Source organism: Macaca nemestrina, chromosome 19 (assembly GCF_043159975.1).
Source record: "Macaca nemestrina isolate mMacNem1 chromosome 19, mMacNem.hap1, whole genome shotgun sequence".
Lineage (NCBI taxonomy): Eukaryota > Metazoa > Chordata > Mammalia > Primates > Cercopithecidae > Macaca > Macaca nemestrina.
The window spans coordinates 70,811,080-71,036,393 of NC_092143.1; the positions used below are offsets into that span (position 1 = coordinate 70,811,080).

Genomic DNA, 225,314 nt, shown 5'->3' on the forward strand with positions numbered 1-225,314 from the left:
AATTCCTGGCCTCTGTCTTGGCCTCCCAAGATGTTGGGATTTCAGGCGTGAGCCATGGCACCTGGCCTATCATATAGTTTTAAAAATATATTCACTGAGTTGTCCTACTGTCACCACAATAACTTTTAGAACATTTCATCACCCCAAAAAGAAACTGTATCCATTAGCAGTCACAGCCCAACCCACCCCTAGCAACAGACAACCACCAATCTTTCTACCTCTTTTGGTGACAGAACTAATTGTCTGTTTCAAAGGGCTTTTGCCCAGAATTATGCCCTGTTTCCATTTGGTTAACATAAAACAGTCATTTTCTTGTTTTTATTTTTGCTCAAGAATTTGGGGTCAGGGGAATATTATATTTCAAGTGGTTTTTTTAAATTAGTTTCTCTATGTTCTGATATCACATTGGAACAAGGTGCATCCTTTGGTAGACTTTCTGGTTTCTGGAAAGAATTTTATTTTTTTTCCTTTTCTGTGTCATAAATCCCTTGTTCAAATAGGTTCCCTTATATTTTTCTCCTTTTAAAGTGAAAATATCCTATGGAAAGGGGAAGGGATAAACACAAGTTGTAAATGCCACCATCCTTGCCTCCCCCTCCCCTTTTTGCACTGCATTCATTATTTTTGATGCAACAGGAAATACAGATCAGTCTTTGTCTCTTGCTCAATTTATCCTCCTCTTCAGACCCTACTCCCTAACGACCTCTAACAAGCCTTTACATAGAGCTGGGTAAAAAAATGTATTCATGGGCAAATATAAAGTGAATATTCATGGGCAAATATAAAGCGAATATTATATATAATGCTTTATATTTCTAGCATTTGTGATGGTAGAATATAAGATACAACAAAGTTTGGCTCTCAAAGAAGACCCAAAGCTAGAAGTTCAGGAAGCAAGATATTAAATATATGTCATAAAACACTCAGCAAATATTTATTGAACGTTTTTTATGTGCAGCGAATCCAGCCGATCACTGGGAAGTTACAAAAGTGTGTAAAATTCAGGTCTTACCTTCGACGAACTTAACAGTCAAACGGGAGAGACACAGTCACATATCCAAACCACAGCACACATTATAAAAGAGATTTGAAAATTACTTCAGTGATACAGGGGTGTCTACAGAGTATTTGTTTGGTCATTGTTGACAGTTCTATTGAGATATAATTTATGTGCGATAAAATTCAACCACTGGACATGCACATTTGAATTGTTTTTAGTGAATTTATACAATTGCACAACCATCACTATGATCCAGACCTTGGCACCCTTGACTCAGGTATTCATTACCTTTGGGTAGATGTTGGCAGGAGTGCACATGCATGACCCTGAAAGTGAGGACCGACTTAAAATTTGCACCTAGGCACCTTAGTCCTGCTCCTGGCTAGCACTCATAGGCAGTAGTGGTGGCAATTTTGGTGACAACTGGATGCCAGTAGGAGAAAAAAAAAAACACCTGGTAATTTCCAGCCAGCCGCAGTGGCTCATGCCTATATTCCAACAATTCAGAGGCCGACGCAGGCAGATTGCTCGTGTCCAGGAGCTCAACACCAACCTGGGCAACACAGCGAGATCTCCATCTCTACAAAAAATACAAAAATTCACCAGCCGTGGTGGTGTGCACCTGTACTCTCAGCTACAAAGGAGGCTGAAGTGAGAGGATTGCTTGAGCCTGGGAGGTCGAGGCTGCAGTGAGCAGTGATTGTGCCACTGTACTCCAGCCTGGGCAGCAGAATGAGATCCTGTCTCAAAAAAAAAAAAAAAAAAAAAAAGAAGGTGAGCTCCATAGGGAGCCACGAAGTGTAATCTTTGAAAACCTCATAGAACAACAGCCACTGTATAAGCACCATGTAGGACGAATGTTTGAGTGGCCTCAGAAATAATACGCTTTGCTCAGAAACAATATGCTTTGTTGACTCAACTCTTCTGTGACACACGATGGGCTATAAATGTAACAATGAATCAGTCAATCATATAAAACATTTTATTGCATATGAAGACTTGGGTTTCACATGGATATGTGAATTCCCTTTCCACACATCAAATTGTAATTGATGCATTATATTTCTTCTGGAAAGCTAGAGAAGTTGCAGCCATGTAGTTGTGTTATTTTCTACTAAATATTTGCCTTATAATGAAGGGAAACAAGCATATTTCTTAAGGAACAGGTGTGTGTGCTAGTGGTCAAGAGAGCAGCAAACAGCAGTGGCCTGCTGTCATGGAAACAGCCTGGTATCCTAGCAACAAGCATATTCATTTGCCTGGCCTGCCCTGTGGAGTTCTGTCAACACAGGTAAAGGGTTTATCCTTTCCACAGAACTTGAGTGACAGCCTTTCTACTCCAGAGTAAAGCTACACCTATATATGTAAATCTGGAAGTAGAGGGGAAGGCGAATTTTTCCGCCAAGGAGCCAGTGGCTTGGGGGCTGCAGGACAGCAAAGTGGGAGTTAAATGTACTCATCTATTCTTCATCTAGATAGGCTAGAAATAGGTCTCTTTCTGTATTTGTTGGCTCTCTTAATGGCAGGATTGAAAATTCAGTGGCAGTGGCTAAAACCATGACCTATGGCTCTGCTCCGGGCTGCCCTTCTTTGGGTTAAAAAGTGCAGTCTTTTCCCAAAACTTCATTTGACCTCGCATGTTCCTGTGTTTTAAGCCACAAAGACTATGGGGAAGAGGGCAGGACATATCTGGGTAGTGATTTGAAGGTTGTAGCTTCTCTTTTTCCATATATTTTCATTGTAATCCCTAAATTCTATGAGAAGATTGAGAATATTTTTGATCTGGAAAATGTCTAAAATATCTCATGAGACCCATAGGAAATCTCAAATTATTGGAACCCAGTTTGGGATAGCAAGCATCCTGCACTATGGCATAATAGAGGGAAAATTTTCTAGTTCAGGACAGGAATTCGAGAGGATTTATACCCTGACTTATTTTTTAAAAAATACTTTCCTCTCTCTATATCTCCCTTTCTCCATTTTTTCCCACATTTATTTACTGTGTGCTAGGAATTATTCAAAGCATAGTGAATCACAATGGTTTTTCTATAATTCTAGAGATGTGCAAAAATTGTAGGCATCCACAAGCAAATGTTGAATTTCAATTCAGGGCTGACAAATTCAATATTAGATCAGATATGTCCTCAGGGAGCTAGATGAACTGGGAATTTTATTGTTGTCAGTTGGGGGATGTGTTAGGCCATTCTTGCACTGCTATGAAGAAAGACTTGAGACTGGATAAATTATAAAGAAAATAGGTTTAATTGGCTTAGAGTTCTGCAGGCTGTACAAGCATAGCACCAGCATCTGCTTGACTTCTGGGGAGGCCTCAGGGAGCTTTTACTCACGGGACAAGGCAAAACAGGAGAAGGTACCTTACATGGTGAAAGCAGGAGCAAGAGAGAGAGAGTTCAGGGGGAGGCGCCACACACTTTTAAACAGTCAGATCTCATGAGGGCTCACTCACTATCGTGAGGACGGCACCAAGATGATAGAACTAATTCATTCGTGAGAAATCCACCACCATGATTGAATCACCTCCCATCCCACCAGGACCCACCTCCAACACTGGGGATTACAATTCAACCCAAGTTTTAGAGGGGACACATATCCAAAGTATATCAGCAGCTAAGACTTTTCAATAGATTCTCAATAAACTTTATTCAAAAAAAGATTTCTCCTAAAAGATAATCCATCCATCTTGGGTTTTTTTTGGGTTTTGTTTGTTTGTTTTGAGACAGGGTCTCACTCAGTCACCCCAGGCTGAAGTACAGTGGTGCGATCTCAGCTCACTGCAACCTCCGCCCCCTGGGTTCAAGTGATTCACACCTTAGCCACCTAAGTAGCTGGCATTATAGGGGTGTGCCACGAAGGGCAGCTAATTTTTGTGTGTTGGTTTGTTTGTTTTGAGACAGAGTCTCACTCTGTCGCCCAGGTTAGAGGGCAGTGGCATGGTCTTGGCTCACTGCAACCTGTGCCTCCTGAGTTCAAGCAATTCTCCTGCCTCAGCCTCCCGAGTAGCTGGGACTACGGGCATGGACCACCAAGCCTGGCTAATTTTCTGTATTTTTAGCAGAGGCGGAATTTCATTATGTTAGCCAGGCTGGTCTCAAATGCCTGATCTCAGATGATCCACCTGCCTTGACCTGCCAAAGTGCTGGGATTACAGGCGTGAACCACTGCACCCGGCCATTTTTGTGTGTGTGTGTTTTTTTCTTTTTTTTTTTTTTTTGGTAGAGACAGGGTTTTGTCATGTTGTCCAAGATGGTCTCAAACTCCTGGCCTCAAGCAATCTGCCCACCTCGGCCTCCCAAAATGTTGGGTTATAGGTGTGAGCCACTCCACCCAGCTGAGAATCCATCTTCTAAATAAGAAATAGAGTATATTGAGAATGAATATTTTTCTCCTGCTTTGTATGTGTGTTTATATACACACACATACACACACATATAGTTTTAATGATGGAATTAAAATAACTTAAATACAGGACTTAAATCAAACTTTTATTCTCTTAGAATGGTTCTACTCTTTTATCAGTTGATGTCAATTTAGTAGTCACATAAACATATATATAAAATGTTTTAAAGTTTCATAAGAAAACCACAAAAGACCAAAAATAAAATCACTGGCAGGGCACCGTGGCTCACGCCTGTAATCCCAGCACTTTGGGAGGCTGAGGCAGGCAGATAGCTTGAGTTCAGGAGTCTGAGACCAGCCTGGGCAACATGGTGAGAACCGATCTCTACTAAAAATACAAAAAAAAAAAAAAAAATCTGGGCATGGTGGTACACGCCTGTGGTCCTAGCTAATCAAGGGGCTGAGGTAGGAGGATTGATTGAGCCTGGGGGGCAGAGGTTGCAGAGAGCTAAGATTGTGTCACTGCACTCTAGCCTGAGTGACAGAGTGAGAACTTGTCTCAAAAAATTAAATAAAACAACAAAAACAAAATCACTTTCATAATAAATTAGTTTTTCTTAGTTTCAAAGGAAATTCAGGCTTTCATTTTGACTCAAAATGGTGATACATAAAATTCTTATAAATTATTATTTGCAAGCCAATAAGGAGAGTAATGAAATAAATTATAAAAGTTCAAGTGGATGCCTGAAAAATGCTTTTGTAACTCAGGAGATAATTGTTTTTTAGACAGAGTCTCGCTCTGTCACCCAGGCTGGAGTGCAGTGGCTCAATCTCAGCTCATTGCAAGCTCCACCTCCCGGGTTCATGCCAGTCTCCTGCCTCAGCCTCCCGAGTAGCTGGGACTACAGGTGTGCACCACCATACCTGGCTAATTTTTTTGTATTTTTAGTAGAGATGGGGTTTCAGTGTGTTAGCTAGGATAGTCTCGATCTCCTGATCTCCTGACCTCATGATCCATCTGCCTCGGCCTCCCAAAGTGCTGCGATTACAGGTGTGAGCCACCATGCCCAGCCACTCAGGAGATAATTGTTTATACATCGTGCAACTATATTGTTATTTATTTATTTATTTTTGAGATGGAGTCTCACTCTGTCGCCCAGGCTGGAGTGCAGTGGCCCAATCTTGGCTCACTGCAAGCTCTGCCTCCCGGGTTCACGCCATTCTCCTGCCTCAGCCTCCCCAGCAGCTGGGACTACAGGCACCTGCCGCCACGCCCGGCTAATTTTTGTATTTTTAGTAGAGATGGGGCTTCACTGTGTTAGCCAGGATGGTCTTGATCTCCTGACCTTGTGATTCACCCACTTCAGCCTCCCAAGGTGCTGGGATTAGAGGCGTGAGCCACCGCGCCCGGCCATTGTTATTGTTATTGCAACTCAGGCTTTTAGAATGAAGTCTTACATAGAAAAAATTATATCCTACCTCTAAGTTGGTAACCAACCATGAATTTAGAGATTAATTTCAGTATAATATTTCAACCGATTACTTTTAATTAAGTAGTAAAAGGAAAGTACAAACAGATGAGATATGCTTTTTTTTTGGCGTTTGATTGGCAAGAGACCAAAAAAACAAATTATGCATGGTGCATGTTTCAGCAAAGTATAAGGAGACACCAGGAAATAAATTACAGGTAAAGCTAATCAATACAAGGGCAGGGAGTCTTGAAGAAGATAGCAAAAGAAAGATTTTGTTAGAAGTGAATATGAGGGGGGCCGGGCGCGGTGGCTCAAGCCTGTAATCCCAGCACTTTGGGAGGCCGAGACGGGCGGATCGCAAGGTCAGGAGATCGAGACCATCCTGGCTAACCCGGTGAAACCCCGTCTCTACTAAAAAATACAAAAAAACTAGCCAGGCGAGGTGGCGGGCGCCTGTAGTCCCAGCTGCTCGGGAGGCTGAGGCAGGAGAATGGCGTGAACCCGGGAGGGGGAGCTTGCAGTGAGCTGAGATCCGGCCACTGCACTCCAGCCTGGGCGACAGAGCAAGACTCCGTCTCAAAAAAAAAAAAAAAAAAAAAAGTGAATATGAGGAAAGTTATAAATGTGCACATTGTTAATAGCCCAAATGCAAAAATACATTTTAAGTAATGCCCTTAATTAAATGTAAATAGCAAACTTAGTAGTTACGTCAACTTCTTTCTTAGTAACATGTTTAAAGCAGATTACAAATCTCCTAGTAACAATGTAGCCGCAGTCCTTCTTGAAAAAAAAAATTGCTTCTCTGTTGGTTCTGAAAGACAATATATTTCTAGAAATGAAATTTGCTACCAATGAGGTCTTATTTTGTAGGCGAATTATGTGAATTTTGACTTGCAGTATGCTTGTTGAAAGTACACTTAATTTTCCAAAGGAGAGTTCTCCACAAGGTTAAACAAAAGGTTTAACAAAAGTTTGAAAGTCCTGCTAAAGATTTCCTAAGAGCTGTCATCTCGCTTGCTTCCATTTTACTTCTGCTTCTCTGTGGTCACTATTACTGTGCAGGAAGCAATTTTGCAAGCATTTATGTGGCTGTGAGCCATGTATGAGTCAATTAGATTGCCTATTTTTTAAATCTCTCTAACAGTTTATAAAACAGACTAACCCCTTCGCTCGCACTGCATCTGACTTGGATTCTGCCCTTTTGAGGAAGAATACATTGGACAAAAAAAAAAAAAAAGGCATCTGACTGAGATGAGGACAGAAAGTATCAAACTCTTCTCCCTCTTCTCCCTTTAAAAATGCTCTATAAGGCCGGACATGGTGGCTCATGCCTACAATCCCAGCACTTTGGGAGGTGGAGGATCACTTGAGCCCAGGAGGTCGAGACCAGCCTGGGCAATATAGTGAGACCCTGTCTCTAAACAGCAACAACAACAAAAACAAAAAACAAAAGCTATACAAACTCCTGCGAGTTATTTGAAACGCACATACAATGCTCAGATAACAGCGATTCTTTAGTAACAGGTCATCGTCAGCCCCTTAGTCTTCCAGATTTGTTTATTTTAGGATGACTTAGCTGCATTACAAATAACTTTCCATAAGAAATCCCCCTTCCATGAATGCAGGTCTGTACAGATAGAAGAGAAAGTGCTGTGATATAACAGCCTCCTCAGTATCCCTCTAGGCCAGTATAACTAAGCTAAATATAATGGACTAATAAAAATGGGTAATACAGAAAGAGGAGGTAGAATACTTTTTTTTTTTTTTTTTTTTTTTTTTTTGAGACGGAGTCTCACTTTTCACCCAGGCTGGACTGCAGTGGCGCGATCTCGGCTCACTGCAAGCTCCACCTCCTGGGTTCATGCCATTCTCCTGCCTCAGCCTCCTGAGTAGCTGGGACTACAGGCACCCACCACCACAGCCGGCTAATTTTTTGTATTTTTAGTGGAGACGGGGTTTCACCATGTTAGCCAGGATGGTCTCGATTCCAGACCTCGTGATCCGCCCGCCTCAGCCTCCCAAAGTGCTGGGATTACAGGTGTGAGCCACTGTGCCCAGCCGAATAAAAATATTTTTAATATCCTTTGGGGGCAGCAGTTTTGCCTTCCTTCCTTTTTTTCTTCCTTCCTTCTGCCTTTCATTTCTGTGTGCTGATGTGGCTAATTTTTTTTTTTTTTTTGAGATGGAGTCTTGCTCTGTGGCCCAGGCTGGAGCGCAGTGGTGTGATCTCCACTCACTGCAAGCTCTGCCTCCCGGGTTCATGCCATTCTCCTGCCTCAGCCTCCCGAGTAGCTGGGACTACAGGCGCCTGCCACCACGCTCGGCTAATTTTTTGTATTTTTTAGTAGAGACGGGGTTTCACTGTGTTAACCAGCATGGTCTCAATCTCCTGACCTTGTGATCTGCCCGCCTCGGCCTCCCAGACTGCTGGGATCACAGGTGTGAGCCACCGTGCCTGGCCTGATGTGGCTAATATTAGTTTGCATTCCCTGAGCACAGAGCAGATGCCAAGGTTACTTGTGATGAGAAGTAAACAAATAATGTGCTGAAAAAAATTCACCTGGAATGTCTGCCTCATGTGTTTTCATCATAAGAACTTACTTGGCCTACCTTGATAATTGGATGCTATTTTATTCTACATATGCCATCTATATTGGGCCTTCAGCAATTGATGTTGACTATTTAGCTAAATAGGAACGGAGACTGGACCTCATTCTACTCATCATTGCAGCCTGAGAATTTAGCAGAGTATGACATAGACTAGGCATTCAATAAATACTAAGGGATGAAGTGACTTTGGTTTAGTTTTTCTCATCATTTACACATGCAGATGAATAAAGAAAACTGCACTGCAATAGTTCATGCTAAAATTAGTTGCCCTTCCTCAAACACACCATGTTCTTTATATCTCCCTGTATTTCCACCCATTGTTTACTCAAGTAAACTTCTTTTAGCCAACCTTTTACCTATACCTTCCTACTTTAGATTCCTATTTAGCCCTCAATTTTTAGATGACACAAAATTGTGATGTTTCTTCCTACACACGGTGCACAGCATCTCATCCAGACTGCTCTCTTATGATGTTGTGATGGCTTATTGGCCTAAAAGGATGCTCTCTCCCTAATCTATTCATACCTTAAAGGAAGGTGGGATGGTTAATTTTATATGATGGCTTGACCGGGATACAAGATGCCCAGGTAGCTGGTCAAGCATTATTTCTGGGTGTGTAGAGGGTATATCTGGAGAGATTAGCATTGGAATAAGTGGACTCAACAAAGCAGAAGGCCTTCCCCATTTTGGGTGGGCATCAGCTAATCTTGAGGACTTGAATACAACAAAATTGTGGTGGAAGGTTGAATTCACTCTCTGACTGACTGCTTAGGCTAGGACATTTATCTTCCCCTGCCATCAGTGCTCCTGATTCTCAGGCCTTTGAATCTGGTCTGGAATCTACACCATCATCTTACTGGCACTCAGGATCTTTGAACTACACCACTGCCTCTCCTGGGTTTCCAGCTGGTAGATGGCAGATCATGGGGCTTCTCAGTGCCCATCATCACATAAGCCAATTCCTCATAATACATTTCTTCAGCCGGGCGCGGTGGCTCAAGCCTGTAATCCCAGCACTTTGGGAGGCCGAGACGGGTGGATCACGAGGTCAGGAGATCGAGACCATCCTGGCGAACACGGTGAAACCCCATCTCTACTAAAAAATACAAAAAAACTAGCCGGGCGAGGCGGCGGGCGCCTGTAGTCCCAGCTACTCAGGAGGCTGAGGCAGGAGAACGGCGTAAACCCGGGAGGCGGAGCTTGCAGTGAGCTGAGATCCGGCCACTGCACTCCAGCCCGGGCGACAGAGCCAGACTCCGTCTCAAAAAAAAAAAAAAAAAAAAAAAAAAAAGGGAAATCAACTATCGAAAAACAAAAACAAACAAAAAATAGAGGAGGCCGGGCATGGTGGCTCCCGCCTGTAATCCCAGCACTCTGAAAGGCTGAGGCGGGTGGATCACCTGAGGTCAGGAGTTTGAGACCAGCCTGACCAACATGGAAAAACCCCACCTCTACTAAAAATACAAAATTAGTCGGGCTTGGTGGTGTATGCCTGTAATCCCAGTTACTCGGGAGACTGAGGCAGGAGAATCGCTTGAACCCAGGAGGCGGAGGTTGCGGTGAGCCGAGATGGCGCCATGGCACTCCAGCCTGGGCAACAAGAGCAAAACTCCATCTCAAAAAAAAAAAAATATATATATATATATATGTATATAGGTGTATAGAGGTATCTTGCTGTTGTTTTAATTTTCATTTTCCTAATAACACATGATGTTGGCACCTTTTAATATGTTTATTTGCCATCTGCATGTCTTCTTTGGTGAGGTATCCATTCAGTGTTTCTTTGATTTTTGAGACAGGGTCTCACTCTATCACCAAGGCTGGAGTGCAGTAGCATGATCACTGCTCACCGCAACCTCCACCTCCTAGGCTCAGGCCATCCTCCCACCTCAGCCTCCGGAGTAGCTGGGACTACAGGTGAGCACCACCACGCCCGGTTAATTTTCGTATTTTTCTTTTTTTTGAGACGGGGTCTCGCTCTGTCCCCCAAGCTGGAATTCAGTGGCTCACTGCAAGCTCCGCCTCCGGGTTCACGCCATTCTCCTGCCTCAGCCTCCCGAGTAGCTGGGACTACAGGTGCCCGCCACCGCACCTGGCTAGTTTTTTTGTATTTTTTTAGTAGAGACGGGGTTTCACCGGGTTAGCCAGGATGGTCTCGATCTCCTGACCTCGTGATCCACCCGTCTCGGCCTCCCAAAGTGCTGGGATTACAGGCTTGAGCCACCGCGCCCGGCCAATTTTCGTATTTTTCTAATAGCGATGGGGTTTCACCATGTTGCCCAGGCTGGTGTTTTTATATATATATAAATATATGTTTATATATATATGTATAAAATATAAATATATATGTCTATATATGTATGCATACATATGTATATGTGTATGTATACATATATGTGTATATATGTGTGTATGTATACATATATGTATATGTGTATGTATACATATATGTGTGTGTGTATATATATATAGAGGAAACTTAAATGCATATTACTAAGTGAAAGAAGCCAACAATCTAAAAAGGCTACATACTTTTTGATTTCAATTATATGACATCCTGGAAAAGGTAAAACTATGGAGATAGTAAAACAGATTGATGGTTGCCAAGGGTTTGTGGGGAGGGGATAATAAATAGGCAGAGTACAGAAGATTTATGGGGCAGTGAAATTATTCTGTATGATACTAAAAAAATTCTATAGAACATAAAACATTGAATGAACCTTAATGTAAACTATGGCTGATGATGTGTAAGTGTATGTTCATTGATTGCAACAAATGTGCCATTCTGGTGTGGAATGTTGATAGTGGGGGAGGCTGTGTATGTTGGGGAGTGGGAAGGGTACAAGGGAACCCTCTGTACTTTTTGCTCAATTTTGTTGCGAATATAAAACTGTTCTGGCTGGGTGTGGTGGCTCATGCCTGTAATCCCAGCACTTTGGGAGGCCGACGCGGGCGGATCACAAGGTCAGGAGTTCGAGACCAGCCTGGTCCATATGGTGAAGCACCATCTCTACTAAAAATACAAAAAAAAAAAAAAGAAGCCAGGCATGGTGGCACATGCCTGTAATCCCAGCTACTGGGGAGGCTGAAGCAGGAGAATTGCTTGAACCTGGGAGGCAGAGGTTGCAGTGAGCCGAGATTGCACCACTGCACTCCAGCCTGGGCGACAGAGGGAGACTCCATCTAAAAAAAAAAAAAGTAAAACTGCTCTAAAATATAAAGTCTATTAAACAAAAAGCAAAACACAATATTAAGAAGGCCAATGGGCCACTATAAAGGAAGCAAAACATCTAGATCAAGGGACAGCCTCGTTAAATTTTAAAACAATGAGGACAAAGAAAAAAAAAATCCTAAAACCTTCCAGAGAATTAAAAAACAAAAGTGTCAAGAATCAGAACAGGGCTGGGCGCAGTGGCTCATGCCTGTGATCCCAGCACTTTGGGAGGCCGAGGTGGATGGCTCACTTGAGGTCAGGAGTTTGAGACCAGCCTGGTCAACCCGGGAGGTGGAGGTTTCTGTGAGCCGAGATCATGCCATTGCACTCCAGCCTGGGCAACAAGATTGAAACTCCATCTCAAAAAAAATCAGAATAGCACTGGACTTCTCAATAGTAACCTGGGATGGTAAAAGACAATGGAGCAATGCCCTCAAAAATCTTAGGGAGAATTACTTCTAAATTAACATTTCATACCCAGCCAAAGCAACAGTCAAGTGGAAGAAGAGGAAAGTAAAGATGTTTTCCATCATACAAGTTTCATAGAAAAGAGACAAAGAAAATCACTGGGCAGTTGATGATTAGAGTTCACTAGGCATAATGGAAATTAGTCCAAATGGAAGTAGGTGGATAGCAGGCTTAAAAAGGGATGTCTCCAAGGGAAAGGTGAAATTGATAGATAAGTCAATGTGTGTGAATTTATCAGGGAAGAAATAATATAGGTAAAAAGAAAATTAAACAAATAAGCAAGGCAATAATTAACTAGAAGAAACACAAAAAATTATGAAAAATGCAATCATAATACACCATAAATTAGATGTGAATAATTAACACAGTTTAAATACTATATATTGCTAACCAAAAATTATGTGCAGGGTGTGTATTAATCCAGGTGCTTTAAGAAGCATATGCCAAGAAGGAATTAGATGTGAGAGAACATGGAGAGGAAGCTGAGGGAGGCCTGGAGAGCCATCAGACGTCTCTGCATGTCTATGTGAGTGAAGGAGAGGAGTTTCATAGCCTGTAATCAAAATCTAAAGAAAGGTCAGCAAGCACATTGCAAAATCCTTGAACTAAAGCTCTTGGCCAGAGGAGCCCTGTCTTCCAGGCATGAGCCTTCCTTAGTATGTCTGTTATACTCAGTTTTTAGTTAGGAGCAGCCTGTAGGAAGCATGGCCCCAGTGTGCATGGCAGCAATGGATTTCAGAGCCCACAGTCAACTGTCAATTATGTTCCCTGCTGTTGGAGAAATGAGAGGCACATTATCAGGGCTACTCTAGGATGAATCTAAAGACTACCATTTTCTATTTAAGCCCCGTAAAGCTATTTGACTTTAAAAATTAGATAAATGTATAGTTTTAATAAAAATAAAATATTAATGGGCACCATAGCATGCACCTGTAGTCCCAGCTACCCAGAGGCTGAAGCAGTAGGATCACTTGAGCCCAGGAGTTCAAGGGTGTAGACAGCAATGATCATGCCTGTGAATAGCTACTTCATTCCATCCTGAGCAATATAGGAAGACCCTATTCCTTAAAATAAATGAAATAATTCCAATCTTCCAGGTCGGTTAAAAAAAAATAAATGAAATGTTAAAATGTCAAAAGGAATTTAAAACTGCTATTTGTGAGTCATTTAGGGTGCTTTACAGCATGTCTAAGCTTGATTTCTTAGCCACTCAGAGATGCTTCAGATTTTCAAAAATTTTCATACTTCTATCATGTATTATAATAGATGCTGTAGAAGGATTCATGTAGAAGAATAACATACTTCTATTAAGATAAAAGAACTATATTCTGTCAAGGGGGCAAAAAACAACAAAAAAACATAGATATACTCATGAGGTATCAATGTGAATATATACACCATATGTTTTTGAAAATCCCTTAAAAGTATAAGTCTTTGGTGGTTTATACTTGATACCAGAGAAGGGAATACCTTCCTAGCTTCCTCTTTTAATACAATTAAAAATAATACAAATTCTTTACTTGTATATTCACACACACATGAATACACACAAACACATTGTGTGTATTCGCAGATTATGAAGTCAGAGACCCAGGTTAAAATTATGTTCTGTCACATATCTAGTTCCTGACATGGCACAAGTTAATTCATATTCTGAGGCTCAGCATCTTTATCTGTAAAATGGAAATATGTTAGTGGATTATGTTAAATAAAATGAGATAATCAGATAAAATCTAGAATTGTACAAGGCACATAGGCTTTACTAAATCTTGATAAATATAATAAATAGTCATTAGAATTATAAATATTAACTATTAGGATTATATTCATCCAACACCTCACTCTGATGTTTTATTCAAGTTGTGAAGTTTAAAATAAATGTCTTAGTGAAATACCTATATTTGTCTTTTAACTACAAAAAACATAAAAAGTTCTTTTAATTAACATTTTAAATCTTTTGGAGTGCTTCAATTTAAAAATATGGTCATTAGTTTTTAATAGAGAGCAACTGAATAATGAATACTGATATCCATTCCGAAACTGGAATATGAATTCTCATATTTTTAAATATGAATAGTTTGTAAACTTATATATTTATTTCTTTGTGTTTCTATCTTTCACAAATGCCAATCCTTCGTCACTATGAATGTATTTCTTCCTGTCCCAATTGCCTGTTTAATGCAAAATGTGCAAAACTCCTATTTAGAGTGCAAGCAATTGAGAAAATCAAATAACTGAAAATCTCCTACACTTCATATTTGCAAGCAATCCTCCCACTTTGGCCTCTCAGGGTGCTGGGCATGAGCTACCAAGCCTGGATAATAAATTATCTTAAAATATAATTTGTTATATTTTAATTATTTTGTCAACCTCACATATTTCAAAAAAACACGTATACTTTATATGCAGACTTTATTATTTATTATTATTATTATGGACTCAGAGTGCAGTGGCATGATCTTGGCTCACTACAACCCCTGCCTCCCAGATTCAAGTGATTCTCCTGCCTCAGCCTCCCAAGTAGCTGGGACTACAGGCACGTGCTGCCACGCCTGGCTAATTTTTTGTATTTTAGTAGAGACAGGGTTTCACCATGTTGCTCAGGCTGGTCTTGAACTCCTGAGCTCAGGCAATCTGCCCGCCTCAGCCTCCCAAAGTGCTAGGATTACAGGCATGAGTCACTGCGCCCAGTGCATACAGACTTTAAAACTATGTTTTGCATAGATGAATTACACAGTGAGGCTATATCTGCAACTGGCCTTGTCTGCAGCTATATATATGTAGCTTGCAAATATGAAGTGTAGGAGATTTTCAGTTATTTGATTTTCTCAACTGCTTGCACTCTAAATATATATATATATATCTTGAGCTACAGTGATGATTAGATACGAATTCTGAGAACTTCAACACTGGTATCTAGGGGCAATATATGTTATAAATAGTGGAGCAAAGATTTTTACCTTTTCAATTTAGTCTTTAAAAGATAAGGTGCACCGGCCGGGCGCGGTGGCTCAAGCCTGTAATCCCAGCACTTTGGGAGGCTGAGACGGGTGGATCACGAGGTCAGGAGATCGAGACCATCCTGGCTAACACGGTGAAACCCCGTCTCTACTAAAAAAAAATGCAAAAAACTAGCCGGGCGAGGTGGTGGGCACCTGTAGTCCCAGCTACTCGGGAGGCTGAGGCCGGAGAATGGCATGAACCCAGGAGGCAGAGCTTGCAGTGAGCTGAGATCCGGCCACTGCACTCCAGCCTGGGTGACAGAGCAAGACTCCGTCTCAAAAAAAAAAAAAAAAAAAAAAAAAAAAAAAAAGGTTAAGGTGTACCATGTATATTCGTGGAAATATTTTGTGTACTTAAAATACCTTTAAATAAACACAGCTACATAGAAAATAATGTGGATGGATTTGATCATCTTGTCGAAAATAGAAAGCAGAGGAGAAAATATAAAGGATAAAGGACTTTTAAAAATAATTTACTGAAATGCCAACTGCCTCTCTTCATAAAGGAAACAAGCAATTGGAAAGAAATATAAGCCAAATAAACATATCAACTTTTTCAATTAAAACTAAATTATTAAGGTGATAAATCATATTGGTGCATATAAAAAGCAACATTAACAACTAACATTTACTTAGAATTTTGCAGGTGTATTAAATTCTTTCCAATCAATTATCTTATTTCTCAGAACAATTCCCTGCAGGATGCATTATAATCCACATATGCCAGAAGAGAAATCTGAGACTCAGAAGAGGTACTCCCCATTTTCATCAGTTAACATTTCTGCCAAATCTCACCAAAGACAGTGTTCTCTTTCTTTAGCAGTAAGGACTGTTTTGTGATTTGTAGCATTGGGTTTGTTTGTTTTTGTTTTTAAGTTTTTTTAGACAGGAGACTGAGGTGGAAGGATTGTACACACACACACACACAAAATTACTCGGGCATGGTGGCACCAGCTCCTGGGGAGGCTAAGGCAGGAGGAACGCCTGAGCCGGAGAGGTCAAGGCTGCAGTGAGTTGTGATGGCACCACTGCACTCCAGCTTGGGCAACAGAGTGAGACCCTGTCTCTAAAATAAATAAACAAAAGTGTGTATGTGTGTGTGTTTTAAAGAAAATAACAGTCATGAATAAGTAACAAGGGATACTATTTCCTACACCAATTACACAGCAAGCTATGCTGGCTTACGCTGCCTTGTTAGGACTAAAAACACCCTAACAAAACTCTGCGCTATCCTGAGGTCCAGAAATAGATATCAGTTGATCCTGGCTCCCTCAGGAATTTAGGTTGGCATTTAGGGAGTGGGAGTGTGTGTACTCCGGCATTAGGGGTCACTCTGGTAGTTCTATTGATGTTTGCTGGGAGAACATTAGTTTCCAAGAAGTATAAGACAAGAAAGCAGGCTAGAGGTCCCAAAATGAAAGGAAAAACACACAACAGAGGGTTTTGTATAGGATTTCAAACTTCAATCTACGATTCCCACTACCCGCCATAGAATGATTTCTAAAATTTTTCTCTTTTGCTAATGTGAGAATTCCTTGTATTTGGAGGTTATATATTTCAGTCACTACACAGCTTTCCACTTGTTGTGCAAGTCAAATAGTTCTGTTTTTAGAAACATGTAAACCACTGTAGTTTCTGACTAAATTAGATTAAGATATGTGACTGGGGAATGTGAGATGGAGTACTTCCAGTTCATGAATCTGGATAGCTTATATTAAAGGAGATTTGGAAAAAGAAGTAAAGTTTGAGTATCCCTTCTCCAAAGTGTTTGGCCCAAGAAATGTTTCAGATTTTGTATTTTGTATTTTTTTCAGATTTTGTAATATACACATACACATAATGAGATATCTTGGGCATGGGACCCAAATCTAAGCATGAAATTCATTTATGTTTCATATACACATTATATACATAGAATGAAGGTAATTTAATACAATATTTTATTTTATTTTTATTTTTTTGAAATTAAGTCTCACTCTATCACCCAGGCTGAAGTGCAGTGGTGCCATCTCAGCTCACTGCAACCTCTGCCTCCTCGACTCAAGCAATTCTCCCATCTCAGCCTCTCGAGTAGGTGGGACTACACATAGATACCATCATGCCCAGCTGATTTTTTGTATTTTTAGTAGAGACAGGGTTTCTCCATGTTGGCCAGGCTGGTCTTAAACTCCTGACCTCAGGTGATCTGCCTGCCTTGGCCTCCCAAAGTGCTGGGATTACAGGCGAGAGCCACTGTGCCTGGCCTAACACAATATTTTAAATAATTTTGTTCATGAAACAAAGTTGGGTACACTGAACCATCAGAAAGCAAAGGTGCCCCTCTCGCAGCCACCCATGTGGATGGTCTGTAGTGGTTTGGCATCACTGTCATTTCTGACTCTGAATTCATATGCTACCAATAAACAATCATTTTCTTACGCTTATTCACACATGAGTACCTAATAGAAAAAAAAAAAAGACATATCATTAATACTGAAAATGATATGACATATCACTAATGGCGAAAAAATACTGTGCACAGGGTAACAAAACAGCACAGCAGCACCACCAGAATACTTGGATCAGCTGTTCAACAACAGCATGAAAAACAGCGGCAGGCTTTCAATCTCAACCCACCATGCTGTGTTTTGACTAAAAGGTAACTGTACACTGTATTTTATTTTTTTTAGGTGAGAAGAAATATTAGAAGCAGTCAAGAGACCAGCCAGTGGGTCCTCTAGGGATGAGGAGGCATTCTGAATAGACTGGGTTGTACTCCTATGTTCTGACTGCAACCCATCCATGGAGTCAAGTGTGGAATTTTCCATTTGTGGTGTAATGTCAGCACTCCAAAAGTTTCAGATTTTGGAGCACTTCGAATTTCAGATTTTCAGATTAGGAATGCTCAACCTGCATTATTATGAATGAAGTGGAACATTGCATAATTAAAATATGTAACACATTAAAGATGTAACAATCCTAAATGTGTGTGTACCTAACAATAGGGCTTCAAAATACATGAAACAAAAGCTAAAAGAACTAAAGGAAAAATAAAGAAATCTGCATTTATACATGCAGACATCAACACTTCTTAGAAATCAATAGAAGGGGCCGGGCGCGGTGGCTCAAGCCTGTAATCCCAGCACTTTGGGAGGCCGAGGCGGGTGGATCACGAGGTCAGGAGATCGAGACTATCCTGGCTAACATGGTGAAACCCCGTCTCTACTAAAAATACAAAAAACTAGCCGGGCGTGGTGGCGGGCGCCTGTAGTCTCAGCTACTTGGGAGGCTGAGGCGGCAGAATGGCGTGAACCCGGGAGGCGGAGCTTGCAGTGAGCCGAGATCACGCCACTGCACTCCAGCCTGGGAGACACAGCGAGACTCCGTCTCAAAAAAAAAAAAAAAAAAAAAAGGAAATCAATAGAAGGATTTAATTACAAATTAGTAGGATATAAAAGAACACTACTATCAATTAAGTTAACCATATTAGCTTTTTTAAAATAATATTTTACCCAACATCAACAGATTACACAATCTTTCCAAATGTACACGGGACATTAACCAAGATAGACCATACTCTGGACCATAAAACAAATATTAACAAGTTTAAAGAATTAAAAGCATACACAGAATAGGCAATTTCATAGAGACAGAAAATAGACTAGTGGTTACACGAGGTTGGGGGAAATGGCATGCTATTGTTTTAACGAGTACAGAGCTTCTGTTGATGATGAAAATGTTCTGGAAATGGTTATAATGATTACACAACATTGTAAATGTGCTTAATGCCACTGAGTTGTGAATTTGAAAATGACAAATTTTATATAATGGTTATTAAAAAAAAATCCACTGAGGAAAAAAATCCATATACATCATCTATTCTTTCACCAGAACAAGATTAAACAAGAAAACAATAGGACGATATCAGGAAAATCCTCAAATATTCTGAAGTTGAACCACATACTTCTAAATAAACCATGTGCCAAAGAGAAATTTCAAGGAAATTAGAAAATATTTTGAATTGAATAAAAATAAAAACAAATAAAATAAATAAAAACACATTTAAAAAATCAAAATTTGTGGGCTGCAGCCAACACTTAAAGGAAAACTTACAATACAGAATATATATATTAGAAAAGAACAAGTGTGTAAAAGTAATAGTCTAAGCTTTGAGCTTAAGAATCTAGAAAAAGGATGAAATAAATGCAAGCATGTAGAAAAAATGAAATAATAAAGATAACAGTGGAAATCAATAAAATTGAAAATAAGGAAATAATAAAACAATGAAATAAAAAGCTGATTCATTGAAAAAACCAGTAAAACGTATAAACCTTAAGCCAAACTGACCAAGAAAAAAGAGAGCAAAGGCAAATTACCAATATTAGGAATGAAAGAGAGGCCATCACTAGAGACACTACCAACATTATAAGGACAATAGGGGAATATAATTTAAAAATTTATTCTCAGAAATATAATAACTTAGAAGAAAAACACAAATTAACAAAGCTCCCTCAAGAAGAAACGGGTAACTTGAAGAACCTTGTGTCTACTTTTAAAAATGAATTTGTGGTTTAAAAGTTTTAACAAGGAAAATTCTAGATTTCCCCAGTGAAGATTTAGGATATTTAAAGATATAACAATTCTACACAAACATAGAAAATAGTAGAGGGCAGGACACTTCCCAGCTCACTGTATGAGTCTAGCACTACTGTGACGGTGAAACAAACCAAAGGAAAGGGAAAAGAAAAAAATAAGAGAGAGAGGGAAAGCTGCACACACACACCCCACAGACACGAGAGAGAGAGAGAATATAAACATAGACACCTAAAATCTTCAAAAATGTTGGCAAATTGAATCCAGCAATTTATTAAAATAATAACACTTAATGACAAGTTATTCAAGAAATGGGATAATGTTGGTTTAATATTTAAAATGTATTTAAAAGTCAAAGTAATTTACCATATCAATGGAATTTTAAAAATCATATGATCATCTCAATACATGAAGAAAAAACATTCATACTTTAATTTCTAAAAAGCCTACCAAACCAAGATGGGAACTTCTCCATTTTAATAGAGGGCACATGTAGCTAACATAATAGTAAATGACTGAATGGTTTCTCCTAATACCAAAAACGAAGGAAGGATGTCTACTCTCATTGCTTCTATTCAACACTGTACTGGAAAGCAAAGCCAGTGCATTAAGACAAGAAAAAGAAATAAAATGAATACAGATTAAAAAATGAATAATTCGGCCGGGCGCGGTGGCTCAAGCCTGTAATCCCAGCACTTTGGGAGGCCGAGACGGGTGGATCACAAGGTCAGAAGATCGAGACCATCCTGGCTAACACGGTGAAACCCCGTCTCTACTAAAAATACAAAAAACTAGCTGGGCGAGGTGGCAGGCGCCTGTAGTCCCAGCTACTCAGGAGGCTGAGGCAGGAGAATGGCGTGAACCCGTGAGGCGGAGCTTGCAGTGAGCTGAGATCCGGCCACTGCACTCCAGCCTGGGCGACAGAGCGAGACTCCGTCTCAAAAAAAAAAAAAAAAAAAGAATAATTCTGTCTCTATTGGCTGACAACATGATCATCTAAATAAAAAACTCCAAGGAATATATAAAACATCTACTGGAATGAGTAAGTGAACTTAGGAAAATCACAAGATTTTTTTTCTTTTTTTTTTTTTTTTCGATTTTATAAACTCCAAAACCCATCACTTGTAAAAATCAAAGGATTTAACGTCAATATACAAACACCAATTGTACTTCTATAAACTAAGAACAACTGTCATATATTGAAATCTGGAGATAATACTATATATAAACAATATAAAAATATGAAATATTTGTGTATAATCTAACAAAATACATGCTAGAAATTCCAAATTATTGATGTAAGAAATAAAAGAAGGTAGGCTGGGTGTGGTGGCTCATGCCTGTAATTCCAGCACTTTGGGAGGCTGAGGCAGGCAGATCACCTGAGGTCGGGAGTTTGAGACCAGCCTGACCAACATGGAGAAACCCTGACTCTACTAAAAATACAAAATTAGACCGGCATAGTGGCGCATGGCTGTAATCCCAGCTACTTGGGAGGCTGAGGCAGGAGAATCGTTTGAACCTGGGAGGCAGAGGTTGCGGTGAGCCAAGATTGTGCCATTGCACTCCAGCCTAGGCAACAAGAGTGAAACTCTGTCTCAAAAACCAACCAACCAACCAACAAACCAACTAACCAACCAACCAACAAACAAACAGAAATAAAATAAGACTTAAGTAAATGGAAATTATATGGTGTTAACGGATTAGAAGACTCAATATTATTAAGATGTCAGTTCTTCCCAAATTGATTTATAGATTTAATGTAATCTCAATAAAAACCCCATTAGGGTATTTCGTAGAAATTAGCAGGTTGGTTTTACCATTTACACGGCTGGGTGTGGTGCACACAGTAGTTTCAGCTACTCAGGAGGCTGAGGCAGGAGGATTGCTGAGCACAGGTGTTTGAGGCTGTAGTGTGCTGTGATCGTGCCTGTGAATAGCCACTGAACTTCAGGCTAGGCAACATGGCAAGACTCCCATCTCTAAAAATAAATAAAATTTAATTTAAAAATGAGACAAAATAATAAATAGAATGTACATGGATAAGCAAAGGACCTATAATAGCCAAAACAATTTTGAAAAATACAAATAAAGCTGCAGCAGTCACACTTCTTGATTTCAAGGCTTTTATAAATCTAGAGTAATCAAGACACAGCATAGTATTGGTAAAAGACAAACATATAGATCAGTTGAATAGAATAGAGAGTCCAGAAATAGACTCACACAAAATTGCTCAATTGATTTTCAATAAAGTTGCCAAAGAAATTAAATGGTGAAAGGACAGCTTTTAGCAACTGGCAATCCAATAATTTGAGATCCATATGCAAAAACAAAATGGAATTATATTTCTGTTGTTGATTTCTAACATAATTTTATTATGGTCAGTTAAAATGCTTTGTGTGATTTCAAATTATGTAAATTTGTTAAGATTTATTTTTGTCCTTCATGTATTTTGAAACCTTCTTATTAGATGTGTACCCATTTAGGATTATTATGTCTTCTCCAAATTCCTTTTGATTATTTTTTGCATAGTATATCTTTTTCTACCTTTTTACTGTTTACCTATTTAAGTCTTTATAATTAAACTGGCTTTCCTGAGGACAGCACGTAGGTTTTTTAAGCCAATATAGTAACTTTTATCTCTTAGTTGCTATGTTTAGATCATTTATATTTAATGTAATTATTGGAATGTTTAGATTTAGTTATATCATTATATTATGTATTTTTTGTTTGTCCTGTCTGCTTTTTTGTTTCCCTATTTTCCCTTTCCCTTTCTGCCTTCCTTTTGGATTGTTTGGATAGGTTTAGTATTCTACTCTATTTTACATATTGCTTTTTGGTTCTCTCTCACTCTCACTGTTTCTGGTTGTTCTAGAGCAGGGTTTCTCACTCTTAACACTATCGATATTTTGAAACAGATAATTCTTTGTTTTGGACCAGATAAATCCTTGTTCTGCATTGTGCAATGTAAAATGTTTAGCAACATTTCTGACCTCTACCCACTAGATGACAGTCATACGCCTTTCTCCAGTTACGGCAATCAAAAATGTCCTCTCGATCCCAATTAAGAATGACTGCTCTAAGTAGTACAATAGAAATACTTAACATTTCTGGGTCTACTTAGAGTAATGTTTTACTATTTAAGTAATATGCAGATGCTTTACAACCATAAAGGTCCTTTAACTTCCTTCCTTTATGTTATGGTTGTCATATATATTAAATCTACAGAAGCATTAAAAACCCCATAGGACAATGTTAAATTTTTCTTTCAAAATTTTTTTTTTCTTTCAACAATTATGCATATTTTAGGCCAGGCGCGGTGGCTCACGTCTGTAATCCCAGCACTTTGGGAGGCTAAGGCGGGTGGAACTCAGGGTCAGGGGATTGAGACATCCTGGCCAACATGGTGAAACCACGTCTCTACTAATAATACAAAATTAGCTGAGCATGGTGGCGCGTGCCTGTAATCCCAGCTACTTGGGAGGCTGCGGCAGGGGAATAGCTTGAACCATGGAGTTGGAGGTTGCAGTGAGCCAAGATTGTGCCACTACACTCCAGCCTGGGCAACAAGAGTGAGACTCCGTCTCAAACAACAACAACAACAAACAACAACAACAACAAAAAACAATTATACCTATTTTAAAGAACTAAAAAGGAAGAAAAAGGCAAACAATCTTTTAGATTTACCCAGCTATTTACTGTTTTTGTTGTTTTTCATTCATTCCTAAAGTTCCAGGTTTCACCTAGGATTATTTTGCTTCAGTCTGAAGAACTTCCTTGCACATTTCTTTGAGTTAGCTATGAGTTTTCTTAGTTTTCCTTCATCTGAGAATATCTTTGTTTCTCCTTCATGCCTGAGGATATGTTTGCTGGATATAGAATGCTGGCTTGACAATTTTGTCATAATTTTATAGATGTTGTTCCACTGTCTTCTGGCCTCCATGGTTTCTGATGAGAAGTTCAACATCATTGTTAACATCATTGTTCTCCTGTATATGTGTCATTTTTCCTTAGCTGCTTTTAAGATTTTTTTCATTACATTTAGTGTTTAGTAATTTCATTATAATGTGTTTGTGCTTTTCTCTGAGTTTATTCTATTTTGGGTTTGCTGAACTTCTTAAATCTGCAAATTGATGTCTTTTTATCCAAGTTTGGGAAATTTTCAGCCATTATCTTCAAATGTTTCTTCCATACCAGTATCTTTATAGGACTCCAGTGTTATCAGTGTTAGACTTTTGATATAGTCCCATGAGTCTCTGAAGTTCTATTCAGTTTCTTTCCAATCTTTTTCTCTTTGTTCTTCAAATTGGATGACTTCTATTAATCTATCTTTAGGTTCACTTACTCTTTTCTCTGTCATCTTCATTCTGCTATTGAACACATCCAGTAAACTTTATTTTACTCATGTATTTACTTTGAGACAGGGTCTCACTCTGTCACCCAGGCTGGAATGCAGTGGCACAATCTTGGCTCACTGCAGCCTCCACCTCCCAGGCTCAAGTGATCTTCCCACCTCAGCCACCTGAGTAGCTGGCACCACAGTTACGTGTCACTATGCCCAGCTAATTTTTTGTATTTTTGGTAGAGACCATGTTGCCCAGGCTGGTCTTGAACTCCTGACCTCAAGTGATACGCCTGCCTCAGCCTCCCTAAGAGCTGGGATTACAGGTGTGAGCCACCGTACCCGGCCCCATCCAGTAAATTTTAAATTTCAGATATTGTATGCTTCAATACTAAATTTTCTATTTTCTTTTAAAGTGATCTTTCCACTTACTTTACTTAACATGTGTTTTCCTTTACCTCATGGAACTTACAGTATCTATTTTAAAGTCTTTAGCTGATAATGTTAGCAGGTGTGTCATCTTGGGGTTGGCCTTTGCTAATTGTCTGTTCTCTTAAGTACTGGTCAGGGCTCGCTTGGTGGCTCACACCTGTAATCCCAGCACTTTGGGAGGCCAAGGCGGGTGGATCACGAGGTCAGGAGATCCAGACCATCCTGGCTAACACGGTGAAACCCCGTCTCTACTAAAAATACAAAAAATTAGCCTGGCATGGTGGCGGGCGCCTGTAGTCCCAGCTACTCGGGAGGCTGAGGCAGGAGAATGGCGTGAACCCAGGAGGCGGCGCGTGCAGTGAGCCGAGATGGCGCCACTGCACTCCAGCCTGGGCGACAGAGCCAGACTCCGTCTCAGGGAAAAAAAAAAAAAAAAAAGGACTGGTCACATTTTTCTGGTTCTTTGTTGAGTAATTTTGAATTGTATTCTGGACTTTTTGAAGATTAAATTGTGTGGATATGAGTCCTATCAAAATCCTCGAAGTGATGTTGTTATTATTACTTTATTTTATCATTTTAGCAGGCAATCACTCCAGTTAGCTTCAGACTGCAAGTTTTAAAAATCACTTTCTGTGGGCAGCGTTCCCATCCCAGTTCAGTTTTCAAAATGCAGTGAATGCTGCTTTGGGTCTGTTCAACACATACGCTTCCAAGAAGTTAGTCTGAAACTTGCGTGGTGCTTTACATATTAGTTCAATTCTCAAAGCTGTGCTATGTTGTCTTCGGTCTCGTCCCATGCATATGCACCTCAAAGGTAAACATGGATTTGTGTAGTTTCTTACATATTATTAAGACATCCTATTCTCCAGTACACTTCTCTCCAGGATTCCTTCTACATTCTGTCCCATGGAGGTCCCTTTTTCCAGTTCTTCTGTGCAGAAAGATAAGGTTTCTTTTAAGAGTTTTAATTGCCTGGATCACTGCTACTAAGAAGTTCTGCACTTGAGGCCTGCCTTTGGTGCACAGCCACAGGAGAAAAGGGGGAAAAATGAAAAATCATTGTCATATGTGTTGCTTCTTCAAGTTTTGACTCCACATCACTATTTGCCTGTTTTATTTACTTTCAAGAGTATCCCGGCCTGCGGGATAGTCAGAGCAGGCCCTGGAGGAGGGGGTGGGAATTTGTGGAACAAGAGACACGAGAAATGGAGACAAGACAGTGCTCTGATCAAGTCTCGTTTAATGGCGGTAATGCACTGCCTTATATACACTTGGAAGGGAAGGGGTTGGGCTAAGGCGGAAATGATCTCATTGCCGAGGGCGTGGCCAGGTTAGTTTCGGTTTCTCCGGTCGGATGTCATGTTGCGCTTGCGCTATTAAGTAACAATTTTCCCGGGCGCGGGAAAAGTGAGTGAAGAAGAAGCAGGAAGAGCGCCATCGTTAATGAGGTATTAGTACAGGGGAAAAAAGGCAAAGATAGGGAGAAGGTGTGGGGTGGAAATGAACACAGCTCAGGCGTTTAATCCTTAATTATTATTCGCTATGGCCGGGGCGTGCAGCTCCAGACAGGTCCCCCCTTTTATATTTTTATGATAAGAAAACCCCTCGGGAACTGCGCCTGTCTTAGGTTGGGTCAACTCATCCCCACCTTCTAGGCCCGTCATGGGATAAGGCAGCAGCAAGGGCGGCCCTCCTGTCTTAGGCTCCGATGGAGATAGTGTCCTCTTACCCGTCATTGACTGTCCAGTTCAGCACACAGGGGAGGTGGTCTTATTAAGGTAAATAAGACTCACCATTTTCAGTCATCTCAAGGCGATGATAATGAACCTGTATAGGTTTGGCCTGGAAGGCCTCGATTTGTTGTCTGACAAATGCCATAAGCTTATTAAAGATTATAGGCCCGAGAGTGAGGAAAAGTAGAAGAGTGAGTAAAGGACCAAGAAATGGCAGGAGATAGGGGAGAAGTCCATCGAGTCCAGTCCATAGTGGATTGGCGGCCAGGCCTTTTCTGCGCTTTTCTAGTTCTTCTTGCAAAGTTTTTATCTTATCTCTGACGATTCCGGATTTGTTGGCGTAAAAACAGCACTTTTCCTGTAAAGCCAAACATATCCCTCCCTGTTCTGCCGTTAACAAATCTAGACCTCTTCTATTCTGGAGAACTACTTCAGCTAATGAGTCTACTTGGTCTTGTAAATCTTGTATAGTACTGGATAAGGTCTGTACATCTGAGATTAGTTGATTGGATAATTTAGTATATTGGGTTAGTGAGACTCCTAGGCCTGTGGCTCCTGTAGTAAAAGCAGTGGTGATTCCTAGTCCAGCCAACAAGGGAATAAATTGTATGGCTCGTTTTGGTCTATAAATAAAATGTTCAATAGCGGGGATGGGGATAGGTTCATCTCCAGGGATGATATCAATGTCGGGGAGAAGAGTGGCCAGAACACAAAGCCCTGTCCAATTTGTAGGTAGATACGTATATGCCATGTTGTTTCCACAAACGAAAACCGAGCCATTTATAGCACACAAAGGGTCGGTGGCATTGATTATGGAAGTACAGTTGCCAAACACAACATAGCCTAAATCAATTTCTTTAGCGTTATTATATGATGGTGAAAAGAGGCAAGAGGAATTAGAAAACGTCATCGGTTGAACTAAGCGGCGGGGGGTAATAGGACAGGAATTATTTACTAAGAATTCATTTGAGTAATTGACATAGGGCAATGAAAGGTTAGGTATGGCTAGAGGAATAGGGGGGCCCATTTTAAGACAAAGCCAACAATCGTGGGCCAGGCTTGTATTGGACATTTGAAGTAAATTGTAAGTAGCATTAAGGATATCAAAGGTTTGGGCATCGAGCTTAAAATTACCTCTAAGCTCAGGCAGGGATAAAGGGTGATATTGAAGTTCAGGATATGAAGCTTTATGAATTTCTTCTAATTTTTTCTGGACGGTTTTAATTCTTGCAGTATCTAATGGGCCTCCTCCATCAGAAATGTGAATGGGGGCGGTAGTGCTCCAACAAACAGGCTTTCCTTTTTGGCCGTTACAAGGAGATTGTACAAGTTTATTAGTGGATCCTAATACTTGTACGTCATTGATGCCTCCAGTTTGTGTTTTTAGTAACGTGGCCGTATAATATGTTCTATTGCCTGATTTGCATTGTTGATAGGAGGTATAACAGGAACTATGTACAGAAGATTGGAAAGAGCTACAAGGGCATTCTAGGAGCGGCCCATTAGGTGAGGTATCTCTTGGGGTAGACTTACATTTCCATAACTGGTTTGGCATTAGGTAAGCTGTCTTGCCCGTGCAGGTCACCTGGGTGATTCTATCTGACGGAGGTTCAGATATTTGTCCCCCTCTGCAGTCACAAGGCTGGCCGTATTGTTTTCGTAATAATTATTTTGCCTTACGAGGGTCACCAAAACCTGCATAGACTCTCACTATGTTATATAGAGCGATTATTCTCCAAAGGAATTTCATGTTGGGCTTCATTTTCTGAAAAACAAGAAGGAAAGAACTTCTCAGGGAGATTTATCTTCCCTGGACTGACAATGGTTATGATTTATTTGTCTTACCAATCTTTCAGGCAGCCATCTGGCTGCATCATTTTTTGTGAGAAGATGCATACTGAGCCTCTTCCCCAAATTAAAACTGGATCGGGGCCATGCCATGAACCATCAAGTGGATCTTTCCATTTTACCATTGCAAACTGTTTTTGAGATTCAGGATGCCAGAAATGGTCGGCAGCCGATTTTCCATGACTGTCCAAATTTAAAAAATTAAGGATAAACAGGGCATGATTGAGCATGTTTCTGGGGGTACCCTTCATGGGGTACCAGCTCCCCCCTTTTAATTTTGTGATAATAGTTTTTAATGACAGATGAGCTCTTTCTACTATACCTTGCCCTTGGGGATTATAGGGAATGCCTGTGGTATGTTTAATTTGTAGGGTATTACAAAATTGTAAGAAGGTTTTGGCTATATAACCGGGGCCATTATCTGTTTTGATTTGTTTGGGTATTCCTAAAATAGAAAAGCAGTGTAATAAATGAGCTATGACATGTTTGGTGGCCTCTCCTGTTTGGAGAGTTGCACTGATGAATCCACTATAGGTGTCTATGCATACATGGATATATTTTAGTTGACCGAATTCTAAGTGGTGAGTAACGTCCATTTGCCAAATTTCATTGGGGATGAGTCCTCGGGGGTTAACTCCTAGATGGGGAACAGGTAAATATGTTATGCAGTTGGCGCATTAACTATTTGTCGAGCTTGTTCTCTGGTAAGTTTAAACATAAGTCTTAAGGTTTGGGCGTTTAAATGATGTAAGGCATGTGCTTTTTGCGCTTGTTGCAAATTGTCTATAGTGACTGTGGCTATGGTTTTTGTTGCCGTGTCAGCTGTTGCGTTACCTTGTGTTAGAGGTCCCGGTAATCCTGAATGTGCTCTAATATGCCCAAGAAAAAAGGGAGTAGTCCTTTTTCGGATAAGCTGTTGACATTGTAAAAATAGGTTAGCTGTGTCTGAAATATGTTTAATTTGAGACACGGTCTCTAAGAGGGGTATTGAATGAGCCAGGTAGGCGCTGTCTGTATAAATGTTAAGTGGCTGACAAGGAAAAGCTGATAGTGCTGCAATTATAGCTTGCAATTCGACCAGCTGAGCTGATGTATAAGTGGTCTGGAATTTAACGACTACATTATTGTAAGTGTAAGCGGCAAGTCCTGTGGAAGATCCATCAGTGAAAATTAGTAATGCGTCATTGAGAGGTTCTTTACTGGTAATTTGGGGAAATACAAACGCATGAAGTTTACAAAATTGAATAAGTTTGTTAGGTGGGTAATGGTTGTCAATCGCGCCAGTATAAGAAGCGCAAGCAATTGGCCAGGCTTCCGTATTTTGTAACAGCCAATGGATGCGTGATTGAGTGTAGGGCTGTATAATGGTAGAGGGTTCTATTCCAAAGTATTTTCTACTGTTTTCTCTTCCCAAGATAATTAGATCAGCTATGGCATCATAATAAGGCAACAAAACCTTTTTAGGGGAGAAGGGCAGGTGTACCCACATAATGGGATTGTTCTGCCAAAATAGGCCAGTAGGGGTTATTGTTGTGTTAAAAATAAGGAATATTAATGGCTGAGAATAATCAATACCGGTAACAAATTGCGTTGCAATGGCATGTTCTACCTGTTGGAGTGCTATTAATGCTTCTTTAGTAATGGACCTGGGGGATTTTGGATTAGAGTCTCCTTTTAATATATCGAAAAGAGGTTTTAACTCTCCTGTGGTGAGCTTTAAGTACGGTCGAAGCCAATTTATGTCTCCCAGTAATTTTTGGAAATCATTTAAAGTTTTTAAATGATCACGACGTATAACGGCCTTTTGATTAATGATTTTGGGTCCATTAATCTGGAAACCAAGATAAGTGTATGGATCTTGTAATTGTACTTTTTCTGGGGCTATTTGTAGTCCGGCTGCTGTTAACTCTTGTTTGAGTTGGGCGAAGCACTGTAAGACTTGTTCGCCAATTTCTCCTGCTATTAAAATATCATCCATATAATGTATAATATACATTTGTGCCCATGTTTTTCTGACTGGCTCTATAGCGGCAGCTACATATTTTTGACACAAGGTAGGACTATTGGCCATACCCTGAGGTAAGACTTTCCATTGATAGCGCTTCATTGGTTGTTTAAAATTTGTAGATGGAAGACTAAAGGCAAATCTTTTCTGATCAGCAGGGTGAAGGGGAATTGTAAAAAAGCAATCTTTAAGGTCAATAATGATTTTAAAATATTTTTGAGGAATCGCAACCGGTGAAGGCAATCCTGGTTGTAAGGCACCCATAAGGATCATAGTGATATTTACTGCTCTTAAATCTTGTAAGAGTCTCCATTTACCAGACTTCTTTTTAATAACAAAAATAGGTGTATTCCAAGGGGAATTACTTTCCTCAATATGTCCTGCTGCTAGTTGTTCCTGCACTAACTGTTGGGCAGCACTTAGTTTATCATTGAGTAAAGGCCACTGATCAACCCAAACGGGCTCATCTGACTTCCAAGTAATGGGGTCAGCGCACCTTTGGGGTGCAGGTATGTCAGTGGCCTGAACTAAAAATTTCCAAACCCCTTTTTATCAAGTTGTCCCGAAACCAGTATAGGCTGTGGGATACCGTTCTCTCTTTTTCCAAGACCTTTACCAGGGGTGTATCCTTGAGTTAACATTTGTGCAGTAACTATATCATTTGGACTACACATTATAATTCTCATTTGAGAGAGTAGATCTCGCCCCCAAAGGTTAACAGGTAGGTAAGGGATGACAAATGGCTTAATGAGGCCTGAATTGTTTTCTTTATCTGTCCATGTTAGGTATTTAGAACTTTGTTTAGGATTACGCTTTGTCCAATTCCTCTCAAGTGAGTTAAAGTTTCTGTGGTAGACCAATGAGAGGGCCAATCTTCCTGTTTAATGATAGTTACATCAGCCCCTGTGTCTATTAGTCCAGTGAATGCCTTCCCGTCTAACCATAAGGTTAGAGAGGGTTTTTGATTTGTAATTGGTTGCACCCAATATATATCTGATGATCCGAAACCTTTTATATTTCTATTAGAGTATTGGATATTATTATCTGTTTTAACCAAAGGTAGCAGGAGTAACTGAGCTATTCTAACTCCTTGAGGGACAGTAATAATACTATCAATAGCTCTGGCCATAATTTTAATTTCTCCTTCATAATCATTATCGATAACTCCAGGGAGGACTTGTAAGCCTCTCATGGTGACACTACTTCTTCCTAAAAGTAGCCCAAAAGTGTTAGGTGGTAAGGGTCCATATATTCCGGTATTTAAGGTTTGCGGTCCCATTTCAGGTGTTAGTATTGTGTGGGAGGTGGAACTGAGGTCCAATCCTGCACTTCCTGGGGTTGCTCTACTAAGTTTTGAAATGGATTGCTGTTGCTGGCTGGAACAAAGCTGACTGCCCCATATGCTTGTTTCGGGGCCTGAGGCTGGCCCCTCATCCCGCTTCCCTGCCTGGGGGGTAAAGGATTTCCTTGACTGTCAGTTTTAGATTTACATTCGTTTGCCCAGTGCCTTCCTCTTTTACACCTTGGGCAAAGGCCTGGGATTTTTGCTTCTGGACTCTTATTTTGGTTTTCACAGCAATCTTTTGCAAAGTGTCCCCTTTTACCGCATCTAAAACATCCCCCTTTATCTTTACCTTTGTTAATGAGGAAATCTCTTACTGTTTGGCCGCTAAAAGCGGCGGCCATTGCTAGGCCTTGTTGATATGAGGGCCCAATATCTGAACAAAGGCGAATGTATCCTGTTAAATCTGTTTTCTTTCGATAAGGTCTGATTGCCGCTTGACAGGCGGGGTTAGCATTTTCATAAGCTAACTGTTTAACATAATCTACACCCGTTTCTGCATTTCCAAAAATTCTACCTGCCGTGGTCATAAGTCTATGCACAAAGTCTGAAAATGGCTCATCGGGTCCTTGTTTAACCGCTGTGAGCGAGGCCCCTGGATCTCCTTTAACGGGAAGTTTTCTCCAGGCCTTTGTAGCAGCAGCCTGGATTTGTGAGAACAGTCCAGGGTCATATTGCATTTGGGCCTGAGTGTCTGCATAATTACCTGAACCAGTTAACATATCAAAATCCCAACCGTTTCCTGCCTGTTGATTTCTTTTAGCTGTATCTCTACAATTTTCAAAGAACTCTGACTTCCAAATTAAGTGGTCTCCCCCAGAAAGAACTGCCCTGACTAAGGTATTCCAGTCTGTAGGAGTGAGCCAATTCTCAGCTACAGATTCCACTATAGCAAGAGTATATGGAGCAGTAGCCCCATACTGAGAGGCAGCAGTCTTTAACTCTTTTATAATAGTAAAATCAAATCCAGTATGATGCCTCCAAGCCTGTCCCTGTTCATCTATGGTTTCCGTGACCGGAAAAACGTCTTTGGGGGAGGGGTCTTCTCTATGTCGGCTAGCAACTAACCCCCCTCTTGGAACATGTTGTCCAGGCCGCTGAAGTGGGCGCAAGGAACCCTCCATAGCGTCTGAGTTAGGTATTTTTTCATTTCCTGTTTTTAGCTTTTGGAGCCTAATTATCAATGATTGATGCAACTCTTCAAGTTTAATCTGTTCTTCTAGTTGAGCAATTTTTTGCTTTAATTCTTCTTTGGGATCTACTGCTGCCATAACAATGGGCGCAGAAGCCTCATTATGTGTCTTATTATATGGGGGTGGGTATGAAAAACAGGGAGGCAAATCAGGGTTGTGATATTTAGCTGCCTCTTCCTCTAAATCATCCCAATTTATATCCAATTGATTAGGCTTATTAACTTCCTCCTCCTTTTGAAGCATCTGCAAAATTGGGTATTTTTTTGGTTTGTTTTCATGTGGTATTTCTTTATCTATTACAGAAGGAGACTTGATTTCCTCATGATCACTTTCGAGGGAAATGAGATCTTCCTCCGTATCTTGTGGAGGCTTTGTGAGGTTAGAGCGGGAGCTAACCTTTAAAATATGCTCTGTCTGAGCGACCGCAGCCATGACTTGCGGATTGGCCTCCTTCTTATCTATTAAATCTCTAATGAGGTTCCAATAAGAGAAGGCGGTTACAGGAATTTTTTCTGGCCCAAAAGTATTATAATAGTCCTGAAGACAATCCCCTACTCTACGCCATCTTTTAATATCAATAGTTCCTTCCTGTGGGAACCAAGGGCAAGTGTCTTTTACAAAATCAAAAAATTTAAACAAATCATTACCTTTAACCTTTACTCCTCGTATCTTTAAAGCCTCTTTTAATTGTCCTACATATATTTGATGTTGGCTTAATTCTTGTCCCATTTCAGACGCGTCACTTACCTTCGATTCTGACGCGGCAGGTTCCCGCGGTGATCGGAAGAGTTTGACTCCTTTTGTCTTCGTTAGCGGTCGACCGTCCTTTGGCGTCCTCTTCCTCACGGAGTCCCTCGTTTCCAGGTCCCTGTTCGGGCGCCACGTATCCCGGCCCACGGGATAGTCAGAGCAGGCCCGGAGGAGGGGGTGGGAATTTGTGGAACAAGAGACACGAGAAATGGAGACAAGACAGTGCTCTGATCAAGTCTCGTTTAATGGCGGTAATGCACTGCCTTATATACACTTGGAAGGGAAGGGGTTGGGCTAAGGCGGAAATGATCTCATTGCCGAGGGCGTGGCCAGGTTAGTTTCGGTTTCTCCGGTCGGACGTCATGTTGCGCTTGCGCTATTAAGTAACAATTTTCCCGGGCGCGGGAAAAGTGAGTGAAGAAGCAGCAGGAAGAGCGCCATCTTTAATGAGGTATTAGTACAGGGGAAAAAAGGCAAAGATAGGGAGAAGGTGTGGGGTGGAAATGAACACAGCTCAGGCGTTTAATCCTTAATTATTATTCGCTATGGCCGGGACGTGCAGCTCCGGACACAAGAGTCCTCAGATTTTTTTTTTTAATTTTGTCCCAAGTTTTTAGTTATAATCAGCAGGAGATATAGGTCATAGTGGATGTGCTCCATTTTGAGCCGAATAGGAAGTCACATCCTGATATTTGATGTAAGAAAAAATTTTGGCAGGGCATGATGGTTCATGCCTGTAATCCCAGCACTTTGGAAGGCTGGGACATGTGGATTGCCTGAGCTCAGGAGTTCGAGACCAGCCTGGGCAATATGGTGAAACCCCATCTCTACAGAGAAAAAAAAAAATCATTAGCTGGGTATGGTGGTGTCCGCCTATGGTTGCTCAGGAGGCTGAGGTGGGAGGATGGTTTGAGCCCAGGAGGTGGAGGTTGCAGTGAGTTGAGATTGCGTCACTGCTCTCCAGCCTGGGTGACAAAGTCAGACCCTGTTTCAAAAAAGAAAAAGAAAAAAAATGTTTTTATGAGGATATTTGTAAGGATGTATGAAATTCATATAATGGAAGGATGAAGTCTTGGAGATCACATAGGTCAGTGGAACTCCCTCAGCAGTTGCCTAGGGTAAGAAGGGGGTAAGAGTGCTAAGTATAGACAATATTCTTCAAGTGTATTCTTAAAATAACTGACTGAAGTCAGAACTCAAGCATTCTAGTTATGTTGAGATCTTGATGTCTTTTCTCATACTCTTCTTTAGTGGGTAGCCTTGCACAAACACCCTCCAATGATGTCTAGGGTCATTGTTTAGACATCTTGCTACTCAAAGCTCTAGGCATTCCATGGAGCAGTTTCAGGGGCAAAAACAGTGGTGTGTGGGTGCACTTGTGTTATTAGCACCTGCTTCAATTAGAGCAGCCCACTTTGACCTCTTTTTCATATTGGACTGCAAGATGGCATAACATGATTTACAGTGGTAAACAAAACATGACAAAATATCATAGAAAATCACCAGTTTACAGTAAAGAGCCTGAGATTGGATTGATCAGCAGCAGCAGTACATGACGTTGCTTTCCAGTTCTTCTCTGATGCTTGTAAAACAGCTGACACACTAGATAGGAAGTAGTGACGACTCTTCAGGGATTGCCTGGGATACTAGGGAAGGTTTAGAGCAGACAACATTTTTCTGTTCCCTTGCATTTAAAGCACTTGTCTGTATGCTGGAAAATGCAAAATTAGCTGTCATCGGCTTCTGTGCTTCACTCCCTTACTACCAGAGTAAACCAGTTCTGCTTGATGACCTAAAGCTATCAAACCAAGATGATACTAATTTTATCTTTTTGGAGAATATTTGCTTTTTATAAGAGACTCCTGAGAATGGTAAATTCTTTACAACACAAAGAAACTGAATACTTGCATTTAAGCTATCAGGCTAGTGGGAGAAGAGACTCTTCCTTGATTACCTTATAACACACAGGTTATATAAAGTAAGTTAAACAATCTTGGACCCATCTGTTAGGGCTGGGGTGGTGGCTGAGTATTAATTACACCTAATAGTTCTCCCAAGCTTCCAATAAATACTCATAAAGTAGTATAAAAAAATGAAAATGCATGACACACAACAACCTGTGAAACAAAAGATAAAAGTCAAACATAGAGGAGAATCCCAGAAGTATTTCTATTATTAAACTCTTAGTAGAGTCAAATTAAGAAACAGAAGTGCATAGTGATGCACACAGCACCTTTTTTTTTTTTTTTTTTTTTTTTCCTGAGACAGAGTCTTGCGGTGTTACCCAGGTTGGAGTGCAGTGGCATAATCATAGCTCACTGCAGTCTTGACCTCCCAGGTTCAAGTGATCCTCCCATCTCAGCCTGCTGAGTAGCTGGGACCACAGGCATGCGCTAGTGCACCCAGCTAGTTTTTCTTTGTTTTGTTTTGTTTTTTTGTCTTTTTTGTAAACAAAGGGTTTTGCCACGTTGCCCAGGCTCGATCTCCTGGGCTTAAGCAATCCACCCACCTCGGCCTCCCAAAGTGTTGGGATTACAGGAATGATCCACCATGCCTGGCCTCATATAGCATCTTTTGAATTAGGAAAACACAGCTGGAAAATAGGTAAAAAGAATTCTGTTTCATATCTCCCCTCACTTCCCCTGAGTGCCCGTAGTTTAGGAACACAGAGTTTCGTTAATGAGAAGGCTAGGCAGCCATGGCTTTCACCGTGTGAAAACTGATTTCTGAATGGTCAGAGTGTCCCATCCCGTCATTAACAGCACCTTTTAGCCAATTCAGGTTCTACAATTCTCAGTGCATAATAGGCTAGGATAAAGAGAATGGAGATCTTGGGATACGAAGTCCTCTCAAATGGAGATCTTGGGATACGTATCCACCTTGAATATGAATTTCAGGTGGAGTAAAGGTAGAGGAACCATAAAGGTAGTACAATCTGGGGAAGAGTTAGAGTTTTCATTCACCACTCAACGGCATTAAAGGATAAATATGCTTAAACTTCTACGCTTCTCTAGGTTAAACGTCCTCTTCCTAATACAGAATTAGGAAGAGACTATTTCATTTCAAAAAAACGACACAAGATAAATGCTCATTAAGCAATAAAAACTGGCTTTGCATGTCAAATCACGAAGTATTAGAGACGCATCCAACAGTACCTAAGTTGTTATTATTATTTTTTGTTTTTTTGAGACAGAGTCTTGCTATGTCACCCAGGCTGCAGTGAAGTGGCACAATCTCAGCTCACTGCAACCTCTGCCTGCTGTGTTCAAGTGATTCTCACGTCTCAGCCTCTTGAGTAGCTGGGACTACAGGTGTGCGCCACAACACCCAGCTAATTTTTTTTTAAATAGAGATGAGGTTTTGCCATTTGCCCAGGCTGGTCTCAAACTCCTGAGTTCAGGCAATCCACCTGCCTCAGCCTCCCAAAGTGATAGGATTACAGGCATAGGACACCGCACTTGGCCAGTACCTAAGTTAGATGTACTCAATAGCAAAACTCTGTACCTTATCTGTTTCCAAACTCTGGGCCTAGATATCTTCCCTCCAATTCAAAGATGAGAAAATAAGGGAAAAATAGTGGAGGCTAAGGAAAAAAGATCTATAGTATAAGACAGATCTCCTAAGAACTCAGAAAAGTCTTCACCTAATATTGATTTTCTACAGGCAGAGGAAGAAATTTTAGAAAGACTATTTTAAAACAAAACCTGTATGTCGACTGACAGGTGAATGGGTACACAAAATGTACTATATACATATAATGGAATATTATTCAGCCTTTAAAAAGGAATGAAATTCTTTTATATGCTGCATCGTAGGTGAAACATTAAGACACTATGCTAAGTGAAATAAGCCAGACAGAAAAGGACATATATTGTATGATTGCACTTATATGAGCTGCCTAAAATAGTTATATTCATAGATAGAAAGTAGAATAGTGGTTGTTAAGGGTTGCAGGGAGAGAAGAATTGGGGAGTTAACAGGAATAGAGCTTCACTTTGGAAAAGTTCTGGAGATGAACGGTGATGATGGTTGTACAACAATGTAAATGTACTTAATGCCACTTAATTGTACACTGAAAAATGGTTAAAATGGTATATTTTATGTCAAGTACATTTTACCACAATAAAAAATGCAAAAAAAAAAAAAAACTATGAAAAACCAAAGTGACAAAAAAGTACATACTGTATTATTTCATTTCCATGAAGTTCAAAACCAGGTAGAACGAATCTATGGTGATAGAAATCAGAATATTGATTATTTTTGGTGGGTAAGGTTTGTGGGAAGGGAAAGTGAGGAAATATTTGGGAGTATTGAAAGAGTCCTATGTCTTGACTTGGGTACTGTTCACCCAGGTGTGTACATATGTAAAAGTCCATTGAGTTGAACACTCAATATGTATGTTTTACTAAATATACATTATATTTATACATATTATATGTAAATGTATTATATATAGTATATAACAGATATATCTAATTATATATATTACATCTGCACCTATGAAATACAAACAGGCTATTAAAAAGAGAGAGCAGTCTAGGCCAGGTGCAGTGGCTCATGCCTGTAATCCCAGCACTTTGGGAGGCTGAGGCGGGTAGATCACAAGGTCAGCAGATGGAGACCATCCTGGCGAACATGGTGAAACCCTGTCTCTACTAAAAATATAAAAATTAGCTGCGCATGGTGGCGTGCGCCTACCATGGAGCTATTCAGGAGGCTGAGGCAGGAGAATTGCTTGAACCCAGGAGACAGAGGTTGCAGTGAGCCCAGATTGCACCACTGCACTCCAATCTGGGTGACACAGCGAGACTTCTGTTCTCAAAAAAAAAAAAAAAAGAAAAAAGAAAAAAAAGAGAGAGAGCGAGCAGTCTAAAATGGGATGAAAACAGACTGAGATTAAAAGCAAAAAACAAAAACAAACAAACAAAAAAACAGGCTAGAAAAGCCTTCAAGGAAATCAAAATTTTAAAAGGCAGTAATTATTTGAGAGGCTGTGGCAGGAGGATCACTTGAAGTCAGGAATTTGAGACCAGTCTGGGCAACACAGCAAGATCTTGTCTCTACAAAAAATTTTTAAAAAATAAAAAAAATTAGCCAGGGATGGTGGTGTGTGCCTGTAATCCCTGCTACTCCAGAGGTTGAGGTGGGAAGATTGTTAGAGCCCAGGAATTTGAGGCTGCAGTGAGCTATCATCACACCACTACACTCCAACCTGGATGACATGAGACTCTTTCCCTAAAAAAAATCTTTTTAATAAAAATTAAAATGCAGTATCTCAATAACATCCATTTTGGGAACAGTTTATAGCAGAATTGCAGATCAAATCATGAAGTACAAGAGATTTACTAATAGGTAAAAATAATTTCTCAGTGCAGAAAATTAAATTCATGTTTCAGAAGACAAACTTGGAAGTCTTCCCAGAATGTAGAAGAAAAGAAAGAAAGAAAAATAAAAACAGATAAGGAGGACAGAGATAAGACCCCAAGTACTGATAATTGATGTTCCAAAAGAAGAAAATGAAATAAATGGAGCATTATCAATAAACTAATATATGAGAAAAAAATTTTACTGAGGAGAAAAAAGAACCAAGTCAAAGAGTTCTCTCTTTTAGAAAAACATTATAAGAGATCCACTTCTGGGATTATACCAGTGAAGTTTTTTTTTTTTTTTTTTTTTTTTTTCTGAGACGGAGTCTGGCTCTATTGCCCAGGCTGGAGTGCAGTGGCCGGATCTCAGCTCACTGCAAGCCCCGCCTCCCGGGTTCACGCCATTCTCCTGCCTCAGCCTCCCGAGTAGCTGGGACTACAGGCGCCCGCCACCTCGCCCAGCTAATTTTTTTTGTATTTTAGTAGAGACGGGGTTTCACCGTGTTAGCCAGGATGGTCTGGATCTCCTGACCTCGTGATCCGCCCGTCTCGGCCTCCCAAAGTGCTGGGATTACAGGCTTGAGCCACCGCGCCTGGCCTCCAGTGAAGTTTTTGAATTTCAGAAATACACAAAGAATCTTACAAGAGCTAAGTTGGAAAATGTTGCCTATAAAGTAGCAAAGCACAGATTGCTTTTTAACTTTTTCTCAGTGGCACTAAGTCTAAAAAAGAAAATGGAGTAAATGTAATGAATTTTTAGAAAACTATATCTACCCATGTTGTCACTGATGTGAAGACGATAGGCATTCTTACCTATGCAAGATTTCACCTAAGTATTATTCATTTTAAAATTATTTAAAGTTTTACTTTAGGTTGCCCAAAATGAGTCAAAATAAGATTCAAGAAAGCAGATTCTCTAGGACTAGAAATAAACATGGGAATTAAACATACAGAAAGAAATATAAACATTAATCATAGTTAGCTACAAATTTGAATTAATATTGTAAAACTTGGAAAAAAAGGTTATAGTGTTTTTAAAAAAGAAGACAGAAAGATAAAGTTTGAGGCAGCAAATGTGCAAAGTTTCTCATCCAAATAGAAAGTTACAAAAGTTATAGTTTTATTTTTAAATTTATGATCAGAGACATGTATGGCCAACATTGCTTATGTTTCAAGGCAATTATTAGCACGCTAACAAGAATGTTTTAATCCAAAATCCAAATCATTGCAGAAGCAAGAGGAAAATAAGGTCAATGTTATATAGCAAATTATAGAAAGCAAAAACAACGATTAAGAAGAAGTTTTTTTAAAAAGAAAGAAGGAGGGCAGGAATGGTGACTCACGCCCTTAATCCCAGCACTTCGGGAGGTCAAGGTGGGAGGATCGCTTGAGCCTAGGAGTTCAAGACCAGCTTGGGCAACAAAGTGAGACTTCCCTGACCCCACCCTACCTGCTCTATAAAAAATGGAAAAAAATTAGCCCAGTGTGGTGGCAAGTGCCTGTAATCCCAGCTACTCTTGAGGCTGAGGCAAGAGGATTGCTTGAATGCAGAAGTTCCAGACTAGCCTGGGCAACAAAGTGATAATCCATCTCTACAAAAAACAGAAAAAGTTAGCTGAGTGGGGTGGCAGGACCCTGTAGTCCCAGCTACTCTTTGGGAGGATCACTTGAGCCCAGGAGTTTGAAGATGCAGTGAGCTATGATCACCCCACTGCATTCCAGCCTGGGCAACACAGTGAGACCCTGTCTAAAAAATATATGTATATATGGATATGATTGTGTACCTATGGGAAGAATAAAAGAAACTGAATAGCCATTTCCTTTTGTGAAAGGAACTAAGTGGCTTATGGAGGCTTTATCTATTTTTATGGTTGCCTTCCATTTATGAAAAATGATGTTTTTTCATCTTCCATCATGGTATAAAGTTTTTAAGTCTAAAAAATTATACAATTAGTGGAGGAAGAATATATAATAATACTTTTCATTGTATACCCCATTGTATCTTTTAAATTTGTGTGATCATATACATATACTAATTATTTGAATAAGTATAGTATAAAATTTTCAGAATATGGATTGGAACGAGACACTTCTTGATCTCTGTTAAATTCACTGTATGTGTATGATGTTGAAGTTGTTGTATTTGGTTTATATGTAGAGAAAAGTAGAAAAAGTTGGTTTTAAGGACATAGGGAAAATAATAAAGTAGACATATTTGAAAAGATGAAAACCATTTAGGCTTGAAAATAAGAAGAACAAGCTTGGTTCATTGGAGCTTCGCATGTCCTGGTTTTAGTCCCTTGTGGTGCCCAGCTATACTTTCTGCTGTTGCTTAAATTGGCTTAAGTTGGTTTCTGTTTCCTGCAACAACCACATCAAAATACCTAAAACCTTGGTGATATAGTTATAAATAGGAAAATCCTAAATAAACCATTCAAAAGTAGCAGTATATTGGGATGAATGTGTGTGTATTTATCTCTAGAACTACGAGGGTAACATAATATTACCCTTGTAACATAATATTAGCCTTGTAACATAATATTGGAAACTTTCTTTCTTTTTTTCTTTTTTTCCTTTTGAGATGGAGTCTCAGTCTGTCGCCTAGGCTGGAGTGCAGTGGCGCAATCTTGGCTCACTGCAACCTCTGCCTCCCAAGTTCAAACAATTCTCCTACCTCAGCCTCCCAAGTAGCTGGGATTACAGGCACATACCACCACATACCACCACAAACATTTTTGTATTTTTGGTAGAGACAGGGTTTCATCATGTTGGCCAGGCTGGTGTCAAACTCCTGGCCTCAGGTGATCGGCTGGCCTTGGCCCCCCAAAATGCTGGAATTACAGGCGTGAACCACTGTGCCTGGCCTGGAACTTTCTTTATATGATACATATGTCAATCATTAGCTATACAATAATGTCAACATATACCAAAAAAGCAATTGATAAAATATTAAATTCCTAACAAAGCTTTAAAAGCAAATTGGATAGATAATTTTAGATGGGACTCAGCATAGTTTTAACTGTAGTGATAACATTATTCTATGTCAATTATCTTTGTAGTCTAATTACTGCCAGAAGAAAGTTTGAGTTTGGTGCACTAGCATATATTTTTAACACTTTCCTAACACTTCCTAATGTCCTTTTCTCCCTCCACTGAGCAGTTGGCATTAGGCTCAGTGTCTTTTTTTTTTTTTTTTTTTGAGACAGGGTCTGACTCTGTTGCTCAGGCTCAAGTGCAGTGGTGCAACCATGGCTCACTGCAGTCTTGACTTCCCAGGCTTAGGTGATCCTCCCACCTCAGCCTCCCAAGTAGCGGGGCTACAGATGCTTGCCACCATGCCTGGCTATTTTTTTTATTTTTTGTAGAGATGGGGTTTTGCCATGTTGCCCAGGCTGGTCTCAAACTCCTGGCCTCAAGTGATCTGCCTGCTGGGGTCTCCCAAAGTGCTGGGATTACAGGCATGAGCCACGGCACTCAACCAAGCTCAGAGCCTTAAGCAAGGAACAGTAATAGAATGTTACAACATTGTTTTGTTTTATTTATTTTTATGGTTGCCTTCCATTTATAGAAAATGATTGTGTTTTTCCATCTTCTATAATGGTGTAAAGCTTCCTTTTTAGTGGAATTTAAATCTAAAAAAATTACACAGTTGAAGAAAAACGTTAAGTAAATAAAATCATATGTTGTAGTAGATATGATGTTAGTATTTAACTGATGTCCATATATCAGTGAATAGACACTGTCTTAACATGATAGCGAGTATTTATTTTAAATCAAAACTTAACATGTGCTTAAATATGAGTTATTTCTGAGAAAAATGACAAAAGACAAGGATATCTGTTGTCTATCTCTACTGCTATAGTTAAAGAACTGAGACCTAAAATAGATGTGAGGCATGATTACTGGTAAGAAAGAAACCAAACCAAATGTCTAAACATTATTTACACACACATGATATTTTGTCAAATTTAAGATTTTCTTTTTCACCTTTTAAACTCTCTGAAATTGAGATACATCTCAAAAATGATAGCTTGTTAGTGTCCTTTCCTTTGGTGGTATGTAAAATAATTATGTATCTTATAATTGATATTGTTTTACATTAAAATATGGTAGTTATCAATAAATCTTTAAAAATTTCAAAATGAGAAAATTTTATAGACACAATAAGGTCAATAAAATGGCTGGGTAAGAGATGATAAATATATCATAATCAATAATCATGAAATAATCAAAACAAAAGTCCTATTCAGAATGACAACAAAATTTTTAGAATATCCAGAAATAATCTCAGCGAAAAATCTGTGTGGCCCAGGTGATAACATCTATAACATTTTGTTAATAAATATTTTTAAACATTTTTGGGCTGGGTGTGGTGGCTCATGCCTGTAATCCTAGGACTTCGGGAAACTGAGGCAGGCAGATCGCTTGAGCCCAGGAATTTGAGACCAGCCTGAGTAATAGACAAAATTCTGTCTCTACAAAAGAATACAAAAATTAGCTGGGCATGGTGGCAGGCACACGTGGTCCTAGCTACTCAGGAGGCTGAAGTAGGAGGATCACTGGAGCCCAGGAGGTCAAAGCTGTGGTGAACAGTGATTGTACCACCGCACTACAGCCTGGGTGACAGAGTGAGACCCTGTCTGAAATAAATATAATTTTTTTGAATAAAAGTTACCAATTATTGATTGGGAATATTGAATAGCATAAATATTTTTTTTCAAATTAAATTATAGTTTAAAATATTTTCAGTTAAAATGGCAGTGGAATGGGGGTATAGTGAGGAAGAACTTGAAAAGTTATTCTAAAAATCGTATGTAAGAATAACAAGTTGAAATAACTTTTTAAAGAAGAAGACTAGATTTTCTGGGCTATCCAAACATACCATGTGACTATAGTTATATTACTACACTAGTAGAATAAATATATTTACAATGAAATAGAAGAGAGCAGGAATATAGTTACACATAATTCATCCTTGTTAATGAAAGTATAATGAATCATTAAGACAAGCTTATTTAATAGATGGTGTTAATAGAATTGTTTAGCAATTTGAAAAAGTACAACAGATTCTCACCCTATTCAATACATCAAAATATATTCACTTATAATGAAAAACAAAATATGGAAAACCAAGCCATAGTGGGAGAGTGGGGGGACAAAAGTAAATAGAAATACAAATATATTAAGCATTTGGAAAGTGGAAGGACTTTGGAAAGTGGAAGGATTTTTTTTTTTTTTCTTTTTCTTTTTTTTGAGACGCAGTCTTGCTCTGTTGCCAGGCCGCAGTGCAGGGGCGGCAATATCGCCTCACTGCAAGCTCCGCCTCCCAGGTTCAAGCGATTCTCCTGCCTCAGCCTCCTGAGTAGCTGGGACTACAGGCATGTGCCACCGCGCCCGGTTAATTTTTTGTATTTTTAGTAGAGACGGGGTTCACCATGTTAGTCAGGCTGGTCTCAAACTCCCGACCTCAGGTGATCCGCCTGCCTCGGCCTCCCAAAGTCCTGGGATTACAGGGTGAGTCTCTGCGCCCGGCCGGAAAGTGGAAGGACTTTCTAAACATAAAAATAGCAAAAGAACTGCTCGCTTGGGCACATATACTATAATTGAACAATACAGAGATTAACATGGCTGCTGTGCAAGAATGACACAAATTGTTTAAAAAAGTAAACATTTTGGTTGTCAAAAATACACTCAGAATTTAAAAATAAATAAAAACATTGGTAAAAATGTGCAATTAATAAGATAAAGGTTAGTATTTTATTTATATTCATACAAATCAATAAGAAAAATTCTAAGAGTCAATTGATGAATAGGCACATAATGTAAATTAATGGAAAAAAAAAAAAAACCTAAAACAACTAATTGGCAAACATAGGGAACACATATCCAATTTCATAATAATCAATGATATGCAAATCAATACAACAATGAGCTCAGATGTAAATAGTAACACACCCAGTGCTGAGGAAAAAAATAATAAAAAGATGCACAGGCTGGGCGCAGTGGCTCACACCTGTAATCCCAGCACTTTGGGATGCTGAGGCAGGCATATCACCTGAGCTCAGGAGTTTGAGGCTAGCCTGGCCAACGTGGTGAAACCCCGTCTCTACTAAAAATACAAAAAATTAGCCCGGCGTGGTGGTGCGCCTGTAGTCCCAGCTACTCGGGAGGTGGAGGCACTAGAATCACTTGAACTCGGGAGGTGGAGGTTGCAGTGAGCAGAGATCGGCCACTGCACTCCAGCCTGGGCAACAGAGTGAGACTCCGTCTCAAAAAAAAAAACTAAATAAATAAATAAATAAATAAAAAGGCATGCAACTATTAATAGTGGGAGTGTAAACTTGTATTACCAAATTAAACAAACAAAAAAACACTCCCTTTCTTTTGGCCGGAACCACCATTTTCCAGTAATTCGCCAAAATGAGGAACACAAAGCGAAAGAGGAGGAGAACCCAACGTATGTTTTCTAGACCTTTTAGAAAACATGGAGTTGTTCCTTTGGCCATGTATATACGAATCTATAAGAAAGGTGATAGTGTAGACATCAAGGGAATGGGTACTGTTCAAAAATGAATGTCCCACAGGTGTTACCTTGGCAAAAATGGAAGAGTCTACAATGTTCCCCAGCATGCTGTTGGCATTGTGTTAACAAACAAGTTAAGGGCAAGATTCTTGCCAAGAGAATTAATGTGCGTAGGGAGCACATTAAGCACTCCAAGAGCCGAGATAGCTTCCTGAAACGCTTGAAGGAAAATGGTCAGATAAAGAAGCCAAAGAGAAAGGTACGCCGGTTCAGCGGAAGTGCGAGCCTCCTCTACCCAGACAAGCATACTGTGTGAGAACCAACAGGAAGCAGCCTGAGCTGCTGGAACCTATTCCCTATGAATTCATGGTATAATAGGTGTTCAAAAAAATAAAAAACCTCTGGACTGTAAAAATGTTTCTCTTCATTGAGTAGAAGTGTGGTGTCCTCTCCCCGAAAGAAATATTTAAAGCAAATTTTAATTGTGCCCTAATTCATTATGTAATGTCTTCACTATTCAAATTTAATGCATTTCTTGCTGAAATATGTGAGGTAGCTTATTGTGTAACAAATTACTCAATTGCTTAGAAAATGACCAGGTATTATGTATGAAATATTTGTACTAGTTTGAAGATAGTCCCTCTAAATCATCAAGGAAGAAATAAAATTATTTACAAAAAAAAAACACCCCACTTTATGTACAAAGATGTTTACAGTAGCATTATTTATAGATGAACAGAGTAATGGTTAAGCAGACTATGGTAAATTTCTAGAATGGAGTATTATGCAGGCTTGAAAAGTTATAATTAGAGTATATATAAGACTGTCTGCTGTAAAAAAAGTATACAATAATTATCCTATAGCATATAAAATGAACAAACAATTGCAGAGGGAAGAAAAAGATGAAAAGGGAAACTACAAAAACATCAACAGTGATGATAATTGGGTGGTGGGAATATGGGTGATTTTTGTTCTCTGCTTACTTTTCCATATTTTCCAAAATTTTAAAAATAAGCATGAACTATTTTTACAATGAAAAGAAAAACATGAGTATTGCTTTTAAAGTCCTAGCCTATGCCCTAGGGAATGTATGAAGCAGCAAAGACAAGAACACATAAACAAAAACAAACATATAAATTCAACTAGCAGAGTATTTACACTGCAAATAAAAAGGGGTAAAGTGTATGAGTTATCATAGCTATTAACAAAGAACATAGAGAGTGTAAGGGTAACATTTATATAAATATGGGTGGGCATAAGGAATCGGTGTCTCTCTTCCAGTTAGAGACATTTTTAGGGAGGAGGTTACATTTCAGGAGGTATTTGAATGATAGAAGGGAGGGGAAAACAGTGAAATGTCAGAAACATTTTTCTGTTTCCAAGTGTTTGGTATGGAAGTCTGAAAGTTGGGACTGAGATGACTGATAAAAGTTATGACAAATAAAAAAGAGAAGTAGATACTGAGTGACGAGTCCGTCACTGCCAAAAAAAGGCAATTCACCAGTTTAGGAACCTTAAAGAGGAAGATGTAAGAACCTAAAAAGCGACAGGACAGAAAGTAAACTTGGTCTTGGAACTCAGTGGAGTGGTGCTGGGTGGGAGGGGGAAATTTGGATAGGAAGCTGTTACCAAAAAAATGAGAAAGAGTATGTAACCAGCTATGTGTATCTCCTTGATCTGGGCTTCCTTCTCTTATTATGGCCACATACCAACTATCTCAGAAATTCCACAAACATAACAGCCCCCACTCTTAGAATAAATTGTAATATCAGCCATTTGCATGCTCAGGATTGTGAGTGTAACAGTAGGGTTCCAAAATGGCAATGGCATAAAGCAGGGAAGTAATTATTTTACAAAAATCCATTTTCCTCTATTTCTTCATTCTGTTTCTAGGGTCAGTGCAAGTATTTTTGCAGTTGAATGGAATAGCAGCTTCTAAGAAATAAAAAACAGATGTTAGAGGAAGGCATTCCAGGGTGAGTCAGGAGAAGCCTTAAGGGTACTCTGTGTTCACAGCTTGCCCTACACTTTTCCTTCCTATCTTGATAGATACCTGCATCCCCAACTCTGTGTAGGCAGCATCAAGGCCATAGTAGATCTAAAAATGTCAAAATACATTTACTCCCATGCCTGAATGTCCCATGGAAAGAAAAGCTTGACTGATCTCAAAAGAAGTACTCTTAGGTAAAGGAACATACTCTCTTGATTCGCTTTTCAAATCTGGGAAAATATATACAGATAAACTACTTATGGGTAAATATTAATCATATAAAACCAACCTGTTAAAACAGAAATTAACTTAATTTTTTTCAATTTCTGTTTACTAAGGTTGTTCAGTATCAAGTGAAGTTACTCTATATGAAAAAAAAAAAAGGTAGTACCCTTTGGAAAGTTATATTAAACATAATAAGTATCATACTTTCTTGGAAATGTTAGCTAAAGTTGCTATAGAAACTTAGCCACATCACATTGTTAACACGTGTGTGGTATGCATTTTTGAAATAACATGCAATTTATAGCACTGAATTAAAATTGATGTATGATTGTACCTGCATTTTTGGTATGTTTTTGAAATAGAATAAACATGATTACCTTCTAAATTGAGGAAATAGAAAAACATAGGTAGAATGTATTTATATAAGAATATGATAATTTTGCAATAACTTAAAACACCTGAAATCATTCTTTAATTTGTTTAAAAAGCTTTTATATTTCTTTTGGACAGAGTTTCCACTGAAGTGAAGATTAACATGAGTTAGTCTGTCATTCGTTTACCAAGGGTCTACTGTGGGCAGCTTCCTTTTATAGTGGGTAATTAAAAGAAGTATAAAAGGCATTCCCAACATATATCTCTCTATATATTTACTTATGATTAATTCTTTTCTGAAATTCAACTGTTTTGTCTTGTATTGCTGTAAAACTATGCCAAAACCTAGTGTCTCGAAGTACTAACCATTTTATTATTTGCCCATGATTCTGCAGTATGGGCAGAGGGCTTGGAGAGATCAGCTTGTTTCTTATTCTATGTGCCACCAAAGCTTGGGGGCTGCTGGAATGGGCCATAGTCTGGGGTCTCTGTTCTCAAGGTCTGTAGGATTCCTTGGTTGTCTTCCATGTGATCTGTTTATGCGGTTACTTAGCTTGGGTTTCCTCACACCATGGTGATCTCAGTTTAGTCTGACTTCCAGAGCATAAAACTGTTAGCTGCCAGGCACCCTCAGAGCTTAGGCCTCCTGCTGGCACAGTGCTACTTTTGCTGCACTGTATTGGTTAAAGCAGGTCACAAGACCCCAGCCCAGATTCAATGTGGGAAGGAATGCCACAAGGGTGTCAATATTGGAGACATAGTTCACTGGGGGCCATCTTTGGAGGCTAGCTAACACATCAATGTTTATTAGAGAAATTCACGAACAAGATACCAAGCCTATTTCCTACCAAATGACCAAAAGCAAAGGAATGCTCAGCTTAATTTTCTTTTACTATACAGAAGTCTACACCCAAATCTTTCTGATGTTTCCATGATCTCTCCCAAATATGCCTCATTCAAATTCTTTCAGCACTGCAGTCTCTTCATTAGGTTCTAGCATGACTCTCATGTACACTAAATGTTTCCAGATGCATGAATTCCAAAATTCAGAAAAATTAAGATATAACTAGTTTAGTCTATATATTTACAGAGCGTTCTCAACTTTGTAAATTTCTTTTTATAATTATTTTTTTCTTTTTTAGAAACAGGGTCTTGCTATGTCACCCAGGCTGGAGTGCAGTGGCGCTTGGTCCTAGCTCACTGCAGCCTTGAACTTCTGGGCTGAAGCGATCCTCCTGCCTGAGCCTCCCAAGTAGCTGGGACTATAGACACGTACCGCCATGCCGGGTTAATTTTTAGATTTTTTTTTGTAGACACGGGGATTTCGCCATGCTGCCCAGTCTGGTCTCCCAACTCCTGAGCTCAAGCGATCCTCCTGCCTTGGCTTCCCAAAGAGCTAGGGTTACAGGTATGAGCCACCATGCTTGGCCAACTTTGTAATTTTTTAATTGCCAATTAAGAACATTAAAAAATGTACCATCTACTATTACTCTTGCTTCTTAAAGGAAAGTATGTTTACTTTTTAAAAAAGTAACAGAATTTCATACTGAAGGACAGCCTTCAGTATGAAACGGGTTACTTTATGAAAACTTACTATATATCTTTATTGTTCTTATTTTGCTGCAAGTCATGAAAATCCCACCAAGGACTGCCACTGGTTCCTGGACCCAGTGTTTGGGAATCCCTAGTCAATTCAGTGTTACTGAACATTTTCAAGGCCTTTAAAAACATTTTTTTTTTTTTAATTTTTTGAGACAGGGTCTGGTTCCATTGCCCAGGCTGAAGTCAGTGACATGATCTCAGCTCACTACAACCTCTGCCTTCCAGGCTCAAGCAATTCTCCCACTTCAGTCCCCTGGGTAGCTGGGACTACAGGTGCCACCATGCCTGGTTAATTTTTGTATTCTTTTGTAGAGGTAGGATTTCACCATGTTGCCCAGGCTGGTCTCCAATTCTTGAGCTCAAGTAATCTGCCTGCCTTGGCCTCCAAAAGTGCTGGTATTACAGGTGTGAGCCACCGCACCCACCCTTCAAGACCCTTTTCATTCAACCTGTTAAAATCATTTCACATCTTTATCTAGGGACTGTAATCAGACTGATGACATTGCAAATTCTGTAACTCCCTCATTTACATGGAATCATTTAAATCTGTGCTAATGTAAGTAATCCAATTGTTAAATACTTGTCACTGTATTAGGACTGGATAGTGTAAACATAGTCAGTAGTTATGAATGGGGGGTTCTGTAGTTAGATTGTCTCTGTTCCAATCAGGGTCTGAGCAAGTATTAACAACATATCTCTCTGCACTTCAGTTTCCCCATCTGTGGCATAGTTTTAAATATATCATGTATAAAGTGTGTGGAGTAGTACCTAGCACATGGTGAGCACTCAATATGTTTGTTATATTATTATTATATTTATACATGGCATCAGTATTTTGCTCTTACATGTAGGATTTTAACATACTTTTCTTTTCTTTTTTTGAGACGGAGTCTCGCTCTATCGCCCAGGCTGGAGTGCAGTGCCATCTCGGCTCACTGCAAGTTCCGCCTGCTGGGTTCACGCCATTCTCCTGCCTCAGCCTCCCGAGTAGCTGGGACTACAGGGGTCCGCCACCATGCCCAGCTAATTTCTTGTATTTTTAGTAGAGACGGGGTTTCACCATGTTAGACAGATGGTCTCCATCTCCTGACCTTGCGATACGCCCGTCTCAGGCTCCCAAAGTGCTGGGACTACAGGTGTGAGCCACCGCGCCCGGCCCATAATTTATATTTTAAGGGTGATCTCAAATATCCACAATACTTTGGAAGAGATTAGTCACAATTAGACGATAGAATTTTAAGGTTGTAAGGGAACTTTATTTTGTTTTTATTTATTTATTTATTTTGAGACAGAGTCTCGCTCTGTCACCCAGGCTGGAGTGCAATGGCGCCATCTCGGCTCACTGCAACCTCCGCCTCCAGGGTTCAAGCAATTCTCCTGCCTCAGCCTCCAGAGAAGCTGGGATTAACAGGTGCCTGCCACCACACTCGGCTAATGGAAGGGAATTTTTAATATCATATGATTCCACCCTATTATAGGTGAGGATCTCTTTATTAAAAAAAGTTGGCCGGGCGCGGTGGCTCACGCCTGCAGTCCCAGCACTTTGGGAGGTCGAGGAGGGTGGATCACGAGGTCAGGAGTTTGAGACCAGCCTGACCAACATGGTGAAACCCCGTTTCTACTGAAAACACAAAAATAGGCCAGGGGCAGTGGCTCATGCCTGTAATCCCAGCACTTCCGGAGGCCAAGGTGGGTGGATCACCTGAGATCGGGAGTTCGAGGCCAGCCTGATCAACACGGAGAAACCCCATCTCTACTAAAAATACAAAATTAGCAGGGGGCGGTGGCGCATGCCTGTAATCCCGGCTATTCGGGAGGCAGGAGAATCACTTGAACCCAGGAGGTGGAGGTTGCGGTGAGCCGAGATCGCGACATTGCACACCAGCCTGAGCAACAAGAGTGAAACTCCATCTCAGTACAAAACAAACCACCAAAAATTAGCTGGGCGTAGTGGCGCATGCCTGTAATCCCAGCTACTTCCGAGGCTGAGGCAGGAGAATCGCTTGAAACCGGGAGGCGGAGGTTGCAGTGAGCCCAGATGGCGTCACTGCACTCCTGCCTGGGCGACAAGAGCAAAACTCCGCCTCGGAGGAAAAAAAAAAAAAAAATTTAATTCAGAGTCCATCTATCTTACGGCAGAAGATAACTAGTGATGTGTTACAATCATCAGAAGAGCCTTGTAGGTAAGTAAGCTATATGGACTTCACATATATTTCTAGTAGTTCTGCCAGGTTGGTTATCACTTCCACTTATATTTATCAGTGTCACTCATGTATTGTCTTAACTACCTGTATTTCTTCGTATGTGTCTAAATGGAAAGCAACATAATGTTCACCGTTCTCTGAGAACAAAATTCCTAATACCTAAAAATGGTAATAATAATAAAAAAAAGACAATCAGGGTTTAGGAAATTTATTTTAGGGCAACTGCTAGATTTATTTTAAGCCCTACGCTTAAAAATAAATCTAATTCACATGACTTAAAATGCTGGAGCCAAGAAAAGTCACTGCAAAGGCATTTAATGAGATACCTGGTTTGTCTAGTTGTCTTTGCTATGATTTTTGTATAAACCAAAAACGTCCTATCTTGATATATACAGTGGATTTTACATCTAAATATTTCTTGTATTTAATAAATTAAAAATAGAAATAGACATTTTTTTCAAACCATATAAGATTTTCCTAACCTCTGACTCACATCGTAAGGTTGGTGGACTGTTCAGATGCTGTACGATGCTTCTTACCCCGAAGCTTTTTGGTTCATCTGTAGCATTTTCCATCATGGGGTAAAAGATCCACATTTTCTATTTCTAGTGATCCTTAATTTGATTTCTGAGCAAAAATAAAGTTTGATTAGAAATACATTAAGGTAGATTTCCTGCTGAAACCAGTGAAGAACATAACTTTATCAGCGGGGGTGAGTGACAAATCTTTCACCTTTCCTCACATCACAGTCAGTGAAGCAACGAACTAGGAGAAATGCCTATTATTCTCATGTCCTACGTCAGTTCTGATAAAAATCACACTTACGTTTCACTGAATGTTTTGACATTGAAACGACAGCATTACATGTCCAGGAGAGAACTACAGTGGGGGTGTTAATGAAGTAAGAGAACTAATACGAATGACTTAAAAATATTGATTTTTTTCTAAGAGATTATTTTCCTTTAAAAAAATTAAATTGAGCTTGACTTCTATTGACTGTACCTTCCGGAGTCAATATTTTATGGCTCCCCTGACACACACGCCTGGAGTGGGAGGGTTGAGCGCTTCGAAACTTTCCCAGTGAATTGTAAATGGGTTCAAGGCTAGGGCTCCAGAGGGCTATCCATGGAGTACCACCGAAAACCAAACGCCACCGAAAACCAAACGCCGCTAAATGCTGGTACCTGCCCACGAAAAGGCTTCCTGCCTAAAGAAGAACGTATCATCCCATCCTGACAGTAACAAGAACAAGCACTATCTCCTCGTCAGAAGTCTCTGGACTTGCTACAACCCAGAGGAAACAGAGCTGGGGCATCTGCCGGGACAGCGACCAGAAGCAGCCAGAGCTCCGCCTCTGTCCGGACCTCCAAGGCGGCTCCAGAGCCCTGCAAGGCTCCTCAGAGCCGGCCAAGGCTCGGACCCTACCGGCAGCTGCTTACCCCACGTCTGCTCCTCCCGGCGGTCCGCCTTCTCCGCCCGCCTGCCCGCAAGGCCCCGCCCACCTCACCGCCCCGCCCCGCCCTGCGGAGGCGACAGCGTGCGCGCGCGCGCGCGGGGTCCCGGCTGGTTCCCCTTCCGAGCGTCCGCGCCCCGCATGCGCAGTCTGCGCCGGCGGTCTCCGTTTGTTTGAACAGGAAGGCGGACATATTAGTCCCTCTCGGCCCCCCTCGCCCCACCCCCCCAGGCATTCGCCGCCGCGACTCGCCCTTTCCCCGGCTGGGACCGCAGCCCCTCCCAGGAGCTCCCCCATCAGCAGCCGCCGGGACCCAACTATCGTCTTCCTCTTCGCCCGCTCTCCAGCCTTTCCTCTGCTAAGTCTCCATCGGGCATCGACCTCGCCCTGCCCCACCGGACACCGTAGCAGCAGCCCCAGCAGCGACGGGACAAAATGGGAGAGTGAGGCTGTCCCGCGGGGACCAGCTCGTGGCCGAGACTGATCGGTGCGTCGGGCCGGGCCGAGTAGAGCCGGGGACGCGGGGCTAGACCGTCTACAGCGCCTCTGAGCGGAGCGGGCCCGGCCCGTGGCCCGAGCGGCGGCCGCAGCTGGCACAGCTCCTCACCCGCCCTTCGCTTTCGCCTTTCCTCTTCTCCCTCCCTTGTTGCCCCGAGGGAGTCTCCACCCTGCTTTTCTTTCTCTCCCCGCTCCTGCCCATCTCGGGACGGGGACCCCTCCATGGCGACGGCGGCCGGGGCCCGCTAGGCTGAAGCACCTCGTCGGAGCGACGAGGCTGGTGGCGACGGCGCTGTCGGCTGTCGTGAGGGGCTGCCGGGTGGGATGCGACTTTGGGCGTCCGAGCGGCTGTGGGTCGCTGTTGCCCCCGGCCCGGGGTCTGGAGAGCGGAGGTCCCCTCAGTGAGGGGAAGAAGGGGGAACCGGGCGCACCTGGTGACCCTGAGGTTCCGGCTCCTCCGCCCCGCGGCTGCGAACCCACCGCGGAGGAAGTTGGTTGAAATTGCTTTCCGCTGCTGGTGCTGGTACGAGGGCATTGTCACAGCAGCAGCAACATGTCGACTGGGGACAGTTTTGAGACTCGATTTGAAAAAATCGACAACCTGCTGCGGGATCCCAAATCGGAAGTGAATTCGGATTGTTTGCTGGTGAGTAGCGCTGTTCTCTTTTGCTCGTCTGGGGTTTTGCATGTCTTTCCTTCCTCTTGCATTACTCTGGTTCGCTGCAAAAGAAAGTCTCAGGTGTGCATAATCGTCTTGGAAAACGCTGGATTTCTGTTTCCCGAAGAATCTTGGAGTACCATTAACATCTCATGGCGTGGTCCTATTTGCCATTTGACTGGCTCTGTACTAACTACTCTCTGAACTTTTAATTCTGACTCAGTTCATGAGTACCCGAAAGATACTTACAAACTGCTATTGCAGGCATCCTATAAAAAGTTATTACGTCAGAGTTACTGCAACGTATGTAGTTTGTTGAATGGCGATCGTAGTAATACTAATCTTTTTGATCAGTTTGACAGTTAAATTGAAAAGACAACTTTGCTTTTTTTTTTTTTGCGATTTAGCTCCTAGGCGTTTAGTTTTTAGCCTTGAAAGTGACAACGGATAATTGATATTGAGCAAGTGATTTTTGAGCCAAAATTTCATAGGTGATTTGAGTTTGAAGGAACTTTTGGCTAAACTGTTGTAAAAACCAAAGATAATTGGTCTTAGGCCATTACAATGTTAACTTATTATATTATTGGTTACAAAAGTACTGACCATACAGTTATTGTAACTGTCTTTTTGGTGGTGTGGCACTTAACATTGTCACTTTTAAAACATTCTAAAGAGGGTTTTATGACATGAAAAACCAAAATCCCATTTTAAAAATAGTTAAGTGGTTGATAACCTACAGTTCTCTGTAAATAATTGGAATTCTTAGGTTTGATACATTTCCTCTGTAAACGAGTTTCTGAACAACTAAGGGTTATATAGTATTTCTCTTTTAGTCCAAACAAAACCACAAAATCTCTAAAAATAAGGTTTCAGGGAGTACGTATATGGACGGGATTTCACAAAGTCTTCGGTGAAATAATGTTAGAGATGCTCAATTTTGGGAATTAAGATTAAGGAAACAAAATAATACCACTCAAAGAAATAATACAATTCAAAAATCCCATCTTGAATCAAAGGAAAATTAATGTAGATTGTTTAAAATTAACGTGCATATTTTTCCACGTGTATGGACTTTACAAGAAGCTTCCCAAAGCTTTCAGAATTATTCTAAGCATCCCTGACCAGGAAATAAGAGTATTGTGGGTTATTAGAAATGTCTTATCACATTATGGATGCTCTTCATATTGAGAAATAGTAAAGAAGATTGATGCACAATGGATTTTAAAACATTTTATTAAACGAGATAAGTGGAAGGAATTAGAATATATCTGTCTAGTAAGGATTTCTATAACTTCTAAGAAGTCTGATTTATCTTTTAATATTTATCCAGTTTTCATGTATTTTTAAGTTTATTTTGCTTTTTGATCTCCTTATTACATGAGATGGTGTTATAGGGAGGGTTTTGTAGCTTTCTTTTTTTATTTTAATCATCTTCTAGCCTCTTGCTATAGCTTCATTTGTTGGGGACCTTTATTTAGATGTGGAGGATACAAGGAAATATAAGTCATGGACTCTTTCCCTGAGAGTCCAATCTATTTAATGGAAGACAAAACCTTATCTCATATATATACACAGAAACAAAGCCAAACACTTCACAGATTGAGAAATGTGATAAATTCCAGATGATTGTTTAGATAATGTATGATCTTGGAAATTGAGAGGAAGAAGTCACTGTGAATTGAGAGAGCCAAAGTATGTTTCATGATGGATGGATAGGATTTAGATAGAGGGTACTCAGGAGGAGTGGAGGATAACGTGAATAGAGGATAGAGACATGACTGGCTATGACAGGTTTGGGGAAACAAGGAAGATAAGGTTGGAAGGAAGGATTAGGGTTAGACTGTGGAGGATTTGATTGGTAGGCCAAGGATTTTGGACTGCCTTTACAATGTTGTGGGTGTTAAATATTTATAAATAAGACCGTGCTAGGATGAATGAAGAAGATGAATCTAGTGTGTGGAAGATGGGTTAGCATGGGAAAAGATTGGAGAGATGGTGAGACTGGATGGTTTTAAAAAATTATTATTGTAATAGTCCAGAAATGATTGAAGCCCAAAATTGGGGCATGAGAATGAGAAAAGAAGAATTAATGGAACTTTATTGGCAGGCTTGGGGAAAAGAAGGGGAACCAAAGAGAGAGGCAGTAGTCAGATGACCCTGAAAAAGTTGAGCCTGGATTATAGGGAGAATGGTAAAAATAGCAAAGTCAGGTTTGGAAATTGCTTGGCTTTGAAGGCCTACAGATAAATTCAATTTTAGATTTGTTGTATTTGAGGGGATAGTGGAACAATCATGAGGAAATGACCTGTAGACTGTTACAGATACAGAACTGAGCTCATAATTACAGATAATGATTTGGAAGTCATTTGCACAAAGGTGCAAGTTGATATGATAAAGGGAGAAACAGTGGAGGGAAAACAGGGTGAAAGATGAAGGTTGAACAAGGAGGAAGAGTGGAGGAAGTAAGCAATCAAGGCCTCTAGAGTTAGGACAGCCAGGTGTCATGGAGGCCAACACTTCTAAAGCAACATTTTGAAGAAGAGAATAGTCAACAGACACGTTTGGTTGTTTTTTTCCCCTTGAAATCTTATTATCTTGTCCCCTTTTAATGTTTAGTTCCACAGCTGTTTATTGATAGCTGTTACTGAAATTTTATTAGCCTATCAATCTGAACTTGGTAAAGACTGAATTTTCCTTTTTTTTCTGAGATGGAATCTCACTCTGTTGCCCAGGCTGGAGTGCAGTGGTGCCATCTTGGCTCACTGCAACCTCCGCCTCCCAGGTTCAGGTGATTCTCCTGCCTTAGCCCCCATGAGTAGTTGAGATTACAGGCCAATTTCCATATTTTTAGTAGAGATGGGGTTTCATGTTGGCCAGGCTGGTCTTGTACTCCTGACCCCAAGTAATCCGCGCTCCTCGGCCTCCCAGAGTGCTGGGATTACAGGTGTGAGCCACCGTGCCTGGCCCAAGACTGAATTTCCTTTGGAGACAAAAAGTCCTTTTTTCCGGTTTTGTAGTATCTAGCATGAATTTTCTTTGCATGATGTCTTATGTTTAACATTGAGCATTCATTCATTCATTCATTCATTCATTCATTCATTCTGTCATTCAGAGTGACCTATCAGTTGACTTCAACTTTTTCAGTGAGTTTGTTCTTGTTCTCCCCTATCTGGACTTTGGACCTCTCATATATTATAGGAGCAAAACTCCTTTTACATTGGTTGCCTTTCTATATTATTTTGACTTTTGCTGATTTGTTTAACTGATACTTACTTATTAGTGTGTATTATGTGCCACAGGCAATTTAGTTCTAGGATTTTTTTTGTAATCCCAAAAATAAGGTTTTCAAATTGTTTCTTCTCTACCTCCTTTACTAGATTCATGCTTAGAAATGGAAACTTCCAAATCTTTTGGTTTCAGAAGTTTGCTGATGTATGTCCTTTTAACTACCTTACCCACTAAACAGCTTTTTTGTTGAGACACTAATGATGAATAGCATCTGTAATCTGAAATTTGAAATTCGAAGTGCTCAAAATCTGAAACTTTTTGAGTACTGACATGATGCCGCAAGTGGAAAATTCCACACCTGACCTTGTGCAATGGGTTGCAGTCAAAACTTTGTTTCATGCACAGAATTATTAAAATATTGCATAAAATGACCTTCAGGTTGTTTGTGTAAGGTATATATGAAACGTAAATGAATTTCTTATTTAGACTTGTCCCCATCCCCATGGTATCTTAGTATATGCAAATATTTTAAAATCTGAAAAAGTATGCAGTCTGAAACACTTCTAGTCCCTAGCATATTAAACAAGGGATACTCAACCTGCAGTAGTTTAGAATAATGTAGCTGGAAGAACTCTGATAAGTGGGTATCCAACCTTTTCTGGAACACCTATAATTTTTTTCAAGGACTAAGTAAGTTCAGTCTTCATATTATATATAAATGCTAAAATAGTCTGCAAATATTAAGATATATTATGATAACCATTCGCTTGTTTCCTAAAGCATTCAAATTAGTCAACTTTGCTTTTCTGTAAGTCATATTCTTTCCAGTGTCCTAATGGTTGTCTTTCTTACTGTCCGTGTTACAGTTTATAAGGATTATCGGAGCTATTTCCCTTTTTCTGACTTCCTTATCTTCTAATTATTTTGTCTAGGGCCTGTAATAATTTCTCAGTGATTTTGAGTACCCTTGAAAACAGAGTAAGGGATAGAGTTTAGTTAAGTCTGTTTAATCTTTGCAGAGGAAAAGATGCTTATAATTTGTAAATTAAAAAGGAAAAACAAGGCCGGGTACAGTGGCTCATGCCTGTAATCCCAGCACTTCGGGAGGCCAAGGCAGGCGAATAGCTTGAGCCCAGGAGTTCGAGGGGAGCTTGAGCAACATGATGAAACCCTGTTTCTACCAAAAATGCAAAAAGTTAGCCAGGCGTAATGGTATGCGCCTCTGGTCCCAGCTTCTGAAAGGCTGAGGCCAGAGAACTGCTTGAGCCCAGGATGGGGAGGTTGCAATGAGCCGAGATTGTGCCACTGCATTCCAGCCTGGGCAACACAGTGAGAACCTGTCTTAAAAAAAAAGGAAAAACGAAAGTGGTTGGGAGGGTTATGGATATATTTGTTTTGAAGTTTGACATACTTTTCATGAAAATACAGCTATCTTCCTTGTAGCGTATTTATTAGCACACTGCTTCACGATGCCAGTTTAGAACATGACCTTTCCACTTTTCTTCTGGCTGGTGGAGGTGTAGCAACGGGTGAGTGGAGGAGATGGAAGGGAACCAATATTAGTCGAACAGTGCATGTTGACTTCTAACACTGTGCCGTTCCTTTTGTACATGTTTGTCACTACTATTTGTCATTAGGGAGTTGTTCAGAATGTGGAAGATAAACGTAAATGAAATTTCTGGTGTTAGTATTTGAGTTTTTCTTCCTTTAAATTATCTTCCTGGGCTCTCTTGACCTAGTGCTTTCCCATCTTTTCATTCTTTTTTTCTTTGCCTCAATCTTTGGCCTGTAATACTTATCTTTGTCTTCACTCTCTTGGAGAATTCATCCATTCTTACAGCTTCAATTACTATTATCTCTGTGCACATGATACCCAAATCTTTATTTTTAGTCTTTTGTTTCAAACCCTAAATATCTGACTGCCTTGTAAGCATCTCTACTTGGGTGTCATGTTAGTCTCAAATCCCTCATATTCCAAAATAGGCTTCCTCCCATAAACTTACCTGTTTTGTCATTAAGTCAACTATTGTCCCTGTCACTAAACTGGAATTTTTGTTGTGAACTTTTTTGACAGTGTTAGTCCACACATTGGGTTATTACAGCAGATTTTGGGTAGCATTTTAGAATCTAGATTATTGCTGTCTAATTCCCGGTACGCCTTGCCAGTTGAACTGATCAGTTTTGGGGATATATTACTCTTGGAATGAAAAGAGCTGAGGTCATTAAATCTTTAGCCTCAAAGTTGTATCTCTGCCAGTGTTCCTAATTTGTGTGTTAATAGGTGTTATTAGTATCAATTGCATATCTGGTTAGTTTGGACCAGACTTTTTTAGATGTTAGTATGTTGAAGGAACTTCTTTAAAAAAAAACAAGTTACTCTCCTAATTCATTTTTATTCATTCAGCAAATCTTTGTATAGGGCCTAAACTTGGATTGAAATCTAGGCTCTGCCATGTATTTGCTGAAATATTTTAGGAGGTTATTTTAACCTGCCAATGCTATTTCATCTTCAGAAAAATAAGAGGGGATAAAAGTACTAGACTGTTGTAAGAATTGAATAATACAGTCAAAACAACTATCACAGCATTTGGTATTTAGTAAGCAATTGTAATATGTCATATTTATAGTATTTCTGTTAGATACTAGTCAGTGTGCTCAGTCTAGAAGTTGATATTTATTGTCTTCTCTAAGTGTAGAGTAATTTATCTAGCACCTCAAACTGCTCATAAATTCATAATCTAGCTGTGCATTATTGACGTCTAAGCCAATTGTAACTGAAAATTGAGACATTTATTAATAGATAGATTGAATAAATGGGGAGGATCTTTTACAGACTGTTTATTTGTTTAGTCATGATTTATAACGTGGTATCTACTTTGTGCCAAGGGTTTAGTTGGATATAAAAGGCAATTGGGAACTAATTGATGGAGATTGAGTTGTTATCTTGTTCTCTTTCTGTATGTATCTTTTATGCTTTCAGTATGTGTTCTGTAAATAGGCCCTCTTGCACTACAGCCACCCTGTGGGTGTGTAGAGAGGTGGCTCAGAGTAACAGCTGAGATATGAATTGGTTAATTCATTAATCTTTTGAGTCAGAAATGTTTTTAATCCAGAAGAAGGAACTACATGTAAAATTTTATATTGAACAAAGAGTAAATTCTCAGTTTTAGATTAGACTTTGCATAACTTTACACTAGTTTTACTTCATGATTGTAAGTTTTGGTGTTATGGATATATGGTGAAAACTGCAGATTCTATTATGATAATTGATAGAAAAACCCACTTACCAGGAAATATTACATATAGAGTTCTATCTATCTATGGATATATGGTGAAAACTGCAGATTCTATTATGATAATTGATAGAAAAACCCACTTACCAGGAAATATTACATATAGAGTTCTATTGCTGAAGATAATCCAATAGCTCTACTTCTCCATTCTCATCCCCACTAAAAAGGGGGCATATCCATTTAGTTTAAGTCCACAGTATAGCTGTTGGATGCAACACACATGTGTTCAAGAAGATGAACAGATAGTACCGCAATTCACAATGGAAAGTATTTATTCTTAAAAATATGCCATTAGTGTGGTGTTGTGAAAATAACACTGGACTGAAAATTCAGAGCATAGTCTTGTTTTACTGTTAACTCTCTGTGTGACGAAGTACATCATTTTTCTTATCTAACGTTCAGTTTCCCTATTTGTAGAACAAAGTGTTGGACCAGATAATTGCTGATGTCCCTTGTATCTCTGAAAATTCTATGATAGGCCTGGCACGGTGGCTCACGCCTGTAATCCTAGCACTTTTGGAGGCCAAGGTGCATGTATCCCTTGAGCCCAGGAGTTTGAGACCGGCCTGGGCGACATAGAGAGACCTCAGCTCTACAAAAAAAAGTAAAATATTACCTGGGTGTTGTGGCTTCCACCTGTAGTCTCAGCTACTTGGGAGATTGAGGTAGCAAGATTGCTTGAGCCCAGGAGGTTGAGGCTGCAGTGAGCCATGTTGGTGCCACTGCACTCTAGCCTGGTTGTCAAGGTGAGACTCTGTCTCAAATAAATAAATAAATAAATAAATAAATAAATAAATAAATAAAATAAAATAAAAATTCTATGAGACTTTGTTTATTACACTTCAATTAAAACTTCAAAAAATTGTCATTGATTTATTATTTAAGAAATAAAACTTAAACAGTTAAATGATGTTGGGGTAGAAATGTAAGATTGTCAGCCATCTGTAGTAAGTGCAGTTTTTGGAACTAGTTCCTAAATTAATTTCAATAATTATATTTGGCATTAGTTTTTGAATTTGTGACTTATGTTCATAACTGTAGAGGTTTGTACTTTTTGAACAGAGGAAGTATAATTTTTCATTTGTTTATCTATTAAGATGTAAAGATATAGTTTTCTTCTCTAGTATACTTGCCCTCTCTGTTTGGGATTATGAAATATAGAGTATATTTTTATTACAGTTCCTAAACAATAGGAAGGTAGATGTTCAAATTAACGTCCAAAGTCTGATATCTCAGGGAGGTGAGAGGTTATCTTATACTTGTGTTATATTTTTAAGGGTAAGCCAACCTGTGCCCTCTTAGTTGATCCTTACTTCTGATACCAGATTTTTGGCAAGAAATTGAAAATTTTCTCAGATTGTTGTCTTGAACTACTATTTTTTTTTTTTTTTTTTTTTTGAGACAGGGTCTGGCCCTGTCACCCAGGCTGAAGTGTGGTGGCACTATCTCAGCTCACTGCAGCCTCCACCTCCTGAGCTCAAGCCATCCTTCTGCCTCAGCCTCTTGAGTAACTGGGACTACAGGCATGTGTCACCATGCCTGGCTAATTTTTGTATTGTTTTTGGTCGAGATGGGGTTTTGCCATGTTGCACAGGCTGGTCTCAAGCGAGCCATTGGCCTCAGCCTCCCAAAGTGCTAGGATTACAGGCGTGAGCCACAGCACCCATCCCTCAAACTAATTTTGAAACAGTGCACTGCAATTAACTTTCCTTTTTCTCTTTTCTGTTATTCATTCATTCATTCATTTGACAGATGTTTATTTGGTGTATACTGTGTGCTAGGAATTCTGCTATGCAATGGAACACCATGGTGAATAAAAACAAACATGCCCCACTTTCATGGAATTTATAGTGTCAGGAAAAGGATTAATTAAATGTCTATCACACTAAGATAGGTGTGGGGTAAGGTGAAGGGCAGGTAAGAGATGTGATCATGACTTTCCTTTAAGGTTTGGTTTTCTTGTAGTAAAGCCGTTAAGTGTATAGTTTTCAGATATGAGGCTGTAGATTGTCTATCAGATTCACTTGAGGCACTTGTTAAAAATGGAACCTGGGATCTTGCCTAGACAAACAAAATCACAATGTTTTGGGATGATTCTTAGGATTTGCATGAGATGTGAATTCTTAGACACACTCAAGTTTGAAAACTGTAGTTACAGTGGAAAGTGTGAATTTTCATTCTGTTTGGTAATTTTATAATGAAAAATTTCAAACGTACACAGAAGTAGGGAAAATAGGATGGTGAACTCCTGTTACTCAGATTTTGCAGTTTGCAAAATGTCGTCACATTTGATTTCATTAATCACCCCTTTTCTTACCAAAATATTTTAAAGTAAATTCCATATATTGTGATTTCATCCTTACATACTTCAATAAGCATCTTTGAAAAAAAAAAAAAGACATTTTCTTACATAATCATAATGGCCATTATCATGCCTAGCAAAATTAAAAGTGCTTTGGTATCATTAATTCCCAGTTTATATTCAGATTTCTCTGATGGTCTAAAACAGTGTCTATTTTACAGTTGCTTTATTAGAATCGGGATCCAAAGTCCAAATGTTGCTTTTCTTTGGTTAGGTCCTTTAAGAGTCTTTTAAGTCTCTTCTTAATATAGAGAAATCTCATTCCCCCAACTTCTCCAATTCCCCTCCCCCTGCATGTTGAAGGAACTAGGTCAGGGGTACTATACAGGACCTTGTTTTACATTCTGGATTTTTCTTTTTACTTTCCTGATGATATAATTTAACTTCTTCCTGTATTTTCCATATTTCCTATAGTAGGTAGATCTAAAAGCTTACTTATTTCAGATTTCTAGTCAGCGGTACTTAATAGATTGTATTTTCTTTGCCTCACACGGAGGTGCATAATGTCTGGCTGGCCTGTGGTGATGCTAAGGTTGATCATTCTGTTCAGGTGGCATCAGTCTGTGGTAACTTCCTGTAAGAATCCTTCATTAACCTTTCATCTAATGGTTCCATTCATTCATGATCTTTAGCTGAATCCCTGTTATTTCATTAGGGAATAGCAAAATAATGATTTTCTAATTCTGTTATTCCTTTTACATTTATTAACTGTAATTCTTCTGTTAAAAGTAGAACTTTTACATATTAATATCAACTAGGGCTGTATGTTTACCATGAAATACAATTCATGAAATACAGGATGAATGCTTCAATATTTTCCTTAATTGCCACTTTTTATAGCAAGGTACTTTGGAGACTTATTATGGTAGATATGCCACGAACTGGGTAATTTGAGGGAAGTTTAAGTAAAGGACTGTTTACAAAGGTGTAGATAGTATTTAAGGAAGCCAGTAGGGACAGTGCAGTGCTCTGTGACTGGCCACAGTGAGGAAGGGAGTTGCGATCGCCTCTAGGCCAGCAGGAACAAGGGAAGAGGAGAACAGCTGAGGGCAGCTCTATGGAAGAGAGCTCTCTGACAGGCAGTGTGGTTTCAAGTTAAAGAGGAGCTTGTTGATCAGATATTAAGGGAGGCAGAGGAATATATCCCCTACCCTTATTCTCCTCTCTCCCTACATACAGTCTCCTTCTGAGGTCTCCCATTACCTGAAAAGCTAATATGCATAAGAGCCTGTTGATATGATCCATGTGAGTCACAAACAAGACATAACCAACATTTATTTATTTATTTCTCTCTCTGTCTTTTTTGTTTTGTTTTTTATTTTTGGCATCATTATAAACACATTTAAAAATACTTTTGGTGTGTTTCAGTCAATTTATGTCATCCTTGCTGATACTCAGCTTGTTCTGTCTTTGGCTAATGGGGGCTTCTTCAGGTTGATTCTCTTGTTATTTGTATATGACTCTAATTATCTTTGATAGAGCGTCCTTGTTTTTTTTTTTTTGCTGCAATGAGGTACTCAGGCTCATCTTGTACATTTCTTGCCTCAGACTTGGAAATCAGCCATTCCTCCAGGAAACTCTTTCCTTTTGGTGGGGAATGCTACTCTTTACTACTGGTTGAAATTGTTTCTTGTCCTTGTTCAGTGAACAGAGCTATGATGTTTTATTTTTGAAAAGAAGAAAAAGTGCTTTATACTGATTATTTCACCAACTTCATGTCAGTTAGACTCTTTCATTTTAGGTTTTTCCCCCCTCCATACTTAAAAAGTGCTTTCTTTCCTTTTTGATTTAATTTTTTTGTGTGTGTATTTGAAACATTTACATGCTTTTTGGTTGGTTTGGGTTTTTTTGTTTTTGTTTTTGTTTTGAGACGGTCTTGCTGTGTCGCCCAGGCTGGAGCGCGGTGGCACCATCTCGGCTCGCTGCAACCTCCACCCCTGCAGTTTCCAGCAATTCTTCTGACTCAGTCTCCCGAGTAGCTGGGACTACAGGCATGTGCCACCATGCCCGGCTAATTTTTGTATTTTTAGTAGAGGCAGGGTTTTGCCATGTTGGCCAGGCTGGTCTTGAACTCCTGAGCTCACGTGATCTGCCTGCCTCAGCCTCCCAAAGTGTTGGGATTACAGGCATGAGCCACTATGAAAACAGGCCTGGCTTGTTTTTTGAGACAGGGTCTTGCTCTGTCGCCCAGGCTGGAGTGCAGTGGCATGATCACGGTTCACTGCAGCCTCTTCCTCCTGGGCTCAAGCGATTCTCTCACTTCAGTCTCCTGAGCAGCTGGGACTATAGGCACGTGCTACCACGCCTGGCTAATTTTAAAAATGTTTTGTAGAGATGGGATCTTGTGGTGTTGCCTAGGCCAAGATCAAATGCTTAGCCTCCCAAAGTGTTGGGATTAAAGGTGTGAGCTGCTGTGCCAGGCCCATTTACGTGGTTTGAAAGTTAAAACTATACAGGATATATTCAGAATATTCTTACTTTGATCCACGTCTCTCTACCCTGTTCTTTTCCCTTTACTCTTTCTTTTGATTTGACATTTCAGTGTTTATTCTTATAAATATAAGCAAATATATATCCATATACAGATATACATAGATATTTACATAGATATGTTTATATTCTTTTTTTATCACTTTTTTACACAAAAAGTAGCATGCTACATATTGGGGTGTGATTTTCCTCATTCCTTTTTGCAGCTGCATCCTGTTCCATTTTGTGGGTGTTAGCATTGTTTATTCAGTCTCATGGATGGACATCTGAGTTGTTTATGCTATTAGTAACTTTGCTCATGAGTCTTTTTTTTTTTTTTTTTTTTGAGACGGAGTCTCGCTCTGTTGCCCAGGCTGGAGTGCGGTGGCGCAATCTCCACTCACTGCAAGCTCCGCCTCCCGGGTTCACGCCATTCTCCTGCCTCAGCCTCCCGTGTGGCTGGGACTACAGGCGCCCGCCACCGCGCCCGGCTAATTTTTGTATTTTTAGTAGAGACGAGGTTTCACTGTGTTAGCCAGGATGGTCTCGATCTCCTGACCTCGTGATCCGCCCATCTCGGCCTCCCAGAGTGCTGGGATTACAGGCGTGAGCCACTGCGCCCGGCCTCATAAGTCATTTTATATTTTTAGCAGTGTGTCTTTGGAGTAGATTCCTAGAAGTGAGATTGCTGGGTCGAAGACACGTGCATATATAATTTTGCTCACTGTTAAAATATTCTCCCTCTCCTAAGAGTTGTGCTATTTTACATTTCCACTAGTAATATATGAGATTGTCTGTTGTCTTCACCAACAATATGTTGTAAGACTTTTGAATTTTTGTCCGTTTAATAGGTGACAAGTGGTATCTCAGTATAATTTTAATTTTATTTTCTATTTATTCTGATGTAAATTTTAATTTCTGTTCTTCTCATGTGTAAGGTGATGACTTTGCTTCTGCATCTTGTTACTTTGCCACACAATTTTTAAATGTCTCCAAATTATCAATCTTTTTTTGCTTCAAAATTTTGAATCATAGTTAGAAAGGTTTCCCTTATGTCCAGATTATAAAGGAATTCATCCATATTTTCTCTGATACTTATGTTTTTTTCCGTTTTTACTTTGACATCTATTTGGAATTTATCATGTATGGTAAATTTTGAGATACATCCAATTTTATCTTTATTCAATAAATGGCTATCTGGTTATCTCCACAGCATTTATTTTAAAATGCGTGTGTTTATTGGTCGGCAATGCCACTTTCTTCATATATTAAATTTCCATGTGTACTTGGGATTATTTCTAAACCTTCTGTTCTGTTGGTCTCTGTTGCTTTTTCAGGTGCTAGTACCACACTGTGTCAATTATAAAGGCTTTCTGATATCTCTTCAGCTTTTAAAATATCTAGTAGGGCCACCTCCACCCCTGCCCTCCCATGCACATGCACCGTCATATTGAAGCGCATGGGTGTTTTTTTTTTAGGGATAACTAGCTTCCAACCCTGGCTTTGTTGTTTACTAGCCCTTGGTCCTTGGACAGTTTACTAAAGCACAGTGATATCCATTTATCCCATCTCTGAAATGGGATGATGATGCCTACCTTATACTGTTGTAAGGATTACATAACACCAGCAGAACTGCCTTGTCAGGTATCTGTCAACCTTGTAGATAGTTAATATATACACCAATTTCTAAGAATATAGGCCTGGTATATATATCGTTCACTATATATAGTGAAGGAAAAACTGAACTAGGAATCTAAAGCCCTGAATTCTACTCTTGATTCTGTAAACTGAAAAATTGTGTTGCCTTAGATGGATAATACCCTCTTTCTGAACCTTGGTTTTATTTAAGAGTATAATGCAAAATTCACTCATCAAAACCATCTCCAAGTTAATTTGTCTTTAAATAAGAGTTTATTTAAATTCTCAACCTCTTCAAGAAGTTATAGATATATGCTTCTATTTGTTCTTCCTTTTTTTTTTTTTTTTGAGGCAGAGTCTTGCTCTGTCACCCAGACTGGAGTACAGTGTGGCCTTTTCTCAGCTCACTACAAACACCTCAAAAAAAAAAAAAAGAATATTTGTAGACAAAAAATAATTTTAAAAATGCTTTTACACTTTTATGGGAACATAGTAGATGTATGTATTTATGGGGTACATGTGATGTTTTGATACAGGCATCCAGTGCATAGTAGTCACATCAGGGTAAATGGAGCATCCATCACCTACAACACTTGCCATTTCTTTTATTTATTTATTTATTTTTTTGAGACGGAGTCTCGCTCTGTCGCCCAGGCTGGAGTGCAGTGGCGCGATCTTGGCTCACTGCAAGCTCCGCCTCCCGAGTTCATGCCATTCTCCTGCCTCAGCCTCCCTAGTAGCTGGGACTACAGGCGCCTGCCACCACGCCCGGCTAATTTTTTTGTATTTTTAGTAAAGATGGGGTTTCACCGTGTTAGCCAGGATGGTCTCTATCTCCTGACCTCATGATCCGCCCAGCTCAGCCTCCCAAAGTGCTGGGATTACAGGAGTGAGCCACTGCGCCCGGCCAACACTTACCATTTCTTTCTGTTAAGAATGTTTTGATTCTACTCTTATTTTATTTTTTTAATTTTTAACTTTTGTGGGTACATAGTAGGTGTATATATTTATTGGGTATATGAGATGTTTTGATACAGGCATGCTGTGTGTAATCACATCATGGAAAATGGGATATCCATCCTCTCAAGCATTTATCCTTTGTGTTACAATCCGATTATTCTCCATTAGTTATTTAAAAATATGCAATTAAACTATTATTGACTGTAGTTAGCCTGTTGTGCTATCAAATACTAGATCTTACTCATTTTTTTCTAGATAGACTTTTTTTGTACCCATTAACTCTCCCCCCGTCCCTTTCTCCCCTATTGCCCTTCCTATCTCTGTCTCCATTCGTTGAGTTGTTTTGAGTTTTAGATCTCACAAATGAATGGGAACATGCGAGATTTATCTTTCTCTGTCTGGATTATTTCGCTTAACATAATGACCTTAAGTTCTATCTCTGTTGTGCAAATGATAGGATTTTATTCTTTTTTATGGTTGAATAATATCCCATTGTGTGTATGTACCACATTTTCTTTGTGCATTCCTCATGGACACTTAGGTTGCTTCCATATCTTGGGTGTTGTGAATAGTGATGTGATAAATATGGGAGTGCGGATATCTCTTTGCTATACTGATTTGAGTATGTACCTAGAAGTGGGATTTCTGGATCCTATGGATAGTTCGATTAGTTTTTTTTTTTTTTTTTGAGACGGAGTCTCGCTCTGTCGCCCAGGCTGGAGTGCAGTGGCGCGATCTCGGCTCACTGCAAGCTCCGCCTCCCGGGTTCACGCCATTCTCCTGCCTCAGCCTCCCGAGTAGCTGGGACTACAGGCGCCCACAACCGCGCCCGGCTAATTTTTTTGTATTTTTAGTAGAGACGGGGTTTCACCGTGGTCTCGATCTCCTGACCTTGTGATCCGCCCGCCTCGGCCTCCCAAAGTGCTGGGATTACAGGCGTGAGCCACCGCGCCCGGCAGTTCGATTAGTTTTTTGAAGAACCGCCATACTGTTCTCCATAGTGGTCGTACTAATTTACATTCCCATTAACATTGTAGGAGAGTTCCCCTTTCTCCACATCCTGGCTTGCATTTATTATTGCCTCTTTTGGATAAAAGCCATTTTAACTGGGGTGAAATGATATCACATTGTAGTTTTGATTTGCATTTCTCTGATGATCAGTGGTGCTGAGTACCTTTTCATGTACTTGTTTGCCATTTGTGTGTCTTTTTTTTTGAGACAGAGTTTCGCTCTTGTTGACCAGGCTGGAGTGCAATGGCGCAATCTCAACTCACTGCAACCTCCACCTCCCAGGTTCAAGCGATTCTCCTGCTTCAGCTTCCCGAGTAGCTGGGATTACAGCCATGTGCCACCACTCCTGGCTAATTTTTTTTGTATTTTTAGTAGAGATGGGGTTTCTTCATGTTGGTCAGGCTGGTCTTGAACTCCTGACCTCAGGTGATCCGCCCGCCTTGGCTTCCCAAAGTGCTGGGATTACAGGCATGAGCCACCGCGCCCGACCATCTTTTTTTTTTTTTTTTTGAGACAGACTCTTATTTTGTTGCCCAGGCTGGAGTGCAGTGGTGCAGTCATGGCTTACTGCAGCCCTGACCTCCTTGGCTTAAATGATTCTCTCACCTCAGCCTCTTGAGTAGCTGGGACTACAGGTGCATGCCACCATGCCCGGCTAATGTTTGTATTTTTTTTTTTTTTTCTGTAGAGACAGGGTTTTGCCATGTTGCCCAGGCTGGTCTCAGACTCCTAAGCTCAAGTGATCCTCCTCCCAAAGTGCTGGGATTATGGGCATGATGTATGTCTTCTTTGGAGAAGAAATGTCCATTCAGATTCTTTGCCCTTTTAAAAATTGGATTATTAGACTTTTTTCCTCCTGAGTTGTTTGAGCTCCTTATATATTCTGATTATTAATCTCTTGTTTGCACATATCTTCTCCCATTCTTTGGGTTGCCTCCTCACTTTGTTGATTGTTTAAAAAAGAATTTTGGATTCAGGAAAACTTAGTCTCATTAAGGGTAAAGATTCAGTTGAACTTCAGTAATAACCAGAACTTGGGCTTAAATATAAGCAAGGCTCATTCTCTGTGTTCTTTTACGTTTTTCTTTATGTTGGCATCATTCTCTCAGATTGTAGACTGGTTTTAGTCACATGTGGAAAATATGGCTGCCTACAGCACTGGTACTTTATATCTAACAGCTTCAGCTTTGACCATTGACTTCAGATCTTTGGGTCTTGAGTATAATAGAGCTCTGGAGGAAAGATTCATTTAGTTAACATTTAGGTCAGGTGCCCACTCCTTGACTAGACTAATTTTTTTTTTTTTTTGGAGATTGAGTCTCGTTCTGTCACCCAGGCTGGAATGCAGTGGCACGATCTCAGCTCACTACAGCCTCCACCTCCCAGGTTCAAACAATTCTCCTGCCTCAGCCTCCCGAGTAGTGGGGACTACAAGCGCACGCCACCATAGGCTCATTTTTTTGTATTTTTAGTAGAGACGGGATTTCACCATGTTAGCCAGGATGGTCCCAATCTCCTGACCTCATGATCTGCCCGCCTCGGCCTCCCAAAGTGCTGGGATCACAGGCGTGAGCCACCGCGCCTTGTTCCTTGACTAATTAATTGTGATAAGGCGGGTAGGATCACATGAGAACTGTGAGAATGGGGAGGCAGTTCACAGGAAAATGAGGGCAGTAGGGCAGGGCAGACAGTGTCATAGGTGTACATTATGTTACTCTTTCTTCCCTCTTTGTCCTTTGAGAAGTCATATACACTCTCCTAAAGTGCAGTTTTCTCAATCTATAAAATGGAATCAACAATAGTTTATTTCATGGGGTACCGATGAGGACTAAATGAGATAATTTAGAAAGCAGCATTTGAAACTTTACAAAAACAATAGAGTAACCTGGTGATAAGTGGCTGTACCTTCATCTCTCACCAACGTGCCCTGTGCTTATTTGGCCTGACCCCAAAGGTTTTGCAAATGATGTGACTGCAGCTGGTTTTCCAGATCTGCTTCTTTAGTGTTGTCCACCAGATAACTTGTGGTTACAAGACAAGTGCTAGGAGCGTCCAAGACTGTTTGTTCAGGCACAGTGGAAAAGTCTTTTCTTCTTACCTTCAAATAGAATCTCTAATTGATCTGACCAACTTAGGTATTATGTACCCATATCTGAATCAATCTCAGTCAAAAGAATGGTGTGCTGATGAGCATAGGTCTGCATCATGTGCTCCAGTCTTGGAACTGGGGAAGAGTCAGCTTATACCAAGATACATTACAGTTGCATGAAGGAGGGTTGGAAATTGGAGTTCATTTACCATTATTAAATTATCTGACATTAAAATAAATATTGCCAGCTATTTGCCACACTTCAGCTTAAGACCACCAACTGGATAACACTTGGTCTTTTAAGAGAGGGATACCTGAGTGCTGCGTTGCCTTGGTGCTGTGTCATAGTGAGGATTTCCAGATGCCTGTTTATGGATCCAACCACATTAGAACCAAATGCAGATTCTTGTGATTCATCACTGCTCTACCGTATGAGAATTGAAGAAAAAGTCTTGCCTCCCATTTAATAAATTATTTTCTCTTAAAAAATGTGGTTTAAAAATGCTAGGCTATATGAAGAGGATGAGCGTTTTCTGACATTTGCTAAAACGAAGCTGTGTTGGTTTTTTTTTTTTTTAAGATGAGGTCTCGCTTACCCAGGCTGGAGTGCAGTGGTGCGATCATGGCTCACTGCAGCTTTGACCTCCCAGACTGAAGCAGTCCTACCCGAGTAGCTGGGGCTACAGGCCTGTGCCACCACAACTGGCTAACTTTGTTGAATTTTAGTAGAAACGACGAAGTCTTATGATGTTGCCCAGGCTGGTCTTGAACTCCTGAGCTCAAGCAATCATCCCACTTTGGCTTTCCAAAGTGCTGGGACTACAAACAGTACCTGGCTGGTTTTGTTTTTTTTTTTTTTTTTTTTTTTGAGACGGAGTCTCACGCTGTTGCCCAGGCTGGAGTGCAGTGGCGCGATCTCGGCTCACTGCAAGCTCCGCCTCCCGGGTTCCCGCCATTCTCCTGCCTCAGCCTCCTGAGTAGCTGGGACTACAGGCGCCCGCCACCGTGCCCAGCTAATTTTTTGTATTTTTAGTAGAGACGGGGTTTCACTGTGGTCTCGATCTCCTGACCTTGTGATCCGCCCGCCTCGGCCTCCCAAAGTGCTGGGATTACAGGCTTGAGCCACCGCGCCCGGCGGCTGGTTTTGTTTTATTTTGTTTGGTTGCTTTGATTTTTTTACTGGGGAAGGGAAAATCCAATTTGATACAGAAGCCAAGTGAAGAGATTCCCTCAATCATCATTGTAACTCCCCAATACCTTGTTCCTTCACCTGTCAAAAAGAATGGATTGGCTGTTTTCTTTAGTAATTTATGAAGGCATTATTTTAATGTGAAGAGGCTATAAAAGAATAGTTTACAATTGGTCCATGAACAGCATGGTGGTTAGAAGTGCTGACTCCCCTAATAATTGAAAATCTGCATATAACTTTTGACTCCCCCCCAAATTTAACAGTTTTTAATTTAATTAATTAATTTTTTGAGACGGCGTCTCGCTCTGTTGCCCAGGCTGGAGTGCAGTGGCACGATCTCGGCTCACTGCATCCTCTGCCCCTCCACCCACCCCTGGTTCAAGCGATTCTCGGCCACCACGCCGGGCTAATTTTTGTATTTGTAGTAGAGATGGGGTTTCACTGTGTAGGCCAGGCTGGTCTCGAACTCATGGGCTCAAGTGATCCACCTGCCTCGGCCTTCCAAAGTGCTGGGATTACCGGTGTGAGCCACTGTGCCCAGCCCCAAATTTAACAATTAACAGCCAAATTTAACAATGTAAACATTCAGCTAGCACATATTTTGTGATATATATACGTATTAATTTATTTTTTGAGATGGAATCTCGCTGTCACCCAGGCTGGAGTATGGTGGCATGATCTTGGCTCACTGCAACCTCTGCCTCCTGGGTTCAAGTGATTCTCCTGTCTCTGCCTCCCAAGTAGCTGGGACTACAGGTGCATGCCACCACACCTGGCTAATTTTTGTATTTTTAGTAGAGACGGGGTTTCACCATATTGGCCAGGCTGGTCTTGAACTTTTTACCTTGTGATCTGCCCACCTTGGCCTCCCAAAGGGCTGGGATTACAGGCATGAGCTACCGCACCTGGCTGTTATATATCTTATATACTGTATTCTTGCAGTAAAGTAAACTAGAGAAAAGAAAATATTAGGAAAATCATAAGGGAGAGAAAAGATATTTACTATTCATTAAGTGGAGGTGGATCTCATAAAGGTCTTCATCCTCATTATCTTCATGTTGAGTAGCTGAGGAGGAGGAGAGATTGGTCTCTTTGTATCGGGGTGGCAGAGAGGGAAGAGGTAAAAGATGGAAAGGGAAGCAGGAGAGGCATACTTTGTGTATATTTTATTGAAAAAAATCTGCATGTAAGTGGATCTGTGCAGTTCCAACTCATGTTGTTTAAGGGTCAACTGTTACAGAAAAACAGGTATTTTCACAGATTAAAAAGGTTTGGAAATTTACTGTTCCTATGAGATTAATTTTTTTTTCCCTAAATGGTAATACATTTTGCTTACTTAGCTTTTGGGCTTCTGATCTATTGTACTTTGAGATACTGATGCTCTTACATGTAAGCTCTGTGAGAACAGGTATCTCATTGTCTTGTTCACTGTTGTATCACTGACTCTTAGAGCCCTGCTTGACATGTTGTAAGTTTTCAATAAACATTTATTTGTTGTTGTTGAATTTCTAGAAAATATCTTTTGCTTGTTTGTTTCTGTAACAAAAGCCGAAGATGGTTGACATCATGTTAGGAAATAGGATATAATGGATAATTTGTTTAAATGTAAACTATCTATCTGGGGGATAACATTTTAAAACTACAAGAGGTCTATATGAAAATACAGATATTCTGCTCTCCACCCCAGTACCTCTTGAATTTTGAATGAAGGACCAAAAGCCAATAATGTGTTTTTTTGTGTGTGCGTTGTTTGATACAGGTTCTCAAAAATAAAGAGAATCACTTTATTTGGCTTCTGTATGCAGTGGTGGGATCATGATTCACTACAGCCTCAACCTCATGGGCTTAAGTGATTCTCCCACCCCAGCCTCCTAAGTAGCTGAGGCTACAGGCATGCTAATTTTACCTGGCTAATTTTGAGATTTTTAATAGAGACAGGGTCCCACTTTGTTGCCCAGGCTGGTCTTAAACTATTAGGTTCAAGGGATCCTCCTGCCTTAGCCTCCCAAAGTGTTGAGGTTACAGATGTGATGAAATGTGTCAACATTTGGCTGCATAATTCAAGGAACTAGTATTTTCTAAGTGACCAATCAATGCATGATGTTATAAAATCATCCATGAATAAAAGATCCATTCAAAGTAGAAGATAGACCAATAAATTTTAATGTTGCAAACTGGTGCAAAAAGTTCTGAAACCATTGATATAATTTCAGATTCCACAATGCCCCTAAACTTTAAGAAATACCAATTGTCAAATTTGATGAAGTAGAAAAGAATTTCCGGTTATCTGAAAAGGCTGTTAACGTACTCTTCCCTTTTCCAACTACTGACAATCTCAGACTTAACAATGGTTCACTTTATGACTTTTCCACTTTATGGTGGTGTGTGTAAAAGCTATATACATTCAGTAGAAACCGTACTTTGAGTACCCGTACAACCATTCTGTTTTTCACTTTCAGTACAGTATTCAATAAATTACATAAGATATTTGACACTTTGTTATAAAATAAAAAGTGTTAGATGATTTTGCACAACTGTAGGCTGATGTAAGTGTTCTGAGCACGTTTAAGGTAGGCTTCGCTAAGCTATGATGTTAGCAGATTAGATCTATTAAATGCATTTTCAACCTATGATATTTTCAACTTACAAGTGGTTTATCAGGATGTAACCCCCACCCATCATAAATCTGGGAGCATCTGTCCATATCTGTGTGAAGTTAGATTTTCATGCTTCAACCTAAGACAGTGTATTGCCATAGATTGAATGCAGATGTAGATATGAGTGTCCAATTGCCTTCTATTAAGCTAGATACTGAAGAGATTTGTAAAAATGTAAGATAATGCCATTCTTCTTCCCAATTAAAAAAAGTTTTAGGCCACGTGTGGTGGCTCACGCCTGTAATCCCAGCACTTTGGGAGGCCAAGGCGGGTGGATTGCCTGAGGTCAGGAGTTCAAGACCAGTCTGGCCAACATGGTGAAACTCCATCTCTACTAAAAATACAAAAAAATTAGCTGGTTGTGGTGGTGTGCCCCTGTAATCCCAGGTATTTGGAGGCTGAGGCAGGGGAATTTCTTTAACCAGGGGAATTTCTTGAACCATTGGAGGTTGCAGTGAACTGAGATCATGCCACTACACTCCATCCTGGTCAACAGAGCGAGACTCTGTCTTAAAAAAAGTTTTAATAAAATATGTTATTTGTAATAACATGTAACAGGAATATTTTTAAAAATTCCTGTCCTAGTTTATTTCTGCTGCTGTAACAGAACCAAGACTGGGCAATTTATAAAGAACAGAAATTTGTTTTCTCATAGTTCTGGAGTCTGGGAAGACCAAGATCAAGGCACCAGCAGGTCTGGTTCTCTGATGATGGTCTAGTCTCTCATCCCAAGAAGGTGCCTGGAAAGCTGTATCCTCCAGAAGGGAGGGGGACAGTGTGTCCTCACATGGTAGAAGGCAGAAGGCCAAAAAGGGGCCAAACTCCCTAATCAAACGTGTTCATCATGGCATTAATATATTTATGAGGACTCTGTGCTCATGACCTTTACACCTCCCCAAAGGCTCCACCTCTCAACACTGTTGCACTAGGGATTAAGTTTCCAATAAATGAATTTTGGGGAACAGTTTCAGACCATAGCAAATTCGTTCAGATGATCCCTTTCTAGTTTCTTGAGAAAGGAACTTAGATTATTAATTGAAAATTATTATTCTTTTTCTTTTCTTAAAAAAATTTAGTTTAAGACAGGGTCTCACTCTGTCACCCAGACTGGAGTGCAGTGATGTGATCATAGCTTACTTCAGCCTTGACCTTTTGGGGCTCAGGCTATCCTTCCGCCTCAGCCTCTCCTGGGTGGCTGGGACCACAGGCATGCGCCTTGATGCCCAGCTAATTTTTAAATTTTTTTGTAGAGACGAGGTCTTTCTATTGTTACCCAAATGGGCCTTGAACTCCTGAGCTCAAGTGATCCTTCCACCTCAGTCTCCCAAAGTGTTAGGATTATTGGCCTGAGCCACTGCGCCTGACCATCATTACTCTTTTCTAATCATTTAATGCTCTACATTTTTTCTTTTCGTAGTGATTTAGCTGCATTCCACAAATTCTGGTGTTGTATTTTCATTTTCCTTCAGTTCAATGTATATTTTTATTTCCTTTGAGGCTTTCCCTTTGACTCAGAAATTATTTAGAAATCTGTTGTTTAGCCGGGCGCGGTGGCTCACGCCTGTAATCCCAGCACTTTGGGAGGCCGAGGCGGGCGGATCACAAGGTCAGGAGATCGAGACCACGGTGAAACCCCGTCTCTACTAAAAATACAAAAAATTAGCCGGGCGTGGTTGTGGGCGCCTGTAGTCCCAGCTACTAGGGAGGCTGAGGCAGGAGAATGGCGTGAACCCGGGAGGCGGAGCTTGCAGTGAGCCGAGATCGCGCCACTGCACTCCAGCCTGGGCGACAGAGCGAGACTCCGTCTCAAAAAAAAAAAAAAAGAAAAAAAAAAAAAGAAATCTGTTGTTTAGTTTCCAAGTGTTTGGAGATTTCCCTACTGTCTTTTTCTTATTTATTGTAGTTTGTACATTTTGGTCAAAGATCACATTCTGTTATGGTTTTAATTCTTTTTAATTTGCTGAGGTTTGAATTATGGCACACAATATGGTGATCTGTCTTGGCAAGTGTTCCATGAGCACTTGTAAACGATGTGTATTCTGCTGCTTTGGGGTGGAATGTTACATAAATGTCAATTAGATCTTGTTGATTAATTGTGTTAAGTTCTTGATGATTTTCTGCCCAGTTCTATCAATTGTTAAGAGAGAAGTATTCAAGGTGCCAACTAAAATTGTAGATTTGTCTATTTCTCTTTGCATTTCTGTCAGGTTTTGCTTCACTTATTTTGCAGTTCTATTGTTCTGAGCACACATGGTTGAGATTGTTGTGCCTTCCTGGTGGATTGACTCTTTTGTGATCATGTAATTTTCCATTCTGTGCCTGGCCATTTTCTTTCTCTGAAGTCTGCCTTGCCTGACGCTAATATAGCCACACCCGCTTTCTTTTGATTAATATTTGCATGGTAAATAATTTCCCATTCATTTTCTTCCAACCTACCTTTGCATTTTAAGTGAATTTCTTGTCTGTGGATGGGTCATGTTTATGTATCCAGGTCTGCCAATCTGTTTCTTAATTGGAATTGTTGTCTAGACCATTTATATTTAATATAACTCTCGTTATGTTAGGGTTTAAATCTGCTGTTATATTCTTTTTTTTCTGTTTTTACCTGTCTGTTTTTTGTATCCGTGTTCCTTTTTTGCCTTCCTGGGCCACTTGAACATTTATTATAATTCCCTTTTGACTTGTCTGAAAGTGTTTTTGTGTGTATATATCTTTGTGTAACTTTTTAAATTGGTTACTCTAGGTATTAAATTAGGCATAGAAAGCATCATATTATATTGGTGTTGACATTTTACTAGTTCAATTGAAAGGTAGAAATTTTTCCTCCTTTTTGTCATTTTACTCTTGTTTGTAATATATTCATGTTTAATATCTTCTTACATGCATTGAGAAACAAGCAACATTATAATTTTTGCTTTAACTTTCGAGAGAAGAAAAATGTATTATCTTTTCCCATATTTTTACATTTTGTTCTTCTTTTCTGATATACCAGGTTTATTTCTTTCATCATCTTCTGTTTAGATAATTGCCTTTAACCATTATTTTAGAATGTCTGCTTGAGACAGATCTCTTAGTTTTTCATCATCTGAGAATGTCTTGATTTTTTTTTTTCAGTGGATGTAGAATTCTGGTTTGACATTTTAAAAAATTGGCTTAGATTTCTTTGGGTGTGTCCTGTTTTGATGTTTGGTCAGCTCCTTCAACCTGTAGGTTTATGTCTTTTGCCAAATTTGGGGAATTTTTAGCCATCATTTATTTTAGTCCCTTTTAGCCCCATTCTGTTTTTCTTGTTTGTCTTCTGGGCATACAGTGATACAGATGTTAAATCTTTTGTTATGGTTCCATGGAAAATGAATGATTCTTTTCATTTTTTTCCATGATCAAGGTCTGGTTATATGAGAGTTTGTATAAGAATTTCAAGAAAATAACAATTAGCTGAGTTTTAAAAAATTATTTTCAGGCTGGGTGTGGTGGCTCACGCCTGTAATCCCAACACTTTGGGAGGCCTAGGCAGGCGGATCAACTTGAGGTGGGGAGTTCAAAACCAGCCTGTCCAACGTGGTGAAACCCTGTCTCTACTAAAAATACAAAAATTAGCCGGGTATGGTGGTGCGTGTTTGTAATCCAGCTACTCAGGAGGCTGAGGCAGGAGAATAGCTTGAACCAGGAAGGTGGAGGTTGCAGTGAGCTGAGATCGCGCCCCTGCCCTCCAGCCTGGACAACGGAGTGAGACTCCGTCTCAAAAAAAAAAAAAAAAAAAATTTCATACTACTACTAACTAAAGAATGTATGATGTGTATTTATTTTTCCCCAAAGTAACAAATTAGATACTTAAAAGAATCATTTGAGAAATGACAAACTCTCTCTCCCCAGAGTCTGAACCATCTGAACTTCTTCAGTTACTCATGCCAGGAGAAAACTTTGATTGTGTTCACCCATACCTAGAAACCTTTACGGCAGTAGGAAGGAAATCATCCTTGATATTATCTGTGAATATATTTTTGTAACTCGTTCGGATAAATCTTTAAAAAAGAAAAAACAGTCCTGTGTGGTTGTTACTGATACTATCTTGTTTTACAGATGAGAATATTGAGGTGGTGATGGGTTAAATAACTTGCTCAAGATCACATGACTGCTAAATATTCTAGCTTGGAATATGAGACAGAACGCCATTTCTGTAGAAGTATTCTCTCACTTTACAAGGTTAATGTCTTAACTTGGTATCTTAAGCCTGTTCTCCCTTACATCTTTTGGAACCTTGTTAAATCATTTATCTTCTGTAAAAATGTCTTTTCTACCTAAAAATGTTTCATCAAGTTTAAGTTTTAAATTGTGCACACTTCTAATTTTTCTCATTTAGCCATTTTTCTCATTTCTTCATTTTCCATTAAGTTTTCAATGGACCGTAAGCTGGTATGTGCACCTTCTCCTCTGATGAAGCATTCTACTTAAGAATAATAATGCCCTTAAAAAATTGGCAGTAAAATATACGTTAACATGAAATTTGCCTTTTTTTTTTTTTTTTGAAATGGGGTTGTCCAGGCTGCTCTCAAACTCTGGGGCTCAAGTGATCTTCCCACTTCACTTTCCTGAGTAGCTGGGATTACAGATGCGCGCTACTACATCCGTCTCCATTTTAACTGTTCTTGAGTACAATTTGGTGGTGTTAAAGTACATTCACAATTTTGTGCTTTCACCAGTATCTGTTTGCACTATATCGTCTGTTGCAAACAAACTCTGTATCCATTAAAAAGTAACTCTTTATTCCCTGTCCCTCCAGCCTATGGTAATCTCCATTCTACTTTCAGTTTCTACCAATTTGCCATTTCTAGGTACTGTGTATAAATGGAATTGTACAATATTTTTTCTTTTTTGTCTGGCTTATTTCATTTAGCATAATATTTTCAAATTTCATCTATGTCATAGTATGTGTCAGCATTTCCTTTTTTAAGGCTGAATAATATTACAGTGTATGTACATACTACCTTTCATCCATTCATCTGTTGGTGTACAGTTGTGTTGTTTCTACCTTGGGCTATTTTGAATATACTGCTGTGAACATTGGTGTACAAATATCTGTTCAAATCCCTGCTTTTGGTTCCTTTGGGTGTATACCTAGAAGTGGAATTACTGATCATGTGGTAATTTTATGAGAAATGGATATACTATTTTTCATATCAGCTACCCTGTTTTACGTTCCCGCCAGCATTGCCAAGGGTTCCAGTTTCATTGCATCTTCTCCAACACTTGTTCTTTTCTGATTTTTTAAAACAATAACTATCCTAATGAGTGTGAAGTGATGTTTCATTGTGGTTTTGATTTGTATTTCTGTAATGATTTATGATGTTGAGCATCTTTTCATGTGCTTATTGGCCATTTCTGTCTTTGGAGACATTTTTATCCAAGCTTTTGCACATTTTTAAAATGAGTTGTTTTGATTTTTAGGAGTGCCCTACATATTTTGGGTAATAATCTCTTATCGGACATATTACTTGCAAATATTTTCTCCCATTCTGTGGATTGCCATTTCACTCTGTTAATAGTGTTCTTTAGTGCACAAAAGTTTTTAATTTTAATGAGGTTTAGTTTGTTTTTTCTTTTGTTGCCTGTGTTCTTGGTATCATGTACAAGAGATCCTGGTCAAATTCAATATCCTGAAACTTCCCCTATGTTTTCTTCTAAGCATTTTATAGTTAGCTTCTACATTTTGGTCTTTGATCCCTGTTGAGTTAATTTTGGTATATGGTATATTGTGGGGACTCAAATTTGATTCTCTTGCGTGTGGATATGCAGTTTTTCCAGCACTGTTTGCTAAAAAGACCGTCCATTATTGAATGGTTACGTCACACATGTTGAAATTAATTGACCATATGTATGTGTGGGTTTGTGGTCTTTTTTTTTTTTTTTTTTCCCTATTCCATTTGTCTCTACAGTTGACCCTTGAATAACATGGGGATTAGGGGCACTGACCACTACCCTCTCCCCATGCATTTGAAATACATGAAATACGTACTTTTTTAATTTCCCCAAAACTTAACTACTAATAGCCTACTGTTGACTGAAAGCCTTACTGATAGCATAAAGAGTTGATTAACAACATGTATTTTGTATGTTATATGTAAATATATATATACTGTATTCTTATATAAAGTTACCCAGAGAAAAGAAAATATTACTAAACTCATAGGGAAGAGAAAGTATATTTACCGTTCATTAAATGGAAGTGGATCATCATAAAGATCTTCATACTCACCATCTTCACATTGAGTAGGCTGAGTAGAGGGAAAAGGAGGAGTTGGTCTTTCTGTTTCTTGGGTGGCAGAGGTGGAAGGGAGGTATAAATGGACTCATGCAGTTGAAACTTACGTTGTTTGAGCACCAGCTGTATATGCTTGTCCTTATGCCAGCAGTACACCATTTTGGTTACTGGTATTAGTTTTTAGCTCCAGAATTTGTTTCTTAATATAGTTTCTTTGTCTTTGTTGACATTCACATTTTGCTCATATATAATTTTCCTAGTTTCTTTTAGTTCCTTTTCTGTGTTTTCCTTCAGCTCTTTGAACATATTTAAGAGTTTTTAATGTCTTTATCAAGTCCAATGTCTAGGCTTCTTGGGTATGGTTTCTGTTCATTTATTTCTTCCTCCCAGCCATGTTTTTCTGTTCCTTTGTATATCTTGTGGTTTCTTTATGGAAAATTGGCCATTTAACTGTTATAATGTGATTTTGGAAATCAGATTTTCTCTATTCTCCAGGGTTTGCTAGTGGTATGGCTTTGATGAGTGGAGGAACACTAGGTTCTTTGTCTCAAGTCGAATTAGAAAAAACTACATGGACACACGTGGATCACATACCGAAAGGAAGGAGAACACTTTTATTTTCACTTCTCTTTCTGGATGGGTAACAGATCGTCTTCAACATGCACTCCCCTGGAGTGTATTTTAAAGCGCTGGTGGCAGGCAAGCCCACAGGGAGTAGTTCCCCAGAGCTAAAGTGGGCTCCAGAGGAGCAATCTAAGACAGCTACTGAAGTGCCAACCCTTCCCGTTCCCCTCTATTTGTACCATCAGCCCCACCATCTCCAGCATATCCTACTTTCCCCTCTTCATTCTTACCCCTCCAGGAAATGCTTGATGGGAATGGTGCCATAAAGGTTCAAGTTTCCTTCTCATTACAGGACCTTAAGCAAATAAAGGGAGACTTAGGTCAATTTTCTGATGACCCTGATAGGCGTGTAGAAATTTTCTGAAATTTAACTCAGGTGTTTTATCTCATGTGGAGGGATGTTGTGATGCTGCTAAGTCAAACCCTCCCTGCAACTGAAAAGCAGAGTTCCGCAAGCAGCAGAAAATTATGGAGATGAACAACATACCTCCTATAGCAGACCAAGTTAAAAAAGAGGAGAAAAGGAAGGTGAGGAAGAGGTAGAAACTTCACTCCCACAAGGAAGGGAAGCAGTTCCGGTTAAATAACCCTAATTGGGATCCCAATAACTCAGCAGATGAATGGAAAAGGAAGCACTTTTTAAGGTGTATATTAGAAGGCCTATGGAAGACCACAGCTAAACCTCTCAGTTACTCTAAACTGTCTATGATAGACCAAAAACCAGACAAGAATCCCACAGCTTTTATGGAAAGGCTGAGAGGGGCACTAATAAAGCACACCTCTCTATACCCCGATTCAGTTGAGGGACAGCTCATCCTGAAGGACAAGTTTATTACACAGGCAGCTCCCGATATTAAAAGAAAGCTACAGAAGCAAGCAATGGAACCAGATAGCACCCTAGAAAGCCTCCTGAGAATAGCCACTTCAGTGTTTTACAGTAGGGATTGGGAGGAAGCCCGAGAAAAGGAGAAGTAGTACAAGAGAAAAACAGAGGTTCTAGTAGCAGCATTATAATCTTGTAAAGTCCAGAATCCCCAAGGTGCATCCTCTAGCTGTTATCAGTGTGGTCAGTCTGGGCATTTTAAGAAGGAATGTCCAGGAAGCAAACGAAGCCACGTCGACCCTGTCCAGCCTGTGGTGGAGACTACTGGAGACAGACCTGCTTTGGTCTTTTGTTCTGGGTTCAGAACTAGTCTCCAGTAGTTCTGAGAGGTCCAGCAGGACTGATGGGTCCTGGAGCTCAAACCACTGGCTCCAGCGACTCAGACTGCCATTACAGCACAGGTGTCCCAGGCTTTCCTGCTAGACGAGAGCTGCAAAACACCTTCCAAAGGACCCTTTTTGGTGCCATCTCAGCTCACTGCAGCCCCCCGCTCCCAGGTTCAAACGATTCTCGCGCCCTAGCCCCCCGAGTCGTTGGGACCACAGACGCACGCCACCACCCTGCCTAATTTTTGTATTTTTAGTAGAGACAGGGTTTTGCCATATTAGCCAGGCTAGTCTCGAACTCCTGGGCTCAAACGATCCGCCTGCCTTGGCCTCCCAAAGTGCTGGGATTACAGGCGTGAACCACCATGCCTGGCCTGTTTGGTTTTTCTTGCTGATGGCTGTAGTACAAATGGCTATAGTCCATTTGTTTTGAGACTTTTCCAAATTGTTTTTGCAAAGACTATTCCTTACTGTGGGTGATCACTGAAGTCTTGATTCCTTTAGCTTGTATTCAGCTAATGTTTGGGCAGAGATTTCCTTGAATGTCAGGTGCTCCAATACATACCAAAAAAGCCTCAGAAAACAAAAAGAGAACCACCTCTCAGTCTTTGCAGATTTGCCCTCTGCTGGGGTACTCCTTTACCACTTAGCTAGGCTAGTTCTGAGTTTCAGGATGAAACTCAGATGAGATGAGAATTTAGGATCTTCTCAGGATTTTTCTTAGCATGCTTCTTTGCCTGGGCTTCACATGGCTTTTTAAATTCCTCTGTATACATGGCTGCTTTTGAATCATCTTATTTCCCAAAGAGTCTCACCCTGCTTCTCCTCTGGGCCTTAGATGGTCTATTCTTTGTGTTGTGTCCACTAGTCCTCCCTACTTCTCCATCTTTTACCTCAGGTGTATCAGTAGGTTTTGTAGTTAGCTTCCTTGTAGCCTTTATGAGCAGCGCATGCTGCTTTTCCTGCCTGTATTCTGAATTATGTGAAACAGAGTTTAGGTTCTTGCCTTAGTCCTTCAGGTATCTCCCATATAAGATAGAATGAACATACACAGTATGGTCTTATTCTTCTCCCTTGGGTTCAAGGTTTGGGGGGGGTGGTAAGAGGAGGAACCAGTCTACTACCTGCTCAAGACTTAAGATTATCCTTAGCGGGTGGGACAAGAGCAAGTAACCTGCCGTAACTCTTTCCTACCATTTGGGATAGCTTTTACTTGATTGGATATTTGCTTGCTTGTTATAAGCCTAAATTTTCGAGAACTTCTGCAGACCTGTTTCAGATAGCTTGTTACTTTTGATGTTTCTGTGGGTGAAGGAGAGCTTAGAGCTTCCTAGTCCATCAATTTGCTGATATCTGATAGTGACTTAAAATAAATTATGGCTCTGTGTGTGTGTGTGTGTGTGTGTGTGTGTGTGTGTGTACCAAGAGGGGAGGATCTCTTGAGGTTAGGTGTTTTAGTCCAGCCTGACCAACATGGTGAAACCCCATCTCTAATACAAATACAAAAATTTTTATGTGTGTGTATATTTGTACACACACACAAAAACATATCATAAAACTTATCATTTAACTGTTTCTTTTTTGTTTGAGACAGTCTCCCTCCATCACCCGGGCTGGAGTGCAGTGGCACAATCTTGGCTCACTGCAACCTCCACCACCCGGGTTCAAGTGATTCTCCTGCTTCAGCCTCCTGAATAGCTGGGATTACAGGTGCCTTCCACCACACCCAGCTAATTCTTGTCTTTTTAGTAGAAACGAGTTTTCACCATATTAGCCAGGCTGGTCTTGAACTCCTGACCTCAAGTGATCCTCCCGCCTTGGCCTCCCAAAGTGCTGGCATTACAGGCGTGAGCCACCTAGCCCATTTAACTGATGCTAAATGTATAATTCTGTGACATTAAATCTTTCACGTTGTTATGCGACCATCAGTGATTTTTAAATGTTAAATGATTTGGCTTCTTTTGCATTCACTATTCTGTTTGACTGCCTGAGACGTTTTAAATTCATTCTTAAGGCATTTCTGCTTTTTAAGTTCCTTCTCAGCTTCGTTGGTACTGTTCTTTCTGTCTGTCTTCTCTTCTCTGTGTCCTCCTCCACCATTTTTGCTCTGTGTACCTCTTTTGCTTTTCTTCCTTTTCTTTTCTTTTTTTTTTTTGAAACAGAGTCTTGCTCTGTCACCAGGCTGGAGTGCAGTGGCGCGATGTTGGCTCACTGCAACCTCCGCCTCCCAGGTTCAAGTGATTCTCCTGCCTCAGCCCCCCGAGTACCTGGGACTACAAGCGGGCATCCCCATATCCGGCTAATTTTTTGTATTTTAATGGAGAAGTGGTTTCTCCATATTGGTCAGGCTGGTCTCGAACTCCAACCTCAGGTGATCTGCCTGCCTTGGCCTCCCAAAGTATGGGGATTACAGGCGTGAGCCACTGCACCCAGCCTGCTCTGTGTACCTCTTAAATGTTAGTGTTTCCCAGGGTTCTATTCTTGAGTCTTTCTCCACTCTCCCTGTTTATTCTTGTTGGATAATTGCATATGTTCTCACAGATTTAAGTGTGCTCTCATGACTCCCAAATCTATATTATAGTCCCAGTCTCTCTGTTAAACCCAAACTTATATCCAGTTACCATCTAGTTATCCATGAAATGATATCCCAAAGGACCTCAGATTTAGTGTGTCTGAAATATTTGTCTTCTCTCCATATTATATTATCTGCCTTGTTTAATGAAGTTGCTGTCTACTTACATCAACTTGAAGATCATATAATCATTTTCAACCCTTCCTGTTCCTCTTTCAGTTATTCATCAGATTCTTTTGCTTCTAATGCCCCATTCCTGTTTCCCCAGTTTTTCAGTCTTTTATCCTTTTATGCTTGTATTACCACAGTATTCTACTAGTCGCTTTCATCTCCACCTATCTCTTCTGCTTTTAATTTATCATCTTTATCATTGACAGACTACTAAAATAAAAACCAGTCATGCCACTCTCCCTACCGCAGAAATTCCTATGGTTCCAAATTATCAGAAGATAAATTCTTCTCCTGGTATGTTATACCTTTAACATTCCCTACCTCATCATCACAGCTTTGACTCCTTCTCCTTCGTCTCCTTCTCACCTTTCCCAGTCCAGAACATTCTACTCTCATTCTCTGAATTCTCCTTGCTTTTCACCTCTAGATTGCCTTGCCCCACTTCTGTCTTATTCCTTCATAATTCTGTTCTTCAAGGTTCAGCTCAAATTTCATCTTCTCTGTAAAGCCCCAACAGCCCTTTCTCTATTTATGTAGTACCTACTTACAACACTTGATATCCTATATTTACTTTTTCTACCTACTAACCTCTGAACTCTCAGAGACAGGAAGTATTTTCTTTTTCTGCTTTCCTGCAGAAGAGGAGGCAGATTTAGAAATAAATAATTATAGTATAACAGCTAAATACATAATTTCTGTAATAGCACAAAGGAGGTCATATAACATTGCCTCAGGGCACTGGGGAAGGCAGCACAAAGTAAGGGACATTTTGAGGCAGTCTTAATGTAAGAACGTTCACATTCCAACTGGAGAATAGAGCAGGTGCAGAGGTTCCATAGGGTAGAGTGAACCTGGCTTATTTGGGAAATGGCTGGTAGCACACTGTGGCATAAGCCCAGCTATGTGCATGTAGAGAAACAGGCTGGACAAAGTTGTGATTGGAAACTGATTGGGAAGAGCCATTGTTTGTTGTACTAGATAATTTGGAACATTATTTACTTATTTATTGACTATAAATGTCCTGGGCAGCATTGACATGGGCATAGTAATGTCACAGTAGTTAAACAGATATTAATTGTATTTAATATCAGTTTGTTAAAATTCCCTAAGGAAATTCTGTTTTCATTTTCATAGCTGTGCTTAATTTTGATGAATTATTTCTTTATCAAGTGAAGAAAGATTGATTGGTCGACTGATTGGTTTTTAGAGACAGGGTCCCATTCTGTTACCCAGGCTGCAGTGCCATGGCGTAATCATAGATTACTGTAGCCTCAAGCTCCTGGGCTCAAGCGATCTTCCTGCCTCAGCCTCTCAAGTAGCTGGGACTGCAAGCATGTGGCACCACGCCCAGCTATATATATATATATTTTAACTTTTATTTTTGTAGAGATAGGGTCTTGCTATGCTGTCTAGGCTGGTCTTGAACTCCTGGCTTCAAGTGATCCTCCTGTCTTGATCTCCCAAAGTGCTGGGATTACAGTTGTGAGCCATGACATCTGGCCTAAGGGACTTAGTTAAAACAACATTTTACTACATATACCAAAAGCATTTTCTTTAAATGGTATATCCTCTCTTATCAGAGTTTGTCAGCACTCTTTAGTACCAGTGGGCAGTCCATTTTAGAAGTAGTTTGGTTTTCAGAAGCCCCAATTTTGCTGCCATAGTTTTCAGTGAATTTTGAGGGTGGGGTAGTGTTTCTCCAAAAATATGTCCCTTAGGTTTAGAATAATAACCATTTAGATTTTGAAAATTTACCTAAAAATGAATGTTTCTTATAATAATGTAACTGTCCTTTCCTCGTTAAATTCTCATGCCTTATAATGTGTTATTTTTAATGGATTTAATCCTAAATGATGTTTTACACCTGACTCATTTTTGTTAATTCAGATCTATCCAGAAAACTAAAGTTTGCAGTAGTGTTGAATAATTTTCTTTTGCTTCTGCTTTTGCTTCAACTCTGTTATGGCATAACACAACAGGCCTCTATCTCCTCTTCCCTCTGCTCCCCGCCACCCCCATATCAGTGCTTCTCAGGAAATGTGAAGTGTTTTTACTTTAAAGATCACTGTAAAATGTTATACTTTTAATTGATTATGCCTGACTTTGTGTGTATATGTGAAAATACTTCTCTTATGTAACTACCTTCTTTTAACATATAACTGCTACAACTGGTCTACTACCGTTGTTCAACTATTAGTAGCAAAGAATTTAATTACTGTAATTTTTTGACATTGATTGGCCCCTCTGTTATATATTTTCTCCTCCACAATTTTTTTTTTTTTTTTTTTTTTTTGAGACGGAGTCTCGCCCTTTCACCCAGGCTGGAGGCATGGTTTTGGCTCACCGCAACCTCCGCCTCCCGGGTTCAAGCGATTGTCCTGTCTCAACCTCCCGAGTAGCTGGGATTACAGGTGCCCACCACCACCATGCCCAACTAATTTTTATATTTTTAGTAGAGATGGGATTTCACCATTTTGGCCAGGCTGGTCTCTTAACTCCTGACCTCAAGCAGTATGCCTGCCTCAGCCTCCCAAAGTGCTGAGATTACAGGAGTGAACCACCGCTTCTGGCCTCCTCTACATTTTTAAACTGATGATTAAGCTATATGATGGACATGTTGTGAAAGTAGAGGGTAGTTTTGCTCATGCCTAAATCATAAAATTAAGTAAAGGACCAGTGGAAGTATATCCTTTGATTATCATTCCTCGTGAATTGTTTTTGCACTTGGATGAATGTTATGTTGACATTCTGAGTCCTGATACTAGAATTTGGACATTTAGGAAGTGTGGAAGTGTTATTCTGCATTATTTTATGGAACTTCAGAGTGTTGAATAAAAGATAAGATTCCTGCCTCATTTATAGTGGAAAAGCTGCACAACATTCCTTGCGTTGTGCAACTTTTCCACTGCATTAAAATGGAAGCCTGCATCCCTCTCTCCCACCCCAGTGTCTTGACTCCCCTTAGAAACCTCAGTTGGTATATGCTTTGGTTAAGGTAGAAGAATACATTCTTGCCAACTTTATTTCCCTAATAAAGGCATACAAGTTTTGCTTATGGGTGATGCTGAAAAGTAATAGACTATCCCGCGGTATTGTAGAATTAAAGTGTATAGTGCCAGGTCCAAACACTTAGTGACCATATGTAATTAGTGGAGGCAGCTCATTTTTCATTAACAAACACATGATCAAATACTTGGTCACGCAAAACTCAGATGCCCATATGTAACAACAACAACAAAAGTACTTCAGATTACTGCACTGGGAAAGGGTTTAACATCATGACCTAAGATTTACTTTTAAGGTTTTATGACCACATGACTAAAATGTCTATTTTCTGTGTAGGTCATTCCTGTCAATAGGGAGACTAACATTGAGAGCTTTCAAATGTCAGTAACAGAAATAAAAGAGAGAGAAGTGAGACTGTTAAGGTCCAGACACTTCACATATTAACTCATTTAATTCTTACAAATCTGTTATGTGTTGTAATCATTATCCCTCATTTTACAAAAAAGAAAACTGAGGCTCAGAAAGGTTATGTGACTTGTCCTCCCAACGTGTTAAATATACTATTTTTTTCTTTAAAATGCTTTTGCCTGGTTCTTTATTTTTTTAATGTTTTGACCCATCTGGAACTGATTACATTATTAAGCATCATGCAAAAACCATTCTTTCCCATAGTGCTGTTCAGTTATACAAACAACATTTACCAAAGAGTGAGACTTTGTAATGAAGATTGCTTAGGATTATCTGAATGTTCTTCCAGTTCCTGCCATGCGGCAGGCTATAGTCTGAATAGATGCTTTCCCATTTCAGTACTGCTTAGTATACCTTCACACTGCCATGCACTTGCTTAGATAATACTTAAATATCCTCTTAAAAGCAAAAGCTCGGCCAGGCGTGGTGGCTCACACCTGTAATCCCAGCACTTTGGGACTCTGATGCAGGAGCAATTGCTTGAGGTCTGGAGTTCAAGACCAGCCTGGGCAGTATGGTGAAACCCTGTCTCTACACAAAACGATAAAATTTAGCCAGGCATGGTAGTGTGAGCCTGTAGTCCCTGCTACTCTAAAGGCCGAGGCAGGAGGATGGCTTGAGTCCAGGAAGTGGAGGTTGCATTGAGCCAACATTGCACCACTGCACTCCAGCCTGGCCAACAGAGCAAGACCCTTAAAAAAAAAAAAACAAAAAAAACCAGAAAAAATGCAAAAGCTCATGTGTGTCCTTTACTGCTAGGTTTCCCTAGAAAGAAGACCCATGAAAATCCAATACATTTTTATAATTAAAAATGTATATAGCTTGTATTTGTGATTATGAGGTATCTATTTTATATTAAACCTCACATTTTATTATTTAGCTGTTACCTTGTAAAATACTTATAGTAACAAATGTAGGTTTTTGATGTCTGTGAGATAAAGATAAATGCAATAGTAAGGAGAAGTAATGCAAAATAAAATTTCATGTCCTTATGAGGGGAAAAGCTCATGGATTGAAATCACTTGCAGCCAATCTGTGGTAATTTTCTTGCCCCTGGGCCCGCCAGACTTAGAAGGTAAAAAGAGCTACATATGAAATGAAAACAGCTTTTCTCCCAGTTCACATCTAATCTTGTAGAGGGTGTTAAATGTACACAAGATGTGTTAGGGGACATTAAATATTAAAGCATATATTTTGTTATTTCATAAAAAAGGAAACTGTTCATAATGTGGTCCAAAAAAGCTAACCGTTGTTTGTTTGTTTCTTTAGGATGGATTGGATGCTTTGGTATATGATTTGGATTTTCCTGCCTTAAGAAAAAACAAAAATATTGACAACTTTTTAAGCAGATGTAAGTAATTTTTTGTGTAGGTTAATGACAGACTTCATATAACTACATTTTGACTTAGATCATTCAAGCCCTTATTTTTTCTTCTATTTACTTTTTGGTGATTTCATCAATGATTTCTACATAGAGTTGAGTAGGAAGTGTGTAAGAAGCAGTTTGGATGCCTGTTAGGAGAACCAAAGTACTTTGAAGAGAAAGGGATGAAAAATAGCTAAAATAAGTATTCAGAAAACTGTGCATTGAGTTTGAATAACCACACATTGAGTTTGAGTGACTGCTGAGATATGAGAATTTTTCTCCATGAAAGCTGTTTTATATTTAAATTTTACAAATATTCTTTTCTGAAGGCTCCTTTTTAGATTGGATATTATAATTTAAAAATTTGGCTAACTTACAACTTCAAACTTTTAATCTTAAAGAATTAATAAGATTTAGATCATAAAGTCCTCCTTCATTTATTTCTGTTTCTAAACTATAAATATTGATACATGTAAGTTTGATTGGTTTTGGTGTTGTCTTTCAATTTTGGTTACATGTGTTTTGTTACAAAGATTTTATTTTTCTAAATAGTCATATCTTTTTGATTTTTAAAATCATTTCTATACTTTGAAATCTTGTATTAGAATTTTTAAATTTTGCTATTTTCGTTTTTCAATTTTTAAAAATTTATTTAGTTTTATTTGAGTTTTTGAATATGGTTCCATATTCTGAACTGAGAAGTTTTTAAGTATAAAAGTTTTAATTATTTATCATGTCCTATGGACATAGCAGTAAAATTTTATTAATGTTTACAATTGCTTACCTCCCTACCTGACAACATGGTGAAGGAACTAAAAAGATGGAGAGGCTTGACTGTATCTTAATGGTAACTGGTGTTTACAGAGATGGTGTAGATAAGGGGTAAATACTCCTTAGTACAAAGGCAGAGGGTGGGGCATGTTTTTTTTAAAAGTAATGGCTAGCAAGAATGAAATACGTGCTTCCTTAAACTTAGCTACTTTGTTGCTTTCATAATGTTAAGTGTGCTTGTGCATTATATTTTATAAATAGAGACATTAATGCTTTAGTAGAAATAAGTAAAATAAAAGTATAAATCTAAAGTAAACTGTTTTAACTGGTAAACCTGTATAATTTATTTTAATTTTTAAATTGGAGAAAAATGCAGAGAATAATATAACAAAATTTTAGGGAAGTCAAATGTAGCAGGTAAAAATCATGACCAAGGATAGTTTATGCCAGCATTACTAAGTTAGTATAAAATTCAAAAATCAATTAGTTTAATTTACCATATTAACGTACTTTAAAAAGGAAATTTAGTAGATGCAGAAAAAGCATTTGATAAAATTTAATATCCATTCACAATTTTAAAATATCTGTCTGCAAACTAGGAAGTGAAGGAAGCTTCCTTTCCCCAATAAAGGGAATCTACAAGAAACCTACAGTTCAGATTTTATCTACTTGTTTAAGACAAATGCTTTTCCCCTAAGATAGGAAAAGGCAAATCTGTCCTCTCTTACCATTTTTATTTAACATCGTCTTAGAAGTTCTAGACAGTGCCATCAGGTAAAATAAAGAAAAGCCATACAGATTGAGAAGGAAGAAGTAAAACTTTCTCAATTTAGACAGCATGATTTTCCATATCGAAAATCCTCAAGATTCTGCAAAAAAGCTACATGAACTAGTAAGTTTATTAAGCAAGGTTGAAAATTAGAAGATTAATATCCAAAAAGCAGTTGCACATACATTTATTAACAGCAAGCAATTGGAAATTGATTTATTATAACAAATACAGTGCCATTTACAATAGAAGCAAAAACATGAAAAATTTAGGAGTAAATCTGACAAAATATGTGTAAACCTGTATACTGAAAACCATACAGCATTGTAGACAGAAATTAAAGAAGACCTAACAAGATATTCAGTGTTCATGGATTGGACAACTCAGTATTAAAATGTTAACAGTCCCCAGATTAATTGATCTATAGAGCCCGTATATTCTCAGAACCTTAGCAGACAGTTTTTTGTATAAAGTGACCAGCAATTCTTTAATTCATAGGGAAATGCAAAGGAAAATAGATAAACTGGGCATCATCAAAATTAAAAACTTTTATTTGTGCTTCGAAGATACTATCAAGAGTGAAGGCCAGGCACGGTGGCTTTCGCCTGTAATCCCAGCACTTTGGGAGGCTTAAAAATGCATTTAAGATTCCTGCATGTTGTCCATGTTGTGTGAAGTAGTAACTTGTTCCTTTTTTCCACTAAATTGCAGAGCAACCTTCTATTGAATGGATGTACCTTGGTTTGTTTGTTCATTCCTCTGTTGAAGAACGTATTTGTTATTTCCTGTTTGGGGCAATTATGAATAAAGCTGCAATAAATATTCGAGTACAAGGTTTTGCATGAATTTAGGTTTTTTTGTTTTGTTTTGTTTTGTTTTTTTGAGATGGAGTTTCGCTGTTGTCACCAGGCTGGAGTGCAATGGCACGATCTCGGCTCACTGCAACCTCCACCTCCCAGGTTCAAGCGGTTCACCTGTCTCAGCCTCCCGAGAAGCTGGGATTACAGGCATGCACCACCATGTCTGGCTAATTTTGTATTTTTAGTAGAGACGGGGTTTCTCCATGTTGGTCAGGCTGATCTCAAACTCTCGGCCTCAGGTGGTCTGCCTGCCTCCGCCTCCCAAAGTTCTGGGATTACAGGCATGAGCCACAGCGCCTGGCCATGAATTTAGTTTTAAATTGACTTGGGCAGATACGTAAAAACACACAAGTAGGATTGCTAGGTTGTTTGCTAAGAATAGGTTTAACTTCTTAAGAAACTGCCAAACTGTCTTCCAAAGTGGCTATACCATTTTATTATACATTCCCACCAACAATGAATGAGAGTTTCTGTTGTTCTGCATCCTTGTTGCATTTGCTAGTGTCAATTTTCGTTCGCATAATGTCTTTCATAGAGCAAAAATTTTAATTTTGATGAAATCTAACTTATAAACTATTTCTGCATTGGTTGTGCTTTTTGTGTCATGTAAAAATCATTGCCAAACTCAAGATTGAATTTTTAAAGCAACTTTATTAAGCTATCATTTACATACTATAAAAATCAGCCATTTAAAGTGTACAATTCAGTGAGCTTTTTGAGTGTATATATATTTAGAGAGTTGTGCAACCATTACCACAGTTACTTTTACAACATTTTCATCACTTCATAAAGTAACCTCATACCCATTAACAGTCAGTCTCCATTTGTCTCCAGGCTTCCAGCCCTAGGCAACCACTAATCTAATTTCTGTCTGTATAGATTTGCCAACACCCATTAACTTTAAGTCACTCTCCTTTTCTCCCTAGGCTTCTAGCCTTAGGCAACCACTAATCTATTTCTGTCCCTATAGATTTGCCAACTCTAGAGACATTTCCTATAGATGGAATCATCAATAAAATGGTCCTTTGTGACTGCCTTCTTTGGCTTAGCATGTTTTCATTGTTCATCAGTGTTGTAGCATGTGTCAGTATATCATTCTTTTTAATTGCCAGTAGTATTCCATTGTATGGATGTACCACATTTTGTTTATCTGCTCATCAGCTGATGGACATTTGTATTGATTCTATTTTGGCTTTTATGAATAATGCTGCTATGGACATTTGTGTAGAAGTTTTTGTGTAGACATATGTTTTTATTGTTCTTGCGTAGATACCTAGAAGTGGAATTGGTGGGTCATATGGTAATTCTATGTTTAACATTTTGAGAAACTCAAGATTGATTTTTAAATGTATACTTTTATTACTTTGGAGTAAATATATGTGGCTTTTCTGTTGTTCCTGAATAGATAAATGCAGTATGTTTTTATCTCCATTTGCATATAATGTCAGTAAGTGTTTTTAATATTTCAGTAGCATCAAGTACAAGTATAGTCTGTATCCTTAAGGATTGTGGGGACATACAATGTAATAGAAGAAACAGACCTATATAAACAATCCCAGTTCAGATTGTTAAGTGAAATATAGGGAAGTAATGTTGTCCCAGAGAAGGGAGTCATACTTTGTGCTCAAGAGGGAATCAGGAATGTCTAAAGAGGAGATAAAAGATTAGATCTTGTTTAATAATAACTTGGTCAGATAAGGTGGTGGGGGAAGTCATTTTAGGTTAGTGATAACATCTGCAAAGGCACAGAGATGAAGCAGTATGGCTTATACAGGTAATTGCAAATAACTAGGCATTGCTAGAGCATAGTTGTGGGGAGTAGCTTATGTAGAAATGTAAGACTGGACAGTCACTAACAAGATCAGTTTTTTTTTTTTTTTAATGTAGAAATGTAAGACTGGACAGTCACTAACAAGATCATTTTTTTTTTTTTTTTTTTTTGCCATGTTGAGGAGTTTGAATTTAGGAGTCTGGATTTTTAATTTATATTTATTTTTTGTTGGTCTGTTTATCAAACTGGATTACTCTGTGTGTATGTGGGTGGGTGGATGCGTGCATATGTGCCTGTGCAGTCAAAATGTAGCACATCTTCCTAGAGCATGATTTTATTTGAACATTTGGACATTAAGTAATTTTCTTAATTAAAACCGTGCTAGGTGCAGTGGCTCACATCTGTAATGCCAGCACTTTCGGAGGCTGAGGCGGGTAGATCACTTGAGCCCAGGAGTTCGAGATTGGCCTGGGCAACATGGCGAAACCCTGTCTCTACAAAAATACAAAAATTAGTTGTGCATGGTATTGTGTGCCTGTAGTCCCGGCTACTTGCGAGGCTGCAGTGGGAGAATTGCTTGAACTCCGAGGTGGAGGTTGCAGTGAGCTGAGATTGCGTGACAGAGACCCTATCTCAAGAAAAAAGAAAAAAGAGTCAGATTTTTATGGAATTGAATATAACATTCTTGTTAATTTTTCAAGTAAGTTTAATTTGTGAGCTTTTTAGGGCTGCTTTCACTACTCTAAAAGTGTGCAATGTATACTGGGCTTTTTTAGGCAGAGTAGCAGTAATTCTGGTCAAATAGTACATGGTACTTAATGTTTATTACCATATTTTACCTATTCTGACATTTAAAAAAATTTGAACATTTTTGAAATTAGAATGTGTCTTAGAATCTCTAGTGGTACATAAAGTAATGGTACATTTTGTAATCTAGGATCTTAGGCTAGGCAAAAATACATTTTTTTTTTTATTAGAAAAGCAACAAAGGGTCATTATAAAAAACTTAAAATATATAAAAACGTGGCAGAATACCCTGTAGTCTCACCAAACTCAGAGATGACTGCAATTATTGTTTTGGCATATTTTCTTCTGGCTTTTAAAAAAATTCATATCTGTATATCAGTATATAATTATGTTTTTAGAAAATCAAGTTCATATACTGTATGCAGTTTATTCTATTCTTTGCGCAACATTATATGCTGAACATAATTCTATGTAATTAAACATTCAACACAATTTTAAATGTTGCCTAATACTCTATTATATGTATATGAAATTATTTATTCTTTAAAATTGTAAAAACTATTTTATTGTAGAAATCTTTGTCCCACGTTGTATCTCATTTCCTTAGGATAAATTCCTAGAAGTAAAATTCACTGGGTATAAAGTATGATTTTTATTTATTTTCCATTTAATTTAATTTTTTTCTTGATACAGAGTCTCAGTCAGTCACCCAGGGTGGAGTGCAGTGGCCTGATCTCAGCTCACTGCAGCCTCCATCTCTGAGTTCAAGTGATTCTTGTGCCTCAGGTGTCCACCACCATGCCCAGCTAATTTTTGTATTTTTAGTAGAGACGGGGTTTCGCCATGTTGGCCAGGCTGATCTTGAACTCCTGACCTCAAGCAATCCGCCCGCCTTGGTCTCCTGAAGTGCTGGGATTACAGGCGTGAATCACAGCGCCTGGCCAATTTTTAAAACAGTGTTAGGAAAAATCATCCATTTGCTTTCTTGAAAATTAGATCCACGAGTTTATATGTGATCGAAATGCTTTTGAATTTTTGGTAACCCAGAAGCTATAAGTTAGCCTTTTTGTACTGGTCCTTTTGCTAACTTGTGATCATTTGGAGAATGGTTAACTCTAAACTACTAGCTCTAACAATTAGCTAGTTAGTGGTTGTCAAGACTGTGGTTCCTAATATGACTCAATTTGCTCATTTCATTTCTTGCTGAATATGTTGTATAGTAGTATTTCACTTCTCTGAATCTTAGCTTTCTGCCAGCATCACCTGACTCAATATAGTTGACAATCAAAAATCGCTAAAAGGGTCTAGGTGGTCACAACATCCTATTTGGAGGTTTTAGAATGAATGAGAACTTACCAGATTTATAATTTTGCAAGTATTATTTTGCATAAAACTAATTTTGTGAATAACAAAGAGGTCGAAATCTGCCATAGGAAAAGATAAAACAGTTTAAGAAGGATTGGAAGTTCTGAGAAGTTTGCTGTTTTAGGTGAGGTGTCCAGGGGAGGCCTTGCTAAAAGGTGACATTTGAAAAAAGAGTTGAAGTAGTTGAGGGAGTTAGCCATGTGGATGTCTCAGGGAAGAGAGTGGCATACAGAGGAATAGCTAGTACAAAGGCCTGGAGGGAGGAGAGTGTACCTGACCTGTTTGAGGAACATCAAGGAAGCCAGTGTCGCTGGAGAGGACTAGGCAGGGGAGAGAATTGTAGGATGATATCATAGAGGTAAGGAAATAAGGAGGCTGGGTCATGTAGAGTCTTGTAGGCCATTGTAAAATCTTGGGCTTTTGCTGTGGGTGAGATGGCAAGACATTAGAGACTTTTGAGCAGAGAAGCGACATGATCTGACTTGTGTTTTAAGAATATCACCCTGTGGGCCGGGCGCGGTGGCTCAAGCCTGTAATCCCAGCACTTTGGGAGGCCGAGAAGGGCGGATCACGAGGTCAGGAGATCGAGACTATCCTGGCTAACCCGGTGAAACCCCGTCTCTACTAAAAAATACAAAAAACTAGCCGGGCGAGGTGGCGGGCGCCTGTAGTCCCAGCTACTCGGGAGGCTGAGGCAGGAGAATGGTCTAAACCCGGGAGGCGGAGCTTGCAGTGAGCTGAGATCCGGCCACTGCACTCCAGCCCGGGCGACAGAGCGAGACTCCGTCTCAAAAAAAAAAAAAAAAAAAAAGAATATCACCCTGTGTTGAGAATAGACACAGGGAAATCAGTTGAGAGTCTATTGCAGTAATCCAAGGAAGAGATGATGGTGACTTGGTCTAGCATAGTAGCAATGCAGAGGGTGAGAGTTATCGGATTCCAGATATATTTCAGAGAGACAGCCAACATATTTTCCTGAGAGAGAGGATGTGGAGTGTAAGAAAAAAAGGAGTCAAGAATGGCCCCTCGGTTTTGTCCTGAGCAAAATTGAGACATCAGCCAAAGTGTGAGACACATAGGTTTAAGTTTTGGGTGAGAATATGTCTTCAGTTTTTGGCACGTTAAATTTGAGATGTTTTTCTTTTTTTTTTTTTTTTTTGAGACGGAGTCTTGCTCTGTAGCCCGGGCTGGAGTGCAGTGGCCGGATCTCAGCTCACTGCAAGCTCCGCCTCCCGGGTTTAGGCCATTCTCCTGCCTCAGCCTCCGGAGTAGCTGGGACTACAGGCGCCCGCCACCTCGCCCGGCTAGTTTTTTGTATTTTTAGTAGAGATGGGGTTTCACCGTGTTCGCCAGGATGGTCTCGATCTCCTGACCTCGTGATCCGCCCGTCTCGGCCTCCCAAAGTGCTGGGATTACAGGCTTGAGCCACCGCGCCCGGCCGAGATGTTTTTCAAGAGAGGATATATTTTGAAAGTAATTGAATATGTATGTTTGAAGTTTAAGAGAGACGTCTAGACTAGAGATAAAAATTTGGAAGTTGATATGTAGATGGTTTTTAAAGCCAGAGAAGTGAGTGTAGATAGAGAAGAAGTCACCATCAAGGACTGAGCCTTGGAATGCTCTAGTGTTAAGAAATCTGAGAGAAGGGGAGGAACCAGCCAAAGCAACTGAGACTACTGAGGTTGAAAAGTAAAATCTTCAGTATTGTTGGAAGAATCTTGTGTCCTGAAAGTCTAGTGAAGAGTATGTATCAGGAGAGAGTGATCAAACTGTTAAAGCCACTGATATATCAAGATGAGGGTTGAGAATTGACCATTGGATTTAGCAACATAATGCTCATTTGTGACTTTGACAAGTAGTTTTGAAAGAAAGGTTAAGAGCCAGAGCCGAACTGAAGTGGGTTTTAGAGCAAATAGGAGGAAAGATTTTAGTCACAGAAAGTATAGACAACTTATGAGAAATTTTGCTGCAGTGGGGAGTTGAGTAATGGGACAGTAGCTGCTGAGAGAAATGGGATCAAGAGATTATTTTTGTTTGTTTCCCTAAGATGGGAGAGAAAACAGCATGGTGGGATCCAGTTAGGAAGGGGAAAGCTTAGTAGTAGAGGAGAAAGGGGAGAATTGCTTGAGCAATGTCCTTGAACTACAGTAATAAAAAAGGATGACATCTAGTGCATGAATGGAGGGTTTGACTTAAGATAGAAGTAGTCTCCCATAGTAAAAGGTGAAAAGACAAAATATATGCTTGTACATACTGATAGGTAAGTGTATAAGTGGTGGTAAGTCCGTGGTAGTTTTCTTCTGTTTCGTTTGTTTCAGGGTAGTAGCCAAACAAGATCATTAGCTGTGAATGAGGATCAGTGGGAGAGCTGTAGGAGGTGTGTGAAGAAAGAAGAAAACTTGAAATATGTCTCTAGGAGAGTGGGAGAGTGACTAGAAATTTAGGATTACCAAGTAGAACTAAGGGCCAACTTGATGTTTGTGATTATGAATTTTAAAATAGGATCAGTGATTGTGATTTTATGTATTTATTGAGACATATTTAACTGCATGGGTGCTGACATAGAGTAGTTAGAGAGTTGGATTTAACTATAATAGAATTGTTGTTTTGCCAAACTAAGTAAAGTGAGGCAGAAGAGAGCTCATGACATTAAAGGTATATGCAAGGGAGTGATTATAATAATTGACCATGTAATTTAAGCTGGGTAAGTAGGAAAGAGAGGCTATCAGTGCAACGAGGGAAAGTACGAGTGGAGTAGGATCAATGGATTGGAGGTCCTGGTGGGGTTGGGGTTGTTAGAGTTAAGATACTAGAGGAACTAAGCAGGAAAGCTATAAGAGAGTGCTTAGAAAATGTAAGTTTTCTAATTGAAATTGTGGGAAGATTGTAATTACTAGTAATGACAAGGTCTAGTATGTGACCATGGAAATGAGTGACCAAGGTAACATAGAGGACAAGATCATTGAAGGAGAGAAGTATAGGTGTTGAGAGGCCAAGGTACTTTAAGTATTGTCTGTGGGTACATTAAAGTTATTAAGAATTGAAACAGGAAAATATTGGAGAGAAGTTCAGTAAATCAGAAGTAAAACTGTCTAGCAATGAGACGTGGTGACCTCTGAGAGTCAGTGGATTACAGCAACAATGAGAGGTGGGAAGTACAACCTAATGAAAATCAAAGCTAGCAGATTTAGGGGTGGGGATGTGAAGATCTCCCACTTTCAGGGTTGGTAGTCTAAGGCATGTGGATAAGTAAAGGTCCTGACTTGAGAGCTGTGGGGAAGCAGTGCCCTCAGAGGGCCACTGGGTTTTATTAGAGCAGGAGGTGGTGAACTACAGCCCACAGGCCAAATCTCACCCACCACTATGGCTCATGAACTAAGCATGTTTTTTGTATTTTTCCATGATTTAAAAAAAGTCAAAAGAATAGTATATCATGAATGTCACATAATAGGAAATTCAGATTTTAGTGTCCATAAATAAAGTTTTCTTGGGATGTTGCCATACTTTAAAAAATGTATTGTGTGTGGCGGCTTTTGTTCTACAACACCTAAGCTGAGTAGCTACAACAGAGACCATATGTAATTCTCTCCTTGCTTCACACTGCTGCTCAGCACAGTAGACATCACAGTGATGCTGTTACAGCTTGAGTTTTGAGTGCTATATGTACCACCATACCACAACATTTTATTTATTTTCTATTACCAGTGTATACGCATTGTGTCAAAGCAAGAAGAGAAGAGTATACTTCAAATGTTGTCTTTTTTTCCCCTCCCGTAAGAGGCTGTCGCACAGGCAGGAGTGCAGTGGCACGTTCATAGCTCACTGCAACCTCGAACTCCTGGGCTCAAGCAGTCCTTCTGCCTCAGCCTTGCAAGTAGCTGGGACTACAGGTGCATGCCACCATGGACCTGGCTAATTTTTTAATTTTTTGTAAAGACAAGTCTTGCCATGTTGTCCAGGCTGGTCTCGAACTCCTGGCCTTGAGCAGTCCTCTTGCCTTCGTCTCCCAAAGCACTGGGATTACAGGTGTGAGCCATCATGCCCAGCCCAAATGTTGTCCTTTTGAAGCACAATGGAGTATGCATTATTTTTATCAAGTTAGGTGGCAAAGCATTTTTTAAAATTATGCAGTGACAGTATAGCTGTGCTAAAGGAATACAGTGTACATTGGACATTCCCAGACTAAGCACTCACTGTGATCTTCCCGACATAGGACAGCAACAGTAAGAAAAAAGAGAAAATTTAAAACGGAGTATCTCATCCCCATAAAATTTCTTCATAAAGAAAAATGATCATGCAGGCTTAACAAAAATAAAAAAAAGAGGCTGCAATGTTATTTAAGCGTACGAGTGGTGTATTCACTAGCCAAGCAGAGAAAGCTGTTCACTGATGGTATGTGATTGCAGCAGCCAAACAAATGTGTACAGAGACAAAAACTTGCCTAAGACTGTTAGCCTTTGGGAAAGAATAGCTGCTCAAAGAATTGGGGGCATTGGGAGTGGCGTCAATAGTCAATTAAAAAAATAACCAATCTTGAGTTGTTTTCCTTGACTCTTGTTTATTTAAGGAATCAATGCAGAGTTTGAAGTGACTGAAGAATTAGCCTATAGTCTCCCCTTACAGACTTGGGAAAGCTTGGTCTTATTTTCTTTAGAATATGTATCACAATGTGAAATTAAGTTACATATTTATTCATGTACTTATTATTTCCCTTTAGAGCAGCAGTCCCCAAACTTTTTGGCACCAGGGACCAGTTTAGTGGAAGACAGTGTTTCTATGGACAGGATGGGGGTTGGGGGGTGGCAGACGGGATGGTTTTCTGAAACTGTTCCACCTCAGATCATCAGGATTAAAAAAAGATTCTCATAAGGAATATGCAACCTGGATCCCTCGCATGTGCAGTTCACAATAGGGTTTGTGCCCCTGTGAGAATCTAGGACCACTGCTGATCTGACAGGAGATGAAGCTCAGATGGCAATGCTTGCTCACCCACTGCTCATCTCCTGCTGTATGGCCCAGTTCCTAATAGGCCGTGAACCGGTACAGGTCTGTGGCTCAGGGGTTGGGAACCCCGTTCTAGTGCATGCATTGTTTTCTGTCTCAATGGAGCCATAAACCTACAAAGTTGAGGCTGTATAGTACCCCTAGACCAAGAGTGGGTTTCTTACGTGACTACTTGACAATAAATAGGCTTCTGTTTAAGATCCTGAGATTTGGGTGGGTGTGAATACACAGTCCTGAGTGTTTGGGAAACTAAAGTCTAATGCTTAGAATTTTACCATTAAGTTCTTGATTAGTTCTAGGTTGGACCATTGGTGAGATGAACTGAGAAAACTAGGACCATAGAAACTCTGAGTTTGACTGAAAGCCATCCAACAGAGGCATTTACACTTACTAGCACATAAACCTGTATTAGAACAAGCTAAAATCCAAGGCAGTAGAACATAGAAAGATCTTTTAGATTTCAAATGACTTGTCTGCAGCCTTTGTCAAGACTCTGCAGCCTATTCTAGCTCATATAGCTAGAGCCAAGGATCTTTTCTTAACCTCACAGGCTATTATATTATCCAGGTTCAGAACTTTCTGTCTCATCTGGGATATTACAATACTCTTAAAATTCTCCCCACCTCCTGTCTTGCCTTTATTGAACTCATCTTCTACATATTCCCTAGAGTAGTTTTCCTGAAATGTAAGTTTGACTATGTTGTTTTGTCCACCGTAATTCCTTTTCATGGCTTCCTGCCCATAGTAGTGGTGTTTCTCAGTTCCCAGCAGATTCCAGAGGATTCCTCAGGGGCTGTATTATGGAAGAGCCTAAAGTAGATGAGGCTCTGTCTCTTGTCTGACACCTTTAACCTCCTTTAGAACAGAGCAGTTTCTTTGATCTATTTTATATAGAGAGCTACTTTAAACTTTAATGTGAAAATGGTTTTTGATACTTAAATTATAGTGTTATTACTATAACTACTGGCTGACAGGTAAAGTTCAAGCTCCTGAACTTATCTGGGGCTTTCCAGCCTCTTCTGTCAGTCCTTACTACAAACTTGATACTCCAGCAACATAGAACTTAGATACCGTTCCTCTGTGCTTGGTTTACATTGCTTGTCTGCTTATATTTGTTGGTTCTTTCCTTTTTTTGAGACAGGGTCTCACTCTGTTGCCCAGACTGGAGTGCACTGGTGTGATCTTGGCTCACTGCAACCTTCACCTCCCAGGCCTAGGTGATCCTCCCACCTCAGCCTCCTAAGTAGCTGGGACTACAGGAAACTGCCACTGCACCCAGCTAAATTTTTAAAAATAGCTTTTGTAGAAACAGGGTTTCATCATGTTTCCCAGGCTGGTCTTGAACTCCTGGACTCATACATTCCGCCTGCCTCAGCTTCCCAAAGCGTTGGAATTACAGGTGTGAGCCACCATGCCCGGCCTGTTCTTTCTTTCATTGTCTATCACCTAGCTAACCACTACTATTCAGTTTAGACTTGTTTCAGGTACCATCATTTACAGAATCTTCCTACCTATCTCTCACCCCAGCAGGCTTTGGTTAGGTGTCCTCCTTAGTACTCAAAAAACTGTTTATCTTCCTTATTACATTATTTTGAATTCTTTTTTTCATTGTTTCTGTTTCATTTGCTAGTGTTTGAACTCTTAAAGAATAGGAGCTACATTTTAAAGTTACCTTTATTTCCAGTGCTGTACAGCCTGATGTGTGGTGGATACAAATATTTGTGCAGTGAATTAATTGATTATTGTCTATCTTTCTGGTGCATCTTGCAGTGAATATGTAACCTAAAATTAAATGTACTTATAACTTTGTAGAAATTTGCTCTCTGTTGCATGTATTTATTGATCATAAAGTACACAAACACTTAAGTTTAAATTTGCATTTGAAAGGGAAAACAAGAATATTAATACAGCTCTTATTAGGAGCTGGAACTGAAGTTTAATAGCTGCTGTGTATTTTGTACAACTCTGAAATGTGAAGCTTTTCCATGTAATCTCATGCCAGTGTTGACCCATGTGGATTAAAAATAGCCCTAATTTAATCTATGACCAAATTAGGAATTAGAATATCTATCCAGTGGGGATTTGTGAATTATTGTAGTTTGTAGTATGACAGGTTTATATAAATAATTGCAGTGATTTTCACTGTGTGTTTCAAGTTAAAAATCTAGGTTCAAATAGAGAAATGTAATGATATAAGTATTAACGATTGCCAGTTGGAAAATTTACTGTGTGTTTTTTTTTTAGTGTATTTGCTTTTGATATCTTAAATTACATCTTTTTTAAAAGGGTCACTAAAACTGACCTTATAAAAAGAAAAATTTATTCCATTATTAATCTAAAATATCTACTCATGTTTCCTAAATTCGGATTTGATGTGTACTTAAAATACTAGGAACTAATTAGCTAATTATTCTCAACTTTCGTTTGTAGTGTAATATTTGTTTTTAAAACATTCTATTAAGTCATATTTTGATTAATAAAAACCTTTAGTAGCTATAATGAAGTTATTCTGGAATTTATTTTAAAAATATTAGCAAATTGAACATTTATCTGTTTTATAACTTCAAGTTTCACCATATTTTCAAATAATTCTTAATGAAGTTTGTTGTTTTTCATTGTTTCTTAAGAACTCTAATGTAAAATAAGTAGTGCTAGTTGTAATACTTTAGTGATTTAAAATGATAAGCTTTTCTTTTCATACAGATAAAGACACAATAAATAAAATCAGAGATTTACGAATGAAAGCCGAAGATTATGAAGTAGTGAAGGTGATTGGTAGAGGTGCATTTGGAGAAGTTCAATTGGTAGGTTATTTTAATGAGAATAAAAAAGGATTTTATTAAATTAAAATAATCCACTTGTGTGTTTAACATATTATTTGGGAAAATACTGTTTTTATAGAATTGTTGCTTGAAGTTCCTTTAGACATTGTTGCCTAGGGTATGAAAGCCTAGTGTCAAATCCAGCCGTAGTGGGAAGTGTTTTCCCCAAGTACCTATGGCAGAGAAGAAGTCTCAGGCGTCAGAAGATAAATCTTTGCTCGTAATATTAGACTAAAATGCTGTAGAATAGTAAGCTTTATAAATAGGAAGCAGCTTACATAGCAGGATGGAGGGGGCAACGTATCTTATAATATAGGAAATAAAGATTTTTTTAAAACATTACTTCTGATAATTAAAGTCTTGACATTAGCTACTTGGAATAATTTGGCAGAAGAGAAGAAATAAAAATAATGGAAACAGTAAAGCTTAATTATTTAACAAGTATTAAAAGCACTTAGTAAATTGTTCTGTGAAACCTTGAGCTTTAAATGTTAACAAAAGGTTCATTATTTTCCCTTTTCAATTTTAAAGGTAAGGCATAAATCCACCAGGAAGGTATATGCTATGAAGCTTCTCAGCAAATTTGAAATGATTAAGAGATCTGATTCTGCTTTTTTCTGGGAAGAAAGGGACATCATGGCTTTTGCTAATAGTCCGTGGGTTGTTCAGGTATGACTTTGCTACTCTTTCATTACTGCTCTATCAGTTTGTAACTAAACATATCTGAGAAGCTTAGTTTGTGTTTTAGAATAGTAATAGAGAATTTACTGGCAGTTACAAAATTGTCTAATTACCTTTTAAATCTTAAAATTTAATTATATTGAATATTTCTAGAAAGAAAGGCCAGAACAAAATAATTATGCTTCTGTAGAATTTATATATAGGAAATTTAATTTAAATGTAGAATTTGGGCTGGGCATTATGGCTCAGGCCTGTAATCTCAATACTTTGGGAGGACAAGGCAGGAGGATTGCTTGAGCCCGGCAGTTTGAGACCAGCCTGGGCAACATGGTGACACCTATGTCTACAAAAAATTAAAAAAATTATTGAGGCATGGTGGTACACGCCTGTGGTCCCAGCTACTGAGGAGGCTGAAGCAGGACGATTGCTTGAGTCCAGGAGGTTGAGGCTGCAGTGAGCTGTGTTCACATCTCTGCACTTCAGCCTGGGCAACAGAGTGAGACCCTGTATCAAAAATAAAAATAAAAAATAAAAAATTTAAACACAGAATTTTAAATTAGGTATTTTTAAATACAGAAGATACAGAAAACTTAATCTACTTAAATTTGAGGGAAGTCATATATTATTAAAATTTAAATAGTTACTTTTATTTAATATTGAATTTTTTTTCCCCAGACATGAGGCTCTCATTTTGTTTAGCTGTCTCCTCATTTATTTGTCTCTTATTTTGTGAAGAGGAGATAATAAGGGAAATGAAGGGAAAGTGAGAGGAAACCAAGTTAAGCTAGGTCACCAAATAGTACTTGTCTTTAGGTTTTCAGTAGAAAGAAAAATAAACTAGAAGTCAGTAGTTTTAGGTCCTCGTCTTGATTGCCATAGGCCTTTCTCTGAAGCTGTGGCCATGTTACTTAACACCTCTGGGCCACAGTTCCCTTGTTCGTAAGTGTGAAAGTTGTCTTTGATTGGTTATGTTCAGTTGTGGAGGTACCTTAGGCAAAATCATGGGGTCAAGTGGGGTTTTGGGTAGACTATAATTCTGAGTTTTCTCTCTGCTTTTTTGAGTTCAGCTTCATGTTTTATCTGTCTTATGTATTGGGGTCCTTAATGCAAAATGTCATACGGGGGAAGTTAAACTGGGCTAGACCATTTCTAATTTTCTAACTTGTATTTGTGATTTATTTATTTATAATATATAATGAAGTCTATCCTTAAAAAGCATAACAGTAATTGGAATTAAAAGGATATGAAAAATGTTGAAGGTTTATGCCATAGCACTTTTTTTTTTTTTTTTTTTTGAGACGGAGTCTTGCTCTGTCGCCCACGCTGGAGCGCAATAGTGCAATCTCGGCTCACTGCAAGCTCTGCCTCCGGGATTCATGCCATTCTCCTGTCTCAGCCTCCCGAGTAGCTGGGACCACGCCCAGCTAATTTTTTTTGTATTTTTAGTAGAGACGGGCTTCACTGTGTTAGCCATGATGGTCTCGATCCCCTGATCTCGGTATTCGCCCGCCTCAGCCTCCCAAAGTGCTGGGATTACAGGCGTGAGCCGCCATACCCGGTCACCATAGCACTTTTCAACTTGAAATGTCTATGTTTTTACCAACTGTGTAGGTCAGAGTTCCTCAGGCCTAATACTGTTGACGTTAGTATAGTGTTTGTTCTTTGTTGTTGGGGGCCATCCTTTACATTATTCCAGTTACGAGTGTGTTAATTTAGGATGTTTGGCAGCATTCCTGGCCTCTGCACAGGAGATGCCAGTAGCAACTCTTCCCACCTCACACACAGCTGTGACAACCGAAAATGTGTTCACCACTGGTTAACAACCACTGATACATGCATGTTCAGTGTCCGTTAGTTAAAAGATATGTGACATAATTGTCAATTTCAGGGCTATTTACAATTTAGGTATTCAGAGCTTTATTTCTCTGGATATATTTTCTGTAAATAGGGTAAACTGTCACCAAATTAACAATATTTCTTTATGGGGCCCAAATGACAAATTGTGTACTTTAATCTGGGATAGTCATGAAATGCCACTTTGTTTCTTATCCTTCCCTCTTCCCCCAAAATATATTTTTTACATTAAAATAACTGAGTCTCCTCCGGGTGTGGTAGTCCCAAGCCTGTAATCCGAGCACTTCGAGAGGCTGAGGCAGGAAGATCACTTGAGGGCAGGAGTTCAAGACTGGCCCCGCTACCTCTACAAAAAAATAAAAAATCAAAACAAAATAACTGAATCTATAACTAAAATTACTAAACACTGTTGAAAAAAATGAAGCATTAAGCAGATTTTAAGACAAACATCTGGGTAAATTAGAGATCATCTTCTCTGGGGCTTACTTTTTTTTTTAGTTTAATTCTGAACTTCTTATATTTACTTAAAATGTTATTTTGTAAATTTGACCTTTTTATTTGATCCCCGGTCACATACTATATTTATGCCTGATATCCTCACTAATTTCACATTTAGTGGATTTTACTGTTACTATTTTAGCCGTAGCGGCTGCCTTTCTCCTACTTTTGTGTTGTTACTACTCCTCCTCCTGACTGTTGTCATTTGTTGAGCATCTATTGCACTAAGTGCTTTCTGTATTCAGTAATCTTTTTTAACAACCCTCAACCCTGAAAGACAGTTAATCTGTTAGGTGCACTGTTACTTCATGGATTAATTTATGATTTGGTTCATTAAGCCTTTATTAAGCAATTACTAACTACCAGGCATCTGGATACTTGACTAAGCAGCAGGTATAAAAGTTAAAGTACAGTCGTTACAGTGTTTTAGAAGATCTTATAGCCGCAGAGACTCGGGTAGGTTAAGCAAATTACTAGTCACACAGCTAATAAGAAACAGCTGAAACTAAGCCAAATTTATCAAAGACTTCTTGAGCATTGTGATATTGATATAAATTTAATAGTAGACCTCACTGATGCATAAATAAGAAGTACAGTATTTCTTTGCCTAGGAGATTTGTATATTTACTGAAAATATTACAGTTTAAAAAAATTCTCAGTAAAGGAAATTCAAATAGTATAGAAAGTTATGAAGGAAGACTATCTCCATGTAACTCTTCTGAATAATCAGGTTATAGTCCTTTTGCATATACAGGGGTCTTTGTGGCATTTATGTTTGTCTTTTTTTTTTAACTAGACTTGCAACTTCTGTAATTTGATTAATTTTACTTAAATCTTTTGTTAGTATTTTTGCCACTTTTTAAGTGAAACAATTTTGTTTAACATTAATGAATGTGTTTTGTGTGTTTTTTTGTCTGTGTAGCTTTTTTATGCATTCCAAGATGATCGTTATCTCTACATGGTGATGGAATACATGCCTGGTGGAGATCTTGTAAACTTAATGAGCAACTATGATGTGCCTGAAAAATGGGCACGATTCTATACTGCAGAAGTAGTTCTTGCATTGGATGCAATCCATTCCATGGGTTTTATTCACAGGTAAAGATAAAAGTGCTTTAAATTTTCTCATTTGTTGAAGGAAATAGCTAAAAAATAACTTTAACATTTCTTACTCTCAATTCACCCATTCTTCTGTATGACATGAATGACATTTCAGAACTCAAGACTTTGGCCAGGCGCTGACTCATGCCTGTAATCCCAGCACTTTGGGAGGCTGAGACAGGTAGATCTCTTGAGCTCAGGAGTTTGACACCAGCCCGGGCAACATGGTGAAACCCATCTCAACAACAGGTGGCATGCACCTGTGGTCCCAACTCCTTGGGTGGCTAAGGTGGGAGGATCGCTTGAGCCTGAGTGCAGAGGTTTCAGTGAGCTGAGATCTAGTCACTGCACTTCAGACTGGGTGACAGAATGAGATTCCATCTCAGGAAGGGGGGAAAAAAAGAACTCCAGACTTTGAAGTTTATAAATTTAGCATTTCAGTTTAATGTTGGTATAAATGTATTCTTTAATATCCCTTAATCTGATCATATAGCCTTTAAATGATATTCTGAAAAGTAAAAATAGTAAACTAGTTTTCTAAGGTATGTGCCAGGAGTTAAACACTTTGATGTTAATTTTTTAAATATGTAATTTAATTGGCTTTTAATTAGTGAATACATCATATTTATTCATAGACGAATAGTTTCATTTGTTTTTTTTTTTTTTTTTTTTTTGAGACGGAGTCTGGCTCTGTCGCCCAGGCTGGAGTGCAGTGGCCGGATCTCAGCTCACTGCAAGCCCCGCCCCCCGGGTTCATGCCATTCTCCTGCCTCAGCCTCCCGAGTAGCTGGGAGTACAGGCGCCCGCCACCTCGCCCGGCTAATTTTTTTTTTTTGTATTTTAGTAGAGACGGGGTTTCACCGTGTTAGCCAGGATGGTCTCGACTCGATCTCCTGACCTCGTGATCCGCCCGTCTCGGCCTCCCAAAGTGCTGGGATTACAGGCTTGAGCCACCGCGCCCGGCCTAGTTTCATTTGTTGTACAAACACTGCTGGAATCCTGTGTGTAGTTGCTGTGCCTACATGTCAGGGATCAAAAATGAAAGCAACTTAGACCCTGCCCTGGGGTTTTTTATGTACTTATCTATCTCATATGTTTCGATCACCTTTTATGTCTGAGTGTTGTATTTTTGATGGTCAGTCTCTCTTAAACGATTTGATTTTCCCTCTGAAAGAATCAAACTCTGTTTAAAAAGGAATATATATGTTTTCTTCTGAGGCATTAACATATAAAGAAGTTTCCTTGATGAAATTTAATTTATAGATGTGGTTAGAGAACACATACAGATCCAAGATGGCCTTACCTAGATTGAGGATGCTTGACCTAAAATAACTGCCTCATATAATTTTTACAGTGTCTAATCTGTTTCAGAAAATACTGTACTATTTTTTCCCTCCCGCAGAGATGTGAAGCCTGATAACATGCTGCTGGATAAATCTGGACATTTGAAGTTAGCAGATTTTGGTACTTGTATGAAGATGAATAAGGTTAATTAACTAGATTTTAATTTAGTTTTTACTAATTCAAGATAGATGCTTCTTTAGAAAATGGTTTAAGAATTTACTAACCATTGCTGGACTTGTCCAGAATTGATATGACCTTATTTGTTGAACTAGATACCATGGTTTCAATGTGGTATTAGTAACTTGTTAGTGATTTATTTTTTCCTCTCTATTTAGGGTAAATGTGGATTGCCAAATTTACTAAATCCTTCATAACAACTCTAATATACACTACTGGTAACTAGGAATGGAATTAGCTTAAACGTCACTAAATACTTATGCCAGTGTTAAAATTAGACTTTCATAAAAATTGGATTTCAGTGATGTGTGTATTTTTTAGTGTTTTACTTCTGTTAACATATAAAAAATTTTACTGCTTATTTTAGGAGTGAGTCTTAAAAGATACCTATCCTCACTATATAATAAATAAAACATATACACAGCTCATTCAGCTGTGTATGTTATTCCTTCACTTCATATAAACAGTGAAGGAAACACTACATGAGAACTTTTGTGTGAGGATTTAGTTATAATTCTGTTTCATTAATACCAGCAAATATAGGTAACAAGTAACAAGTCTCTCAGGTTTGGTGGGGGAGGGCAGTTAAAATTCACATGAAAGGCCGGGCGCGGTGGCTCAAGCCTGTAATCCCAGTACTTTGGGAGGCCGAGGCGGGTGGATCACGAAGTCAGGAGATCGAGACCATCCTGGCTAACGTGGTGAAACCCCGTCTCTACTAAAAATACAAAAAACTAGCCGGGCGTGGTGGCGGGCGCCTGTAGTCCCAGCTACTCGGAGGCTGAGGCCGGAGAATGGCGTAAACCCGGGAGGCGGAGCTTGCAGTGAGCCGAGATCGCGCCACTGCACTCCAGCCTGGGTGACACAGCGAGACTCCGTCTCAAAAAAAAAAAAAAAAATTCACATGAAATAGATATTCAATGTGCTTTACATTATTATGCCCTTTTCCCATACATATGCGCCCCCATTTTATATTTATATAGTCAACTTTTGTATGTTTCTTTTGTAGTTTCAAACATAGTTAAATAGCTATTTTAGTAAGAAATAAGGAAGTCAGCGTTTATACCAATATGTTGTAAAATGCCCTATTCTATGAACTCCCCAATGTATTTGCACTGGCCTGTGTACTTATTCTCAGCAGTTAAGATGATATCATGATATTGGCACAACTCGGGGAATAATAAATGGTGGCAGTATGTCTTTCTAGTGAGCATTATTACAAAATAATCACTGGTGTGTGTATATATGTGAATACACATATAGTGTGTGTGTATATGCATACACGTGTATACACATACCTTTTATGGTATATATGTATATGGTGTGTATATAGTATGTATATATATGATTAAGCTGTGTTAATTTTTGTCAGGTTTCCATTAAGTTTTAATATATGATATTTTATAGCTCAAAGATTTGGAGTCCCATAGGTTATATTAATAAGAAAGTCATTTTAAATAATTGAGACTTTATATCCTAATTCAAAATTTGACCTGCTGCTGTTTTTAGGAAGGCATGGTACGATGTGATACAGCAGTTGGAACACCTGATTATATTTCCCCTGAAGTATTAAAATCCCAAGGTGGTGATGGTTATTATGGAAGAGAATGTGACTGGTGGTCGGTTGGGGTATTTTTATACGAAATGCTTGTAGGTGAGTAAAGGAAGATTTTATGTCTCTCTATTATAGTTGTTCATCTCAAAACTCGCCACTTGGCTCTTTCTAATATAATATTTATTTTCTTAAGCAATCTTGATTTTGTTTGTGGGTAATAAACATGATCCAAACCCGCTTTGTATGTGTTTTTAAAAGCATTTAGAGGCTTAGAGCAACTTTATGATGTGTTCTTTTTATATATTAGGAGTATGTTTTTAGTTTAATACATACCTAATAATCTTTTAAAATGGGTTAACTTTGACTCTTCCTTTGAAACTGACTTTTTTCAAATGTATTTCATTTTGCTTTTGTTTTCTTTATTAATTTTTCAGGTGATACACCTTTTTATGCAGATTCTTTGGTTGGAACTTACAGTAAAATTATGAACCATAAAAATTCACTTACCTTTCCTGATGATAATGACATATCAAAAGAAGCAAAAAACCTTATTTGTGCCTTCCTTACTGACAGGTAAATAATTTTAAAATTGAGCCTGTATTAATTCTGAGGACTTCTCATCTTCTGCTCCGTTTTTAAGGTCCATATTCTACGTGTAAATTGTTAGAATTTTTATATGCTACCATTCTCAAAACTGTTAATGACAGTGAAACCTGAGATAATTTTATGATAGTCTAGATGTCTTTTGTGGATCTCAGCTCACTTATCATACCTAAGAAATTGTGATGATAATATAGTCTTGGCTGATGGCTAAATTAGATGACTTTTTCTTTTATTGTTCAATTTTTAACTTGGTTAATTATAAAAATTACAGCGTATTTTATTGAATCTAAAAAAATTTTTTTAACATAACATCTCAAATTAGAGAACATCTCACAGTCAATGGTGTGAGTTGGGAGCATTCTTTTTCCTAGTGGTATAAAAATGGTGATACACCTTATACTTTAAACCATTTTAGATTTGATGATGTATGGTATATTGTTGTTGAAAGAGTCAATAGTATAAAGCCATTTTTAAAAGTATACTACCTTTTTTCTTCTAGACATAATAGTTGGTGTTCCATCTTGTAGATTCAACAAGCATTTTAATGATACTTGTCTGCGTTTTTGAAAGAAAAATGACATATTATGTATACCTTTGAGGTTTACTTTTGAAATTTGAAAGTGAACCAGATGTATTAGTAAGATTATACTTAATGTTTATGATTTTAAATTGTTAAATATTAGAGAGACCTAGTACTTTTAAATATGTTTCAAGTTGATATTTGCTTTAACTTGCCTTCATTATGTCCTTTAGAGCTTGAAGTATGGTTTTTCAAATGTTTACTTTTTTTTTTAAACAGAGGCAGGGTTTTGCTCGTTGCCCAGGCTGGTTTCAAACTTCTGGGCTCAAGTGATCCTCCCACTTCAGCCTCCCAAAATGCTGGGATTATAGGCATGAGCCACCCATGCCTGGCTAATTTTTACATTGATATTGATTGATTGATTCATTGAGGCAGAGTCTCGCTCTGTCGCCCAGGCTGGAGTGCAGTGGCGCGATCTTGGCTCACTGCAACCTCCACCTCCCGGGTTTAAGTGGTTCTCCTGCCTCAACCTCCTGAGTAGCTGGGACTACAGGTGCCTGCCACCATGCCTGGCTAATTTTTGTATTTTCAGTAGAGAGGGTTTCACTATGTTGGCCAGGCTGGTCTTGAACTCCTGACCTCATGATCTACCTGCCTTGGCCTCCCAAAGTGCTAGGATTACAGGTGTGAGCCACCGTGCCTGGATAATTTTTACATTTTAATATAAAGAATTGTACTATGCTGTTTATTAGGTGCTAGGGATATAGTAGTGAGGAAGATACAGAGCCACTTCTCTCAAATATCTCATAGTCCTTTGGGGGAATTATATGAGCAAATCAGACATTTATAGTACAGACAACTAATTACCATGAGGTAAGTACCATGTGCCAGAGAACCATGGAGAGGTTTTCTAATCCAGTTTGAGAGTTCGTGAAAGCTTCTTGGAAAAATTGTCACATATCTAAGCCAACTTATCTTTTAGCTTATGCAGAAACTTAGAATTTAGAGTATTTTCTTTATAAGCACTCTACTAGGGAAAAAAAGGTGCTGACTTTCTTTTTCCAATTCAGCTAAAATCACGTTTTTAAAAACTTTTTGCTCACCAGGAAAGAGGCTGGTGTCAGTAACTTGTCCAGTGAAAGCTCTGAATTTTGTGGCAGTATCAAGAATTAGTAGTCACTGACTTTTGAATGGTCAGAAGTAATTAATAGATTATAAATTGGAAATTCAAAATTTAAAATGTGTTTCTGGAGGTTTTTGGTAGCATCTGGTATTACTGCCTAAGTAAAGTTTTGGTTGGGGGAAAAAAAGCATAACTTTACCACTGTAAGAAAAAAATAAACATACACGCACAAACAACTGTCAAGAAAATGCATGGTGCTTTATTCATTTTACTAATGAAGTAAGGTGGTGATCAATCTGGATTTTTGTTGTCAGTAGAAAAGTCATGGGTGTTTTTTGTAGTTATTCTTTAGTTTTCTTTTTTTGAGGCGGAGTCTCACTCTGTCTCAGGGAGGCTGTAGTGCAGTGGTGCGATCTCAGCTCACTGTAGCCTCTGCCTCCTGCGTTCAAGCGATTCTCCTGTCTCAGCCTCCCAAGTAGCTGGGACTACAGGTGTGTTCCACCACACCCGGCTAGTTTTATATTTTTAGTAGAGATGGGGTTTCACTGTGTTGGCCAGGCTGGTCTCGAACTCCTGACCTCAGGTGATCCACCCCACCTGGACTTCCCAAAGTGCTGGGATTATAGGTGTGAGCCACCGCGTCTGGCCTTTCTTCAGTTTTCTTTTTAAAAAGTTCTTTAATGTTCTCTATCTTTAACATATTTTCTATTTGGGCTGAAATTATGCTGATAATATAATTTCACCTTAGAACTGTATTTGTCCTGCACAGATTTAATATTCTGCCCACAAATAAACCTGTACAGGTTATAATAAGATCTCAAATGATTAATTACTTTTCTCCTTCTGTCTTTATTCAGGGAAGTGAGATTAGGACGAAATGGTGTAGAAGAAATCAAACGACATCTCTTCTTCAAAAATGACCAGTGGGCTTGGGAAACACTCCGAGATAGTAAGTTATTTTTTTCTTGCTTATTTTAGTGAATATTTGAAAGTAGTTGTGATAATTTGTTGGAACTACATTGCTAAATATTTTTGTGTGTCTGATGAAAATCAGAAGCCCCAAATACTATGTGGGAATTGTCCCAACCTATTAATTTGATAATATTGGGAATATTATATTGTTACTCCTCTTATGTCCCATGCAGGATACCCAGATGAAATATAAATGTAATGGATTTAGACTTACGAGTCATAATTTTACGTTTGATCTTTGTTGAATTGCTCTTTATTTTAGGCATTAGTTATCTTCTTATGGAGGTGGTCAATAAGTAGTAGGTAATGAGATTAAAATATATGTTTTTGTGAGAAGACAAGTTATTCTCTTGTTTTTGTTAAAACCCAAAATATAAGAAGGTTCTATTATTAATTAATGCCAGAATTCAATTTAATTTTATTTATGAGTTTATAGGTATTGTGATATACTTGATTCCCTCAGGCTTTTGCAACTTGCAATTGAGAAACAAAAACGTATTGTATTTCAAGAAGCTAATTTTCAGTCAGTTTAGAACACTTTCTTATTTTTTAAAAAAAGTTTATAAGATGATTCACAGAAAACTCTCTGCAAATTAGCTGAATCAAAATTATCATGGCATCAAAGGCTCTCATCATCTTTGTGGATTTGGGAGGTAAAGAATTCCATCTTTCCCCTGCTGACATCTTAGGATTTTTTCCCTGTTCATTTATCAGAGAAAAGATAATGTATCTCAGTCCCTAACTTGCTGCCATAAGAATAGCAGTGAACAGCAACAATGGAAACGAACTCAGCTACCTAGTTTTAGAAAGTTACACATTAGTTGTCTTAAGGACTATCTGGTTGAGACAGTGAAGGATAGTACTTTCCAGAGAAGGAAATCTTGTTAATTCTGATGAAATAAATCATGTAGGTTTGCTAATATTAGTGAAGCATTCTAGTTATCAAATATTTTAAAAGAACAGTTGTATTGCCTTCAGGTACTATAACATAGTACTTACATTGTGCTGAGCTATAAAATTGTCTAAGGAGGAGAAAGGGAAAATAAATTCTCTGGAAATTAAGAAATTACACAAGGAACATAATTGAATGACCAGCTGTTTGAGAAGCTGTAAGAGCAGCTTGACTTGAGGAGAATTTTATTAACAATTATATACTAGGAAATAAGGAACTTCTTCCTCTTCAGAATTAAATGTGACATAATTATTCTCTTCATGCTGCAAGTGAAATTGTTACATGACAAAGAGATGATCAGGGAGTGAGAAATGGTTACATTGAAACACTTTTTGTGTTTTTATTCAAGTTATCTTAGTAAAGTTTAAGAAGGCTGAAGATGTGCAAATATTATTATAAATCTGAATAAAACTTTGAAGGGGACTGAAGAAAATACAAAATAATCTTTTGTATTGCTTTAAATTCTTTTTCAAAGTTAAGCAATGCATAAGTAATTATAGAATAACCACACAATAAATCACCCTCAAAAGTAATAAAGATATTTTTCCTTTTGTATATTGAAAAACTGATCACTTCAAAGAGGAGGTAATTTAGTCAACAATTATTTTTTGAACACTTGTTATATATTGAGCACTGTTCAGTTTCAGGCAGTGGGAAAACAGCAGTGATGAAACCAACAAAAGTTTTCTTTCTCTCTTCTGGAGTTCATAGTCTTATGGAATTAGGGAGTCCAGATCAGTGGCATTTTATGATATTGCTGTACCTCCTTCATAAAACTGCTTAAGATCTGCATTGTCTATGGTTTTATTTTAGTGTAGTTAGATTTGGCATACTTAATAGCATTTTGGTAGTTTTTCCTAATTCTAAGAGGTCCTGTTTTGTGGTTATTGGAAAAAACAAAGAAAAATTGAAGTCTGTAGAACTTATTGTTCTTTGCTTCCCTTCCCATCTTCCTACCCCTTCTTTACTTCCCACCCCTAAAATACCAAGAATTCTTTTATTCTGAACTGACCTCTTTGACCTGCTAAATTTTTAAAAATTATGTAACAGTTATAATTCCTTTTAATTTTTTGACTTTCCATTTTCTTTGGCAAAATTGCTTTCTAATACAAATAATAGTGTTTTTTTTGGGTATTTTTACCACTTTACATGTCTCCACATAGCAATGGCAATTAATCTTCACCTTGTGTTCCTTGGTGGTGTAGGAGCAGGACACAAAATAGCTTGATTTTTGGCAGAATTTCCTTGAGCTTCCTGAGATTGTTCACCCTTAATTCAGAGGCACAAAGTATTAAGATTGTAACACTATTTTTCCACTCATTTGAGATAAAATTGAAGGAGTGACATGAGTAAGATTAAAGATAGGAGAAAGACATAAGAAATGAAAAGACGTAAATTACTTACTACAGGTCATAACTGCAAGCAAACAACAATGTCAAAATTCAGATCTAAGTGTCTTGACTCCAAAGCCTTTGATCTTTGAAATACCATGTACGATTTAAAGATCTTTACCTGTTCAGTATTACATAGATCAAAAATGGAAGGAATTGACGATTGTTGGCAGTTAAATTTTGGGAAAAAGAAAATAACATTTACTACATATTTAGCCTACATTATTAATAATACTGTTAGTATTTAACGTAGTATTAATTTCAAATGACATAATAAATGGCAAAGGATTTTGCAAGTTACCACATATTTAACATGTTATTAATAATGATTAATAATGACTAGGTCCAGGCGGCTCTATTCTACAGTGGTCTACAATGTTGTACAGTATTATACAGGGGCTCATGCTTGTCATCTCAGCACTTTGGGAGGCCAAAGTGGGAGGACCTCTTGAGGCCAGGAGTTTGAGACAGCCTGGGTAATGTTGCGAGACCCTATCTCTACAAAAAAATTTAAAAATTAGCCGGGTGTGATGGCACGCACCTAAGTTTCAACTAGTCGGGAGGCTGAGGTAAGAGAATCGCTTGAGCCCAGGAGTTCAAGGCTGCAGTTAGCTTTGATCATGCTACTGCATTCCAGCCTGAATGCAGGCTGGAATTAATTTTTATTAATTTTTTAGAAAAATTAATAATACTACATTAAATATGTGGTAACTTACAACACACTTTGCCATATATTATTATCTCATTTGAAATAAGATATTGGCGTTACTTAATCCACCTATAGCTTGTGGGCAACACACAAGATGCTAGCAGTGGTAATACTTCTGCTGGCTCAAAACTCATTGTATACACACATATATATTATTCTAGGTTCTGTGGGTTAATCAAGACTAGTACCCTCTCTGTTTGAATTTTACATTCTTACAGGAGAGATTATCAGTGTGGGCTTTGTGAATAAAAACTTAAGGCCTACCAAGTTTCGGGGCTCTTTTACTTAGGAGTTTAGACTTTCTGAACATTATAATGGATTTTTAAAAAATAAATTATCTCTTTATATTGTGATAAAGTATGCGTAAGATAAAATTCCCCATGTTGGGCGTTTTTAACTATGCAAGTCAGTGGCATTAAATACATTCACATTGTCTTAAAACATTACCACTGCTGTGTCCAGAACTTTTTCGTCATCCTATACTAAACTCTTTTAGTTAAACAGTAACTTTCCATTTCCCTCTCCCCTCAACTCTCAGTAATCACTGTTCTATCTCTGAATTAGACTACTCAGGGTGTTTCATTTAAATAGATTACTATAATATTTATCTTTTTGTGACTGGTTTATTTCACCTAGCACAGTGTCTTCAAGGTTCATTCATGTCATAGCATGTATCATAATATTCCATTGTGTGGATATACTACATTTTGTTTATCCATTTATCCGTTAATAGACACTTAAGATTGCTCTCTTTTTTAGCTATTGTGAATAACAAACAGTAGAGTACAAATACCTGCTTTCCATATTATATTATTATATATTATTCCATATTATATTTTATATCCATATTGATGTTATATATATGATATTTCTGTAATATCCCTGTTTTCCATTAATTTGGGTATATACCTGTAAGTGGAATGGCTAAGTCATATGATAATTAATTAATTAGTTTTGTAGAGACAACCTTGCTGTGTTGACTAAGCTAGTCTCAAACTCCAGGGCTCAAGAGATCCTCCTGCGTCAGCTTCCCAAAGTGCAGAGATTGTAGGCCTGAGCCACCATGCTCAGCTGTATGTTTAATGTTTTGAGGAAATGCCATAAAATTCACAATGTTTGCACCATTTCACATTCCCAGCAACAGCGTACCAAAGTGCTGGGATTGCAGACGTGAGCCACCACGTTCAGCCATATGTTTAATTTTTTTGAGGAGACGCCATAATAGTAACCCCAACGTTTGCACCATTTCACATTCGCAACAGCAGTGCACATGGGTCCAGTTTCTCCACATCTCCAACATTTGTTCTTTTCTGTTTTGTTTTGTTTTGTTTAATAGTAGTCATCCTAATGGATGTGAAGTGGTATCTTATTGTGGTTTTGATTTGGATTTCTCTAATGACCAGGAATGGTAAACATCTTGTCATGTGCTTATTGGCCATTCGTATATCTTCTCTTGAGAGATTTCTATTCAAGTTCTTTGCCCATTTTAAAATTTGGTGGTTTGTTTTTGTTGTTGTTGTTGAGTTATAGGAGTTCTTTTTAAATTTTGGATATTAATCTCTTATCAGATATATGGTTTGCAGATATTTTCTATTCTCTACACTCTGTTAATAGTGCTTTCAAGCACAAAATTTTAAATTTTGATGAAATCCGGTTTATTTCGTCTTTTGTTGCTTGTATTTTTGGCTTTGTATTTAAGAAATCATTGCCAAATCCAGTGTGTCATGAAATGTCTTACCTATGCTTTCTGTGAATTTTATAGTTTCAGCCAGTATGTTTAAGTCTTTGACCTGTTGTGAATTACTTTTTATATAGTGTATAGTAAGGGTCCAATTTAATATTTTTGTATGTGGGTATCCAGTTTTCCCAACACTGTGTATTGAAAGGCCTGTCCTTTCCCTGCATTGAAAGTTGTTGGCCCCTTGTGTCAATCATTAGGCCATATACATGAGGGTTTATTTGTGGGGTTTTTGTTGTATTCCATTGGTCTGTATATGTTTGTCTTTATGTTGGTACCACACTGTATGATTATGGTAGCTTTGTAGTAAGTTTTGAAATCAGGAAATGTGAGTCTTTCAACTTCGTTCATTTTCAAAATTGTTTTGACTATTTGGGATCTCGTGAGATTTCATATGAATTTTAGAATGGGTTTTTACATCTTTGCCAAAAAGGACATTGGGATTTCGATGGAGATTGCATTGAATCTTTAAATTACTTTGGGTAGTATTACCATCTTAACAATAGTAACTTTTCGAGTCCATGAACACAGGATGTCTCTCCTTTTATGTAAGCCTTCTTTAATTTCAGCAATGTTTTTAAGTTTTTGGTGCATAAGCCTTACATCTTCTTGATTAAATTTTTTCCTAGGTGTTTCTTTTTGATTTTTTTTTTTTTTGAGACGAGTCTCGCTCTGTCGCCCAGGCTGGAGTACAGTGGCTCAATCTAGGTTCACTGCAAGCTCCGCCTCTGGGGTTCATGCCATTCTCCTGCCTCAGCCTCCCGAGTAGCTGGGACTACAGGCGCCCATCACCAAACCCGGCTAATTTTTTAATATATTTTTTTAGTAGGGATGGGGTTTCACCGTGTTAGCCAGAATGGTCTCAATCTCCTGACCTCCTGAACCCCCCACCTCCGCCTCCCAAAGTGTTGGGATTACAGACGTGAGCCACCACGCCTGGCCTTTGATGTTATTTTAAATGGAATTGTTCCCTTAATTTTCTTTTCATATTGTTTATTGCTAGCATATAGAAGTAGAACTTTTAGACCAGGCGCGGTGGCTCACGCCTGTAATCCCAGCACTTTGGGAGGCCGAGACGGGCGGAACACGAGGTCAGGAGATCGAGATCATCCTGGCTAACACAGTGAAACCCCATCTCTACTAAAAAATACAAAAAACTAGCCGGGCGAGGTGGCGGGTGCCTGTAGTCCCAGCTACACGGGATGCTGAGGCAGGAGAATGGCGTAAACCCGGGAGGCGGAGCTTGCAGTGAGCTGAGATCCGGCCACTGCACTCCAGCCTGGGCAACAGAGCAAGACTCCATCTCAAAAAAAAAAATAACTTTTATTTCTGATCTTGTAACCTGCAATTTTGTTGAATTTGATTATTACCTCTAATGTATTATTTTGTAGCTTCTTTAGGATTTTCTATGATAGGATCATGTCACCTGAGAAGAGAGAGTTTTACTTCTTCCTTTCCAATTTATATGCCTTTTATTTATCATTCTTGCCTAATTACTCAGACTAGAGCTTCCAGTAAAGTGTTGAATAGCAGTGGTAAAAGTGGACACCTTGTCTGTTTCTGGTCATGGGGGAAGCTTTTAGTCTTTCACCACTGAGTATAATGTTAGCTGTGGGATTTTCATTAATGTCCTTTATCATATTGAGGAAGTTCCTCTCTATTCCTTGTTGGCCAAGTGTTTTCAATCATGAAAGGGTGTTGTGTTTGTCAAATGCTTTTCGTATGACAACTGAATGATCATATGGGTTTTTTTCCTTCATTTTGTTTTATTTTTTTAATAGAGTCAAGGTCTTGCTCTGTTGCCCAGGCTGGAATGCGGTGCCATGACCTTAGCTCTCTGTGTTGTTGAACTCTCAGACTCAAGGGATCCTCCTGCCTCAGCCTCCTGAGTAGCTAGGAACACAGTCATGTGTCACCACACCTGGCTAATTTTCTTTTTATTTTCTGTAGAGATGGTGTCTTGCTATGTTGCCCAGACTGGTTTCAAACTCCTGGTCTCAAGCCACCCTCCCTTGGCCTTCCAAAGTGCTGGGGTTAAAGGCATGAGCCACTATGGCCCTATTATGATTCTTTATTTCTTTTAAAATAAATTTTGGCAGTCTGTGTTTTCTAGGAGTGTCTCTATTTCATCTAAGTTATCTAATTTGTCACTGTAGGCGGGGCGTAGTGGCTAACCCCTGTAATCCTGACAATTTGGGAGGCTGAGGTAGGTGGATCGCTTGAGGCCAGGAGTTCGAGATCAGCCTGGCCAACATGGCAAAACCTCATCTCTACAAAAAATACAAAAAAAAAAAAAAAAAAAAAAAAAAAGAACTAGCCAGGCATGCACTCCTGTAGTCCCAGCTACTCCAGAGACTGAGGCAGAGAATCACTTGAACCCGGGAAGCACGGGTTACAGTGAGCTGAGGTTGCACCACTACACTCCAGCCCGGGTGACAGAGCAAGACTCTGTGTCCAAAAGAAAAGAAAAAAAAAGTCACTGTACGATTATGCATTGTATTTTCTTTTTACTTCTATGTGGTTGGTAGTTATCCCCCTACTTTCATTTTTTATTTTAGTTGTTTGTGTCTTCTGGGTTTTTTTTTCCCCACTTAGTTCAGTAGAAGGATTGTCAATTTTGCTGATCTTTATAAAGAACCGATTTTTAGTTTTGTTAATTTGCATTATTGATTTTCTATTCTCAGTTTTATTTCTACGCACTCCAATCTGTATTCTTTCTTTCCTTTTGCTGGCTCTTGGTTTAATTTGCTTTTCTTTTTATAGTTCCTTGTAGTGTCAAGTTGGGTTATTAGCTTGAGATCATTGGTTTTTAGTATAATAGACATTTATGGGTAAAATTTCCACTGGAGCACTGCTTTCATTGACTCCCATACATTTTGGTATGTTGTTTTCATTTTCATTTGTCTCAAAGTATTTAGTCTTCCCATTTTCATTTGTTTCAAAGTATTTAGTCTTCCTGTGATTATTTCTTTCAGTCACTGGTGATTTAAGAGTGTTTTGTTTAATTTCCATATATTTGTGAAACTTTCAGTTTTCTTCCTATTATTGACTTCTTGGTTCATTCCCTTGTGGTTAAAGAAGATACTTTGTATGATTTCAGTGTTTTAAAACTTTTTAAGACTTGTTTTTTGGCCCAGCTTATAATCTGTCTTGGAAAGTGTTCCATATACACTTGAGAAAAATGTGTATTCTGCTGTTGTTGAGTGTTCTGTACACGCCTGTTACATCTAGTTGGTTTGTGAAGTTGTTAATATCTTCTATTTTCTTATTGATCTTCTATTTATGTGTTCTATCCATTGTTGAGACTGGTAATTTATAAAGAAAAGAGTTTTAATTGGCTCATGGTTCTGCAGGCTGTACAAGCATGTTGCTGGCATCTGCTCAGCTTCTGGAGATGCCTCAGGGAGCTTTTACTCATTGCAGAAGTCAAAGTGGGAACAGGCCCATCACATGGTAAGAGCCAGGAGCAAGAAAGAGGGTGAGAGGGACGTTGACACACACGTTTTTAAACAACCAGATCTGGCAATAACTCATTCACTGTTTTGAGGACAACACCAAGGGGATGGTGCTAAACCATTCTTGAGAAATCCTCTTCTGTGATCCAGTCACATCCCACCAGCCCCCGCCCCCCAACATTGGGGATTACTTTTCAACATGACATTTGTGGGGACAAGCTATGAAACTATGTCAGACTATTATTTTAGAATGGTTTTTTCCTGCATTCATGTCTATTTTTGCTTCTTACATTTTGGGTCTGTGTTAGATGCATACATTTTTATAGTCATTATATTTTCTTAATGGATTGAGCCTTTTATCAATTAATATGCAGTGTCCTTTTTTGCCTCTTTTGACAGTTTTTTATTTAAAGTCTGTTTTGTCTCCTGTTAATGTAGCCACTTCAGCTCCCTTTTGCATGGAATATCTTTTTCCCTCCATTACTTTTAACCTGTGGATGAAGGTCAAGTAACCTTTTAACCTATGTCTGTGGATCTTAGGCGAGTCTCTATAGACAGATACAGTTGAATCATTTTTTATTGCATTCTACTCATCTCAGCTTTTTAATTGGTGAGTTTAATCTATTTAAATGTAAAGTGAATACTGATAAGAAAAGACTTCTGTCATCTTCCTGTTTTCTATGTCATATATTTCCTTTTTATTCCTCAGATAATACATTATTGCTTTCTTTTGTGCTTAGTTTTTTACCCTAGTATGCTATTTTGATTCCTTCTTTTCCTTTTCTGTATATTTTTTAGTCATGTTCTTATTAATTAAATAGAGTTACAGTTAACATTCTAAATTGATAACAATCTAGGTTGAATTGATACCACTTTAGTTTGAGTAGCTTTCAAAAACCTGTTTCTGTTTACATTTATCTAAATAGTTACCTTTACTGATACTCCTTTTTCTTCTTCATGTGGCTTTGAGTTAAGACAGTTTGATTATGGCATGTGATTATGATATGTCTTCATGTGGAGTTTTTGGAGTTTTTCATAGTTGGCATTCAGCTTCTTGGATGTGTAGATTTATATATTTTACCAGATTTGGAAAGATTTGGCCATTATTTCTTCAAATAGTCTTTTTGCCCCTTTCTCTCCTTCTGGAATTTTCGTAATCTGTGTGTTGGTCTGGTTTGATGCCACAGTTTCCTTAGTCTCTGTTCACTTTTTCATTCTTTTTCTTTCTGTTCCTCACACTTGATCATTTCATTTGTCCTATCTTCAAGTTCACTGATTTTTTTCCTCTGCCTATTCAGATCTGCTGTTGAAGCTTTCTAGAGAAATTTTAACTTCAGCTATTGTACTTCTCAGTGCTAGACTTTCTATTTGGTTTTATTTTTGATCTCTTTCATGATATTTTTTCTTTGTTAAGACATCGTCTTCCGGGTACTTTGTCTATAGTGTTCGTTTGCTTTTTGAACACATTTAAAAGAGTTTAAGGTTTTGTTGAGTAAATCTAATGTCTTGGTTTCCTCAGTGGTGGTTTATATCATTTTCTATATTCTCTGTGAATGGCCTGTACTTTCTTGCTTCTTTACATGCTTTGTAATTTTTTGTTGTAAACTGGACATTGTTTTAAAGCAGCTGTATCCTTCTAAGAGGGACATTTTGGATATTACAGTGTTGTAACTCTGGAAATCAGATTCTTCCTCTTTTACCCAGGGCTTGCTGTTGTTGCTTGTTGTGGGCTGTGATAGTGACTTTTCCAAACTATTTTTGCAAAGTCTGTATTCATTGTCATTGTATTCACTGAAATCTCCATTTCATTATCTCAGCCAGTGACAGAGATTTCCTTAAATGCCAAATTTTTGTAGCCTCTTTCTTCATTAAACACTCCCTGCTTGTTACTAGTTTTTTTTTTTTTTTTTTTTTTTTTTTTGAGACGGAGTCTCGCTCTGTCACCCAGGCTGGAGTGCAGTGGCCGGATCTCAGCTCACTGCAAGCTCCGCCTCCCGGGTTCACGCCATTCTCCTGCCTCAGCCTCCCGAGTAGCTGGGACTACAGGCGCCTCCCACCTCGCCCGGCTAAGTTTTTGTATTTTTAGTAGAGATGGGGTTTCACTGTGTTAGCCAGGATGGTCTCGATCTCCTGACCTCGTGATCCGCCCGTCTCGGCCTCCCAAAGTGCTGGGATTACAGGCTTGAGCCACCGCGCCCGGCCGTTACTAGTTTTTTATTAGGTTCCAGAGTTCTCAGAAAGTTGCTCTGGTAGTTTTTGTCAACTCAGCATTTGCTTCAGTGGAGGTATGATTTCTTTGAGTTCCCTACTCTGCCATTTTTGACAACATCTGCTGGATTCTTTTTTATGGAACATGATTTCTAAATTAACAGTTATTTAATGAAGGCAGATTTTTAAACAAATATATACTGATGTTTATTCCGTAAAGTTATCTTTATTCTTATTAGTTCTGAAGTGATTATATGGCATTATGTAAAGCCTAAGCATCTTAATTTAGAAGCAGAAATAATTACTTTTATAACTCTTCCAATATTTTCCCCACTTGTGTCTCAGAATTTAAACAGGTGAGAATTTGTCATTTTAGAACTACTGTGAAATAGTGTCATTTATAAAAAGAGTAGGTCCATCAGAAACAGCAAGAGAAAATGCAGCACACTAATTCTGCTTCTCTCTTTCTGATATAATTTTAAAGCAGGTTTTCTGAGCCTTAGCAGTTGACAAATAATTCTTTTTGTGGGGATTATCCTAAACTTAAGAATGTTTAGTGGCATCCCATGACTGTACTCATTAGGTGCCAGTAACACTTTTTTTCCATTAATGAGAACCAGAATATGTACCCAGACATTGCTGAATGCCCTCCAGCAGGCGAAAGTGTCTCTGATTGAGATCACTCTTTTAACATAAAATTTATGCTAAGACCATACTTAACTTATGTATTTCCCAAGGGCGGCAACCATTTGTGTTTTCCCCTCATTTTACAAATATTAGAAAGCTAGCCTTGTCTAATCAGACAGTTCTGTTGGCCATTCAGGAAAGTGGAATGGTGGAAAAGCTCTAATCTCACTCTTGTGTTACTATTAGTTAGTACTATGGCTTCATTCGGCTAAATGTGTTGTTTTGTTCCCTAAATACTAATTTACTGTGTCTCAGATGGCACAACAAGAGGTATTTCTTGCCTGAAATACCCAGATGATTGAAAAGAAAATTGATTCCTTTTCCCTAAAAGAACATGAGGTTGTTACACCTAAAATAATTTTTTAGTATTTTGATGATCATAATTCAGGGATGTTTTATTATACTACAGTATCTTTAAGCTAAAAAATAAATTTTCTTAAACTTTTATTTTCTTAGAATTTATTTTTAGATATACCTCTTCTAACATTCAAGCCCCAGAAGTAGATGTTAGTAGTATTAGTTTTATATGGTATTTTCTCCTATATTATGAATATTTAAACATTGTCACATATGGTTTTATATTAAGTATATGTAAGACTTGGTCCATATCAAATTTATAATTCTTGAAGATGTCGTGTCTGTTTTTTGTATTACTGCCCTTTTTTTATTAACAATGATATCATAAATACCTCACCGCATTAATCTTAATCACTTGATTCTAGAGGTAGCTAGTCTGAAAATACAATTCCAAATCCGTTGCTCCTGTGGCTTAATCTTATGGAGATACTGGGGTGGGAGGGAGGAGTATTGATCATCTGGATTCTGAGTGAGTAAAAATATTTCATTACCAAATTATTATGTCCAGGAAGCTAAGAAGTAACCTTAATTTCTAGTTTACTATAAAGCAGATTAACCAAAAAATACTGTATTTAAAGATAAACAATTTTTTCGAGTACGGTTTGTTATGCTTTAGTTTCTAAAAAGTTTTTTCTGTAGTCCTGAATGCTTTTGTGTATTTTATACCTTGGTATATTCTAAAACAAACCTTAATAATGCTTGATTTGTAATAGTCAAGTTAAACCCAAAGTATAGATAATTATAGGTGACTTTGAAGATAATTGTTTCATAGAATTACATAATGATCAATTATCAGTTGATTTTTAATCCTGGTAAAGCTTAGTATAATAGGATTCAAGCCAGGTAGAATTTGTAGTTTGCAAGCTTTTATAAGAGAGAAACCGTCAGTAGTTGGTATGGAATCTGCTTCACTTTACTTGTATTTTAAGTTTGAAATGAGCAACTAATTTTGTTTCTGTTTTTAGCTGTAGCACCAGTTGTACCTGATTTAAGTAGTGACATTGATACTAGTAATTTTGATGACTTGGAAGAAGATAAAGGAGAGGAAGAAACATTCCCTATTCCTAAAGCTTTTGTTGGCAATCAACTACCTTTTGTAGGATTTACATATTATAGCAATCGTAGGTAAGTATGCTAAACAGTGATTGTAGGAGTAAGTGCCGATTTTGTTCTTAGAAATGTCTAAAATTCATTTTTAAAGTAGATTTAATGGTATATAAAGATATACCTTATGCAATTTTTCATTGATGCATGATATCTCCAGTATTTCATATTTAATTTATTTTGGACTCATCCATGTTTAGGACATTGTTTTTCAAAATTTTTTTGCTAAATGATATACTGTATATCCCCAAGTTACAACAATTAATAGGTCAAAGGATGCTATAAATATTGATATTTTGATCTGTAGACTTATGGTTTATAATACATTTTGAAACAACATGTAGACTTTTTTTTTTTTTTTTGGAGATGGAGTCTTGCTCTGTCACCCAAGCTGGAGTGCAGTGGCACAATCTTGGCTCACTGCAACCTCCACCTCCTGGGTCCAAGCAATTCTCCTGCCTCAGCCTCCCGAGTAGCTGAGATTACAGGTGCTCACCACCACACCCAGCTAATTTTTGTATTTTTAGTAGAGATGGGGTTTCACCATGTTGGCCAGGCTGGTCTTGAACTCTTGACCTCATGATCTGCCCGCATTGGCCTCCCAAAGTGTGCCTGGCCAGCATGTAGACTTTTCTAGCATTGTCATCACCATATTGATGCTATCAATTTTTAGCTCTTCAAAAATTAAGTAATTCCTCCCCAAACCCATTTAATTTACCATGTGTTATAACATGTAGTATTATCTCCACTGTGACCTTGGACAAATGACTTTGGCCTTTTATGCCTCAATTTCCTCAAAAATAGGGATGATGATAATAACGATAATACTACTTGCCTACTTACCTTACAGGATTGTTGTAAAGTGCCAAGACCAGCGGTACTAGAGGAATTAAAGACACACACCCACAAATATAGAGGTGTGAAGTGGGGAATCTGGGGTCTCACAGCCTTCAGAGCTGACAGCCCCGAACAGAGATTTACCCACATATTTATTAACAGCAAACCAGTCATTAGCATTGTTTCTATAGATACTAAATTAACTAAAAGTATCCCTTATGGGAAACAAGGGATGGGCAGAATTAAATGAATAGGTTGGGCTAGTTAACTGCAGCGGGAACACACCCTTAAGACACAGTTCTCTCATACTAATTGTTTGTGGCTTAAGAATGCCTTTAAGTGGTTTTCCGCCCTGGGCGGGCCAGGTGTTCCTTGCCCTCATTCCTGTAAACCCACAACCTTCCAGCTTGGGCGTTAGGGCCATTAAGAACATGTTATAGTGCTGCAGAGATTTTGTTTATGGCCAGTTTTTGGGGGGCTTGCTCCCAACGGTAAGGTTTAAGTAAATTAAAACACAGTACAGCATTTAGAAGAGTGCTTTGCGTGGTGTAAGCACTCAGCGTAACTATTATTATCATTGGTATGAGTTCATGTTAGCTTTACTGTAATGTACTTGAGATTTAAGTTAAACATTTAACATTATTTTAATGTGCTGAGCATTTGTTCATTCCACAGATATCTTTGATAACTTATTATTTGTCAGGTATATACTAAGCACCAAATTGCATGGAGAAGGATGAATAAGATACAGTACCTTCTCTTGAGAGGCTCACATTTGGTGAGAAATGGATAAATTGTACATCGTAGGTTGATAAGAACGACATAGTAGAAATCTCGGTCAGGCACGGTGGCTCATGCCTGTAATCCCAGCAGTTTGGGAGGCCGAGGTGGGCGGGTCACTTGAGGTCAAGAGTTCGTGACTAGCCTGGCCAACATGGTGAAACCCCGTCTCTACTAAAAATACAAAAATTAGCCAGGCGTGGTGGCACATGCCAGTAATCCCAGCTACTTGGGAGACTGAGGCAGGAGAATTGCTTGAACCTGGGGGACGGAGGTTGCAGTGAGCCAAGATCATGCCACTGCATTCCAGCCTGGGCAGTGGAGTGAGACTGTCTCAAAAAAAAAAAAAAAAAAAGGAAGGAAGTGAAGGAAGGAGAAATCTAAACAAAGTGCTATACCAATATAATGCATTGAACTATATGGTAACACTTACTGGGTGGGTTAAATCTGCTTTTAATTACCTCAAAAATATGTACTTCTAATCAAATTATACTCCTTTGGAATGGTATCAGATAACAGATTTGCTTGGAGTAAATTATTACATTTGAGGTCTTTATAACTAATCTTATTTTAAAGTGAAGAGTCTTGTCATTTTAGTATTAGAGCCATTCGGGTTAAGCTAAGAAATCAGAAAGACAATTTAGTCTGGCTTTTTGAAACCTCTACAGTAATTCACTGTAAGATAGTACTTAATACTTTTTGTTGCATCATCAGTGAGATAGCTGGCACTTACCTTTTTTCCTCCCTAATACTCCATGAGTATAGTATTTTAACTATTTTCAATTAACATACATATACAGAAGAGCTTCAGGGTGATTTTTGCTGAAGCATTCTTTTTTTGTTTGTTTGTTTGTTTGTTTGTTTTTGAGACAGAGTTTTGCTCTTGTTGCCCAGGTTGGAGTGCAATGATGCAGTCTTGGCTTACTGCAACCTCCGTTTCCTGGGGTCCAGCCATTCTCCTGCCTCGGCCTCCCGAGTAGCTGGGATTACAGGCATGCACCACCACTCCCGGCTAATTTTGCGTTTTTAGTAGAGACAGGGTTTCTCCACGTTGGTCAGGCTGGTCTCGAACTCCTGACCTCAGGTGATCTGCCTGCCTTGGCCTCCCAAAGTGCTGGGATTACAGGCCTGACCCACCATGCCCAGCCTGCTGAAGCATTCTTTAACTTTTTGTATTCTTATCAATTATTCTTTGATTTGGTTTCTGAAACACTCAAGTTGTTGATATAAACAACCTCCAATGTTTTTGTATTTTCTGTAGTAGAGTCCAGCAGTTAATAACTTTAAGTTTCTCTGTATAATGGTAACCTTGAGTTACATAAACATTTATTCTACTATTTGTCCTACATTATCATGCACTCGATTATGTTCTCTAGTTTTTCTTTGTATTCATGTTTTATGGCCCAAACTAATTTTTAAGTTTCTTAAAAGTAGAAATTATTACTGGTTCCCTCCCCGCCCCAAGACGGAGTCTCGCTGTCTTCCAGGCTGGAGTGCAGTGGCGTGATCTCAGCTCACTGCAAGCTCCACCTCCCGGGTTCACGCCATTCTCCTGCCTCAGCCTCCTGAGTGGCTGGGACTACAGGCACCCACCACCACGCCCAGCTAATTTTTTTTTTTTTTTTGTAGTTTCAGTAGAGACGGGGTTTCACCATGTTAGCCAGGATGGTCTCGATCTCCTGACCTTGTGATCTGCCCGCCTCAGCCTCCCAAAGTGCTGGGATTACAGGTGTGAGCCACCGCACCCGGCCATATATACTGTGTTCTTAACTGTCATAGCCCATTGACAAATATATGTAGTATTTTTTAAGTAATTACTACATGAATAGGCAAAGGTATGATTGCTCTTAATAAGAAAGAACCAACAAAATATATATATATTTTTGAAACAGAGTCTCACTCTGTCGCCGAGGCTGGAGTGCAGTGGTGTGATCTTGGCTCACTGCAATCTCCGCCTCCTGGATTCACGTGATTCTTGTGCCTCAGCCTCTGAGTAGCTGGGATTTCAGATGCCTACCACCACGCCTGGCTAATCTTTGTGTTTTTATTAGAGATGGGGTTTCACCATGTTGGCCAGGCTGGTCTCAAACCCCTGGCCTCAAGTGATCCACCCACCTTGGCCTCCCAAAGTAATCCCATTGGATTACATGTGTTAGCCACTGCACCTGGCCCTGGCAGAAATATTGATTAGCCTTATCGTAATACGTAAGCATAATTTAGAATATACAGATATGAAATAGAAAACCTCTGAAATTCTTATCCCTGAAATCCAAATATACTTTTAATACCAAGGGCAGAAATAATTGCTGCTTAATTACAGCTGAATTAAACCTGATTTTTAAAATAGCCTTAAGCTATATTCCTAATATAGTAACTCCTATTTCTTAAAAAGTTACCTAAATGACCAGATTCTATGTAAAAGCATCAATATAATATGCAAACGTACCTTGATAGAAAATGACAGAAGGTGGAAGAATTAATGTATACAAGTGATGTCCTTACATTTCCCTTGCTGCATTCAAGCTTTTATTACTAATTTTGCAAAAGACTAAAATGTCAGTCTCAGTTACATAGCTTGTTAAGTTAAGAAAATATCTTAGAGACGAAACAGTCTCATCTAATTTAGATTTCACTGGCATTGCTATATTTCTTATTTATATTACATAAGCAGAATCTCACATTGAATTTCTGAGATGCTTAATAGTCAATGGAATTAAATTGCACTACATCCAGAATTTGTCAATTGTTATATGGGACTTTTCCTCTATAAAACTGCTACATAGCCCCTATTATTGTCTTAAAGTTGTCTGAATCTCCATTTGATCTGAATAATTTTTCAAGGAAAACCTAGGAAGTGGCATATTTCTAGCTGTTTCTTTTATAGTGCCATTATACTGTGTATTTTTATTGATACGTAATGGATTGTGTTATTCACTGATTTTTAAAATTTACTTAAATTGTTCTTTTGGAACATTATTAATATCTGGTGTGTTATCAGATGCCTCCAATAGCTATGAAGCATACGATAACTATTTGATCTCCTTTTGCGAGAGCTCTACTGGTTAATTGGGGTGCTGACTGTAGTGGTGGTGATGGTAGAAGTAGTGATTATAGTAGTTGTAGCCATAGTAATTGTAGCATAGCATGGTGGTGGTAGTAGCAACACTAGCGGCACTAGTACCTTACCTTTATATAATATTTGGTAGCTTAGGAAATTGTTTACATATATGATCTATTTAGATTGAGAATCTTGTGAGACATCTAAAAAAGACCTCTAAATTAGTTCACTAATAGCTTTATTTATATACAATTCTAACTGTACACTGAATTTAAAGAACTCTGCAAGCCGGGAGTCCCAAAAGATTAGCAGCATCACCTAAACTTTGGTGCTGTTATTTCACCCACTTAGGCAAAAATTTTTTGGACCTGAAGAGGCAATATTATGCTTTGCTGAAGGATAGTTGGGTGCAAGAGAGGTGATTGTGCATATGTCTGCAGAAGTCAGCAATTTCTTACCCCCAATTCTTATATACAAAAAGCTCTGAAAACTGAATGTTTTTGAGTTACTTGTTTGCTAGAAAAAACTGTCATAACCTGCTGTCATGACCAGAAAGCCTAATCTGAACTAACTTGAGACTTTGTTTTTTATTTATCTTGCTTGGTATGAATATTCTTATGTTTTGCTACAAGAATATTAAGTCATATGTTTACAGGCTGCTACTATTTTTAGACCTAACTGGGTGTTTTATTTAATATATGTATCATTTCTGAATTATGTTTATAAAAATTATGAACCTATACTTAATTTTTAAAAACAAAACTACTATAACATTGAACATAAAATAGGCATGTAGTATTTATTATTGGTTGTTACAGGATATTAAAGAGTTTTGTTTTGTTTTCTTTTTAAACTTTTCTTTCCCTCAGATACTTATCTTCAGCAAATCCTAATGATAACAGGACTAGCTCCAATGCAGATAAAAGCTTGGTAGGTATTTTCTTAATATTAAGAAAATTGTTTTTAAAATTGTTTTGTGGGTAATATATTTGTGTGTATGATAGTAAATTTATGTATTGTTTGTGAAGCTGTAGTTAGCTGAACTTAGATTTTTATGGCACTTTTATCTCCCGTCTCCTTTTCGGTCTGATTTTTTGCTCAAACATCAAATGAAATAATATATTTGGAGGCAGTTAGTAAACTAAATTGTTACACAGATTAACAGAGGTCATCTTTTTTAATCTTTGGAATTGGGAACTATGATATATCAATGTGTCATTAAGGGTCTTGACAGGCAAACAGATTACATGTTCAAAAGATTTAAACGAGAGTTTTGTGTGTATGGTAAATATACATAACATGAAATTTACCATATTGATCATTTTTAAGTGTGCAGTTCAGTGGCATTAAGCACCTTCACATGGTTGTGCAGCCATCACCGCCATCCATCTCAAGAACCTTTTCATCATCCCAAACTAAAAATCTATGCCAATTAAACAATAACTCCTAATTTCACCTTCCCCCCAGGTCCTGGTAGCCACTATTCTACATTCTGTCTTAATGAATTTGCCTATTCTAGGCACCTTATATGAATGGAATCATACAATATTTATCCATATGTGACTGACTTCTTTCATGTAGCATACTGTCTTCAAGATTCATCTATATTAATAGTATGTATTCAGATTTCCTTCATGTTTAAGGTTGAGTAATATTCCATTGTGTACGTATATATACATACACACACTCACACACACATATATATACACACGCACACCGTATTTTATGCATTTATTAAGTGAAGAGTTTAATGAAGGGATGATTAACAAGCTGTGAACATCAGTAGAGGGAAAAAATAAAGTATATTAAAGCACCCATGTATGAACAAGAGTGGGAAGCCATTGCCCTGTACTAAAGGAGCAAAGAGAGAAAACCTTATTGTAGCTCAGAGAAAGCCTGACATCATAGAAAAGGAATATAAAACATAGAACATTGCAAGAACCATAGTGAAGCACAAACGGTGTAGGGAGAATGAATATTTCTTTTTTTTACCTTCAGATTTCTGCTGGTGTCTCCTGTGGGTTGAAACCAAGCTTAAAATCATAGGGCTACAGAGTAATACAGGCAATGCAGTCTGTAGATTTTAAGGCAAAGAAGAGCAGAGGATGAATTTTCAAGGTTAGAAGGGAATGGGGGAAATGGAGAATAACCAGTATAGTCAGCATCATCTTAATTTGTCCACCAAGAAGTAAATTACTCTCAAAAATAAATTTTAGTTGAGTTCTTTGTGTTGTTCATATAGCTCATATTCTGAGACGGAGGTAAAACAAAATCTTACTTGCTTACATTTCAGAAGGTCCTTTTAAATTTTAATCCCAGTAGAGCTGTTTGGCAAGTTATGTATTGCTAACCAGGGCTCAAAAATCTTTGACCTAGGTAATAATAAGGAGTTGCTGTAAGTCAGCTCTCACTGTATTACTTGACTGTAGAGTTAGAAGTGCCTTCGGCCTTCAAAAATAAGGATTCATGTTTTCTTTGGGCGGATTTTGTTCAGTGGTGATTACTGTAAGTTTGTCAGTGGTTGCTACCTTTATCTTTTGCTCTAATAATATCAAGGGGGAAATACTAATTATTTTAACCTAGAACTAAGTACAAAATCAACTAATTTAATTTTCCCTGAAAAGCTTTTAGCAGAGATGCTAATGAACAACTTTGCAATTGCCAAATACAGTGGATGATTTTCAACCCGTGTCTTATTTTTCTTCTTTGCTGTAGTTGACACTGACTACTTCCTTCTTCTTTGGAACTTCAGACTTTTCTAAGTCTTTTATGTTCCGATTGTTTCCCTCTTTTTTACCTCCCATATTTTTGAGTTTTATTTATTTTTCAATCCCCTTTTCAGGATCTTCCTTCTCTGCTTACTTTCAATTATTAAACATTTCCCAAAGTTCTGATCTTGGCTCTCTGCTCTTTCTCTGTAGGTAATCTCATTCATGTCCAGCTTGCTCGTCTGAGCTCCAGCCCTGAATCTTTCTGTCTCTTCTGTATACTTCTCAGGCATATCAAACTAGGCCAGAGCTAAACTCATTGTTTTCTTGTCCCCATTCCCTCCCTAGCAATGTGTTGACTGTCTTTCATAATCGTATATCTGTTCTAACTTCAATTGGTTTGGTCATACGTTATGCTTTCTGATTGATACCTTTATCCATTACTTCCTCTTCATTCCTATAGACTCTGCCTTTTATCAGATCCATATTCTCTTGTCTGAACTCTTTTGATAGCTTTTTAACTGGTTGCTCTTCTTAGAACTTCACTGCCCTCTAAGCTGTTCATTCACCTTATTATTGTAGTGATGTTTCTGAGGTGCCAGCATTATGTCATTTCTCATTTAAAATGTTTATGGGTTAAAAAGTCCCTAACTCCAGTTTGTGCATGCAAGGATCATTACCTTCTTAGACGTAAAGTGAGTTGTTTTTCCTGTTACATTCTGTGCTCTGCTATAGTACTTGATTTCTTTCCATTTCCCAAATGTATCGTATTTTCTTTCTGCCTTTCTACGTTTGGGCTCATTGTTCATTCTAGCTAAAATGCCTTCCTTGTACCACCTTCTTTGCTTTATCAGATTATCAGTTCCTCTTACCTTTTTAGGCCTCAACTTAAGGATTATATATTCTTGGCAGAGTTAGAAGTGACCTTTTCTTTCCTTCAGAACACTCTGTAGATAATTTTATTATTGTTTACCAAAGTCTGTTGTAATATTTTGTGTATATTTATTTGAGACATTGTAGGTTCTTTTTTCTCTTCCAATTTAACTTTGCCTCACTATGTAACTATTTGCTTCATGAGAACAGGAACCAAATCTTTTTAATGTTTGTATTTCTAATGGCCTAACATTTAGTAGATGTTAAGAAAATGCTTGTTAAATTGATAATAAAAAAATTGAGATAGAAAAGAGGTAAGATTAAATTTTTTCTAAAAAGGTTTAAAATATTAACATAGACTTGATATTTTAAATGTCTAAATATTCTTAGTAGAATGAATTTTTGTTTTTGTTTTAAATTAAAGCAGGAAAGTTTGCAGAAAACAATCTATAAGCTGGAAGAACAGCTGCATAATGAAATGCAGTTAAAAGATGAAATGGAGCAGAAGTGCAGGTGAGAATATACTTGAAGTTTTTCATATTAAAAGTTTTACATACCAAATACTTATTTGAAAACTTATACCCTGCAAACATCTGAAAGTAGATAGAAAATGAGGGTGTAAAGATTACTACTGATAATACATTCATGATGTGTCTTGGCTAGAATTGAGAAGTTCTATTTATGTTGTCTTAGTTATAGATGTATTTTCCTCAGAATATTTAAAGTACATTTGTTCCTGGCAGTCTGTATTCTTTTTTTTTTTTGAGACAGAGTCTCACTCTGTTGCCCAGGCTGGAGTGCAGTGGCACGATCTCAGCTCACTGCAAGCTCCACCTCCCGGGTTCATGGCATTCTCCTGCCTCAGCTTCCCCAGTAGCTGGGACTACAAGCACCTGCCACAATGCCCGGCTAATTTTTTTTAATTTTTTTTTTATTTTTAGTAGAGACGGGGTTTCACCATGTTAGCCAGGATGGTCTCGATCTCCTGACCTTGTGATCCACCTGCCTTGTCTTCCCAAAGTGCTGGGATTACAGGTGTGAGCCACCGCGCCTGGCCAACAGTCTGTATTCTTAAAAAACTATAATGCTAGTTCATTTAGTTGCCGGATTTACTGCTTTTTTCTCGTTACATAATTAGCTAACTAAAAAGGCAAATTAGGCTGGGCATGGTGGATCACTTGAGGGCATGAGTTCAAGACCAACCAGGCCAGCATGGCGAAACTGCATCTCTACTGAAAATACAGACAATTAGCTAGGCACAGTGGTGTACACCTGTAGTCCCCGCTGCTTGGGAGGCTGAGGCATGAGAATTGCTTGAACCCAGGAGGGAGAGGTTGCAGTGAGCCGAGATCACGCCATTGCACTCCAGCCTGGGCAACAGAGCAAGACTCTGTCTCAAAAAGAAAAATAAATAAAGGGGAAATTAGTTTACATTAAATAAGGTGCTTTTTGAAATGTAAAATGTTGAAGATTAAAATATACTAAATTTTTGATGTGGCCATTCTAATTTCCACTGTGGTTCTCTGGAGCAGTAACTCAGAGTATTTTTTTTCTGTGGGTCTAATTTCAGCATGTTATTGGCATTAGACCCACAGAAAAAATATCTTTGAGTTATGCTCAAGATTAATTTAAATAACCTATCTTAATACTGAATTACTTATCAATTATAAGCAATACTTTTTAATAATTATTTATGTTTTTAGTGAATAGTATTGAATAAATGAAATGCAAAGGTAACACAAAAAGTATTCAACAAATAAAATTGGGAACGCTGGTAATTTTGTGACAGAGCAGGTGGGGGGGTTTGGTACGAAACAGGTAAAATTCTCACTTTTAACCATTCCTTTTTTTTTTTTTTTTTTTTTTGGGGGGGGGCGGAGTCTCGCTCTGTCACCCAGGCTGAGTGCAGTGGCCGGATCTTGGCTCACTGCAAGGTCCGCCTCCTGGGTTTACGCCATTCTCCTGCCTCAGCCTCCCGAGTAGGTGGGACTACAGGCGCCCGCCACCTCGCCTGGCTAGTTTTTTGTATTTTTTAGTAGAGACGGGGTTTCAACGTGTTAGCCAGGATGGTCTCGATCTCCTGACCTCGTGATCCGCCCGTCTCGGCCTCCCAGAGTGCTGGGATTACAGGCTTGAGCCACTGCGCCCAGCCAACCATTCTTTATAGATTATATGGTTAAGTGTATAATACCAACTTTTTTTTTCTTTTTTTTTTTTTTGAGATGGAGTCTTGCTCAGTCACCCAGGCTGGAGTGCGGTAGCATGATCTCGGCTCACTGCAAGCTCCGCCTCCCGGGTTCACGCCATTCTCCTGACTTAGCCTCCATAATAGCTGGGATTACAGGTGCCCGCTACTACGCCTGGCTAATTTTTTTTTTTTTTTGTATTTTTAGTAGAGACGGGGTTTCACCCTGTTAGCCAGGATGGTCTTGATCTCCTGACCTCGTGATCCGCCCGTCTCGGCCTCCCAAAGTGCTGGGATTACAGGCGTGAGCCACCGTGCCCGGCCAATACAAACTTTTTTTTAAAAAAGTGTTTGAATATAAGCAAATAATTAACGGATCCCAGGATTTGGAAAGAATTTCTAAATATAAAATATGAAAATAAGGGGAAGAACTGGGTAGATACTGTTATATAAATGTTGAGAAGTCTCTACATCCTTTTTTTTTTTTTTTTTTTTTTTTTTTTGAGACAACGTCTCACTCTTGTCCCCTAGACTGGAGTGCGATGGCACAATCTCGGCTCACTGCAACCTCTGCTTCCCGAGTTCAAGCAATTCTTCTGCCTCAGCCCCCCCAGTAGCTGGGATTACAAGCCACCACGCCCGGCTAGTTTTGGTATTTTTAGTAGAGACGGGATTTCACCATGTTGGCCAGGCTGGTCTCAAACTCCTGACCTCAGGTGATCCACCCGCCTCGGCCTACCAAAGTGTTGGGATTACAGGCATGAGCCACCACTCCCGGCCCCCAAAAAATTTTAAACAAAATTAAAAGACAAGTGACAAACTGGTAGTAATGGTGAGTAGGGATCAGTTTGAGGAAGTAATAAGAATGGCTGAAGTGGCTAATAATCATGTGAAAATGTATCACCTCAAGGAAATAAAATTGAGATGAAACTTTTAAAAAGTATGTATTAAATTCGTAAATAGTTTTTAAAATAAAAACCTAGTGCTAGGGATTGTGGAGTGATATTTACTTGCATTTCTTTAAATCAAATTCTCTGCATTCAAATCATTTTAGTTACATTCATTTGTTCAATAAAAATTTCAGTTAAAGTGTCAAGATAATGTGCTTGTCAACAATATAGTACTGAATAAATCAAGACATGGCCCCTCTCCACAAGGAGCTTGTAATTTAGCAAGAAAAATAAGTAATTATCAAGAAGTGTGGTATGTATTAATTGGGGAGAGAATAAAATTATACAGGAATATCAGGAATACATCAGGAGATGCCTGTACTGTTTTGTCAGAGATCAGAGAAAGCTAAAACCAGAAGAGTCAATGGAAATTATTAGGAGAAGAGTGGAAGGAAGTGTTAGGGTCCAGGAGGTGAGTATCTGTGAAGGCCGTGAGGTAAGAGACCTTGACTGGCCTGTAAGATGCGAGGGAAGGAAAAGCCTGAGATGAGAGTGGGGAGGATGGCAAGGTCTAGATTGGGGAAGATTCTTTTTTTTTTCTCTTTTTTGGGGGCAGGGGGGACTAAGAAATTTGGAATTTATTTTAAGTGTGACGGAAAAACACCAAAAGTCATTAAACTAATAAGTAAAAAATATATATTAAATTTGCTGTTTCAAAAGAAGTTCCTGCTTAATTAGCAGCATTTGGGACTTTATTCAACTAAGTGGGAGTGAGGGAAGATGAGTCAAGGATAATTCCTAGGTAATGTCATTTACTTAGGGACTCTAGAAGAGAAGCAAATTGGTATTGGGGTGGGAGTGTGGAACGGAGGCAGTAAGTTCCATTTTGGAGATGCTGAATGAGGTTTTTGATGAGACATCCATGTGAAAATGTTGCATATATAGGTTTTGAAGCTCAGAATTACATTTTGAACCAAAGAAAGCAGATTGTAATGAAGATAATACACTGAGTGTTGACAAATGGTGCCTTAATTGATTTGATATATGCTTCCTTTCTCTTCATTTACTTTATCCTGTATTAAAGGATAAATGGCTGATTTTTGAGTAGTGGCAAGTATTGCATGATGGAGTTTAGGGATCCTTAACCTGAGATCCATAGACCTCCCCCAAAGAGTCCATGGATGAAATTTGAAGTCTTTAAACTTGGATGAGAAAAGGTGAATGTTTTCTCTAACTTGTAACTTAATTTTAGCACTTGTTTTCAATTCTGAGCATAGGCAGCAATTCAGTTATTAGCAGTAGTTGTTAATTTTTATTACCAATAGAAATTATAGATGTTTTCTTATTACAGTTGTTACAGCTATCTCTAAATATCATTTATGCTCATCAGTACTTTGAAATTACTGCCACTAGATCTTGTGATTTAATATATTAATAAAGAAGCATATATACTACTGAATTATACGTGCTTTTTAAAAGTTTATTACTGTATTTCAATATAATTGGCTCCTTTTTTTTTTTTTTTTGGAGATGGACTCTCTATCACCCAGGCTAGAGTGCAGTAGCACGATCTTGGCTCACTGCAACCTCCGCCTCCCAGGTTCAAGCAATTCTCCTGCCTTGGCCTCCCAGGTAGCTGGGATTACAGGCGCCTGCCACCATGCCTGGCTAATTTTTTAAAATTTTATTTTTAATAGAGTTGGGGTTTCATCATGTTGGCCAAGCTTGTCTCGAACTCCTGACCTCAGATGATCCAGCCGCCTCGGCCTCCCAAAGTGCTGGGATTACATACGTGAGCCACTGCACCTGGCCTAATTGTCTTTTAATCATATATAATTTTTGTGCTTCAAAAAATATTATGGTAAAAGGCCATAGGCTTCACTTGACTGCCAAAGAGATCCATGGCACCAAAAAAGGATACAAAACTCTAGTTAAGTGGAAAAGTAAGGAATGTGAGTGTTTAATACTGGGCAATAGGAAATAAATATATTTCTAATCTGTATTGCTTTTGTTTTTACAGAACCTCAAACATAAAACTAGACAAGATAATGAAAGAATTGGATGAAGAGGTACTTTTTGTTTTCTAATCAGAAGTTTCCTTTTTGAGATTTTTCTGTCTTTCAAATTGTTTCGTTTCCAGAGAAAATTATATTTAAACTCTATAGTTTGAAACACAAAACAGAGCCAGAGAATTGTGATGAGAGCCTTACCTTGGAACTGCAGTTTCAAGTGGTACAGATTAGATTATAGTTTAATTTCCTTCGTACAATTGTATTCTACAGCCATATTGAAATTTTAGTATGTAAATTTCAGTTCAGTGGTTCTTGATGGTTGAAATGTGAGAAAGGAGCCAGAGAAGCAAGCTATCAGAAATTGAATCTCAAACTGTATTAGAAAGAGACAGACAAATAAGGAAAAGAGAGAAACACAGTTTAAAATATTTTTAAAAGATTAACACTGACATAATCTCATGTAATCAAATGGAAAATATATTGATTTTAGAATGTTCATCTTTTCCATGGTTACCTGTCAAAATTTTTTTATTATCAGAGAAACAATAACAAGCATTCATAATTCAGATGTTTGTTTGCAAATATGTAATACATTTCCATTCCTCTTAGTCAACTTCTAAGTATATTTCTACTGTGTCTATGAGTCCCATGAAAAGAAATACACTCTCTATAGTCTTCTCCTAATATATTATTTTGTCCTTTTTTAGGTTTAATCTCTGATAGTTTTTATGCTGTGTTAATTTTTTCTTCCCTTATAGAATGGTATCTGTCAATGGCTTGCTTTCTTTCGTGGGTGGCTTTGGATATCCATGTAATCATCTATGAAGATTTAGATAGCATTTTACTAACTTGCCTTTGTATTTAGCCTTAGCAGTATATATTTGACTCTGAATGTTTAAGGAGTCCTTTTTTGCATGTCTTCCACTTACATTTAACTTTTAAAACACAGATAAAATTCAGATGTGCTAGATTTAAGTTATTCATTTTTCCAAATTAGAAGTAGAGAGGGACATTTGCGGTATGAAATTAAAATAGTCTCACTTCTAGAAAGATGGAGTAAAAGTACCTTTCCGTATTCCTCCCAGTAAATACAGCTAAAAACCCTAAACATTAAATATAAAGCAAACATAAAAAGATTTTGAAAGTTGGAAAGAAGGCAAACCAGCCTAGGTTACTTGTGTCCTGAGAAACAACACATGAATGAACCTTCAGGGTTTTTGTTTTGCTGCGTGTATCTTAGACAGGGTGCCGGAGAAGCCAGCAACTTTGAAATATCAACAATTGCAGACAAAGCTCCAAAAAAGGCTAATTTCCTTAGCCTAAAGACCAGAAAAGGAGCAGGCTAGCAAATCAGAAAACTTATACTGTCGCTGCTTTTTTCAGCCAAACACCACAGAAAAACGGTAGCCCCATTCTTAACAGCAAAGGCTGAGTGGCAAGTCCAGATTTCCATCTCCACTATGCTGTAGCACACCCCAGCTTCCAATTAGAATAGTGTCAGAGAAGGCCCAGTAAACGAATTTTCATCTCCCGTGGGCAGTAACAAACCTTCCTTCTCTCCCCAGACAGCTTAGCAGTGACCATGTGGGGAATCTGCACTTACACTCCCAGCTGGCAGTAATGGAGTGCCCCTCCCACTGCCTTCTGGGTTGGTTTCAAAAGAGGCATGGTAGGGATTAGAACTTTCGACTGAAAATAACAAGCTCCCCTCCACAATGCAGTGTCATCTGTGGGGGCCACATGAGGAGCAGCCATGGTGCACTCGATGGAGGCCTGGTAGAGCGCCAGAACTCCTGCTTCCACGCAGCAATGATAAGGATCTGCTCCCCTCCCCACCTGAGGTGTCAGTAGAGGCTGAGTGGAAAACCTGGACTTCTGCAAACTCCACCTGGCGGAAAAGAGGCAGCACCCCCTTAGTTTCACCAGAACAGTGTCAGAGGAGACCTTCTAAAAGAGATTTTAAATAAGATCCAGAATGTTGTAAGATGATGTCCAGGTTTGAATAGAAAACTACTCATCATAATCAGAACTAGGAAAATTTTAACTGGAATGAGAAACAATAATAAACTAATATCAACGCTCAGACGACACAGATGTTAGAATTATCTGACAAGGATTTAAAGGAATCATCATAAATATGTTTCAGTGAGCAACTATAAACATATAAACAAGCAAAAAAAATAGTCTCAGAAAGACATAGACAGTATAAAATAGAGCCAACCAAAAATTGCAATAACTGAAATAAAAGTCTCAATAGATGGTGTCAGCAGCAGAGTGAACAATGCAGAGGAACGAATCAGAGACCTTCAACAAAGAAAAATAGAAATTATACAGTCTGAACAATAGAGAGAAAATGGTCAGAAAAAAAGTGGCAGAGCCTCTGGGACCTGTAGAACTATAACAATAAAGTTCTCACATTCATGTCACTCGAATTACTAAAGGAGAGGAGACGGGGGTGGGAAGAAATGATAATGGAAAATTCAACAAATTTGACAAAAGACCTGAACTGACTAACAGAAGACATAAACCACCAAGAAGCTTAACGAACCACAAAAAGTGTAAACCCAAAGATATCCACACCAAGACACAATAGCCAGATTTCTGAAAATTAATGACAAAAAAGAAATCTTAAATACAGGACACACCTTACCTAGAAAGGAAAGAACAGTGTAAGTGACAGCTGATTTCTTACCAGAAACCATGGAGGCCAGGAGGAAGTGGCATGATTTTTTCAGGTGCTAAAAAAACAAACAAACCTATCAACTCAGAATTCTGTGTTCAATTAAAATATCCTTTTCAAATGAAAAAGAAAATGACAACATTCTCAGATGAGGAAAAACTAAGATAGTGTGTCACCAGCACACCTTCCCTAAAGGAATTGCTAGAAAAAATTCTCTAAACAGAAAGGAAATGATAAAAGAAGGAATCTTGGCCAGGAGGGGTGGCGCACATCTGTAATCCCAACACTTTGGGAGGCTGAGGCGAGCAGATCACTTGAGACCAGAAGTTCAAGACCAGCCTGGCCAACATGGCGAAACCCCATCTTAAAATACAAAAAAAATTAGCCAAGTGTGGTAGCGCATGCTTGTAATCCTAGCTACTCAGGAGGCTGAGGCTAGAGAATTGCTTGAACCTGGGAGGTGGAGGTTGGAGTGAGCCAAGATCGCACCACTGCACTACAGCCTGGGTGACACAGCAAGACTGTCTCCAAAAGAAAAAGGAGGAATTTTGAATTACTAGGAATAAAGAAAGAGTAAAATATGGGTAAATACATTTCTTTCTCCTCTTGATTTTTTTTTATAATAGGCAGTTGAAGCAGAAATTATATTGTCTAATATGATTCTCTGTGTATGAGAAAAAATATTTTAGACATTATAAACAGAGAATAATGGATCATAAAGAAAGGTAAAGTTTTTAGGTCAAGTGTGGTGGCTCACGTCTGTAATCCCGGCGGATTGCTTGAGCCCAGGAGTTCAAGACCAACCTGAGCAACGAGGTGAAACCCCATCTCTACAAAAAATACAAAAATTAGCCAGGTGTGGTAGTGCACGCCTGTAGTCGCAGCTACTAGGGAGGCAGAGGTGGGAGGATCACTTGAGTCCAGGAAGTTGAGGCTGCAGTGAGCCACAAGCATACCACTGTAGTCCAGCGTGGGTGACAGAGTGAAACCCTTTCTCAAAAATAAATAAGATAAAAATTTAAAAAAGAAAGGGGAAGTTTTTATACTTTAACTGGTAAGATGCCAATACCAGTAGAGTGTACTATATATTAAGCTATGCATATACAATGTAATATCTATGGCAGCCACTGAAAGGCCTTACAAGGAGATACATTCAAAAACACCGTAGGTAAATCAAAAGGAATGCTAAAATAATGTTTAGGTAACCACAGAAAGACAGGAAAGAAAATGTAGAAATAACAGAGATCAAACAAAAATGGCAGATTTAACCCTAACATACTACCAATAATGACATTAAATGGAAAGTAAATGGAATACCAATCAAAAGAGGTGATAGGCATAGATTTTTTTAAATCCCCCATTTATGTATCTGTCAGAAACTCTTCAAATATAACAATATAGGGAAGTTGAATATCAGAAGATGTAAAGAGATAACATACAAATATTAAAAAGAAAGCAGCACTATTGGCAATGTTAATACCTTAACGTAGACTTCAGAGCAAAGAAAATTACCATGAGCATAGAGGAGTATTACATAATTATAAGAGTTAAGCCACCAAAAATAAATAAAAATCCTAACTGTACACTAGACAAAAGAGCTACAAAATGTGTGAAGCAAAAGTTAATAAAACTGAAAGGAGAAATAGACCAATCCATAAATATTGTTGGAGACTTCAACACCCCTAAGAATTACCAAACATTGGAGAACTCAACCACACTGTCAGCCATCAGAATTTGTTCAACATTTACAGAACTCTCTACTTAACAGCAGAATATGCCTTCTTTTCAAGTGCTTAAGGAACACACACCAGGGTAGACTACATGCCAAGCTATAAAACAAACACATTTGAAAGCACTGAAGTCATACAGAGAGTTTCCTGACCAAAATGTACAGATGAGAATAACAGAAAAATCTGCAAACACATGGAAAGCAAACAACAGACTTCTAAATAATCCAGAGGTCAAAGAAGTCTCAGTGAAAAAAATACATTGGAATGTTAATTATGTCTCATAAAACTGTTACGGCTCTTCATCTTTAAAAAATGTTTAAACAATGAAGTGAAAATACATCATCAGAATTTGTGAGATGCTGTTAACATAGTGATGAAGGTTAATTTATAGCACTAAATGCCTACCTTAGGAAAGAGGAGAAGTCTGAAATCAATAATTTAAACTCCTACTTCTGGAAACGAGAATAAGAAGAGTGAAATAAACCCAAAACAAACAAAAGGAAGGACAAGTAACAATAAGAGCAGAGAACAATGCAGTTAAAAGCAGGAAAACAATAGAGAAAAACAGTGAAACAAAAAACTGTGTGAAAAGATCAACAAAATTAACCTCTAGCAAGACTGATAAAGGAAAAAGAGAGGACACAAATTACCAGTATGAGGAATGAAATAGGGCTAGGGCATATACTATAGACCATATAGGTATCAAAAGAATCATAAGGAAATACTATGAACAGTTCTAAACACAATTAAGACATTTAGATGAAAGGGACTACTCAAAAAACAAACTACCACAACTCATACAGTGTGAAATAGGTAATTTCAGTAGCCCTATATAAGTGTTAAGGAAAGTGAATCCATACTTTTAAAACTTTTTAGATACTATGGATGACAAATACCATGTGAAAAGAGGTTCACGTAATTAGTCATTTGGGAAGTGCAAATTAAAATTACCATAAAATATTACTCCATAACTATGGAAAAGCAGTAAGTTTTAAAATTATGTCAATAACAAACTGGCAAGGATATGGAGAAACTAGATCACTTGGACATTGCAGATGGGGATATGAAATGGTACAGACATTCTGGAAAACCAATTGACTGTGTTCCTGAAAAACTAAACATGTACCTACTATGTGACCTAGCAATTGTATTCTTGGGCATTTATTCCAGAAAAATGAAAATTTATATTCTCACCAAAACCTGTACACTAATGTTTATAATAGCTCTATTTGTAATAGCCGAAAACTGAAAACAATCAAAATGTTCTACAGTAGGTGAATGGTTGAACAAACTTTGGTACATTTGTACCATAGAATACTCAGCCAGAAGAAGGAATGAACTGTAGATACATACAATACATAGATGGATTTTAAGGACTTTATGTTGAGTTAAAAAAAAAAAAAAACCTGTCTTGGCTGGGCACGGTGGCTCGGGCCTGTAATCCTAGCACTTTGGGATGCCGAGGCAGGCAGATCGCGAGGTCAGGAAGTTGAGACCATCCTGGCCAACATGGTGAAATCCCATCTCTACTAAAAATACAAAAAAAAAAAAAAAACTGTCTCAAAAACTCATATATTGCATGGTTCCATTTATATAACATTCTCAAAAAGACAAAATTATAGAAATGGAGAACCATTAGATGCCAGGAGTATGGGTGGTGGGAGAACAGGGATGGATGTAGCTATAACTAGTGACTGGAAAGAGATTGTTGTGATGACCAGTTCTGTATCTTCATTGTGGTGGTGCTTACATGAACCTACATATGTGATAAAATGACAGAACTATACACACCTTATACCAGTGAGAATTTTCTGATTTTGTTATTGTACTATTGTTATATGTAACGTAACTACTGGGGGAAGCTGAGTGGAAGGGCACTTGGGATCTCTCTGTACTATCTTTGCAACTTTCTTTGAATGTATAATTATCTAAAAATTAAAGTTAGAATGATGAACTCTTAGAATCAGAAAGACCTTGAATAATTTATGTCCAATTTTTGCTTAAAGATGAGAAAGCCCAGAAACACTATAAAACAGGTTTCCTAATGTGGAGTCTTAAAAAGTGAAGCATCAAAAACAAGATTTACTGGTAGTGGTAACTGAGAAAGGTACACTTTTAAGTTGTGAAAATGTGGGTATTTTAGGCTGGGTGTGGTGGCTCATGCCTGTAATCCCAGCACTTTGGGAGGCTGAGGCAGGTGGATCACTTGAGGTCAAGAGTTCAAGACCAGTCTGGCCAACATGGCAAAACCTGTCTCTACCAAAAATAGAAAAATTAGCCAGACACAGTGGTGCATCCCTGTAGTCCCAGCTGCTTGGGAGACTGAGGCACGAGAATCACTTGAACCCTGGAGGCGGAGGTTGCAGTGAGGCAAGATTGCGCTGCTGCACTGCAGCCTGGGCAACAGAGTGAGAATCTGTCTCAAAAAAATAAAAAAAAAATAGACAAAACAAATTGGTATTTTAATCCTCCTCTCTCCGGTAGTTTCTTTTACTAAAATAACAATTTCCTTGATTGCTTTTTAATACACATTGGTGGGTAGATACCTAGAACATCTTAGAAAGATAAGCAAGTTGTTGTTGACAGAGATAGGATTAAGGGAGACATCGAGGAAATGGTGAACTCACTGCACATTCTGTACCATCTGGTAATGTTTGAGCTTTTCATCACTTTATTTCATTCCTTAAATTTGGGATTGTTATGCCAAAATATTGGTAACACAATATGATTGTCTTAAACTTAGAGAGTGGCTTTCAGTCTGAAAAGATTCACAGGGTTGTATTTTAAATTTTTGGAGCCAGAAGTCTCTGAAAATTTTACCTATCAAGTTCAAGTAAGCAGAGTCTCACTGTCTTCTTAAAAGGCAAGCTACTTAGAAAGTTGTATTAGGAGATACTATTTGCTTTTGAAGCAGAACATTCGTCTTAGGTGTTTGTCTGGTTTTTTTTTTCTTGTTTTTTTGTTTTTAAAAACAAAATACTCTCTTGAATAAATGACGAGAGTATTAATCACAATGGTAACTTTTATCATTATAATTTCAGGGAAATCAAAGAAGAAATCTAGAATCTACAGTGTCTCAGATTGAGAAGGAGAAAATGTTGCTACAGCATAGAATTAATGAGTACCAAAGAAAAGCTGAACAGGAAAATGAGAAGAGAAGAAATGTAGAAAATGAAGGTGAATTGTCACTACTTTTGAAAAATGATAAAATTTCTAACATTGTCATGAGGTTGTCTTTAATTTAGTGTCCATGATACATACATAAAGCTACAGTCCTAAGACACTTTATAAGCTAAATAACCCAGATCTCAAGTTAAATTTATAACATATTAAAGTAAATAGTAAGTAGTGTTTAACTAGAGTAGTGATTGTCATCATGGTGTGCATACTGGAATCTCCTGGGAAGCTTTAAAGAGTACTGATGCCTAAATCCCAGCGATTCTAATTTAATTGGTCTAGATATGTGGCCTGAGTATCATTATTTTTTACAAGCCCCCCAGGTACTTATAACAAGCAGCTGCGTCTAAGAACTGCTAAACTAGGATTTCTTGTGTTTTAATGCCTATTACAAATATATTTAAAATACCTTTCTACACCCATTGATGCAGTGATTTCACTTCCATAAGTTATTTTACATACATACTCATACTGCAAACTGATATATACACAAGGCTATTCATTGTAGCATTGCTTAAAATGACAAAAAAAAATGCAATCAATGCTTATATGAAACATAATGTAACACATATATGAAACATAAAGGTAATCAATGCTGTAATAAATTTTAGTACATCTATATGGTAGAATACTATGCAGCTTATAAAAAAAAATCATCTCCTTAAATACTGGTATAAAACAATCTCTAAGATATATCTTTAAGTGACAAAAACAAAGTACAGATTGCTTGTGTTTAAAACAAGAGTACTTGTCTATATATGCTTAAATTAAATATATATTAGGGAGGAGAGTCAGTTAAGGGAGACTCACAAGGAGCAAAAATGACTAAATGGAGAAAGGAAGCCTTATACTATCTGCCATTTGATACCTGTTAAATTTTGTATTAAGATATTGAATTATCAAGCAATTGATCTATTGAAAAATAATATTAAAACTAGCTTTATAATTACACTAACAGAGTGATCTTATAAAGGGAATAAAGGAGATGGAGTTTGAGATTTACAATAGTGAGAAGAAATCTGTTTTTGCACTCTGTATTATAAAATGATGTTCTACTTTTTAATGAATGTAAAATGCAAGTACTTCCAAATTGGAATTTGGCTTTGGGAGTGGACCTAATGTAGCTGACTGTTATGGCCTAAGACTAAATGTCATTTTTTAAAAAAGGATTTATATGTTTCCACTATGAAAATTTTGTAATTTCTATATATTATTCTTTCATTTTCTAGTTTCTACATTAAAGGATCAGTTGGAAGACTTAAAGAAAGTAAGTCAGAATTCACAACTTGCTAATGAGAAGCTGTCCCAGTTACAAAAGCAGGTAAGTGTTTCAAATGAGGTTCCTTTTTTAAAAAAAATGTAGATAATTAAATTGTATTGTACTTTGGTCAGAAACCTATTTTCTTTCTTTCTTTTTTAAATAGCTAGAAGAAGCCAATGACTTACTTAGGACAGAATCAGACACAGCTGTAAGACTGAGGAAGAGTCACACAGAAATGAGCAAGTCAATTAGTCAGTTAGAGTCCCTGAACAGAGAGTTGCAAGAGAGAAATCGAATTTTAGAGAATTCTAAGTCACAAACAGACAAAGATTATTACCAGCTGCAAGCTATATTGGAAGCTGAACGAAGAGACAGAGGTCATGATTCTGAGATGATCGGAGACCTTCAAGGTAATATTTTTTTTTGTTGTGGTAAAATATGCATAACATGAAATTTATTATAACATTTTAACCATTTTTATGTATACAGTTCAGTGGGATTAAATACAGTTCACAGTGTATGCAACTGTCATCATATAAGTGGAATCATACAGTGTTTGTCCTTTTGCATCTGGCTTTTTTACTTAGCACAGTGTCTTCAAGGTTTATCCATGTTGTGTGTGTCAGATTTTCGTTCCTTTTTAGGGCTCAGTAATATTCCATGGTATGTGTATACCACATTTTGTTCATCCACTCATCTATCAATGGAAGGAATATTTTGTAATTTTTATTTTTAATTGTCAAAAAATATATAACAAAATTTACCATCTTGACCATTTTTAAGTCTAAGTTAATATATTTATGATCATATTACCCTCATAAAGAAAATGACTTTGGTGAAACCAGATGGTTGCATTCTTTTTTATTTACATTTTTTTGAGATAAGACGTTGCTCTGTTGCCCAGGCTGGAGTGCAGTGGCATGATCACAGCTCACTGCATCCTTGAACTCCGGAGGTCAAGCAATTCTCCCACCTCAATTTCCTGAGTAGCTGGGACTACAGGTGCATGCCACCATGCTCAGCTAATTTTTTCATTTTTTGTAGAGACGGAGTTTCACCATTTTGCCCAGGCTAGTCTCAAACTCCTGGACTCAAGCGAAACACCCACTTCGACCTCCCAAAGTGCTAGCATTATGGGTGTGACACACCACACCAGGCCAGCATTCTTTCTCTTTTAGGATAATGCCTACATTTGTATCACGTTGTAATTTCTTCACCCTCACGGGTACTCCTGCGGGGTAGGTAATGTGGATATTTTTCAGTTTTACAGGTAAATTAACCAAAAACTTCATTTGAAAACTTGCCTAATTCATAAAGGTTTTACTCAAAGTGAGACTAATCCAGGCAAAGAGGATTATCACTATTAAAACCTAGGAATTCCTCATGCATTGTTGGTAGTAATAGAAATTCAATTGCAGAAATAGAATCCCATTACACATTAAAAGTTATATACTTGGGAACGTTTGAACTGGAGATACTGATAAGTCTTCGTGAATCTAAGAGGCAAAAGATTGAGTATAACTAACAGTGAATAAATGAACAGTTTTTAAATAGTAATAAAATTCAGTTTGTTTTCAAAAAGATTCCTGGCTTTACGTACTCACATATTTTTCTTTTTTCTATTCCTGTTAGCAGCAGCATCCATACTACCTAATCAAAACAAATATGCATGGAAGTTGCCAGATCTCTCAGGAAAAAATTGGAGGGAGGAGTTCATTTTAACCTTAGTTAGAGTTGGGAACATAGTTTTGGGTCCCTTGGGGCTTGATGATTAGCTATAATTCAGTGGAGAGAGGTCAGGGTCAGCTTTTGTGACTAAGGAAACAGAAAATATGATCTCCTGTTGGTTCTTAGCTGAGGAGTGTTGTGCAATCATATTTCTCAGGGACCAGGCTTAAAATAGATCTGAATATAACTAAGAAAGTAACCACTTTATATGTAATAGGAAAGTTACAGACTTCCTTACATTGTTTTCCTAGGCCTTTTTATACAGCTTATTAGCTGTTTGAAAGTCTCTTCATCTCCCTTCTTTGTCTGTAAACCAAGGAGATAAGAATAGGTTACCTCTAATAAATCTTTCCAATTCTGAAATTCTTGTAAGTTTGTGATCTGTGTTTGACTGAGCTTTGAGCTCCTTGCTTCAGAGGCAGAGATCATCCATGTACTATCAACAGTGATTTTAAACTGTGTCTATTTTTTAGATATCAGTTAAAGTTAAGGAAAATTTGTAGCGTGATTTATTGTTTGTTTATCCTTTTTCAGTGTTTCCTTTGTTTATTTTGGAACTTAAATGTGAATAAAAGCTCACATACACTAAAATAATGCACACAACTTATGTGAGTTTCAACATAAATATAAAAGGGCATTGTGGTTTTTTAAACAAATTACAATGTTTATATTACTCTTTTCTGGTCTTTAAGAACTTTCGGGCTTCTCAAGTATAAATTTAGTTTGGGATGATGGGCTTCTGGCAGAGTCTTGATTGTTATTCATTAATGGAGTGTCCTCCATATATGACCTCTGTTGAATAGTCTTTTTTATTTTTTACTTTTTATAACCCTTTAAAGTATAAAAACTATTCTTAGCTTGAGGTCTGTACAGAAACAGGCTGCAGCCCTGACATTTGCCAGTGCCTGGACTAGTGAAACAATAAGGCTGCGATTGATTACAGGGAAAGTTTCCAAAAGTTCAGGCTATAGAGGCTTAATGAAAGTGATCAAAATGTTATGGAGGATTGAAAATTTTAACTGAATTGATAAGCTCTCATATAGTAAGTTTATCTGTGATTCTTCAGATTGAATGGCAAGAAACAATTTTTTTTAATTAACCATTTTTGAAAGTCTTTTTTTTTTTTTGTATTGTTTGCACCAGAAGTGCTTCAGATTTTGGATTTTGGGTGGTTTGTAAGAATATCTGCATTATGAGTATCCCAAATCTGAAATCCTTGAATGTCATGTCAGTGGTCAAAAAGTTTCAGAATTTGGAGCATTTGGGATTTTTGGATTTTCCGATTAAGGATGCGTAACCTGTCCTGTAGTGACCTCTTGTGTACTCATCATTTAGCTTCAAAAATCTTCATTTGGTAGCCAGTCGTATTTCATTTTATACTTCCACCTCCCCTTCCCAATCCTCTGACACTGAATTATTTTGAAGCACATATCAGGCACCATGTTGTCCTTTTGTAAATACATCCTAATTTGTAAATATTTCATTATCTTAGGGACTCTTTTTTAGAAAGACAAACATAACTACAATGTCATTATCAAAGGTAGAAAATAGGTGACAGTTATTTAATATTATAAAATATCTAATTACTGCTTAAATTCCTCTAGTAGTCTCATAATTTGTTGTTATTATTGCATTTATTTTGCCTGAATTTGGATCCAAAGTTTGGACATTGCATTTCATTAATAACGTCCCTTAAGTTTATTTTAACCTGTATTTTCCTCCTCCCTTTTATGTTCTTTGTAATCTCTTTTTGCTACTGTTTTTGGTTAAAGAAACCAGGGTTTTTTTGGTCCTGTGAGTGGCTCCCATTCAGAATTTTACTGATTTCATCCGCTGGTATCATTTAGCATGTTGCTGTGTCTGCGATAGTACTTTAAACCAGATGTTAGATCTAGAGATGTGATCTACTTCGGGTAGGACTTTGTCAAGAATACTTGTAAGTAGTAGTATTTAGGTACCAGGAGATACATAAACATAAAATCTGGGCTGGGCACAGTGGCTCATACCTGTAAAACCAACACTTGTGGGAGACTGAGGTGGGTGGATCTCTTGAGCCCTGGAGTTTGAGACCAACCTGAACAACATGATGAAACCCCATCTCTACAAAAAATACAAAAATTAGCCAGGTATGGTGGCACGCACCTGTAGTCCTAGCTACTTAGGAGGCTCAGGTGGAGGATTGCTTGAGCCCAGGAGACGGAGGTTGCAGTGAGCCGAAATCGTGCCACTGTACTTCAGCCTGGGCAACAGAGAGAGACCCTGTCTCAAAAACAACAACAAACAAACAAATGTAAAAACTTAAAGTCTGGCTGTATCTTTTTGTGGTGTTAGTAGCCATTGATGATATCATTGCCTAGGACCTTTGTTTCCTTAGGAATTTGCGGTGGTGATCATCTGTTTTTATCCTTCTTCATTTGTTAATTGGCATACTACTCTAGAGATAAACATTTCTTCATCAATTATATAGTAGTTACTTTGAGGTACAGCTTATAAAAGAAAGTCAGGTTAAATACTTAATTATTTGTCAGTTTTTGGAACAGTGAGTTATTTCCCAGGCATCCTCCAAAGATGATTAGTGAATTTTAAAAATGTATCTATGAACTCATGAATTTTAATATATTTAATATATGTTAGCCCTTTGCATTTTTCTTAATGATGCTCACTTGAAGTTTAGTAGGAATTCTTTTTTTTTTTTTTTTTTTTTTGAGACGGAGTCTCGCTCTGTCGCCCAGGCTGGAGTGCAGTGGCCAGATCTCGGCTCACTGCAAGCTCCGCCTCCCGGGTTCACGCCATTCTCCTGCCTCAGCCTCCGGAGTAGCTGGGACTACAGGCGCCCGCCACCTCGCCCGGCTAGTTTTTTGTATTTTTTAGTAGAGATGGGGTTTCACCGTGTTAGCCAGGATGGTCTCGATCTCCTGACCTCGTGATCCACCCGTCTCGGCCTCCCAAAGTGCTGGGATTACAGGCGTGAGCCACCACGCCCGGCCAGGAATTCTTTAAGTTTAGACACTACCCTAGTAGTTTTGGATAGCATCCTTGCTTTTTGATATGCATAGATTTTCCAGGATTATTTTTTGGCCCAGACCTGGAATCACCCATTTGCCTAGGAACTCCAGTTCCTTTTGTAGCATATGACATTCAGGGTCTGTAACCTGAATTCTATGGGTACTCACTACTGTTGGGTTGGTCAATATTAGTGGGTCGTTTTAATGGGCAGAGGTAGGAAACAATTTTTTTGTAATTAATAATTTCTTATTTATTGTGATCAGGAACTATTAAAATATTTTTGTCTCTTCTGTCAAATTTTAAAATGTGTTTTAAAAGTTTTCACTATCATTGTGAGTTTTTTTCTCATAGCCTCCCGTGTATTTCTTTTTTCTTTTTTCTTTTTTTTTTTTTTTTTTGAGACGGAACCTCACTCTGTCGCCCAGGCTAGAGTGCAGTGGCATGATCTCAGCTCATTGCAACCTGCGCTTCCCGGGTTCAAGTGATTCTCCTGCCTCAGCCTCCCAAGTAGAAGTATCTGGGACTACAGGCATGCGCCACTATGCCCAGCTAATTTTTGTATTTTTAGTAGAGACAGGGTTTCTGACCTTTTGTGTCAGACTTCTTTCACTTAGCATAATGTTTTACAGGTTCATCCATATTGTAGCATGTGTCAGTAGTTCATTCATTTATGGCTGAGTAATATTCTGTTATATGTATATACCACATTTTGCTTAGCCATTCATCTGTTGATGGGCCTGTGGATTGATTCCACCTTTTGGCTTGTGTGAATAGCACTGCTTCAACATTTGTGTACAAGTATTTGTTGGAGTACCTGTTTTTAATTCTTTAGGAGTGTATATTTAGGAGTGGAATTTCTGAGTCTTCTGGTAATTCTATGTGTAACTTTGGAGGAATTTCCAAAGTGTTTTCCACAATGGCTGCACCATTTTACATTCCTGTCAACAATGTACAGGATTCCAGTTTCTCCATATCCCTGCCCACACTTGGTATTTTCCTTTTTTCAGTTATAGTTACTCTAGTGGGTATATGGTGGTTGTCCCATTGTTGTTTGTTTTGATTTTCATTGTCCCTAATGACTAATGATGTTGAGCATCTGATATCCAGTTGTCCCAGCAACATTTGTTGAACAGACTATTTCCTCTGTAAATGGTCTTGGCATCTTTGTTGAAAATCGATTGGCAGCCAGGTGCAGTAGCTCACACCTGTAATCCCAGCACTCTGGGAGGCTGCGTTGGGTGGATTGCTTAAGCTCAGGAGTTTGAGTCCAGTCTGGGCAACATGGCAAAATCCTGTCTCTACTAAAAATACAAAAATTAGCTGGGCATGATGGCACGCACCTGTAGTCCCAGCTACTCAGGGGACTGAGGCCGGAGGATCACTTGAACCTGGGAGGCAGCGGTTGCAGTGAGCCAAGATTGCACCACTGCACTCCAGCATGGACGAACAGAGCGAGACCCTGTCTCCAAAAAAAAAAAGAAAATCAATTGAATATAGATATAATGCATCTATGATATTCTAGATTCTCAGCCCTATTCCATTGATCTGTGTGTTTGTCCTTATGCCAGCGTGTACCGCACTGTTTTGTTTTGTTCACTGTAGCTTTGTAGCAAGTTTTGAAATCAGGAAGTTTGAGCCCTCCCAAGTTTGTCATTGTTCTTCAGTATGTTTTACGTGTTCAGGGTTCTTTGCAATTCTATATGAATTTGAGGATTGGCTTTTCCATTTCTGCAAAAAAGATCTTTAGAATTTTGATAGCGATGTATTTGAATCTGTAGATTACTTTATGTAGTATTGCCATCTTAACAATATTAAATCTTCCAGCCAGGCGCCGTGGCTCACGCCTGTAATGTCAGCATTTTGAGAAGCCAAGGTGGGCAGATCACTTGAGCGCAGGAGTTTGAGACCACCCTGAGCAACGTGGCAAAGCCTGTCTCTACAAAAAATTAAAAATTAGCCAGGTGTGGTGGTGCACGCCTGTCGTCCCAGTGCTCCAGCCTGGCTGACAGAGGTAGACTTTGTCTCAAAAAAACATCAAAACTAATATTGTCTTCCAATCCATGAACAAGGATATATTTTATTTATTTAGATGTTTTAAAATGTGTTTCAGCAGTGTTTTTGTTTGTTTTTAGTGTTCTGTATGCAAATTTCTTCCTGGGTATTTTATTCTTTTGGATGCTCTTGTAAATGGAATTTTCTCAATTTTCTTTTTGGATTGTTCATTGAGTATGACGTTAGCTGTGGGTATTTCATGAATACCTTGCTTTACGTATTTTTAATGTAGTGTTTTTTGGTGTGCAAGATTTTGACTCCTGTGTCTTCTGGGTGGATTTAAAATTTGTACTATAAATTACATTAAATGTATCTGACTCTGAGGCTTTTTCTTTTTTTTTTTTTTTTTTGAGATGGAGTCTCACTCTGTCGCCCAGGCTGGAGTGCAGTGGCTCCATCTCGGCTCACTGCAAGCTCCGCCTCCCGGGTTCACATCATTCTCCTGCTCAGCCTCCCAAGTAGCTGGGACTACAGGCGCCCGCCACCACGCCTGGCTGATTTTTTGTATTTTTTTTTTTAGTAGAGATGGGGTTTCACCGTGTTAGCCAGAATGGTCTCGATCTCCTGACCTCGTGATCCGCCTCCCTAGGCCTCCCAAAGTACTGGGATTACAGGCGTGAGCCGCCGCGCCCGGCCGAGGCTTTTTCTTAATGTGCATTTTCTTCTTCTTATATCTTGTCCATTAATTTATTTTTAATTTTTGTATATTCTTGGTGGGACTCAATGCCTTTTTGTAGATTATGCCTTTTTGTAAATTTTATATTTTGTTTTGGCATTTTAACATATTTAAATTAGTTTTTTGCTAAAACAGTGATATTTCAGCAAATGATATTTGCCATGATGAATGAACTTTTTAATGTATTATAGAATTTGGTTTGCTAGCATCTTGAGGATTTTTGCATGTGTGTTCATCGTGAATATTGACCTGTAGCTTTTTTGTCTTTTAAAATGTGTCTTCATTTGGTTTTGGTATCAAGGTAATGCTGGCCTTGTAGAATGAGTTTGGAAACATTCTCTCCTCCTCTGTTCTTTGGAATAGTTTGAGTAGGGATTGTTATTTGTTCATCTTTAAATGTTTGGTAAGGGCCGGATGCGGTGGCTCACGATTGTAATCCCAGCACTTTGAGAGGTCAAGGCGGATGGATCACTTGAGGTCAGGAGTTGCAGACCGGCCTGGCCCACATGGAGAAACCCCATCTGTACTAAAAATACAAAATTAGCCAGGCATGGTGGTGCATACCTGTAATCCCAGCTACTCGGGAGGCTGAGGCAGGAGAATCGCTTGAACCGGGGAAGCGGAGGTGGCAGTGAGCCGAGATTGTACCACTGCACTCCAGCCTGGGCAACAGAGCAAAATTCTGTCTCCAAACAAACAAACAAAACAAACAAACAAAAAACAATGTTTGGTAAAATTTAGCAGTGAAGTCATTCAGTCCTGGGCTTTTATTTGCTGGAAGACTTTTTATTACAGCTTAGATCTCATTACTTGTTATTTGTCTGTTTAGGTTTTGGATTTCTTCATGGTTCAGTCTTGGTAGGTTGCATGTGTTTGATCTTTATTATTTATTTTCTTCTCCTAATTTTGGGTTTGATTTGCTCTGGCTTTTCTAGTTCTTTAAGATGTATCATTAAGTTGTTTATTGAAAGTTTTTCTACCTTTTTGATGTGGATGCTCAGAGATTTAAGCTTTCCTGTTAGTACTGCTTTCACTGTATCCCATAGGCTTTTGTATGTTTTGTTTTCATTATCATTTGTTTCAGGAAGTATTTTAATTTTCTTCTTAATTTCTTCATCAATCCACTGGTCATTCAGGAGCATATTCTTTAATTTCCAGGTATTTGTATTGTTTCAAAAATTCCAGTTGTTGGCAGGGCATGGTGGCTCACGCCTGTCATCCCAGCACTTTGGGAGGCCGAGGCAGGTGGATCACTTGAGGTCAGGAGTTCTAGACCAACCTGGCCAACATGGTGAAACCCCGTCTCTACTAAAAATACAAAAATTAGCCAGAAGTGGTGGCGGGCACCTGTAGTCCCAGATACTTGGGAGGCTGAGGCAGGAGATTCACTTGAACCTGGGAGGCGGAGGTTGCAGTATGCCGAGATCATGCCATTTGCACTCCAGCCTGGGGTACAAGAGCGAGACTTCGTTTCACACACACACACACACACACACACACACACACAAATCCACTTGTTATTGATTTTTAGTTTTGTTTCATTGTGGTCAGAGAAGATAGATACATGATGTAATTTTCCTTTTTTTGAATTTTTGAAGACTTGCTTTGTGGCGTAACATATGGTCTGTCCTTGAGAATGATCCTCATGCTAAGGAGAGTGTATACTCTGTGGCTGTTGGATGAGATGTTCTGTAAATATTTATGAGGTCCCATTTGGTCTATAGTGCAGGTTAAATCTGATGTTTTCTTTGTTGATTTTCTGTCTGGATGATCTGTCCAGTGCTGAAAGTGAGGAGTCGAAGTCTCCAGGATTGGGGTCTCTCGCTGTCTTTAGCTCTAACAATGTCTGCTGTATATATCTGGTTGCTCCAGTGTTGGGTGCATCTGTATTTACAATTGTTATATTCTCTTGCTGAATTGACCCCTTTATCATTGCATTATGACCTTTTCTGTGCCTTTTTATAGTTTTTGTCTTGAAATCTGTTTTGTCTGATACAAGTATAACTACTACTGCTCTTTTTTTGTTTTCTTTTTTTTTTAATTGGCATGGAATATCTGTTTTCATCCCCTTGTGTTCTCTATGTATATCTATGTGTACCTTTGTATGTGAAGTGTGTTTCTTGTAGTCAACAGATCATTGGGTTCTGTTTTTTGTTTGTTTGTTTGTTTGTTTTTTCGTCCATTCAGCACTCCATGTCTTTGGATTGGGCAGTTTAGTTCATCTGCATTCATTGTTATTTTTAATAAGTAGGGACATACTCCTGCCATTTTGTTATTTTATTTTATTTTATTTTTGTGATTGTTTTGTGGTCTTCTCTTCCTTCTTTCCTTCCTTCCTGCTTCCTTTTAATGAAGATTATTTTCTCTGGTGATAGGTTTTAATTTCTTGCTTTTTATTTTTTGGGTATCTGTCTGTTGTATGTCTTTTGATTTGAGGTTACCATGAGGCTTGCAAATAATATCCTCTAACCCATTATTTTAAACTGATGATGACTTAACAGTGATTGCATTAACAAACTAACAAACAAGCAAAGAAAAAACTAATACAAACTCTACACTTTAACTTAGTCCCCTGCATTTTAACTTTTTGTTGCTTCTATTTATAATCTTAGTGCGTCTTGGAAAGTATTGTAGTTGTTATTTTTGATCAGTTCTTTTAATCTGTCTACCCAAGATATGAATAATTTATACACTGCAATTACAGTGTTACAATACTGTTTTTCAGTGTACTTATCATTACCCTATGGCCACCACCCCTGAAACTGTGCTGAGTCAGACCTAAGGCTTCAGCCTTAGAACCTTCTTGTGCTTGAATATTGATATCTTTTTCTAGGTTTGGGAAGTTCTGTATTATTACCCTTTGAGTAAACTTTCTACCCCTATCTCTCCTTCTGCCTGCTCTTTAAGGGTAATAACTCTTAGATACTCTCTTTTGAGGCTATTTTCTAGATCTTATATGCATGTTCCATTCTTTTTAATTCTCTTTTGTCTCCTCCAACTGTATTTTCAAATAACCTGTCTTCAAGCTTACTAATACTGTCTTTTGCTTGAACATTTCTGCTGGTAAGAGACCCTGATGCATTCTTCAGTATGTCGGTTGCATTTTTCAACTCCAGAATTTCTGCCCAATTCTTTGTACTTATTTCAATCTTTTGTTAAATTTATCTGATGGGATTCTGAATTCCTTCTTTGTTTTATCTTGAATTTCTTTGATTTTCCTCAAAACAGCTATTTTAAATTCTCTGTCTGAAAGGTCTTATATCTTTGTCTCTTCAGGATTGGTCTGTGGGGCATTATTTAGTTTCTTTGGTGAGGTTATGTTTTCCTGAATGGTCGTGATGCTTGTGGATGTTTGTCGGTGTCTGGGCATTGAAGAGTTAGGTATTTATTGCAGTCATTGCATTCTGGGCTTGTTTGTACCTGTCCTTATTGGGAAGACTTTCCAGGTATTCAAAGGGACTTAGGTGTTGTGATCCAAGTTTTTGGTCACTGTAGCCATATCTGTATTAGGAGGCACCCCAAGCCCAGTAATACTGTGGCTCTTGCAGACTCTTAGAGGTACCATGTTGGTGGTCTTGAGTAAGATCTGGAAGGATTATCTGTATTATAATGCAGAGACTCTTGTTCTCTTCCCTTTCTCCCAAACAAATGGAGTCTCTCTGGGCTGAGCTGCCAGGGAGAGGTGGGGGAGGGATTACACAATCACCCTTGTAGCCACCACCCCTGGCACTGTGCTGGGTCAGACCTGAAGCCAGCACAGCACTGGGTCTCACCCAAGACCTATGGTAACTACTGCTTGGCTACTACCTAGGTTCACTCAAGGCCCTAGGCTCTATAATCAGCAGTTAGTGAAGCCAGCCAGGCTTGTATCCCTCCCTTCAGGGTGGTGAGCTCCCCCTTGTCCCAAGTGGATCCATAGATGCCATCTGGGAGCCAGGGCCTACAGTTGGAAACCTTAGGAATCTACCTGGTGCTCTGTTCTACTGCAGCTTAGTTGGTACCTAAGCCACAAGTCAAAGCCCTTCCCATTCTTCCCTCCTTATTCCACAAGCAGAAGAGTCCCTCCCCATGGCCACCACTGCTCCAGGCCTGCAGCAGATGCCCCCTGGTGACTGCCGATGTTCATTCAAGGCCTCAGGGCTCTTCAGTCAGCTTGTGGTAAATGCTGCCAGGCTTGGGACTCTCCCTTCAGGGCATTGAGCTCCCCTCTGACCCAGAGCAGGTCCAGAAATGCCGTCCAAGAACCAGAACCTGGAATTGGGGACCCCAAGAGCCTGCTTGGTGCTGTACCCCACTGTGGCCAAGCTGATACATATCACTAAGCTGATTTTTGGTTCTTATGAAGGTGCTTTTCTTTGCAAATGGTTGTTCAATTTGGTGTTCCTGCAGGGAGGACAATTGGTGGAGGCTTCTATTTGGCCACCTTTCTCTGCCTCCCCGTATTTTATTTTTAATTGACACATAATAATTGTGCATGCTTATGGGATGTTCTGGTACGTGTATACAATGTGTACTGATCAAATTAGGGTAATTAGTATATCCATCTCCTCAAACATTTGTCATTTCTCTGTGGTGAGAACATTCAAAATCGTCTCTTGTAGCTACTTTGAAATATGCAGTATGTTATTGTTAACTATAGTCAGCCTACTGCATGGTGGGACCATTTTCACTCTTCAGTGCCGCTTTTGGATAAGCAGAAGGTCTTCATTTCTTGTATTTGATGTAGTCCAGTGTATCTAGTTTTTTCTTTATTGTTAGTGTGGTTTTTAGTGTGGCCTATCGAAAAAGTCTTTGACTAGATTATGAAGATTTTATCTCCTATTAGCTTTTAGAAATGTTATTGTTTTAATCAACTTAGATTATGATACCTGGTATTTGGGCCCTTATTCCTCCCACTGTGTTTTTATATTTTCTGTATATAAAGCTTTTTTGTTTTCATGTATTGCACATGTAAGTTCTATTTATTTCTGACATTTCTTTTCAGACAGAGTAAAGGAGGAAAATAAACTATACTTAATTTGTCTCTTTCATGTGGTTGTTAGGAATCTGGCGTGGATTCAACCCATATAGTTTTATTATCTTGTCTCCTTAGTAAACTGCTTCTACCTCAAAAATTCAAATATTAATTTGAATTACTGTCTTTGTACAAATTTTTAAAAATGATTTTTGAAACAGATTTTCTCCTAGAACTCCTGGGCTCAAGTGATCCTCCCACCTCAGTCTCCCAAGTAACTGGGACTACAGGCTTGTGTCACCACACTCAGCTGATTTTTGTGTTTGAGACAGGGTTTCACCATGTTGCCTAAGCTGATCTCAAACTCCTGAGGCTCAGCCAATCTGCCTGCCTCAGCCTCCCAAAGTGCTGGGATTACAGGCGTGAACCACTACACCTGGCCCATTTTAAAGATAATTATATCATTTATTTTTTAAATTATAATTTCTAAATAGCACTTCAACATTTAAACATCTTGGCACATTTGCTTTATCTATGTCCATACAAACACACACATACTCTGTATTTTTTGGTCAATGATTTGAAAGAAAGCAGCAGGTGTTTCTTTCTCCTACCTGAACATACTCCAACATGAAAATATCTTGAGTGTGTAAATAAAATTATTTCATTGTTCTCTAGATCTAGAACTAATCTAGCCAGATACGCATTATCAGGTGCCAAAGACTTAATATTTATTTGTTTATTAAAGAACTACTTTAGAAACCCTGAAATATGGGAGGTAACTAGAATACATTTGAGAGTGGGGCAAGTACAGTAAGTCAGACTGTACTTTGAGTAGTACAGAATTTTTACTGGCCCTTCAGGTTCTTCATCTATTTTCCTTGTCAAATCCTAGGCCACTTTGAATCACAAAATATGAAAATATAATTTTTATTTTAAGCTGGACAATATAAGTATATTAAGTTAGATTCTACATGTTTTAAATTTGTGTGTTTATTAAATACTTATGCCTTAAATGCCTATAAGGTTAAAGCATGTTTTAATGAGTAGACAGTTACTAAATATATGAGTTACTACCATTGCAAGGCATGAACATCAGGTAAGTTAAAACTAAGCTTTGTTAGAGTACATGAATTCCTTAAAAACTTAGTTTTCTATGAAAATAGAGTTTGGCTCCATTAAGTTTAAAAATAATTTTATTAAACACTGCAGTGTCTGGCACATATGTACCATTTAATACTTGCCTTAATTGACTAAAAAAGGCTCTCACCTTTAATGTCGTTAGAAGGAGCACTCAATAAGGACTTGGATCTGATTTCTAGCTGAAGCTGAGGCTTCATCTCTTTGGCTACTTGTAAATAAGGAATGTGCACTAGATTATATCCAATTAGCATTAACATTTTTATTCTGTATCTTGTGTTTATTGTGAAAACACTTAATAAATTTTATCGGATCAGGAAACTTAATACATTTAAAAAAACAACACATTTTTTAAAAACTAAATTGTCACACTGAACAAGAAGACTTCTTTCAATGACTACAGACTTGAACTTTTTTCTCACTTGATAGCTCGAATTACATCTTTACAAGAGGAGGTGAAGCATCTCAAACATAATCTTGAAAAAGTGGAAGGAGAAAGAAAAGAGGCTCAAGACATGCTTAATCACTCAGAAAAGGTAATTGATTTAACATATACCAATTATTATAAAATAGTATCACACAGATTGCTTTGGTTTGGAAATACCTTTTTATGAAGTATATTTGCCTATTTTCTTTGTACATGAGTAAGATGAATGTGCTGTGAGGGCCTATGAAGAAGGAAAACAACAGATCAGTACATGGTTGATGATGAGTACCTGTTCTGTTTTGTTACGGTTAGCAAAATAGAAAAGAGCATAAAGTGATTGGCCTTTGCATTTAGAATTTTCTTAACAATAAAAATGTCGTTGGTTATTCTCTGTTATGTACCTTGCTAAGAGTTAGATAGATGATATAGAGATACAGCTGTCACTTTTTCAAAGCCTCTCTGTAATGTTGGAGGTTCATTAGAACCTCAGGCAAATTATCAGAAAAGCCACGACTTACTTATCTTGTCCTTTGGACATGTTTTGTCACAATTAGAATAGTTTTTGATGGCCAAGCTGGTGTAAATATGGACTTAGGATAAAAGAAGGAAGAGTAGAAAAGGGTACTCAAACAGAAATGGAATATATTTTGACTCATTTTTCCTTTCTATGTCAATGACTTGCCACAGGATGCTTTGTGGTTTGTTTTGTTTTGTTTTTGTGAAAGCAAAGTAAATGTGGATATAGATGCAAATGTAGATAAACATCAGTTAGTATATATTTTTTAAGTGGTACCAGGCCAGGCAAGGTGGCTCATGCCTATAGACCCAACACTTTGGGAGGCTGACACAGGAGGATTGCTTGAGCCCAGGAGTTTGAGAATAGCCTGGGCAATGGAGCAAGACCCCATTTCTATAAAAAAAAAATGCTTAAAAATTAGCCAGGTGTGATGGCACATGCCTGTAATACTAGCCACTCTGGAGGCTAAGGCTGGAGGATAGCTTGAGCCCAGGAGTTCAAGGCTGCAGTGAGCTAAGAAGGTGCCACAGCACTCCAGCCTGGGTGACAGAGTGAGACCTCATCTCTTTAAAAAAAAAAAGAAAAAAAAAAGATGGTATCAAAAATTTTTAAATAAACTGAAAATTTGACTTATTCATTTCTGATCTTAGCAATGAACTGTCCTGAACATAACCACCAGCACAGCTTTGTTCTGCCCTCCGCCATGGTTAATGATTCAAATGGGAAGGGAGGGGGTAAAGAAAAGGTTATCTTTTGCTTTTAATTATATGTGTTTATTGTGATTTTTAAAATAAGGCATCTTATCTCTTCCAGAATATTAAATGTAAGATTTACTAACATGCATGCCTTCTGCACAGTTTATTACATGACTCCTACTCCCATTTTACAGGAAAAGAATAATTTAGAAATAGATTTAAACTACAAACTTAAATCATTACAACAACGGTTAGAACAAGAGGTAAATGAACACAAAGTAACCAAAGCTCGTTTAACTGACAAACATCAATCTATTGAAGAGGCAAAGTCTGTGGCAATGTGTGGTAAGTGTCAGTTTTATTATTTTTACAAAATTGGCTTCAAATAGTGACTACAGAAAATTTGGTTTTGATCAAAATTTTATACTGTATAACTTGTAGAAATTATAATATAAATTACAGGCCTGGCACAGTGGTTCACACCTGTAATCCCATCACATTGGGAGGCTGAAGCCAGTGGATCACTTGAGGCCAGGAGTTTGAGACCAGCCTGGCCATCATGGTGAAACTCCGTCTCTACTAAAAATAAAAAAAATTAGCCAGGTGTGGTGTCGCACACCTGTAATCCCAGCTACTGGGGAGGCTGAGGTAGGAGAATCGCTTGAACCCAGGAAGCGGAGGTTGCAGTGAGCCGAGATGGCGTCACTGTTCTCCAGCCTGGGCAACAGAGTGAGACTATGTCTCAAAGAAAGAAAGAAATTATAAGTTATAATCAAGAAGAGGGTGCCTTCCTTTTGATACTTTCCTTTTTTTTTTTTTTTTTTTTTTTGAGACAAAGTTTTGCTCTTGTCTTGTCTCCCATGCTGGAGTGCAATGGTGCAGTCTTGGCTCAATGCAATCTCCGCCTCCAGGTTCAAGCAATTCTCCTAATTCTCCTGCCTCAGCCTCCTAAGTAGCTAGGATTACAGGCACCGGACACCATGCCCGGCTAATTTTTGTATTTTTAGTAGAGATGGGTTTCACCATGTTGGCCAGGCTGGTCTCGAACTCCTGACCTCAGGTGATCCACATGCTTCGGCCTCCCAAAGTGCTGGGATTACAGGCATGAGGCACCATGCCTGGCAATGCTTTCCATTTTTTAAGATCACAATTTCACCTCCTTGTTCCCTCAGTTTACTACTCTGTTTCCTATAAAAGTTAGTGGAATCTGTCTTTTCTCTGTTTTTTAGTAGCCCTTTCCTTGATTTTCTTTATGATCCATTCTGGACTTCATTGTCTGTTAATTCATATGCTATCTTGCTTTGTACCCTCAATTTTCTCATTTCTTTGTACTTCCACTGTGTTATGCCTCCAAACACAACCCTAGTTCAGACCAGCCAGCCACTTTCTTCAAGCAGTTGAGTGTTAGTCCAATGCATTATCTGCAACCTGAGTTGTCAATTTTTTTTAATTTTTAAAAATTATTTATTTTTGGTAGAGAAAGAGTCTCACTATGTTGTCCAGGCTGGTCTTGAGCACCTGGGCTCAATGGATCCTTCCGCCTTGGCCTCCCAGTGTGCTGGGATTACAGGCATGAGCCACCATGCCCAGCTGTCAATTTCTTTAAACATATCACTCATAAATTTCTTTTCCCAGACTTTTATTTATCTTCTCAAGTTTCCTGTGCCGTTTCTTTATCACTCCAATTTTAGGTGAACTCTATTCTTATTTCACAAATAAATAATGAAAGCATAGGTGTGAACTCCTCAAAATTTAGTTTTCTTGTCAATCTATCCTACTTCTTTACCTGTCTTCATTATCTTCACTATTATCTTAAAGGAGGGTAATCTCTTCTTATCTCATCTTAACTTCTTATCTCTTTTTCTTTTCTATATCCTCGACCTTTTTACCTCCATTATCTTCTTTCTTACTGTAAACATGAACAGGTCTCCATCTTAAACCTTTTTACCTCCATTATCTTCTTTCTTACTGTAAACATGAACAGGTCTCCATCTTAAAAACAAATAGACAAATCCATGCAGCAATCGGTGATCCTTACTAATTACTACTGTTTTATTTCAGATAAAATAATAAAATAGTCAAATTCAATGGTGTCAGATTCTTTATAGAAAAAAAAATTTTAATATCCAAACTTCTAACAAGTCTTTCTTCACCTTCTACTTATTCTTTTTTTTTTTTTTTTGAGACGGAGTCTTGCTCTGTGCCCCAGGCTGGAGTGCAGTGGCGCGATCTCGGCTCACTGCAAGCTCCGCCTCCCCGGGTTCACGCCATTCTCCTGCCTCAGCCTCCCGAGTAGCTGGGACTACAGGTGCCCGCCACCTCGCCCAGCTAATTTTCTTGTATTTTTAGTAGAGACGGGGTTTCACCGTGTTAGCCAGGATGGTCTCGATCTCCTGACCTTGTGATCTGCCCGTCTCGGCCTCCCAAAGTGCTGGGATTACAGGCTTGAGCCACCGCGCCCGGCCGCCTTCTACTTATTCTTAACCTACTACAGTCTGGATGTGTTGGCATCTTAAATTATTTTTCCTCAAAAGAAAGCTCATAATCTTATCCATCAAACCTGCTCTTATTCTTTATTCTCACTAACCTAGTTAATGGCCATAGGGTCTTTATGAGATGAGCCAAGGCTTTGGAATCAGACAGATCAGTGTTGCCCTGTAACTATTTTAAGTTAGATGAAAAATGCATGTAAAGTGCCTGTGCATAGAAAGTTTTCAGTAGCTATTATCTTGGTTACTGAACATCACATCCTCATTTTGCCAAGAGTTGTTCTATTCATCAATCATTCTCACTTAGGTTAGAACAATTTTCTTTTTTGGTCAAATCATATTTTGTTATCCTTAAAATCCTTTAGTGGCTTTTCATTGTTTGCAGGGTACCTTTCAAACTCCTTGGATATACCGAATCTTTAAGTTGACACCTGTCTGTCTTTGCAATCTTCCTGCTCTACACTTTGTTGTGTGTATCCTGTGCTTTAGCCATATTGAGCTACTTTTATTTCTTTCACTTAATTACTGACTGCCTACTACAGACAAGGCACAGCTGGGAATATCGCAGAGACTAAAACTGACAGGAAGCCCAGAGATTACATTCAGATGGTGAAGATAGACCAAAAAAAAAAAAAAAAGAATACATAAATGAAAATATGTACAGCTTGTAATTATTAATGGGAAGAAAATACACATTAATATCATTGTTTTGACTTGGCACTGCCCTAGATGGGGGTTCTGAGGAAAGGCTCTCTGAGCTCATAATATTCGAGGTAAGAACTGAAAGTCAAAATGAACCACCTGTTAAAGGAGCTGGAGAAAATACATTCCAGGCAGAAGTGATAGTAAGTTCAGTATTCTTATTCTAAGATTTGTATGAAGGCACTAGCACATTTTAAGCTTCTGGGATGTGTAATTTATGTTTTTAAAATATCATTTCTGCTGCTTTGTGGGGAATGCTTTCAAGAGTGAGAACAGTGATAAAAAGGGAGATCAGTTAGAAGGCTATAGGCTGTAAACACTGGTAGTAGTAGAGCGGCAAAGAAGTTGAGGTATAGAGGACAAGAGTTGGTGATGAATTGGATAGAAGGAGGCCAGGTGCGGGGACTCACACCTGTAATCCTAGCACTTTGGGAGGCCGAGGCAGGCAGATCATTTGAGGCCAGGAGTTCGAGACCAGCCTGGGCAACATGGTGAAACCCCGCCTCTACTAAAAAATACCAAACTTAGCTGCGTGTAGTGATGCGCACCTGTAATCTCAGCTACTCAGGAGGCTGAGGCAGAAGAATTGCTAGAACCCAGGTGGCGGAAGTTGCAGTGAGCTGAGATTGCACCAGTGTACTTTGTCCTGGGCGACACAGCGAGACACCGTCGCAAAAAAAAAAAAAAAACGAAAGACTGAGACTAACTGGGGTTGGAGTGGTTTGGGGATAGGCCAGAAGTAAAGGCATCTATTGTGGGTATGTTAACTTTAATAAGATTATTCGATATCTAGGTGGAGATGTTAAATAGTCAATTGGTATCTAAGTCTGGCGCTCAGGAGAGAGATATCAAGAGTCAGAAGAACATAGTGTGGATGGATTTGTGTTTGATTAAACAGAAGGGTCTTAAGAGGTGACAATTTAGTGGTGCAGCTAAGTTGTAGGTTTGGGGGGAGAGATAAGTAATAGTTTATTTATATTTATTGAATAGTTTATATTTTGTCACCTAGAGGGTGGTCTTCGAGAGTGGGAAAGCAGACTTCAAATAAACTAGAATCCTGATGGGGCAACTTACTAGTTGCGTGAACATGGAAAAGTTAACCACTCAGAAGCTTAGTTATATTTCAAAAAAGGAGCCTCAGTGTAGACTAATATATTCCAGTAATAATTAAAAGAGGTATTATACTACTGTGGAATCTTATTCATCTGAATTGTATAAATTGGAGTTCCTACCATAGCCTTAAGCCTCCTGAACCTTTTCTGGAACAATGCAGGGTATAAATTAATAACCACAGCCTTATTTTTCTGCTTTTACTTGATGTACCTTCATTGTTCTTCTTTGTTGATTCACTTTCTTTCTAGCTATACTCTTCACCTTCTAGTCTGAAAGTGGTACTGATTAATCTCTCATCACTGGGCAAGAGCTGGATTTAGAAGATTTTATTGCTGTATTATAAAATATTGCAGTATTTTATAACTCCTTTTCTTTAGAGATTTCTACTATATAAACAGTTTACATAACATGAGAATTTCTATAATTAATAGCTCTATTCAAGTCCCAGGATAAAAACAATAGAGATGTTTGAAACCAAATTACAGCCCATATAAAGTGAAATGTATTAAAGTACTCTTTCTTTAAATGTTTGTAACTTTTTGCTTTCCCAGAGATGGAAAAAAAGCTGAAAGAAGAAAGAGAAGCTCGAGAGAAGGCTGAAAATCGGGTTGTTCAGATTGAGAAACAGTGTTCCATGCTAGACGTTGATCTGAAGCAATCTCAGCAGAAACTAGAACATTTGACTGGAAATAAAGAAAGGATGGAGGATGAAGTAAGAAAAATAGTACTGACTTTGTTCATCTATTAAAAGAGAAACGATTATATAAGTTATGACTGAAGAGTTATCTATAATTTAAACACCGTGAAGGAGATTTGAATGAAATGATTGACATGGGTCTATGTTCACTGCTATATGGTTACCCCAGCACCTAGAATTTTCCTCTTCAAATAGTTATTGAATATTCACTCTGTGTAATCTATGCCATTTTCCACTATGACAATACAACTGTATTGAAATGTCATAGTTCCTTCCCTGAAAAAACTGACCATCTGCTTTAAAGAAAAAAAAAAGTCTTTATTATAATGCATCTTATATCCCCAAAGAAAGCATTGCTCTTAGATTTCAATAAAAGTGTTTAACTGTAGTCTTTCCTGGCTTAGATTGATAGCATGGGGTATACATTTTATAAAGCAGTTAATAAAAAGATAAAATGACAACATGTCCTGGTGGTTACTATATGTACTTTAGAAATTATTTCTTAGACCGAAAGTAGGAAAGCCTTCTCAAGAAGATGTAACATGTTACCTAGATTTTAAAGGTTGAGTAAGACTTCAAAAGGTAATAGTTTTAGAGTCAGAGTTTTATTTGCTAGAGGGAATATTATCAGTAAAGATATGGATAATAAAATGAGTACCGGGTGGATAAGAAGATGTGTAAGTAAAGCATAAAAAGGAACTTGATAGAACTTTTAACTTTTTGAAGAAAAGAAGAAGACATGTTGAGTGGTCATGGGAGAAATTTGGAGGCCAAAATATCAATACTCTTTAAAACTTGCATGGGTGGCCAGACACATTGGCTTACACCTGTAATCCCAGCACTTTGGGAGGCTGAGGTGGGCAGATCGGCAGATTGCTTGAGCCCAGGAGTTTGAAACCAGCCTAGGCAACATGGTGAAACCCCATCTCAAATACCAAAATCAGCTATGTGTGGTGGCGTATGCCTATAGTTCCAGCTACTCAGGAGGCTGAGGTGGGAGGATTGCTTGCACCTCAGGAGATTGAGGCTGCAGTGAGCCGAGAGTGAGACCCTATCTCTAAAAAATAAAACTTGCATGGGAGCTATCGGTGAAAGCACTTCTAGAAAAATCAGTTTAGTAGTGGTATATAGAATGGTTTAGAAAGAAGAGAAACTAGAGGTACCTATTAAAGTTAGCATGCAGGAGGAATGTACAAAATTTGAAAGATAATATTCAGTCATTTAAAAAACATAATTTTTGACTACCTACTATTTGGCTCTGTGCTAGGAGTTGGGGGTTACTGAAGTGAGTAAGATATAGGTATGGTCCTGACTTTGTTGGAAGTTACAGCCAGGAGGGAAAAACAGATATTAAAATAGTAACTACTGGCCAGGCGCAGTGGCTCACGCCTGTAATCCCAGCACTTTGGAAGGCCGAGGTGGGTGGATCATGAGGTCAGGAGATCGAGACCACCCTGGATAACATGGTGAAACCCCGTCTCCACTAAAAATACAAAAAATTAGCCGGGCGTGGTGGCAGGCACCTGTAGTCCCAGCTACTCGGGAGGCTGAGGCAGGAGAATGGCGTGAACCCGGGAGGCGGAGCTTGCAGTGAGCCAAGATCACACCACTGCACTCCAGCCTGGGCTACATACAGAGTGAGACTCAGTCTCAAAAAAAAAAAAATAGTAACTACAAGCATTGCAAATAATTAAAAAGAAAGTACCGAATGCTATAGGGGTGTATTACTAATCACATTTGGGAATTACAGAAGGCCTTGCTAAGAGTATGACATTTGAGAGCTGAAGAATGACTAAATGAAGGAGGATAAAACAGAAGGAGTAGTATGTACAAGAACTGTGAGATGAGGGAGAATTTCTTGCATTTGAGGATCTGAAGAATATGATTGGATTGTAGAGAATGGCCAATGATAGGAATAGAGTTAGAACAGATCATGAAGGCCATTGTAAACCACTGTAGGAATTTTGAGTTCATTGGTCCGAACACCTAATAAACACTTCAAAAATATTTGTTGAGTTGAATGAAACATACGTTCAGTTTGTTTTGTTAAGCTTTCAAGGGTTGTAGAGTAGAGCACATAAACAGGTAAATTTAAGTATTCCATTCAAATGTTCCCCCAGAAATGGTTTTTTTGTTTTGTTTTGTTTTGTTTTGTTTTGAGATGGAGTCTCACTGTCACTCAAGCTGGAGTGCAATGGCATGATCTTGGCTCACTGCAGCCTCTGCCTCCCAGGCTCAGGTGATCCTCTCACGTAGCTGGGACTACAGGAGTGTACCACCATGCCTGGCCAATTTTGTATTTTTTTGTAGAGCGAGGGTTTCACCATGTTGACCAGGCTGGTCTCAAACTCTGGGTTCAAGCACTCCACCTGCCTCAGCCTCCCAAAGTGCTGGGATGACAGATGTGAACCACTGTGCCTGGCCCAGAAATGAGTTTTATAATCACCTTGTACTCCAACATTTTCATGATGATTGGGTCTGAAAGGAACCAGAATTTTTTTCCCTCCACAACATCTCATGTCTGAAATTTGAGAATTAATTTGACTTTATAGTAAATCTACAATAATAAACACATGGAACAATGAAGACTCTTTAAAATACTAATATTTTCTACTAGTACCATGAATTATAATGTACTTGATTTGGTTAGTATTCTTTCAAATAATGTCTAATAAATTATTTAAGAGATTTAAGATCCCAATTATTTTTCTCATTCATAGGTTAAGAATCTAACCCTGCTACTGGAGCAGGAATCAAATAAGCGGCTGTTGTTACAAAATGAATTGAAGACTCAAGCATTTGAGGCAGACAATTTAAAAGGTTTAGAAAAGCAGATGAAACAGGAAATAAATACTTTATTGGAAGCAAAGAGATTATTAGAATTTGAGTTAGCTCAGCTTACGAAGTAAGTCTTTAAAATAACATTGTAATTTCTTTCTTTTTTGTGCTCATCATTGACTTGTGTGTTTGATATTTTACATATGTACAGATTATGTACTTAGAGTTTGTGAAAGACTGCGAAAAAGTATTTAGAAGTAAAAGAATTTACTTGCAAAAGTTTTCAAGGGAGTTCAGGCTTTGGAAAGACCACAGTTTTCTCATCTGATTTTCATGTCCACAGAAGTCATCACATTTCTTCAGGTTAGAATTACAAAAATCACAGTGCCTTGTAGGAGATGTTCAGAGGCTAGAATTAGACATGACACACTGTTTTGTTTTGTGTCTTTGGTTCATCTCAAAATGCAAAAATGTCTTTTTTGTTTTTCTGTTACTCTTGGGATGTGATATGCCTGCTTACTTGAAATGGAGAACAAGCAAGATATCAGGATTGCTTTCACAATTTGCCTAAGAATATGCATCACAAGTTTAATATCAAAAGTGGATATATCTTATGCCAAGTCCTGTGTTTTTATTTCCTCCGAATTTATTTTATTATATCATCACTTGCTAGCTTCATTTACAGAGGTGATTCTTGGATTAAATTTTCAGTTTTCATAAAATTGGGTTTATATTGGTGAAATTCTTTTCCTCTTTTAGGGCCACCATTTTCACAAAAATGTGTTTTATATTTTTTTCCTCCAAAAATACTCTCACTCAGCATTCAGTAGAGATTGGTGTGGACTTTCTGTCAACCACATGCCTTTTTAGATACTGAGAATACAAAGCTATTACTGTCTACTATGAAAGTCTAGCAGCTAGATTTCAAGCCTAGCTGCTAGACTTTCATAGTAGACAGTAAATAATTGTTGAAAATCTGTGTCTTCGGGTTACGTTGTGTTTCCATCTTTTGGACCCTGCTCCTTTGTGAGTTTTGTTTATGTATATATTATATACATGCAGTTGTCTGTCTATGTTCCTCCTTTGTCAGTTTGTTGTTCTTGCTTTCCCTTCTTACCTGATGATTCATTTCCACAGCCCCTTTTTTGTGCTTAATTGGCCATAATGTCTAGTATGTAATACTGAATTATTACTTATTAAATATAGTACTATGATATATAGCACTGAACTATTACTAAATTTTTCATGCCCCCCTTTTTTTTTACTTACTGTACAAGACATTTTCTTCCCTATTACTGCTTTTCTCTGTAAAAATTTAGCAAAAATATGGTATCAATTTTATTTTTTCATTTTGGATAGATCCACAATTAATATTCTCCAAAAAGTGATCATCAGTAGAAAAGGGCTCTCACGACTTTTGTATAGCATCATTTTATAAGGAGCAAGATAGAACCAGTGTGGCCTGACCACGTTAATCAGTAAAATAATAATGAAGTATGTTTTTTAAAAATAAAGATTGTTTTAGTAAACCTTTTTTATATTAGCAACTTTAACAAACTAAGAATAAATAAAGTCTAGTATAAGTAGGAGCGTTTGTTCACTTGTTTTTCTTTTCATCTGAAGACAGTATAGAGGGAATGAAGGACAGATGCGGGAGCTGCAAGATCAGCTTGAAGCTGAACAATATTTCTCGGTAAGTGAGAATCATTTTTAACATATGCGCTGTTTCAAAACCTGACTTACAACAAGGTATTAGATTCTTTTATTTGAACTTTTTCTTTTTAAAATTATTTTTCAAATGACTCTTCATCTTCTAATAAACATTGTGATTTTCTTCTTTTTGTTTGTCCATTTGTTTCTTGGCATATTAGGCTATCATTGGTGTATGTTTTTAAATCATAAAAACTTTTCAGGCCAGGCACGGTGGCTCACACCTGTCATTCCAGCACTTTGGGAGGCTGAGGCGGGTGGATCACTTGAGATCAGGAGTTCGAGACCAGACTGGCCAACATGGTGAAACCCTGTCTCTACTAAAAATACAAAAATTAGCTGGTTGTGGTGGCAGGCACCTATAGTCCCAGCTACTCAGGAGGCTGAGGCAGAAGAATCACTTGAGCCTGGTAGTTGGACATTATAGTAAGCCGAGGTCATCTGTGCTCCAGCCTGGGCGACAGCAAGACTCTGTCTCATAAACAAAATGAAAAACTTTTAAATATTATTGAAAACTCTTGCCCTGGGTATTTGCTAAATGTAATTATTCAAAGTATCTACTGCTAACTTCTGCAAAGTGATCTGTAGCATCCCATACACTTTCTTGCCATATGCTTCCACAGAGCAATCATCCAGTGCCTCCAGATGTTTGCATGGATGTCAAATGACTTGCGGTGGTTCCTGTGGATTCTTCATTTTGCTTCTAGAAAATAGTACAAAACGGCCGGGCGCGGTGGCTCACGCCTGTAATCCCAGCACTTTGGGAGGCCGAGGCGGGCGGATCACAAGGTCAGGAGATCGAGACCACGGTGAAACCCCGTCTCTACTAAAAATACAAAAAATTAGCCGGGCGCGGTTGTGGGCGCCTGTAGTCCCAGCTACTCGGGAGGCTGAGGCAGGAGAATGGCGTGAACCCAGGAGGCGGAGCTTGCAGTGAGCCGGGATCGCGCCACTGCACTCCAGCCTGGGCTGGGCGACAGAGCGAGACTCCGTCTCAAAAAAAAAAAAAAAAAAAAAAAAAAAAAAAAAAGAAAATAGTACAAAACCTGACCCTGTCTCAGTTCTGATTTATTGCATTGCTTGTGGGCATTGGATTAAACAGCATTCAATTCAATAAGCTGTTATGAACCAATTTTTAAGATTTGTTTTTATTCTGGGTTTTCAAATCAGATTATTTTTCTTTTTATCCCTTCATTGATTTACTTACTTGAATTTCATTATTTGAAGTCAGAGAGATAAGAATCTAAGTCCCAAAGGCCAAATAGATTACTTAATTTTAGGAATTCTAAATACTTAACCTAGAGTAAGCCCTTATTCTTCTTTCATTTGCATTCCCATAGACATTTATGTATTTTTTTGCCTAGAAAAGTGCTGTTTCTTAATGTAATAAGTAAGTGTTAAAGTAGTTCTCCACAGCTGTTTGCTGGCCCTTGCTATTTTTTTCCCTTCTCTTTTTCTTTTAAAATGAAGAGGGTAGTTAAAAAGAAATAGATATCAGAACTGGAAGTTCACTCTGTAACTTCAGCAACTAACACAAAATGAGTCTCATGTGTTAAATATTTTTCGCTGGAGTTGGCAAAAGCTCAGTGAATTTTTTAAGAACGATTGTTCTGAAATAAGCATATATTATAGATATGTTAGCAGAATACTTGATAAATCTTATTTGTGGACATTTCTTTTTTTTTTTTTTTTTTTTGAGATAGAGTCTTGCCCTCTCGCCCAGGCTAGAGTGCAGTGGCGCAATCTCAGCTCACTGCAAGCTCTGCCTCCTGGTTTCACACCATTCTCCTACCTCAGCCTCCCGAGTAGCTGGGACTACAGGTGCCCGCCACCACACCTGGCTAATTTTTGTATTTTTAGTAGACACGAGGTTTCACCATGTTAGCCAGGATGGTCTCGATCTCCTGACCCCGTGATCCGCCCACCTCGGCCTCCCAAAGTGCTGGGATTACAGGCGTGAGCCACTGCACCCAGCCCTTTTGTGGATATTTTTTACCTGTCTCCCAACTGCCCAGTACATCCCACCCACCAAAACAGAAGTGATTTTTTTCTAACATTAGTCAAGAATTGATCTAACATTTAAATTAGTAGTGTGTGTTAAATTTCTTTATAATGTCTTCCCAAATCTATAATACACTTTATTAAGCTATAATGTCTTTTTTTTTTTTTTTTTTTGAGATGGAATCTCACTCTTACCCAGGCTAGAGAGCAGTGGCACAATCTTGGCTCACTGCAACCTCCCGCTCCCGGGTTCAAGTCTCCCGAAGAGCTGTGATTACAGGAGCGTGCCACCACGCCCAGCTAATTTTTTGTATTTTTAGTAGAAACGGGGTTTCACTGTGTTAGCCAGGATGGTCTCAATCTCCTGACCTCATGATCTGCCCGCCTCGGCCTCCCAAAGTGCTGGGATTACAGGCGTGAGCCACCACACCCGGCCATTAAGCTATAATTTCTATATAATATACCCATTTTAAGTGTCCTGGTTAGTAAGTTTTGACAAATATATACAACTGTGTGACCACAGCCACAATCAATATGTGGAATATTTTTTTTCACCACAAAAAGTTCCCTTGTGGCCCTTCACTCTACATTTTTCCCAACCACCTCTATACACAGACAATGACTGATTGTTTTCTGTCATTATTGATTATTTTCACCTGTTCTAGAATTTAATATACATGGAGTCACACAGTATATGCTTTTTGACACGTGGTTTCTTTCACTCAGCGTATTTTTTAGATTTCTTAGTTTTACGTGTTGTATCAGTAGTTAATTCCTTTTTATTGCTAAGTAGTATGAATTAACCAGTTTTTTTTTTTAACCCATGTATTGATGGATATCTGGTTCATTTCCACTTTGGAGTTGTTATAAATAAAACCATAAGGAAAATTCATGTATAAGACTAGGTGTTGATATATATTTGCATTTGTCATGGGTAAATACTTGAGAGGAATTGTTGGATCATATGTTAATTTTTTAAATTTATAAGAAACTGCCAAATTGTTGTTAACCCAGCATAAACACTTACTTCTTCTTGTCACTTGTTTTGCAGACACTTTATAAAACCCAGGTAAAGGAACTTAAAGAAGAAATTGAAGAAAAAAACAGAGAAAATTTAAAGAAAATACAGGAACTACAAAATGAAAAGTATGTCCATTTTGCTTTAGAACAAGAATTAGTACTGCAACAGGCATTCTTAAGTTTTAAAATAGTGAATAGATGTGCCATTATTCTGGTGGGAATGGTATAGAACACAATTTATTGGGCTAATTCAGAACAAATCAGATTAGGCTAAATTTGCCTTTATGGTGAAAAAACAATGCTATAAATCAACACTGTAGCAATTGCAGAGATTCATTAAACTGACAAAAAGTTGTTTGACAGTTGTTTTCAGGGGTATCTCAATTTTTATTTTTTTAATTTATTTTTATTTGAGACGGAGTCTTGCTCTGTCACCCAGGCTGGACTGCAGTGGTGTGATCTCGGCTCACTGCAGCTTCCGCCTCCTGAGTTCAAGCGATTCTCCTGCCTCAGCCTCCTGAGTAGCTGAGATTGCAGGCGTGCACCACTACGCTCGGCTAATTTTTGTATTTTTAGTAGAGACAGGGTTTTACCATGTTGGTCAGGTTGGTCTCAAACTCAAATTCGTGACCTCGTGTTCCGCCCACCTCGGCCTCCCAAAGTGCTGGGATTACAGGCATGAGCCACCACGCCTGGGCTAGTATCTCAATTTTAAAAGATCTATTTATATATAAATCATGCTGTTTTTGCAAATCATTATTTTAAGTTAGATAAAGGTACTTAAGGTCTTCTTAGGATTACTATGCAAGTTATGGCCGGGCATGGTGGCTCATGCCTGTAATACCAGCATTTTGGGAGGCTGAGGTGAGAGGATCACTTGAGCCTAGGAGTTGCCCAAGACCAACCTGGGCAACATAATGAGATCCCATCTCTAAAAATAATAATAATAAAGTATTATTATGCAGGTTAATTTTCATTACATGTGTATGTTTAGGGTCTTAAAAGGAGAAAACCTTGTAAAGCTATTTCAAGTGTAACAGCTTCATTTTAGAATTCAGCTGATAGGTCCAACAAGATACTAACTCATGCGGAGTATCTCATAGCTAGGTAATGTCAGAACATACACTAGAACTAGTTTTCCAACACTGTTATATTCTCTTTACATTTAATCACCTTTGAAAGACTGTTTGTTGTTGAAACAAACAATTACAGAAAACAGCAAAACTAATAGTTTTTATGAATTATGACAAATGTCGTCATAACATCATCATCCATGAGAGAACCTTGCTATCCACTTCAGAAGCCCACTATATCCCACCTCCTAATTATGCCTTCTTTCCTCCCCATCTCAAGAGTAATCACCATCCTGATACGAATTTGTCGAAGAAACTGGAATTTTTTGTCCTGTAGAGGTTCCCTCAGTTGCAATTTTATTGATTCAATTTCTGTAGTTGGTTGAACATTCCCCATTTCCCTTATGTTTCCTGGAAGTCAGTAGTTATATCTAGAGCTCCTCTGCCCAATGTGGTGGCCAGTAGCCACATATAGTTACTTAAATTTAAATTCAGTTACGTAAAATTAAAACTTAGTTCCTCAGATGTACTAGTCGTATTTCAGGTGCTCAGTAGTCACATGCGGTTAGTGTCTACCATATTATAATAGATAGTACAGATACAGAACATTTCTGACATCCTAGAAAGTTTTATTGGACATTTCTGATTTGGAAGCTTAATCAGATTCAAATCTGATTTTTAGGAGAAAGAAGACTAATTAATATATAACCTTGTACTTTCTGGTTTCCCTGTTTCTGTTGTTAACCACTGCGGTACTCAACGTTAGATCCTTTATACATTAGGTGTTGCAAACTGGAGATACTCACTTTTATCATTCTTCATTTTTTTTGTTGTTGGAATACATAACCTTTATTTTTACTAGTTTTATAAATAAACTTAGACTTTTCGTTGTTTAGCTTTGTTGACTTGATTATAAATTAAGTATAATTGCATCTTTTTGCAATTAAGTTGCCTTAATCGAGTTGATTAAGTTGATTAAAATATTTGAGGTCCAGAATTGACAATAGTTTGTTGCCGATCTGTAAATTACTATAAATTTTAGCATCACAGCAGGTATCAACATACTAATTTGGTGGCCAAGTATCATAGTTAGATAACCTAGTTAACTGAAAGCTAAGGTAGACACAAAACTGCATTTCCTGGTTATTCTCTGATACAGTCATACTGTAGAGTCTGGTCTGTTACCTACTCTACCATTTGTATGGTATTCACAGTGCAATATGCAATCCCAGATGTATGCATTCACTGTGAAGGGCATAGTATAGGCAGAAACCAATCTGTGATCTGAGGAACAGAAAGAGAAAGTAATTAAAAGTGCCAAATATTCACTCCATACTATATTGTTTCAGAGTTGATATATTTTCCTTTTTTCATCTGTTCATCTATTTAAGACAAATATATGGATCACCACTATTGTGCTATAATTACTGTGCTTTGTGCAGCTATCCAATTATTAGTAAGTTACGATTCTTCAAGTGCTTCAGAATCGAGTTAGGAGAGATATAATCAAGGTACAGTGGCTGTGCCAAAGGATATCTCACCTTACCATGTGGGATTCAGAGAACATTTCCCAACAGAGATCACAACTGAGGGAAAGTAGAATTAGCCAGGGAATGGGATGTGGGGAACAAGGGACAGTATAGGCAGAAGCCAATCTGTGATTTGAGGAACAGCAAATGGTTAGTTCGTGACAGATAAGGCTGGAGAGATAAAACTGAGTCAGATTACAAAGGACCTTGTGTATCATGCTGAAGAGTTTAAAATATTGAAAAGTAGGGACTTTTGTTTCTTCCATTGTTGTCTATTTATTCCCAGCACTTCAATCAGGGACTTTTAGAGTAAGTATTCAAGAAATACTGAATGAATAAATGAAAATTCTAAGCTAGTGACTGACAAGTATTTTAGAAAACTCACTCTAAGGAGTGGAGAATGAATTGAAGTAAGAGAAAGCTGCATAGATACAGGGAGCCCAGTTATAGAACCACTGGAAAAACTTAGATGTAAAATTATAGTGGAAGTTGGCCGTAAGAGGCAGGTGCATAAAACGAAGTAGGAAGTAAAAGAAGTAGGATTTGTAGATTTGGAGGCATAGGGGTAAATGTTAGGAAAATTTTCAGGCTGACTCTCAAGTTTCTGACCAGGGCTGTTGAGTTGATGGTAGTGCTGGTCCCTGAGCTAAGGGATGCCAAAATTGTGAGACGAGGGGAGAGAAGATTATTTCAATTTCAGGCCTGTTGAGTTTGAGGTGCCTATGGGATGTCCAGACAGAAACGGATACCACGGTATTTGGGTTTATTTATTTAGAATGCAGATAAAAGATAAGAACTTGAAGCTGATTTGATAGTCTTTGCATATAGAAACCACTAATATAGAGATCTGTTAAGGTGATTATGTATCTCAGAGTTTATAAACTCATGAGCCTGTGATGCCATTGGTATAATTAGGCTGTAATTAGTGGGGTCTAAGTGCAGATATATTCATTGCGTAAATTGTAAGGATTATAACAAACTGAAGATCTCACCTCCTCAGTTCCAGCCATTTATTACCACATGATAACACTGGCCCAGTATGTCAAGATCTTCTGGTTTTTCAAGAGAAACCAAGAATCTGAATTTTTATGTAAAAGATTGACCCAAAACTATTTTAGGTGTGTGTTTGTGTGTGTGTGTCTGGAGGGAAGTGGGGGGCACTGTTGTGGACTCATTTGGTCCTCCCAGGTAGCAAGTTGTAACCCATAGTGTAGGATCAGAAGACATAAGGGCTGAGGAAAGACTACTAGCTCCTAGACTTTTAAGGAATGGGCAGAGGAAGGGAAACTAAGAACCTACCAACAGTATAAGAGAAAATCAGAGCAGGGTGTCACAAAAGCTGGACTAAGAGAATATTTCAAAAAAGAGAAAGTGATGAAAAGTGCCACATATTGGCTGGGCACGGTGGCTCACATCTGTAATCCCAGCACTTTGGAAGGCCAAGGCAGGCAGATCACGGTGTCAGAAGATTGAGACCATCCTGGTTAACATGGTGAAACCCCGTCTCTACTAAAAACACAAAAAAATTAGCCGGGCATGGTGGCGGGTGCCTGTAGTCCCAGCTACTTGGGCGGCTGAGGCAGGAGAATGGCGTGAACCCGGGAGGTGGAGTTTGCGGGGAGCCTAGATGGCGCCACTGCACTCCAGCCTGGGCAACAGGGTGAGACTCTGTCTCAAAAATATAAATAAATAAAAATTAAACTTTAAAAAGTGTCACATATCCAGAAAGGTCAAGAAAAACAGTCATAAATTGTCCATTGTACTTACATTGAAAGTTATTCATTATCTTGGTGAGAACAGCTTCTAAATAGAGACGAGAATAGATATTAAAGTAGATTGAGACTGAATGGAAAGGGTAGAACAAGAGACAGAGTATACCTAACAGCCTGATTAGCCTTCTTTCTATTCAACACGCCAATTAGTCACTCTCCTACCTCCAGGTATGTACATTGCTCTTCTGTCTTCCTGGAACAGTTTCCTCCAAGTATCTACATGACTTGCTCCTTGGCCCTCTCCAGGTCCACATCATTTGAGAAGGCCTTCCCTGAATATGCTTTTTAAATTGCATACATCCCCACCCCACTACCTTGGTGCCCAGTTCATACATCCTTCCCTATTTTATTTTTCTCTGTAGCACTTATTCCCTCCTAATATATAATTTTCTTACTTGGTGTATTTATTGTTTTTGTTTTTCCACTAGAAACAAAGCACTATGGCAGAAGGAATTTTCAGATGTTTCATTCTTAGGTCCAATTCATTGCTGTATGTCTAGCACCTACAATTGTAACGGCAGCATTGTGATGCTCAGCAAATATTTGTTAAATTAAAAAATTCAGGAGACTTGGCTGTTATTGGCAAGAAGAAGTAGCAGTAGCTAGAGGAGAATGTGAAGGAGAGCGCTTCCTAACAGTAGCGTAAACTTGAGCATATTTAAATGGACTATGGGAAGGAAATCAGAGTAGGAGCAGCCCCACATCTCTTCATTCAAATAAAATTTTTGAGTGCACTCTGTGGGCCAGAGAATTTTCTAGGCATTTGAAATACACTTGTGAACAAGAACAAAGCCACTCTTTATAATCTTATAATCCAGAAGAATATGGAATGATTGATGATTGAATTCTTTTAAGAGATAGGAGAATAAGGGTGAGAGATTGACTTTAAATATTAGTAAAGACAGTCTTTCGTTATGGAGAGAAATATATTCTGGGTTAAATAGGTTTTCTGGTGTTTTAAAGTATAACCCAGATACTTTTATCTGAACTTAACACAAAGCAGAAACTCCAGATAAGAACATGTCGTGAACCTGAAGCCCTGTATTATAATAGCTGGCAGAACCACTCCCAGTATTCTTAGATTTGGCATTGGCAGCATTTCCTTTCTTTTCCTAAAGTACTAACTCTACTACTCTCCTAAGAAAAGTATTTCACATCTCGTCTCTACTCAGATCGCCACCTTTTCCTTATTCTTGTACTTAGCTAATGGCCTTGCTTCCTAAAAATCAGAAGAGAACATCTATTCTCTTTCACCACCGTAGCTACTAACTTGTCTACATCAGAGTAGAGTATCACAAAAGCTGGGGGAGGAGAGTATTTCAAGAAAGAGAAAGTGATTAAAAGTGCCAAATATTGCTGGGCATGGTGGCTCATGCCTGTAATCCCAGCACTTTGGAAGGCTGAGGGGGGCAGATCACAAGGTCAGGAGATCGAGACCATCCTGGCTAACATGGAGAAACCCCGTCTCTACTAAAAATACAAAAAATTAGCCGGGCCTGGTGGCGGGCGCCTGTAGTCCCAGCTACTTGGGAGGCTGAGGCAGGAGAATGGCGCGAACCTGGGAGGCGGAGCTTGCAGTGAGCCGAGATCAGGCCACTGCACTTCAGCCTGGGCGAAAGAGTGAGACTCCATCTCAAAAAAAAAAAAGTGCCAAATATTCAGAAAGGTCACCAAAAAGTCATAAATTGTCCATTGTATTTATTTTGAAGGTTACTCATTATCTTGGTGAGAACAGCTTCTAAGTAGAGAATAGTACCTATAAACCCTGCCTTCCTTCTGATGATGTAAATGGACAAGAGCATTAGTTCTTATGTAATGGCTAATCCCATCTCTTCCTGCCTACTTAAGAGTATGACTTTGGCCGAGTTTGGTGGCTCATGCCCGTAATCTCAGCAATTTGGGAGGCCCAGGCGGGCGGATCACTTGGATTAAGAGTTCGCTACTAGCCTGGCTAACGTGGTGAAACCCCGTCTCTACTAAAAATTCAAAAATTAGCCAGACGTGGTCGCACATGCCTGTAGTCCCAGCTACTTGGGAGGCTGAGGCAGGAGAATCACTTGAACCTGGGAGGGGAAGGTTGCAGTGTGGCGAGATCTCGCCATTGCACTTCAGCCTGGGTGACAGACTGAGTCTCAAAAAAAAAAAAAAAAAGAATATTATGACTCTAACAATTCTCTTATCTTTTCTACATCAATTTTTACCTTTCTGTAGTCATTGTCATTGTTATGTAAACATATTTAGATATCTCCTTTAAAAACAACCCTCTTACACCTGGCATGGTGGCTCACGCCTATAATCCTAGCACTTTGGGAGGCCAAGGTGGGCAAATCCCCTGAGGTCAGGAGTTCAAGACCAGCCTGACCAACATGGAGAAACCTCATATGTACTAAAAATACAAAATTAGCCGGGCATGGTGGCGCATGCTTGTAATCCCAGCTACTCGGAAGACTGAGGCAGGGGAATTGTTTGAACCTAGGAGGTGGCGTTTGCAGTGAGCCAAGATTGCACCATTGCACTCCAGCCTGGGCAACAAGAGCAAAACTGCGTCTTTTAACTACATTATCTACATGGTAGCTACCATCCCACTTTTCTTTTTTTTATAGCCAGCTTACTTGAAAAGTAACACATCAGGTACCTTCCCCCATCTTCTTCCATTCTCTCTCGAGCTCACTGTAGTCATACTTTTGCATTCATCATGCTAACAAAACAACTCTTCTCAAGGTCAGTGGCATCTTCCTAATAGTGACTTCTCAGTTCTCACCTTATTTCATAGCAGCATTTGACTTAGTTGATTACTCTTGAGAAAATGTCTTCTTTTGACTTCTGTGACACCATACGCTGTTTTTTCCTTATTGAACTGGCTACTCTTTCTCAACCTCCTTTGTTCCTTTTTCCCTTCTAATTGCTGAGACCCTTAAGAGTTTGGAGTGCTCAAGGGATTACTCCCTGCTTGTTCTCATCCAGCCTTGTGGCTTTAAATGGTGTCAGAGTCCAAGTACATTCTCCCTTGAATTCCAGACTTATGTATTCAGCTGTCTCATTGACATCTCTGCTTGAGTGTTAAGCACCCCACATTTAAAGTGTCCAGAAAAAATTCCTGATTCCCTCACTGTGCAAACTGCTCCTCCCTATCTTCCTCATTTCAGTCCTGAACAACTCTATTATTCCCAGGTGTTTAAGTGAAAAATTTAGAGTCATCCTAGACTCTTCTTTTTTTCTTGCACTTTAAATGCAATCCACCAACAAATTTTCCCAGTGTTCACTAAAAATTATATATAGACTCTAATCACTTCTCACTACTTGTTCCATTTACTGACCTGGTCCAAACTGCCATCATCTCCAATCTTGATTATTTCAGTAGCCTGCTAACTGGTATCTCAACTTCTGCCATTGTCCCCCTACTGTCTGATCTTAATACAGCAGCCAGAATGATATTTCTAAAACATCAGAGTACCAGAATAAAAGTCAAAGTCCTTGTAATGCCTTGGAAAGCCTTACAATATCTGTTGTTCTCTTCTCCCTACTTTTCTTCTAATGTCGTCTTAGCAGAGAGGCCTCCTTGATCACCCTGTAATAAAAGTGATCACATTCATAACTTTCCATATTTTATCTTGTATTATTCTCTGTGACTTACTATAGAGCACTTGTTCATTTTTTAAATTGCCTGTACGGCCCCACTAATACATGCTCCCTAAGCGCAGGAACTTTGTTACTGCTGTATTTATTTATTTATTTTTGAGGCGGAGTCTCGCACTGTCACCTCAGCCTCCCGAGTAGCTGGGATTACAGGCACACACCACCACACCAGGCTAATTTTTTTGTATTTTTAGTAGAGATGAGGTTTCACTATGTTGGCCAGACTAGTCTCGAACTCCTGACCTCATGATCCGCCCACCTCACCCTCCCAAAGTGCTGGGATTACAGGCATGAGCCACTGTGCCCAGGCTGCTGTATCTCTTAATTCCTAGAACAACATGATGCATAGTAAACATAGTATAGTACTTAATAAACCTTCAAATAGTTGTTAAGTGAATGAATGAATTTTCTGTGTGTGTGTGCGTGTGTGTGTGTGTGTGTGTTTACTATATGTCTCCCTCTGTCCCTCTTGAGGCTTGAGGCAGAAAGTTTGAATTGTAATACTCAATAGAAAATAGGAGGTGGACGTTACTCATTCAGAACATAGTTATTGAGCACCTGCTCTGTTCAGGGACTACAGTAGTGACTAAGAGAGCTTATCCAAGAGAGGCTCTTCTAGAAGAGTAGGCAAACTGGAGTTACCTCATCTTGGTCTGAATGTCAATTCTGAAATGTTTTAGTATCATTTCCAGGGAGTGTTCTCAAATTAGTTTGTAGTGATTTACAAATCTCTTAGAAGTTTTCATAATGTCATTGAATTTTGGAGCTGGAAGTGACTAGTTTAACCATCTCATTTTACAGATTTGATGAAACTGAACTACAGGAATTGTAAGGGATTTGCACTTTGTGCACATTGAGTGTCTCTACTCAATTAGTTAATGACAAAACAGAAATAAAGGTCTGGGTCTAGCCTGCTGATTTACAAGTCGATGACTTTTCCACTATGCCATGCTGCCTTCCATTCCAAACCCACAAGAAATTTCTTTTCAAGAACAGACTATTTGCTGTTGCTTTATTACCTTTTTTAGTTAAGCACAATATCAGATAGAAAATTAAATAGTTCTTTTATAATTTTTCAACATGTGAGAGGTTAAATTCATTACTTTTATAGAAAGTTTGCAATAAATTTATTTTAAGCAATAAAATAATTCTTTTTATCATTTAAAGTTAATTGTGTTTTTAAGAATATGATTAAGTTGGAAGAATGAACTGAGTTTGTTTACATCAATTTCTCTTAAAAAATTGTTGCAGAGAAACTCTTGCTACTCAGTTGGATCTAGCAGAAACAAAAGCTGAGTCTGAGCAGTTGGCTCGAGGCCTTCTGGAAGAACAGTATTTTGAATTGACTCAAGAAAGCAAGAAAGCTGCTTCAAGAAATAGACAAGAGATTACAGATAAAGATCACACTGTTAGTCGGGTAAGTGTGATAGTCAAGTAAGTCATATAAAATTTATTTAAATCACAGTAGGTCACATCTTAAAGTATTAGGGTAAGTGTGTGTGCAAGTGTATTTACTTCTATGTTATACATAGTGGTCATTCTGTACTCAGGTATAAAATAGTTTGTATAATACCAAACATTTGTTAATTATTGAAATTCTTGTTCAAGATATTGGGCTTTTGTTTGTATAGGTACAGAACCAATGCAATATTGGGCTGTTTTTCTTTCTGGCTGTAGATCTTATTAGTTATATTTCATATGAAGAAATGGCTTAGCTTAAATTCATTTGTTGTTCTCTTAATACATTGCAACTGATTTTTTATGGGCCAGAATTCTATGAAATAAAGAGAAACCATTTTGGAATGAGGAATTCTTGGGATAATATATAAATCCATTATAAGAAAACCAATACTCTAAACAATTACCTATTCCTGAAGTTTATACTATAGTCTATATAGAATCATGGGACTAAAAAGAGGAGTTAGATTTTTCTTCCAAAGCCACTATCAATCGCTCTGGGTTCCAATTTTGCCTCTAAGAAGTTATATGGTCTTGGCAAAGTTGGCTTTAACTTCTCTAAGCCTCAGATTTCTCATCTGTAAAATAGAAATAGTAATACCTCTTCCACGTGATTGTTACGAGGATTAAATAAGAGAGTAGACATAGAATGATTAATATAGCATATAACATAGTAATGATTATACATTACTAAAAGTAATCTATAAATAAATGTTTTTATTGTTTGCATCATCAATATTCAGATAAAGATACTGAAGTCCAGAAAAATTATGACTTGCTCAGGGTCACATACTAGGTTAATCGCAGAGCTGGAACTAAATACACATTTCTTAGTTTGCAATCTAGTTATCTTGCCATTACATATGCCCCCCTTTCGTTCATATATATATATCTATATGCATAAACTGAAATAATTTTTGGAAGCTGTTAACTACTTTTAAATATTTTTGATGTAATTATATCTACATATTTTAAGCTGGAAACCAGACATTTGCTGTAGTTGAGCAGTGTCTGACTTTTCTTTATCTAGCAGTGTATTTAAAGGTTATTGCCTGAAATATGAGAATAGCAAAGAGGCTGGAGCTTAAACTTTTGTGTGCTTTGTTCAGCTTGAAGAAACAAACAGCATGCTAACCAAAGATATGGAAATATTAAGAAGAGAGAATGAAGAGCTAACAGAGAAAATGAAGAAGGCAGAGGAAGGTATGTAGAATTTTTTAAAAATTATCATGTTAAATCAAATTCAGTGATTTACCTTTACCTATGTTGTGTTAGGTTTCTAAGATACCTGTTTTCATATATTAAGTAACTTCTGTAGCCTTAAGAATTATCTTAATGAAGTTACTGAAAGTTAATATGTAGTGTATACTCATTTGAATAATTAAGGACATTGTTAGTTTGAGATGCAGAAATTAATACCATACAATAACATTTAATATAATTTGTTGACAGAATATAAATTGGAGAAGGAGGAGGAGATCAGTAATCTTAAGGCTGCCTTTGAAAAGAATATCAACACTGAGCGAACCCTTAAAACACAGGTATACATGCTTTCAATCTTTTCCACACGTTCATTTTTGAGTTAATCGTTGCTCTTTATGCACTTTTTCCTAAAACCAAGGATTATAAGGTTCAGACTTTTCATCAGAACAAATAACGTAAATTCTCTCCCTGCTAACTATAAAAAACTTACTTGTGAAATAGGATTTTCAGGCCAGGCGTGGTGGCTCATGCCTGTAATCCCAGCACTTTAGGAGGCTGAGGCCAGCAGATCACTTAAGGCCAGGAGTTCGAGAGCAGCCTGGCTGACATGGCGAAACCCCAGTCTCTACTAAAAATACAAAAATTAGCCGGGCATGGTGGTGCGCTCCAGTAATACCAGCTACTCAGGCAGCTGAGGCACGAGAATTGCTTGAACCCAGGAGGCAGAGGTTGCAGTGAGTAAAGATCATGCCACTGCATGCCAGCCTGGGTGACAGAGCAAGACTCGGTCTCAAAAATAAAAAAAAGAATAGGATTTCAGTTAAGAAAGCTAACTTACCTAGTAATATTGTACAGTTGTAGAAGATAAGAGTATGTGGCCAAGGCATAGAAGCTTTATTTGCTAGTACCCAACATCAGAGTAGGATTAACATACTCTTGATTCAGTACTGGGTTGTAAAGTTAACCAAGGAAAGGCTCCTGGTTCTTACATTTGAGTAGTGTGATAAATCAGTGTTAGTTACTTGTGCTACCAGTTATCATGTCTCAACCGTCATTAAGTTGTCCGAATTTTCATACACACAAAAAGTCCTGCTTCCTTATTTTGAAGAAAAAAATACATTTTAGTATTAAATTGGATGACTACACTATTTATCTTTATTAATATTTTAATAGGCTGTTAACAAGTTGGCAGAAATAATGAATCGAAAAGATTTTAAAATTGATAGAAAGAAAGCTAATACACAAGATTTGAGAAAGAAAGAAAAGGAAAATCGAAAGCTACAACTGGAACTCAACCAAGAAAGAGAGAAATTCAACCAGATGGTAGTGAAACATCAGAAGGAGCTGAATGACATGCAAGCGGTAAGGTTTGTGTGTGTGTATGGACACGAGTGTGAAGGATTATTTTCTTAAATTATTTCTGTATATATTTGTTATCTGTTTATCTTGTTTAGATTGGGAACAATCAAGGGTTCCGCCTGTTTGGTTTCAGACTGTAATTGGGATATGGCTGTTTTAATATTAACTGTAATTGGGTAGAGGTTTTGAAGTATTGTAGCTTATTTATTTTCTCTAGTCAAGACTCACTTTTTTGAAATCAAAATAACAAGCTTAATTTTTTGATACCTCTTGGCTTGTTAATAGAACAAAATTGAGAACCTGGTCTCAGGCACTTAGATCTAAGCTTTTTAGCTCCATCAATTATGGTTTTCTGAAGTTTTCTGTACCTTTAAAGCTACTTCATTTGGAGCCAGAAAAGCATTTTCTATTGTAACTTTTTTTTTTGATGGCTTATGTTTGAAAACAAAAACAAAAACTCTTTTTAAGGCAAGTAGAAAAGGAATTTGTCCGAGCAATGTATTACTGAGAACTTGACATTTCTGTAGTGTATCAAAATCTGTGGTAGCAAACATTCATGAAGTTTACTGTACATTTTTAGTATTAGCAATTTAAATTACTTTATTATATTTCAATTAATAATGTTGGAAATTGTTTTAGCTTGATTATATATTATCTTGATACTTTTCAAAATTAGCAATTGGTAGAAGAATGTGCACATAGGAATGAGCTTCAGATGCAGTTGGCCAGCAAAGAGAGTGATATTGAGCAATTGCGTGCTAAACTTTTGGACCTCTCGGATTCTACAAGTGTTGCTAGTTTTCCTAGTGCTGATGAAACTGATGGAAACCTCCCAGGTAAGAATAATTCTGTATCATTCAAACATGTATAAATGTCATGGAAATTAGTGTATATTTCTTTCATTTGGGTTTCTACCTCCTTGTCGTTCTATCCATGGATTCCTAAGAAGGAATTCTTATTTCTGATAGCCAAGGCCTGATGATTATACACTTGGTGTATTTTATGGAGTACAGCAGTTGTAAGCAATCTTAGGCTATTTAAATAGACCTAAGAAGCTTTACCTGAATAAAAACCATAAGAGGTTTATGAACCTATTTTGAGCAGCCTAAGTCCACAGTGAGAGTCAAAGCTGCTACTACACATCTCGCTATTTTTTAAAAGTTGTACATTTTTGACAGTAATAGATCTTTAACATTTTCTGTATTCTTGTGCTAAAACTAGGAACTGTACTTTATCATCAGAATCACAGCAGCTATGTATAGAAGCCTATCTAGTGGAGTAGTGATCAACTTTAATCAGACTTTGTTAAGTTTTAAGTTTGGAGAAATAGATAAAAGGGGTTGGGCAGTGCAGTAAGAGGCCAGGGGTGTCAAATAAAGGCAGGAATGAGTGGCTAAGATTTCAGACTTTTTTCTGTGTCTTCTTTTTCCCAGTGGAGAATCAATTTAAAAATAAACACAACTTCATTCTTGGCTTAATCGTCATGTAAACTACAGTACATTTATGTACTTTACAGAGATGAGAAATACGTATACTATAAGTTCAGTTTAGAAGTAAAATGAATAGGTTATCATTATTAAAACATGCATTTACATATACACAGAGTCTTAGTTCAGAGTCTTGGAAGTTTTGTATATATGGTCATAAACTTGAAAATAGATTTTAATTAGTGTATTTTCTGAATAATCCATAAATAGGAAGATATTTATGAAGCAGCATGTTTGATATTATAGGGATTCTATTTTAACAGATACTACTTGTTATTGTGACTTTGATATAAGGAACTAGATGAGTCACTCAGAAAACTTTATAGTATCTTTCTTGGTCAAGAAAGTGGGACTCAAAGTGGGAAATGAATTCAGCTCCTCTCTGTATGCCATGTGATCCCTGGCCTCATTCTTGTGTGGCTTTGCTAGGTCAAAATCAGGTATCTGGGAATGGAAAGGCAGTGAAGAAATATTTCTTATTTTAGTGGTCAAGGAACTCCTCTTTTTACCTATTTTTGGCTCTCTGAAACTGCCTACGTCTTGAGAAACTTGCAGGTACACATGATTCATTATTGGAGAATCGCTTTGGATTTAATAAGAACCTCTAGCTTTAGTAGTTGAACATCTTTCTAAAGTTAGACTTAATCATCGCTAAGAATACAACTTTTAGAAGTGTTTGGCTACATTCTTTCAATTGTTGAACTGAATTTGTAGGTTAGATTCCCACTTCATTTACCCTGAGATACTTCTGGAGTTATTTAGTATAGGGGTTATGTATGTATGTATGTATGTATGTATGTATATATGTACGTATGTATGTATGTATGAAACAGTCTCACTCTGTCACCCAGACTAGAGTGCAGTGGTGCGATCTTGATTCACTGTAACCTCTGCCTCCTGGGCTCAAGCGATCCTCCCACCCCAGCCTCCTGAGTAGCTGGGACTACAGGTGCGCATCACCACACCCAGCTCATTTTTTTAACTTTTTGTGGAGATGGGATTTCACCATATTGCCCAGGCTGGTTTTGAACTCCTGAGCTCAAGCTATCCACCTGCCTTGGCCTTCCAAAGTGCTGAGATTACAGGCATGAGCCACCTGCCTGGCCGACCTTACTCTATTTAATGTCAATTCAAAATTCTGACCAATTTTATTTTTATTCCACCCATTTCTCTTTAACTATGTATAATGCCTTATATGTACCTTAGTTTTCTTAGTATTGAGTGAAATATGTCAGAAATGGATACATTATTGGCAAATGCTAGTTAAAAGATTTGAGTTGAAAGATGAGCTGGTGGGACTGCTAATGAGGAAAGTGATGAATTTTACCCACCATCGTGGCTGATTCAGAAGGCTAAGCTCATAGTGCCATCAGCTGGCTTCATTGGCAGACTTAGGCTGGGAATCCATTTAGATTTCAGAATCCGGACCTAATAAATTGACTTATTGAGCAAAGAGATTTTTAAATGTTTCTACTAGCTCTATTTTGAGTATTATTTCTTAGAATATTAGTGTACTTTCAGGAATTTTGTTTTTAAGGTTATCAAAGTCCAAACCAAGTGGGGCAGGGAGTATTGGTGGCCATTTTCCCTTGCTAGAAAATGAGGCCAGTTAATATCTCTTTTCCTATTACTGTGTTCTTAATTTTGAGACTTTATAAAATCTCAACAGTGCTGAACCTTGACTTTCATATTGGAAGTAGAAATTAATGGATAATCTTTGTCAATATTATTTACCTCTCTGTGGGTCAGATATTTTGCTAGTAAATTGAAAATCTGTATTAAATCCACCATTTACTAGATGCTCAAAAATGGTCCCTGGCAAATAAAGTTAAGGTTTTGCAGTCATATCTAGGAAGAATTGTTAAAGAATGTTGATGTTCATTCTTAATATTAGATAGTTACATATCATTCTAGTGTCTAAAAAATGTCTTGAAGGTAATGGCTAATGATTAATTTTTACTTCAGTTTACAAAATTAATAAATGAATATACATACTAAAAAGGAGAGAACTTTGAATAGATTAAGTTTACTCCACAGTTAAAATAATGGCTTTTTGAAATATGGGTCACGTTTTTCAATTTTTTTTAAGTAGTTGGATGGATGAACTGACACTGCAACTTTTATTCTCTTAGATTTCATCATTCAATATAAAGATTATAATTTAATTATCTTGTACATCTAGAGCACAGCCTCTATGAATCCTCAGTGGCCATTTTGTTATTAACTGGCTTAAATCTTAAATCTCCCCTCTGAAATTCCCAATTCTAAAAACCTTATTAAAAAATGTTACTCCTTCTCTGACTTATAACTCTTTGAAGTTCTTGAAGTCACCTTCATTCTCTTAATTCTTTTATGTCTTTTTCCTCTCTTTGGTTCTGTAGCAGGTTATGAACTACCACACAATGTAAACATAAAGATTACCCTTAGGGTTATGGATGCCTGTTGCTTAGATGACAAAAACTTTTATGTGATAACTGTTTCTTTTCTTCATTGTTTCTCTTTCCTTCTTTTGGAGCTGTTAACCTAGACATCTGAAGAGAATGTAGAAATAGATGAGGCATTAGGAAAACTTGTATTGATACTCCAGTAATATTCATGATCTCTTATGGATTATTTGTATCATACCCTTTTCCATCCAGCTTGACCTTAGGTTATGTAACTTAAACCTGAAAATGGTGGATCGCTTGGTGTGTTTCCCAATATTTGAATCTATGAAGGTTTCTGACTTTGCCCAAATCTACAGTGATTTGAAGTTGGTGTATCTGGCTTGTTGAGTGTTGATTTAATTTTCTTTTTTATATCACTTTTGAATTTAATTAAAATATTTTGAAATGGTTCTCTAGCCCTGTTTCTTTTTTTTTTTTGTATTTATTTATTCATTTATTTGCTTGTTAGTTTATTAATAATTGACTAATTAAAAGTAGATTACTAAATAATATAGGTACTTTTGCAATTTACTATTTTCACTTAAAATACATTTTGGAACTCACTCCAAGGCTGTTCATAGAACTCTTTTTTTTTTTTTTTTCTTTTTTTTTAGAGTTTTTGGACTGATTTTTATTATAGTCACATTTTTTTTCTTTTTTTTTCTTTTATTTTTATTTATTTTTTATTTTTTATTATTATACTTTAAGTTCTAGGGTACATGTGCATAACGTGCAGGTTTGTTACATATGTATACTTGTGCCATGTTGGCGTGCTGCACCCATCAACTCGTCAGCACCCATCAACTCCTCATTTGCATCAGGTATAACTCCCAGTGCAAGCCCTGTTTCTTAAGCAGTATGTTTGTGGTATAGCTAAATAAATTAGGTTGTCTTCAGAGGTTAGTTCTGATGTTTAAATTGGCTGTATCGAGTATTGATGTAGATATAGTTAGAGTATCTCTTATTAGGGTAAAGAAATCGCTGATACTGTAGTAATATACGTCTAACTTCGTATAATTTAAAATTGCTCTACAAATATATTGTATAAAATTTGGAGCCAAGTTGTTTTTGTACATATGTAGAATATTATTAATGATAATCCAGACTTAGAGGTTCTCTCGGTGGGAGTTTCATTTAGTTATCTGGAGAAGCTGTTTTCTGTGCTTGTGATATAAAAGATGGAATTTACAGCATTATACCTCCAGGTCACCACTGAAGTCACAGGTAGTCCCGATTTTAGAGGAGGTCTTTATATATTTTAAAAACTGGTAAGTATATTATCTTGCAACTATGGTAGGAGTGAGGAAAGAAAACAGAGGAGAAGCTAGTATTTTTTTTATTTTTATCTGTTATTATTGAGCTTAGTTCAGTTGCTTCTCTGAGGGAATTTTCTCCCATGACTTTATTGTAAATTGACAAAAACCTTCACATATTCTTGACACCTTTATTTTCATTCCAGATTTCTTCATTTAATTTATTTTCTCCCTGGGCCTCTTCATTTAATTTAAATATGAGCAACTGTAGAATTCTGGCTTATTTGACTCATAAAATTCCTTTGGTATATAAAATTTCTAAGGAACACTGAAATGACAGATAAAGCCATACCATATAACAACTTATTGAAGATATATTAAAGAAAACTGGCAGGTTAACCCACATCTAGAGACAGAAGGCATAAGTATTTTTGACATTTATTGTCACAAAGAAATAATGTGAAAGTGTAGAGTATTTCGGCATACAAAATTTTGTGTAAATGTCAAGATTTCAAAGGCTTTTATATGTTTGTTTTTGGTGAGGAATTACTAAACAACTTTGTATTATCAGATATTAAGACTACTTTTCATTCTCACTAATGTTCATCTTAATGTTTTCCAAACTACACTTTAAAACCAGAGCTGCCATTTCTGCCACACTAATGGGAAAATTTCTAGCAATAACTTTTTTGCTTTTATAAAATAAAACATTGGTGAATAATCAATATGTGATCAGCAGTCTTTTGTTTGTTATTTAGTATAAAACTGCCCGTTTGGTTTTTGAACTGTAACCATTAAAGTCACCAAGGATGACTTTAATTGGCTAATTCAGAAGAACGAAGAATTGCAAAATAATCAACAAATGTCTGTCACGTACCTCCTCGGTGTGTCATTTGCCATGGGATGTATAAAATCAAGTGTTAAGATATGGTCCTTGCTCTCACAGAACTTACCAAGGAACTACCTAACCAACAAAATAATTACTTCATGAACTAAATCGCAGCAATTAAAGCTAGGTGCTGTGGTACATGCCACTGCTCAGGAAGCTGAGGCTCAGGAGTTCGAGGCCAACCTGGACAACATAGCAAGACTTCATGTCAAAAAAAAAAAAAAAAAAGGAAAAAGAAAAATGTTGGGAGAAGAGAGAGGGATCATTTTGAACTAAAGTTATCTCATCATTTCCTCCATTTTAACAATTTATATGAAGAGGAATAACACAAGCAAAGGAGTGGAGACATTAAGTACCTGGTGGGAGTAGAGGGAAAAAATATTTCCCACAATTCAGTCAACTGCAAAGCTTGTTTGGGAACAGAATAGTGTTGTGCTCTAGAAACATAAGCTCAGAGGTTAGACTGTCAGGATTTGAAACCATAGAGCTTTGATAGATACTGATAGAGTTGCCTTGCCCAAGTCAGTTTACCCTGCTAAGCCTTAGTCTCTTCTTTTGTAAGTGAAAGATGACAGTAGAACCTAATTCCAAATTCCTAGGAATATCCTGTATTCATGGACTTATACATAGGTTAAATATGAGATATTATAAAGCATGTAGCAAATAATAAATTTGTAAATAAATCAATAAATCAGTAAATGTTACCTATTGTTAACTGTTGCTGTAAGACTGAGTTTATAGCTTGTAAGTTACATGAAGGGGGACAATATATATTCCCCTTAGGATTATCATTTGAGTAATAGTATAATCTCATATTTTAGTGTCATACTTTGAAATTGGTTATTTTTCTATTCTTTTGTGTTTCAAATATAAGGTAGACATAGAAAATAGTTAAATTGCCGGGCGCGGTGGCTCAAGCCTGTAATCCCAGCACTTTGGGAGGCCGAGACGGGCGGATCACGAGGTCAGGAGTTCGAGACCATCCTGGCTAACACGGTGAAACCCTGTCTCTACTAAATAATACAAAAAACTAGCCGGGCGAGGTGGCGGGCGCCTGTAGTCCCAGCTACTCGGGAGGCTGAGGCAGGAGAATGGCGTAAAAACCCGGGAGGCGGAGCTTGCAGTGAGCTGAGATCTGGCCACTGCACTCCACCCTGGGCGACACAGCGGGACTCCGTCTCAAAAAAAAAAAAAGAAAAAAAAAGAAAATAGTTAAATTGAATGGATTTTCTTATTTCCAACCTAATCTAAAATAACCATTTCTAATGGAGTTGTCTTTATCCTCCAGATATTTCTAGTAAACATTAGTTATATATAAACAATAGTGATAATTATTATAGAATGCCTTGATCAAATAGTCAAGGAATTCCTGGTATGCACGTACTAGTTGAAGTAATGACGGTAGACCAAATGGATTCTGTGTTTTTACTGTTTATCAAATTGTGACATCACAAACTTAAGAGGCTTTAAAACTCTTTAGTTTGAGTAGAATTGTAATTGGACTTACCACTAGAGTTAAGTGCTCCCTTCAACCAAATTTGGACGATTTTATTGAAATTGTTACAAATTCAAATTGAAGTTGTTTTACCAAAAAGCTTAATCAGAATATTGTACTGAGAAAACAAATAAAATACTTGTCTCTTATTCTTTATATCTAGTTGATTCTGCCTGCATTCCTTATTTATTTATCTTCTATTCTTGTCTTCTGTGAGTAATAGGACACTTCTATACTTTTGCTTGCTCTTGTGTAAATCATGGCTCTGATTTGTTCCACTTGCTGCATAATGTTTTTCTTTCTTTTTTTTTTGCTGATTATTTTTATATGAATGTTAAATGATAAAGTCTTCTACATCATATCCCATTTAAGCTGCAATCCATTCCAGTCTTGCCTGGCTCTTAAGGGTATTGTTACTTCATACTTTTGTAATTGAGTACTAAATGTTAAATTGTATGGGAAAAGTGGCTTGAAATTTTTTTCTGCAATATTTGTATGGCCATTAAAGTTAATTTGTGTGATTGAAGCATGGAAGAGCAAATTATAGCACTTATTCATTTAGTTGCGTTCAGTTGCTTGTTGCTGCATGCTGTCAGACAACTTTTAATTGTTTTTCTTTTGTTACAATTTAAGACTGACTAATATATATATTCTTTTTCTCCTAGAGTCAAGAATTGAAGGTTGGCTTTCAGTACCAAATAGAGGAAATATCAAACGATATGGCTGGAAGAAACAGGTACCATATACCTATTTATTTTCTAACTGGTATTTTGTTCTGTATTTTACTTTGAAGCATAGAACTTATATTAGCTACTTTTTTACTTTTTGTTAGCATTGATTTTACATTAATACAATATAATCTAGATATTAGTGGCAAATATTATGCTTTTCACTTTAAACCAAGTTAATGTTGCTCTTGTAACTCTTCCCCCTTTTTTCTTATTTCAGTATGTTGTGGTAAGCAGCAAAAAAATTTTGTTCTATAATGATGAACAAGATAAGGAGCAATCCAATCCCTCTATGGTATTGGACATAGAGTAAGTTGCCTTTGATTGAATTTTAAAGGGGTTGAGAGCTAACTTCTGATAATTATTTTTAGACTTAAAATTTATTTTATATTTTGTGTTACTTCAACACTGTTACCTACTTTTCTGTTTTTTTTAAGCATAAATGTTGACATTATATTAAATCTTTAGCAAAATGTGAGAAGAAAAAATGTATATACTTATTATTTGGAAGACAAATTTTTTATTTCAAGTGTTTAGTAGTTTAAGTTCAGAGAGCATTTCAAAACGTATAGTCAGCTGTGTATCAGTGGGTTCCATATCCACAACTGTGGACAGAAAATATTTGAAAGAGGGCCAGGTGCAGTGGCTCACACCTGTAACCCCGGCACTTTGGGAGGCCAAGGCGGGTGGATCACCTGAGGTCAGGAGTTCAAGACCAGCCTGGCCGGTGAAACCCCGTCTCTACTAAAAATACAAAAATTATCTGGGCGCAGTGGCAGGCACCTGTAGTCCCAGCTAGCTACTCTGGAGGCTGAGGCAAGAGAATCACTTGAACCCGGGAGGCAGAGGTTGCAGTGAGCTGAGATTGCGCCACTGCACTCCAGCCTGGGCCACGAGAGCGAAACTCCACCTCAAAAAAAAAAAATTATATATATATATATATATATATATATATATATATATGAAAGAAAATTAAAAATAACAATATAATAATTAAAAATACAAATTTCTTAAAAAAAAATACAGTATAACAACTGTTTACATTGCACTTACACTGTATTATGTCTTATGAGTAATCCAGAGATGATTTTAAAGCATACAGGAGGATGTGCCTAGGTTATATGCAAATACTACACCATTTTATATGAGAGCCTTGAGCATACTTGGAGTTCCTGGAATCAATTCCCCATGGATATCAAAGAACAGCTGTGTAGGATTCTTTGGTCATTATTAAGGGGAAATATAAATATATCTGTTCTTTTGTAGTGATAGGTCAAAGAGGCCTATAATATAGTATTTTTTCCTTATATTCATTCTAAAATCATTTCTTATTGTTGCTTATATTATCATAGATTATGCAGTATGTATAAAGATGAGTAAATTCCATAATTAAGGAGCTTACCGACTAGTAGGAGAAAAGGCAAAACATGCAACAAAATATAAATTCAAAGTCAAGTATGGTAACTGCTTTTTAAAAGAAATACATATGCCGGGCGCGGTGGCTCACGCCTGTAATCCCAGCACTTTGGGAGGCCGAGGCAGGCGGATCACAAGGTCAGGAGATCGAGACCACGGTGAAACCCCGTCTCTACTAAAAATACAAAACATTAGCCAGGCGCGGTGGTGGGCGCCTGTAGTCCCAGCTACTCAGGAGGCTGAGGCAGGAGAATGGCGTGAACCCGGGAGGCGGAGCTTGCAGTGAGCTGAGATCGCGCCACTGCACTCCAGCCTGAGCGACAGAGCGAGACTCCGTCTCAAAAAAAAAAAAAAAGAAATATATATATATAAAATAAAGTATTGCCATCCCTTTGGAATTAAGTATTTGTGGAGCTGGTTATAGTTAGAATGTAAAAAGAATTAAGCAAGTACTAGAGAATACTCATATTTTCTTTTCTTTTTTTTTTTTTTAAAGAAAAAGCTTTAGTTGTCAAAATTTAAATTATCAGCTTAAGTGAAATAATAAACACTTATATGAAAGATATTATCTTTCAACTAAGTTAAATACTTTTTAGATTGATGAGAGATTTCTTTCCTCTCTTTATTAAGGTATAATTTCCCACAATAAAGTTCATAGATCTTAAGTGTTCTGTTCAGTAACTTTCTACAGTTGTAAACACTCATGCAATCACCACTCAATACGAGACGAAAAAAATTTGTATTTCTTTAGAAAACTCACTTGTGGCTGGGCACAGTGGCTTATGCCTCTAACCCCAGCACTTTGGGAGACCGAGGTGGGCGGTTGGCCTGAGTTCAATTCGAGACCAGCCTGGGTGACATAGCAAGACCCTGTCTCTGAAAAAAGAATATAGATATATATTTTTTAATTTATAAAGAAAGCTCACTTGGGCCGGGTGCAGTGGCTCATGCCTATAATCCCAGCACTTTGGGAGGCCGAGGTGGGAGGATCACGAGGTCAGGAGTTGATTCGAGACCAGTCTGGCCAACATGGTGAAACCCTGTCTCTACTAAAAATACAAAAGATTAGCTGGGCATGGTGGCAGATGCCTGTAATCCCAGCTACTTGGGAGGCTGAGGCAGGAGAATCGCTTGAACCCAGGAGGCAGAGGTTGCGGTGAGCCAAGATTGTGCCACTGCACTCCAGCCCGGGTGACAGAGCGAGACTCCATCTCACAAAAAAAAAAAAAAGAAAGAAAGAAGAAGAAAGCTCACTTGTGCCTCTTCCCATGATCTGATTTCTATTGCCAAGATTAGTTTTGCCTGTTCTAGGACTTCATATAAATGGAATTAAACAGTACACTTTTGTGCCTAGCATCTTTCACTCATCCTGCACCTGTGGTGTTGTATGTATTGATTGTTCTTTGTATTGCTGAATAGTATAGCATTGTATGAATTTGTTTATCCATTTTTGTGTTGATTGACATTTGGGTTGCTTCCAATTTGGGGCTATCGTGAGTAAGACTTAGGAGCATTCCTTTTTTTAAACTTATGTTTTCATTTCTCATGGGTAAATACCTAGGAGTGGAATCCTGGATTATAAAATAGATCTGTGTTAGCTTTTCTAGTGGATGCTAAATGCTATCTCATTGTTATTTTAATTTGCATTCTCCTCATAACTAATAATAGCAAGAATCTTTCATGTCATTGTTAGCCATTGTGTATCTTTTCTTAAGTTTTTTCAAGTCTTTTGCCCATTTTTAAATTCGGTTGCTTATGTTTTTAAGATTGGTTTTTAAGAGTTCTATATGTATTCTGAATAAAAATCCTATGTTAGAAATATGTAATGCAAATATTTCCCAATCTGTTGCTTGCCTGTTGATTTTCTTAATGGTGTCTTTTAATGAGGATCAGTGTACCAATTTTTAAAATGTTTTCTGCCTCTTGTGGTCTGTGTTTGGTAAGAGGTAGTTGTTTAGGTCAGGTTGGCTTTTTTTCCCCCACATAGGTATCTGGTTGTTCCAACAGTATTTGTTTTTATATATTGACCTTGAATCATTTAATCTTGCTTTGCACTTAACAGTTTTATAGGGTTGTGGGGTTTTGGGGTCAATTCCACAGGGCTTTTCTACACATAGTCATTCCTCTGTATCTGTGGGTTCTGCATCTGTATATTCATCCAACTATGGATTAAAAATGTAGTTAGGCCTACTATGGTTGTGTCTGTACTTAATATGTACAGATTTGTTTTCTTGTCATTATTCTCTAAACAATATAGTATAACAATTTCCATAGCACTTACATCGTATTAGGTATTATATCTAGAGACAAGTTTAAATATACAGGAGGGTGTACTTAGGTTATATACAAATACTACACCATTTTTTTATCTTTTCTTTTTTTTCCTGTCTCGTCCCTCCCTCCTTCCCTCACCTTCTCTGTCTTTCTCTTTCTCTCTTCAAAATCCCCAGAGGATTTTGGTATCCTCCAGGGTCCTGGGACCAATCTGCCACGGATACCACGAGACAACTGCATACAATCATGTCATCACCAAATAATGAGTTTCACTTCTTTCTTTCCAATCTGTATGCCTTTCTCACATGTATAGATTCATATGGCCACCACCACACTCAAAATACAGAACAATTCCATCACAAGCATCCCTGTGCTACTCCTTTTGTAGCCAAAAGGCAGCTTCCTTCCTCCACCTCTCCCTAATCCATAGCAACACTAATCTATTCTCCATCTCCATAATTTTGTCTCTTCAAGGGTGTTATATGAATGGAATCAAATAATGTGTAATCTTTTATGATCAGCTTTTTTCCCATTCAGTATAATTCCCTTAAGATCAATCCACGTATGATTTGTTTTTTTCTTACAGAGTAGTATTCCATAGTGTAGATGTATCTCAGTTTGCGTACCCATTTATTTGGGTTGTTTCTAGGTTTTGGTTATTATGAATAAAGCTCCTGTGAACATCTATGTGGAGGTTTTTTTAAATAGATATAAAATTTTTAATAAATTTTTGTTTCTTGGAATTAAAGGCCTAACAGTGCAATTTGCTGGGTTATATGGTAAGCATATGTTTAGTTTTCTAAGAAATCGCCATATTCTTTTCCAGAGTGGCTCTGTAATTTTACGTTCCATCAGCAGTATATGAGTGATTTACTTTCTCCGCATTCTCACCAGCATTTGGTGTTATTACTATTTTTATATTTTTTTAACTCTGATAGATGTGTAGTGACACTAATTGTGGTTTTAGTTTGCATTTGTCTAATAACTGATGATGTTGAATATCTTTTTATGTGCTTATTTACCACCTGTATGTCCTCTTTAATGAAATGTCTTTTACAATAAATGAGTTTTTGTAAATGGCCTATATTTATTTTCATTTTAGTAAACTGTTTCACGTTAGACCTGTAACCCAAGGAGATGTGTATAGAGCTGAAACTGAAGAAATTCCTAAAATATTCCAGGTAAAAATCTGAAGTTATAATTTTAAAGGATCTAAGTCCTAAGTGTTTTTGTGAAGTAAATGTAAAATTTACCAATGCTTAAGATTTTTAAAATCTTTTCCTTTCACCATTCCTGAATGTAGATACTATATGCAAATGAAGGTGAATGTAGAAAAGATGTAGAGATGGAACCAGTACAACAAGCTGAAAAAACTAATTTCCAGAATCACAAAGGCCATGAGTTTATTCCTACACTCTACCACTTTCCTGCCAATTGTGATGCCTGTGCCAAACCTCTCTGGCATGTTTTTAAGCCACCCCCTGCCCTAGAGTGTCGAAGATGCCATGTTAAGTGCCACAGAGATCACTTAGATAAGAAAGAGGACTTAATTTGTCCATGTAAAGGTAAGGTATGGCAATTATTGTTACAACTTATAATAAATTTAGTTTTAAGTCTCAATGAAATAACTTATGTGTATTAATTTCTATACCAAGTTGAAAAGAGATTATAAAAAGTAATATTTTGACACTAGTGGAGCAATGTGCAGCTATTTACAGATTTAGCTTTTAAGAATGTTTTTATTTATTTTTGTTGATTGATTGAGATAGAGTCTCACTCTGTCTCGCCCAGGCTGGAGTGCAATGGTGTGATCTTAGCTCACTGCAGCCTCTGCCTCCCAGGTTCAAGGGATTCTCCTATCTCAGCCTCCTGAGTAGCTGGGACTATAGGCATATGCCACCACACCTAGCTAATTTTGCATTTTTAGTAGCGATGGAGTTTCAGCATTTTGCCCAGGCTGGTCTCGAACTCCTGACCTCAGGTGATCCACCTGCTTTGGCCTCCCCAAATTGCTGGGATTACAGGTGTGAGCCATTGCACACCCGGCCAACAGTGTTTTTAAAGAGAATCACCCCCTTGTAAACAAACAAAAAAACCAAACATGCCACTAAGAAATTACTCCAAGTTGGAGAGGAGAGCAACAGGTGAGTTCTACTCTATTCCGCCCTTTAGTTTTTCCTCTTCTTTTTGTCTGGCATTCACTGCCTGGATCAGCATGCATGCTGTATCATAGACAGAATATTTTCTAGTTTAGCAGAGGTAGCTTGAGGGAAAGAATACAGACCATAGCTATTTTCAGATAAGAAACGTATGTTCTTTAAATACATTTATTTGTTTTACTTTTTTTTTATATTTCTGATTTTACTTTATTAGTTTGACTAATTTATTTTTAAATTTTATCCTTATTTAAGGAGAATGAGATATTGTTCATGCTTAATTAAGCATATTAAAACTTTTAAAATCTTAAGAACTTGAAAAACTATGCATTTGATAGGTTGGATTTAAAAAAAGATATGACTTTAATTATGCTTTTTTTTCCTCCTTAACATAGTAAGTTATGACGTAACATCAGCAAGAGATATGCTGCTGTTAGCATGTTCTCAGGATGAACAAAAAAAATGGGTAACTCATTTAGTAAAGAAAATCCCTAAGAATCCACCATCTGGTTTTGTTCGTGCCTCCCCTCGAACACTTTCTACAAGATCCACTGCAAATCAGTCTTTCCGGAAAGTGGTCAAAAATACATCTGGAAAAACTAGGTAAGGATTTGAAATGCTAACCTTTTTAACAATGTGAAAATGATTGGATAACATCTATTAAAATCAGAAATCTAATTCTTTTCACCACAGAGGGCATCATTTTTAGGTCTTTGTATATGACTTGCAGTGACTTTATAAATTAGTTTGACTTATTCTTGTTAGAATTTAAAAATAATAATACATGCAATATTATATTTATTTAGTTCTGTGTCTAATTTTATTGTCATAAGTTGCTGTACATGGCATAGTTTTAGCCCTTAATGCTTTAACCAACTTGTTAATTTTTTTAATGCAGAAATTCATATAAAACTTTTAATCATCTTTTCTGTTTTTTAACTGTGTTGGCATAGTTTTTCTACAAAAACCAAGATTGTTTTTCCCTTTTTTGTTAACTTCCCATACTATCACAACATACAAAATTATTTGGTATTATCAGTGACTATTTTTTTTAATTATTATACTTTAAGTTCTGGGATATATGTGCAGAACCTGCAGGTTTGTTACATAGGTATACATGTGCCATGGTGGTTTGTTGCACCCATCAACCCATCATCTACATTAGGTATTTCTCCTAATGCTATCCCTCCCCTAATCCCCCGACCCCCCGACAGGCCCTGGTGTGTGATGTTCCCCTCCCTGTCTCCATGTTTTCTCATTGTTCAACTCCCACTTATGAGTGAGAACCTGTGGTGTTTGGTTTTCTGTTCCTGTGTTAGTTTGCTGAGAATGATGGTTTCCAGCTTCATCCATGTTCCTGCAAAGGACATGAACCTATCCCCTCACCACCCCCCCCCCCTTTTTTTTTTTTGGAGGCAGAGTCTTGCTTTGTTGCCCAGGCTGGAGTGCAGTGGCGTGATCTTGGCTTACCACAACCTCAGCCTCCTGAGTAGCTGGGACTACAGGTGCATGCCGCCATGACTGGCTAATTTTTGTATTTTTAGTAGAGATGGGGTTTCATTATGTTGGCCAGGCTTGTCTCGAACTCCTGATCTCATGATCCACCTGCCTCTGCCTCCCAATGTGCTGGGATTATAGGTGTGAGCCACCATGCCCAGCCGAACTTATCCTTTTTTATGGCTGCATATCAGTAACTATGTTATTACAAACAAACTTCCCAGTTAAGTCCTACTTCTTTTGTTGTTTAACTTTTTTTTGTTTTTTAAGACAGAGTCTCACTCTGTCACCCAGGCTGGAGTGCAGTGGCGGCACTGTCTCAGCTCACTGCAACCTCCACCTCCCAGGTTCAAGCAATTCTCCGACCTCAGCCTCCCAAGTAGCGGGGATTACAGATGGATGCCACCATGCCTGGCTAATTTTTGTCATTTTAGTAGAGAGAGGGTTTCATCATGTTGGCCAGGCTGGTCTCAAACTCCTGACCTCAAGTGATCTGCCTGCCCCAGCCTTCCAAAGTGCTGGGATTACAGGCATGAGCCATCACGCCTGGCTGTTTAAATATTTTTGATGGACTTTTTTCCAAAAATATCTTTTATGCCATGATAAACAATTATAAGGCATAACCATTCATTCATTCATTCATTCATTCATTCATTCATTCATTCATTTTGAGACAGAGTCTCGCTCTGTTGCCCAGGCCAGAGTGCAGTGGCACAATCTCAGCTCACTGTAACCTCTGCCTCCCGGGTTCAAGCTGTTCTCCCACCTCAGCCTCTTGAGTAGCTGGGATTACAGGTACACACCAGCACACCCTGCTAATTTTTGTATTTTCAGTAGAGATGGGGTTTCACCATGTTGGCCAGGCTGGTCTTGAACTCATGACCTCAGGTGATGCACCCTCCTGGGCCTCCCAAAGTGCTGGGATTACAGGCATGAGCCACCACACCCAGCAATTAACTCTTTCTTGGAGAGAAATTATGAAATCTCATCTCATTAAGTTCTCATTTTACTCATTAGTAAATAAGGCTCAGAGAAATTAAGCAGTTTGCTCAATCACAGAGCCAATGGATTGGAGGCCATTTCTGTCCAATTCTAAAGCCTATGTTGTCCAATTCCAAAGCCTCTATTCTACCACATACCAGCTTCCCTAGAGTGTACTCCCTAGATAAATAGGGCCATTTGAATCTAGAAGCTGAGACCTAACACTGATTGGCCTCGCTGCCAGTGTCACCCACATCTTCCAAGCAGGCTTAAAGCCATCTTGAATTCATCTCTTTTGTTCATTCCCTGTTGTCAGTAACCAGGCCTAATTCTTTGAAATGACTTATATCCTTTCCTTCTCAGCCACCACACTATGCCAGGTATTACCACATCACTGCTAACTTAATTCTGTAGAATGCTATGTCAGCCTTCTCCTGAACATAGGGTGTAAACTGGATCTAAAGTGATTTGAAATGGGATTATAGCTGAGTAAGAAAATGTGCAGAAACAAAGAGGAGAGAATACTAAGTATATTTTTCCTATTCCTTGTTTCTCAAATTTTGTGTAATTGTTAATTGTATGTAAAGATAATGTATATTTACCTTTCCTCCTAATGTTTGTTTCTTGTATTCTTAAACAGAGTGCATTTCTTAAATTAGTTTTTTTCCCCCTCCTCAACAGTTAACCATGTGACCGAGTGCCTTGTGGAGTCGTGTGGGATGCTACCTGATAAACCAGGCTTCTTTAACCATGCAGAGCAGACAGGCTGTTTCTTTGACACAAATATCACAGGCTTCAGGGTTAAGATTGCTGTTATTCTGTCCTTGCTTTGGCACAACACACTGAGGGGTTTTTTTTTATTGCGGGTTTGCCTACAGGTAGATTAGATTAATTATTACTATGTAATGCAAGTACCATTGGGGGAAAGCTTAGGTAGATATATTTTTTTTAAAAGGTGCTGCCTTTTTGGATTTATAAGAAAATGCCTGTCAGTCGTGATAGAACAGAGTTTTCCTCATATGAGTAAGAGGAAGGGACTTTCACTTTCATGTGGAACGGCCATCACTATCAAGATCAGCTCATGGAAGGAGTAAAGAAAATATCTCAAAATGAGACAAACTGAAGTTTTTTGTTTGTTTGTTTTTTTAAATGACTTAAGTTTTTGTGCTCTTGCAAGACTATACAAAACTATTTTAAGAAAGCAGTGATATCACTTGAACTTCAGTGCCCTCACTGTAGAATTTAAAAGCCTTACTGTTGATTGCCCATGGTGGACTTGATGGAGAAATTAAATATCTTTCATTATGCTTTAGAAAATACTGTATATGTTTCAGCAAGTTTGGGGAATGGGAGAGGACAAAAAAATTACATTTAATCTATGCATTTTTGCCAAGCCATATTGAGTTATTTTACTACTAGAGACATTAGGAAACTAACTGTACAAAAGAACCAAGTTTAAAAGCATTTTGTGGGGTACATCATTTCTATAATTGTGTAATGTATTTCTTTGTGGTTTTAAATGATAAAGACATTAAGTTAACAAACATATAAGAAATGTATGCACTGTTTGAAATGTAAATTATTCTTAGAACACTTTCAATGGGGGTTGCATTGTCCTTTTAGTGCCTTAATTTGAGATAATTATTTTACTGCCATGAGTAAGTATAGAAATGTCAAAAAATGTATTTTCAAAAAATTATGTGTGTCAGTGAGTTTTTCATTGATAATTGGTTTAATTTAAAATATTTAGAAGTTTGTTGGACTTTCATAAATTGAGTACAATCTTTGCATCAAACTACCTGCTACAATAATGACTTTATAAAACTCTGCAAAAAACGTAGAAGGTTGCACCAATATAAAAAGGAAATATGGCAATACATCCATGATGTTTTCCAGTTAACATAGGAATTACCAGAAAAATACTGTTAAACTCTTGTCCAGTAACAAGAGTTGATGCATATGGACAGTATGATTTATTGTTTATTTTTTTAACCAAATACCTCCTCAGTAATTTATAATGGCTTTGCAGTAATGTGTATCAGATAAGAAGCACTGGAAAACTGATCGTCTCTAGGATGATATGCATGTTTCAAGTGGTATTGAAAGCCGCACTGATGGATATGTAATAATAAACATATCTGTTATTAATATACTAATGACTCTGTGCTCATTTAATGAGAAATAAAAGTAATTTATGGATGGATATCTTTAATTTTGACTGCAATGTGTTTTCTCATGGCTGAAATGAATGGAAAACATACTTCAAATTAGTCTCTGATTGTATATAAATGTTTGTTAAGTTCCACGGTTAGATTAAAGTATATTTTTAAAAGATAAAACGTGGTCTTGGGCTCTAAAACAAGAGTGGGTATAGTTCACATGAAAAGCTGACTAATGTGTGTTGGAAAACAATTCTCCGTGGGTCTCTTGCATTTCTGCACATCAGGGAAGCAGAGGCTCTGACAATCTTTCTTTTGACTATCTTTTCTAAGGATATTTATGTAGTGAACAGCCTTGGAAGATAGAGTGTCTCCCTTGAGAGGATGTCGGGTTCTTTTACTGTCCAGTATAATAAAGATAACGTCTCCCACCTATAATGCAAACCCACTGTGTGCTCAGCACCCACCTGGGCCACTATGCATTGCCCACATGAGACTTGGAGGGCAAAGGGAACTAATGGAACATGAAACTCATGCTGCTTTTGCTGTGCTGTGAATGAAGGCATCTGACTCTGACCCAGGGGTCTCATCTCTGTTGTCAGGATCCATGAAACTGTGACCAGCAGCATGCAATTAGGATAAAATCTCAGCACAGTTCCTGACAGTGTCCTTATTACCTTCTCAGACTCATCACCATTACCTAATAGATTAAGGTCCAGTTGCAGAAACAGTTAATTCTAATTAGTTTAAGCAAGAGAAGACTTTTTAAATGACATGCTAATCTGAACTTAGAGTTGTTGAGAACTGAGAGAGCTTTGAGGAATCACTCCCAATGCGACACTGCAGAACTGGGTCAACCAGGAGAGCTGCTTCCTCTTCTAAGTTCAGGAAACCACTCACTCCCAAGTATACCAATATTGAGAGGGTCCAGATAGTGCCGTAATCAGGAAGCCACACTACCACTGCTGGTTCTCTGCAACACTTGTCAGGCCTGCTACGATCTACCCCCAGTTAGTTGCTTTGTACCATTCCTCTTGCCACTTAAGAACCTCAGAAAAGGCACTTCCATGACCCTGCTTGCTGGCATTAGCACAGCCTGCATCTCACACCTGCCTTCTCTAGGTGCATCAACTTGGCCAAAACTAAATCATCCAGACCCCTAGCTGCAAGAAAGTCAGAAATACAGCTTCTAGCTTTCTCTCTAATTTGTTGCAGGAGGACACACTAGGAGTGTGGAATGAAAGTTCAGCGTTGAGTTAGCCCCTGCACCCGCACCTGTAAGCTTCTCTGAGACCAGGGACTCCATCCAGCTTTGGGCTACAAAGAAAACATAGCCACTGTCATTATTCACAGGTTCACTCTGATCACCTGTCATTTGGGGTTTCGGCTTAAATTAACCTGTTCACCCTTCATTTAAATTAAAAAAAAAAAAAAAAAAAGAACTCAAACTCATAGTTACTTGAGTTTATAATTCATAGTTACTTTCACAGTTCTACAATCAATCTGGAATTCATTTGTGAGGTAGAGATCAAGAAGTATTTTTTCGGCTTTCTCCCATATGGATATTCAGTTGGTACTGCAGTATTCATTTAAAAGACTTCTTTCCTGCATTGTAATTCAGGTGAACAATCCATTGGTGTATTTCTCTAGCTTTGCCAATATCACAGTTTTAATTACTGTAGCTTTATAATAAGATTTTATATCTATAGTGGAAGTCCAACTTTGTAATCCCTCCAAATTGGCTTGGCTATTCTTGACCCTTTGCATTTCCATATAATTTTTTTTTTTTTTTTAAGACTAAATTTCACTCTTGTTGCCCAGGCTGGAGTATAGTGGCGCAATCTCGGCTCACTGCAACCTCCGCCTCCCAGGTTCAAGCAATTCTTCTGCCTCAACCTCCTGAGGAGTTGGGACTACAGGTGCCCATCACCATGCCCGGCTAATTGTTGTATTTTTAGTAGAGACAGGGTTTCACCATGTTGGCCAGCCTGGTCTTGAACTTCTGACATCAGGTGATCCACCCGCCTTGGCCTCCCAAAGTGCTGGGATTACAGGCATGAGCCACTGCGCCTGGCTGCATTCCCATATAAATTTAAAAACAATCTACTGAAAGATGTTAAGACCTCCACCAAGAAAACTATAAGACATTTAGAGAAGTTTAAAAAGACCTAAATAAATGGAATTTTTTTTTAAATAAACAAATGATTTTTAAACTTGATCATTAGGTTAATAAATAGTCGTATTCTGACAATCTGATGAGATTATATTGCCCAGGGTGGTCTCTAACTCCTAGCCTCAAGCAGTTTTACTCTCTCATTACAGGTGTAGGCCACCGTGCCTGGCCTGACACTTGGAAATCTTAATCATAACTGTTCTTTGCTTTTATAATGTTTACTGTTCAAATCAATTTCTGGTTGGATAGTATGTATATATAAAGCCATGCTCAATGCCCTAGATATATTTACTGCCAAATCTTTATGCTTTTAGTGTTTTTTTCTGGACAAGATCTATGCTTATTGCAATAAATTAAATGCAAAGAATATTCTAGTAGAAAGTCAGTCTGCACTTCCTAAACCCCACCCCACCCTACCCCACCAATTCCTTCATAATTGTTATTAACAGTTAGCTGTGTTTTCTAATGGATTATCTCCAAAGTATATGTAACTCAGATTTTTGTGAGGTAGGAAAAAACATTAATTCCACTTTACATATTGCAAGTCTAACACACAAAGAGATTAAATGTCTCCTTTCTTTTGCCAAATGTTAATGAATTGTCTTATGAGAATTAAGATATGATACTTTCTCCCAAGCTATCCTGTTTCCCATGAAGTATTTGAGATGTTGGAGATTCAAGGGAAAAAATATAAATGCTTAGAAATAAATTGTATAATTCAAAGATTGTGAATAAAGTGACAGTTATATGTTAATCCTATAAATTGGTTTATTGTACCATGTAGGATGGTTTGGCTATTAAATTTAGTTAAGTAGTTCATTTGCCTGGATAACTGTGAGTGTAGAATCTAACATTCACTTAGACTAGTTGTTTAAGAAAGTCTACAACCAACCAGGCGCAGTGGCTCACACCTATAATCCCAGCACTTTGGGAGGCCAAGGCGGGCAGATCACGAGGTCAGGAAATCGAGACCACCCTGGCTAATACAGTAAAACCCCATTTTTACTAAAAATACAAAAAATTAGCCAGGTGTGGTGGCGGGTGCCTGTAGTCCCAGCTCCTCAGGAAGCTGAGGGGGGAGAATGGCGTGAACCCAAGAGGCGGAGCTTGCAGTGAGCCGAGATCACCCCACTGCACTCCAGCCTGGGCAACAGAGCAAGACTCCATCTGGAGAAAAAAAAAAAAGTCTACAACCAAATAACGTGGCAGAAATGTAATATGGACCCAGCTGGGTAAAAGGAAATATTTTGGATCTTCCTTCTACTTAGGCTGAATGGATGCTTCTGGTTTGGTTTAGTTTGTTTTGAGATGAAATCTTGCTCTGTTGCCTTGCCGGGCTGGAGTGCAGTGGTGCGATCTCGGCTTATTGCAACCTCCACCTCCCGGGTTCAAGCGGTTCTCCTGCCTCAGCCTCCCGAGTAGCTGGGATTACAGGCGCCTGCCACCATGCCCAGCTAATTTTTGTATTTTTAGTAGAGACGGGGTTTCACCATGTTGGCCCAGGCTGGTCTTGAACTCCTGACCTCGTCATCCACCCACCTCGGCCTCCCAAAGTACTGAGATTACAGGCATGAGCCACTGTGCCCAGCCTGAATGGATGTTTCTTAGATTTACTCACTTCTGGCCAAGGTGTCATTCGTGGTGGTTGATGTAAGTTCTGTGCTATGTGCAACACATTTGCTAACTCCTGAGGCCTAATTCTTATTCAAAATATGTCAGTTGATCACAAGAGGGGCCATCTTAGAGTAGGCATAAAGGAGGTCAAAACTAGAAAAGAAAAAAAAATGTTTCCACTATATTATTAACCTCAAGATCTTGAAATTAAGATGTTTCAAGGTTAAAACTTAACTTTCACCTTTACAAAAAGTATCCTATTCTCAACTCTACAAGGTATTACCAACTATAGGTATTAACATCCCTACTTTATGATGGGACAATTTTAAATGTGTAGGCCAGGCACAGTGGCTCACGCCTGTTATCTCAGCACTTTGGGAGGCCAAGGCCAGTGGTCACTTAGGTAGTTCAAGAGCAGCCATGGGCAACATGGTAAAACTCTGTTTCTACCAAAATACAAAAAAGTAGCCAGGCATGGTGGCATGCACCTGTGGTCTCAGCTACTTGGGAGGCTGAGGCGGGAGGATTGCTGGAGCCCAGGAAGTTGAGGCTGCAGTGAGCCATGATGGTGCCACTGCAATCCAGCCTGGGTGACAGAGAGACTGTCTCAATAAATAAAATACATAATATTCTGTTCTAGGGCACACAGCTGTAAACCTCAATTTTCTAGATGGAATGTGAAGGTAAACTAACTTACAGCTGAAATAAAAAACAGTCATGAATTTCCATCCTGACTTACTTTACTGGGCATTAGTATATTTCACATATTGTAATATATTATTTAGGGGGGGAAACTTTGCTTTCACTGTCATGGTAGGGAAAAAATGTCTTGGTTTTTTAAACTTTATAGTATGAACTCATTGTGCATTTATAGTAGGCAGAAATATAGATATAAATGAACATTTTATCAATACAAAATAACACAAATACAATAATAGGTGTCATTTTTTACTGGACTGAAAGCCTCTAGCTGACTACACTTCATAAAGGAAACATTAAATGAATTATGAGCTTTATGAACACTATTATTTTTCCTTTATGATAATGTCACTTAACAGAAACTTTATTCACTAAAATTCATCTGTAGGCATTGTTCAGTTGGATATATATAATATGTTGTAGTCATTTCATAATATTCAGAAACTAATATTTGCTACTATAGAAATTTTTATTTTTCCTTTTTACACCATATATACATAACATCCTATGTCAACTACAGCTCACTTCTATGGTTCTGACTATTCAACAAGAATTCCTAGGTCCTGTATACCATATTGTTATTCTAATTATCCATATAATTATACTTCATTAAACACTGCTATTTGTGTATGGGCTCATTTGTTTTACTAAGTTCATTCAATACTGATATTTTTTAATTCTGCAAAAAATATAAAATGCATTTTTATACCTACTACCCAGAATGAGCAAATATTGTCTTTATATTTCCTTTAAATTGCTTTTTTTAAAGAAATAAAAATTACAGATTTAACCAAAGACTTCTGTGTACTTCCTTTCCCAGTTCTATTCTCTTTCCTTCCCCCTTAAAAGCTATAAATAACTGCTGTTAATTTGATGTGTATTATTCTCATTTGTATTCTATCCCTTTGCTAAAACCCTTGTATCTATATAAAGCTGTTTTATATGGCTTCTACATTTATATAAATGGCATTACACTTTTCACATGTAATACTCTGTTACTTGACTTTTTTTTGTTTTTGTTTGGTTTGTTTTTGTTTAAGATAAGGTCTTGCTCTGTCGCCCAGGCTGTAGTGCAATGGTGTGATCACAGCTCACTGCAGCCTCGACCTCGTGGGCTCAAGCAATCCTCCCCCCAACCTAAGCCTCCCAAGTAGCTAGGACTACAGGCGTGTACCACCATGCCCGGCTGATTTTCTTATTTTTTGTAGAGATGGGGTTCCACTGTTGTCCAGGCTGGTCTTGAACTCCTAGGCTCAGGCCTCCCACCTTGGCCTCCCAAAGTGCTGGGATTACATATGTAAGCCACCAAGCCCTGCCTCTATAACTTGTTATTTCATCAATATTATTTATATCATTTACAATCTGAAGAGTATTTACATTACAGGAAATAGTAAAGCAGAACTGTTGTAACAGTTGTCTCCCACATTTAAACATTTTGTTCATGTAATGCTTATTGTAGAAACACTGTAATTGGTTTTAAATCAGCTTCATTATTTTTGTACTTTCTAAACAGAATATATTCACATAAAAAAAAACTTTGTCAAACAAACTATAGGTTAAAATATTTTGTATCATAATGTTATATCTATTCCAACCAGGCTTTCAAGAAAGTGCATTTACTGTCATAGAAAAAAGGGAACATCTTCATAATCATGTGCCTGAAATTGTATTTCTCATTAGCTCACTTGTTTAATGAATGAATCTATTACATTAATTCACACTTGCACCACAAATACTCAAAAAGTAGAAACTCTCAACTATTCTCATGTTCATCATATTATTCTTACAAATTATTTATGTGATCAATAGCTCCTTTAACTATAAGAGAGGCAGGCCAACCTAGAACAAACATCGTAATTAAGGAAACTTCAGAGTCAGAAACAACCAGGATTCCTACTATTATTCAACATTTTTCTGAGATAAATGCAGCAAAACACAAATACATATTACACGTATTGGAAAGAAGCCGCAAACCCATCATTACTTGCCAGTCATATGATTGCTTACCAAAAATGTTCCAAACAACTAATTGAAAATGATTAGAACTAGTAAGGGACCTTAGTCATATTTAGCCTTCTTTGTTTTGTTAGGCTCATACCATATTTTTAAAATATTGTTTAGTTGCTAATTTATCTTTTTTGAGATGTGTATTAGTCCATTTTCACCCTGTTGATAAAGACATACTTGAGACTGAGCAGTTTACAAAAGAAAGACATTTAACGGACTTACGGTTCCACATGGCTGGGGAGGCTTCACAATCATGGTGGAGGGTGAAAGGCTTGTCTCACATGGAGGCAGACAAGGTAAGAAAGCTTGTGCAGGAAAGCTTCCACTTACATAATCATCAGATCCCGTGGGAGTCACCGCCACAATAACAGCACAGGAAAGACATGCCCCCATGATTAAACTACCTCCGAATTCAAGATGGGATTTAGGTGGGGACACAGCCAAACTACATCATTCCACCCCCGGCCCCTCCCAAATCTCATGTCTTCATATGTCAAAACCAATCATGCAGTCGGGTGCAGTGGCTCATGCCTGTAATCCCAGGGCTTTGGGAGGCTGAGGCAGGCAAATCACCTGAGGTCAGGAGTTCAAGACTAGTCTGACCAACATGGTGAAACTCTGTCTCTACTAAATATATAAAAATTAGCCAGGTGTGGTGGTGGGCACCCATAATCCCAGCTACTTGGGAGGCTGAGGCAGGAGAATCCCTTAAACCTGGGAGGCAGAGGTTGCAGTGAGTTGAGATCATACCACTGCACTCCAGCCTGGGACTCAGAGCAAGACTCCATCTCAAAAAAAGAAAAAACAAAAAACAAACAAACAAAAAAATCATGCCTTCCCAACAATCTCCCAAACTCTTAACTCATTTCAGCATTAACTGAAAAGTCCACAGTCCAAAGTCTCATCCGAGACAAGGCAAGTCCCTTCCGCCTATGAGCCTGTAAAATCAAAAGCAAGTTAGTTACTTCCTAGATACAATGGGGGTACAGGCATTGGATGAATACAGTCATTTCAAATGGGAGACACTGGCCAAAACAAAGGGGCTACAGGACCCATGCAAGTCCAAAACGCAGTGGGGCAGTCAAATTTTAAAGTTCCGAAGTAACCTCTTTTGACTCCATGTCTCATATCCAGGTCACGCTGATGGAAGAGGTGGGTTCCCATGGTCTTGGGCAGCTCTGCCTCTGTGACTTTGCAGGGTTTATCCTCCTTCCTGCTGCTTTCATGGCTAGTGTTGAGTGTCTGTGGCTTTTCCAGGCACACAGTGCAAGCTGTCAGTGGATCCACCATTCTGGGGTCTGGAGGATGGTGGCCCTAGGCGGTACCCCAGTAGGGACTCTGTGTGGAGGCTCCATCCTCACATCCCTTCTGCACTATCCTGGCAAAGGTTCTCCATGAGGGCCCCACCCCTGCAGCAAACTTCTGCCTGGGCATCCAGGCATTTCCATACATCTTCTGAAATCTAGGCCGAGGTTCCCAAACCTCAGTTCTTGACTTCTGTGCACCCACAGGCTCAACACCACATGGAAGCTGCCAAGGCTTGGGTTTTCCACTCTCTGAAGCAACAGCTGAAGCTGTCTCTTGGCCCTATTTAGTCATGGCTGGAGTGGCTGGGATGCAGAACACCAAGTCTTTAGACTGCACACAGCATGGGGACCCTGGGCCTGGCCCACAAAACCATTTTATCCTAGGACTCCGGGTCTGTGATGGGAGGACTGCCGTGAAGGCCTCTGACATGCCCTGGAGACATTTTTCCCATTGTCTTGGGGATTAACATCTTATGCAAATTTATGCAGCCAGCTTCAATTTCTCTGCAGAAAATGGGTTTTTCTTTTCTATCACATTGTCAGATTGCAAATTTTCTGAACTTTTATGCTCTGCTTCCCTTATAAAACTGAATGCCTTTAACAGCACCCATGTCACCTCTTGAATGCTTTGCTGCTTAGACATTTCTTCCACCAGATACCCTAAATCATCTCTCTGAAGTTCAAAGTTCAGTAAATCTCTAAGGCAGAGGCAAAATGCTGACAGTCTCTTTGCTAAAACATAACAAGAGTCACCTTTGCTTCTGTTCCCAAAAAGTTCCTCATCTCCATCTGAGGCCACCTCAGCCTGGACCTTATTGTCCATATCACTATCAGCATTTTAGACAAAGCCATTCAACAAACCTCTAGGAAGTTCCAAACTTTCCCACATATTCCTATCTTCTTCTGAGCCCTCCAAACTGTTTAAACCTCTGCCCTTACCTGGTTCCAAAGTTGCTTCCACATTTTCCGGTATCTTTTCAGCAACATCCCACTTCTGGTACCAATTTACTGTATTAGTCCATTTTCACACTGCTGATAAAGACATACCTGAGACTAGGCAATTTACAAAAGAAAGACATTTAATGGACTTATAGTTCCACGTGGCTGGGGAGGCTTCCCAATCATGGTGGAGGGTGAAAGGAATGTCTCACATGGTGGCAGACAGGATAAAAGAGCTTGTGCAGGAAAACTCCCCTTTCTATAATCATCAGATCCCATGAGAGTCATTCACCATCTTGAGAACAGCACAGGAAAGACCTGCCCCCATAATTCAACTACCTCCCGTCAGGTCCCTCCCACACGTGTGGGAATTCAAAATGAGATTTGGGTGGGGGCAGAGCCAAATCACATCAGATGGGGTCTCACTCTCTTGCCCAGGCTGAAGTGCAGTGGTGCAATCTCAGTTCATCGCAAGCTCTGCCTCCTGGACTCAAGTGATCCTCCCACCTCAGTCTTCCTAGTAGCTGGGACCACAGGCACATGCCACCATGCCCAGCTAATTTTTTATATTTTTGGTAGAGATGGGGTCTTGCCATGTTGCCTAGGCTGGTCTTGAACTCGTGAGTCAAGCAATCTGCCCATCTCGGCCTCCAAAAGTGCTGGGGTTACAAGCAAATAGTTGCTAATTTAAAAAATGGAATACTTCAAATACAAATCTGATTTCCAGTAACTGTTTCTCAACAGTAAGTTTGGTAACACAGGGCCAGAGGCCCGCACAGCAGCAATACCCTGTCACTGTTTTCTGAGAGAGGATATGCTTTCTATTTCACCCAGTCCCTACCTGGACCACATATTTGTGTTACCTGTCTCATGTTTTAAGATCACCTGAATTTTCAGTCCTGACAAAAAAGGTAACAATTGGCAGATGATACACACAAATATCAAACTTCTATGTGGCAAATAACTCCAGAAACAAACTTAAACTATAAATGTCACTGAGAAAAATACTTGAAACGAGAGAAAAAGGTTAAAATTCTAAAAATCCTGTAAATCAATGGATTTTTTTAAAGTAACCCTATAGAAAAAATGAGGTAAAGTTGATGAACAAGCAATTAATTTTAGAAATACAAATGATTTAGTGCTGCTTGCTTGTTTAGGTAAAAAATAATAATATTTTTTAAAATCCCCACAATGAGTAATGTGCCATTTAAAAGCCCCTTGAATAGTAATCTCTATTTTTATAGGCTTCAGATGTATTAATTATATGTCTAATACATTATTTTAGCGTTTAAAAGGTAAGTACAAGAAGATACATGATTACAAGCAGAATTTTTACAGTTGCTTCAGGTGTCATCCTGCTGCTGCCTATAGAACATTTTTAACCTCTTTTCCAATTTCTGATGGATTTATAGCCACTTTTTAAAAAAGCCTCGGGGTTTTACAGGTTCCACCTAATCATCAGCTTCACTTTGAAAGATCATCATTTCATATTGCAACTACATTTCACACAAAATCTCCACTTCAGGTCTCAAGTAGCTCCCTGTTAAACTGAACTTCTGCAGATGCGACTCCCTCGTGATACTGGCACTATTGCAGGCCATATTTTTCTACTGTTAAGTAATACTGTTGGCATCTAAGCCATTCGTTTTAGAAAAATAATCCTTGTATGAATTTTCTGTATTTATTAAAACAGTGCCAGCCTCAACCTTAATAATTATAGTGATTATCTCAACTTTATATATGTAGAACAAATCAAGACTTTATCAATGTGGTTGAGAATTTTTAGGGTCTGCAAAACCACCTTAATACAGTTTTGTTTCAGAACCATTACAGCATGGGTCTGGAAGGCTAGATTAGGCTGTGGTATCACTCCCTCAAATCTCAGCCACTTACAAAAACAAAGGTTTATTTCTCCCTCATACTATGTGTCCATTATAGGTCAGCTGCAACTTTGATTTGTGTCCTATTCACTCTGGGACGTAGGGTAATGAAGTAGTCTCTCTTTCAAATATTGCCAATCATCATGGCAAAGGATAAAAGGACATGGTGACCCATGAGCTAGTTCTCAACACTTCCGCCCAGATATGGCACCTAGCACTGCCAATTTGCATTTCATGGTCATAGCAAGTCATAATGTGTCCTGAGTTGGTGGGTTCTTGGTCTCGCTGACTTCCAGAATGAAGCCGCAGACCCTTGTGGTGAGTGTTACAGTTCTTAAAGATGGTGGTCTGAACTTTGTTCCTTCAGATGTTCAGATGTGTCCACAGTTTCTTCCTTCTGGTGGGTTCGTGGTCTCGTTGCCTTCAGGAGTGAAGCTGCAGACCTTCAGGGTGTTACAGCTCATAAAGGCAATGTGTACCCAAACAGTAAGCAGCACCAAGACTTACTGCAAAGAGCGAAAAAACAAAGCTTCCACAGTGTGGAAAAGGACCAAAGCAGGTTGCCACTGCTGGCTCGGGCAGCCTGCTTTTATTCCCTTATCTGACCCCACCCACATCCTTCTGATTGGTCCATTTTACAGAGAGCTGAATAGTCTATTTTACAGAGAGCTGATTGGTCCATTTTACAGAGAGCTTACTGGTCCCTTTACAATCCTTGAGCTAGACACAGAGTGCTAGAGGGAGAAGTTCCCCAAGTCCCCTCTAAGTTAGCTGGATACACAGTACCAACTGGTGTATTTACAAACCTTGAGCTAAAAGCAGAGTGCTGATTGGTGCGTTTACAATCCTTGAGCTAGACACAAAGTGCTGATTGGTATATTTACAATCCCTTAGCTAGACATAAAGGTTTTCCAAGTCCCCACTATCAGGAGCCCAGCTGGCGCCACCTAGTGGATCCTGCACTGGGGCTGCAGGCGGAGCTGCCGGCTAGTCCCGAGCTGTGCCTGCACTCCTCTGCCCTTGGGCGATGAATGGGACCTGGCGCCACGGAGCAGGGGGCGGCGCCCGTCGCGGAGGCTCAGGCGGCGTGGGAGCCCATCACCGTGGAGGGGGGACTCGGACATGGTGGGCTGCAGGTCCTGAGCCCTGCCCCACGGGGAGTCAGCTGAGGCCCAGCGAGAATTCGAGCGCAGTGCAAGCCGTCCGGCAGTGTTGGGGGACCTGGTGCAACCTCCGCAGCTGCCGGCCCGGGTGCTAAGCCCCTCACTGCACTGGGCTGGCGGCGCCGGCCGGCTGCTCCATGTGCGGGGCCAGCCAAGCCCTCACCCGCACCCGCCAGAACTCGCGGACTGCGCCGCGAGTGCCGCGCGCAGCCCGGTTCCCACCCGCGCCTCAGCCTCCACACCTCCCCACAAGCAGAGGGAGGCGGCTCAGGCCTCGGCCAGCCCAGAGAGGGGCTCCCACAGTGCCATGGCGGGCTGAAGGGCTCCTCAAGCGCCGCCGGGTGGACGCCCGAGGCCAAGGAGGCGCCGAGAGCGAGGGCTGCTAGCATGTTGTCACCTCTCAATAAGGCCAAGTCTGCAATCAAGGAGGTGAGAATACATAATCCTACCATATGGAAGTGCAGAAAATACAGGGGAACAATAATGTATTCTTACAGAATTATTTTCTTTTTCTTTGACTAATAAATCAATGTTTTTATACACGGGCACCAAAAATTAATACCTGTGTTTGCTGGGAAAAAAGTGGTTTGATTTTTCTTCTCTGTGTCCTCCCATTTAATTTTTTTTCCATTTCATCCTCCAAGCCGTATTTCTTTTTTTTTTTTTTTTTTTTTTTTTTTTTTTTTTTTTTGAGACGGAGTCTCGCTCTGTCGCCCAGGCTGGAGTGCAGTGGCGCGATCTCGGCTCACTGCAAGCTCCGCCTCCCGGGTTCACGCCATTCTCCTGCCTCAGCCTCCCGAGTAGCTGGGACTACAGGCGCCCACAACCGCGCCCGGCTAATTTTTTGTATTTTTAGTAGAGACGGGGTTTCACCGTGGTCTCGATCTCCTGACCTTGTGATACGCCCGCCTCGGCCTCCCAAAGTGCTGGGATTACAGGCGTGAGCCACCGCGCCCGGCGTCCAAGCTATATTTCTAAGAGCCACAGAATTAATTTTAATGCTGGTAGTGACCTTAGAGATAGTCCAACTCAAGTTACTTACTCTTCAAGTAAGGATATCAATACTAGAGAGGAAGATGCTCATGTTTTAAACTGTGATTAGCTGGGTCTGCTGGCAAACATCTATAGTCGCTACTCAGGAGGCTGAGGCAGGAACGCTGCTTGAACCCAGGAGTTTGAGTGCAGCCCAGGCATCATCTCTAAATAAATAAAGTTGCAACAGAACAAAACAGACTAAAACCCAGGTCTCTCAATTTATAATTGAATGCTTCTGCAACATATAGCTTTGTTTCCAAAACTGAGTTATTAAAATAATGTGCCTTTTAATAAATAAGTGTATGTTATCATTCAGTACCTAAAACATAATTACAGAAAACATTTAAATATGTATGGAAAACCATAAAAATAGGACTCATGTTAGAAAATCATTTTCACAATATGCACTTTTTTGCATGAGGAATCTTTTGGTTGCAAATGGAAAACCCAACACACACTGGCTAAAGAAGAAACTTATTGACTCATGAAATTTGTTTAATTCAAAGTGCAGGGAAAAAGCTAGCTTTGAGCATGAGTCCAGTAGCTCCAATGAAGCTGCTAGCATCTTTGTACCTCTAGCCCACTTTTCTCCTTTGGGTTGGCCTCCTTCTCACAGTCTCCTCATCCTACTGCAGTGCCAGGCCTACATTCTAGAAGTGTGGCAATCTCAGCACAAAGAGCATCTCTGCTGCCTACTTATTCCAGGGGCCAGGGAAATCCTCCCATTAAAAGAGTCGTATGTCTCTGGTTGAACCAATCACTACAGGCAGAGGGAAGCCGTGTTCTGATTGGTCACACCAGACCCACACAAACCGCCGGCACTGAAAGAGGAGGAAGGATTGGTTTGCAAACAGGCTGCTGTTTCCGGGAAAAAAAAGAAGAGGCAAAAGCAACAAATTTTTCTTTTTTTCTTTTTTTTTTTTTTTGAGACGGAGTCTCGCTCTGTCGCCCCGGCTGGAGTGCAGTGGCGCCATCTCCGCTCACTGCAAGCTCCGCCTCCCGGGTTTACGCCATTCTCCTGCCTCAGCCTCTCAAGTAGCTGGGACTACAGGTGCCGCCACCACGCCCGGCTAATTTTTTGTGTTTTCTGTAGAGACGGGGTTTCACCGTGTTAGCCAGGATGGTCTCGATCTCCTGACCTCGTGATCCGCCTGCCTCGGCGTCCCAAAGTGCTGGGATTACAAGCGTGAGCCACCGCGCCCGGCCACAAATTTTTCTTATAGCTGCTGGTTGCTCTGATTCATTACAGGCAAAACCAAGAAACTATGGCAAATTCTACGGTTAATGAAACTATCTGAATAAAAACAAAAAAGATTTGACAAATAGGTGTTTAGTGGAAAATAAAGTCTAGGAATGGCTAATGTAAGAAATATTAGGCTAAACATGATGAGCTTTTCTGTGGAATCAAAAAATCTGAATGTGGCCGGGCGATGTGGCTCATGCTTGTAATCCCGGCACTTTGGGAGGCCGAGGCGGGTGGATCATCTGAGCTCTGGCGTTCGAGACTAGCCTGGGCAACACGGTGAAACCCGGTCTCTACTAAAAACAAAAGTTAGCCGGGTGTGGTGGTGCGTGCCTGTAATCCCAGCTACTCCGGAGGCTGAAGCAGGAAAATCGCTTGAACCCAGGAGGCGGAGGTTGAATTGAGCCGAGATCACGCCACTGCACTCCAGCCTAGGTGAGACAGTGAGACTCACAACAGAGAGAGAGAGAGAGAGAGAGAAAGAGAGAGAGAGAGAGAAGGAGAAAAAGAGAGAGAGAGAGAGAGAGAGAGAGAGAGAGAGAGAGAGAGAGAGATCTGAATGTGAGGATCAAAAGTAAATTGAACTCCTGACTTTAAGTGATCTGCCTGCCTCAGCCTCCCAAAGTGCTGGGATTACAGGCATGAGCCACTGTGCCCGGCCAAATTGGGAATGATAAAATGTATGTGATTGAAAAACAGTCTGTTGTTTGGGGGGTGTCCACGTCTTTTCCCGCTGTTTCCCTCCCACACACCCTGCTCACCACCAATCTTTGTTAAAATGTGTGTAGGTTTCTAGGAGAAGAGCAATTCTCATCTTGTTGCTATGGTTCCCAGGTGAGTTGCTAGTAGGAAAACAAGAACACTGTTATTTTTGACAGAGCATGTTGTGATGCTAAGACACGACTTGACTGCACAGGAGCAGATTTTAAACCAATATTTCCATTGCTGCCACCTAGTTGTCTACTTTAATTTTCTGCTTCAGTGTTTTAAATCTTGCTCCAAAGCACATGATATACAAATTATTGTTTATCTCATTATTTATTTAAGAAAATAAAATGAAATTTTATATATATATACATATATATATATAATTTTTTTTTGAGACGGAGTCTTGCTCTATTGCCCAGGCTGGAGTGCAGTGGTATGATCTCACTACAACCTCTGCCTCCCAGGTTCAAGAAATTCTCCTGCCTCAGCCTCCTGAGTAGCTGGGATTACAGGCATGTGCCACCACTCCAGACTAATTTTGTATTTTTAGTAGAGACGGGGTTTCTCCACATTGGTCAGGCGGGTCTCAAACTCCCAACCTCAGGTGATCCACCAGCCTCGGCCCCCTAAAATGCTGGGATTACAGGCATGAGCCACCATGCCGGCTATTGATAACTCTTTCGACCAATTGGCAATCAGAATTTTAAAATCTACCTATGATCTGGAAGGCTCTCCCCGCCACTCCGAGTTGCCCTGCCCTTCCTCCCTTCCAGATCGAACCAGTGTACATCCTACATGTATTAACTGATGTATTATGTCTCCCTAAAATGTATAAAAGCAAGCTGTACCCCGACCACCTTGGGCACATGTCATCAGGACCTCCTGAGGCTGTGTCTTGGGATTGTCCTTACCCTTAGCAAAATAAACTTTCTAAATTGATTGGGACCTGTCTCAGATACCTTTGGTTCACAACAGGGAGCCTAACAATGGGGAGATCATCATACAGTCTCACTTGAACTCTGCCCTGCCATTAAGCTTTCCTGATCATTACTAAGTCTAGGACCATCAGATGCTGTGCACCTCCTGATCCAATGAAATGTGAAGCACACAGCATCATTCTTGGAGTATTTCTGTAAAAAAAAAGCTTAGCTAGAATGTAATCAAGTCGCTACAGCTAATTTCTCTTACAAGAAATGTAGGGGAAAGCAAGGTAAATGGTGCCACAAAGCAGCAAAACAACAACTCCAGAATATGGGACATTTCAAATTATGGAATGGCTTACCTGGCTTTTCTAAAAGTCAATGGCATGAAAATAACGTAGTGGGGTGAAAGAAAGGCAGCAGCAGCTGGGTGCGATGGCTCACGCCTGTAATCCTGGCACTTTGGGAGGCCGAGGTGGGCCGATCACTTGAGGCCAGGAGTTCGAGACCAGCCTGGGCAACATGGCAAAACCCTATCTCTACTAAAAATAAAAATTTTTTAAAAATTAGCTGGGCGTGGTGGTGTGAGCCTGTAATCCCAGCTATTCCAGAAGCTGAGGCAGGAGAATCGCTTGAACCTGGGAGGTGAAGGTTGCAGTGAACCAAGATCACTCCATTGCACTCCAGCTTGGGTAACAGAGCACGAGTCTGTCCAAAAAAAAAGAGAGGCAGCAGCTTTATTTCAAAAGGAACTTAGGGCATAACAAATGTAATCTATGGATCTCATTTGGATCCTAACTCTAACAAAAAAACTATAATCAACAAATAAAAACAAACAAGAAAACCAGCAAAAACCCCACCATTTTAAAAACAACAGGGGAAGTTGACTATGGTCTACAAAATAGATAATACCAAGAAAATATTGTTAACTTTGTTAGGTAAGATAATATTATAGCTATCTAAGAAAATAATTCATACACTTTTAGGGATGGTTAATTG

The 225,314-nt window shown here is 38.6% G+C and overlaps 2 protein-coding genes, 1 long non-coding RNA gene and 1 pseudogene across 5 annotated transcripts; 3 read left to right on the forward strand and 1 right to left on the reverse strand.

The window, feature by feature from the left end:
• Positions 1–2,156: 2,156 nt before the first annotated feature.
• Positions 2,157–17,927, forward strand: LOC105464774 (protein PPP5D1-like). 2 transcript variants are annotated; one of them, XM_071085574.1, is made up of 4 exons: positions 2,163–2,291; positions 10,239–10,356; positions 15,810–15,875; positions 17,793–17,927. In XM_071085574.1, the coding sequence occupies exons 1-4, from the start codon at positions 2,217–2,219 to the stop codon at positions 17,807–17,809; spliced, it is 276 nt and encodes a 91-aa protein (XP_070941675.1). In that variant the 5' UTR covers positions 2,163–2,216; the 3' UTR covers positions 17,810–17,927. The 2 variants fall into 2 exon arrangements, 1 of the variants encoding a protein (XP_070941675.1); XR_011617044.1 differs by lacking the exon at positions 15,810–15,875 and having other exon boundaries at positions 2,157–2,291.
• A 3,354-nt stretch (positions 17,928–21,281) lies between these two features.
• On the reverse strand, positions 21,282–53,104 carry LOC105464756 (uncharacterized). Its single transcript, XR_011617045.1, has 3 exons — positions 53,062–53,104; positions 52,116–52,249; positions 21,282–21,677 (listed from the first exon to the last, which is right to left on the reverse strand). It is a non-coding gene; the product is annotated as an uncharacterized lncRNA (long non-coding RNA).
• On the forward strand, positions 44,283–44,382 carry LOC112423827 (U6 spliceosomal RNA; annotated as a pseudogene).
• A 117-nt stretch (positions 53,105–53,221) lies between the features above and the next one.
• Positions 53,222–210,069, forward strand: LOC105464762 (Rho associated coiled-coil containing protein kinase 1). 2 transcript variants are annotated; one of them, XM_011712802.2, is made up of 33 exons: positions 53,222–54,219; positions 90,706–90,787; positions 104,793–104,893; positions 105,443–105,580; positions 108,867–109,042; positions 110,448–110,532; positions 112,076–112,220; positions 112,556–112,694; positions 115,225–115,316; positions 127,802–127,961; positions 133,485–133,545; positions 136,621–136,709; positions 141,292–141,340; positions 148,735–148,870; positions 150,100–150,191; positions 150,295–150,541; positions 164,117–164,223; positions 165,521–165,671; positions 170,182–170,342; positions 173,048–173,232; positions 174,729–174,798; positions 177,868–177,962; positions 187,098–187,263; positions 188,414–188,507; positions 188,757–188,845; positions 189,681–189,869; positions 190,543–190,702; positions 198,082–198,152; positions 198,365–198,453; positions 202,937–203,015; positions 203,138–203,399; positions 204,386–204,593; positions 207,150–210,069. In XM_011712802.2, exons 1-33 carry the CDS (start codon positions 54,127–54,129, stop codon positions 207,151–207,153), a joined length of 4,065 nt encoding a protein of 1,354 aa, XP_011711104.1. In that variant the 5' UTR covers positions 53,222–54,126; the 3' UTR covers positions 207,154–210,069. The 2 variants fall into 2 exon arrangements, with proteins under 2 accessions (XP_011711104.1, XP_011711106.1); XM_011712804.3 differs by having other exon boundaries at positions 53,606–54,219; positions 136,624–136,709.
• Positions 210,070–225,314: the final 15,245 nt, after the last annotated feature.

Excerpts from the sequence above, each read along its gene's own strand:
- LOC105464762 (XM_011712802.2), top strand. The coding sequence starts at position 54,127 with ATGTCGACTGGGGACAGTTTTGAGACTCGATTTGAAAAAATCGACAAC. Across the intron at positions 90,788-104,792 it reads TGACAACTTTTTAAGCAGAT|ATAAAGACACAATAAATAAA; the intron begins GTAAGTAATTTT and ends CTTTTCATACAG. Across the intron at positions 170,343-173,047 it reads AAGAAAGGATGGAGGATGAA|GTTAAGAATCTAACCCTGCT; the intron begins GTAAGAAAAATA and ends TCTCATTCATAG.
- LOC105464774 (XM_071085574.1), top strand. The coding sequence starts at position 2,217 with ATGGAAACAGCCTGGTATCCTAGCAACAAGCATATTCATTTGCCTGGC. Across the intron at positions 2,292-10,238 it reads GTGGAGTTCTGTCAACACAG|GGTCTCACTCTATCACCAAG; the intron begins GTAAAGGGTTTA and ends TTTTTGAGACAG. Across the intron at positions 10,357-15,809 it reads CGGAGTAGCTGGGACTACAG|AACAATTCCCTGCAGGATGC; the intron begins GTGAGCACCACC and ends CTTATTTCTCAG.